Raw genomic sequence first — 220,588 nt, 5'->3', positions numbered from 1 at the left:
ACCAGGATGGCAAGGAGACTTCATTAGTATCACTATGGTAACTGCCTAGCAACCAGATGGGGTTACCCTAGCAACCGAGTAACAAATCACATATCTCTGCATCAGAAAACAGTACAGACATCCGGGTTGACTTATTTTACTCAGGATGGCAAGGAGACTTCATTAGTATCACTATGGTAACTGCCTAGCAACCATATGGGGTTACCCTAGCAACTGAGTAACAAATCACATATCTCTGCATCAGAAAAACAGAGACTTCTGGGTTGACTTATTTCACTCAGGATGGAAAGGAGCCATGTATTGTATTACCTTGGTAACTGCATAGCAACCACATGGGCTTACCCTAGCAACCGAGTAACAAAGTAACAAATCACATATTTCTGCACCAGAAAATCATACAGACTTCTGGGTTGACTTATTTCACTCAGGATGGAAAGGAGCCATGTATTGTATTACCTTGGTAACTGCATAGCAACCACATGGGCTTACCCTAGCAACCGAGTAACAAAGTAACAAATCACATATTTCTGCACCAGAAAATCATACAGACTTCTGGGTTGATTTATGACCATAATTTTTGTTCTTTTCAAGTTATAACATGCTGTTTGACGAGTTTTGCCACGGCAAGCACCACTCACATTTTCTTCAGGAAATATACTCATCTCGTAATAATGAGTTTCTCATAATAATGACTTAGTATCTCATTATATTGACTTACAAAATCACCTTTTTTTAACTGTGGCGGAAACCAGCTTCCATAGAAACGGGTAAAAAGTTTACATATGCTTGATTTTTAATATTGCGCTGGTATCTGGATGATCCATGACTATTTTTATTTTGTTAAACTTTGCTAGTACCAAACCAAGGCCAAAATTAGAATTCTCTTTCCCCTTACTTGCCTAACATGAGTACAGTAATTTATTTTTCAACTTTGCCCTTACTGATAAAACAGTACAATTATATTGCAAAGTGTAGGTTTTGATTTGTTATTGTCTTTTTTATTGGCATGCTACAATCGCTATTCAGTTGGAATAATTTGTTTCTGGACAGAAGTATAATAAATGCTGAAATAAATGTATGTGGCTTTTAACAGAATTGAACGACTCTGGCGAGATGTGTTCACAGTGGTCACATACCGCTTCTACGATGTGCTGCACCAGCTGGAGGGGGGTGGTCTACTTGACCTGTCCAGTAGTGTTCATCTCTTCTGCGGTCATTGTTTTTATTCCCCGCTTGCAAGCCCAGCTTGATGTATTCAGAGATGGCTGGGACAATGACCCCCTTTCAACTGAGAGAAATCTCACTCCCAATCAACTGTGGCACATGGGTCTACAGCACAGCTCAGAGTACAATGAGGTAAATATTTGTAAATTATATTCAAAACAGCATGCATTTGTGGCAGGAGAAATAATGACTACTTATCTTCAGGATTTGCACATCCCTTTGATTAACTGGGCAAGTAGTGGTATTATACCCTGTGAACCCAACTGTGGGGTCCATGTCCCTGAGAGTGACTGCTCTTTAAGACCTGATGACCTGGCTGGACTTAGTGCTGCTGTGGACCCAGTGGGACCCTCAACATGCATGGGAGTAGATAGATATTTAGCTGCACTGGACTATATGCACAGCATTGGATAGGTGAAGGGTCTTCTGTACAAAATATATTCCCCATGCAATCACAAACGCAACTACATGTTTGTTTGTTTATCAAGTTTATTGTAAATACATTTGAACAGCTGTTAAATACATCTCTAAACCATTTCAATAAAAGCCAACATTGCAACATCTTGGAACACTGAATAAACTGATCAATGCTTTGATAAACAACATTTAGATTCTTTTAATTATACAGCTAAAATACAAATGGAAAACAAAATTAAACTTTTTCAAATCATAACTTTTCACTTTCTACAACAATCCAAACCCACTGTCATTTGTGGCAATGCAGTTCTCTAAGTGATCCCTAAATTCTCTGTAACTGTTGTAGTAACCAGGCAAGCGAAGGGTGCGGAAGCAGAGTTTCCACTAGAAAAAAAATGGTGCCGGTCACAGAGGTTTCGTTTCACGGACATTTTGATGATATGCCGGTCAAATATGTCGCCTCTTAATTAGTCAAGTTGAGGAAAACTGGAGGCAGTCTATGCAACTTAAAAAATGACATAATCAGGCCGTATAGAATGCAACATATTATTATTAGCTTAACTTTCAAATAGACGAAAAAAAAAAAAAACATGAACGTCCGATTGGCGTCAATCAACGCCAAATGTTTTTTACTGTGGTTTCACACACATTCACTTTTTGAAACATTGAGGCACGGATGTACCTAATACAAATAAATAAAACATCTCCAGTTAACTAGCAGATCATTCATTTAGTCCGTTATTAAATAAGAGATCTAGCGCTAAAATCTGTTGTTTTTGAAATCAAGCTGAGCACTCGTGTCCGCTGCTATCAGTTGCATGGACGACGCGCTGCGCGAGTTGCGTAATCTTCACTAGGACGCGCGTTTAAATCTATCGCCGTTGCGGAGACTCTATTAATTCCGGTGAAATCACAAAATAAAATGCACACAAACGTGTCCCTGCTTGATATAGACTGTAACCATGCACTGATGAACATAGGCTATTCAGTTTTGATGATAGAGAAAAAAAACTGCACGAATGCGCGGATTAGAAGCACTGATCTATCTATAATGAGATGTTCCTGATTCACCATCGTCTGGCCTCTGAAAGAAGCTTTTAAAGCTAGTCTGCCTGGGCCTGGCCATATTTGAAACGTCTCACTCAATCGTTCGTTGTTTAGGTCTATATTGCAGCCGTTTTAGGCGTGCGCTTTATTTGAAATGCAGCATGCAATGTTGTTTCATAACTTTCAAACGATAGAGCCTGTTCCTTTATAACATAGCAAGAGATCGGTGTATTTTTGCTTTATACATTTTAGGCTTATTCTCAAATTCAGATTGTGTTAGGGGGACGGGATTATTAGGCAATTTTAATCGGACAATTTGACCGGAGAGATTTAATTTTGTCGGACATTTAATTTTTTTACCGGCCAATGTCCGGTAATTACCGGACAACGGAAACCCTGTGCGGAAGCATGTGAAGTGGGATATTCCGCTCGAACTACCTCTACTTTCATGTTAGCCATGGGTATCTCCCATCCAACCCAAAACTTAACAAGCTGTTTCAGCTGCTCTTGGGACACTGAAAATAAAATGAGCCAAAAAGCACAAGGGGGACAAGGATTCTCAAAGTATTGCTAACCGAGATTTGAGTCTCCAACCCTACAGTTACAGTAAAAAATATATTTTTAGGACAAGACATTTATGTCAGTTCATTACATCCTCTGCTCAAGTGCTCAGCATGGCAGTTTCAATCTTATACTGCGTTCATGCGACAAACAACCGTATAAGTCCAAAAAAAAAAAAATAAATTAGATAACCATGTGACTTGAATGTATGTGTGCCACTTTGTATACAGAATCACTTTGGGGGTGTGTTCGCGCGACCAAAACTCTGTATATAAAATTTTAAAATAGTCTCACACGGAAAAACCGTTTATGTCCACTAACGAAAAATGGAGACACCGGTTGCTTTCATGTCCGCTGCGGACATTAAAAGGCAAAACCTCGGCAAATAGGAGAGTGAACATGAATGAAAGGACAGAGCAAGGAAGTCTTTGAGGGATGCTGGGAAACCATATGTGAACCGGAGAGGAGAGCAAAAACGAGGAAATAGTCCACCGAAAGATGTGAGTGAAAGAACCATATACAAAGTATCTACCTAACATTAGCGGTTACAGTCAGAGGGGCGTGTAGGCTACTGGACGTCGTCTACTACAGTTTATTCATATAGCTCACTCTGTTTAATGGATCAATACATGAATGGGTCGAAATGAATGCTGTAGGCTACTCCTTATAACCACAGATAAATTAATCGAAACATTTTAGCTGCGTTTGATGTCCCTAATGTTAGCTAGCAGGATAATGTTAGCTGGCTAGCCAGTTACTTTGTAACGTAGCTGGTTACAGTCAGGGGGCATATTACTGGGCGTCTAACGTTACTAATGTTCATACAGCTGACTGTTTAGCGAATCAAGTCTTGAATGGGTCGAAATGAAAGCTGAGAATTTTTTTTTTTTAGTTAAAAAAAAAAAAAACCCAGCTAATGTGACTTTGTTTTTGTTAAGGGCAAGGTGTGCAATGAGACGTGTCCCAGGCAGTGTTCAAACCCAACAGAACAAAGAAAACTCCAGCTCTTCACAGAGTTTTATGCTGTCTCTTATGAGGCAGCAGGCTATCATTCTCTCTGGTTTGGAGCAGGTAGGCTAACTTAAGCAATTCATGACCATATCATGTCAACAGTATGCAATGCATCACAATGTAGGCCCATGAAATAACCAGTGAATTGAATACTACTGTATGCCTTCAATTCACTAAGATTGCGCATGTGCCTGATCACTGTAAATGTTAAATTTTGTGAGGATGGATGAAGGATGATCAGCATCAAGTTGGCCACCAAGTGCATTACAGACCACAGTGCTTTGGTGCCCTAAAAGGCATACACATGGCTTATTCATCCTCCTAACCAAAGCCTACTCACGTACTTAATGACCCTAACTTGACAGCTCTACACTACGGCTAGCCTGCTACGCTATGGTAAATGTCTTTTTACTTCTAGCACAAGGTGAGTCGCAGACGACCACGTGGACCTGACACTGAGAATACTAAGAGGAAGTACACCTTCAAGTACCATGTGCAACAAGGAGGCCAAAGACTTGCTGTTTGTAAGCTCACATTTATGTCAGTCTTTCAACTGACCAACAGTCGCCTACAGGCAAGTTTTATATAGCCTAGCGTTTTCCGTTTGTTAACTTTTTATTACAAGCATGATTTTAATTAGATACATTGTCCATAACATATTTAAAGTTACTTATCTTTGAAAAGGTTATTCAAGAAAGGTTAGGCAGTCAGTCTGAGGGAACAGAGCAGGTAGATAAAGTCAGGTCTCCATTAGAGGACTTCAGAGGAAAACATAAGAACAGGTAAGTAAAAAAAAAAAAAATCTTGAAGGACCTCATGCTCTCGTCCTGTTAGTTTTTAAAGCTGCACCATTGTCAGCATCCATTGCCCTACAACATTCCCTGGTCTAATGGTGCACTGGACGCTGGCATTATAGGGCGTCGGGTGCCTTGCCACCCTATAACGCCAGCGTGCACGTACCGTAATGGTTAGGATTCAGCTCACTGTTGTTGCCCAGTCAGGAAACATATTTTTGCACTTTGAGATTGATATCAGAGGTAAAGTGCTATGCAAATGTAATGTATGATTATTCTTTGTATCATTACAACATGTGGATCTTAAAGGGATACTTCAGCTCTGGAAAGATTAATGTGTATCTAAAATGGGTCATTTATGTAGTAGAAATGTGAAATTATTTTTGAATTTGGAGCTTCTAGACTGAGAAAAGCCAGAATTTATTTTTGATTTATGGGGATGAAAGACAACAACTCCCAGATTGCAATGCTAAACATGTGATCGATTGATGTGTGCGTTTTAGCATTCATGTAAACACTACATTCAGATTCACAAATCGGAATAAATTCAGTTAGATTGAAACAAAATGTGTGCATATAAACAATGACGATTTGTGCGTCATCTGAGGATTTTTTTCCAGACAAAAAATAAATAAATCTCTCATCTCAGGGGGATATGAGGGAGGAAAGCATGGTAATTCAAAAATACTAAAAAGAATTCGGTTTTCTAATGATACAAAGCTTAATGCTAAATCCTGAAGTATCCCTTTAATGACTGTATGTGAAAAACAAAATCCTATAGTTTAGAGGAAGGTTTAGAATTATACATTTATGGTCACAGAAACAATGCAATTGTGCAAAACAGACCAGCATAGTTTATTATATTTCCCTTGTTCATGAGTTATGTTGTTTATATTTTAGGCCTCATAGCATTCATCCTGCAGTGAGAGAGGGGATAAGAGAGCATATCTTGAGCTTCCCACGCCAACCGAACCACTACTCACGGATGAAGGGAGATGTGGAGAGGGAGTACCTGAGCCCTGATTTAAACCTGCTCCGCATGTTCCGCCTGTACAAGGAAAACAATCCAAAATCCACTGCAAAGTTCTGGCTCTATAGGGACTACTTCAAGCAGCAGAACCTCAGTTTTGGGCAGCCAAGAAGTGACACTTGTGTGAAATGTGACGCCCTGTTCTCAAAATTAACAGCTGCTACAACAGATGGAGAAAGGTTGAAGATCGCAGCCGAGAGTGAGCTTCACCACCGGAAAGCTGAAAAAGCGTACACCCAGTTGCAGGCTGACACAGCGAGGGCCAAAGCCAATGATGACTGCCATGTCATTTGTATCGACATGCAGGGGGTAGTGTTCACGCCAAACCTGACACACTCCAACATGTACTATCAACTACAACCTCTGTATCCAGGAGATGGGCACTGACGATCCTCCTACAATGTGCCTCTGGCATGAGGGCATCGCTCAGAGGTTCCATTGAGGTGGCAAGCTGTCTTTTGAAGTGGGCAGAAACATCTTTCGCTCCCCTAGTCCAGGCAAAGGAACGGAAGCTCGTCATCTATAGTGACCGATGCTGTGGGCAGAACAACTGGCGAGTCCTAAACCTCATGGCCCTGCTCGTATCTAGAGGGAACTTCAGTCAGATAGAGAAGTTCATGGTGTCTGGTCACTCCTTCCTTCCCTGTGACCGTTCTTTTGCCACGCTGGACAAGAGGCGTAAGGTGTCCACACTCCACACCCCCAGCGATGTCGCCGAGATGATCCGTGGAGCAAGGCAGCAGCATCCATTCAAAGTCATTGAGATGAAATGTGCAGACTTCAGGCAGCTCCCTGATGCAACATTAAAGCGTCCACCTGGCTTGCTAATCACATCCATGACGTGGTTGAAAGTGACAGGTAAAAAACTAAAGAGTTGGTTTTCTGAGATTAACAGTGTTGGGGATATGTGCGTGAAAGAAGAATCTTTATTGAATTTCTTGTTGAATCATGATTTCAGCTGCTGATCCATGGTGTGTCCACACAAAAGGGAGCCACAGCCTCTACGAGGGATAGAAGACCTGGCTGATCACCCACCTCCAGCTCCCTTGTTCTCCACCACGTATGCTCGCGCTTATGAGGACCCTCTGCCCGTCAAGAAGCAGCACCGGGATCTTATGAAAATGCTAGCTTACATGCCAGCGGAGGCCCAAGCATTTTATGGGACATTAGAATGTGAAGAGTAGCCTGGTATGTGTAGGTCATGTGCAGGGTAAGGTGGGGTATATTGTGTATATTGTGTAAAATTAATCATAATAGTAGTTCTAGCTTATCTTGTATGCCTTATCTTATGTTGTATAATAGGAATATATAGTTATTTATTCAGTAAATGAATGAATGGGGTGATTTATGAAATGTATTATAAAATGGTAAACTAGCATATGGAACCATAGCATGGAATGATTATGTATGTCTGTATTGTAAATATGTATTGTTTACAGTTAATACTGTTGTATGTATTGTTGATTGTATGTACGGTTTATTGTTTGTACTGACGTTTATTTTCTGCACTATAAGTAGGCCTGTGTATTGTTCATTGTTCGTACTGTATCATCCGTGTTTTTGTTCTGTGATTTACGTTGGCAAAAAAATAAAAGAAATTGAAAGAAATGCTTAATATTTTCTTTAAGGTTCTGTTACTGTATTAAAACTAAGATAAAGGAATCAAATCTCCAGTGGTTTAAAGTGATATGATGAATTGGACTTATACTGTTCTTCCACATTCCAGAAATGTAAATTAACTTTTTATTTTTAAGATTGATACTAAAAAATCTTCTCATTAGAATTGTGAAGCTTTTGTTGTCTATCTTCAAGTCAAAAAAATAGTAATATAATATTCAGAGTCCAAATTAAAAAAAATTTATTATTCAAAATCTGAAAATATGGATTTATATGGTTCTTCGTCTCAAGCCCTCATCTTATTTCTCCATGCGTTGTATACAAACCGTTAATGCAACTTCCCAAAAAGTTACAATAAGCCACAGCTTACAAAGTTTATTAAAAATTTAAATACAGTGACATTTTTTAATGAACCATGATAATAATGGTGCTTTTGCAAAAATTTTAAAAACAAAAATGCAAACCACTAGATGGACATTACAAAGGGGAAAGAATATTGATATGCAATTTACCTGTTCTCATAAACTGACGTAAGTACCCCATAATTCTGCATTTGAGTACCCACTGTCATCATCATCCTCCAACCCTCCTTCCTCAGGCCATTTGATGTGGTCTAGAATAACCAAAGTAATAAAACAAGATGATCATTAAAACTATACACATTCTATCACCACTTGTAGGTTTCATTCTTTTGTGGCTTAGTGTATGCATCAAACATATTTGCATTTCTGACTGCTGCAAGAAAAAAAAGTTCATATTGATACTAAGATACATGCCACAGTTTCAATTTGTCAGATAGCACTTTTAGATAAGATAAAGTGGAATACCTCAGCACTGCATTCAGCCATTGACTGACTTGGAAAAACTGATGCCACTGTGCCAGGTCGAGATTCCAAAAGTGGCAAAAATCAATGATTCCTTCAATCCCTGCTTCAACTGGCGTGAGTTTCATCCAAGTACCTCAAAATATCAGAAGGATAAAACAGTCTTTTTCCTGCCAAGACAATGTTTTTTGTTTCCTTTTACCATTACCATGTGTTGTATTACAAATTTACAAAATGTTAAACACAATCATATATATAAACTGGGAAAGTAGAGTAGACTGCATTTAGCATTTAAGGTATAAATGATAAATATATCAGCTGTTAGAAAGAGTATTCCAGCAAGAGATTTCCTTCCAGTTCTGTTCTCTCTATTGTAAATTAAATTAGTCAGACTACTGACAATCTCATCCTCTGTCTTTTAATGGCTATTGGAGCCCCAGCCCCAGTTGTCTAAATAGTTAGGCTGATTGGATTAGCATCTCTGTATCTGAATAGTTATGCTGATTGGATTAGGACTGGTAACAATCTAGAGTGGGTTTCCTATGCCTGTATACATCATTTGCATGCTTTAAAGTTATCACCTGGGTGCTTTGTGTCTATCTCTAAGCACTGCCCTCTAAATGCATGTATAAATTACAACGTAAAGTTCCCTTAGTTAGATGTTGGTCCCTGCAGCTGCTGACAGCACGAATTTCTCAATAAAGAATCCTGCTTGAAGATACAACCGAGTCTCCTGGTCTTACCTTCTGAGTTTCCCACTCTCTAGAAGGATAAAAAGTTTACAACACATGCCTAACTAAATTTTATGTGAAATTATTCTGCACTCTGTCTAAAAGTCTTTAATCTGTCCCATACTGTAAAAATAATTCCAGTCTGTTATTGCAGTCTTAATGATGGAGCTTGAGTTTCCATAAGTTTGCTTATAAATTACTGCACTAGAGATACTGGTAAAGGGTTACAAACACCACTAAGCCTTTTTCAGCTGCACAAAAGCAACGAGAACTACAACTAGGTCTGCAAAAGTAACCAGGAGTGTACATTCAAAAAACCATGTCTAAAATATGAAAATGTCCGCTGTTAGATGTGAGAAATACTTTACCCACCCAAATGACCCAATCTTTTATATATTTTTTGTGGTGCTGGAACTTTGGACTTACTGCATGTTGAAGTAGATTATGAAGAAGCCAAGTCCTGCTGGTTTCTGTTAATACAGGGAGATCCCATGCCAGTGTGAACTCATTTACAGCTGCCCTTTGATCCTCAGGGAGTCCACTGCATTGGTTCTTGGATTCTTCATCTTCATAAAGCTTTCAAATCATGATGAAACCAATCACAATTACATCTAAATACAGTGCAGTCCAAAATATTTGGCGCACAACTTTTGTTCTGGCTTTTAAAATGCAGCATATCTGACATTCTCAGTAGAAGAGACTGGTCAAGCTTTAATTGTAAGGTATTTACATTCACATCTGGTGAACTGTGTTCAAATTGTGAATCTTTTAAAACATATTCACTCACTTTTCTGTGTCCCAAAGTAAGAGGATAATTATCTGATTGCTAGTTGTGTGTTATAATATTAGTTTATATATATATATATATATATAAAAAAGGTCTAGGTTTGATTCTGTATGTGGCATTTACATTTGAAGTTTGTGGCTGTTGTAAGGGTTCCTACACATTTTCCATTTCAAAATTTCATACATTTCCAGACTATGGTGGCTCAGTGGTTGAGACTCAGGGTTACTGACCAGAAGGTTGGGGGTTCAAGCCCCAGCACCACCAAGATGCCACTGTTGGGCCCTTGAGCAAGGCACTTAAAGGGGTCATGACATGAGAAACCAAATTTGCCTTGATCTTTTGGTATATATGAGGTCTTTGTATCATTAAAACGTCCTGCAAGTTTAATATTTTAAGACGTCCTCCCCATTCTAAATGAATCATTTATTTAATCAAGCTCAAAATACAGCTCATTCTGGATTCATGGTTAGAAGTGACGTGTCGGTTAGAAGTGACGTACCAGCATTTGCATATGACCGCCTCCAGCACAAGATAACTACGATTTAAGCGCAAGACAACTACGCTCATTTCGTATCGCCGTGCGTGTTCAGTCGATGGACAGCGAGCTCTGACAGAGACTACTTGTGCACAGGAAAATTACGATGCCACACAGATGTGCTGTTCCTGGCTGTGGTCAAACAAAACCTCTGAATAAGCTGCCGAAAGATCCAGACGTCAGGGAAAAATGGATGCAGTTTATTTTTTGCGGACGTTCCAGTCACGGCAGTGTTAACTTAAGCGTTTGTTCTGTACATTTTAAGGATGACTGTTTTGAGAACAAATCTCAATATGATGCTGGCTTTGCCAGAAAACTGTTGCTCAAAGAAAAGTCTGTGCCGACTATTCTGGGAACAACGACGACGCAAACTGTAAGTACTCTATTTTAAACTTTAAACTACTTTTTAAAGCGCAATTTCATTCATTATGAATAATCACAGTGTTTTTACTTAGTTTACTTGCATATTGTTCTGGCTGGGGGCGTCAATAATTGATACATAGGCACTGACGTTAGCCAATCATAACAGTGGGCGTTAACACTGAAGTCTTAAATGGAAAACGCCCCCAAAACAGACTGTTTGAATCAGAGGATGAGAAACAGGGTGGGAAAAGGTCATAAATCACTAGATTTTAAAAGTTTTTCTTAAAAAAAAATATATATTAATACTATAATTGCACCTAAGGGAACATAATAATACAATAAAAAAAACCATGTCATGACCCCTTTAACTCCAGGTTGCTCCGGGGGGATTGTCCCTGTAATAAGTGCACTGTAAGTCGCTTTGGATAAAAGCATCTGCCAAATGCATAAAAAAAATGTAAAATGTAGATTTTACAGACCATATTTAACATTAATGGTTCTTACAACATTATTCTTTCACTTCACTTAAAAACAATTTACTGGAGTACAGAGATTAAACAATGGAAACAGTCACTAATCGATTGCATTGCACTTCTTGGTACATACCGGTCTTATGGTCTACTTGATCTCTATATCTGCCACATCTTCAAGGGTGATGATGTCTGGGGCGTTCCACCTAACAGCACATGAAGAACTGATGGGCTAACACCTGTCAGACGAGGGCCACCATGAAGGAAAGAATGGCCTATCATTCTCCCTGCCATGATAAACATCTCATTCTGTGCCAACACTTGGGAGGTGGAAGGGATTAGGTGGTCAGTTTGGCCCTCAAATAGCAAAGTGCTGCATGCATTTCCTAAAGGGAAATAATCAAACCATGGATTTTTACATTTGATAGTTGGGCAATCCCTTAGTTTGCCAGTTAGTACAGTTTAAAGGTATACAGTGAATCTGGAATGAGTAATATCAAAGTCTCTTTAAGACAAGTGACTTCACTCTGCGGCCATCTTTTAAACGCCTCTCAGCTATTTCAGTCATGCAAGTACAGCTTGTATCTCTTTGAATGGGGAAACTGAATTCTCCAAAGCTGTTCACCAAGCTTCTGATTAAATTTCATTTGAAATCACCAATGAAATTTGACAACTGTCTAAGAACTTTTGTTTCTAAATGCTCAAATCATAAAAACAGCCATTTTCAGGCTGGACCAGCCAATGCGCAGTCCTAAGCGTGCGTCTCAGAACAATGATTGTTTCTATAGCATACAGCGCTTCTAATGGCAGCTGCAGTGACGCATTGACTTTACCAATTGGCGATTGGCTCTTTTATTTAGAAGGTGGGACTTATTTAGCCATATTGCGCATTGCACTTTCTCCCATTCATAGTAATATGAGTGCACCATCTTTGTATATCTACACCATGTTCCAAATTATTATGCAAGTAATATATCAGCAGGATTTAATTAAAATAAACATTCAGGTTTTAGTTTTTCAAAGAAAGTGTTCGTTTGTTTTATTTCTCATATGTTTTAAGATAACTGGTATCATTCTCAGACAGGTTAGTTAATTAGTTTGCCAGGTGATCTTAGGTAAAGATAAACCTACTTAAAGAGGTTGTTCCACATTATTAAGCAAGTCACAGTTCACATGCAATATGGGAAGATAGATCTTTATGAAGATGAAAAGCGTGAAAGTGCTTTTTTTAATGTCTTGAAAAAGGCATGAAAACAATTGATATATTGCGAAAACTGAATAGAGATCATCGAACTCTTAAAAGATTTGCGAGTGATTCACAACACAGAATTTGATCAGATAAAGGCTTATTAAGAAATGTTTCGGTCAGACAAATTAATGTTATTAAAAGGGCAGCTATAAAAAAAAGCCACTGCTGAACAGCAAACAGGTATTAGAAGCTACTGGTGTCTCTGCACGTCCAAGAACCTCTCGATGCAGGATCCTTCAGAGGCTGGCATTTGTGCATAAAGCTGCATTTCGGCCACCCCTAACCAAAGCTCACGAAGAGAAACGTTTTCAGTGGACTCAGATTTACTTGAAGACTACTTTTATTCACTGACGAATGCCGTGCTACACTGGATGGTCCAGATCGTTGGAGTTCTGGATGGTTGGTGAATGGCCACCCTATTCCAAAAAGACAGAGACATCAGCAAGGTGGTATTGGAGTGATGATTTGGGCTGGAATATTGGGAATTGGGATGGTAGGTCCCTTTATGGTAGGTGCAAAATATGTGGAGTTCCTAACGGACCATTTTATGCTATGGTATAAGAAGAATCGTGCCTTCCAAAATAAAATTATTTTTATGTAGGACAACAAACTGTAAATAGTTTTTTTTTTTGTATTGTGTTTTTTTTTTTATTATTGGTCCATGCAGCACATATGACTGTTTTGGAACAACATTTTTCAAAATTTCAATAAAGCTGTTGACATTATAACTTCTTACACATGTAATAACATCCACATTGTAAAATAATTGTTGAGGATAAAATAAAATCCTTAATCATACTGACTGTTTCAGAAAAACAAACAAAAATGGCATGTGCATAATAATTGGGAACATGGTGTAACGTCTTTGGTAATATAAAGATTCTCTGTGTGAAAACAGCATCTAACATCTTGTCTTAATTAATTTATTTTTATCTGAAAAAATAAAAAAACAATGTAATATTTGGATTTGCTCTGAGGTGGAATTATTAAAAGAAACCTATTGTGCTTCTAAGATTGATAAAATATTTAAGAACTTCATTTAGCTAAATTATTCATCTAATTTTATGCCTTTTCAAAGAGCAGATTTGTCCAGTGGACTTACCAAAATCACTGTGAATCCATATTGCAACTTGTGCATTACCATACTTAGGAAGTGTCGAAGACACTTAGAATTCACGCCATCCCCAATAGCCAAATCTCCTGAAAAGACAATAAATTACAAACACACAAGGTCAAAAGAGTGCACTACTATAGCGTACAAAAATTTATGGATAATTTTTCTCATATATTTTCCCCCATTGCTGGCTCGAGCTGCAAACAGTTTCAGATGGTTCAGTCAGATTTGGTGAACCGGTTCATCCAGTTCACTAAAACGAACTGGTTCAAAAGAGTTATTCGTTCATGAACCAGACATCACTACGGACAGTTTGCAGAGGCTGTGGATTACAGGTAATAATGTTGTAAATAATGTTCAGTTTCTTGCACAGATTTTTCGCTTCATAAGACCTCAATATATAGTCATCATTTTTTGTTGTTTGTGTTGCTTTGTTTGACTCAAGTGACTGTAGCCACTGATTTGCATTTTATGAATCGCCAAGGACCTGAAGAAAAAAAAATAAAGACACCTACATCTTGAGTGGCCCGAGGATGAGTAAATTAACAGCAAATTTTTATTTTTGGGTTAACTATTCTTTAAGGCATCAAAAACAGAAAACCTGTTATCAAAGGGAAAGAGAGGTGACAAGGCCACTCATTTCAAATGTAAGAATCATAGGAACCATCCAGGTGTCATTTTGTATATATCAGTATTATGACAATCACTGGTAATGCAGTAGATGTAATTTAGTAATTAAGTAAATGTATATTAGAATAGGACTTTAAAAAATGAGAAAAAGCAAGAAAGCAGTGAGTAGACAATCCATGCTCTCTTTACATGTAATTTAACCAATAAGGTGTACATCATATGTACAGCTTACTGTCCGTCAAGTTACAGTACCCTGTAGTTTAGCTTGGAATGGTCTAGCCCAATCAATGTTGGGAGCCTTGTAAAAGTTGAGGATTGTGCCCTCTTGCTCCTCTACATCATCCCTGATGTCTATTTTAATTTTCAGAGTTGGCTCATCTTCTTTGTTTTGCAGCCACTGTCTTCTGTAATGCTCTGCTGCCAATTCTGGACTGACAATGCTTTTCCAAGCTGAAAATGAAAAAATAAAAAAAAGTTGTTTAAAGCCACAATCCATGATATTTACTTGCTTCCTACCTGTATCAAGATGTCTGAATCAACTTGTTCTGCATTCTGTGCTCACTCAATGCACTTGAGTCAATAAAGTCTCCATGAGCAAATGTACTATATACCACACAGACTCATACACTTAACACAGTACACATGGCTACATGGTCCACACTTGTCCATGTAGGCCATGTGCACTAGTATGTTAAGAAGTGTGGACCAGGCTGACTCAGACATTTTGCAATGTCTCCATTGCCAATTTGGTATTAAAAATTAGATTTCTCAATTGGAGTATCTTTCACAATAATGGCCAATTGTATGGAGTCAACTTATTTTGAATTAATGAATCAACGCTAACCCATATCATCCATTTTTACAGGTCTGGACCCTAATGGGATATCCTCTGGTGGAAGGGTAGCTGATGTGCTAGGTCTTGAGTGAAGTGTTGAGTCAGAGAAAAATGAGGCATCAGTGCTGCTTTCAGAGACCATTTGCACATTCCCAGAGTCAGGCAGTGTAGATAATCTCTGCAAAACTTAACATAAATACACTATAACAAGCAAGTTTACACACTCATTTATATAGTCCAAGTATCACACTTAGACCATTAAACAAAAGACCTCCGCAGACCTCAAAAGGCATTGTGCCGTGTGGCATACCTGACTGCAGTCTGTATGGAGCTAACCTATCTGTAAGCATTATGATTTCTAAAAGTCCAGTAATGTATACTTATAGTCAGTAAATATTACATGATTTGCAGTCTACAGTGTGGACATTTAAAGTTATAACAGTTTAAGCATGACTTTACACCAGATTAAAGATTAAGCTTACTTGAGTAATTTGACAATGTCATTTGTAATAATGTGTGGACTATTGCTGGGCGAGATGAAAATTAAATTCTTGATTTTATCTAGATTTTCTTGCTTTTAACTAAACAGAGCAAGACATACTAAAATTAAAATAATTTTAGAATCATAATTATTTATATCTTTAAAAAAAGAAAAAGAATTAGACTATTTTAATTATTCTGCCAATGTGTGCAATAAGAGTTGTTTTAAATCTGGATGTTACAATTAAGCTTTTTTTTCACCTTTTTAGAACGCAAATTTGAATTAATCAATTTAATCGATTAATCTCACAGCACTGGCACTACTGTGTTTTTTTTAAACATGCTTGATACCTTTACCTACATGAACTTGCATGGTAGGTAACAATCTCTGCAGGAAACTGCTTTGCGCAAATTGGACAGGAGTCCTAAGGGTCAAGTGGATATAAAGAGGTATATAAATAAACCTGAATCTGAAAATACTACAGTGGTATATGAACCAAAGAATAAAAGATACTGATGTCTGTGATATCAGTCCATGTAATTTATCTGGAATGCAGCTTTAATATTACCCTGAAACATCATTGATGTCTTATCACACAAATAAGATCTGAATCCTGTTCTGCTGTCTGATCTGCTTCCTCCGTCTTTGAATATAAAATACAATGGACCAATCCTTTATAACAATGACTTGTCAGCTGAATACTGAATTACACTACAAGGATTCCATCAAATCATAGCTGAGAACATGAGTGTTTTTTATATTTCTTTTTTAAAACAACTTAAATATAGAAGACAGCTTACATTATCTCCACAAGACTCAATGTGGAACTGGATCAGGGGCAGAGGAATCAACTTGCCACAAGTCATGCATGTGTTTTTTGGCATTCTTTCAAACTCTGCAGCACCATATGGCAGTGGGGTAGTATCTATTTTTTCTTGAAGTGGGACAATGTATATTACATTTTTCCCATTGTTTGATGAAGACTTAAGAACTTTTGCAGTGTACCCTTCAGCACCCTGGGGCAATGGAGTGGTCTGTCTTTGTCCACTGCCCCCTTTGAAAACATAACACACTTTATTAGCTCATTCATATGGCTTTTCCTTCCTTAGAATATGCCATTACTCAAGATAACATACCATCATACATGCTTAACATTTAACACAAACAGACCTTTTGTGCTTATCGGATATATAACAGGTCTAGATACTTTCTATAACAATGGAAGAGAAAAAAAAAAAAAAAAAAAAAAAAATCTCACCTGAAGCTTTTGTAAGCACCTAACCACCACGCAAATTTCTCATCTTGGGAAATTCTTCCAGCAGTACTCAGCTTATCTGGAATAAATTTGCACTGCTGTCATTGTGAAAATACATTTTGTAAGGTCCTTAGCTGCAGATGGTAGAAAACATCATAGTCTAGTTAAAATGCCAGACATATATGGTTGACAGCAATACTGATACAGGGCTCGACATTAAGGCTTGTCCGGGACAAGTGGATTTTTTGTAGGACAAGTAGAAGAGAAAATTAGTTGTCCGACCGGACAAGTTAAATTTCAAACAAAATAAAATGCCATGTTACTTCACGTTATGTGCCACTCATTACGTCTATTTTACAGATTTAATTTAATCGATTTGAAACTAACAAATTTTTTAATAAACACAAGATTTTGACGCATATCCAAGGGTTTGCGCGGAGTGTGGAACACTTGCGTTTTCCTATCAACAGTGGAAACAACTTAAATACTCTATCATTTCTGGTCATACTGAAAATAATAATACATAATTTGCAACTACTTTTATTTGTGTAAACTCACAATAACAAGAAAACGTGCTTTTGCAAAATAAAATAAAACAATCAGGCGCGCTTTCATGGTCTCCGTGAACTGAAACTGAACTGAAACAAAATATAGTCTATGTAACATTAGGCTAAAGCTTGAAATGTCCACTTTTAAAGAAAGAAAATAGCCTAACGTTACCGTCTGATTATGCAATCCATATGAATTTCTCTCTAAAGGCGCATCCGCTTTACATCGGAGATGGAGGTATATTTCCAGCAAACACTGATTTAGAAAACATTAAAATGCCTCGTTATTTTTTCAGGTTATAAACAGACTGTTTATAAATCACCTATAGCCTAAATTACCTCTCTGTATATGGTTCGAGAGTATGGCTCTTCTCATTCAGCACTGCGGGAAAAATATCATTACCGGGTTTGGCCAATTCTCTCGGTTTTTGACGAGGTTTTGGGCTGGAAAACCTTGCTGGCAGCAGTGGTGGAGAGTTATGTTTCTTCAGGCTCCGCGGACCGGCCAAGCGCCAGGAAAAGCTCCAAAAAAAGGAAGTCACCTTAAACCAACAACATACGAATTAAAACGGGAACGAAATTTAACCAAATGGAAAGATGAATTCGACTGGGTTATTTATGAAGACGGAGTAATGTTCTGTGGCGTCTGTCGGGCGCAACCCAACCTGGCTGACAAGTAAGTGACGTTAGCTAGCTAACTTAGCGTCGGCAGCTGTGTAGCTACTGTAAGCAAGCATTAAAGCATTAGTTCACCTCAAAATGAAAATTCCATCTAATTTTCTCCTCCAACTTCAAAATCGTCCGACATCTTTGTTTTATTTTCTAATTATTAATAAAAAAAATAATATTTCGTGACGTTTCCAACGTCGCAGACAGCACAAGACCAACAATTGTGGTTATAAAAAGTATAAATATTTTTTGACACTCCTGAAAACTTACTTGGTCCTGCCAGTCAGCACAGCTGTGTGTGAGAGAGGGTTCTCAACCATGAAACGGATCAAGTCCGACTGGAGGACCAGCCTCAGCTCAGTCCAGCTTCATAGGCTGCTATTTCTGTCAGTAGAGGGCCCAAAGTTGCAAGACTTTGATGCTGGATTGGTGGTGGACCTGCAGCCAAAGGCAGCGGCGCCCAGGATTTAACCCCTGGGAATCAAGGCATCGGTCCGAAGATACAGAGGATGAATAGTGTTGTGGAGTAAGTGTTTTTTACACCAAGAGTCACCACTACCTCTGGTGATACACTGCACACCAGCGTGCAAAGTATTACTTTGTATTATGGAGTCTGGAGATCCTTATTTCTTGTTGAAGGGGAACTCTATTCTTGGGACACGTTCCTTTCTACTGTTTCAACTGAATTGTATTAATATTGATAGTGTTTGGGCGCTTTCAATGGTTTGTTCGAATTCTGCATTAGCAAAACACAAAAAAATAAATGAAATTATAAATCTTTACCCGGGCAAGTGACTTTTGCGCAAGGACAAGTGAAACATAAATTTACTTGTCCGAAAGACAAGTGCCTCAAAAAGTTAATGTCAAGCCCTGACCGATACATGGGAAGAGGAGATCTTTTTAGTAGATGTAAATATTAGAGCTGATTCTCCATAGAGGTTTTTCCAGTCATGTGGTCTAGGTGACATAACTCCTGATGTTCCGCCATCTTTTCAGTCAGTTGAAACAACTGTGGCATCAGTTAGCATATAATCAATATCATCAATAGCATACAGTCAGGATTTAGTATCTTTATGACTGTTGTATTATGTGTTAGATGAGTTGAAAGCTCAAATATGACTGGGATAAATATCAGATAAAGTTAGATGTTGATAGTCTGTCTGATCTGTACCAGCTGCCATAAAGTTTGTTTGGTTCACCTGCCAATCTGGAGGTCACCGCCCTACTAACACCATGTACAGTGATATTTTGCAACAATCACACTGATTTCATCTCCATACTCCAAGAATGACTGAAAGACTGGTTGAGTTACTGTGGTTTGGTATGGAACACACCCAACATAGACAACTTCTTTCTGAAATTAGAGATAAGTACAACAAGAATTTGTGTGTGTCTGTTTTGGGTAATATAAGTCCATACTTATGGACTTATGTTATCCTTGTAGCTTTGGGTTTTTTTTTCATATGTTTTTTTGCCATTCTCATCATTTTAATCTTATTTTCAGCAATTTGTAAAGTTATTACTGCAGCCTTGTAGTTATGCATTCCTACTTCGTACCCCGTCATTAAAATCACCTGATTTTCCATTTGGATAAAGTCTGAAAGCTCTAGACACTAAAATAAATGTATACAAGAATAACTCCAACAACCAGCCTTTCAGTCATTCCTGGTGTACAGAGATGGGGAATCATTCCAGCTGTTGCATATATCACTCTACAAAATGTCAATACAGCAGAGACAGGCAAAGCATGGATAAATCAGAAAAAAATAAATGCCGACTTGTATGGATCAGACAGACTGACAATGATATCACTTAAAATGTAAACCCCAGCTATACAGATCTGTGGCATGCTCAAAGCAATTGCTAACATAATGGTGTGACTGCTATCTTACAATATAAATGTCAAGAAATTACTGGCAGTATGGCGGCCACAACAGTGAAACGTTAGCTGAAAAACCTCTATAATGTCTTTAGAGTCGATTTTTCAGAGAATTATCTTTAAGGCTAACCTCTGTGTGATCCACATTATCAGCCAGATTTATGGTCCTCCTTCCAAGACCTGCTTGCAAGAGCACTGCCTCATCCTTGGGGGTTTTGTCAGTGTTTTCAGGTTGAAGGCAGAACTGCAGTTCCATAAACTTTACCACTGATACACGTGGAGTATCTGCTGACTTCCTTTTGCGTTTCTGGCCTCCAGAATACAATGATGGGAAACATCTTGGATGAAGCATAGACAGTTATTAATTAGTAAAAATCCAAATATCAAAAAGGAGCAATTTTTTTAATGATTATAAAACAGTGTTGAGCGGTTGTGGAAAACTGTTAGCACACTGTAACAGTATTTTATATTATTAAGTAAGGAATAATTGACAACGGGCCATCGAATTTTTAGAAAATAATGCACACCCGAGGTGGTAATGCTGCCACAACGCGAAGCGGACATTGTTCAGATGTCGCATTTCAAGACATTTGTCAGGTTTTTTTTCCATAAAACACTTGTGTGTAGGACTAATTTACACACATCTCATCCCACGCCTCCGTTGCTAATTCCTAAATGTAATTTTTGAGCTAGTAACGGAGGCTTGAGCCATTGATAGCAAACTAATGCAGTTATTAGAGAGAGAGAGAGAGAGAGAGAGAATGTGTGAATTACCGGAGTCTATGCATCTCTCAACAGTGTTTGGCAGCAGCATCACTACTAATAGAGAAACTATGTTTATCTGCTTCAAGAACATTTCCATTATTACCTTGCTAGTGAGAAATGTCATGTATCTTTTAAGCAACTAAACTATTTTACTGATAAAATCGTCATCAACACGTTTCTGTGCGAGTGTCCGTACGGTATGTGTGTGCATTTGAGTGGGAGAGAGAGAGCGGGAGAAAGAGAACCGTAATTTCCGGACTATAAGCCGCAACTTTTTTCCCACGCTTTGAACCTCGCGGCTTAAACAATGACACGGCTAATATATGGATTTTTCCCGCTTTCAAATTTTATTTAAAAAATAAAAATAAACATTCTGTGACGTGCTCAGTTTTTTGGTGGCGTGAAGCTTTCATTAGACCAATGAAATTGCCTAACGGGTTAAGGTCAAACAACTTTTTGGTTTACTGTTCAGATTAAATTGAGCACGCTCAAATTTCCCAGTCATTTTGTCACCCTCATCATGGCAAAGACACGGAGAAATGCATATGATGCAGCTTTCAAGTTGAAGGCGATTGATCTGGCTGTTGGAAAAGGAAATAGAACTGCTGCACGGGAGCTTGGTCTTAACGAGTCGATGATAAGACGTTGGAAACAGCAGCGTGAGGAATTGACTCGGTGCAAAAAGACAACTAAAGCTGAGGCTATTCAACTCCGACACAGAAGGAGATGACTTCAGTGGTTTCAGTACACAGGAGGAGGAAGATAGTGACCAATGACTTTCTTGGTAGGCTACTGTTTACTGCTAATTTTTTGTTACAAGCCGTGTGTGGCAGCGGGGGCGTGGTCAAGCGCCCGTCTGGGAGAGAAAAGCGGTAAGGGTCATTAAAAGCCTTAACTGGAAGGTCAAGTGCCCTGCTTCACGTGTCCTTCTTGGGAAAACTGTCACACTGGCACCAGTGTGACAGTTTTCAGCAGGGCACTTGACGTTCCAGGTAAGGCTTTTAATGGCCACAGCAATGTTTACAATCAATTTTATAAAGTTTCTCAATTCTTGGTCTTCTATGCACCAACACTAGACTCACTCTCTCTCTCGAAGCTCTATGGCTGCTGCCTTTTTATGCCGCTCTCCCCATGCTTACTGAAATTAGACAAAGGTGTTAGACATAATTTAACTCAGGTGTAAGCGCCCTTACTGCTTTTCTCTCCCGGAAGGGGGCTTGACCACACCCCCGCTGCCACACCGTGTTTCGTTAAAGCCTGTGTAAAGTTAACTTCTTTCAATGTACCGTTAGGCACCTGCGGCTTATAGACATGTGCAGCTTATTTATGTTCAAAATATTACTTTTTTTTTAATTCAGTGGGTGCGGCTTATATTCAGGTGCGCTCAATAGTCCGGAAATTACGGTATGTGCTTTCCGTATATAATAAAACGAAATTTTGTGGCAAAAAACATAGAACTCATTTGTAGTTTTTACCCTATTGTTTACTATATTTATTTGCTTGGTCAGTGTCATGGTGGGTTTTGGTTCTTTTATTGTCGTAGGCTATAAGGACCTTTGAAATAACTGAAATCATTTGGTGAAGTGATATGGACATGTAAAGTGGTCAAGACCTGCCTGAAACTACTTTAGCCGTGCGTTTCCCTGAAAATAATTACACTCCATAGAACGTTTGTCAACCAATCAGATTCAAGCATTCAAAAGCCCCATAGTATAAGATAATTCAACATAAGACATTCTATTCTTATTTTACTACAGGGCTGAGCAATTACTGGAATCTTTCCAAAGTCAATGAGTAATTGTGTCAAGTTAGCGTGACCTAAATTTTGACCACAATAATTGTGGTTGTATTTTTGGCCAAAATCAAGCAGCCCTACTGTAACAATCACTTGCCTTTGCATCTCCTGCTGCACTGTGGCTGGTCTTACAGGTCTGCTGCTGGTAGGCCCAGTAGCAGTAGGCTGAGCAGTGGTGTGTTGAGGTGTGTGAGGTCTTTCCTTTTCGCTTTGTACACAGTTCAGAAGCACACGGACTGCTGACTCAATGTTTGTGTTCTGTTCATTTTGAGAGAAGTCAGGGTTACAGTTAATTAGATGTATTTAGAAAATGGAAGTTTGTACATTTTGTGACACAGCATGTTTACAAATAACACAGTCTCAACTATATAGACAGAGGCCTAAACCACAATTTCAATAGTGGAGTGTCTACAAGATTAAATGACATAATCTTGATCTCATAGGTATCCAGGAATTGAGCGAAACTAAGTAAACTAAGGGCGCTGGAAGCACCTGTTTCCAAGTGATTTATTCTCTGTTGCAGGTCAGCAAATGTGATTTAGTGGGACACCGCAGGACACATGGGAGTGAGATAACTTACTATTCTTAGAAATAAAAATGTAAATATTGATTTTATATTATATGGAACACCTATTTGCAGTGATGTTGGATGAAAAACATGCTTTAAATCACCTATAGGCTTTATAAAATGTTAATTAACCCGCTCTGTGACTCACCGCAGCTTCCAATGTCCGGACTGCTTCCCTATGGGAGTAATACTTACTGGGCAAATTGCCTACTGTAGTGCAAACTCTGACATCCCTTTACTTTACTATTGTATTCAGTGTTTCCCCTAGGTTTACAAATTGTGTGTGGTGGTGGGGGGTGCGCAGACAGACACCTACACAAACACTTAAAGGAATCATGAGTTTCTTTTAATGACAGCAGTCAATATAACAACTGAACAATTATTTGAACTGTACATTGAACTAAACATCAAACGTTTCTTTTTATGACAATTATCCACAAAGTGTGCAGCTTTTGTCACTGCAGTGTATCTTTCTGGGCTTCTGGAAGAACATTTCCATAGCCTCTTGATGTGGTTAGTCAGAAACGTCTGGCCCATTTATCGAGATCCGCATGCAGGCTGCAAGATGGTCTTCTTGTCCCAAGAAATGTCGCATTCTCATAGTCTAGTGTGACCGCGGCATTACAAGAGATGTAATGTTGCATTTATCCAACATGTAGCTTATCTCTTTAGAAAAAGGTAACAGTCATCGTGACTCTAGTTTGTAATTATGCATACCTCCGTGCCAGAAAACCTGGAATGGAACACCCCTATGCACACCTGTGTTTATTGTATAAAGTAAAAGGGATAAATAAAATGGTACCCGCGTTTTGTTTTTTACCATGCTAAATTCTCATAAGGGTAATATTACATTAGGTGCATACTTATGATATGATACTCACCTGCGAAGACCCACCCTGTTCTGTCATTTTTCTAGACGGTAAAGCAGGAGAGAATATAAGGAATAAATCGTTTAATATGAGGGTATCATTTAATATGAGACGACTGAATAGCAAACTTTAACAGTGCAGGTGGTCTAGCGTTAGCTTACCTTTCGTGAAACAAGAAAAGCTAACCTAACTAAGAAACACTGATTACCAACCGTAGCTGACCAGCACGCATATTTAAACTATAAACAAATGTATAACGGTGAATGATTTCAGAAAAAGAAAGAAACATACCTTTATTTGCCACTGCCAGTTCAGGAAGATGCTCATGGAAGTTTTTTTTCCTTCTCGTTTGGGCGCGAATTTCACGCGGCTGCCAACGGATAGGCTCCTTAACTAGCGCTTCTGATTGGCCAAAATTAACTAGCTCTTCTGATTGGCCAAAATAAACTAGCTCTTCTGATTGGCCAAAATTCTCTGGTCTCTGAACAGTGCCCGCCCCTCCCTCTACAGATGCACAAATCACTTGTGCTCCATTTGCACACAGTGTATGGCGTTTAATGTTGGACAAAACAGCGCAAGCGCAAAAACACAGCGCGCAAGTGAATTTCAACAGTGTGAGCACCATGACACAGCTCGCACGTAAAATTTAAACCTGCAGAACTCAATAGTATCCAGCTGCAGACCCGCAGCACCACCAGTTTCAGAACCCCAGTGCCAGAACCAGAAGTGAGAGGGGATTTCCAAGATGGCGGAGTGAGCGGACACGCTTTTGCAGGCTCTGAGGAAAATTAGATTGAAAACGTCTTAAAACTGTTACCTCTGGTAAAAATAAACAAAAATAAAAAAGAGGAAAAATAAAATAACATTTACGATGGATAACACCAATCAAACAGATACCGTGGATTATGACCATGACTACAACTTCAAGGCTCTCGCTGAGGCATGTGATGATGGAGAAATTGAAGATATGACTGAAACTGCCAAAACAAGATATGACCATACACCTTTGCCCAGCCCGAATCCTAAGAAAATAAGAGCAAAGGAAAAGGACAAAATTAAACAAACCAAAGGAATATCAAATGAAGTGATCTTCGATGCAATTCAAACTCTAATTAAGAGATTCGACGAGCAAGATCAACGACTGAAAAAAATGGAGAAAACAATGCAGGAAAATGCAAATGCAGTGAAAGAGAATAAAGAAGATATCGTCGAACTGAAAAAAAGAAGTAGCAGACTTACGAAATGAGAACGTCTCACTGAGGCAGCAGTGTTTAGAGCATGCTAGATACAAGAGAAGATGGGATCTCAGACTGATCGGTCTTCCGGAAAAGGAAAAGGAAGAAACAAGAGAAACGGTGATTGGAATCCTTACCAGGGTGATTCCGTGGTCAGTGGATTAGCTCCGGCAGTCGGTGGATACAGTGCATCGGTTAGGAAGAAGAAACGACCCTGCTACCAACAAGTTACCCAGAACAGTGATCATTCAGTTTGCGATGCGAACTGTGCGTAATGAAGTGTGGAAAAAATCAAGAGAGGCAAGAGTGTGTAAAGAGATGAACATTCATTTCAAAGAAGACTTCTCAAAGGAAGATCGCGAAGCTCGTGCTAAGTTGTGGCCAAAAGTCCAAGAAGCAAGAAAAAAAGGGAAGAGAGCGTTTTTAAAAGAAGGCTATGCACTGATTGATGGGTTAAGAGTTGACCCGTAATTGTGTGCTCTTAAGGTAATACGTAGCCTCACGTAAAATTATTCAAGATTGTTGCAATCACATAAGGACAGATGGAATTTATCTAAAAAAAAAAAATCTGTAAGAAAAGAGGTTAACTAAATTAAAACTGTTTGTTCTAGATGTTATGGTATTATAATAAGGACAACACGTTCACTCCTGCGTTTAAAGTTAAGTGAGTGCTAAGGGTTGAGATAGTAACGTTAACTTAATTTATGTCCATTTTCTTTAAATGCTGGGGGGTTAAAAAACAGTGTTAAGAGGAAAGCTATTTTTTTATTTTGCAAGGAACAAAAAGTGAATTGTGTTTTCTTACAAGAGACTTTGGAAAGTTCAATGGGGCGATTTAGCCTGGTTTGCACATGGATCTTCACATTCAGCTGGAGTGATGGTATTGTTTAACAGATTTGAAGGCTCTGTTATTTTTCATGAAGGGGATACAGAAGGCCATTGGCTAATGGTAGCAGTAGAAATACATGATAAATGTTACATATTACTTTGTATTTATGGGTATAACAGTAAAGGGGCTAATAGAGAAATGATTGAGAAACTTGGAAAATCGGTTAATGAATGGAAAAAAAATGTATAATGCAGAAAATGTGATAATAGGTGGTGACTTTAATATTGCCCCGATTCATGGCGAGATAGGAGACCTCAGAGAGCTTCACATTCTTATACAATACTGAATTTCTGTAAAACTGTAAATGTGGTTGATTACTGGAGGGTATCAAACCCAAACATCTTTCAATATATGTGGTTTAACCCCTCAGGAAATGGGCAATGTTCAAGATTAGATTATTGGCTTATTTCTTGTGAACTATGTAAAAGTGTCTCTGAGTGTAAAATTACAGCAGCCCCACTTACAGATCACTGTATGGTCACTCTGTCTATAGAAGTTAGTAAGAAACTTAACATTTCTCCTAATATTTGGAAGTTTAATAATGACTTGTTAAAGAATGATAGATTTTACCAAAAAGTGTTGGCTCTTATTGAAGAGATTGATAAATTAGATATGTCTAACTTAAATAAATGGGAATGGTTCAAATTTAGTGTTAAACAAATAGCAATTGATACAGGTAAATTTTTATCAGTGAGGAGAAAACAGAAACAAAGGGAATTGATTGAAGAAATTAACTCTCTGGTAGTTAATATACAGAAAGCACCAGATAATTCAGCAAAATTACAGACGCTGCAATCTCAATTAGATAAGTTATATTCAGAAAAAGCAAATGGAGCTTATATTCGATCAAGAGCGCGATGGATTGAGGAGGGAGAAAAAAGTTCTTCATATTTTTTTGGCCTTGAAAAGCAAAGACAAACAAAGAAAAAGATTTGCAAACTTAAGATTAATGAAATTATAACAGATGATCAAACAATGATTCAAAATGAAAATTTTCTTTTCTATTCTAACCTTTATAAATCCAATTATAATAAAGCAAATTGTGATTCTTTATTTGGGAATATAAGAAATAAAATAACTAAACTGAAAGTGGAAGACAAGGTTTTAGTTGATGATGAGTTGACCTTGGAGGAAATGGATTTAGCTTTAAAACAAATGAGTAATGGTAAATCACCAGGTATTGATGGTCTATCTACTGAATTTTTAAAACATTTTTGGAAAGATATTCATAAACTATTATATAATGCACTTTTAGAATGTATTCAGAAAGGAAGTTTATCACCTACTATGAAAACAGGTTTAATAACCTTGTTACCTAAACCTAAAAAACAGTTGTTATTATTAGATAATTGGAGACCAATAACGCTGTTATGTACAGATTATAAATTACTTGCCCTGGTTTATGCTAATCGTCTTAAATTGGTACTTGGGAAACTTGTAGAGGAATATCAATCAGCATTCATCAAGGGAAGATATATTCAAAACCATATTAGACTAATCTTGGATATGATTGACTATCAATCACTGATACATTCAGAAAGCCTCATTTTGTTTTTAGATTTCTTTAAAGCATTCGATACTGTGGAGCATGAATTTTTATTTACAACGCTTAGAATGTTTGGTTTTGGGGAAGGGTTTTGCAAGGTAATTAAAATTTTCTATAACAACATTTATAGTTATATATCCCTTAATCCAGGCATGACTCCTAGAATTGACATCTTGCGTGGTATTAGACAGGGCTGTCCAATCTCTCCAAAATTGTTTATATTATGTACTCAAATGTTAGCTTATTTAGTTGTCAACCATCCTCAATTAAAAGGAATCACCATTTCTGATTATGAATATCGAATTAGTCAATTTGCTGATGATACAGTAATATTTTTAAAAGACAAATCTATAGTTAAAAAAGCTCTGAATATTATTTCAGTTTTTTCTGGAGCATCAGGTTTATGCCTAAATTTAAAAAAATGTGAACTTTTTCCTCTTTTTTCATATAATGAAGAAAATATGGAATCCATACCTGTTCAATCTGAAGTGAAATACTTAGGTTTAAAAATGGTTAAAGAAATTCATATGAGAGAATTAGTAAATATAGAAGAGAGAATTGATAGTATGAAAAAATCCCTTAATCATTGGCTTATGAGAGATCTGTCTATCATGGGCAGAATACTCTTGACCAAAGCAGAAGGCATATCTAAACTGATTTACCCATGCTACTCTCTGTATGTTTCTCCTCAACTGATAAAAAAGGTAAATTTTGTTTAATTTTATATGGAAAAACAAAACTCATTATATTAAAAAATCTCAGATGATTAAAGATTATAAAAAGGGAGGTCTAAAAGCCTCTGAATTTGAATCGATGGTTGGAGTACTTAAACTGAATTGGATTAAAATGTATTTAGCACAACCCAACTCAATGTGGTATCATATTCCAAAGTCTATATTCGAGCAAGTTGGAGGACTAGATTTTTTGCTGAAATGTGATTTTGAGGTTTCCAAATTGTCAATTAAGCTTTCAAAATTCCACAAGCAGATTCTGTACTACTGGAAATTGATATTCACTCAAAATGTTTCACCACATTGTTCCACATTGTGGAATAATAGAACCATTACAATAAATAGAAAGTCAGTATTCAAAAAGGAGTGGTATGGGAAAAATGTTATACATGTTGTTGATCTTTTAGATGAAACAGGTCTAATTATTCAACATAATGCATTCATGGAGAAATTTGAGATAAAATGTTCCATTAGAGAATTTAATACACTGTGTAAAGCCATTCCTCTTGCTTTAAAACAACAAATCCAAAGCACTCTTACATACTCAAAGGTAACTGTTAAACTGCCCGAGTTAAAGATTGGAGAAGTATATATTGGAGACAAAAAATGTAGTAATAAAGTAATAGGGAATGTATTAAAATGTAAGTTGTTTTCAGATTACAATAAACCTTCAAAATTTAAACAATTTGAAAATGAAACTTTTAAAAACAAATTCTGTGAGTACCTTAAATGGCCAATACTACCTAAAATGAAGGATATTCAGTTTAGGATTATTAATAAAGTGTATCCCGCTGCTGAGGTTTTGCGTAAAAGATTCCGTTTTGAAGTAGATCCTTGTGTGTTTTGCTTAGTAGAGCCCGAAACCATTGATCATTTATTTTATTCTTGTCCAGTAATATTGGAATTCTGGCAGGATCTTTTCAGTTGGTTAAACATTGATATCAACACTGATATTCCATCACTAAATTTGTTTCAGATTTTGGTTTATGCAGATGGGTTTTCAAAAAAGTTGTCTTTTACTTTGAACATTATTATTACAATGGGTAAATACCATATACACAAAAGTAAGTGGAATAACAGTAAGCCCTCTTTAAATTACTTTAAAAATGAATGCAAAAATTATTTAGAATCTTTAAAACATTTATCCAAAGAGAATGAAACCCTTGAAGATTTGTATAAATCCATGTATGAGTCTCTTTCCTTTTAAGTTTGGTAAGATTTAAATATGTTTTTTTTTTTTTTTTTTTAGATAATAGTTAATAAATGTTGTTTTGTTTGTTGTTATTGTATGTAATATATACACATATGGACATTTAGGATGGAGATTTAAAAAAAAAAAAAAAAGTGTATATTTGTATTTGGCATTTGATTGTTCCCTATTTGTTTTTGTAAATTGGTATTGTTCAATAAAGAAAAAAAAAAAAAAGAACCTGAAGTGAGGGGCGGAGCTTACGTTCTAAACCGAGTAGCGCCACCTAACGTTTTGGGGAGTAGGCTACACCACCAGTTTCAGAACCCCAGCGCCAGAACCTGAAGTAAGGGGCGGAGCTTACGTTCGAAACCGAGTAGCGCCACCTAACGTTTTGGAGAGTACTTTGCTTTTATTACAAATGAAACATCATACTTTATACGTATGTTATAATGATTCTTTAAGGTACAGTACAATAAGCATTTTAAAACATTGATCTTGTGTAATATAATTGTAAATAGTTATCCATTTCATTGTATTATGAGAGTTACTTCCTGATCATGATGGTGAAAAAAAATGCTTGAAACTTATGGGCATTTTATATAAAATATGCTTTATTTCACAAGAACATGTGCAGCATGCATTTTTCTTTATGTAAAATAAAACATGTCAAAAAACTAAAAATTCAGCATCATTTTAAAATAAACAATAAAAATATATACAACAAATGACCAATTCACCCCTAGGCCCATTTTATCATGACAATCCTGTATAAATTAAACTTCAAATGTATCAAATGAGGAATTCACTCTCAGGCCCATTTTGTCCTTACATTCTTGCAAAAATAACTCCATGTCATCCCTGAACACAAAATGAAATAGAAAGGGCTCTTTGGTAGCTTCTGACTGTTCCAGGAGATTGTTGCGGGCCTTTTCCTTGTCGTCTTCATTCATTCGAATGAAAAGAGGCTCTTCCACTGGACCCCTGAGCAGATGGCTGTTGGAATGGAGCCATTTCACAGCTTCTTTCATGTGCCGGATTATTGGGAGCTCCTTCATTACAGAATATTAAAGGAAAATGTGACTTTATAAATGTGACATATAAATGTATTATATGTTAAGAGATTATATATACATTATATATATATATATATATATATATATATATATATACACACACCTCACTGCTGCTAAGCGTAGCTTGTTCTTCACATGGAAGGGACTCTTGTAGGGTTTCTGCACTGGAATATATATATCTTGGTTAATTTAAAATTGATCAGAAGAGGGTGCAAAAGTAACGGTGGGCTGGAGTAAATGTCCAGTATCTACCTTTCAGAGAAAACCCCAAAGTTCTCCAGAAGAATAAGAGCCCACCATCTCTGTATGTTTGGAAAGTCGCACTGGAAGACAAAAATAGAGAAATCTTGATATTTCAACTGCTACAACATCATGAAGGTCAATTACTTGAACTGGTAATTACTTACAGATGTAAAATCAAAGGGTGCTCCCAAGACAAGATGTAGAGCATACTGGAAAACAGCAAAAATTAAGGAACATTATCTCCGTAAACGTCAAATTAAAAAAATTCTTCCTTGTTCCATATTTAACAACTTTAAAAAATTAAAATAAAAACACCACCACACCAATCATTGGTTTAATTATATCAAAACAATGTCTTAATACAATAAAGTATGACAACATATTCAAGCTTCAATAAGATGATAAAGTTATGCACAAATTAAATATTTAGCAGATAAACGCTGAACTTAATATATGCGATAATTTTTCACCACATGATTTCAAAAACGTTAGACAACGTTACACAACTCACCATGCTCTCCGCCATGCTTGTCTCATTGTCAATAACTCCTGAAACTGGGGTGCTGTTCTGAAACTGGGGTGCTGAAACTGGTGGTGCTGCGTGTCTGCAGCTGGATATGTCTCGCAGAACTTGCAAATCACAAACTCGAGCACAGAAAATATGATTGTGCACACAAATTAACAAGTCCCACACACGCGCAAGTTTTTTCTGCACGCGCGCAGAACTGTACACACGCGACAAGAAAAAACATACAAAACTCTCTTAGTGGAGAATTAAGAAATATACATCAATTGGAACAATACAATTATTGTCAGTGTAAATGAAAAAAAGCGTCCCTACACAATACTGAACAACAAAAAGCAAACAACAAGGGGGTATTGGTTTAAAAAAATAAAAAAAGTCTCGAGATCAAAAGGCTTGAGAAAAAAAATGTATATTAAAGAAAACATTAAATTAAAGCATCCTTTAGACGTAGCATACAAGTGGATATTTATAGAAACAATTGTCTGGATATGTCACTACACATCTTTCTTGCAATTTTACTTGATGTTACTTTTTCAGTGAGGAAAAATACAATTTATAATCGTTCATAAACCATGAAAAAGAAGGATTTGAATATCTCCACTTACTATAATGAATGATATTTACCCATGAGGACAATCATATTAACCAAATCAGAAAGGGATGAATCTACATTATGTAGATTATCTTTTATATGGACTACATGGATCCATATAAAAGATAATTTGTGATAAATCATCAATCTTAAATGACAGCCAATTATGTAAATCAGACCAGAAGCTTTTGGCCATAGGACATAAAAAGAACAAGTGTTCCAGAGTCTCATCAGCTGCCTCACAAAATACACAGGGATATACTTCAAGTTTATACCTCTTTCTTAGAAAGTCAGCAACTGGATATATTTTATAAATAATTTTAAAGTGAGTCTCTTTGACTTTAGGGGAAATGGGCAATTTGATGAATTTGAAATGTGGTTTATCTATGGACAAGGCATTCATATTTGGAATGTGTACACACAATCCTCTATTATAATCCAAAAACATTTTGTTATATAAATACATTTGTTATAACATTTTCTGTAATGTAAATTACATTCATTAATTACTAGATTTGGTAAGGTTGGTAAGCCAATCACGAGAGAGTCTAAGAGATGCAGCCAATCAATACAGTATTTGGTCAGCAGCCAATAGCATTTGTTAACAGAAAGGATTGGGCCCCGCCCCTGAGTGTCAAAACCGACTTGTGTGCAGAAAATAACTCGCGCGTGTGTGGGACTTGTTAATTTGTGTGCACAATCATATTTTTTGTGCTGGAGTTTGTGATTTGCAAGTTCTGCAGGTTTAAATTTTACGTGCGAGCTGTGTCATGGTGCTCATACACTCTAAAAAATAAAACATTGGGTCAACAAAAAAAAATATGTTAACCGTTTCCACTAGAATTTCTAAGTTAAGACTGCTGGCAGAATTACATTAATTCAAAGCAATGTTTTGAGTATGGTGAATTACCTTTTAGGCCACAATAAAACACATTTTTAAGTAACATGAACTTAAAACATTATGTTGAATCAACTTAATTACTTGCATTCATGTTGAAAATTATTAAGTTCATGTTACTTAAAAATGTGTTTTATTGTGGCCTAAAATCTTCTTCACCTTACTTAAAACATTATGTTGAATCAACTTACTTAATAATTAAAATACAACACAGAATATGTGTTGTGAAAACACACAGACAAATGTGTTACTTTAGTTAACACATTAATGTGTCTTTTTGTATACATCTAACACAACTGTGTGTTATAGATTTATTTTATTATAAAACATTATTGAAAAAGCTAGATCAGAATACAATATGTAGTTATCATGAAATCACACTGAAGCATTGAATACGGTTCACATACTGTTTATTTTGCATTTTTTCTGGTTTTAACATGGAATTCATACTGTAAAAAATACTGTTGATAAAAAATAAGCATTTCAAAACATTAATCATATAAAACATTCATAATGTTGTTGCATGTGACATTGCAACTTTATAAAAATCTAACACAATGCATACCGGCACCAGTTCCAACAAGTATGAGATAGCAGAATTGACACAGCATTTACTGCCGGCGACGCTTCTCCCAGATGCCGTGGGTGGAAGAAGATGAACGAGGATCCTTAACATAGTGTAACACAGCTCATCTTGATGGAGTAAAGATACAGGTCACATGCAAAAGATTAAAAACAAAATTATATTTGAAATGATTACCTTTAAATCATGAACTGAATGATAAAATATACATGTGATTTTCACAGAAACCCAATTTAGAAATTTATGCAAATGCCACAGAAATAAAAGAAGAAAATCGTACCATCCTGCTGATTGTCAGCTTTCTCCAATAAGTGTCTGATGTACATTTGTTTCTCAAAGGATGCTATTTCCTTGAGTTTTGGGATAATCGTCCCCTACCATTTCTTGATAAACATGTCTTCTTTCCCATCTGTCATCTTGGAAAATTCAATGTCCACCTGCAGTGCATAAAACAAAAAACAAAGAAATTATTAATATTAACAAATTATGAAACACAACCTTTGTGTAAAGTTCTCTGCAGCTTAGTTTAACATGTATTACCAAGGCTGGCATGTCCAGAAATCTGGGATATTCCTTGAAGATTTGACCAACAGTTGGCGATTTCGATAGTTATCCATCTTCTACGGTAACTGAAGGTTTGGTCAATTGCAGTCTTTATTGACGATGAGTTCTCTGGAGAGGGTCGCATCCTCTTTATAAAGGTCAACCACTCAGTGGGCACTGTTTCATCAGTAATCGGCAGAGAAGGTTGGTCTGTAGGAAGACGTCGTTTCAAATTGTAGATCCGCTGGCTCTGTTGAAGTTTCCGTCTGATGTTCCGTAGTCTCATTTCTATAAATCCACTGTGTGATGGCCCATCAAAAAAATGCTCCTAACATGAGAAATGGACAAATAAAAAGTTGGACTCAAGTATGCTTTTGCAGTTTGTATACGCACTGCCAAGTAATTTCATACTCATAAATTAATAATGTAAAACATCCTTACATGTCCTTCATTTTCGCCAAATGGGACATTAATCCTTAATGAGGGGAACAGTGACACAATCTCCTTTGCCAGTGCCAGCTTTTCTGTACCAGATGGATAGCTAAAAAAGGGGCAATACAAGCATATACATGCAGAAACTCGTATTAACACAAACATTGACATGCACACAAAAAGTTCCCACTTTGAATAATACATTGATACTCTAGACCAGTGATGGGCAAACTCGACCCTTCCAGTGAGGCCACTGTCCGGCAGAGTTTAGCTCAATCCTAATCAAACACACCTGAACTAGCTAATCAATCTCTTCATGATTACTAGAAGGCTAAAGCCAGGTTTTATCAGGGATGTTAACAAGTTAAATTCTGCAGGACAGCTGCATTTACATGGACCCTTATAATCGAATTGACTGCTCAATCGGACTAAAAAACCTTCATGTAAACATCTTAATCGATCTGATTGAGCTCGATCCGATTGGAATTTCGATTGGATTGAAAGGGGTAGTTTATTCCTTTTGTAATCTGATCAAGAGAACATGTAAACACTTGATCGGATTGAAAACCGAAACTGAAAGGACTGTGCATGTGCAATGACATTGAAATAGCGTAATGACATTGAAATAGTGTAATGACGTATGACGCACGGAACGCGCTGTTCTTCCTGTTGAATAAAGTGTCATCTAAATGAATCATTACGCTATTTCAACGTCATTACACTATTTCAACATCATTGCACATGTGCATTCCTTTCAGTTTCGTTTTTTAATCCGATCAAGTGTTTACACTCAGATTACAAAAGGAATAAACTACCCCTTTCAATCCAATCGAAATTCCAATCGGATCGAGCTCAATCAGATCGATTAAGGTGTTTACATGAAGGTTTTTAGTCCGATTGAGCAGTCAATTCGATTATAAGGGTCCATGTAAACACAGCTAATGTTATTTGATGTTATTAATAACTTATGAGTGCAAATCTGTTAAACAGTTATATACTTACAATCCATGCTTTTCTACAAGGTCACTCACAGCCACTTTAACAAGTAACTTTCTCAAAGAAATTGACAATGTCTTTGTGTCTTCATGTTCTCTCAAGATTGTAGGGCCTTTTCCTCGAGCAGTGTCAGCAGACCAGTTGTGGTGACAGTTGTGGTGACAGTCCGGCTTACTTCTGTTGAATGAAACTAAGGGAAAAAAAATTACAATTGAAATGTTTACTTTGAAAATTATAAATAGGAAGAGTGAAAACATGACTCACCAGTAATGACTCAACTCTTCCATCTAATGGATCCTGTGTGATACTAGCAGTATAATATATTTGGAATTTGTCAAGCTCCTTCACTTCTGAATTAACATCGATGTCAATAAATTCTTGAAAATCTGTGTCAAATCTCAGTATTCGATCAATAGATACTTGTTGAGAGAGCTCCGTTTTGGCTGAGTTAATCAGTTCTCCAACACTTCCAACTGTGAATAGTTTTCTCCATGTTTCCTTCCCGTCTATGAAGACAGTCGCGAGAACTCTGTGTAAAATTGTTAGAGTAAACGTGATTTGACCCTCGTCTTCCATTACCTAGATAAAAGATATAATAACACCATATTATAATGCTGTAATCATACAAGAGTCATAATTTAATAATGAGAAAATGTAAACGTTAAGTGTATCGCGTTATCAATACATGTAAATAGCCTAGTCAGTGACAAGCAATGTAACTTAGCACAAAGTGGCGCGCTTTTTAAACCACACAACACTCATCGCCACAATGCAGTGGTTAAAAGGACGTTTTCGGTAAAATGACTGTTAGAGACTAGTAAAATGAGTTCAAACTTAAGGTGCCATGTATATTAACCTTTAACGTTACGACTTTTTAAAAACAATTATTAGCAGTCATACCCAATAAATAAACAGCTTTGCAAAGCGTGATAGCTCGCTTGCCTTGACGCTAGTTAACACACAAAACATATTCGGCTACGGAACATGAAAACGGTTAAAACAAACAAATTATGTTTCCTGGACAATTAACACAACTCTTTCTCATGCTATGTGGAGAAATATTTATTATTTTACACGTTTAATTATATTCACTCACCTGAGGCAGACAGACGCATTTCTGAATTCTGACGGCTGGCTAGGCGTCGGTTGGAAAAGAACGCCACCGCGCATGCACAGCAAAAACATCCCCGTAGTCCCAACAGTTGTTTCCCCCCAGCGAGTTAAAATGCTTTATTCACATTTTCAACATGATAAATAAATCCAATCATTAAAGTTGACATCGCCTGTTGAGTATTTGCAACAGAATATATGCCTTTTATATAAACATGTACTACTAAATGTGTTTAACACCGTAATTGTGTAAACAGTTGAGCACAATATTTACACATCATGTGTCTGTAGTAACACAAAATGTGTTACAAATCCTTTTACACATATTTTGTGTTCATTTTTAACACATCAATTTTAAGACTATAGTCACTCGTCTGGCCTTGAACATGCGCGCACATGCGGGAAACTGTGGGCCGTTTACACGTCATCAAATTGTATTTTACATTAACAGAACTTAAATTTAAATTATTTTTTATTAACTGAAAATGTTAAACTCTGACAACTCATGATTGTATATTTAATCAATAGGCACAATTTGTGTGTCATCCAAGCTCAATAAGATAACAATTACAAGTAAAAACTGTAACAGTATCTCAGAACTTGATTTTTTATTTCACAACAATATATATATTTAAGTAATGACTAAAGGTCCTCTGAATTAGTTTTTAGAGTGTACTGTTGAAATTCACTTGCGCGCTGTGTTTTTGCGCTTGCGCTGTTTTGTCCAACATTAAACGGCATATATGTGGTGCAAAAGGGAGAGCGCTTGAAACTTGTCATTTGCAAGCGGAAAACAGTGTTTGAGACTCGTAGCAGCAGATTGAAGCTGTTGTATTTATGTACTTGTGTATGTGCGAGAAAAATATAAAAGGACAAAAAAAGATATTTGTGAGAAAATATTCTACAAGTGTAGAACTCTCATTGGATGAATTCACATACTGATTTGCGGATAAGCAAGATTTGTCCGTGACTTCACATTTTTTGATGCAGGTGTGTGAATGTTTTTTGCACCATAGTCACTGCAGCAACTGTAGCAAAAATGTGAGCGTATGAGCTTTTAAATTTGTGACTCGTAGAAAAGGATTTGTGCACCTGCAATGAAGAATTTGAGAAGGTGTAACTGTTGTGTTGTGTTGTGTTTGTGGGAGAGAAATAAAATCTACAAGCTTGCAACTCTTAAATTAAATTTCTCTGTGACTTCAAATTTACTCTACAACTACAAATAACACTGTCACAAGTGCTCATTTGATTTGCACCAAAAATATCTTCATAACCCTGCCTTAGTTATTGCTGAACGAGTTACAGCCTGCATTTAACACCGATTCAGAGTTTCACTGTGGGGCGAACGCCCCCTAGCGTAACCGCGAAACATTTCCAAACAGTTGATGTGAAGAAGTCTCGTTTGCTGAAATCAAGTCCGAAAGTATTGGTTCGAAACAAATGATTCGTAAAAGTTTCGAAGCTTTATGAAGCGTGTTTCGAAAACGCCCATACATATAGCTAACCTATAGCTAATGTGATATTCGTGTGGGTATTACCTGTAAATGCCTCTTAATGACTGCTTCTTCACAACTGGAAGGCATAAATTGCACTGAACTGTAAAGTTGTTTCCCTTTTCTCCATTGAAGAGACAATAATGTCGGAATTTCCAAGAAAAAAACAATGACATTTCTCCAGTGGCCATTGCGATGAAACAGCCTTTTTAAATGGTTTGACCTCGTTTGCATCAGCGCACTCTGTTGACGTGTATGACGGGTGTTATTTTCGCATGTGACAGGGAGTGGCGCCAGAATCACCACGTGCACAACAAGAGTGAACCAGAAAGCTCTACAGCGTGCGTGTGATCATATCTGTGCCTCTCTAGAGCGAGCAGAGGTCTTTAACATTTTCTGTCAGGAGGATGTTTTTTTCATTTTGTTATAAATTAAATTGTAATCCTGCTAGTAATCCCAATTTTTACCAAATGTAACTAATCTGAATACATTGTTTTTTATGAAAATGTAATGGATTAGTTAGCCATTTGTTTGTATCCTGATTATGTAACACCATAACAAGTATTCCCTTACTCCCCAAGCATGAAGGTCAATCACCCCATATTTATTTAACCTTCCACCTGTCCTTGTTCAGATGTTTCCACCAGATAAACAATTAAAAAAATAATCTACCTATCTTACTTCAATATGGAGGATCAAAGGCTGCGTTAAAATTGCCCATATCCAGGGTTGGGAGGGTTACTTTTGGAATGTATTCCACTACAGATCACAGGATACATACTGTAAAATGTATTTTTTAACATATTCCATTAGATTACTCAAGGTCAGTAACATACTCTAAATACTTTGGATTACATCTTCAGCACTGTTAATTTTTTTCACTTGTTTTGACTATAAAAATTCTGCCAGTACAGTAAAACAAAATACACATGTTAAAAATACATTATCTGAAAAACCCAAATATCTTATGCAGTGTTGTTTCTAAATTGACCATTTACTAACGTACACTACTGAAACAATAGTAATTATATGTATATGCAAATTAATTGACATCATCATCTCTTACAAGTGAACGGCACAGATAATTCTAGGAACGTCCAAACATGGTGTTCAGTTCAACCATGTGAATGCAATCATTTAAAAGCTGATATTTTTAAAACACTAAATCAAGTCGTCCATCCGATTAGGGTCAGAGGTGAGTCAATGATTGAGAGGGCTCTTCTCCATTTATATTCTCTTGGAGTTCAGTTCCTCTGGCTTTGTCACTTGGCTCTCAAAACCCCAAACAATATTTGCTATGACATTAGACAGAACAAAACAGAGGGTTATCTTTCCCTCAAGGTTGAAGCAAACCTCACTGGAACACAGGCCTTGTCCTGCTGAAACAAACTTGACGATAGAACAACACATCCAAACACAACACAGCAAAGTTAGGCTGAAATGTACTTTGTTACGAATGCCAAGGATGCATTTGTGTCATTAAATGATTGAAGAATTAACTCACATTTACACATGTTCTCTGGGAGCTGGGCTTCATGAGAAAGCACTCTTACTGCATTCCTGACATGGGTCAGACCAAACACACACATGACCTGCAACATTCATGACTATAACATGACCTGAATTACAGCACATGATTAAAAGACAGCGATTCCTTTTGATTATAACAATTGCTAAAGCTGCACTATGTATGATTTGTTTTGGTTAAAAATAGCAAGTTGCCATTATTTATTGAGTACATAAACAATCAGTGTTAAAAACAATGTTCTTACCTTGCTTACCCCGATTCACTATGGTAAGCCTATACAAATTATTTGTTTTTGAGCTGTCGGGTCGGATTTGGAGCGAAATCAAAGGCTTATGACCTACATCCATGCGTCATTACGTCGTCCATAAACACAGCAAAGAAGAACATGTTCTGGCTGGGGAAACTACGCTGTTCAGTTCAGTCAGTCACACATACACAGTTCAAGACAGCATTGCTGCAGTCTGGATGGATGTATACCTGTTATCCATTTGGCAAAATTATTTAACTGATATGATACTTGGATATGTTTTATGTTAAACCTAATATTGCTTGTCAGGCTTGTATGAATCGAACATCTCATGTGTTAACCGAACACTATGTATCTACGTTGTCGGGGAAGTTACTGTGACATGCTTACAAATATTAATGACTTCCGAAACTTCTTGTAACTTATATTGCATGTATATTCTATCCCCATCATTATTGAATCCTTTTTTTGTTTTTAGTTTATGGTGTTATGTGTATAGCATACACATACTACTGTAATATTACGGTTAATTTGCATTGTCAACTGAGACTTTACAACATGAAAATAATAACGTCTTCAATTGAACTAATTTTTCACTAGTTTCACCTTTTAAATTGATGTGTAGTACAATACAGACATAAATAGTAGATAAAACACTTGAACATTCATATTAAAATATACTGGTAGTGATTGAGTCCCCTGTTGTCTATGTAAAAGCGCTTTGCATTTAGTGTCAGAAAAGCACTAGAAGTGTCATCTTCATTTACTCAAAATAAGTAAATGAAAGGGCTTCGTACTTCAGTTTTAAATGTTTAATTATATAACAATATAAAAATTGAAAATAGCACATTATGACTCCTTATCTGAATATCTCTGTCATGATCACACACAGGAGATGTCCAGATAAGGTCAAACCATGAGACTCATCTGCCATAGAAGCAGTACCGAAACATGACTTGCATAATGTGTTCTTCTGCAAATTGTTTGCAGTATAGAGTTTGAACCACAGATATTGCTAGAGAGCAGTTACATAGTGCAGCTTTAATGTATTCAACTTATCAATAGACTGAACAGATTAAAATCACCCCTTCCCTGACAACATGTCATGTACCACAAATCCCATAAACCTCTTTTCCAACATTTTCCAGTTTGGATTAGAATAGAGTTATTTATCTTTGTGATTATTGTCAATATCTATCACTCACACACACTCAAGTAAGGATTGAATGCAACTTGGTTTGAAAGGGCATACCTTTTATTTACAAATAACCACAGAAGTCAAATCTTTCCAGTCTGAATACTTCCTCCTTTATCAAATTATATTAAGAAATGATTATAAAATGTACAATACATTTACTTGTTTTCCCATAATTTAATCCCTTAGATATAAAAAGAGTTGTGCTTAAGAGACAAACGCCTTTTCAAACAGATTACTCAACCTGAAAGTACATTATTTACATAATCTGTAAAAAAGAAAAACAATCATCAGCAAAGAAACTAATTAAAACAGTACCATTAACCACAAAATCACAATGAAAAAATTAAATAAACATTTAAACATCTCTGTCACAGCATTTATTTTGGGCCATGTGCTCATTAAAAACAGTTTTCAGCATGTAGATTCAATTTTACAAAATCATTTCTATCAGAAGACTATGACTTTCTTTGAACATTAGTTCATATTTAGAGCATGTTGACCTGAAGTAGTTTGTATAAGGCACAAGGAGAGAGAAGACAAAGATGTGTCATTTAAAAATAAATAGTACAAAACAGTTCAGCAACAAACAACAACTACCCCTACAGCTAGCTAACCCTCCCTCCCTGAAAACACTTTTTACCAGGAATAAGACAAACTCCAGTTATCAAGTGTTCAACAGTAGTACTCACAAAGCAATCTTTTATTTAGCTGAATATTATCCAAATAATCAAAATGTGTATTGAATATGAACCTCCGTTTAAAAAATAATGGATAGACGGTCCTTCTCAGAAAAGTGATTTGGTCCTTGGTTGGGGCTCATCGGACTTTAAGAAACAGTTTTGCAAATATAACTATTTAATCAGTACTGAAAATATATCAAAGGAAGGTTGACCTTTAAAAACAGGAGTCCTTCAAGATTTTCTAGCAATGGTCGAGATTGATTCAGGGTACAGTTGACACTGGATGTGCTGAACAGTGTGTCTGCTGGTACAATGCTGGGTGGGCAACCTACATAGCGTACAGCTACTTTGGCAAGGTCAGGCCACAATAATTTTTTCAGGTTCCAATAATCTAGAGGATCAGAGCTCTGGTCAAGGATGTCCTCCTCTAAATACTCCAGCACCGCAAGCTCTAATGATTTTGGTTTCTCCTCTTGCTTGATTTTCTGTCTGATGTCATCCATCAGCGCCCAGAGGTTGTCTTTGTTTGTGGCCGATCTATTTAATGGAGTTGTCATCTCACTGCATCCATTGGACAGTGGTGGTTTATTCTCTGCAGTGGTAGATGAAGACATCTCAAGCTCTTGTATGAGGCCCTGCTTGCACTGCTCGGCCTCCTCCTCAGTGAAGAGGGAGGTCTTATACCTTGGGTCCAACATAGTTGCCCATATGTACCTTGGATCATGAAGGGTAGGAGACATTCTCATCACCATGGCCTCCTTTAAGGACTTGAGCATGTTATCAATACCCATGGTTTCATCAAAAAGCAATTCTATCTTTCGATTAAGAATGTGAATGAGTGGAATGACCTGACCTAGTGTTGCAGTGCGGTTGCTCATCTCCCTGCAGGCTACCTCGAAAGGCTTCAGGGCATTGCAAACTGACAGCATGACTTCCCATTGGTCACAGCTTATCAGTTCCCTGTAATTGCACTCGAAAGACATCTCATCGATGGCTTTTTTTTGTTCTACTAATCTCTCAAGCATAAAATAGGATGTCTTCCACTTAGAGGGAACGTCCTGGACCAGTGGATTTTCAGGCAACTGATAAGCTTTCTGCAGTTCCGCCAACTTCTCCTTTGCTTTCACAGAACGATGTACTCGCTCGCAGATTTTTCGAGCAATGCTGAGCAAGTTCTGCACCATCCTCTGACTTTTTATGGCTTCATTGACAATGAGGTCTATGTTGTGACCAAAACACTGCATGGTGGCATGGTGATTGCTCTCTAGTATGCTTCCAATAGTTTGATTATCCGTTACAGTGAATCCAGTTTTAAGGCCTGAGGAACCAATCCAGGTGTCCCAAAAATCTTCAAGCTGCTTCTGTATGCTCAGCATATTAAAGTCACAGTCAATTGAGGAAACACCAAGAAGGGCTGAGCAGTGGAAATCATGCCCTTGAGGAATAACCTGTGACTCAAATGTTACCCAGTGGGCTGTAAGAATCAAGTACTCTTGGGTTTGGCTGCTCACCCATACACTTGTGGTGAAATGGATGACTCCTCCTTCAGCCTCCTTGAGGTGTTTGAGAACAACCTCTTTCACGTTTCTGTACATGTCTGGAATTGCAGTGCTGGTGAAGTAGCATGATGAAGGTAGAGAATACTGTGGCTGGAGGTATTCAAGTAACCGGTTCAGGCCAACATTCTCCACTACGTTTGATGGCTGAAGATCCAGTGCAAGCATTTCTGCTATGAGTTTGGTGATTTTTTTGGCAACTGGGTGGCATTCGCTGAATTTCTCTGCATTCTCCCCATGAGTAGAAATGTCTATGAGCTCCTGCTTCACTTGAATTTCAGCAGATGACACATCACCTGAGATATTACTATTGTTTTCAAGCACATGTCCATGAAACCTCTGCATGTGCCTCAATAAGCAACTAGTGCCTAAATTGGTTGTCTTTTTGCCCCTACTAATTGTGCGACTACAGTGCAAACAGACCACTTTTGTTGGGTCTGTAGAGGAAATAGAAAAGTGATTCCACAGCTTTGAAGTCTTTTTGCTGAAACCAGGCAGAGCATGGGGTTTGTTCTCAATAGCAGGGCTGTCCATTGCATGTGATAGCATGCTTTCCTCTGCAGGAGGAGTAGATTGGGGTGACTGGGGCGAGATATCTTTGTTACTTGTGCTTTTTGGGGTCTTGAGGACATTAGGATGCCGTCGCATCAAATGTCTCATTAAACAGCTTGTGCCAAAGTCCCCACGTTTACCGCGACTAATTACACAGGGACAGTACCGACACAACGCTTTAAGTTGGTCTACAGGAGATACAATGAAATGATGCCATACTTCTGATTTCACCCGTTTCATTATTTTCTTGTTTTGCTGGAAAATTGAACTTGGATCTTGGGATAGACTCTGCCCCTCAGTGTGCTCCTCTGGAGAGAATAACAAAGGTATGCTTTCCCCTTTCAGTCCAAAAGATGCCTCAAGTGTGGACTCTTGTAAAGATTGATATGTAGTATTGTTCGCCTCCTCTTCAATCGTCATGTGCTCACTGTCATCATTGGGCACATCGTCTGATATGGTTTGAGGGGGATATGGGGTACAGAAGAGTTCCTTTTTGATCTCTGTGGAGTCCTGAACCTGTGTGCTCGACAGAAGTGTTGGCGGAGTGGTGAAAGGTGGAGGAATGCTTGAGCCCTGTCCGTTTTCTTCAATGACTATGTCTCTATGGGCCCGCCACATGTGACGAATAAGGCAGCTCGTTCCCAAGTCTTTCCCATTTTTACCACGACTGAACTCATTCATGCAGTGAATACACACAGCTTTCGAGCTGTCAGCAGGTGATAAATAAAAGTGTTTCCATACTGCTGAGCGCCGCCGAGAATTCGAGCTCTTGGGTGCAGATCCAGGACTTTCAGACCCTAGGTCTATGGTATCCTCATTAGGGTTGTTAAAGGAATGTGGGGATGGAACTGTACTAGAGTCACCCTCAACACTCTTTTCTGCATTTGGTTTGACCTTTTGTAAAGACTCTTTGGACACTACATCTGTGGCCTCTGCTAAAAAGGTGGGCAGTGAAGTATGGTTGTCTATGTTGGGCTTGATGCTTCCAGCCAAGTCTCCACTGTTTGCGGATACATTAGGAGGTATTAAAGATGAGGAAGTATTGGAACAATTATTTAATGGGTCGCCATCTTGCAGAAGAACAGAGGGGTGAGCCCTTCGCACATGCCTCATTAAACAACTAGTACTGAGGTCTTTCTCGTTTTTACCCCGACTGAACTCCTTCATACAGTACATACAGATTGCTTTGGTACTATCACGTGGTGATATGAAAAAATGGTTCCAGGCAGGAGATTTTTTTCTAGGGTTAAGGGGACTTCGAATGGACGACAGAAGGCTTTGTGTAACTGCATCCATTGCAACATCATAAAGAGTACTTGAGTAGCCACTAAACAAGCTACCATACTCATCATCATAACCTCTGGTGGCAAAAGGGCCAAAGGCCCCATCAAAAGATAACTTTTCATCGTCCTGAGCAGTTTCACCCATTTCATTTGGTTCTGCTTTGATACATACACTCGTTTTGCTTTCTGATGAATTATTTATTTCTGTGTTCTGGGTCTTATCTGAAATAGCTGGAGAGTCATGCTTTTCACAAGTTTCAACTGTCGAATCCTCAGTTGAAACCCTGTCAACCTGAGAAGATAGATCTTCCTCTGTGCCTTCAAATGGCAAAGGCACCAAAGAGTCTTTAGCCAGTGTATCTGAAGGACAGGGAGGGGGCTGTGCATCCGAAATCTCACGAGGAGTAATGCTGTATGATTTGAACACATAACCATCTTTCCCTTTGATTTTTAAACAGGTTCCTTTGGCCTCTATCCTCTTGTAGTTATCTTTGGAGCCATTATGTTCGTGGCTTGTTTTCTCAGCATTTTGCGAGAGGCCGTCCTCTCTATCCATTATTGCAGGAAGAATTTCTGCAGGTAAAGAAAACTTTCTCTATTGAAAGCAACTTTTTAAGTGTTCAAGTGTCATGGGTTAAGCTTTTTCCACCGTCTTCCATCCAGACGTTTACATTTGCATTATATCTAAGGCCAGATGCAGCAGATATATTGACCTCCATTTAGGGCAGTGTAGAAAACTTGTTCATTTGTAGAATCAATCTGCAAAATTAGAGAAGAGATAGAAAGATAATTAACAAAACAATTCATAATATAAAGCAGTGTTTCCCAACTTTTTTGCCTTAACCTCTTAAGATCCTTGCCATTTTTGGGGATTTCCGCCTGGATTTGGCCTACCCAAATTAAAAAGCATCCCATTCCCACATACTTTGGCCTAAATACACAGTTTTGGTGTCATTTTACAGGAAACCCTTTGAAGTTGCATAAAACACTGCTAAAAATAAAAAATAAATTAAATATATGTTGTCTGAACAGTAATAACCCTCCTAAAAAAAGAGGCGCTTTTTGATTTTTTTTATATAAATTCATTTTTGAAAGTGTATAACTCAAGCCCTGTAAACCCTAGCAGCAAGCAGACAGTTTTGGCTGTTTCCACTAGATGTCAGCAAATACCTGAAAAAGGAATTTTGTCTGTATCATGTTTTATTTAATATCTATTTCAATTTATTTGAAGGGAGGAATATTACCTTTTTTGGTGTACTTTCCGCCTACCCAAATCTAAAGTCTCCCCATACCCATATACAGTGCTATAAATGCAAAATCCCAGTGTAATTTTACAGAAAACCCTTTGTCATTACATAAAACACTGTTGAAAGTGGTAAATATGCGCTCAGGTGTCTGGTGAGACGCGTCTGTGTGTTTTGCGCACGTAACCTACCTAGTGATCACTTCACAGTCAGGATGCAATATCACAGCCCCTGATTGGTCTATTTGATCTTGAGAGACATTGCCGGAAAGCGGAGGGTCTAAGCTTTACGGCAATATATGCTTTATCCGGATCGGATGTTTACATATTTTCCTGGATTGTTGAATATCATATAACATTACTTTATGGTGTTTCTGCACTCGCGTGACATATCGAGGGATTACTTGGGCACACAACCACAGAAAACACTGAAAAACGGCTCATTTTGTAGAGAATAACCTAAGGTAAAGGATTATGTAGCATTTGTGGCTAACTGTGCTGTCTAGTGCGAGTAGCACGGCAAATATTCAATAATTTCACTTGTATGTTTACAAATGTTGATTGTATACTTCATGATTCATTCGAAGTGTATTAGATATGTGATAATACCTCAATAAAAAGACTTATTGGAACTTCTTACTGGCAATGAGAGCTTTCATTTGATACATGGTTTGTACATGTGCGTCATATTTGAGCGATATGAGAAATATGCGTATTCAAAAACGCACATAATTATGACACGACGTTTGATGGGTGGAACTATGTAATTTATTGTAAATAAGTTACTTAGTGTAAAACAAATGCCAAAGTGATGCATATCTCAAGAAAGTAGACATTCTAAGCTTTCAAATGGTACCAGATATGAGCTCATAACTCCTCCGCATACATTTAAAATTGGAAGTACATTATTACTGACGTAATTTTAAATCCCGGATCCGGGATCGTGGATTTTGTACCCCCACAGCGCCATAAGTAAGAACCCCTTCATCCATACAAAAACAAAGATGTGCACCAAAGACAATAATTTAACATAGTTGCTAATAATAATCAATGATATTTTGAAGTATAATGTCCATTTTGCTAATTCTGTAGCTAATGCTGCATGGGACTTTGAGTACATAACAAAATATTAATTTGACAAATTTTATTTTATCTTTTATATATATATATATATATATATATATATATATATATAAATAAATAAAATTTGTTACATTTATCTTTTAAAAAAAAAAAAATTACATGTATTACATCAATAAATATGATGTCTTGGAATAGCAAAATTATATTGCATATGTATGTTTTACTACATATTTCTTGTTTACATGCAGTGCAGGGTAGTAACAGATTACATGTAATCTGGATTACATAATCAGATTACACATTTTTGTTCATGTAACGTTTCTATTGTTTTACGCACTTAAAACAAACTAGATATGCTTTTTTTTGTGCCAGACGGGCTGGTTTGAGTATTTCTATCTCTAGAATTTACTCCGAATGGTACAAAAAACATCCAGTGACTGGCCTTGTTGATGAGAGAGGTCAACAGAGAATAGCCAAGACTAGTTCGAACAGTCAAATTCTATGATAAGTCAGATAACCACTCTGTACAATTGTGGTGAGAAGAATAGCATTCTGAGATGAGTGTTGGCGCCGTTTTATGTTGTGGCTGATCGGCGTATACAGTTTTACCAAAGCATGAATGTCCCTCAGTAGATTAGAGCAGAAGGGGGGAAAAGCATTGCCTAACCATTTATGCGATGAAACTTTGCTTGGTGCAGAACAATCTGGAAATATAGCTGCATGCAGTGATGATGGGCCCTAGCACCATCTTCATGCAGCAAAGACCCAGTGAATTGCTCCATAACGGAGATCTTTACAATCCTTCAAGAGTGGTTGGATGCAGGTCTTAGTAAATGCTTAAGGTATGTGTAGCGACCATCTCGGCATTTCACGCCCCAGAGGGTGGCTGCTCTATAGGCAGACATGATGTGATCATAAAGTTCCTTAGGTGAGCGAGGCGCTTGAACACCTCTCGCCCTGCTACGGTTCCAATTTGGGAATTAAATCTGGTGCTGAGTGCGCTTAAGAGCCCCCCGTTTGAACCATTGTAATCCGCTGAGTTGCGTGTGCTACCTCTTAAGACTTTTGGCGATATACTGGACTGTCGTTTGACAGTTCATGTCTGGAATTTGATCCGGGGCTTTCGAAAGCCTCCATCAAACCCAAAAAAGGCTATGTGCCTAAGGTGCTTTTCAAGCCCTTTAGGGCTGAAATTGTCCACCTACAAGCTTTCTTTCTCCACAGTCTAATTTGGAAGAGGAGCAGTTAGCGCTTTTATTATACCCATGCAGGCATTGCACACGTATGTGGAGTGCACCTGTCAGTTTAGACTGTGAGATCAGCTCTTTGTTTGTAATGGAGGGCACACAAAAGGCATGTCCATTTCCAAACAAAGGCTCTCTCACTGGATCGTTGATGCGATCGCCCTCGCTTATGAATCACAGGGTGTTAGATGCCCTATTGGCGTAAAAGCACATACAACTAGAGGCACGGCCTTCTCATAGGCATGGACAAACTGTGTATCTCTACAGGATATATGCTTTGCAGCCGGATGGTATACGCAGAACACGTTTGCTAGGTTTTATAACCTAGATGTGGCATCCATTGCGTTGCAAGTCCTCTCTGTCTAGAGAGCTTACTATTCCAACACCCCATGGGTGAGCCCGATCTCCTCCTTATGGGCGGGCTACCTGTTATAATTTTAATACAGCCACATGTGTAGGCTGCTAACCAATTTACTCCCACTAGAAGTCACAAGCACTTCCAATAGAATAAAACCTTCCTCCCTACCACTGGGTATGAAGGAGTTAAATTATTCTGTGTGTATCATATATTCATATAGATCCTCAGATTAAGATTAACTTCCCGTCTGGTTTTCAACATGTGGGGTTATTCATTTCATACACACTTGAAGACATAAGTCATCGCCCAATAGTAGAATATGTTTACAAGGTCATGGGGCTAAGTGTTTATACCCTGGTGCATCTTAGGGTATGACGCTACGTAGTGTCACGTGATGGGACTCCGTTACCCAAAGCCTTTCACTGCAATGTCAATTTAACTGAATCGATAGGGAATGTCTCCGGTTGCACATGTATCCTCGGTTCCCTGAGATGAAGGCCGCACTACTACTTCAGAGGTTCGAGGTACAAGCGATGCGTTCTTGTCCTTCAGTCAGAAAATTCTGAAGAAATGGTGATTGAGCACCCGCTTATATAGGGCAAATGCATGCATAAAAGGGCGGGGCTTGAACACCATTACCAATCATAAGATTGCCTTTATGATACGAGGGCTTAAACTAGGTTTTGGAAAATAAATTCCCCAAAGCATTTCACTGTACTTCCTTCATCTAAGGGAACCGAGGTTACATGTGTAACCATTGACATTATTTAAATTACAAAATAAGAGTAACTGTAATCCAGGCTTACAATTTAAATAATTTGCAATCAAAGTCAAGTTACTTTCAAAAGGTATTTTGATTACTGAAGAGATTACTTTGCAATTTATTTTCATTTGTTTAATTTCATATTTAGTCTATTCAGTTGGAAAACATTTTAAATGATGCAATTTGATAAGAGTTTGAACAGCTCTGAAACATGATCTTCATGGAGAGAATCCACATAGGATCAGAAATAGAGGTCTTTAAAGTTCCTGTGAAATCAAAAGAAATGTTTTGCTGCTTTTAGTACTTATCTTTTAGCTTTAAGGCCATCTACAGCATATGCTAGCGTAATTCTCAATGTTCACAAAATTCATTTTCAGAAGATATAAGCATTTAAACCCTGCAGTCTCTCTCTTTCGGCTAAACAGACACAAATTACTACATTCATTTTGTCCAATCAAATGTTTTCTAGAACGAGAACTTCCCCACACCAATCTGGCTGTGTTCTAACTGGTGAAGATCATGACTGCGCAGGGCACTTTGAAGGGAGCACAATCCGTGCTGTAAGGTTGTTCCAAACATATTTTCCTATAAGAATCGCTTTAAAATAGAGATGTAATGACTGTTATCATCTTTTAGCCCTCTGAAGCTTTCACAGAGGTCATTTTTTAAGGAAACAGGGCATAAGGATGATCTCTGCTGAATGGGATACCCCAACGTGGGAGTTGGATGCGGTGAATCTCGCTGAAGTTTATTCATGTTTATTGCATCCATTTTCTGAGGTTTCTTAGGATGTACAGGATGAGTAAGTGTTGTTTATTCTATTCGCATGTTTCTCGTTGTCATTTACTGACTGACGTACACAGTGGCTGCTGTGCTTGTTTGTTGGATGGTTATGTAGAAACAGAGATCAGTTAGATCATCTTTCGGTCCTCAAGTCAAGTCAGTGGAAAAGCGGTCAGACTTCGGTAGATTGCTTCCCTGGCTGAACAACGGCTCTCTCCGACATGAGAAGCATCAGGTGTGGGTGTTGCTTTAAGTGTTGCCAAATATTTCTAATGGGAATTTGCCAAAGGCTCGCTGAAATTTGACTAAAAGTAGCTAAAATCACATGACGAATTAATTTATTACGTAATGCATAAAATTTACATGTGTAAATGAACTGCCATAAAGAGCTACGGCAATTCTTGGTGTAAGACCATACGTTTTCTTTTTTTATCGAACTAATGATTAAACAATTAGTATTTAACTACTAATCATTTAGCCATCACTAATTTAACTTCAATTTATTATTTTAGTACTTAAACTACATTATTGAACAATTACAAAGTCCAAAATGATCCTAGCAATAGCAACCAGGGGTAGACAGCGGTGTAGTGTTAGCATTTTGTCCAATACTGTCTATTTTCCTCATGCATATCGTCAATGTCAATTTCCTGCAAACCAAAATCCATGCACTTTGTAAACCCTATTTAGTAACGTTTTATAAATAAAACATTATTAGTGGTATCAAATATAACCTGCGTCTGAAACAGTGTACTGTCACAGTATGTACTGTATTTAATGAAGGACGTACTTATCTGTCAGCAAAACAGTATGTTCTTTTAGGTATGCATGATAGTATAGATTTCAGACATACTTCATCCAGGGATGTAAGCATTGTCTTGTGACCTGAATATATTATGTAAGGACAACTACCATAAAAACGATCTGCTCTGGTTTTGTTAAACAAACACCACTTAAGAACAAGGACCAATTATCTTTGCATATGGAGCACTTACAGTGGAGAGGAGCTGTCTGACTCACGATTCACTGCCGTTCTTTTAAATCCAGCGTTATGAACGTGACATCGCCTCAGCTCCTGAGGGATTATGAGATTGTCAAATGTCCAGTCAATCCGTGCTTCAGGATCTCACCGGAAATAGTATGTCATCTGGTACTTCTCTCTCACTGCTTCATGAATACTGTGGATTCTGACATTCTATTGGCACACTGTTTTTGGCATACTATATAGTAGGGAAGTATGGATATTCGGACGCAGTGACATTGTTGGCCTACTGTATGAACACACAGTTGGCACATCATAATGTTGAACGACTGCTTAAACCTATTTGCTGCATTTGTGAATGTGACAAAGCATAAACATAACTTAAGCCTACCTAGTCATGACAAATCATGTAAAACTACATTGAATCTGGTGTTTTTATGAAACAGGGGCTACAATTTACTATTCTGTATACTGTATTTCCACTTACATTCATCTCCACAAATTCCATGGGATGATGCTCACGGAGATGGTGCTTAAGGTTTAAAGTGTTTCCCGCCTGAACCTTTTTGGAGACAAACTTCACTGACTGGGTAACCATCAACATTGATGGGGCCTTGTAGGTCTTTAACATACCCAAAGTAATCCCAGACAGTGGTCTTCAACCGCTTTGGCAGTGGCAATAAAGGTTCAGGCTCAGACATGTCTGTATGATGTGCTCGTGCTACACTTCTGATGTGCTCATGATGGGCTGCGCTACACTCTCAAAACCTACATGTCACCTTTAAAATTGAGAGACAGTCAAATGTAACATGGTGCAATTTAAAAATTAAATTCTATAAAATAAAGTGCAGATCAATAATCAATATTTTATGACATCCCTACAGTTAACCGAGACTATCGATAAGCAGTAGTAGTAGCTAATGAGAGCAGTTCTATGTAAACACCCGCAACTTACTGGTTTTAGGCTTACAGAGTCCCCTTGTGGACAAAACTGGAACATGTTACATTATTTTACAAGCTGACAAACTGATTGAATAATTCAGAGGTAATTCACACTTCTTTCCTCTATACCTAATATGGCAACATCTGTGTCAAAAGGCACATCAACCTGGAATATATCTCGAAGGACTCAGAACATGTGGGTGTGGTTAGCTATTTGTGTCTCACTTTCCCTTCAGCATTTATTTGTTTGTGCACTTTGCTCCCATCTTTGCTGTTATCTGTGGGGTATGGAAATATCTTGTGATGATTTTCCTCATAAATTTCCTCCAAGTGTTTGAATTAGTCACTCTATGGGCCTCAGCACATACATCTGCCCAGTCCTCCTGTGAAATCTCCTTCTGCATCTGAGCCTCCCATCTCTCTTTGTAGACAAGCAAATTATTTGGTTGAAGTGGCGACAGTCCTTGATGTAGTTTTGAGATGATTCTCTTATCCGTGTTTCCCATTTGTATATTTATCAGTAATATCTCCATTACATTTGAGTTAGTGATCCCCTTCCAGTCTTTGTGCTTTGCAAGGAAGTTCCTTATTTGTAAATACCTAAAGAAGTCTGTTTTTGGTAGCTCAATTTTTTTTTTTACCTTTGCTGATGAATTAGTGAATGAAATTAAGCCTGTAAGGTGACCATTGTTTGAAACCTATGTCCAGATTGGACGTCAGGAGTTCCCTTGCTGGATAAAGGAGAGAGAGTGTGAGTAAATTTTATTGACGATTGTATTTTATTTAATTGTCCATTTACCTATTTCAATACTTTTAAGGGGGGTATCTACAAAGGGTAGTGATGACATGAGCTGCTGGCAAAAAAAATGTTCACCATGTTTAGCCAGTGTCAAGTTAAGTGGTTTTTATTGTCGTTCAACAATATACAGTTAGTACAGTACACAATGAAATAAGACAACGTTCCTCCAGGACCATGGTGCTACATAAAACAACATAGGACAAACACAGAACCACATGAGACTACACAGACTAAATAACATACCTATATAAAGTGCACGTGCAAAAAGTATGGGACAGTACAATAAATGACAAAAAATTAACAGGACAATATCTCAATGTGCCAGTGAGAGACAGTGCAGCGCCGACCAGTACAGAGTAGTGCAAAAAGATGACAGTTTCTAAAAATGCCAAATGTAAACATAGAACACTATCTCATAGTATGTTATGCACATAGCAGTTATTGAGGTAGCAGCCAGGTATAAAGTGACTAATTAAAGTGCAACTCAGGACACGTGTGTTTATGTCAGTCCAGTCTCTGTGTATTGAGGAGTCTGATGGCTTGGGGGAGGAAGCTGTTACACAGTCTGGCAGTGAGGGCCCGAATGCTTCGGTACCTCTTGCTAGACGGCAGGAGGGTGAAGAGTTTGTGTGAGGTCATCCACAATGCTGGTTGATTTGCGGATGCAGTGTTTTTTTGTAAATGTCTTTGATGGAGGGAAGAGAGGTCGATGATCTTCTCAGCTGTCCTCACTATCCTCTGAAGGCTTTGTGGTCCGAAACGGTGCAAGTCCCAAACCAGGCAGTGACGTAGCTGCTCAGGATGCTCTCAATAGTCCCTCTATAGAATGTAGTGAGGATGGGGGGTGGGAGATGTGTTTTCCTCAGCCTTCGAAGAAAGTAGAGACGCTGCTGGGCTTTCTTGGTAATAGAGCTTGTGTTGAGGGACCAGGTGAGGTTCTCCGCCAGGTTAACACCAAGGAATTTGGTGCTCTTGACGATCTCCAAAGAGGAGCCGTCGATGTTCAGCGGAGAGTGGTCACTCTGTGCTCTCCTGAAGTCAACAACCATCTCTTTTGTTTTGTCCATATTCAGAGACAGGTTGTTGGCTCTACACTAGTCAGTTAGCCGCTGTACTTCCTCTCTGTATGCTGACTCGTTGTTCTTGCTGAGGAGACCCACCACGGTCATGTCATCGGCGAACTTAATGATGTGGTTCGAGCTGTGCATTGCTGCACAGTCGTGAGTCAGCAGAATGAACAGCAGTGGACTGAGCACACAGCCCTGGGGGGCCCCAGTGCTCAGTGTGGTGGTGGTGATGCTGTTCCTGATCCGGACTGACTGAGGTCTCCTAGTCAGGAAGTCCAGGATCCAGTTGCAGAGGGAGGTGTCCAGGCCCAGCAGGTTCAGCTTTCCAATCAGGTGCTGAGGAATTACTGTATTGAATGCTAAGCTGAAGTCTATGAACAGCATTCGAACGTATAAGTCCTTTTTATCTAGGTGGGTGAGGGCCAGATGGCGTCATCTGTTGAACGGTTTGGACGATATAAGAACTGCAGTGGGTCTAGAGAGGGGGGCAGCTGGGTCTTAATGTGCCTCATGATGAGCCTCTCGAAGCACTTCATGATGATGGGTGTGAGTGTGACGGGACGGTAGTCGTTGAGGCAGGACACTGAAGACTTCTTTAGCATGGGGACGATGGTGGTGGCCTTGAAGCACGTTGGAACGACGGCACTGCTCAGAGAGATGTTGAAGATGTTGGTAAGAACATCTGCCAGCTGGTCTGCACATCCTCAGAGCACTCTGCCAGGTATGTTGTCTGGTCCAGCAGCCTTCCGTGGGTTGACTCTACGTATAGTTTTCCTCACATCAGTCATATTAAGACAGAGCACCTGGTCGTTGGAAGGAGGGGTGGTCTTCCTCGCCACCATGTCGCTCCGTGCTTCAAACCTAGCGTAGAAGTCGTTCAGCTTATCTGGAAGGGAGGCATCTTTGTCACAGGCAACTGATGTTGTCCTGTAGTTGGTGATGGCCTGGATGCCCTGCCACATGCGCCGCATGTCACCGCTGTCCTGGAAGTGACTGTGGATTCTCTGGGCGTCGCCGCACTTTGCCTCCGATTGTCCGGGACAGTTTGGTCCTCGCTGTTCTTAGGGCAGCCTTGTCGCCTGCTCTGAAGTCGGAGTCTCGGGTTCTCAACTGCGCACGCACCTCCGCAGTCATCCACGGCTTCTGGTTGGAGCATGTGGTGATGGTCTTGGAGAAGGAGACATCATCAATGCACTTGCTGATGTAGCTGGTCACTGATGCCATGTATTCCTCCAAGTTGGTAGAGTCGCCATATGTTGCAGCCTCCCTGGAACATGTGCCAGTCAGTACACTCAAAACAGTCCTGAAGAGCAGAGATGGCTCCTGCTGGCCAGGTTTTCACCTGCTTCTGGAGCGGTTTTGTGCGTCTGACGAGCGGTCTGTATGTTGGAATTAGCATAACAGAGATGTGGTCTGCATAGCAGAGGTGGGGGCGGGGCTCCGCCCGGTACGCGCTTGGGATGTTTGTGTAAACAAGATCAAGTGCGTTCACCCCTTTCATTGCAAAGTCCACGTACTGATGGAATTTAGGGAGCACTGTCTCGAGATTCGCATGGTTGAAATCTCCGGCGAAAATAAACAGTCCGTCAGGGTGAGCGTTCTGCAGTTCGCTCATAGCCCCATACAGTTCACAGAGTGCTTCCTTAGTGCTAGCGCTGGGGGGAATGTAAACTCTGGTTATAATAACAGTGGTGAATTCCCGTGGTAAATAAAAACGTCTGCATGTAACAGTCACAAGCTCCACCAGCGATGAGCAGTAACTAGAGACTAGCATAGAGTTATTGCACTATTCCGTGTTGATATAAACACACAAGCCACTATCGCGAGTCTTACCGCACAAAGCTGCATTTCTGTCGGCACAAAACGAGGCGAGCCCGTCTAGCTGAATGGCGGCGTCCGGAAATCTGTCGTTGAGCCACATCTAAATGAAAACAAAGACGCAGCAGTCTCTAAGCTCACGCCGCGTAGTCTGCTGGAGTCAGATGTAATCCAGATTATAGTCCAGGGAGCAAACATTTGAGAGCAGGATAGACGGGAGAGCAGGCCGGCTTGGGTTTGTTTTTAGCCTAACATGGACCCCCGCCCTCTTGCCGCGCTTTCGCTTCCTCGCACACTGCTTACAATGGCCCCGGCCCCGGGCACCGGCAGCAGGCGACGCCGAGGACTGGAGGCCTGGTCTCCGCAGCAAGCAGAGTTTGCGCAGCAACTCCTGCAGATCATTATGCAGCTTGATTGTTGCATGAATCTTGTATTTTAGCAATGTCTGGCGATGGTAGACATGAACACTGGTTGCTCCAATGTCCATGTGCCGTAAAAGTCGGGCTCAGTGACAAAAATAGCGCCATTTTGGACCCGGAGTGGCCGCTGCGTGCTACTGCGCCACAATCTTGGATCAATTGGATCAAGTGTGTATCAACATTATCCTTAATCCATGTTCCAATGGGTTTTAATTGTGCTGCCCAGTAGTAATACACTGCCTGGCCAAAAATAAGAGTCAACATTTGGATTTAAAAAAGCAGATACCAAAGAACCTATGATTGGATCATTATTGCAGTGATTAATATGTTTCAGCTGGCAACATTTCTTTTAACCCTAAATGATGCAGTGTGTAGCTTCTCATTTCTTAAACCACCATGTCGGAAGACATATCCCATGATCGTGAAAAAGATGTTACTGTGTTTCAGAAGGGACAAATTATTGGCCTGCATCAAGCAAAAACAACTAAGGAGATTGCTGAAATCACTGGAATTGGTTTAAGAACTGTTTTGAACGATTTTCAAAAGCCACATATCGTTCTTTTACTCTAAGTAACCATCTACTACAATGAGAAGTCAATCACATTTGCAACCAAATCTTGCGCTATGCGACTAAAAATGTTTATATGCGGCAACTGGCTGGTAAATGTTTTGATTTCACGCAGCAGTAATTGTGTAGTATAGTGGTAAAATATTCAGCAGCTAGTCAATTATAGAGACTGCACTGGTTTTTAGCACATTCACCAAAACTAGAAATTATGCAATTAAAGTATAAAAATTTAAAAAATATAACATACACAGATTAGCCTCAACATCAAAACCACCTGCTTAATATCATGTAGGTTCCCCCTCATTCCGCCAAAATTGCTCTGACCCTTCGAGGCATGGACTCCACAAGACCTCTGAAGGTGGTCTGTGGTATCTGGCACCAAGACGTTAGCAGCAGATCCTTTAAGTCCTGTAAGTTGTGAGGTGGGGCCTCCATGGACGTGTTGGTCCAGCACATTCCATACATAGATGCTCAATGGGATACCATTGAAATGAAGAGTCTACAAAAATCTTTAGGTAGGTGGTACGAGTCAAAGTAACACCACAAAGCTAAGGTTTCCCAGCAGAACATTACACTACCTCCACAAGCCTGCATTCTTCCCATAGTGCATCTTGCTGTCATCTCTTCCCCAGGTTAACGATGCATAAGCACCCGGCCGGCCACATGATCTAAAAGAAACAGTGATTCATCAGACCAGGCCACGTTCTTCCATTGCTCCATGGTCCAGCTCTGATGCTCACATGCCCATTTTAGGCACTTTCGGCAGTGAAGTGTTAGGGTTAGGCACTTTCGGCGGTGGACAGGGGTCAGCATAGGCACTCTGTCTGGTCTGCGGCTACGCAGCCCAATACGCATCAAGCTGTGATGTGCTGTGTGCCCAGACATCTTTCTATCATGGCCAGCATTAGGTTTTTCACCAATTTGTGCTACAGTATCTCTTCTGTGGGATTGGACCAGACGGGCTAACCTTCACTCCTTGCTTCACTACACGCGCATCAATGAGCCTTGGGCTTGACTATTGTAATTGAATCAGGAAATGTATTGATACCCAGCCCTTATGTATTAGTTATATACATGTCTCCATCAGTGCAGATGATAAGGGAATGGTTGGGGTCTGTTTGTGTTGTTCTAGTTTTGTTAAGGTATTCTCTAATTGTTGTGGCCTAGATTCTTGCCTCCTTTTTTGGCACTTGCGAAAGCAATTATGCGGCCTCTCAATTCTCACAATCCCACAATGTTAACAGTAACATCCCTGGAGTGGAGATGTTTTTTTGTTTATTCTGAAGGTTATAAATGTGCTGTCATTGAGGAGTGACATGTTAAATCTCCACTGCCTGAAAATCAGCCTATAACCCAGATCCCATGATAACATTAAGGGAGCATGATCAGAGACTCTAATGGGCTGTATTTTGATTAGGGCTGCACAATTAATCGGAATAAAATAGAAATCGCGATATGACCTTGTGCGATTATTAAATCGCAAAGGGTTGCTCATATCAAAGTTTATCTGCTCTGTCCAGTCTATATTAAGTTAAGAGTATTTTTACAGTGTTTTCAGGGCAGTTCTGTGCTCCACAGCTCCATCTCATGCTTACAGTAACAAAGTTCAGTTCCGTTTGCTTACGTGCGCCAAGCACATTATTTACATAACTAATATTACCAACAAAATAAAAATGAACGTACATATAATACATCTATATAAAATATTTAGATACTACAATATAATGCATTGTTAAATTAAATATAATACAATTATGAATAAAAATAATAAAATGAAATGGTGACAAACTAAAAACATTCTGTGGAGCGGAAGGGGGCGGGGCCGGGCTGGAACGTCGCACACCCGGTCCTCAATCGGCCTGATGGGGTGCGCGAGGGATAAAGGCGGCCGGTGACGACGGGCCGAGAGATAGAATTACGGGCATGTCCGTCATGTGTGTGTGTTTTGGTTTAAGTTTTCATAAAATTATTATTTAAATTGACAAGCCGGTTCTCGTCTCCTCCTTGCCCATCTTAACCCCCTTACATTGGTGCCGAAACTCAGGAGGGAGGAGGGATGCCCGTCGTGGAGGGGTCGAGGGAAGACCGCCATCCATGAGGGGAGGAGGGAAGCAACTCCCCGACCGCCTGGAGCGGTAGAGCCGCTGCCAGGGGAGGAGGAGTGTCCCCACGTGCCACCAGAAAAGCGGAGGAGGTTTGACTCTGGTTCGCCCGGAGAGGAGCGGCTGTCGTCCGCCGGAGAGTGTGGAGGAGTGTTCGAGGACCACGCGATGGTACATCAGAGAACCGGTGAGTGAGTTTTTCTCCCTCTCCTCTCTCTCTTTCGCACCGTGTTGGCCTTTACCCTCACCTATTTTGTTTTTTTTTGTTGTTGTTTTCCCCTCCTGTCTTTCTTACTTAAAGCACACCCCTCCCAGGGAAATGGGGGGGGGTAGGTCATGCCGGTGGCACCCCGGCCTGAGGTAACACTGGGAGGAGTGTGGAGCGGAGGGGCGGGGCCAGGCTGGAACGTTGCACGCCCGGTCCCCAATCGGCCTGATGGGGCGCGCGAGGGATAAAGGCGGCGGGAGAGAGACAGTGAATTAGGCATGACCGTCGTGTGTGTGTTTATGTTTGTGTGTTTTGGTTTAAGTTTTCATTAAATGATTATTAATTTTGACAAGCCGGTTCTCGCCTCCTCCTTGCCCATCTTAACCCCCTTACACTTTCACTTTAAGTTTAATTACACCAATGAGTTATCAGTTTAACTTCAGTTTGACATTAAGCCTCATTCTTTAGGACAATCGTTTACAGTAGAGAATAGTTTGCATAAGCCTACTTGTTTTTAAGGCCTAGGGTAAAGAGTTAACTGCAATATTTTGTGTTTATTTAATTATTAAAGAAACTATGAGAAGGCCCATTTTTAATAGCAATAACCAGGCAACAACTATGGTTTTACCAACAAGGAAACTCATTTAACAGTGTCATTGAGCAGAAAGCTTACATTTAACCAGAGTTGCTAAATAAATGAAAATTGGAGCAGATGTTAAAATCCTGATTGGAGCATCCCAAGTTGACTGGGTTTCAAAAACTAATGATTATGATTAGTGGGATCCACTAATCCTATCACAAAAATGGACAAAACCAGGTACAGTGGATATAAAAAAAAAAAAAAAGTCTACACACCCCTGTTAAAATGCCAGGTTTTTGTGATGTAAAAGAACGAGACAAAGATAAATCATGTCAGAAATGTTTTCCACTTTTAATGTGACCTATAATGTGAACAATTCAATTGAAAAACAAACTGAAATCTTTGTGGGGGGAAAATAAAAATGTAAAACCTTACAATAACCTGGTTGCATAAGTGTGCACACCCTCTTATAACTGGGAATGTGGCTGTGTTCAGAATTAACCAATCATATTCAAACTCACTTTAAATGATGACAGGTGTGTAATGACTTCTATTTAACATGACTCTGATTAATTAGGATTTTCCTGACATTTTCTTAGTTGCATCTCAGAGCAAAAGCCATGGTCCGCAGAGAGCTTCCAAAGCATCAGAGGGATCTCATTGTTGAAAGATATCAGTCAGGAGAAGGGTACAAAAGAACTTCTGAAGAATTAGATATACCATGGAACACAATGAAGACAGTCTTCATCAAGTGGAGAAAATATGGCACAACAGAGACATTACCAAGAACTGGACGTCCCTCCAAAATTTATGAAAAGATGAGAAGAAAACTGGTCAGGGAGGCTTCCAAGAGGCCTACAGCAACATTAAAGGAACTGCAGGAATTTCTGGAAAGTACTGGCTGTGTGCTACAGGTGACAACAATCTCCTGTATTCTTCATATGAATGGGCTATGGGGTAGGGTGGCAAGATGGAAGCCTTTTCTTACAAAGAAAAACATCCAAGCCCGGCTGAAGTTTGCAAAAACAAACGTCAAGTCTCCCAAAAGCACGTGAGAAAATGTGTTATGGTCTGATGAAACCAAGGTTGAACTTTTTGGCCATAATTCCAAAAGGTATGGTTTGGTGCAAAAACAACACTGCACATCACCCAAAGAACACCATACCCACTGTGAATCATGGTGGTGGCAGCATCATGCTTTGGGGCAGTTTTTCTTCAGCTGGAACTGGGGCCTTAGTCAGGGTGGAGGGAATTATGAACTGTTCCAAATACCAGGCAATTATGGCACAAAACCTTCAGACGTCCATTAGAAAGCTGAAGATGAAGAGGAAGTTCACCTTTCAGCATGACAACGACCCAAAAAGACAGAGTGCTGTAATAAAATCAAAAGGTGCTGCAACAAAGTATTAGTTTAAGGGTGTGCACACTTATGCAACCAGGTTATTGTGAGTTTTTTTTTATTTTTCTCCCTCAAAGATTTCAGTTTGTTTTTCAATTGAATTGATCACGTTATAGGTCACATTAAAGGTAGAAAAAGTTCTGACATTATTTATCTTGGTCTCAATCTTTTACATCACCAGAACCTGGCATTTTAACAGGGGTGTGTAGACTTTTTATATCCAATGTACATGGATGGGTAAAATTTGAGTATGAAAAATGAATATGAGAGATTTATAAATTCCAGTAGCCTTTTGGCAGTTGAACATGTGAAAAACCATATATTTTTTCATAATCACAGTTTAAATCGCAATTGCGATATTTTTAAAAATACTTTTTCAAAATAATGGCAATATGACTTTGTGCAAATAGTGCAGCCCTCATTTTTATATCTGTTATTGTATGTAGTTCAAATTTAGCAGTAAAGTATTAATCAATTCGCAAATATGATGAATGGCTAGCAGAGGAGGAGTACACTTTGGCTGCTGCATTGTGTCTCATTGTCCCAAAGCCTATTTATTAACATAGGATCTTATAATGTAGTCTGTTACAATAAGAACAAAAGAGGACATAAATCAAAATAGAATGCATAATATTTTGTCATCATGTGAAGTCTCACTGGTCAATTCAATGAAATAATGATCAGAATGTGCGTCTTCGTTCTTCCTTCAGGTTAATGCAATAAGCCTAGTAAATGCGCAGCACTGTTTCTAAACTGTGTATCTGCAAACTGTGGTTTACGCAACACCATAATCATCGCTATTTAAAATGCAGTGTTAAGTTGAAATAGTTTTGAAGACCCTGCATTCTGTTACATTCAGCTGTGCTCCCTCTAGATGTTTGAAAGATTTCACTTTGTGAGTGTATGTGCACGCTTCTTTAGAGTGTAGAGCGCCGTCTCTATGGCAGAAATGACAATAAAACCTGTTTAGCAAACGTGTGCAGAGAAAGATTTTTTACTTTCTTAAACGTTCTTTTGATTAACGTAAACCTGTAGAACAAACGTTAGCATTGAAACATCATTTATCATATTGGTTGCTATGAGACGTCTCTGTTGACAATCAAGGTACTGCTGAAAATGGCAATGTAATCAATCTCAGAATTAAAAATAAGGCCCCTCTTTGATACGTAGTCTAGTTGTCAGGTAGTTTCGAGTTCAGTGAAAAGTCACGTCAAGCATTTTCATTATTGTTTCACTGCTTTCACTTCAGAGTACTCGGGTACTCATGCCCATCCCTAATCCGTACCATCTACATTTCCATTTACCATTATAAATCTCCATTCATTATTTTTATGGGTCGCTGTAGATGTAAAATTCACATTTCTATGAACTTGGACACAGACTCCTCTACTACTTGATGAGCAGTGAACCTTGTCTGCCTATGACTTTAAAGGTGCATCAAATAACTGAGTGCACCTTTCATTTCTCATTTTCTGCATCTGACAGGTGTTTCCTAGAGAAATGCTATCAGACACTGGGATTGTTTTAATTGATTTAAGATATTTCTTTTGATGGGGCTTTGGAGAATTTTTACATTGTGGCTTATTATCAAGTATGAGGTGCTGAAAATAATTCTGGGCACATGAAGTAACAGAGGCAGCAGTGTGTACCTTCTTACGTATGAGTGTGTACGCTGGTGTGTGTAAATACGGGGATCCTCAGGCCAAGTATCCCTTGGTGGGTAGACAGACAGAGCCGGGACCTGTTACATATTGGATACAATTAAGTGTTGCATTTTATGCCAATAAAAATGTGTATGGTAGGCTACCATATTATTGTATTGTACAGTTGAAGACAGAAGTTTACATACACCTTAGCCAAATACATTTAAACTCAGTTTTTCACAATTCCTGACATTTAATCGTAGAAACCATTCCCTGTCTTAGGTCAGTTAGGATCACTATATTTTAAGAATGTGAAATGTCAGAATAATAGTAGAGAGAAGGATTTATTTCAGCTTTTATTTCTTTCATCACATTCCCAGCACTAGAAGTTTACATATACTTTGTTAGTATTTGGTAGCATTGCCTTTAAATTGCTAGAATTTTGAAATTCATAATTTCTTTTAATTAAATATTACCTTATCATTTTCAAATATCAGAGACCTCAGTTATTGAACTAATTTAACTAGTTTTAATAATTTTAATTACATGTTTTCAATGTTTATTTTGCACACCTCCTGCTTTTTACGTGATAAACTTGTAAATTCGCCCCTCTGTGATGCTTTCTGCAACTCTTGTCATGTGGAGGGCGATGCGGCGCTTGACACAGGGTTCAGCCTCCAGAACCAAATTAAAACTGCCACAAGAACTCGTCTGTCCGAGACAAAGACGCAAAATCTAATGACAATTGCCTCGGCATCAGTCTCCCGTTATGCGTTTGATTACGCACAGGCGAGGTGAGCACCCAGTTTAAGTCAATGCGGACCAGGAGGAAGATTTCAGTTGTCGATTGAGTCATTTTTTGTGTGTTTTGTTCATATTTTAATCGTATTTTTTTTTTAGTATTATTGCGTTGTTCATATTTTAGTGGCCTCCGCTGTCACTGCGGGGAAAAACATTAATCTGCTTCATGTGGTGTCTCTGTTGTTCGTCTGTTATCTTCATAAATAAATAAATGTATAATCTGCTATATGATCGTCCTGTAAATTCATGATTAAAATTGAAAATGTGAATGAAAATAAAAGCTATTAAATATCTTATCTTTAAAATAAGAAAATTTAAATGATGGGTAATAACAGATTATGACAGAATTTTTACGACCCTGTCAGTCAATATGACGAACAATAAGAAAGTCTAATGCATTTTTTTTTTTTGCATAGCCAAATTTCAAACATTACAAGTAAACGGCACTATGACAGACAGAAAACATGGAAAAATGAAAGGAAAAATACTGATGATGGTTAGCCTATGTGGGATAGTGGTGTACCGTAGAATTTTTTAGTTGTATAAAGTGTGCCATGGCAGAAAAAAGTTGGGAAACACTGAAGTAGATGACCTAAATGACTTGCCAAAACTATAGTTTGCTAATATGAAATCTATGGAGTGGTTAAAAAATTAGCTTAAATGACTTCAACCTGTACATACAGTGTATGTAATCTTCTGACTTCAACTGTACCGTAATTTCCGGACTATTGAATTTTAAAAAAAATATTATTTTGAACATAAATAAGCCGCACCTGTCTATAAGCCGCAGGTGCCTACCGGTACATTGAAACAAATGAACTTTACACAGGCTTTAACGAAACACGGCTTGTAACAAAAATAAATAAGCTTTAACGAAACACGGCGTAGCAGCGGGGGCGTGGTCAAGCGCCCGTCCGGGAGAGAAAAGCGGTAAGGGCGCTTACATTAAGTGTAGAAAACTACTGGTGCCAGTGTGACAGTTTTCCCAAGAAGGACACGTGGAGCAGGGCACTTGATGTTCCAGGTAAATCTTTTAATGGCCACAGCAATGTTTACAATCAATTTTATAGTTTCTCAATTCTTGATCTTCTATGCGCCAACACTAGACTGACGTGTGTCTGTCACTCACTCTCTCACACTCTCTCTGCTGCCTTTTTATGCCACTCTCCCCACGCTTACTGAAATTAGACACAGGTGTTAGACATTAGCTCAGGTGTTAGCGCCCTTACCGCTTTTCTCTCCCGGACGGGCGCTTGACCACGCCCCCGCTGCCACACACAGCTTGTAACAAAAAATAAAAAATTAGCAGTAAACAGTAGCCTAGCAAGAAAGTCATTGGTCACTATCATCTTCCTCCTCTTGTGCACATGAAACCACTGAAGTCATCTCCTTCTGTGTCGGAGTTGAATAGCCTCAGCTTTAGTTGTCTTTTTGCACTGAGTCAATTCCTCACGCTGCTGTTTCCAACGTCTCCCGTGCAGCAGCTCTATTTCCTTTTCCAACAGCCAAATCAATCGCCTTCAACTTGAAAGCTGCATCATATGCTTTTCTCCGTGTCTTGAGGGTGATAAAATGACTACCGTAATCAGAATGATGGGAAGTTTGAGCGCGCTCGATTTAATCTAACAGTAAACAAATAAGTTGTTTGAACTTAACCCGTTCGGCAATTTCATTGGTCTAATGAAAGCTTCATGCCGCCAAAAAACTGAGCACGTCACAGAATGTTTTTTTTTTTTTTTTAAATAAAATTTGAAAGCGGGAAAAATCCATATATTAGCCGCGTCGTTGTTTAAGCCGCGAGGTTCAAAGCGTGGGAAAAAAGTTGCGGCTTATAGTCCGGAAATTACGGTACATACTTTATGATGTTTATATTGCAAAGCTATTGAAATAATCATTAAATAATCATTAAATAATGTACAGGATGGGTCTGCAACATTTTTTGACAGTGACATTTAAAATTTGTAACGAGGCGGTTTACTCGTGGAACATGCACATCTAAAGATCTCACACTTTGTTTCTGCCTCCCGATTTGTATTTTTTATGAGTGCTGCAAATGACCTCAGACATTTCAGTTCACTTTATTTCCACAGAACAGTTTATTGTGAACGCAACTCTGTCTATCAAATAATACAAAAACACTTTCACCTCGAACCATGATTTATATTTCAGTGATTATTATTATCATCATTATAATTAATTATAAAGTTTTTAGGTCTTCATTTGTGCAAGTAATTTTCCGCCTGCATGTTGAGACGGATTCTTGCTGACGGTAAATGGAAAGGTGGTTACGTGTTATATATATATATATATATAATTTTATCACTTTATTATTTATTTGCTTTTTCATTTCATTTGGAGTGCAATTTGAATTTAGAAATGTAATTGATTTAAGTTTTTTAAATAAATTATTTAAATTTTCAATGCAAAATCAATAAAGCAAGAATATTCACTGATCCCTCAGCCCCGAGGTTTCCGATGTAATTGGATATATATATTGTGAAGAAGGGAACAAAACAAATGTATTCACACACATGATATATTTTCCTGGATAATGAAATACCCGAAGGGTAGAGAACGCACGGATGAAACTTCTTTGCCAGAGGGATGTTGACAACTGTTATAAAACCATCTTTCAAAAAGTTGAACAACACATTTTAAATGCACTTATTTTTTTTCCGGTTTCATTTGAACTTTGTTTAAATAAATAAAAAATAAAGTTCAAAGTTTGAAATCAAGATGTCTTGCTTTATTGTGCAAGCTTAACCCTAACCATGTTTACTTAAAACTATCTCATAGTACCACCTAGCGTCCAACCAGCGCTAATACCATTGTTCGTCATTTTCCTGCAGAGCTTTTTTTTTTTTTTTTTTGACCGAAGTATCGAAAATCGTTTAGGAACCGTATCTAAGTCAAGATACCGGTATTGATATCCAAAAAAAATTTACGATACCCAGCTCTAATCATAACCATGATTTCTGCTAAGACAACGATGGTGACAGCAGTCATTGTTATTACAGTCATGGTTACTAAAATATAACCATGGTTCATTTTCATTAGGGTCCTTAGCTAAAAAAGGGAAGGGATGTTGAGAAGCAGCTCGAGTGTCATAAACTGTGTGCTTTTGTTATCGTTTCATATTTGTCAGAATCAGTACTCTGCTTGATTAAAAACAGAAGATTAACAGAAGCTTGATTAAAAAAAAAAGTGTTTGTGCAGTTTCAGCTCACCTCTGTGCGTGCCTTGTGCCATCTTTCCCTAGGTGATGTTGGTGTAATTTATTAATTATATTGATATTTTACCAGTATAAAACACTCGCGTCGAGAGATGTCTGCAAACAGTGCCCGTTTTGAAAAAGTTTTTTTGACCATCGCTGTTGTAATTCACAGCAAAAAGAAAATGTTCCCAGAAAGGAGATGCAGGGGCTTCTCTATCAGAGGCTCATTTTATCTGGTCGCCATTTTAAACTACACACAACATGTGCAGAACTGTGATGTCATCAAGTTGACCCACGTGAAAAACATGTGAAGCGTATCCATTTTCCAGATCCATTCAGGGGTATTAGGGGAGGTTGGAACTATACTTGGCTTTTTGACACTTTGTTTTCTTCGCCAAACCACGTGCATCAGATGAGTCATTAAACTTGAGGTGAACCGCGGTGCCAATGCTTACCGAACCGTGGGTGGTGAACCGTACAGTTTGGTTTTTTATCAAGAATCGTTACATCCCTACATTGCTGTTTATTATGTACTATTAAGTTAAAGTTTTTATCATGATCCATTGCGTTCAAAGGCAAGAAAGTGTTCTTGTGCTGGTTATTTGCAGTTGGAAATCCAGCTTATGGTGCATTACCGCCACCTACAGAGCGTCACAAGAAAGTCTTTAAGTGGAGTCAAACATCAGATGAAGAAACTTTTTATCAAAAAGGTAACACACCTTACGTAGGATTAAATCCTAAATGAGTATACTTTAAAGGTAACGTACCCTCTGAAGTATACCTGTAAACAAACAAGTTATGTTTAATTCATTCTTAAGGTCCAACAAACATTTAAAATGCAGTTTTGCCCCATAATGGTATGAAACGCATATCGTGCTAAATATCGATATCAAACATATGAAAACATATGTATTTTGTCTTTTCCTTGCCCAGACACATTGGGGAGAATTTTAAGAATCCTGTAAATGCATTTTTTTAAAATGCTAAATCGAAATGTTAATCGAATATCATTGTAAATCGAATCATTCTGAATTTTCAAAAAATAGAAAAATGTAATCTCTTCTCTTAACTAACAAGAAGGTTTAAGCCATACAGTAATGCTTTGAAGCCTTTACCTCAAATGTAGACTTGATGGGCAGTTCTTGAATTCCTATTACAAATGTCACTTGCATAGTCTAATGATAGAGTTAGATTTAAGTACCTTTAAACTCTGGTAGAAACATGTTTTATGCAAGTAAAACTAAACAAAAATGTCTGTTATAAAATAAACCACAAACATGTAATGCTATGATCCATGTAAACTAGGCTGATATATGATTCAGTAATTCCCTCACTTTCAAGTCTCTATGTCCTTGTTATGATGGTGTTTGTTACAAAGTCCATGGCTTTGTCCGGGTCAAGGAACTCTCTTCACCATTAAATGTGAGCCGGAGTTTGGCAGGGTAGGCCATACCAGACATCTGGGCTGTTGTGGATCCAATTTTTCACCTCTTGAACACTGCTCTGGCCTTTGCTGCACTTGCCATGAAATCGTGGTTAATGGCTATCGACTGATCTTTTACCGCGCCAGTTATCGTGCTTTCTTCAGAATCTCCTCAAGGTCTTGGTAATGAGCAAGGGAAATGATGGCTCGTGGGTTCCCTACTGGTCATTTGGGTGCAAGACTGCAATGAGACCGATCTATTTTTGTATCTCCCTTTCAGTTGCAGCATTTCTTGAAGTAGCTTAGATTAGGGGTGGGCGATATCTCGATATTTAAAATATATCGAGATATTTTTTAAACACGATATGAATTTTGACATATCGTATATATCGATATATTGTTTATATTCAATTCTGATTTCGCCACTTTGCTCGCTTGCTTTCTCTGTGCTGTGCTCGCTCCCGCCTCCTTGCTTTTGCTCCCCCTCCCTTCGCGTGTTGTCTCATTCAACATGGCGTCGCCCGCAACCAGCCCGGAGGCAGAACTCGTCTAAAGAAAAAGGACAACTGGCTCCATTATATGGAGATACTTCAGTTTTAAGGCGTCGGATGAACAGCAGACAGATGTCTACTGCCGTGAATGCCGAAAGTTGGTGCCAACCAAAGCTTATAGCAAACTTGTTTTTTGGCTATTTGTTGATGGCTACAACAGAGTTAATGCAAAGATGAGCTTGAGTTGTTTTATTTTTGAATGAAAAGGCAATATATATTATTTGTTTTAATTTACAGTTAAATTACTATTATTTATGTAATCAGGGATTTTTTTTTTCTTAAATGTCGCAGAAGCACTTTGTTCTTATATATGCACTGCCTACCTTGAGTTGAGTTGTTTAATTTTTGAATGAAAAGGCTATATGTATTTCTTCCTTTATTTTACAGTTAAATAATAAGAAGCACTTTGTTCTTACGTGAACTGCCTACCTCTTTGCACTTTAATAAAAAAGGACTGTGGTATTTGGCATATTTGTTTTTGCAGTAGTTTTTTGGGGGGGTTATTTTTCCTGTAAAGATATCGAGATATATATCGTATATCGAGATATAGCAAAATATATCGAGATATATTTTTTGCTCCATATCGCCCAGCCCTAGCTTAGATACTGCAGTAGTGCTGCTCGAGCCCAGTGTTTCGGCTACCTCACGATCCACACATTATTTCTACTCAATTCTTCTTTTCCATGTACTTTAACTGGCTTTCAAGCATTATAATTTCATCTGACCATGTTGACAGCCCTCCCATGTCCATGATATTGCCATACACACGGTCAGGTTTGGTGCATATTGCAGATGTATATTATTCAACCTAAGTGTATTTAAACATATTATATTTCAGTAACACACTTTTGAGCTGATCGAAATCCTCAGCCCGCACCACCCTCTTTTTTGATCATATAATTGAGCCGATCTCGGTCAAAGAAAGGATTTAGGATTTTAGCATCTCCATTTCAATAACCCTGAGTCCGCCTTTGGGGGAGGGGGAGGTTTGTCTTGAGCTGTCGCTAAGCTGCAGAGCAGTCATACTTGAATTTTCTACATTTCGCTGCCATAGCTGATTACTTGAGTGTCACTGTCAAAACGTTAGCAGTAACATGACTTTTTTTGGCTTATTGAATATACTGTATCCGCAAATTGAATCTGAAATCATTGCACTTCTACCAGAGCTCTAGAAAAAGCAACTTACTCCATGCTCTGCTCAAAATGTAAATGGCTATGAGAACAGCACATGCTTGCATTGGATAAGGCGGTAAACTGCTAAAGTTTACATGCAAAGTGAAACTGGGGGAAGAGAGCATAGAAATGTATTGTGTCGATCGGTTTGGCTCAAACCGCTAAACATTATAATATGTACATATAATGCCAAGTCAGAGGTCAGGTTCCTCACATTTTTTTTTTTCTCCAACTATTGAAATATTTTTTTTTCCTTTGGCACGCCACCTTTAACTTGCTAACTGGGGGCTTTACAACTTTAAGGCATGATTTTCTATAAAGCTGCTTTAAAACGATGTGCATTATGAAAAGTGCTATTCAAATTAAAATGACTTTAATACAAACACATTTTTCTCAGGAAAAACTTGAAATTTGTGAGTTTTTCCTAATAACAGTCTGCTGATAAATGCAGTGTTGTTGAGCATCTCATTGTGAGGGTGTTTGAGACGTTTTACTCTAGGGCTGCTACAACTAATTGATAAAATCTATAATGGAAATTGTCGACAACTAATTTCATTTACAGTAAGCAAAGAGAAGCCCTGTCATTGATGTCTCTTTACAGCCCAGTGAAAACGTGTTGCATGGTGGAACTCATTTGAAAGACAACAGAGACAAGTTGAAGCAGAACAAACAGGACCCAAGTTGTCCAGTGCAAGAGAGCACTTTACAAACACTAAGATTTGAATAAGCATAGAGTTTATTGAGGACCAGTTGCTGCATCACGTAGCCTACGTTGACATAGGGCTGGGCGATAAAACGATATCGATATTTACTGCGTGTCGCTAAAACACAAGCAGTTCGGCTTTCTCAGGCTGCGTTTCCACTGGGGCAGACGAAATCCGCTCAAAGGCGCTAGGAGAGAGCTTGCTCCGCATTGCTGCCAATCCTACGATCCACCTTGCGAGCATGACGCTCGGCTTTCATAGGAATGAATTGAAAACGCTCTCAGCTTCTCTCACAACGCGCCAGTGGTAACGTAGGGTCAGACCAGATGAACTTGCTAATGCTAGCTGCCTTGCTAACAATTAGATTACATCAGACACCGGATTGATTCCATCCGCACCCCAAGACTTCATGACAACGGTTGTGTCCTCACATCATCTCTAGTGAAGAGCGCGACAGAACAACAGTGATATGGACAACAGCTCTGATCTTTCTGTGCTGTAATCTTGAATATTGTTCTCTGGCACCAAACATGCATCATTTCTGCCCTGTCCCTCACGCGTTGCCTCTTTTCCCTGCATGCGTGTAGACATGAAGCGCCGCATGAGTTAACGTGGTTTCACCCTTTAGACCATAACGTTTTTCCCTTCTAAATGTATCTTTATTAATCAGCATGTTACAAGCCTTTAATAATAAACAAATCAAATAAACAAATCGATTTCTGTTCTAATTTTGTGAAAATTAATTATATGTCTGGAATGAATAAGGAAAGACTAAAATTACTAGTTGGTAGACCAGTCTCTCACTTTAATGAAAATATACAAATGTTTTTTACATTTTTAAAAAAACATTTTCTACATTTTCTCTCGGGACACCCCTGAACCCACATTCAGCATCATTCCACAGTCACAAGGGCTTCTATGGCCCATACTTGGGTATCTGAATCTAAAGAAATATAAAAAATATTTCATTTGAATGTAAAAATATTCCAACAAATACTGGACTGCTGTCATGATGCTTCAGAACAAACAGATGATCTTTTAACATTAATTTTCAATTGATAAACAGTAAAAGACGGTAAAATTGGTAAAAGATCCCGCAGACCCAACTGCTTTGGCCGCCTCTGGACCCCCTGTGAAGTTTTGTAAAGACTATTTTGACGGTTTAGAATTAATTTTCTCTTCTTTTCTTCCGTCAACTTTGAAAAAAAAAAAATGAAAAAAAAAAAGTGCAATGTGTAAATATATATCGTGATAAATATCAATATCGAACAATATGAATAAGATTATCGTAATAACAATTGGCCATATTGCCCAGCCCTACTCTGACAGAGAGCATATGCTGATTGATGCACGAGAGTTGTTTCTCTCAGCGCATCACTTATATTTTACTGATAAGATATGTTTTATAATGTATACATGTTATTAATTTAAAATTAAGCTCCTATTTCTGCGTATTTCGTAAATGTTAAACTTTGATGAGTGAGTGAGCGCATGCACCAAAGTCAATCAAACCGATCGCAATGGAGAAAGTGAGCACAATCATTTGGATTAGAGCCCGACCGATATGGGATTTTTGAGACCAATACCGATTTTAGATGGGGAAAATTCACAGATTGCCGATATGGTGACCAATATAGTTCATTTTTGAGCTGTAATGAAAACAGAACTTTTCTATGTGGATTGTTCACTGATATGACTATGCAAAGGTACTCAGAAGGCTGCTTTCTTAAATATTTGAATCAAAGTATATTTCACATTATTATTATTATACATGGTCAACAAATTCAAGAAAATAACACTGAGAAAATAAAGAATAAAAATACAATAAATAGCTTAATAAACATCAGTACTGTATGTTTAGTATTAGTCAAAGGCTGACCATTAAAATAAAGAATAAATTCAAATGAAATAAATGGCTAAATAAACATCAGTACTGTTTAGTATTAATCAAATGCTGACCAATTAAATAAAGAGCTAAATAAACATCAGTTGTACTGTTTAGTAATAATCAAATGCTGACTATTTTAATACTGCCAGTCAATTAGGGGCAGGTTGTAAAACAAGAAGCATTTACATCTGCAGAGCCAAGAGATAAACAGCGTCGTTACACCATATTCTGCTATATACAATTCAGGGGAAACTTTTAACGGTGGAAAATCACTCTTAAAAACTACATTTTGTAAATGCAATGACTGGAATTATTCGGTTGAACGGTGTACCAAACTGCGAATCCTGAACAAAACAGATTGGTGAATACATGTTTACATAACAACATAGCGTGAAATCAACATTCAACAGACACAATCCACCACCTAAATGTTGTCTGCTGATCTGCAAATATATACTCTGATGCTTGCCTTTCAATCTGCTAGGTTACTGACAAACTATAGCTGGCTAACAGCAAACCGAGGCGATAAACATGCGTGACATGATTGGGTCATTCTTTATTAACTTTCCAATATGTATTTCACAAACTAGTTAGCAACTAACCGTGAAGACACCACTTAACTCTGCACTGTCTTCAGAACCACCGTCAGCTCAGCTCTGTAAACAATGGCGTCAAAGTATGCTCTGCTGGACAAACTACATTATAACACTAATTCAAGCGTTGTTTTCTGGATTATATGTTCTGAAAAAAGTTTACATCTGCGCATATCGGTAAACATATATACCAATGCGATATATTGCTGAAAGGCTAATATCGGCTGATAAACCAGGTCGGGCACTACTTTGGATTAAAGTGTGCAACATCATATCACGATTTTAGTTTCAATGTAATCCATTGTGCAGCTCATGTAATACAGTTAGCACCGGGATAAGATTTTTTAGCGTGAGAGTAAATCTCCACAGAGTTTAGATGATTGTACTATAGTAAACTCTAAATAATGCTGAATATAATGTATAATAATGCTAACGGTCCTGATATTTTGAACCAGCTCGTCTTTGTTCAATTATGCAATATATTATTTTATATTTACTGCTAATCATTACTATTATATACATATACGCATGTATATAATAGTAATGATTAGCAGTAAAATGATTAGTTCAATTAAAAAAAAATAATATATGATGGAAGCTCTTTACACCAATCTCTTTATGCATGTAAATTTTACGTCTTATGTAATAAATGCTGTCATCACATAATTTAGCTACATTCAGCAAAGCCTTTGGCGACTTCCCATGAGAAATAGTTGGCAACACTGCTTAAGATGACGATTGGCCAATTAAGATCAGTGGCCAATTGATCTGTGCTCCCCTACATGGCAGCATCCATTTTCCTTTCAATCCTTGGCCAACTGCCCCACTGAATAGAATCACAACATAATGTTGCCACCACCATGCTTCCCAGTAGGTAATGATATTTTCTGGGTGGTGTGCTGTGTTTGATTCAGTCCAAAAAGTCTCATCTGACCATGGAGGTTTCTAAAGCCATGTGGCAAAGTTTTATTGTCAGATGAGACAACATTTGAATTTTTGGACTGAACTCTAAGCACTTTATATGGAGAAAACAACACACAGCACACCATCCAGAACATACCACAGCATGGTGGTGGCAAAATTATTTTGTGGGGGTGTTTCTCTTCAGTGGGGACTGCACAAACGGTCAGGATTGAAAAGAAAATGGGTGCTGCAATATACACCTAAATTCTTGAGGAAAATCTGTGGCCCTCTGCTCGACAACTAAAGATGGGCAGGCGGTTTACCTTTTAGCATGCCAATGACCCTAAAACAAGCCAAAAACAAACTTATAAAATTGCCGTGGCTTAAGGATAGGATGGTCAATGTCCTTGAGAGGACGAGTCAGAGCCCTGACCAAAATCCAGTCCATAGCTGCTCACCACACAATTTGACTGAACTCGAATACTGCAAGGAAGAATGGGCAAATATTTCCCAATCTAGGTGCGCAAAGTTAGTAGAGACACATCCAAACTGACTGACAGCTATAATTAAAGCAAAGGGTAGCTCTAAAAGGTATTAAATCAAGGGGTATAATCACTTTTCAAAACTTGTTATTAGTTTTTCATCTTTTATATATTTTTGGAACGGCCTTTGTTATTGTATGGCAACATTTATCATTTAAGTTGGAAAAAAATTTAAATTATTCTGTTTTGATTTCAGGCTGTAGGACAAAATGTTACCATTTCAAATAAGATTGTCTATAGATGCTGTATGACAGCTGCAAATATGTACAGTAAGCGATCCCATGATAGTCATACAAAAACTAGAAACGTAAATTTTTATATTCTGCCAGTTGTCAAACTCGTGAAATTCACACTGAAAAATCTATCATTACTTTAATAAAACGAACAGAGAAAAACTCCGGTCAAGCAAAACTTAAGGCCAAAACATACTTCACGCATGTATGCAAATGCAGAAGTGAGCGCTTGTCCAACGCGTTGTCCCATTGTACATACATTATGTGAGCTCTTGCGTTGCAAGAGCTCGCATAAGTTGGCAGTTAAAAACCTCAGACCACAAGAGGGCAATAGATTTTTAGGCGTGACCACGAAACCGGTGCTGGGCCAAAACCAGGACATTGCTACCTTCGGAGGCTGTACACAGAGGCAGGATGAAAATAAGGTGCTTTTCAAGCTGTTCGGAGACCAGTTTCCTTAATAGTTCCATTCATTCAAAACAGCTGTCAGTTAAGCCATTAACTGATTAGAAAGCAAGTCAGCTGCCTACGTTTTCGGTGGTAGATAAGTAGATAGTTGATGACTGAGGAGAGATACGGAGAAAAAAAAAACAAGTTTGTTTGAATGGACTGCGGACAAAAATTCGTATATACGAAAAATCAGATAACGTTCAAATGTATCAGTCAGTTGTTAAATTCAAGAAAACCACAGGAACATTACACTGGGGTAACAATACTTTCTGGACTGTTTTGTATTAGTTATCTTTCATACGTACACATTTTAGAGAAAGCAATCGGATTAATAAAGTTAAAATTTTCGGTCAGCTCTCTACTTTACCAAATACACACAATGACTATTTTTTTACAGCAGACATACAATGAATAAACAAAAATATACACTGGACAAGAAAAACTAACCCCAAATAGTTCAAAGTGTACTTATAAGTATATTTAGATAAAAATATCAAATAAATAACGTAAAATTGGTCCGAGGTGTTTCTAGTTATTAAATTGTGCTGCTGCACGACCTCCTCATCAACACACGACCTCACGAGACTACACAGGCGCTAGCTCGCGCGACACATGCTAGTGCATTAGCTTGCAGACAAAAACAACCGGAAAACACTTTACGCTACCCATCTGCCATATGGATATAGGTGACTCGTTTAACTTCTTAGTAATTCTCGTGATTTAATTTTAAATACTTTTTTCTTAAGACTTTAAATGTCTGGAGTAATTTACGATCTTAAAATTAAGACATTGGGCTTGGTGACAACTCAATGGTGTGGTTACGTTAGGCCACACGGGACATAAACCGATGAGGCAGAACCGGATCCTGGTAGCACAAAACAGATAAGCTCGTAGAACCAGCCGGGTCACTAGATCTAAACTTAAATCCTGCATGTGTTTGTCTGAGACAGTGTAAATTAAGAGATAGCATTACTTACCTTTGTGTCATGAGGTTGAATTAAGTGAGTTTCGGTTGCGAAATAGTTAAATAAAGCGTATGGTTTATCCAGTGGGGTAATTGAGTTGGTTGCTTTGTCTCCTGTGCAGTAAATAGTGCGCTGTAGTAGCGCCACACGGCGTCAAACGGAAGCAATGGTCTCTATGACGTCATAGGGCTTTCGGGACGGTTGGCGGAATTAATAAACTAAACGGTTAAAAGACCACCGGATGTTGTGGTATTCCGAATAAATGCAAGGTTTTGATCGTGTCAATGAAGACACGAAGTATTTTGAATTTGGATGCGCATTCGTCCAACCACAAACAAAGAAAACTACAAAACAACAATGCAGTATGGACTCACTTCCGCATTGTGTCTCAGTTACATGCGGTGCAGCCAGCGCCGGAAGCCATATGAAGATGGCGCAGAAGAGGATGACGTTGTACACTCAATGTTTACAAGAACTCCCCGGACTACTGTTAACGATGTTAATAGCATTGTGAGGCAGTCAGCTGTCACACCTAACAGTAAGAAGGAGAAGGGATTTAAATTATATGTTTCGAGTTACATCGACAACCTTTAGGGTGAGTATTCTCATGCAAACTCAGTTTCTGACTGTTCATACCTATGTTTTAATTTTTTTTTATTTATCTATCTAGTTATAATTTTTAGGTATACTGTTTTTCTGTAAGGATCAAGGTGACAGGAGAGATGAGCGTGAGGGCGACAGGAATTTAGAGAAGCCACATGGAGAGTTGGAGGACACTCAAAAAGAGAAAAAAAATGCATTTGAGCTTAAGTCTGAATTACACGCTCATTACATACAGAAGTTACTGAAAGGGAGCAGAGCTGGCACAAACCCAGAACAATGGTAAGTTGATGTGAATTATCAAATGCTTTTAAGAATGATATTAATACATTTTATTTTTTATTTAACTTTATTAAGGGATTATCTAATATATCAATAAATCCATGGACATGATCTGAGTTTAAATTATTGTATTCGCTAACTTGAGAAGAGCATTAATGTGAGACAGAACACAAGCACCACTCTAGGATACATAGATTTTCTAGAATCTAGATGATCGGTCAGTTATACAGCATTTCTATGGAAAACAGTAATTATTCAGAAATATTTGACCTACTAGAATCAAGTATTCCAGATTATATCCTGTAATAATGAATTTAACATGGCCCCTTTGTATTCCTAGGGCTTCAAGCCAAGTCCTGTCAGTGAAATGGTGGTCCTGTCTGCAAGACCCAAAGAGTGGAAACTTGTTGAGGGGTTAAGGCAAATCTCTCCTTTTCTGCCTCCCTCACAAATCCCTTCATAAGATTCAACTGGTCCAGAATTCAGCTGCCCGCATCATAACTCGAACCCCCTCTATTCACCACATCACTCCAGTTCTTCAACAGCTTCACTGGCTCCCGGTCCAGTTCCGTATTCAAATCCTTCTGTTAACATTCAAGGCCATCCACAAACTTGCCCCCCCATATCTGTCTGATCTTCTCCATGGTCCAACATCCACCCGCTCCCTTAGATCCTCTTCCTTCATACACCTGTCTGTCCCCCCCGCCCGTCTCACCACTATGGGGAGCAGAGCATTTAGCCGCTCTGCTCCCCATCTCTGGAACTCATTACCACCCCAACTTAGAAACATCGATTCATTTTTCCTCTTCAAATCGCAACTCAAAACACATCTGTTCAAAAATGCCTATCTCACATGATATCAATTGCTCTACCTCTTTTTTTTGTTTTTTTAATGTTGTTGTTTATTTAATTTTGTTGCTTTTAAATGTCTTATGTATCCCTGTACGGTGTCCTTGAGTGCCGAGAAAGGCGCCTTTAAATAAAATGTATTATTATTATTATTTATTATTATTAAGGAGCAACACCAATTCATCAATGCAGTACTTTACATAAACTCCACCTTTTTTACAATACTCATAATTTACAAAGACTTACTGGATGAGATCAGTCCTAGAGAAAAAAAATTGACTTTCCCAATACCAGTGTCAAAAATGTATGTTTTTATTAGCTGTGGCGTAGTGGGCTAAAGCAGTAAACTGTTAAGCAGAAGGTTCGATCCCCACAGCCACCACCATTGTGTCCTTGAGCAAGGCACTTATCTCCAGGTTGCTCCATGTAATAAGTGCACTGTAAGTCGCTTTGGATAAAAGTGTCTGCCAAATGCATAAATGTAAATGTAGGAGCAATATTTGCCTGGAATTGATTTTCTGGGGTATTTGAGAGCAATATGAGGGCATGTTTTTTCTAACCTTATAAAAACACAGCATGACATCTATTTATGTAAAATACTTCAAACCCATACTATACCATACCCATACTAAGAAATGGAAATAAACTGTAATGAAAAATATCAAAGGTCAGACAACAAATTAAAACTAAGGAATTTTTCTGCATTACTGCAGTGCACTGTATCAAAGTTATTTATATTTACATGTTTACATTATTAACATTTGTAAAAATTAAAACAAATTTATCCATCCCCAACAACAAGTGTCTAGGTTTACGTTAATCCTTAACCCATGATTTAACTAGGGGGCCAAGTAACTGCATAGCTGGTTGATGCTGCCAGTGATGGAGAGAGGGATGACAATGTATGTCAAACAGCTTGTGTTGTTTCACCCTGCGTATGACATCGGATCTCAGCAATGTTCGACCAAACTACTGTTTTCCTGACATCGATATTTAAACTATCTGGAACTAAGGAATTGACTTTGCTCAGTTTCTGACCCTGCCCAATACTTTTTCATCTCTTGAATACCTTTTACAGAGTTGTTATCAGCAAGCTGCCTGACTGCTCAGTCCTCCAAGTGACCAGCGCTGCAGCCCCTTTAGTCACCACAATTGAGATGTCCAATGAGGATTCATTGGTGGATTCTGCCTTTGGTAAATTTCAGGCTGGGAGTGTACTATCATACCAACAGTCAGTAGCAACAACCCACAACATAACTCCCCATCAAGATGCCACACCTTGTCGGTTACAGCTTTAACCAATCTGTCTGCTTGTTTGTCCAAAGCCATTATGGACTACTAAACATGAGGTCACTGGCTGTAACTTTGGAAACTGCTCACAAGATTCAGCATGCCACAAGAGACCAGAGTGCATCGCTGGATTGGCAACATTTGGACTGGCAAACATTTTTGGAAATGTTTCTGATTAACAGTTTTTATTGATTCAGATACATGAAACAGAAAAGCAAACATATATACAGCAAATCAACATTTAACCCGCATTATTACCTTTTGCCCTCCCAATCCCCAACCCCACCCTGACCCTCAACAAATATCTCTGTGGTCCAACTTGAGAATACGCACAAAAAAAAATAAAAAAATGTATATATATACAAAATGTATAAAAATCACACACATTTAAAACTACACATCCCTCTCCAATTCCCCTCCCCGAGAGCCTTCCAAAAATACCAAATAGCTGCCCCATTTTTTATTAAATAACTTGTGAGTTTCCCTGCCTTCTATATGCCATTTCTTTGAATGCCGCCACCCTGCCCGTCTCTATGGATCACTCTTGAAATGAGGGTGCTCCAGCCGACTTCCATCCCCTAAGGATGACCTGCCATGTTTACATTACTGCATTGCAGGTAACACTGTATCAAATGAATTAATATTTACATGTTTACATTACTGCACTGCAGGTAACGCTGTATCAAAATTATTTATATTTGCATGTTTACATTACTGCAGTGCAGGTAATTATCAAAGTTATTAATATTTACATGTTTACATTACTGCAGTGCAGGTAACTCTGTATCAAAGTTATTTATGTTTACATGTTTACATTACTGCAGTGCAGGTAACACTGTATCAAAGTTATTTATGTTTACATTACTGCAGTGCAGGTAACACTGTATCAAAGTTATTTATGTTTACATTACTGCATTGCAGGTAACGCTGTATCAAAGTTATTTATGTTTACATGTTTACATTATTAACATTTGTACAAATAAAAGCAAATTTATCCATCCCCAACAATAAGTGTTTTTTCTAGGTTTACTTTAATCCTTAGCCCATGCTTTTACTAGGGGCCATTTTGATAGTTGACAAGGAGGCAAGTAACTGCATAGCTGGTTGATGCTGCCAGTGATGGAGAGAGAGAGATGACAATGTATGTCAAATAGCTTGTGTTGTTTCACCCTGCGTATGACATCGGAACACGGCAATGCTCGTCCGATATTTAAACTCTTGAAATCATTACTATAATGACATAATGTGTGTTTATTTTTCTAACAATACTGAACTATATAATACTTTATTAATGAATCATTGTTTGCGATGCAGTTTGTCCACTAGTACACTTTGCTATAGGCAAGCGCTATACTGGAAGTAATACTGAGATTTTAGTTAGATTTTAGAGTCCATTGCTCATCCACTAAAGTAAACATACTGGGGTTCCCTCTCGAGAGGTCTCTCCTATTGCGTAAGTAGCTTACGCTATGGGAAAACTCAGTTTCTCGAGAAATATTGAAGTCTTTATGTAAAACGCATTGCAGCTGCACAGCATACAGCAATGAGCGAGGCAGCTCGGTCATTGGCTGTGCTGCGGCAACTTGCTCGAACCAATGAAGGGGCGACTCTGAACGCGCGACCAATGGGCGCGCGCTCCGAGCCCGCCAAGATGGCCGTGGCTAGGGCTATATATTAGGCGCCCCGTCATGAGAGTTCTTTAGATTTAATCTCCTTCAGCGAAGACCTTCTCTTCGCTGGATCCTCCGGATTGTTGGAGTCTTTTCGCCCGCCGTTGACAAGCCTACAGCAGGACTGCTAAGAGGACGCCGACGCCTTCAGCCGCCTTCGAAGCCTTCTGCTACGCCATCTGGCGCGCATCACTGATATCCTTTTTTACTTACAAGTGTTCACCTCTGCGATGCTTTTGATTTAAGTAAAAGAGCAATTTTCGAGGCATTGTTCCAAATGCCTTTAACCTGCGCCTCGTGCAGAGGCCCTCTTCCTGACGGGGACCGTCACGTTATCTGCACTCGCTGCCTGGGACCTGACCACGCAGAAGCTGCTCTCATTCAGGGCGGATGCCCCGAATGTGACTCCCTGGGCCTCGCCGAGCTACGCACTCGCTTTGCCGCCTTCGCCGCAAACGAGCCTGCTTCCACCGTGCTGCCGTCTCCTCCGTTCGAGCCGCGCAAGAAAAAGCGCCGCTCACAGAGGCTGCCAGAGCACGCGGAATTCAGTGACGTCACGCCGGGCCAGTCCCCGCGTGCTTCACCACTACCCAAGATCTCCCCGCCGCCAGTCCATTTCACGCAGGCGGACCAGCACCCCCCAACAGAGCGGTGGGTCTTGTCTCGTTCGGCGCGTCAGGGGACGACAGTGAAAAGGATGACAGCCTTTCTATTGACACTGCATCCGATGACTGGCCGTCGACATTAGCGGACACGAGCAAGGGCACCAGCATGGACTCTGAGATCGTCCGCATCCTGTCCAAAGCCGTAGAAGACCTCGGGCTCGACTGGTCTTCTCCGGAAGAACCCGCCCGCAGCCGGCTGGACGAGTGGTTCCTGCAGGGGCGCCGGCAGGCCCCTCAACAGAGACCCTCCCCTTTATTCCCCGAAGTTCACGACGAACTCACAAAGTCGTGGAAAGCCCCGCACTCTGCTCGCCTGAAGCCTTCTTTTTCTTCCTCGCTCTCCTCGGTGGACGGCGCGAGAGAAAGAGGCTATGAGGGAACCCCGCCCCTCGAGGAGGCTGTGGCCAACCATCTGTGCCCACCCTCCACCGCTAGATGGAAAGCCAAAGCTTCTCATCCCTCGAAGCCCTGCCGATCTACCTCAGCTCTCGCCGGCCACGCATACGCCGCCGCCGGCCAAGCTGCGTCAGCGCTTCATTCCATGGCTGTTCTACAAGTTTATCAGGCCAAACTTCTCCGCCCCATCCTAGATCTCAGACATCTGAACAAAGCTTTAATGATTCGTTCGTTCAGAATGTTAACGACCAAACATATCCTCGCGCAAGTTCGCCCCGGGGATTGGTTTCTATCAGTGGATTTGAAAGACGCTTACTTTCACATTCCGATAGCGCCTCATCACAGGCCTTTTCGGGAGATTCGCTTTTTCGAGGGACAGTCATACCAGTACACAGTACAACCATTCGGCCTATCATTGGCCCCCCGTACATTCACGAAATGTATGGACGCAGCACTTTCCCCCCTGAGACAGCGGGGAGTGCGAATACTGAATTACCTCGACGATTGGCTAATCATAGCACAATCAGAGAGTCAGTTAACGACGCACAGATCTTGGATTATCAGCCATCTAGAATGCCTGGGTCTGAGAATCAATTTTGCAAAGAGCGTGCTATCCCCCAGCCAGAATATCTCCTTTCTGGGAATAGTGCTAGACTCAGTGCAGATGACGGCGTGCCTCTCATCAGAGCGCGCACTCTCTATTCGATGCCTTGCAACATCATTCAGACCAGGCGCGTGCGCCCCCGTCAAACGATTTCAAAGGATGCTCGGTCTCATGGCCTTGGCATCAGCTGTATTCCAGCTAGGATTGTTGCACATGCGTCCTCTCCAACGCTGGCTCAAGAGCCGTGTCCCCACTCACACATGGCGCTCGGGCCACTTTTTAATCAGAGCAAATCACGGCTGTATAAAAGCCCTGACGCCCTGGAAAGCCGTCGACAGGTATCGAACCGGCGTGAGTCTGGGCGTGAACACACGGAGAAAAATGATCACGACAGATGCCTCCAAAATATGATGGGGGGCCCTTTACGAGGGCAGGCCTGTCTCCGGCTTTTGGTCAAACCCGGAAAAGCGCCTACATATAAACTGTCTGGAAATGAAAGCGGTCGCCTTGGCTCTCAGAGCCCTGCTTCCGTACCTGAAAAACGAACACGTCCTGGTCCGAACGGACAACATGACGGTAGTATCGTATATAAATCGCCAGAGTGGACTCAGGTCGAGCTCCCTGCACTCTATGGCCAGGGAGCTCATCTCATGGTCACAGCACCACTTGCGCTCGCTGAGAGCAGCGCATGTGCCAGGCGTCCTGAACCAGGGAGTGGACATGCTGTCCAGAGACAAGGTTCTCCCAGGAGAATGGTCTCTCCACCCCCTGACGGTTCAGTGGTTATGGCAAACCTTTGGCAAGGCGGAGGTCGACCTCTTCGCCTCCAGGGAAAATGCGCACTGCCCCCTTTTCTTCTCAAAGAGCACGGACACGCTCGCCCAAGTCTGGCCGAGCCGCCCCTTGTATGCTTTTCCCCCGATCGCGATGCTACCTCAGGTCATCAGTCGGATCAGGGAAGTGAAATGTGCAGTGCTCCTGGGTAGCCCCTCTCTGGAAAAACCAGACGTGGTTTCCAGAACTGATGCAGATGATGCAATCTGCCCCATGGCCGATTCCGCTGAGGCTAGACCTCCTCAGGCAGGCCAACGGGATGATTCTTCATTCCCGCCCCGATCTGTGGGCCCTCCATGCATGGCCCCTGAACGGGTTCCCGAGAACCTCCCCAGTGGAGTTTTGAGAACCATCACGGAGGCACGAGTGCCCAAAAGTGGAAAGTGTTCAGAGACTGGTGTGATACCAAGAGCTTGAACCCCAAATCGTGCGAGATACCAAGTGTACTCGCCTTTTTGCAAGAGCTGCTGGAGGCGGGCCGCACACCCTCCACGCTCAAAGTCTATGTGGCTGCCATAGCGGCGTCACACAATCCTGATAAAGGACGTTCATTAGGGAAAAACGAACTAATCATGCGTTTCCAATGAGGCGCTAGGAGGATGAACCCCCCTCGCCCCCCCTCGGTGCCGATCTGGGACCTGGCCACGGTCCTGAACGCACTCAAGAGTGCCCCGTTCGAACCTATCCGAACCGTGCACCTTAAACAGCTCTCGCTCAAAACTGCGCTCTTGCTGGCGCTCGCCTCAGTCAAGAGAGTGGGCGACCTGCACGCGCTGTCATCAAGCGCTGCTTGCCTGGAATTTGGACCTAACGACTGCAGAGTTGTCCTTAGGCCAAAGCACGGGTATATTCCTAAAGTGCTCTCCACACCCTTCAGAGTACAGGTGATATCTCTGGCAGCGCTATCGTCCCCAGCGGACGAAAGCGACGCTAATTTACTCTGCCCGGTCAGGGCGCTCAGAGTATATTTGGAACGTTCTGCCCCGTTCAGACAGACGGAACAATTATTTGTATGCTTTGGCGGCCGCACTAAAGGTCTCGCAGTTTCAAAGCAAAGAATATCGCGCTGGATAGTGGATGCTATAGCGCTGGCTTATGAAGCCAAGGGCCTTCAATGCCCCTTAGGCGTCAGAGCTCACTCTACGAGGAGCATGGCCTCCTTGTGGGCGTGGTCGAGTGGGATACCCATTGAAGATATTTGTGCGGCGGCAGGCTGGGCCTCGCCTTCGACATTTATCAGGTTTTATAACCTACAGGTCCCCTCATTGCATTCCAACATTCTATCAGCCTGACTGTAGAATGGACTGGAGTATGTATATGCTGAGCATTATCTCCTCCCTTATAGGTCCGTCTCTGACTGACTTAGAGGATTTTTATGCATATCAATACATAGAAAAATCAGTACATAAGTTATGTGCTTGTGTTTTTACAATGAGCGCCCCACCATGGACCTCCTTGGGGCAAAGGCGCTCTGTATTTTCCCATTATATAGCTCGCCGTTGGCCGGCTTGTTGGATAATCACTTTGCTTTAAGGCTCAGGCATCCGCCTCTTGCTTTATAGAGCGAAGTCAGCACGCACGGCATTTTGCATGGTGTTCCCATAGCGTAAGCTACTTACGCAATAAGAGAGACCTCTCGAGAGGGAACGACCCGGTTACTAACGTAACCTCGGTTCCCTGAGAGGAGGGAACGAGTATTGCGTAAGCTGCCGTGCTTGTGCTTGGTCAGTTCGCTTCAGTCGATTGAACCTAAAGAACTCTCATGACGGGGCGCCTAATATATAGCCCTAGCCACGGCCATCTTGGCGGGCTCTGAGCGCTGGCGCAGCGCGCCCATTGGTCGCTGCGTTCAGAGTCGCCCCGTCATTGGTTCGAGCAAGTTGCCACAGCACAGCCAATGACCGAGCTGCCTCGCTCATTGCTGTATGCTGTGCAGCTGCAATGCGTTTTACATAAAGACTTCAATATTTCTCGAGAAACGGAGTTTTCCCATAGCGTAAGCTACTTACGCAATACTCGTTCCCTCCTCTCAGGGAACCGAGGTTACGTTAGTAACCGAGTTGTTTCTTGACCCGAGGGTCTCTCCCAGGGGCAACCAGGCGCCAGCAGGGGTGCGGCAAAATATAAAAGCCCTTTTGGTATTTAAATGTATGTTTAGGTCAGTTGAAAAGGTTAGGTATTTTTGTGTATTTGCTATTAAAGCTTTTTAATTATTGCATATTTTCAGTTTGTTGATTTGAAAATACGAATTAATTAATAATCTTACAACAAGAAATGTGTATGATATTGTGTTGGGATTTTGAACGCTTTGTCTTTCCTTTTTTTATTATTATGCTTAAAATCATTACATTACTGTAAAATATTTTAATTTTTTTATTTAAATATGTAACATTACAATCAATAGTAATGTCAATAAAAAGTATACAATACATCAATAATATAAATAGGCCTATAAATAAGTATAAAATATATAAAAAAATTGAATAAAAATAAATAAGTAAATGGAAATGCAAAAATGATGTTGAATTCATAAGGCAAAGATAACATCTGTCTGTCTGTCTTTTTGTATTTATTTTGATAGACTGAAAATACTTTAAATTGATGTTTAATGGGTGATTAGGCTATTAAAAAACTTTTTGTCTGATAAATATAATATTTTTGTAGTAACAGAAGCAAATGTTCAGCTGCCTTTATGAAGAAAAAAAAACACGTTTATAACAATGGAGTATTACAAGTACAATGAATTAAGTATTTAGGTATGGCATATTTAAGTATAGGGGTGTCCTGTATGACCCATGAGTGAGCATCATAGCATTGTGCGTAGGGGGGGGGCTCGTTCTGTTATGAACCACTGGCGTTGTTGTTGGTCCAAGGCGAAGCTCAAAGTAGTAAAGGAAACGGCAGTGCTTTTGAATGGCGATTAAGCCAATCATTTTCTAATGCCTGTTACTCCAACATTATAGTCCTGGTGGCTGCTGAGGATTAGCTTTCGTTGACATTGGACATTGAGAACACATCTGGGATGAACCAAAATGCTCAGTTTCAAACGTTCGGAGATGCATCTGTAATACCTTAAATGTTTTGATTCAAATGTAAGCTATTACCCAGATAGCAATGAGTCGGCGGGCCGCTGGCGGTGCTCCGGAGGCAGTAGAAGCGGCAGAATGGCGATATCGCAAACACGTTTGACGGCGCAGCGCCGTCGGCAACCGCTTTTGCGGCAGCCGCCTTCCTACCGCCTTTGTTCCGCGGCCGGCCCGCTGGCCATCCGCCGTTCCGCCGCCATTATATCGAAGGCGGACCTTCCGCGGTGCGTCGGAAGCAAACGCTATTTTCGAGCGATCTGCCGCCGCTTATTGTATGTATATATATATATACATATATATATATATTTATATTTATAGCATGCAGTTTATCAAGAATAATTATTGATCAAACCAGACAAATTTCCATTTGGCATTTTAATTCCACATTTCAAAGTAGGCCTACAGTAACTGTCATTGAAACAAGATGTCAGATCACTGAAATATAAATAACAGAAAAATACAAACATTATATATTATATATATATATATACACACACACACACACACACACACACACACACACACACTAAAGAACATGCAGGTTTCCAATTCAATTTTGGTAAAAAAAAAAAAAAAACACTATTGTAACACTAACAATAATTGTTAATAATATAAAGAGGTCACCTCTGGGATGAAAAGAATTACCAGTAAACATAAGAAATGAGGATATTTGGTACCAAATAAAGTGCAGGATACCAAATAAATTGAGGTATAACATCATATTTACAAGTCATTTCTAACAATAGGTTAAGTGGTAATAATTTAGAGTTAAAGCTCTGGAGTAGAATATACCATTATAACTGGCACAAGGATTTACAAGCTATATTTAACAATAGAATAACAGTTAAGCACTGTGACGGAATGAAAGTAGAATTTTTGGTACTAGTTAATGTGCAATATCAAGTATCAGAGGTATGAAATAGGATTTACAAACTATAGAATCGTTAAGCACTGACGGAATGAAATAAGCAATACTAAAGTCACGGTAAGTAGAATATTTGATACCAGATAATGTGTAGATATCAAGTATTAGATATATAATCTAGGATGTACAAGCTATATTTAAAAATAGAATAGTTAAGCACTGTAACAATGAAATAAGCAGCAAATTGTATATTAAATAATTGGGATCTTTGGTATCAAAGAATGTGCAGGATAACAGGTATAAAAGGACAAACCATCCCATATTCATCCAAGGAGCTGCCCTCAAAACAGGGTCACGAGAGAAAAAAAAAAAGCAATTTCCACAGTGAACAGTGTGGATTGGGTGAGTGTAGTCTGACACTTTTAGCAAGCTTTTTTAGGGGTCTTGATGTTACTGACTGCTGGATAAAAAAAGGGTTCCAGTTGTCAGTGATGCTGGGGTGTCAGTAGTCAGCCTAGGTTTAAGGGGTCAGCTGTGGGTCCCTCTAAGCTGTGCAGCGCCTTTTTCCACCTTCACGTTCAGATGCTCCTTTCAGGTAACGCGTAACGTTAACCTGGATCGCCTCATCAGTGGCATCCTGGGTTGCCGGGTTCTTCCAGATGGCTCCTGTAGAAAATAAAGATCTGTCATTCCATTTGAATGGCATAAGGTCATACACATCTACTTAAATATAAAAAAAAAAATATCCAACTTACTTCGAACAATGGTCTTCAGGAACATGTCTCTAAAACATGCTTTATCCCCTACACCAGTCCAGGTTGTATTGATGGAAAGGTGATTAGAGAAGATACTCTGAAGCATTCGCCACACGGTTGTCTTTAGGTCCCTCCCACATTTGATTGCCAAAAACCGAAGCTGAAAATACAAAAAAAAACAACGTGTTACAAATCACATTTCTCTGAAGCTTCTCATAAATTTAAAAAGTGACAGGCTGTGGATTCAGACTGTAGAATATGCAGTGTAGGATCTTAATTTTACTTTTTAGATTACCCTATGGCGTTATAAACGAAATCAGCACACTTACAAATCGTTGCTGGAGCTCTTTATCCTGCCTCAAACTGTTGTCAAGCAACGCCAAATCTTCCTGGGTGTCTAGGACGGAGTAACAGATCCCCTGGCAGAGATAACTCTCCAACAGACACATTGGCACTGAAATGTTGCAGCATAGCGTCGATTTTGTTGTCCATGCTACGCACAGCATCGCCAAACTCTCCAAGACGTCGCAGCATTAGGGTTTGATCTGCACCTACAGGGGTTCCCAGAATAAAAGAATAAAGTAGTCAGTCCTGGTCCTTCAACTACTAAACTATGACATTTATATCTAGGACTAATACATGTACAGGTGGCCCCAGTGGGAATTAAACCAACAACCACAGGTGTTGTTTGCAAGTTGTACCTGATTGCCCAGTGTGAGCAAACGTCTTCAACATTGTCCCAACTTGCTTCACCTGCTCTATAAGTGAGCCGCTGTCACCTGGGAAGTAACAATATATTGATTAGCAATACACTAAATATAATAGTAATATAATACAACCACAATTATCATTATCATACTAGTAACTTTCCCTGTAATTTCTATCCACAGTATGTTATGCATGGCATACAAGTTCATAATGAAGAACCCTTATGATAACATCAATTTAATTTTTTTTCTTTGAAGCAGAATATTTGTTTGTAAAAGGGGAGGAAAAAGAAAATGAAATATTGGTATACAGATTTTGGTTGATATATCATACTGTACAGTGAAATTTGCTATTGTTATATCCCTACTCACCTGAAGGACGGATAGATCAGGCAAATCTCCAGTCAGGCCTTTGTAGTGTGCTCCTTTGAATAACATAAAACTTTCATGAGTGGGAAGTTGCATATCCACAGGTATTTTAATTCAAACATGCAACATATTGTAATAAATCTACAATATTCAGCCTTTACCTTACACCCTAGGTTGTTTCTCTACACTTTTATTATATTAAATACTTATTTATATAGCTTGCTCACTGTATAATCATGATAACCTAATACTAATAACACAAGATTGCATCTTAAACGAATGACTGAGTTGAAAACTTGAATAAGAACGCATTTTACCCGGAGGTGACCAGCTAGGGAAAATTACCTGCCTACAATAACTGTTTTCATTTGAGTTACATTAAACATGACTAACCTTAGCCATCGGGCTATTAAAGTAACAAGCCTGTAACTGCGGTCTTATCAATTCTAGCTTCATCATACACTCAAACTGTGAGGTTTCTCCGTTTTCCTCATGGACCTGTAACACAATGCCCTGACAGTGACTTCACCTGTGCCCTGATCTTTATTAGAAACTGAGAGGAGAGCAAGTTAATATAATTGATATTACAATTATCACAAAAATTAACAAACAGTCTGCTTTAAAACTAAGAAAAAACAAGCTTCTATACTAACGTTACATTAAAAATGAACACGTGGCGAACTAGCTTAGCCGCTATCTGCCGGCACACCACATTAGATTAAAATACTTACCCTTGTAGTTGTGCAGATAACTCGATATGTAGAGTTTAAAGCCCTTGTCCCTCTTGCTTGTCGGAGCAGGGGACCAGGCATCAACAATGCCATGAACATCGCTGACGCTAATTTTCGGAAGATCATGGAGACATCGAGTAAAAACAGACATTTTGGGCGACGCGCAAGTAAACCGGAAAAAGATATGCCGACTTCTGGCGACAGCGGAAGTTCGTCACTACGCTTGTGCACGTAGGCTATTCAGTACTCCACAGTTCACAGTCTTTGTAATGTGTTTTAGCAATTTTTATCCCCTTTTTTAAGATTTATTTTTTTATTGCCTTTACAGGGACTTTAACACTTTCTTAAACATTTGTACAGGTCATAATTGCAAATGAATCCCTTACCTGTAAAAGGTAAAATAACTAAAAAAAATCGAGGTTGGAAAAAATTTAAAGACATAAACGAAATTTCTGCGCAACTGTGAAACCAGAGGATAATTTCGCTTTTTCATCGAGTTTATCCTTCACGTCAAAACGGGGATTTTCATGTTTATGATAGATATCACCATGGTTGCAAATTAATAAAAAAAATATATAAAGTATACCCAAGATTTTGGCCATGTTGCAGATGTCTTTCACTGTTCACTGATACAGGCATTGGTGAAAAGTCTAACTTCATCAATTTATTCTGCTAAATTGTTCATACCATGAATTAAATATCTATTTTAAAACCTAATCAGAATCAGAAAGATATTTATTGCCAAGTAAGTTTTACAAAAAGGAATTATTTTTGGTTTATTGCATGTCTCAAATGTGCATCAATCAAAGTAATGTAAACAATTTTCACCTAAGTGCATAAAATAATTCAATATATTTTACATATATTACTGTATAATCGCTTCAGAGTTTCAAAGTAATTTAAATGTCGTTTCCTAAACCTTACCTTATCATGGAATCAAGAGTCAAGACTATGTTATAAACCCTAAAGGCTTTGGAGCAAAAAATAATAATAGCCAACATGGCTGGTCGATTTTGAGAGTCTAAGCTGTCCTTGTATTTCAAAGCGGCTTGCAGCCCGAGGCAACCGCCAGAGAAAATGAAGCAGGCGGCCCGCCAGCGTTTCGCGGGCGGCATCTCGCAAGAAATGGGAGTGACGAATTCGGCGGCAAACGTTTCATCCCCGCCAGTGGGACGCACCTATAGCCGACAGCTTAGGGTCGGCGGCAAAAAGAAGCCGTGTGGACATTTTTTGCTATCTGGGTATGAAATGTCCTACAGCAAGGTTAAGATATTCCAGAACCATGCAGCGATAACTCCTAAACGGCATAGCAAATACTTTCCAAAATAGTATTACTGTAAAACGTGAAAAGCTAATAATGTTTCACAAGCTTGTTTGAATTATTTTCACTTGATATTATGAGCATTGGCTTGCAAAAGCTGTCACAATGTGAGATACACCGGGAAGAGTTCCTCTTGGCATAGCGGTAAGTAAGGGACTTTGGAGAGTGCAATTTTCCAGTTTTTTTTTTATTTTTATTTATTTTATTTATTTATTTGTAATAAATTTCACTTGGTGTACGAAATTCATGTGCAATATAAACCTTGTTTTTGAAATGGAATCAGAATCAGAATGAGCTTTATTGCCATGTATGCTTACACATACAAGGAATCTGTCTTGGTTACAGAAGCACATAATTATTGCTCAGTGGAGCAGTTTTAATTGTTCATGAGGAGGATGGCCTGAGGGAAAAAACTGTTCCTGTGCTTGACTGTTCTGGTGCTCAGTGCTCTGCAGTGCCGGCCATGAAGTCAGCAGTTCAAAAATATAATGGGCTGAGTGAGTGGGGTCCAGAGGGATTTTTCCAGTGCTTTTCCTCACTCTGGAAGTGTACAGTTTTTGAAGGGATGGCATGGGCAACCAATAATCTGCTCAGCAGTCCGAAATGTCCTTTATAGTCTTCTGATGTCCGATTTCATAGCTAAACCAAACTAGAATGTTATTGAATTGCAGGAGACAGACTAAATTACTGCTGAGTAGAACTCTATTGGCAGAGACTGTGGCAAGTTGAACTTCCTCTACTGGTGCAGGAAGTACAACCTCTGCTGGGCCTTTTTCAAAATGGAGTCAATGTGGGTCTCCCACTACAGGTCCTGTGAGATGGTAGTGCCCAGGGACCTGAATGACTCCACTGCTACCACAGTGCTCTTCAGAATGGTGAGCGGGGGTCGATGCTGGAGTGTTCCTCCTAAAATCCACAATCATCTCTACTATTTTGAGCTTTTTCAGCTCCAGGTGTATTGACTGCACCAGTGAGCCAGCCATTCAACCTCTCTTCTGTATTCAGACTCATCCTCATCTTGTATGAGGCTGATGACAGTTGTGTCGTCTGCAATCTTCAGGAGCTTGACAGAGGGGTCCTTGGCAGTGCAGTCATTGGTATAAAGGGAGAAGAGTAGTGTGGAAAGCACACATCCCTGGGGGGCACCATTGCTGATCATGCAGGTGCTGGAAGTGAATTCCTGCAGTCTCATTAACTGCTGCCTGTCTGTCAGAAAGCTGGTGATCCACTGACAGATAGATGTGGAAACAGAGAGTTGGTGTGATTTAGCCAGGAGAATAGCTGGGATGATGGTGTTGAAAGCCGAACTGAAGTCCACAAAAAGGATACTTGCATATGTCCCTGGTCTATCCCGATGTTGCAGGATATGATGTAATCCCATGTTGACTGCATCATCCACAGACCTGTTTGCTCGATAAGCAAATTGAAGGGGATCTAGAAAGTGTCCGGTGATGTCCATCTGGTAGGACAACTTCTGATGAAGCTGCCTGAGTTTTGCTGTAAACCATAGTTTGTCATTGTTGTATAAGTCTTAGTAGGAATGAACAAATCTATGTGAGCTCGTCCAGATTCGTGTCTGCAGCCTCAAATACACTCTAATTTCTGCAGTTAAAGCAGGCTTGTAGTTCCAGCTCTGCTTCATTGGTCCATCTCTTGAGAGTCTTTACTACAGGTTTAGCTGATTTTAGTTTTTGCCTGTTGGTTGGAAGAAGTTGAACAAGACTTCTGAGTAATACGGGGGTGCCGCAAGGAACCGTGCTGGCCCCGTTGCTGTTTACTATCTATACAGCAGACTTCCAGTACAATAGTGGCAGTTGCTTCCTCCAGAAATTTTCAGACGATACGGTCGTGGTTGGCCTAATTAAAGGAGGTGAGGAGGAGGAGTACAGGAGAACTATTAAGGAGTTTGTGGGTTGGAGCGACCACAACCATCTCCAACTTAACATCTTAAAAACAAAGGAGATGGTTGTGGATTTTAGGAGGAGGAAGAAGACACCGTTAACCCCAATCGCCATCCAGGGCAGTGAAGTGGAGATGGTCTCCAGCCACAGATATCTCGGTGTTTACCTTGATGATAAGCTGGACTGGAAGAGCCACATGGAGACAGTGTATAAGAAGGGTCAAAGCCGACTTTATTTTCTAAGAAGGATTAGGTCATTTAACATCTGCCGTCCTTTACTGTGTAACGTCTATCAGACAGTGGTGGCAAGTGCTCTGTTCTTTGCTGTGGTGTGCTGGGGAGAGGGTGCTCGCATGGGAGATCTAAATCGAGTCAACAAATTGATAAAGAAAGCAGGATCGGTTGTGGGGACTGAATTTGATATGATCCAGTATGTGGTTGAGAAAAGAATACTCTCTAAACTAAAATCAATCATGGACAATCCCTTACATCCAATCCATGCTCTTGGGGTGATCAACAAGAGCACCTTTAGCCATAGATTGATCACACCAAAGTGCAAGTCTGAACGTACCAGGAAGTCCTTTGTACCAGCGGCCATCAGAATGTTTAATGATTTATGAATATTCACCTGTTACTGAATATACTGTTATTAATTCTGCTATTGAATATCCTGTTTTGAATATGCATCTGTTACTGATTATTCGATATAGGTATTATTGTTATGTATTATGTATTGTTATTGAGTGTTAAAGCTGCCGTGACAATATAATTTCCTGCAAAGGATCAATAAAGTATCAACAACAACAACAACAACAACTTGTGCTGACAGTGTTTGTATGCCTGCTAGACTGCTTAGAACTTTGTTTTGAGTTTTCCTTCTTTTCTATTTTTCTAGTGTATTTTACCTGTTGCTGCTGTCACCTGATTGTTAGCATCGCTTATCTCTCTGCTTTCAGTTTTTAATCTGCCATTTTTCAGCATGCATCAGGTTTCCCCTGCATTATTGAGGTGGAGCCGAGGGAGGTGGCGCCGTAGGAGGCTCTAGAGGTGGAAGCCTGGAAAGCTCTGGAGGTGGAGCCGAGGGAGGTGGCGCCGTAGGAGGCTCTAGAGGCGGAGCCCTGGAAGGCTCTGGAGGCAAAACTGTAGGAGGCTCTGGAGGCAAAGCCGTAGGAGGCTCGGGAGGCGGAGCCCTGGAAGGCTCTGGAGGCGGAGCCGTAGGAGGCTCTAGAGGCGGAGTCCTGGAAGGTTCTAGAGGCGGAGCCGTAGGGGGCTCGGGAGGCAGAGCCGTAGGAGGCTCGGGAGGCAGAGCCGCAGGAGACTCTGGAGGCGGAGCCGCAGGAGACTCTGGAGGCGGAGCCCTGGATGGCTCGGGAGGCGGAGCCCTGGGAGGCTCGGGTGGCTCGAGAGGCGGAGCCCTGGAAGGCTCGAGGGGCGGAGCCCTGGAAGGCTTGGGTGGCTCAAGAGGCGGAGCCCTGGGAGGCTCGAGAGACGGAGCCCTGGGAGGCTCTGGGACGGTCGAGGCTACTGGCACTGGCTCTGGGACGGTCGAGGCTACAGGCGCTGGCTCACTGACGTTCAAGGCTACAGGCATTGGCTCACTGACGTTCGAGGCTACAGGCACTGGCTGGTTGACCGTGGTAGGCGGAGGCTGGAGGGCAGAGACCTTTCCTTTTCTCCTCTTCCTCCATGACCGTGGCTGGCGTGGGCTCAGGCTCGCTGACCATGGCTGGCGTGGGCTCTGGCTCGCAGACCATGGCAGACGTGGGCTCTGGCTCGCAGACCGTGGCAGGCGTGGGCTCTGGCTCGCAGACCGTGGCAGGCGTGAGCTGGGGAGCGGAAGCCTTTCTTCTCCTCCTCCTCCGGCCGGACGAAGTTGGCAGCATTGGCTCGTTGATCAAGGCAGGCGTGGGGGTTGACTTGCTGGCAGGTGGGGCAGGCGAAACAGGACGAGCCATGGACGACTGGAGGGTCACCACTGTGGGAGGAGAGGCAGGATCCTCCTCAACACCCACAGTGAACGGCGAGCCGCATGCCAGCAGCGTCTCCTCCACAAAATCGCGGAGCATCCAGCCGCGCGTCGCCGGTGGCAACCGCTCCTTGAGCGAACTGGTCAGGTTGCCCCGGAAAAAGACCACCAGGGAGGAGTCCGGGAAGTCCGCGACACTCGCCAGCTCGAGGAAATCGTGGATATGGTCTTCCACCGGACGGTCCTCTTGTTTGAGGCAGAGGAGTTTAAAGTTCGCCTGTTGAACCGCTAGATCCATTGTGGTCGATCGTTCTGTTATGAATGCAGACGAGGGCAGACAAGGAGTGGGATCTAAATGCGGGTTCTTTATTAACTGAAATGAGTAAACACAAAACAAGCAGGAACAAAAGAAAACATCCATGGGGGGACAAAACTGAAACTAAAACACGAACACAACGGAGGAACACGGAACTAGGGAAACACGGCAGGAAGGAAACACGGCAAGAAGGAAACACGGCAAGAAGGAAACACGGCAAGAAGGAAACACGGCAAGAAGGAAACACGGCAAGAAGGAAACACGGCAAGACATGCAACGGAGCAAACATAGGAACATCAACATTCAATGATCGACACGGAGTGGAGAACAAACAGGGTTTATATACACAGACACAGGATGATCACAAACGACAATCAGGTGAAAACAATGAGTGAATGCTGGCAGTAGTGAGGGCAGGGAACTATGGGAAATGTAGTGCATGACAGTGACATGTGAAACGCGGGGCAGACAACAGGGAATCGTAACAATTCTCTTATCGCGATTCAACTGCATGCATTTTCCATGTGCATTCGCTTTCTATTATTATTGTGATTAAACTGCAACATTTTACAGCGCGCACTTTACTGGTGCCTAGGTCAGGAAGCAGACAAACTGGTTATCCGAACGTCTCCTAGTTGCCTTGAGATGTCACACAGGTCACATATACTACAACACATAGAGACTGTATCACCTAAATATCTCATAGAGACTGTGTCTCTTCCTTGAACTACCAAACACAAAACTCTCACTAAATAATTTAGAAAAAAAAATGTGATTAAGGTCCAACTTGAAAAAAAAAAAAAATTAAGATAAACATCATATGAAGGTAGGTCTACTAAACATTAGATCTCTTTCTGGCAAAGCACTAATTGTACATATAATTATTACAGATAATAGTTTGGTTGCGCTTTGTTTGACCAAAACCTGGCTTAAACCAAATTAATTTATTAGTTTAAATGAATCTCCTCCCCCATGTAATTGCTAGAAACATGAGCCTGAAGGGTTGAGGAGGAGGGGTTGCTACAATTTACTGTGAAGTTTTTGGTGTTGCTCAGAGGACAGGATATAAGTTTAAGTCTTTTGAACTAATAATGCTTAATTATTATAAATTAAAATGTGTCTTCCCACTAAGATGTCAAATAGTTTTTATTAGGTTCCCGGCATCTGACCAAGGTTTTCCCTTGAGGGGTGGGATCAAGGGACATCACAGGGGTTACCGTGATAACCAGCACCAATGGAGCACCTATTCCAGTACAGAGTGATTAGTACACGCAGTGGGTCTGGTCAGGAATTCCTCACCTGGGGAGGAATAACATCCAAGCAGCGGGAGTTAGAGGACTCAACTGGGAGTAACAGCACACATGTCGCCTCAGTGGAGGGGAAAGGCACTAGCGCAAGCGGTATACCCGGTCAGTTAACCGAGTTCTACATGCTTGGACCTGACAAAACACTGGACAAAACAGACTCAACCCGGCGATTGTAGAATCTTGCAAAGGTATTGGGTGTTGCCCAGCCCGCTGCTCTACAGATGTCTGCTAGAGAGGTGCCATTGGTCAGTGCCCACGAGGATGCCACACTCCTTGTAGAGTGTGCTCGAACACACAAGGGGGTGGAGGGGTGATACATAATGACTCACCTCAACTATCTCTCTCTAATCCCTGTCATGTGGGGTTTGCCAAAATAACAACATGAGTTAAGTTGCAATAGACTGATTTGGGCCATTTTCAGACCTGTAGCTTGCATGATTGTTCCGAAACAGGGGCTAAAATAGTTATAATGTTGCATTCTCTTCATGGTTATGTTGGCTTTCACAAGGTTATATTTTAAAATGCACCAAAACTGTAAAAATTTCTTCAAGATTATTTTTTTATGTCATTAGTTGCTTTTGCATTATTTCTACAGAATGACAGAATCACTTTGTAATTTAATCAGCGTTTGTGATGATATGCAGCTGATTGTGATAAAAAAAAAGTTCCAATCACCTTGCCATCTTGTCAGATCTTCTAATGAGCTAATGGGTGCTCTGTCTCCTCTGCCTGGCCGTAATAATGTTAATGAAGCTAACACCTGAAAATAATTGGAAAAATCAGCTAATGTTGAGCCAGCTTTACAGGTCGCACACCTGACACATCCTCGAATGCTGCCACCTTCCCCATCTCCTCGCACCACTTCCGAATTGAGGGCACTCCAGCCGACTTCCATTCCCTTAAAACAATCTGCCTGCCTAACACTGGTTAGGACCCAATTTTTATGTATTTATATCCTATATCAGGGGTGTCAAACTCGGTTCCTGGAGGGCCACAGTCCAGCAGAGTTTAGCTCCAACCCTAATTAAACACACCTGAAGCAGCTTTTGGAGCAGGGCTGGAACTAAACTCTGGATGGCTTCGGCCCTCCAGGAATTGAGTGTGACACCCCTGCCCTATATCAATGACCGCCACATCACCGAAAACATGGGCAAAATGAAACCCAAGTGCCCAACACGTCACACACAAAACTCTGAACCTTCAACCAAAATTCCTGGATCTCAGCACACCACCAAAAAACATGGGTTGTGTCTCCATCCTCCAATTGGCATCGCCAGCAGGTGGGTGTGTCTTTAAGACCAAGCCTATACAATCTAGAGGGATCCAATAGAATCTATGTAACATCTACATGTTACATAGATTTAGAAAAGAAATGTTGCATCCTAGGTGTATATGGCTTTCCTCTTTCAGCCAAACACAATCAGAGTAATATAAAAAAATATCCTGAGTGTATGGTACCTTAGATTTTGAAGCCCAAAAAAGCGCATCCATCCATCAAAAAAGTAATCCAGGGGTTAATAATGGCCTTCTGAAGCGAAACAATGTGTTTTTGTAAGAAAAATGTCCATATTTATAACTTTATAAATTATAATCGCTGGATTCCAGTAACGGCCGTCCGCACATTCACAAGAGTGTCGAGTTCCTTCGTATGACGTAGGCATAGCGTAAGCTCCGGTGAGAAATGATGAACCACAGATTCTGAGCCTCCACCTGGTAGATGAAGCCCCAGCATATATGGTCAGAGAGATCGTGGACTCAAGACGACGAGGGAGCCAGATGCAATACTTTGTGGACTGGGAGGGTTACAGACCAGAGGAGAGATCATGGGTAGGTGCCAAGGACATATTTAGACAATTTAAAGTTCCTGGTGGTAAGCAGTGTTCAGGGTCAGTAGAAAAAGTAATTTTTATTAACCCAAATCTCTCAGGTATTTGTTAACCACATAGCAAGTTTTCCAAAAAATAAAACCCCGCAACGACTGTACCACAGTAATGAGACAACTAGCGGGTGTTCTTAATCAGAAAGAAAACAGAGCTACTTCCTGGGTTGTGGCATGCTTACTTTCCATTCATAATAAATATAGCCACGCCACCTTGCGAAATGCTTTAACAAACATATGACCTAATCCTATTTTTGTGACAACTTACCATTAGCTAAAAAATAACAAATATAAATGACAATAACAAATGTACATGCTTTAAAAACCTTACCTTGTCAAAAGAATTGGCGTTGGTCCTTTCTGCTTGCAAACCTTGTTACAACGTCCAGTATGTTAACGGCGTGTCCTTTTTCAATCTGTAGTTTTGCCAGGTTAGAAACACGAGCATCTGTCATTGTTGTCCTCAGGTAAGTTTTCAGTTGCCGCAAAGAAGAAAAGTTTCTCTCAGCCGATGCTGTAGTCACTGGGATAGTTAAATAAAGCACATAGAATTTGGACAGATTTGGAAGGGTGTCACGCAGTGCCATTTCACGAAAGAATCGCAGTCTTTTTTCCAGCTGGGTGTGCTCATCTTCCTCATTACTCTTGTCAGCAATGCGATCTTTGAACATCCGGGAAAACAAGTTGATTTCATAGTTCAGATCTTCTTGATCAATACTATGTGGTGGAAACAGCACCAACACTTTCATCTGAAGGGCTCTCAGAAGAGAGAACGTCTGAAAGGGACTTGAAAATGAACAGGTCATTCTCGGAAAAGCGGTCCTCTACCTCCTCAATAAGGGTATCCAGAATGATGTACAGTATATCAACTCTGTAGTAGTCCTCAGGCTTTTCAAAAGAGGACTTTACCCCTCCTCCCAGTTTTGTGGGAATAACACGTTTGCATGGCACACAAGGGCAAGAATAACCGTTTTTCTGACAGTTCATTGACGTGATTAAAGGTTTGGGATGCAAAATCGTCACTTCTCATTTCCTTTTGTACTGACACTATTGATTTAGCCATCGCCATTGCTGTTTGATATGTAAAGTCTTTTGATTGAAGAAATTTGGACAGGTGGTTTGTTTGCATTAGCAGTCTCCCCATAAAAAACATGCAGTACAGAAAGTTGAAGTCTTGCACATTTCTGAGAAGTGCATAAGCTTCAGTTCCAGCTTTTGAACCCCCATGAGCAATTTCGTTCAGAGCTTGAACCATTTCATAAACATTTTCCAATACAGCTCTGATAGCCTCGACTCGACAGTTCCAATGAGTGTCGCTGAGTGATTGGCCCCACAGAATACGTTTTTAGTGATTTTTCAAACACAGCATGTCTCTTTGAGCTTACTTCAATTAAATTTCGTAGAGCCTGGAGAATTCCGAAAGCATTTCGGACAACTGGAATGCAGGTCCAATTCGCAGAGATTTTATATATGAGCATAACAGTGAACATAGTGAGCTAGAGGATTTTCGCTATCCGTGTGGCCACAACTTTGTAGGGTCCTCTCATGTTGGCGGCTCCATCATAACATTGACCTCTTAGAGCTGAAATATCAAGTCCCAAGGCTGATAATGTACTCTTGATCAGTGTGGCAGGTGAAGCCCCGTCCGTCTGCAGCGTCCTGTAGAAGCCAATAAACCGCTCCTGTATTTCAAATGACTGGTTTACGTAGCGCACTATGAGAGCAACTTGTTCGTGTCTTGACAAATCCATTGTTTTGTCTGCAATGATGGAAAAATCTTCAGCATTTTTTACTTCATTTACAATTGAATCTATTACTTGTGAAGCCATGATTTCGATTATTTCATTCTGACATGAGCTGTGTAGGTTGGTGAAGTATTTCTCTCGGTTCACCATAAATCGTTGAATCAGCTTGTTGTCTGTACTATGCAGTTTCATCGATTCCTGCAAATTGCCTTGATTTGTGGAATCCATTCCCTCTTCGTGTCCCCTCAAAGGTATACCCTGGCGAGCGCAAAATAAAATACTCTCTATTACAGTTTCTAATATATCCTCTGTTGTCCGCCACTTTTTTTTTCTTTTGACTATCAAGCTAGGATGCAACGCTCCCTGTTTTACAGGACTGCAGCCTACTACCCTTCCATTTAGCTATGGCCTCTGGATGAGCTTCACACTTTGAATGTTACTGAAATCTTTAATTTGCTTTCTTCCATGTTTTAAGACCAGTAACTCGAAATGTAAGGTCACTGTTTGGCCCATTGCCAAATGCTTGACAGCAATGCTTGACGGGCCTTCTTCAATATATTCCAAAGCTGCATCCGGTCCAAGTCGACAGACTCGACAGTTGCACCAGCACTAACCTGAGCGTTTGAAATGGTATCGTCACTCTCGTTGCTTCTAACATTCAAAACTACAGAAGAGTCAGGTTCTGTGTCTGTTGATGTCTCTGGCGTTGGTGGTTTATATTTTTTGTTGTAGAAAAACTCCAAACTTAGCTGTCTTTTTGCCATTTCAACATATTTTTGAAAACTGCGATCGGCATGCAATACGGTTTGACATTTTTACATTTTATAAAACCTTGCAGAAGTCTGGAAATCTGGTGACCAGGTGTGCCCCCCACGCATCGCCACTGAGAGCAGGTATAGACAAAACGCTATACTGAAGAAGTTCAAATCTAAGATTCTGATTTAATGTTTTGGTCACTGCATAATTTATTTTGTGTTACTACTTAGTGTTGATGACTTTATACTCTAAATTCAAAAATGTGCAGTAACAAGTTATAAAGAATAGGCAAGTGTGATCAAACTTGTAGTCTTACACTGAAGGGCCGTTCACTTTGAGCACGTTTTTGTGTCATATTTGTGAACAAAGACCATATAATGTACCCTCTGTGAGATTGTCGATCATAAGCACTGGGGCATGATGAAGTTTCTCTTAACTGTTTCTGTTTATAAAGTTCAATAGTGTTATCATTTGTTTACACAACCAGAGGGTCTTTTTTTTTTTCTTCCAGTAAAAGATATGTTAAGTGACTGTTTCACATAATTCTAGCAGTGAAGAAGTAAAACACTTGTTGGTTATTGCTTTTTTTCAATCTTGGAAGATGTCTTCTAAATCATGAACATTTTACCGCAAACATCTGTGTCAATTAAATTATGCCTATAACATATTCTGTTTAGGTACAATTAAAATGTAAATTAATTCAAAATGTAAGACCCAGACTACAATTGTAAAAGAGGAATGTAAAAAAGAATGTGTACATTGTGTATTAACTGTGTGCATAGCTATTGTCAGTCAATAAATATTTTTATGAAGATGAGTACAGACTTTATTTGCGACATTATGAACAGATATACACAGCAGGCTGGTGTGGAAATTATATATATATATTTTCATTTGAAAAAAACACTTTCATAATACACATAAGTAAATCACAAAAATAAAACAATGAAGAAAAGCAATTGCCAAATGCTTTTTAAAAGGTGCATTTAAAAATGACTTATTAATGTGCTGTTTTATTGCTAAATATAAGTACATTTTCAAAGATTAATTAAAGAAACACATGTAAATGTGTCTATTTATTTGTCCATTTATAAACTGGTATATTTATTCTAGAGCCGGGACTATAACGCGTTAATTAAGGTTAATTAATTACAGACTTTAACGCGTTAATTAAGATTAATTAATTACACAAAAAAATAACACGTTAAACATTTTTTACGCATTTTAATCACACTTATTTTTGCACCGCGGAACGTTTCTCACTGGATGAGTTTCGGCGGACCGATTATACTGGAGCACCAACTAGCATTCATGACTTCAGACAACAACAAACCACAGTGAACATGAACGAAGAAGCTGATGAGACCGCTTTGGTTGGCCCCGTGGATGGGAAATTTTGTTATAAAAAACGAACGGATGGAAGCGTCAATACGAGCATGGTTGTGTGCAAGCTATGCAACAAGGAATTTGCATATCACCGCAGCACATCAAGCCTCAAGTATCACCTCAACGCATTTTCATCAGGATATTGGAAGACTAGGGACTGAGGTCAAACACTGGCACTTTTTTTTATTTTATTTTAAATGGTACACTTTATGTTGAACTATGTATTAAGTTGTTGGTGCAACTGGCACTTTATGTTGAACTCTTTATTGTTTTGGCCAAGGTTATTGAGAGTTGGACTTAGTCTGTTATGGCCTCTGAAGCAACAGAGAGATGTTTTCTAATAGTCAGGGTTTCCAATGTTCTGAATGTACTTGCAAGTATTGTGTTTTACTTAAAAAAACATAGTTTAAACATAGGCTACCTGAATTTCTGAAATGTACTATATTTCTAAATATGCTATTGCTACACTTAATGGCAAAAATTGCACTGGTCTGGACTTGGTTGAACAAAAATAAACAATATTTTGTTGCTTAAGCTTATGTATTCAGTCATTATTCAATAGTATACTAAAAATCCATGTGAAATTAATTAATTCTCACTGTTCTCAGGTCAAATATTTATGCAATTAAAATCCGATTAATTTCGATTAATTAATTACAAAGCCTCTAATTAATTAGATTAATTTTTTTAATCAAGTCCCGGACCTAATTTATTCACATTTGTATTTTCAAATTAATAGATTGATAATTTATTCCTTCATTCTTTTGTAAATGGCACTCCTTGGCTTCCATAGTAATAAAGTTTAATTTATTTTAACAGTCAGCTAAACTATTTCCTATATTAGAATATTACAAAACGATAATAAATCAGAACATGTTGGCTACAGCAGATTACAGTTGGTCTGTCAGTGTGACGAGGCAGGAGGATCTAAATGGAGCTTTATTTAACTGAAAAATGAACAAGCTAACTCAGAATAAAAAATAAAAGGAAAACACAGGGAACCAAGCACAGAGTATAGACAATACATGCAAAAACTGACAAACAATCCAGGGGAAAACAAGGGCTTAAATATACAAGGGAAAACAAGGAACACCTGGAGAACCAATTGTGAAATAAAAATACAAAACAAACAAGAATTTCAACATAAAAAGCACAAAAACATGAATATGTGACAGAGCCCTCCCTTTAAGGAGCGGATTCCAGATGCTCCAAAAAAAAATAATAATAATAATAATTTGTCCATGGGCTGTAGAGGAAAACGGGTGGTTCAGGCGGGCACAAGGTGCAAACCAGCAGTTCAAGGGGGCACAAGGGGCAATGGGAGCAGAGGAACAAGGCAAGGTCAGGGAGGCTTGAGACCAAAGTGGAGCTGGAGGGATGGAAAGCCAGGTTGATGCTGCAGGCTCGGAGGACCAAGCTGGAACCTGAGGTTCAGAGGGCTAAGGTGGAGCTGGGGGCTCGGAAGACCGAGCAAATTGAGGCGGTAGGAGTGAGGAGCAAGGAGACCAGAGCAGGCAGGTGGCTAGGAGACCAAGGACACCAGAGCAGATCAGGCGGACGGCCAGGAGACCAGAGCAGATCAGGCGGACAGCCAGGAGACCAAGGAGACCAGTGCTGATCAGGCGGATGGGCAGAAGACCAAGGAGACCAGTGCTGATCAGGCAGACAGCCAGGAGACCAAAGGGACCAGAGCAGATCAGGTGGAGGGCCAGGAGACCAGGGGGACCAGAGCAGATCAGGTGGAGGGCCAGGAGACCAGGGGGACCAGAGCAGATCCGGAGGATGGCCAAGGAGACCGGAGCAGATCCAGGGGACGGCCAAGGAGACCAGAGCTGGGGACCAGGTCAGGAGGGCTGGGAGGCGATCGCAAAGCCGAGACAGGGTCAGGAGGCCTGGGAGGCGGCCGTAGGACAGGGACTGAGTCAGGCGGCCTGGGAGGCGGCCGTAGGACAGGGACTGAGTCAGGCGGCCTGGGAGGCGGCCGTAGGACAGGAGACCTGGGCAGTGGCCGCAGGGCAGAGAGAGGGTCAGGAGGCCTGGGAGATGGCCGCAGGACAGGGACTGGGTCAGGAGGACTGGGATGTGGCCGCAGGACAGGGACTGGGTCAGGAGGAGGCTACAGGACAAGGACTAGGCGGAGCTGCGGGAGGAACAGTATCCGGATGAGCGGGCGGAGCTGTGGAAGGCACCGATGCCGGAGCCGTGGAAGTCTCTGGGGCGGAGCCGTGGAAGGCGGAGCCATGGAAAGCGGAGCCGTGGAAGAGTACAGGCAGAAACTGGGGAACAGAAGCCTTTCTTCTTTTCCTCCTCCTTTCCTTCTTTTCTGGATGGCTGAAGTTGGCAACGCTGGCTCTGGGACGGACGAGGCTGGCAACGCTGACTCCGGGATGGACAAGGCTTCCAGCTTGTTGGCCGTGGCAGGCGTGGGCATTGGCTCGTTGGCTCATTGGCTGTGGAAGGCCTGGGCGCTGACTCTTTATGAGGCTTCTCAGAAGTGAAGATCTCTCAAATTAAATCCACGTATACTTCCCACGTGTAGTCACCGGTCTCTGGCAATTCCTTCCATTCGTGAGCAAGGATGCCGATCTGGTACAGGCACTTCAAGTGGGCATCAGCAAATCCTGTGCATCTGGCAATGGTGCTGAACAGACGAGAGTATTCGATAATAGGGAGGTTTGCTCGGCTCAACCGGATGAAGACTGTTAGAGTCATTTCGGGGGTCAGTTTTTCCTGTGACGAGGCAGGCGATGAAGGAGGATCTAAATGCAGCTTTATTTAACTGAAAAATTAACAAGCTAAATCAGAATAAAAAGAAAAGGAACACACAGGGAACCAAGCACAGAGCATAGACAATACATGCAAAAACTGACAAACAAACCAGGGGAAAACAAGGTCTTAAATATAAAAGGGAAAACAAGGAACACCTGGGGAAACAATCAGGGTGAACCAATCGTGAACAAAACAAAAAACAAACAGGAAAGTGGGAACTAAATAAGAATTTCAACATAAAAGCACAAAAACATGAATACGTGACAGTAAGTATATTACTATATAGGATGAAAGTATTACCCTTAACAATGAACAATGGAAACCGTAAACAGTGTACTCTAAAAAGAAAATCAATCATAGCACAAATTTGTTATTTAACAAATTGATTTTTTACGAAACCTTTGCTGTGTCTTTTACAAGTAATAACAAGTTATATTAGAAATGTAAAATGTTATGTTCTTGGCTTTAAAGCAGAAATAATGGGCAATTATTTCATCAAAATGTGAGTGAACTACAGTAAATTGTCAAAATAATGCATCTGAAAAACTAAAATTTTATATGTGGGCCATTATACCAAATTAGTTTAAACTTTGGAACTTAAAAAAATTATTTATAGAGTACTTTTTATTAGGAAGCGGCTTTCCCAAACCCTTACCCCTAAATTTCAATTTATGAAAATAATACGTAATTTTTTTTAAATATCGATTTTATTTATTTTTAATGTGAAAGGAAAATATTTCGATTCTATTAAGGGTTTCATTTTTAAATAATTAAGCTTTATTAAAACTACTGACTACTGACACACACTACACACAAAAACTTTTAATCTGTTGGCTGAGCCTGATTTTAGTCACACCCCTGCATTTCTGATCAGGAAGTGAGACTGCATCCCCCTGTCCATGTTTGGACGAGAATTTAGATCTCATCTTTTTTAAGTAAATTTGCTCCAAAGTCTGAAAATATGGGTGGAACTTTTGTTGAACAAACATTCTCAGCAATTCAATGTTGGGTTTTAATCTAAAATATTGTTTTTAAGGTTTAACTGTTCAAAACCTATAATGTTTACCTAATACATAGAGAGAGAAAATTGTCACTACCGAAACATATGATAAAGTTTCAAACTTTAGCAAATGGCTGCGACACATCTTTTTAATTAAATATTTTGTCACGTTATTTAATTAGCTTTTTACAACTTATTACAAATATTATTATCTAAGAGTATCAATAGATTAAAATCTATTATACTACAGGGCTGTTGAATGCTTGATTCTGATTGGTTGAGAACGTTCTAAGGTGTGCAATTATTTTCAGGGAAACGCACGGCTAAAGTAGTTCCAGGCAGGTCTTGACCGCATTACAGTTCCATATCACTTCGCGTAGTCAACTGTAATAACGGAAAATAGGATACAATTCATAACAAGAAGTGACAGCGACAAATCCACTTCAACTTCAAGAGAAAAAAAATGACAGACTATTTTGATTTTCCGTAAGTAAATTTTAATATTTATGGTGAACATAAACATTTTAACAACTGGGCGACCGCAGTATTGGATAGCAGATGAAAAAACAAATAAACGGAAGAGGACATCAAAGGCAGCCGGCAACAACAAAAGACATAAAACAATCAGCGAAGAACAGCTAGACCGACTCGAGGGCGAAAAACATGAAGAAAACACCAAAAAAATAACAGCTTGGGCTGTCAATGTGTTTAACGTGCAGTTTAATTTTAATAAATAAATTCGTTCGAATTAACGAATGAATTAAAAAAATAAATTAAATAATATGACGCACATGATTTTCTGTCTCATTATTGCAACCTCTGTCTCTCTAATAACTACACTAATAACTGCATTAGTCTGCTGTCAGTGGCTCAAACCTCCGTTACTAACTCTAAAATGACGTTTTGGAATTAGCAACGGAGGCATGGGATTAGATGCGTAAGAAATTAGTCCTACATACAAGAGTGTTTTAATGACAAAAACTTGACAAACGTCTAGAATCACATCATCTGAACAATGTTTCGAGGTGTGGTAACTGTAGTATAAGCGGAATAATTGACTCCGGGCCGTTGAATTATTAGAAAACTCCGCTTCGCGTCGTGACCGCATTACCACCCCGGGTGTGCATTATTTTTCTAATAATTCAACGGCCCGTCGTCAATTATTCCTTACTTAATGCATTTTTTTCCCTCTACAGAAGGTTTGTGGGACTTTTCATGACTTATTTCAAATAATCATACAAATCACAAACTTGTACTGTAAAGGGGCTTGGGAATCTCAATGAGTAATGAAGCTGACAACCACACCTGGAGTCATGAGTTCAAATCCAGGGCGTGCTGAGTTACTCCATCCAGGTCTCCAAAGCAACCAAATTGGCCCAGTTGTTAGGGAGAGTCACATGGGCTAACCTCCTTATGGTCACTATAATGTGGTTCTCGATCACGGCGGGACATGTGGTGAGTTGTGCGTTGATGCCATAGAGAATAGCATGAAGCCTCCACACGCACTACGTCTCCACCGTAACATGCTCAACAAACAACGTGATAAGATGCACGGATTGGCGGTCTCAGACGCAGAGGCAACTGAGATTCGTCCTCCACCACCCTGATTGAGATGAGTCACTACACCACCATGAGGACTTAGAGCACATTGGTATTGGGCATTCCATATTGGGGGAGAAAAGGGGAGAAAATCCCCTTAAAACACATAAACAACAACAATAAAACATGTTCTGTAAAATTGAATTAGTTTAATTTTCTTCTATTTTTTTAAAGCAATAAGTTTGCATGCTTTTTCTAATTTAACATATTTTTTGGCTCAAGTAAAGTTAAGTTAATTACAAGTAAACTTAACTAATCTGTGATTAAAGTATCATTGTTTTTATTTAGTTATTTAAAGGTGCTGTTGCCGTTCTTCTTCCATGAGACTGAGACTCCAAAGGTACCAAATGAGCTTTATTGAGACCAACATCATGCAGAAACGGTTGTACAAAACAACAGAAGCAAAATAGTGCCCTCATCTGACAACAGTTATGAACAAGATGGCTTAAAAATGACAATAAGTCTCAATAATTCACTGCAACTACAACACTATAAGAATGCGCAAAATGACTGTCAGGTAGAAAGCGGAACATGTTTTGCATACCTTTCCAAAAAAAAAATCATTTACAGCACTTTTAAATTGAGTTATTGCGTGTCTTATACAGTATAAGGGAAATTATGACTAGAATCTCAGTTAGCCATATGGCACATTGGATTCTTCTCAGTACTACTCAGTGCACATAAATCTGCACTTTTGTAAAGTACAATTATATAGAGAAGAATGACTTACATTTAACAGGCTCCAAGTTCACCAGAGGTGACAATAACTACCCTAATGGTGACTTAACACAAACATTTCAAAAAGCACAACAAAACATCAACAATATTCAAAAGGATTAAAACAATTTATATATTTTTTAACATCAGTTATTAGATTCTCCTTAAGGTCTTTTGTCTTGACCAAACATACATCATTTATTCAAGGGATTATGGGATCCCACACAGCCACAGTTTTTTACTTGATAATTTAGTGTTAGTTGTACTCAAAGCCAAAATTTAAAGAACGTATATATTTGAGTAATGATTCCAAAATATAACAGTTCAAGCACTGTTTGAACTGTTGAAGAGGCCGAGAAGAGGCCTAGGGAGAGATAATTTGGCTGGCACATATTAAAGCACTGCGGGCCTGTCAGCCTGAGGACCCCTGAGCCTCCAGATAGTCAGAGGTCCCATTGGACAATTTATTCTTGGGTTCTGTGGTCTGTGAAAATCAAATGGCAGCAGATATTCAGTTATATCTCAAAGGTAAATAGTGATGGAATGCTCTGTTACTAAAGATAAAAGAGCATAAAAGATATAGATGCAACAGATTCAAGAACAACATTCCAATACAGAAGCTCTTGAGTATTTTCTTGTTTTTCTTTATATTGATTTACCAAATGTGAGAACTTTGCTTTGCATATATTGTAATCTTATCTGTAGAATTATTCATTACTGTTCTAAAGGTGAATATTGATTAAATGTTGCAGTCAAAGGTCATTAGGAGTCTAATTCAGGAAGAGAGTTTGAAAGTTTCTCTGATGGTCACTACAGAGAGTCATGCATACTTTAAAGAAACATGTAAGTAATACTCCATTTGTTTTGCTATTGATGTTTTATGTATTGATGTTTTCGTGGATTTTAGAAAAGTAGTTATTGTTACTACAATGACGCTTTTGTGACTTTTTTAGCATCCACCACTGCCATTCAAAAACAAAAAGAACTTGAAATGTATGAACTATTCAGAACGGTACGTAATTCCAAAGACATCCAATTTGACTTTATCATGGTTTCACAGTAGTAATAAGGTGCTTTGGTCTAAACTATAATTACTAAGGTTTTTGTAAGGAACGAAATAAATCAATTCTTTTCTCATGTGTTTTTCATGATAAGAGGATAAGAGAAATCTTATTATATTATATATTTACTTTACTGTTTTATTATGACATAATGACACACACACACACACACACACACTATGTTTATATATTTATATTTTCATATTTATTAGGCTATTTTTTTTTTAAATTAGATATACATTTTTAAATTACATAATAAAATAGAAATTATAATATAAAATTATGGTTAAAGCATATATAGGTCTGCTTACATTTTATTGTGTGGTATGCTATGCTCCATCTAAAACTATTAAAATGTTCTATTAACTACTTTACTTTTGTTACAAAATTTTTTATATCCTTTGAATCAATTCTATAAAATAATAATAATAAAATATTCTATAACAATTATGCACGTTATTTTTATTGGTTTCATATTATTTCAGAAACTCCATGGAATATAAAAAAATTATAAATCACACTGCCCCAATATAGCTTGAGTCCGACAGAGATGAGCAGTTTTGTACAGTGGACAGTGCTGCGGGCCCTTTAAGGATCAGCAAACGCGTTTGGAGATCTGCCTGTCTACTGTGTTTGAGAGTTCTGTGACATCAACAAGACACACGCAGATGTGGTGTGTTCTCTAGAGGGATTGACATAAACTAAATAATAATCAAGACTCCCGGGAAATAACAGCTCTCTTGGACAGCAGAGAGAAAGAGAGGTCGTGCTGCTGATCGGAGATCTAGTGAATATTTGCAGCAGTTTTCCAGCAGGTGGATTTATAGCACACTATTAGCAGGGTTCATGAAACTTTGCTCCGATTTACGAGCTGGGTAAGATATTTCTATTTAGATACGAGAAGAATGTGTTCAAAAAGGCAACAGGTGATTTACAAAATGTGTCCACAGGACTGACATAATTCATATTCATTTCCATTCTTATAAATAAAGCAATTCCTATCACTCGTTGTGTCGCACTAAGCTCGCTGATCTGATTTAAATGGGCGGCTATACGTCATAATAACATCTCTCTTGGCTCGTTGTGTTGTTACGTTTAAATACGATACAGGAATGTGACATTCAGTCGATCATTGTAATATCAGGGACACAATATATCTAGAACATCAGGTGTGGATACATTGACACACAAACACTCTCTCTCTCTCTGTCTGCTGAAATGACACATATGACGAAGTGAATGTGGCTACATTTGTTAGATATGTTGCGTGGACGGTCACGAATAGGTGTGTTGATCCGTTCATTAATCTGTTGATCCATTGTTCCATTTTTATGTCGATCCTTAAATTATTTAGTCTACCGAGTCACAGATTAATTATTCCATTGATCCACTAATATATATATATATATATATATATATATATACAGTGCATCCGGAAAGTATTCACAGCGCTTCACTTTTTGCATATTTTGTTATGTTACAGCCATATTCCAAAATGGATTCAATTCATTATTTTTCTCAAAATTCTACATATCCCATAATGACAACAGCCATATTCCAAAATGGATTCAATTAAATATTTTTCTAAAATTCTACAAACAATATCCCATAATGACAACGTGAAATAAGTTTGTTTGTAATCTTTGCAAATTTATTAATTTATTTAAAAAGAAAAAAAAAATCACATGTACATAAGTATTCACAGCCTTTGCCATGACACTCAGAATTGAGCTCAGGTGCATCCTGTTTACACTGATCATCCTTGAGATGTTTCTACAACTTGATTGGAGTCCACCTGTGGTAAATTCAGTTGATTGGACATGATGTGGAAAGGCACACACCTGTCTATATAAGGTCCCACAGTTAACAGTGCATGTCAGAGCACAAACCAAGACATGAAGTACAAGGAATTGTCTGTAGAGCTCCGAGACAGGATTGTATCGAGGCACAGATCTGGGGAAGGGTACAGAAACATTTCTGCAGCATTGAAGGTCCCAATGAGCGCAGTGGCTTCCATCATCTGTAAATGGAAGAAGTTTGGAAGCACCAAACTCTTCCTAGAGCTGGCCAAACTGAGCGATCGGGGGAGAAGGGCCTTAGTCAGGGAGGTGACCAAGAACCCGATGGTCACTTTGACAGAGCTCCAGCATTTCTCTGTGGAGAGAGGAGAACCTTCCTGAAGAACAACCATCTCTGGTCTGATGAAACAAAGATTGAAATCTTTGGCCTGAATGGCAAGCGTCATGTCTGGAGTAAACCAGGCACCGCTCATTCCCTGGCCAATACCATCCCTAAAGTGAAGCATGGTGGTGGCAGCATCATGCTGTGGGAATGTTTTTCAGCAGCAGGAACTGGGAGACTAGTCAGGATCGAGGGAAAGATGAATGCAGCAATGTACAGAGACATCCTTGATGAAAACCTGCTCCAGAGCGCTCTGGACCTCAGACTGGGGCGAAGGTTCATCTTCCAATAGGAAAACAACCCTAAGCACACAGTCAAGATAACAAAGGAGTTGTTACGGGACAATTCTGTGAATGTCCTTGTGTTGCCCAGCCAGAGCCCATACTTGAACCTGATTGAACATCTCTGGAGAGATCTGAAAATGGCTGTGCGCCGACTCTCCCCGTCCAACCTGATGGAGCTTGAGAGGTCCTGCAAAGAAGAATGGGAGAAACTGCGCAAAAATAGGCATGCCAAGCTTGTAGTATCATACACAAAAAGACTTTAGGCTGTAATTGGTGCCAAAGGTGCTTCATTCAACAAAGTATTGAGCAAAGGCTGTGAATACTTATGTACATGTGATTTTGTTGTTTTTTTTTATTTTTTATAAATTTGCAAAGATTTCAAACAAACTTCTTTCACTTTGTCATTATGGGGTATTGTTTGTAGAATTTTGAAGAAAATAATGAATTTAATACATTTTGGAATACAGCTGTAACATAACAAAATGTGGAAAAAGTGAAGCGCTGTGAATACTTTCCGGATGCACTGTATATATAAACGACCAGGCACAACATTAAAACCACCTGCTTAATATTGTGTAGGTCCCCCTCGTGCCGCCAAAACAGCGTCAACCCGTTAAGTATTAAAATATAAGCAATATAAATATATCCACACAGTATATATTAAAAGTAAGAATAAAAATAAAAGCGAGCAGTACAGCAGAGTAAGTACAGAGGCATGTAGAGCCAGAGGTGGAGTCTAGAGAGTGTCAGGGTGTGTACCGGGCCTTGTTGATAAGGCTAGTGGCGGATGGGAAGAAACTGTTCTTGTGGCATAAGGTTTTTGTCCTGATGGACCTCAGCCTTCTGCCAGAGAGGAGTGTCTCAAACAGATTGTGGCTGGGGTGGGAGTGATCAGCCACAATCTTTCCAGCACGCTTCAGGGTCCTGGAGCGGCGGCAGATTGCAGCCAATCACTTTCTCTGCAGACCGGATGACACGCTGCAGTCTGCCCTTGTCCTTGGCAGTAGTAACAGCGTACCAGATAGTGATGGAGGATGTGAGGATGGACTCGATGATGGCTGTGTAGAAGTGCACCATCATTGTCTTTGGCAGGTTGAATTTCTGCCGCAGGAAGTACATCCTCTGTTGTGCTTTCTTGATGAGGGAGCTGATGTTCAGCTGGAGCTGTTGGAAGGTGTCGTGGGGGATGGTTTCAGGACTGTCCCTTTGTTGGGAGGTGTCATGGGGAACGGTTACAGGACTATCCCTTTGTCTTTCAAAGCGGCAGTAGAACTCGTTCAGGTCGTTGGCTAGGCGTCGGTCGTTGATGCCTGGGAGGCTTTAGGCTTGTAGTTGGTGATTTGCCTGAGCCCTTTCCAGACAGACGCAGAGTCGTTGGCTGAGAGCTGGTGTTGGAGCTTCTCAGAGTACTGTCATTTAGCCTCTTTCACTGCCTTGCTAAACTTGTACTTCGCCTCTTTAAATCTGTCTTTGTCCCTACTCCTGAAGGCCTCTTCCTTATCAAACTTTAACCTTCTGAGTTTGGTTGTAAACCAGGGTTTGTCATTGTTGTAACTCATCCAGACTGTTTGTAGCAGTCCTGAACACGTCCCAGTCAGTAGAGTCAAAACATGTCTGGAGATCCTCCACAGCCTCAGTGGTCCACTTCCTTGATGTCCTCACTACAGGTTTGCAGAGCTTTAGTTTCTACCTGTACGCAGGAATCAGGTGGACCATGACGTGGTCAGAGTGTCCCACTGCAGCACGGGGGATGGCATGATAAGCATTCCTGACTGTGGTGTAACAGTGATCCTCTCTGGTTGGGTCTTTAATAAACTGACTGAATTTAGGGAGTTCATGAGTGAGGTTTCCTTTGTTAAAGTCACCAAGGACAATAACTAAAAAGTCCAGGTCGGTCCGCTCCACACAAAGTATCTGGTCGGCGAGCATGCGCTGTGCGACCTGCACGTTGGCCCGCGGTGGGATGTAAACACAGACCAGAATGAATGAAGCAAACTCACGGGGTGAATAAAAAGGCTTACAGTTTATTATGAAAGATCCCAGGTCAGGAGAACAGTGCTGCTGGATCACTGTCACATCGTTGCACCAACCGCTGTTGATGTAAAAACAGATTCCTCCATCTTTAGTTTTGCCGGAAAATTCTGTGTCTCTGTCCACTCTGTACATTTGGAAGCCTGTCAGCTGCAGCGCAGAGTCTGGTATTAATCTACAAAGCCACGTCTCCGTGAAGCACAAAACAGTAGATGAAGATAAGTCCCTGTTTTTCCCCAACAGCAGTTGTAATTCCTCCAGTTTGTTGGGCAGTGAACGCACGTTAGAGAGAAATATTCCCAGGAACGGTGTGCGTAATCCTCGCTGGCGAAGACGCACAAGTGCACCAGCCCATTTCCCTCTCCTTCGGGAGCAAAGGTGAGCGCACCTTTGACCAGAATATCCAAAATTTCCAGTGTAGGGAGAAGAAAAGTAGGAAATAAGTCCTCTGGTGTTGTTCCGCTGATGTTCACGTGCTCGTCTCTGGTGAAAGAGCTCCAGGGACGTCACAAAAAACAGAGTTAAAACACAAAACAAAACAACGTGCACACACACACCGATGCGGCCGTCTGTGGCACCATCTTTGTGAACAGAGACTACAATTGTACAGAGTGGTTATCTGAGTTACAGTAGACTTTGTCTAGTTCAAACCAGTATGGCCATTCTCTGTTGACCTCTCTCATCAACAAGGCATTTCCATCCACATAACTGCAGCTCACAACAAGTTTTGTTTTTAGCACCATTCTGGAGACTGTTGTGTGTGAAAATCCCATCTGGCACCAATAAACATGCCACGGTCCAAATCACTGAGATCACATTTTCCCCCATTCTAATGGTTGAAGTGAACATTAACTAAAGCTCCTGACCTGTATCTGCATGATTTTATACACTGCACTGCTGCCACATGATTGACTGATTAGATAATCACATGGATGATTGTTGGTGCCAGACAGGCTGGTTTGAGTATTTCTGTAGCTGTTGATCTGCTGGGATTTTCACACACAACAGTCTCCAGAATTTACTCAGAATGGTGCTAAAAGCATCCAGTGAGCGGCAGTTCTGTGGACTGAAATGTCTTGTTGATGAGAGAGGTCAACAGAGAATGGCCAGACTGGTTTGAACTAGTCTGGCCATTCTACTGTAACTCAGATAATGTTGTTGCTGATCGGTCTGTATGTATACATATATACATATATATATAAATCCATAAATTTTTTTATGTACTGATTCATTGATCCATTGATTACTTGTTCCATTGTTTCTTTGATCTGCTGAATCATTGATCCATTGATTCACCTATCTGTTGATATGTTGATTAATTTACCTGATGATTCATTGATCCATTCATATATTGACCTGTTTATTAGTTAGTCTACTGATCAATTGAACCATTTATTAATTGTTACATTGATTTGTTAATCCACTTCCATATATTATATATCCATCAATTTTTTTTTGTTTACCGATTCATGGATCCATTGATTAATTGTTCCACTGATTCCTCCATACACTGAATCATTGATCCGTTGATTCACTGATCTGTTGATCCATTTAATAATTTATCTGATGATTCATTGATCCATTTTTTATATCCATAATTCTTTTTATTTGCCTACTGATTTATTGATCCATTATATATTGATCCATCTATTTTCTATCTCCTGAGTCACTGATTCATTGATTAATCTGTTGTTCCATTGATTAATTTTTTTGTTGAATCATTGATCCATTTTTAATTAGTCTACTGTTTCATGGATCTATTCATTAATTGTTCCAACAATTCTTTCATCCACTGAATCATAGATCAATTCTTTCACAGATTTTATGATCCGTTGACTCACTTATCTGTTCATTCAATTATCCATTTATATATCATTCCATTTGTTAATCAGTCCAATGATTCATTGATCCATGTATTAGTTGTTCCAATGTATCATTGGTCTATTGATTCACCGAACTGTTGATCCGTTAATTCACTTATCCGTTGATTCATTAATCAATTTATTATATACCGATCCGTTTTTTAATTAGTCTGTTGATCAGTTGATTTATTTATCTGTTGGGTTATTTATATATTTATTGGGTTATTAATTGGCATACTGATTTATTGATTGATTGTCCATTGATTCATTCATCTACTGAATAATTGATAAATTTATCCTATGTTCTATTCATTCGTTGAATACATACATTGAATACATAAAATCCTTGATAAGAATTCCTGCTGTGGGAGTGTATGTAGGCTGCACCTGTAGTTCTGAACTCTGATTGATTTATGCAGAACTCCAGTAATTTTCGTATTTGTACAGTATGTTAGTGTGATTTATATCATTGATTTAAATGGATAGTTCACACAAATGTAAATATTGTAAATATTCTTTCATCATTTACAAACCCTCATGCCATCCCAGATGTGAATGAAACACAAACATAGATTTTTAGAAGAATAACTCCGCTCTGTAGGTTCATACAATGCAAGTGAATGGTGGCCAGAAATTATATATACTCCAGTGATTAAATCCATATATTCAGAAGCGATATGATGGATGTGAGTGAGAAACAGATCAGTGTTTAAGTTGTTTTTGCTATAAAGTCTATAAAAAAAAAGAAGAGTTTTGTAGTAAAAAGGACATAATATTGATCTGTTTCTCACCCACACCTATCATATCACTTCTGAAGATATAGATTTAACCACTGGAGTTGTATGGATTAACCACTGGAGTCATATGGACTTTCATGCTGCCCTTACATGCTTTTTGGACCTACAAAGTCCTAGCCACTTGCATTGTATGGACCTATAGAGCTGAGATATTCTTCTAAAAATCTTACTTTGTGTTCAGCAGAAGGAAGAAAGCCATACACATCTGGGATGGCACGAGGGTGAATAAATGAGAGATTTTTCATTTTTGGGTGAACTATCCCTTTATCATGAATGGACCGAATACACTATCTGTCTCACATATATCAATGTCCGTTTGCCGTTGAGTCATGATGTGGTGTTCAGTTAGAAGTGAATCAGGAAATGTAAGTGATGGTTAGTCATGCAGAGGTGTGGGCAGTATCTGTGGGTTATGTGTGTGGACACATTAAGTTTTAACTTGTGACTAGAGACTTTATCAGCTCTCACACCATTAAAATCAAAATAACAGCCAGATATGATTGAACATTTCACAATAATAATAATAATAATAATAATAATAATAATAACTGAGAGGTAATCCCTGATCTAATGCATCAGGAAACATTGCATGGTTGTGTGCTTATGAGTTTTAATTTCAAATATACTGTGTCACTATTGCATCATGAAAGGTGTTACAAGAAAGAATAGCAAAATTGTGATTTTCAAACAGGTTTCCTGAACACTCGGCATGTCTTCCATTGGTTTCGACAAACAGATAGTCTCACTCCAAACTCATACCATTATTTGAACCAATGTTGCTGTGCTGCCAGGGTCATTACACATTGCTTTTTAAAGTAATCAATAATTCAGCTGGGTTCCTAAACTTCAAAACTCATTGCATGTGAACAATCTGGAACACATTACAAAAGCCATTTATTCTGTACAAATTGTGCAATATTTGAAACCCCAGATAATGATGAATTATTTAAAACCTGTTTACAAAAGAAGTGACATGGCCAAATATTTAATCGTAAGCTCTATGGGGAAAATCCATACATGGCACTCATCTAATTATTATTATTCGTTATTTTATTTTTGCATTCAATTTATTTCATTATATTGTGGTATCTTAATATTGTAAAAATAATAATTCTATTTATAAATTCCTTCCCTGCCTTTCATTTAGTTGGATGATTTTATTAATAGTTCCATTCTCACTTGTTCCTGCTTGAACTTTAATTAGGTGTAACCTGCGCTCTCTCTCATGTCATGAGGGCAAGAGATGAAAGGAAAGCAGAGCGGATGTTTCTAGACATCTAGGTGCTACTATTGTTAATGCTGTTTAATTGGGAGATGTTTAATAAAGATGTTTGAATGACACCACATCTTGTAACTTGCGTTATTACTGAGATGCCAATGTCTGGCGGAGACTGCGAAGCTGCTGCCATGAACGATAATAAAGACAGTTTCATCTCGCGCTGTTTTCCCGTTGCTTTGTCATGTCTGAAACACCACGTTAACCATACAGTACACAAACTTCATATTCGCCATACCTCTCCCACTTCCTCGTTCTTAACCGCTGTATCACGTTTGTTGTCTTACAGCAGTGTCATGGAATCACGGAGTGTTGGGAATACTGGAACGGTGTTGTGGTCTTAAAGGAGCTGCGCGTCTTTTGCGACATGGGCGATCGGCGTATGCAATCAGCAAAATTACCGATCAGCGATTGAGTCATAGGACATGAATATTTGCTGATACCGATCAGTGGCCGAACGATCGGAGCATCCCTAATCCTGTCTTTCCATTTTGCGTTTTTCATTCATTATAACAGTTTCAGGCTGTTAATTATTCATTAAAATGTCTTAAAATGTAATTAAATTAAATGGAATTAAACTCATATTTCTCCGGCAGGTTGGCAGAGTAACACCGGTGTTCTCTCAGTGTTAGTTCTACCTGTAAAGTTCGGTCATTTTAAGCCCTAAAACTTTGTTCTACTTTTTTGTTTCCGCAGGACTGCCATACACAATGTTAAGGTAAAGCCTAAAGCTGCGTTTTTGAACATGCTAAAGAGGCTGGACAAAATACGATTCCGTGGTCCAAAGCGAGATGATTTCATGGATCTACCCGAATCCCCCACAGGCTCGGACACTGAATGTAGTGATGACATGCTGGTGAGACCTCGACCTTCAATACGAGACAATGATGAGCAAAGAGATCCTGTAAGTCATTGCCAACTCTTCATATTTAATTTGACTACTATGTTAATTCATATTGGTCAGGTACAAAGGAGTCAGCTGAACACCTTTGACGTAACGAATACTTGGAAGTACATTTATATATTTATATGGTATAGCCATTATTTACATTTTCAGTAATTAAAAATTAATTTTCATTGAAGTAAAAAAGCCAGGGCTGTAGCAAACAAAATAACCTGGTGTGAGGGGACATGCCCAAGGTGGCACAGCTGTCACATATTGCTTTTCAGGACTACAGAGCAAACAATGTCAGGTTAAAGAAGGTCATTTAAAAACATGATTGTGTTGCTGATAATAAAAGTAATTATGTTATGTCATGACATTGAATGGAGAGTAGCGTGTAATTTACTTCAGCATGAAAAAGTGCAATATTCTCACCATCATTTGCATGAGAGCACACACTCTCTCTCTCTCTCTCTCTCTCTCTCTCTCTCACACACACACACATACGCACACATACTCAACACATGCAGGGAAAGAGTGAAGCCATAGACACAAGGTTGTAAAAGGAAAATGTAGGTGCTTGGTTTAATTTCTTGTTTTTTTATTTGTAAAATGACAGACGACAGACTTTGGAAGGTTCACTCAGTAATTTTTTTCCTCTTTGAATTGTATGTGAAACATATGTATAAAATCATGAGCTCTTATGTGAGGTGAAGAGTTCAGTCATATCAGTAACCTAATAAAAGCTCTTTTATTCTACAGAGGCACCTCATGGGGGCAGTCATGTTAGCATCACATGAACAGCTGAATATCCATCCATCCATCCATCTTCAACCGCTTATCCGAAGTCGGGTCGCGGGGGCAGCTGCTCCAGCAGGGGGCCCCAAACTTCCCTATCCCGAGCCACATTAACCAGCTCTGACTGTGCGACCCCGAGGTGTTCCCAGGCCAGTGTGGAGATGTAATCTCTCCACCTAGTCCTGGGTCTTCCCCGAGGCCTCCTCCCAGCTGGACGTGCCTGAAACACCTCCCTAGGGAGGCGGCCAGGGGGCAGCCTTACCAGATGCCCAAACCACCTCAACTGACTCCTTTCAACGCAAAGGAGCAGCGGCTCTACTCCGAGCTCCTCACGGATGACTGAGCTCCTCACCCTATCTCTAAGGGAGAAGCCCGCCACCCTTCTGAGGAAGCCCATTTCGGCCGCTTGTACTCGCGACCTAGTTCTTTCGGTCATGACCCAACCTTCTTGACCATAGGTGAGGGTAGGAACAAAAATTGACCGGTAGATCAATCAATCAATCAATTGAGCCTCTCTGGGAACCAGCACCTTATCGTGGTGGAGAGGTTTGTGTGCCCTTATGATCCTGAGGGTTGTGTTGTCTGGAGCCATGTGCTCCTGGTAGGGTCTCCCAAGGCAAAGTGGTCTCAGGTGAGGGGCCAGACTAAGAATGGTTCAAAATGACTCATGGATAAAACGGCAAGAGGAGGAGTTACCCTGCCCGGAGGAAGCCCGGGGCCCCTGTCTGGAGCCAGGCCCAGATGGAGGGCTCGTCGGCGAGCGCCTGGTGGCCGGGCTTGTCACGGAGCCCGGCCGGGCACAGCCCGAAGAAGCAGCGTGGAACCCCCCTCTACATCCCTTGGGCCCACCACCCATTGGAGGAACCGCAGGAGTCGGGTGCGCTGCCATATGGGCGGCAGTGAAGGCCGTGGGCCTCGATGGACCAGACCCGGGCAGCAAAGGCTTGCTCTGGGGACGTGGAATGTTACCTCAGTGGGGGGGAAGGAGCCGGAACTAGTGAGGGAGGTGGAGCGTTACCAGTTGGATCTGGTGGGGCTTACATCAACGCACAGTTTTGGCTCTGGATCCGTACTCCTGGATAGGGGATGGACTCTATTCTTCTCTGGAGTTTCCCAGGGTGTGAGGCGATGGGCGGGTGTGGGGATACTCACGAGTCCCCGGCTGAGCGCCACTACGTTGGAGTTTACCCCAGTGGACGAGAGGGTCACCTCCCTATGCCTACGGGTTGTGGGGGGGAAATCTCTGACTGTTGTCTGTGCATATGCACCGAACAGCAGTTCAGAGTATTCGGCCTTCTTGGAGACCCTGAATGGAATAGGGCCATTCAGGGTCTGAATAGGGCCCCAGTAGGGGACTCCATAGTGATGCTGGGTGACTTCAACGCACACGTGGGAAATGACAGGGACACCTGGAAAGGCGTGATTGGGAGGAACGGCCTCCCTGATCTGAACTCAAGTGGATGTTTGTTATTGGATTTCTGTGCTAGTGATGGATTATCTATAAAAAACACCATGTTCGAACATAAGGATGCTCATAAGTGTACGTGGTACCAGAGCACCCTAGGCCGAAGGTCGATGATCGATTTTGTAATCGTGTCGTCGGATCTGAGGATATATGTTATGGACACTCGGGTAAAGAGAGGGGCAGAGCTGTCAACCGATCACCATCTGGTGGTGAGTTGGGTCAGGGGGTGGGGAAAGACTCTGGACAGACCTGGGAAGCCCAAGCGAGTAGTGCGGGTGAACTGGGAACGTTTGGAGGAGGTCCCTGTCCGCGAGATCTTCAAATCACACCTCCGGCGGAGCTTTTCAGGCATCCCTGTGGAGGTTGGGGACATTGAACCGGAGTGGGCAATGTTCAAAGCTTCCATTGCCGAAGCCGCGGTGGAGAGCTGCGGCCTCAAGGTTTTAGGTGCCGCAAGGGGTGGTAACCCTCGAACACCGTGGTGGACACTGGTGGTCAGGGAAGCCGTCCGACTGAAGAAAGAGGCCTTCCGGGATTTGTTACATTTATTTACATTTATTCATTTGGCAGACGCTTTTATCCAAAGCGACTTACAAAAGAGGAAGAACATCAGCGAATCATCTTAGGGAGACAGTGGTACAAAAAAAGTGCCATATTACAAAGTTTCACTATCATCATAATAGTATACAAAACAGATTTAAGTGCAACAAGAAATGTAAATATATATATATTTTTTTTTTTTTTTTTTTTTTTTTTTATTGACCGGTTAAGTGCTTTTGGAAAAGATGTGTTTTTAGCCGTTTTTGAAGATAGAGAGTGAGTTAGCTTCCGGATTGAGTTGGGAAGGTCATTCCACCACCGTGGTATGATGAAACTGAAAGTCCGGGAAAGTGTTTTGGTGCCTCTTTGTTTTGGTACGACAAGGCGACGTTCCTTAGCCGACCGCAGGCTTCTGGTGGGAACGTAGCTCTGCATAAATGTTTTAAGGTATGCTGGAGCAGACCCAGTGACTGTTTTATATGCCAGCATCAGGGCCTTGAATTTAAAACGGGCATGAACCGGCAGCCAGTGGAGAGAGACAAAGAGTGGTGTAACATGTGCTCTCTTAGGTTCATTAAAGACCAGACGTGCTGCTGCATTCTGGATCATTTGGAGAGGTCTAATAGCACATGCAGGAAGGCCTGCAATGAGAGCGTTACAGTAGTCCAGTCTAGTTATGACAAGGGACTGAACGAGCAGTTGTGTGGCATGTACAGAGAGGAAGGGTCTTATCTTCCTGATATTGTAGAGTGTAAATCTACAAGATCTTGCAGTTTTTGAAATGTGGTCTGTGAAATTTAGCTCATCATCAATGGTTACCCCTAGATTTCTGACCGTTTTGGAAGGCGAAACTGTAGTTGGACCCAGCTGCACGGTGATGTTGTGTTCAACAGCCGGGTTGGCTGGAAAGACAAGGAGTTCGGTCTTGGCAGGGTTGAGTTGAAGGTGGTGTTCCTTCATCCAGGCCGAGATGTCTGCCAGACAGGCAGCGATTCGAACGGTCACTGTGGTGTCGTTGGGCTGGAAAGACAAGTAGAGTTGCGTGTCATCAGCGTAGCAGTGGTAAGAGAAACCATGTGACTGGATGATGGGTCCCAGTGATGTTGTGTATATGGAGAAGAGAAGTGGCCCAAGCACTGATCCCTGAGGTACCCCAGTAAGTAACTTGTGTGGCTTGGATACTTCCCTCTCCATGCTACCTCAAAGGACCTTTCTGAGAGATAAGAGTTGAACCAGTCAAGCACAGTTCCAGTGATACCCAGTTTAGAGAGGGTGGAGAGTAGGATCTGATGGTTGACTGTGTCAAAGGCAGCAGAAAGGTCCAGCAAAATCAGAACAGATGATCTCGATTCAGCTCTCGCCTGTCTCAGCGACTCGATGACAGACAGCAGGGCAGTCTCAGTGGAGTGTCCACTTTTGAAGCCCGACTGATTGTCATCCAGCAGCTTGTTCTGTGAGAGATAGGCGGAGATCTGATTGAAAACTGCCCTTTCAAGTGTTTTTGCCATGAATTGTTGTCCCGGAGGTCTCCGGAGGCAGTTGCAAGGTACCGACAGGCCCAAAGGGCTGCGGCCTCGGCCGTGAGGGAGGCAAAGCAGTGGGAGTGGGAAAAGTTCGGAGAAGCCATGGAGAAGGACTTTTGGTCCGCACCAAAGTGCTTCTGGAAAACCGTCCGCAACGGGGAACCATTCAAGCTGTATACAGCAAAGATGGGACGCTGTTGACCTCAACCGAGGAGGTTATTGGGCGGTGGAAGGAACACTTTGAAGAACTCCTAAATCCCAACACGCCCTCTATGGTAGAGGCAGAGCCGGAGGATGATGGGGATCAGATTCTATTTCCCTTGGGGAGGTCACTGAGGTAGTCAAACAACTCCGCGAGTGGCAAAGCCCCGGGATTGATGAGATCCGACCAGAAATGCTGAAAGCTCTGGATGTGGAGGGGGTGTCATGGATGACACGCCTCTTCAACATTGCGTGGAAATCTGGGACAGTGCGTAAGGAGTGGCAGAACGGGGTGGTGGTTCCCCTCTTCCAAAAGGGGGATCAGAGAGTGTGTGCCAACTACAGGGGTATCACACTTCTCAGCCTCCCTGGTAAAGTTTACTCCAAGGTGCTGGAGAGGAGGGTTCGGCCGACTGTCGAACCTCAGATTGAAGAGGAACAATGTGGTTTTCGTCCTGGCCGTGGAACGACGGACCAGATCTTTACTCTCGCAAGGATCCTGGAGGGGGCCTGGGAGTATGCCCATCCGGTCTACATGTGTTTTGTGGATCTGGAGAAGGCGTATGACCGGGTCCCCCGGAGAGACTGTGGGAGGTGCTGCGGAGTACGGGGTGGGGGGTCCCTTCTTAGGGCTGATCCAATCCCTGTACGTCCAAAGCGAGGGCTGTGTCCGGTCCTCGGCACAAAGTCGAGTTCATTCCATGTGGGGTTGGTCTCCGCCAAGGCTGCGCTTTGTCACCAATCCTGTTTGTGATATTCATGGACAGGATATCGAGGCGTAGTCGGGTGGGGAAGGTGTGCGGTTCGGTGGGCTGGGGATCTCATCGCTGCTTTTTGCAGATGATGTTGTCTTCATGTCATCATCGGTCCGTGACCTTCAGCTCTCACTGGATCGCTTGGCAGTCGAGTGTGAAGCAGCTGGGATGAGGATTAGCACCTCTAAATCTGAGGCCATGGTTCTCAGCAGGAAACCGATGGAGTGCGTACTCCAGGTAGGGAATGAAGTTTTGCCCCAAGTGAAGGAGTTCAAGTACCTCGGGGTCTTGTTCACGAGTGAGGGGACAATGGAGCGGGAGGTTGGCCGGAGAGTCGGGGCAGCAGGGGCGGTATTGCACTCGCTCTATCGCACCGTTGTCACGAAAAGAGAGCTGAGCCGAAAGGCAAAGCTCTCGATCTACCGGTCAACAGCTGAATAATACTTGCTTAATTTCAGTAACTGCCCTTTTATTGGACACTTTCATTCATATTTAAATAGATTTTGGCCTACTGTGCATGGTGAAGTTCTATAATGGCATTAGTAACTGAAAAGTGCAGTACTGTGTTTGAATGATGCAGCATCCAGGTAACTAGGTGTCAGTGCAAGCCAACGTAAGCCACTTCGATATACTTCAAAATATTACTGAGTGCACATTTAAAATGATCTGTCAATGTTTTTATAATTCTGTTAATGAAGTTCCCTCAAGAACCTTCATTTGTGAAACCCTGTTCTATAGTTTAGCTGTATACAGTACATGTGTTATAGAAGTTCTGTTCCAAAACCTAGTGAGCAGCCTACCTAGACATTATTTTAAAGCATCTTAGGCATGGCTCTTAATACGAATGCTGTTCTACAAGGTTGGCATCAACGTTATGCTGCCCTCGAAAATAACTTGTTTTGTATGAATTTGAAGGCAGTATTGCACGTATCAAAACCAGATTAAACAGTTAAAGTCAGAGGTGTACATACACTGTAGCCAAATACATTTAAATGACAAGCTTTAACTCCCTGGCTGATATCTTGGGATGTTGTTTCTTTTTCCACATCATTTTCCTTCCCTCCTGCAGCAAAGCACCCCCACAACATGATGCTGCCACCCCCATGCTTCATGGTTGGGATGGTGTTCTTCGATTTGCAAGCCTCAACCTTTTTCCTTCAAACATAATGACGGTCATTATGGCCAAACAGTTCAATTTTTGTTTCATCAGACCAGAGGACATTTCTCCAAAACATAAGATCTTTGCACCCATGTGCACTTGCAAACAGAAGACTGGCTTTTTTTATGGTGGTTTTGGAGCAGTGGCATCTTTCTTGCTGAGCAGCCTTTCGGGTTATGTCGATATAGGACTTGTTTTACTCTGGATATAGATACTTGTATACCTGTTTCCTCCAGCATCTTCACAAGTATTTTGCTGTTGTTCTGGGATTGATTTGCATTTTTCGCACCAAACTACATTCACCTCTAGGAGACAGAATGCATCTCCTCCCTGAGTGGTATGATGGCTGCGTGGTCCCATGGTGTTTATAATTACGTACTATGCGTTTAAAATGGGTACTGCATTATAAATTCTACATTTTGGACCGTTGTCTGCCCCGCCCAAGACTCAAAGCTCATGTGGGTTGCCAGAATGTTTTAAAGGATTTCTGGGCTTTAAGCTGTCTTCATCTTCCAAAGTCATCTCCAATATTTATCCTTGTTTTTCTACGAATCTGGTCGTGGTGGTTTTTAGACTTTTTAGGTTAGGTGGAATCCAGTTCATTTGCTGGCTTCCATGGCTGCAGCATGCAGTGTTGTTTGCCTGCAAACTTGTTCAAATCTGGCACACCCAGCAGTGTCTAAATACTATTGGTGAGTGGGCAGTGGGCGGGATCACACAGGCCAAAACATAAACAGAAATTCTGGCCTGGAATGGAAACTTCAATGTAGAATATAATGGCTGTAGCATTGCTATCTGAGAAGCCAGTATTTCAACTTAGCATTTTTCCAAATTCTCCAATGACATATTATGGTGATTTTATTATTTAGTACAGTAAAAATATTACACATAGCACCTTTAACGCGTTAATTCTGTCGAAAGAAATATTGATTATAATAAACTTCTATTTTGTTTAATACTGGAAAGAATTAAAGGTTCAATTTTTTAAAAAAGTACTATTTTACCCAATATTTATTTATACTCAATGTATTTTTAGACTCATTAGATTATCACGCTGTTAGCTTAGCAACATGCTAAAGCCAACACGAGTTGAAAGAAATATACTTCCTATAAATATCCTCCTGTTTCATTCAATACTGAGAAGTATCAGTAAAAGTTCAATATTTAAATGGTAGATTTTACCCAATATTTGTCTGTTATGTATTTTTAGGCTCATTAGAGTATTACCAAAGTCCCTTTCAAGTCAGTCCATTTGGGTTATCTTGGGAACACTTCCATTCAGCTATTTACAAGCAGCATAAAAGTACAGCTAATATATATACTTAAATGGGGAAATCTTCAAAACTGTTGGTCAAGATTACGATCAAAGAACATTATTTAAATCAGCTGTAAAATCGGACAACAATTGTATGAAAAACTGTGCTGCTTTACCTCCGATCATGCTAAAAAAATTATATTTTTCAGGTTGGTACAACTAACACTGCAAGCCCTTTTTCAAGTTTACTGACAGGTGATGTCTGTATCTGAAAAGTGGTTGGCTCTTTTACCTGTAAGGCGGGGTGTAACGTATGACCTTGTCCTGTTTTTCTGTTTCCCCTTTGTCTTCCATTTTGATACTTTCGTCACTCCATAGTTTTCACTTTTGAACCTTCTGTACCTCCATAGTCTTGTTAGCCATCGTGTTCATTGTTCATTGTTCTCACCTGTCATCGTTAGTTTCTCATTGGTTTCTGTTCATCACCTTATCATGTTATTTTGAGTTCTGTTTGTTCATTGGTCCCTTCTTGTATTTATACCCAGCCTTTTCGTTCAGTCACTGTCGATCCTTGTTTGTTGTTATGAATGTTAGTTTATGTTGTAAGCCTGCTCTGTGATTCCTGCCCTTGTGCTCTGTTCATGTTTATTTCCCCATCGCGGGTGTTCCTTTGTGTTTGTTTAATTAATAAATATACTGCGTTTGGATCCTCAACCTTGTCTCCCTCGTTGTCCCTGCTAATTCGTAACAGAACGATCGACCACACATGGATCCAGCAGCCTATTCAGCCAATTATCGGCTCCTTAGCCTCAAGCAGGGGACCGCCCTTTGGAAGACCACATCCAGGACTTCCTTCCCTGGCAAGCGCCTCTGACTTCCCGAACCAATCCTGGTGAGCTTCTTCAGGGGCAATCTGAACGCCTCACTGAGGGAGCGGTTACCACCGGCAACGCACGAGTGGTCCCTCTGCAGCTTCATAGAGGTGACTTTGCGGGTCGGCGGATCGCCGTTAACCGTGGGCGTTGCTGAGGAGGACTTTACCTCACCACCCACAGGGGAGACCCTTCAGCCATCCCTGGCGCTCCCAGTCACACCAGCTCCACATGTCAGCGAGCAAACCCCCACGCCAGCCACTTCCCCAGAACCCACACGGTCAACCTCGTCTGCCCGGAGGAGGAGGAGAAGACGGGCTTCCGCCTCCCGGCCCACGCCTGCCCCGGTCTGTGAGCCAGACCCCTCGCCTGTCACCGTGAGCGAGCCAGAGCCTACGCATGTCACGGTGAGCGAGCCTGCGCCCACGCATGCCGCGGCCAACCAGCCAGAGCCTGATGCCTCAGACGTCAGTGAGCCAGCGCCGGTAGCCTCAAGCATCAATGAGCCAGTGCCTATAGCCTCGACCGTCCCTGAGCCAGTGCCTGTAGCCTCGACCGTCCCTGAGCCAGTGCCTGTAGCCTCGACCATCCCTGAGCCAGCGCCTGAAGCCTCGACCGTCCCTGAGCCAGCGCCTGAAACCTCGACCATCCAAGAGCCAGCGCCAGTAGCCGTGACCGTCCAAGAGCCAGTGCCGGCAGCCATGACCGTCCAAGAGCCAGTGCCGGTAGCCATGACCGTCCAAGAGCCAGTGCCAGTAGCCATGACCGTCCAAGAGCCAGTGCCAGTAGCCATGACCGTCCAAGAGCCAGTGCCTGTAGCCTCGACCGCCCCTGAGCCAGCACCTGAAGCCTCGACCGTCCAAGGGCCAGCGCCAGTAGCCGTGACCGTCCAAGAGCCAGTGCCGGCAGCCATGACAGTCCAAGAGCCAGTGCCGGCAGCCATGACAGTCCAAGAGCCAGTGCCAGTAGCCATGACCGTCCAAGAGCCAGTGCCAGTAGCCATGACCGTCCAAGAGCCAGCACCCCCCGAGCTTTCCAGAGCTTCGCCTTCCGAGCTTTCCAGAGCTCTGCCTTCCGGGCTTTCCAGAGCCCCACCTACCGAGTCTTCCAGGACTCCACCTCTCAAGCCTTCTAGGGCTCCGCCCCTCAAGCCTCTCAAGCCTTCTAGGGCTTCGCCCCTCAAGCCTCCCGAGCTTTCCAGAGCTCCGCCTCCCGAGCTTTCCAGAGCTCCGCCTCCCGAGCTTTCCAGAGCTCCGCCTCCCGAGCTTTCCAGAGCTCCGCCCTCCGAGCTTTCCAGAGCTCCGCCTCCCGAGCTTTCCAGAGCCCCTTCCCCCGAGCCTCCCAGGGTTCCACCTCCCAAGTCTCTCGAGCCTCCCCGGGCTCCACCCCTCAAGTCTCTCAAGTCTTCCATGGCTCCGCCTCCCGAGCCTCCTAGGGCTCTTCTCCCCGAGCCTCCTACGGCTCCGCCTCCAGAGCCTCCTACAGCTCTGCCTCCAGAGACTCCCGAGCCTCCCTCGGCTCCGCCTCCTAGGCCTTCCTCGGCTCCGCCTCCTACGGCTCTACTCCCCGAGCCTCCTATGGCTCCGTCTCCAGAGCCTCCTATGGCTCTGCTCCCAGAGACTCCAGAACCTTCTAGAGCTCCGCCTCCCGAGCCTCCTACGGCTCCGCCTCCCGAGCCTCCTACAGCTCTGCCTCCAGAGACTCCCGAGCCTCCCTCGGCTCCGCCTCCTAGGCCTTCCTCGGCTCCGCCTCCTACGGCTCTACTCCCCGAGCCTCCTATGGCTCCGTCTCCAGAGCCTCCTATGGCTCTGCTCCCAGAGACTCCAGAACCTTCTAGAGCTCCGCCTCCCGAGCCTCCTACGGCTCCGCCTCTAAAGGCCCCTACGGCGCCACCTTCCTCGGCTCCACCTCCTGAGCCTCCCTCGGCTTCACCTCCAGAGCCTTCCAGGCCTCCGCCTCTGGAGCCTCCTACGGCGCCACCTCCATCAGCTCCGCCTCCTGAGCTTCCAGAGCCTCCCTCAGCTCCGCCTCCTGAGCCTCCAGAGCCTCCCTCAGCTCCGCCTCCTGAGCTTCCAGAGCCTCCCTCAGCTCCGCCCAGAGCCTCCCTCAGCTCCGCCTCCTGAGCTTCCAGAGCCTCCCCCAGCTCCACTCCCTGAGCTTCCAGAGCCTCCCTCAGCTCTGCCTCCTGAGCCTCCAGAGCCTCCCTCAGCTCTGCCTCCTGAGCCTCCAGAGCCTCCCTCAGCTCCGCCTCCTGAGCTTCCAGAGCCTCCCTCAGCTCCGCCTCCTGAGCTTCCAGAGCCCTTCTCAGTTTCGCCCCCGGGACCTGTCCCTATCCTGAGGCTGCCCCCCAGGCCTCTTGGACCCGTCCCTGTCCGATGGCCACCTCCCAGGCCCCCTGAACCGGTCCCTCTGTGCCCCCCGGGACTGCCTAATTGGCCCCGTGTACTGTCTCCTTTCCCTTTGTGCCCCCGTGGACTGTTTAATTTCCCCTTGTTGCCCCCCTTGGACTTCCTGCCTGCCCTCTGTGCCCCCTTGGATTCCTTCTGCCCCTCATTGCCCCCCTGGACTGCCTGTCTGCCCCCGGTGCCTTCATTGTGTGTTTCTATGGTTTTTGTCTTGGGTTTTGTTTTTTGGTTTGGATCGTCTGGGATCCGATCCTTAGATGGGGGGCTATGTAACGTATGACCTTGTCCTGTTTTTCTGTTTCCCCTTTGTCTTCCATTTTGATACTTTCGTCACTCCATAGTTTTCACTTTTGAACCTTCTGTACCTCCATAGTCTTGTTAGCCATCGTGTTCATTGTTCATTGTTCTCACCTGTCCTCGTTAGTTTCTCATTGGTTTCTGTTCATCACCTTATCATGTTATTTTGAGTTCTGTTTGTTCATTGGTCCCTTCTTGTATTTATACCCAGCCTTTTCGTTCAGTCACTGTCGATCGTTGTTTGTTGTTATGAATGTTAGTTTATGTTGTAAGCCTGCTCTGTGTTTCCTGCCCTTGTGCTCTGTTCATGTTTATTTCCCCATCGCGGGTGTTCCTTTGTGTTTGTTTAATTAATAAATATACTGCGTTTGGATCCTCAACCTTGTCTCCCTCGTTGTCCCTGCTAATTCGTAACACGGGGATTCCTTTTCACCAACTGCCATATTGGGTGTTCCAATTTCTTCCCTTCATTTTAAAACAAGTGCTCTCTCTCAGGAGAAATGATATCACGTTGTTAGCTTAGCAATAGGTCAACACAAGTCGAGAGAAATATTGACTATAAATATACTTGTGTTTCTTTCAATACTGAAAATTATTATGTGTCCAATCTAATTAAAAGTGCAATATTTTACCAAATATTTGTGTACACTGTTCTGTTAGGATGCCTGTGTAGACAATAGACACAAAGACAGCTGACTAGGTTTTGGAATAGATCTTGCTGGACATCCTCCCATTAATGCATTACAATAATCTAGTCTTGAGGTCATGAACGCATGAATTAGTTTTAGAGGTGGAAGAATGCTGTTCTACAAACATTGGTAATTAGGTTTTCAAAGGACAGATTGGTATCAAATATAACTCCTAAGTTCTTCGCTGTTGAAGATGATGTAACAGTACATCCATCGAGAGTCAAATGATATTTTAGTGGCTTGTTAAATAAATCTCCATATTATCCTTTAATGCACTTTACCATGCTTTTTACATCAGACACCATATACAGTAGCTTCAGTCTTTTATCTTCTCGTTCACAGATAGTTTAATGGAAGAGTTCTTGCTATAATCAAGTTGGAGCCGTGTTCTGTATCCCTGAGAGGTTTCTCTTCCCATCTGTGTGATTTGCTGTTCTGTTTATTTTAAGTCTTTTCCCATAATGATGGAAACATTAGATTAGCCATCATGTTGCGTAAGTGTCTCGCAGAGGAGCCGAATTTCTCATGCTTCCGTGTGCAAAATGAGCTGTTGAGCGGCAGGCCTGTGGGTTTATTCTCCGACCTGATTGTTTTCACACATCTCTAGTACACTGTAGGGTGACTAACTCTTTCATTTTGTCACTATGGCTCTGTCCCAAAACCATGAAAGCTGCCAACTCAGCTGGCAACACAGGCATGCTCCTGACATCACCAATTATGCTGCCTTTTAAGAGACCATATTTTGTCCATAATGTTAAAGCTATGTTTGGAATGAATGCAAGGCTTTGTTTTGGTAAATGTAGGGCTAGAAATAAATAGATTTTCAGATTAATCATGATCTTCATTTAAATGATCCCATGATTGATTCTTAAAGTCACATGATCTTTTTTTAATCTATGGAGAGCATCATTTGGTATGGTAAAGCAGATTTGCACATAAATGGTGAAATATATTTCAGCATTCTGTGAAAATGACATTCTTGGTGAGGTATTAATGTAAACACCCATCACTTTAGTCATATATGTCTAAATTGAACTTAAGAAGCAGGACAAAAAAGTGTATTTGTATCAAAAATATTGGACTAAGTGCAAATTCATCCTAATAGACCTGACACTGTCTAGTATGTTGTAAATCAAACAGCATTATGAAAGTCACTTACTGCTCATGGCTGAATAACTTAACTGTACTGTATAATCATACAGTGAAGACCAGTAATTTAAGTAGTTTTATGTTACATTTCATTACTTTTTCAATTTCAGATTTTTTCTGGAAATGTACATGATACTGCTGTTAAACAGCACTGTTTTCCTCATTTGTATCTTTTTTTCTATTGTTTTATTTGTTTTATTTCTTGTAATTTTTTCTTTTATCTTAATATCTTAATATATACTGACTGTTTACTTTTCTTGAATAATTACTTGAGATGTTAAAGCAATGTTTACAGAATTTAGTCAGTATTTGTCATCAATATTGGTATCCAGAACCGTCAAATTGCTTTCATATGTAAACAAAATGAACTTTATATTTGAAATATATCCAAAAAAAAATTCTGATTCGAATCGAGAGCTTGTGAATTGAATCGGGAAATCTGCCCTAATTTCATGATACAGAAAATTATGAGTGTCAAATTGTTAGCTTAGCAACATGCTAACACCATACTTAACTCAAATCAACTGTGATGTTAGTTGAATCCTGTGTGCTACCAGTGAGAAATAATATTGATATAATATTAATATACATAATTTCTGGTTCATTAGACTGAATTTTCAGTCACTTTTGTGGTTCCATTTGGGTTAGCATGCTGCTGGAATATCGGAATTGCAAGTTTCCAAGTAGTAAAAAACATTCATGTCTTTGTGATATTCTTCCATGTAAATCTTAATTTTTGTACCAAAGAGCTTTGACAGCCACGAGTGACAGCCATGCTGGCAAGCCCCATCCACAGTGAAATCTCATTGGTCCAAAATGATTTAAATAGCTGTAGATTAAACATAAAATATTTTGCGATTGGCTGTTATTTTGTCGTTTCACACAGCAATTTCACTAGTGTTGATACAAATTGCTTCTCTCTCTGTGTTTGTAGCTGAGAGCAAGATCTTTGGAGAGACTTATGTCCCTGCAGAACAAAAATGGGCTTTTCCCAATCAGTGGGTGTTTTCATACCATTGACATTCCCAACTTTTGTTGGATAATTTAGAAACCCTCATCTTGGTTTGGAAACGCCCACTAATTACTACATTGAGATTTCCTGTTTTCATTTGATAGTTTAGGAATTCGCATCCCTGTTTGAAAATGCCCACAGATTTGAAAACGATGTGGATGTGAACGTTCTTGTATGAAAGATTTTGATAAAATTTGGTTTTAGAAATGGTGCAATCCTAATTTGAAGTGGATAAACAACAACAACAAAAATCATTTAAACAAAAACAATTATAGCACTATAGTACAGTACAATTAGGAATTGGCAAGATGTAGTTGGTTACTTTATGTAACGCAAATGTGAAAATGCATCACTTTACAAGTCATGCGCTAAAGTAAAAGTCTTCTAATTTCATAAGATAGCATTGAACGAGAAACAGAGCGAAAGTAAGTGTTTATAAACGTAAATAAATAATCTGTCGTTTTCCTGGTAATTTGTGTGAAAGTGAATAAAAATCATGGTTGTTGTAGCCTCTAATGTTCAATTCACCAGGAAACTGTCACAATGTGAACAAAAAGGCACATAAAAATAATTTAGCAAAAATTTAGGTATAGTAACGTGATTCTACAAGACCAGGTTGTAATAAACTGTGAATCAATCACCTGATACCTACCTGAAACTACCAGACACAACAGAAATATATTCAAATTTAGGCTGATAACAAAGCTAGCATGCTAGATACATTTTCTGTACTTTCAGCAGGAGAGAAACAGTGTAGAGATCAGACATAAGCAACAATACTCATTACGAGGCAAGAGTCACGTCTTGTTATCCTCTCAAGTTGTAATCCTATCAAACTGGCACATATGGTCACGAGATTAAATGCCAGAAATCCCAAAGGCACTCGCTGGCTTGAGGTCAGTTTAAGGGTGTGGCAGGGAATTCTGGGAGTGACTGTGAACTGTAAATTCACATGTAATCTTCAAAACCATGGGTGGGTGTGTTTACCCCAGCCTTCATATCAGAATCTGCTCCCGATTCCGGTTACATGCTTTCAAGTGTGATGTCTGATGGGGTGCACATTTAAGTGGCTTTTGACCGGCTGCCCATGGTTGACTTGCATACCTGATTTTTATCCTTGTGTGTAAGGGTCTGATTTAAAAACATAAAATAAAAAGAAATGTAGCCCTGTATAAATCAAAATGATAGTTTGATGATTTTAAATGGTTCTGTACAGACCTTGAACTGCTCCTAACATAAACCTGTTTTGGCAATGACACATTTTGAGAGATGAAAATCAACATGCCTCTGTGATGGCTTTCTGGAAGCATGTATTTACATGCTGGTAGGCTGGCCAGAGTCTCAACACAGAATTTGCATGTGTTTGCATTGGTTATTTCCTGCATCACAGGCAGATTTAATGCTGAATGCAACAGCCTTCTAACAGAGATTGTGACCGGTGGTACTTAGCTGTTAGGGAAGCAGTGAGGAGTGAGTCATCATCGCTCACGTGCTGATCGCCATAGCCCAGTCTCTCTTTCTCTCTGTCACACACAGACAAACAATTGCTATGTTTGGAAAAGCATGCAAACATGCTACTTTTACTATTGTTTTCAGTATACACTGCGCACAGTATGCAGATTTTCTGTATGTATGAGGTACCCAGATGACCTACTACAGTACTGTAAAGGGGATTAAGGGAAAGTAGGAGGTGAGAACCAGCATGACAATATAAATAATAGTTTAAGGAAAAACTTAAACAAAAGACACAAACACACATATGACTTTCAACTGCCGTAAATGATCTCTCTCTGTCACACCACCATCCGCAGTCGGCCTTTATCCCTCTTGGAGGCTTGATTAGCCTGATAATGGACCGGGTGTGTATAATCACGACCCGGCCCCGCCCTCCGCCCTGTCACAAGTACATTTGCCAAAATGTGTAGTACACCACAGAGCACACTGCACTGAAAACTGTATCCAGCCACGATTTTTAATACTTATCCTAATTAATGATTTATTCAAACTTAGACATTTTATCACAAAAATTATGGAAAAATGGAAAACAACAATATTTATTTCCTAGATGGAAGCCACTCCAATGAAACATATACACTATATACTGCTTGGTATTAGGTCAGTAGTATGTAAAAACATTGTAGGCAGTATACAGTGTTTTCTGTGCAGTATTCAGTAAGTCAGGGGTGCCCACACTTTTTTGTGTGATTATCTACTTTTAAATGACCAACTCAATAATATCTACCAACTGAAAAAACACAGTTTCATTTAAAATAAGAAAATGCTTGTTGGGACTACTACATGTATCCCTACATGGAATTCATCTTCTAATTAATAAAAAAAAATATAATAATGTTCAATGTTGATATCATTCAGTTTTAAAACTAAACCCAAAACACCTACAGCACAATAGATTACAATAGCCAGGGCATTTACCTTATTCTGATGACTTGCACTGAATTGAATCCAGGCAGTAGTATCGCAATTTCCCGCTCTGTTTTCAGAAGTCCTTGGAAGGCGCTTATGCGCAAACCTAGTTGTCATGGCAACCGAATAAACAAAACCTTGCCTGGTCAATATTTACTCGTCAAGTGCAAGTCAGACAGAAACTAAAAGAAGGATAGACATTTTATTTATTTTTATAAAAATTTAACGAAAGTACATTTAAATTTTGTGCGATCTACCAGCATTGCCTTTGCGATCGACTGGTAGTGTCACGATTCCCTTGTTGTCTGCCCTGGGTTTCACTTGTCCTTGTTAAAAGAACTACACTTCCCATGATCCCCGGCCTTCATCACTGCCAACCTTGTGTCATTGTGCTCACCTGATTGTAGTTTGTCATCATTATGTCTCCAGTGTATATAAACCCTGTTTGTTCTCCATTCCCCTGTCGATCGTTGATGTATGTGGATGCCTGTTTCCCGTCTATATTACCCCGTCTGTTAACTCTTCCGTGTTTTGTTTTCTGTTTCCCATCGTGGATGTTTTCTTTGTTCGTGTGTTTTCGTGTTGCCCTATTATTCTAATAAAGTATCGCTGCGTTTAGATCCTCGCCCCTTGTCTGTCTTCCTGCTCACCTGCACATCATAACAGAACGATCGACCCACAGTGGATCTAGCAGCGTTCCTCAAAGAGCTGACAGAGGCAGACTTATCAGTGCGGGAGTTCACCCACTTTTTCTCCAGTTACTCCGGCTGGAACGACGAGGTCCTGAAGGTAGCGTACCGGTTCGGCTTACCAAAACATCGATGGTGGGAGTTACCGGAGACCGGAGACTACACCTGGCGGGAGTATGTGGGACTTATCTTCGGGGAATTCGCTGCCGGGGAGCCACCTCTCCTGATCCCGGCTCCCGCCTCTGGGCTTTCCTCGCCAGCTACGGTGAGTGAGCCAACCCCCACGCCTGCCGTGGTCAACGAACCAGCGCTACCAACTTCATCCGCCCGGAGGAGGAGGAGAAGAAAGGCCTCTGCTCTCCAGCCTCCGCTAACCACGGCCAACCAGCCAATGCCTGCAGCCCCGAACGTCAATGAGCCAGCACCTGTAGCCTCGAACGTCAGTGAGCCAGTGCCTGTAGCCTCGAACGTCAGTGAGCCAGTGCCTGTAGCCTCGACCGTCCCAGAGCCAGCGCATCTCGAGCCTTCCAGGGCTCCGCCTCCTGAGCCTTCTAGGGTGCTGCCTCCCGAGTCTTCCAGGGCTCCGCCTCTCGAGCCTTCCAGGGCTCCGCCTCTCAAGCCTCTCGAGCCTCACAGGGCTCTGCCTCTCGAGCCTCCCAGGGCTCCGCCTCCCGAGCCTCCCAGGGCTCTGCCTCTCGAGCCTCTCGAGCCTCCCAGGGCTCCGCTTCTCGAGCCTCCCAGGGCTCCTCGAGCCTCCCAGGGCTCCTCCTCTCAAGTCTCTGGAGCCTCCCAGGGCTCCGCCTCTTGAGTCTCTCGAGCCTCCCAGGGCTCTGCCTCTCAAGCCTTCCAGGGCTCCGCCTCCCGAGCCTCCCAGGGCTCCGCCTCTCGAGCCTCCCAGGGCTCCGCCTCTCGAGCCTCTCGAGCCTTCCAGGGCTCCGCCTCTCAAGTGTCTCGAGCCTCCCAGGGCTCCGCCTCTCGAGCCTCTCGAGCCTTCCAGGGCTTCGCCTCTCAAGTCTCTCGAGCCTCCCAGGGCTCCTCCTCTCGAGCCTCTCGAGCCTTCCAGGGCTTCACCTCTCAAGTCTCGAGCCTCCCAGGGCTCCTCCTGTCGAGCCTCCCAGGGCTCTGCCTCCCGAGCCTCCTATGGCTCTGCCTCCAGAGCCTTCCAGGTCTTCACCTCTAGAGCCTCCTACGGCGCCATCTCCCTTGGCTCTGCCTCCAGAGCCTCCTATGGCTCCACCTCCAGAGCCTTCCAGGTCTTCGCCTCTAGAGCCTCCCATGGCTCCGCCCCCTGAACCTCCAGAGCTTTCCATGGTTCCGTCTCTCTCGTCTCCACCTCCAGAGCCCTCCAGGCCTTCGCCTCTGGAACCTCCTACGGCACCACCTCCCTCGGCTCCACCTCCAGAGCCTTCCAGGCCGCCGCCTCTAGAGCCGCCTACGGTGCCACCTCCCTCAGCTCCACCTCCAGAGCCTTCCAGGTCTCCGCCTCTAGATCCTCCTACGGCGCCACCTCCCTCGGCTCCGCCTTCAGAGCCTTCCTCGGCTGAGCCTCCTGAGCCTCCCTCAGCTCCACCTCCTGAGCCTCCCACGGCTCCGCCCCTGAACCTCCAGAGCTTTCCATGGTTCCGCCTCCCTCGGCTCCGCCTCCTGAGACTCCCTCAGCTCCACCTCCTGAGTCTCCCACAGCTCTGTCTCCTGAGCCTCCCTCAGCTCCGCCTCCTGAGCCTCCAGAGCCTCCTTCAGCTCTGCCTCCTGAGCCTCCCACGGCTCCGTCTCCTGAGCCTCCCACAGCTCCGTCTCCTGAGCCTCCCAAGCCTCCCTCAGCTCCGCCTCCTGAGCCTCCAGAACCTCCCTCAGCTCCGCCTCTGGAACCTTCTACGATGTGGTCTCTTAAGCAGTCCATGGCCCCGCCTACCTCGGCTCTGCCCTCGGAGTTCCCCAGGGCTGTGGTCCTGAGGCCGCCTCCCAGGCCTTCTGAACCTGTCTTTTCTCTGTGGCCAGCTCCCAGACCACCTGATCCAGTCCTCTTGTGGCCACCCTGGACTGACTGTTTGCCCCCTGTGCCTCCTTGGACTTCCAGTCTGCCCCCTGTGCCTCCTTGGACTGCCTGTCTGCCCCCGGTGCCTCCTTGGGCTGCCTGTCTGCCCCCTGTGCCTCCTTGGACTGCCTGTCTGCTCTCTGTGCCCCCTGGGACTGCCTGTCTTGTGTCCCTTTTTGACTGTCTGTTTGCCCCTTGTGATCCCTTGGTCTGTCTGTTTGCCCCCCGTGTTCCCTTGGTCTGTCTGTTTACCCCTTGTGTTCCCTTGGTCTGTCTGTTTGCCCCCCACTCCTTGGATGCTTTTTTTTTTTTTTGGGGTATTCCCTTTTTTTTTCTTCCTTTTTTGAGGAGCGTCTGGAAGCCACTCCTTTGAGGGGGGGTTATGTCACGATTCCCTTGTTGTCTGCCCTGGGTTTCACTTGTCCTTGTTCAAAGAACTACACTTCCCATGATCCCCGGCCCTCATCACTGCCAGCCCTGTGTCATTGTGCTCACCTGATTGTAGTTTGTCATCATTATGTCTCCAGTGTATATAAACCCTGTTTGTTCTCCATTCCCCTGTCGATCGTTGATGTATGTGGATGCCTGTTTCCTGTCTATATTACCCCGTCTGTTAACTCTTCCGTGTTTTTGTTTTCTGTTTATAATTAGTATATTAGTTTATTTAGTTTATATTAATTCGTTTATAGTATTTTAATAAAATGTAGGCAGTATGCAATGTATACTGCGCAGCATTCAGTTAGCAGTAAGCTATTTTTCCATTCTGAACATGTCATATGTAAAGTCAACATAGGTCTGGTCAGATATCTTGCCTGATTGCTCACAGATAATCAGGTTGTATCTGTGTCATTTAGACTGCGTCGTCATGGCAATACATTTTGATTCATGTACTAATGACTTTTTAAAGGCCAGAGGTAATGAAATAATTTTTCACTGTTGAGTACAAGCAGGAGTTCGATTGAACCTGAATAGCGCATTTATTGAGCCGGTCGCCTGCGGTCACTCCCCCTACAGGACGCTCTTTGACTTTAACCCTCCCTCGTGCTGTGCCAATGACTCTTTTGACTTCTCTGTTTCTTTTGACTAATCAGTGTTGCTTTGTGTCGAATGAAGTACAAGACACAGATGGTCTATGAACTCCTTTGTTGAGAAAATTCATATGTAAACACTCTTGCCAATCAAAGCTGGCAGAACATGCTGCCTTGTGGCTGTGTTTGCTTTTTGCTATATTTTGGTTCTTTGCTTAAAAATGAATGAGAACATTTTCTACAGGACTCTCAGCTGCACTTTCTCTGCTGCACACATCCCTATTTTGCTCTCCTATTTCCCTTTTTGTTTTCCCTTTTTCAACATGCCATAAATTGCTAGGCGCACGCAGCATGCTACCGTCAAAGGTTTGCTGCAGTGTGTGTCTGAGACCGAGCATGTGCGTGTTTGTGAGAGAGAGAGCATGTCTGCACTGTCAGTCGCATTGGCCTCTTAAAGAGACACCTCTGCTTATAGATTGCAGTGCTTCCCTCTCCTAATCTCTCACTCACCTACTTTCTCTGGCTGTCTCTCATTGCGGTTAGGCTTTCTGTGAATCTTGCGTCTTTCGGCCTGTGTGTATGGCGAGATGGAGTCAGGGGTGCATGTTGTGAGTCAGAATGTTTCAGTCCACGCTCAGCACTGACGTTGGCCTCCAGATTGACATTCATATTTGGGTAGCAAACTAAAACAGGAGGACGACAGCATACAGAGGACTGGCATTCTGTAAGTCACTTCTCTGAGATGAGTGTGTGTGCATATATGTGTGTGTGTTTGTGTGTGTGTCTTCGTTTGGGATGTGTTGTCTCGCATAACCAGGTGTGGTCGACATTGCAGCCTTTTCTGGCTTGGAACCAATCAATTGGACAGGAAGATCCAATCAATTGGATCATTTTGTTTTTACATAGCATTTAGGAGCATGTTGATCTGTAATCTACCACAATAATACTGTTGTGCAAAGGCAAACGCAGCAACTACAAATTTTGTCAAAATTGAGTTATTTTCTAGTTTTTTGTGAGTGAAGTGTTTTGTGAATATCAAAAGATTTTGAGACTAAAGGATGTGTAATGCCTATCCCTATCTATAACAAATTTGTCTTTCCAGGCTGGTTCAGGGACTCTTAACCTTGCTGTCATGCAAGATCTGAGGAGCGAATCAGAACGTCTCAACGAGGTGAAAGGTCATTTGGAAATTGCCTTACTGGAGAAGCACTTCCTGCGTGAGTATTCACAATATTCTTTTTCATACAGTTCGATATCAATATTTATCACAATACACATTTGCAATTTTTCTGGATTTCCAAGTTGGCAGAAGAAAGGAAGAAAAAAAAATCCAAAATAGTCTACATTTCTGGGGCCCAGAGATGGCCAAAGCAGTGGTGTCTGAGGGATCTTCTACCAAAATATTTATAGAGTTTATCAATCAAGTGCAGTTGGATATGAATGTTAAAATATCTGTTTGTTTTGAAGCATAATGACAGCATATTATTTTTACATTCAAATTCTTTTATATTTTGTTACATTCAGATAGCAAGTATGGGGGCATAGAAGCCCTTGTGACTGAGGAATGATACTGTATGGGGGTTCAGGGGTACCCCCTGAGAGAACATTTAGAAAATGTAAAAGTCTAAATGGACAAAGTGACAAAGACTAGACTACAAACTAGTAATTGTATTGTCATCCATGCCAGAGATAATGACATTTGATTATTTCACAAAATTAGAACGGAAATCTATTTGATTATTATTAAAGGCTCATAACATGCTGATAAATAAATCTAAATGTAGAAGAAAACCACGTTAACTTATGTGGCGCCTCATTTCTACTCGCATGCGGGGAAAAGATGCAATGCATACAGTCCGGGATAGGGCATAAATTAAGCATGTTTGGTGCAAGAGAGAAATATTCAAGAATACAGTGCAGAAAGACCAGATCTACTGTACACAGCACTGTTGTTTTGTTGCGCTGCTCACTAGAGACGATGAGAGGGCGCAACCGCCATCATGATATCTTGCCGTCTGGATGGAATCTATCCGGGGTCCAGACCCGGACTACCGTAGCCTAATCATTAGCAAGGCAGCTAACGTTAGCAACTTCATACAGTCTGAGAAAGCCGAACTGCTTGCGTTTTTAGTGACACGCACCTGATCATCTAGATTTTAACACAGGCTTATTACTCAAAAGCTTATCATCGATTTTGTGGATTTTTTTCTATTGCGCTAAATATCAAGATCGTTTTATCGCCCTGCTGGTGTCTGTCTTTTAACCCATGCTGAATGGAGTGATCTGGCATGTAGATCACGTACTTCTGCTTAAATACACAATATAGTTACAGCTATGACATGAAATGCCTGTTCACTTGCAATAGCTACTGTGTATATCACTGACAGCACCCATAGAATCTATAAACTTATTTTTTGCGGGTATAGTGCACAATTTTAATCATTCCCGTAAGTTCCATGTTCATAGTGCATAGAGGGAAATTCCCGCACTTTTTTGCCCCCTGAAATTTAAATATGGTGGCAAAAAATTCCCCTTCAAAGAGTTCCTGTTGTTTTATTAATAAAATCTGATATTGGCCTAGTCCAAATACATACATCGCGATCTTCATTTGAATGTTTGCTGAACATTTTTTGTTTTGTGCCGTCCGTTGTGCAGATGTCACCAAGTCAGTGGCGGATACTCGTGCCATAAACGCGCACAGATGGGCACTGTGCTTCTCACAATCAGCATCAGTTTAGTGTCCTACTCTGAATTAAGTAACTGTTCTGTCTTTTTCTTCAAAATATACTGACCTAGTGAGCAGGGGCGAAAATTTCATCAAAATGTTGGGGGGGACAATAAACATAACAATTCTCAAGAGCAATTTTTGAAGGGGACACCAAGGGTTTTTTTGTTGTTGCCCCATTTGCATTTGTATTATTTTATTTCTTAAACGATTATTTTAAGAATATATCATTATATTATTTACAATAAACATATTTTAATGATATTTTAGGGGGGGGACAACCCTCAGATAGGGGGGGTCCTGACCTTACCTTATCTGCCTGAAAATCCTCCTCACCGGGTAGAAGTCAAAAGTGTGGGACAGATAGATGTTATATATTTATTAAGGTAATCAGGTCTGATAGAACACAATATATAATGCAACCCAAATGCTACAATGTAATTAATAATAATATTAACAATAATAATATCCGGATGAATAGCCTTGATGTTAAATAAAACATTATTAATGATAAAATAATAATTTTACATTAACCACTTTTAATTTTTTGAATCATATCTTTGACTAATTTATCAGTGTTAAATGTTTATTTTTGCATTATTTTGTTGCTAATGTTGCTAAAAAAATTTTAAGCTCCTCATTCCAAATCTGGAGAAACGTTGTCATCTACTCTTTTGTAGGGTATGTTCATTTAAAAGCCCAAAAAATTGGAATTATGTAAATGAAAAAAAAAAAAAAACAATTTTCAGGAACAATGCTCAAATGCAATGTATAGATCATGTAATTTTGTAATTATTGAAATATGTCATTTTCCAAATTGAATTAATTGTTTAAATTATAACGTAAATGGATAGCAGCATCATTTTATATGGTTAGAATAGAAAAAAGTGCCCCCCCTCCCCATTTTCAGAAATGAATTTCAGGCTTTGCATATCTTCAAGCGGAAGAAAGCCAAATAATGAATTTGCTTAAAAAATAAACATTTAATGAATTTAATTAAATTTAATAGAATTTCAAGTTCAAGTTAACATGTTCAAATCGAGTCCTAAAATTAAAGTTCAAGTCCCAATGGCACCTATTTCATTTCATACTAATATTCTAAATTCTACATACTTTAGGAACTGTTATTCATTTTCCATGTTTTTGCCAGTTTAGTATTTTGTGGCGCGTTTTATGAAAGAAACGCAATTTATGCATTCTTACTAGCGCATAACTTAGTTCAGATTCACCTGTTCGTTTGCTTTCATCTGTGCAGAGGTTGTCATATTACATATGTTGTGAATATAGTGAATAATCTCAAGTTTAAATAGAATGCGTTTAAGAGCAAATTAACCAGTTTGTAAAACATTTAATTTTGTCGGCGTTCAGCTAATTCTGTTCACGCTGAGGAATCAAGATCAAACTGAGGAATCCCCAACATGCTGGATTATTGGATTATATTAATAATTGTTTTCTAGACATTTATATTTTTGAGAACTATGTCGTCATTATGCGTCTTTTCGTTTTATTTTTTATTAAATTAAAATAAAAACAGTTCCCCTCTGACTAACATCATGAATATTACTTATGTATATTGCTAGTCATGGTTTAAAATGAGTAAACTAAGTAAGTGTTAAGGGTCAGTGTTTAAACATGAACTGTAAGATTAATGACTAATGTATGAACTGTAAGATTAATGACTAATGTCTTTGAAGTTCATCCTTTAATAACTGCAGAAGTTCACGTAGATGCATTGTACTTTGTTAGATGGCTGATGAAGGCTTTTGTTGGCAATTAATTAATAGTCTATGTATTCCATTTCAAGAGTGTAGTCCATAAATAACCAAAGATGATGCAGGCAGAGATCAATGAGGTGCATCACAGTTTAACCGGCAGGTCATTTCGGTAAGGTTCGGTGGGGTCTATCCTAAATCCAAGGTTCAGGCAGTGGCATATGAAGTATCCCATGCCTTATGGTTTGAGTTGGCACCAGTTCATCCCCTGAAGTCCATCGTAATAGTCTGAAATGATGTCTCGCTGGCACTGTCTGGATTTAGTCATCATCACTCAAAGACATTTAGCAGTGGACTCCAGCACCAAGCAGGTGCATCTGGCCGGCTCTAGTAACCTCAGGATGTTGAGACAGGGAAACAAATAGAAATATAGCTGCAGGAGGCAAATAAGGGGCCAAGCACATCAACCATTATTGGCACAACAATGGCACAAAATAAGTAAATAAAGCAACCTGGTCAAGATTTTAGGCAAAATGGTTGAAAAACTATGAATATTATCATTATCAATTGCAATGGGACATAAAAGCTTATTACTTTTGACAAACAGGTGGCGCTGTCAACAAATAGATCTAGTGTGGTGAAGGTGCGGTCATGATGACACAAATAAAGTTTCATGTCAATACGCAAAGCCTTTCCGAGAGCCTAAATACCATTCAGGCACTGTGCCATCAAATTAATTGTTAATGATAATAATAATAATAATAATTGATAATAAGTTAATAATAATAAAAAGAACACTAACGATTACATTAGGTGCCTACACACTTTCAGTGCTTGGCTCCTAATAATATTAGTGTAGATGCCATAACATTTTTTGCAGAGTTATAGATTATGATAAATATTTCTGGTTCCAGCAGACCCAACTAAAGCAGCCTAATTGTGGGTTGTAGGATAAATTAGGTGTATGTCTGGCTAAATAGAGGAGTCTTTAGTCTAGACTTAAACTCAGTGAGTGTGTCTGTGTCCCGAAGAGTGTTGGGGAGACTATTCCGTAGTTAAGAGATAAATATGAAATGGATCTACCTACTTTGTGGATTTTGATATTCTAGGAATTATTAACAGGCCAGAATTTTGCGATCTTAATGAACGTGATGGAATATAGCGTGGTAGAAGGTCACTTAAGTACTGCAGAGCTAGACCATTCAAAGCTTTGTACGTAGTTAACCGAATTTTAAAATTAATACGGAATTTAACAAGTAGCTAATGTAATAAAGATAAAATGGGGCTAATATGATCATATCTCTTGGTTCTTGTTAGGACTCTGGCTGCTGCATTTTGAACCAATTGAAGTTTATTTATTGAACTTGCTGGACATACTCTCAGTAATGCATTACAATAATGTAGTCTTGTGGTAATGAATGGATGAATAAGTTTTTCAACATCAGCAACAGAGAGCATGTGCCTTAATTTAGCAATATTTCTTAGGTGGAAAAATGCTGTTCTACAAACATTGGTAATTTGATTTTCAAAGGACAGATTGCAGGGCTTGACATTAAGCATTGTCATGTGCTTGTCCTTCAGACAAGTAAATTGGTCATTCAATAAAAATGTTTTACTTGTCTGGAGACAAAAACAAAAGAAAGAAAAGATAAGCCTCCATCATCATCCATTACAGGGATGAAGAACACAGTGCAGAAAGATGGTAAATCATTACTCACCCTCAAGCCTGTATGAATTTCTCTCTACTGAGGAGCATAACATTAGATTTTTGGCTAAATGTTAGTCACAGTCACGATTCAATATCACTGCATCTTTTTTTCCATAAAATAAAAGTGGATTGAGATTAACATTCTCCCTAACATCTCCTTTTGAGTTCCACGGACAATAGAAAGTCAGACAGGTACAACATAAATGCAATGAAAGAATTTACAATAATGTTCCATTCATTAATATTAGATAATGCATTAGCTATCATGCACAAACAATGAACAATATTTTACAGCATTTATTAGTCTTCGTTAATGTTAGTTACAAGCATTTATGTCGAGCCCTGGATTGGTCAAATACTGTATAACACATAAGTTCTTCGCTGTTGAAGATGATGTAACAGTACATCCATCGAGAGTCAAATGATATTTTATCAGCCTATTTTTAGAAGTTTTTGGTCCAATAATTAGTATCACTGTTTTGTCAGAATTGAGTAGAAGGACATTTCTGGCCATCCAATCATTGATTTCATTGATACGCTGTTAATTTGGGTTTCGAAGAAATATAAAGTTGGTTATCATCATCGGCATAACAGTTAACTTTCATTTTTGTTGATGAGTTTAACTTACTTTAATACTTTTCATTATGTATTATAACATTGGTATCGTAAGGTCCAACTATTGGTCCAATGGCGGCATCCAATAGTGTGGCTGAAGGTCCTCCTGCGTGTCTTATCGTGCACATTAAATAATACTTTGATTATTTGATTTGAGTTCCATGTTTTATTAATCTTATCATTTATTCTTTTCTTTATTTCATCTGACTGCAATTATGAAAAACCTCATTGATGTATCAATGCTCTGAATTTAAGTTTTGTATCTTATTATTCTTGGTAACTCTCTCTTCTAGACTGCATTTGTTATTTCAGTGTTATTCGGCTGTGCCGGCTGGATGCAGGTCCTTTAACTACAAACTCAGTTTCAGATATTAGTACGTTTTAGACTAAGTCCTTATACACTCACCTAAAGGATTATTAGGAACACCATACTAATACTGTGTTTGACCCCTTTTGCCTTCAGAACTGCCTTAATTCTATGTGGCATTGATTCAAAAAGGTGCTGAAAGCATTCTTTAGAAATGTTGGCCCATATTGATAGGATAGCATCTTGCAGTTGATGGAGATTTGTGGGATGCTCATCCAGGGCACGAAGCTCCCGTTCCACCACATCCCAAAGATGTTCTATTGGGTTGAGATCTGGTGACTGTGGGGGCCATTTTAGTTCAGTGAACTCATTGTCATGTTCAAGAAACCAATTTGAAATGATTCGAGCTTTGTGACATGGTGCATTATCCTGCTGGAAGTAGCCATCAGAGGATGGGTACATGGTGGCCATAAAGGGATGGACATGGTCAGAAACAATGCTCAGGTAGGCCGTGGCATTTAAACGATGCCCAATTGGCACTAAGGTGCCTAAAGTGTGCCAAGAAAACATCCCCCACACCATTACACCACCACCACCAGCCTGCACAGTGGTAACAAGGCATGATGGATCCATGTTCTCATTCTGTTTACGCCAAATTCTGACTCTACCATCTGAATGTCTCAACAGAAATCGAGACTCATCAGACCAGGCAACATTTTTCCAGTCTTCAACTGTCCAATTTTGGTGAGCTCTTGCAAATTGTAGCCTCTTTTTCCTATTTGTAGTGGAGATGAGTGGTACCCGGTAGGGTCTTCTGCTGTTGTAGCCCATCCGCCTCAAGGTTGTGCGTGTTGTGGCTTCACAAATGCTTTGCTGCATACCTCGGTTGTAACAGTGGTTATTTCAGGCAAAGTTGCTCTTCTATCAGCTTGAATCAGTCAGCCCATTCTCCTCTGACCTCTAGCATCAACAAGGCATTTTCGCCCACAGGACTGCCGCATACTGGATGTTTTTCCTTTTCACACCATTCTTTGTAAACCCTAGAAATGGTTGTGCGTGAAAATCCCAGTAACTGAGCAGATTGTGAAATACTCAGACCGGCCCGTCTGGCACCAACAACCATGCCACGCTCAACATTGCTTAAATCACCTTTCTTTCCCATTCTGACATTCAGTTTGGAGTTCAGGAGATTGTCTTGACCTGGACCACACCCCTAAATGCATTGAAGCAACTGCCATGTGATTGGTTGATTAGATAATTGCATTAATGAGAAATTGAACAGGTGTTCCTAATAATCCTTTAGGTGAGTGTAGGTTCTCAGCTTTATCCATTTAGTCTTATTTAAGTTCAGTATAGATTCTCGACTCATCGTTTAGCCCAAGTCAATTAAGTTCTGTTTTACAGATTCTCTGTCCTACTCTTAGTATTCCCGTTTAATTCTACTTGGCTAAGTTATATTATAGATTCTCGGTTGGATGTTTAGCCTTTTAGTACATACTTAACTAATGGTTTACTTCTGAAGTATCTTAGTTAAGCCAACTCTGACCATATATTAGTAGTTAATAAGAAATATACTAGAAAACAGTCCTTCAGAATGAATCGTAATGAACATTTATTTTACCAGGTAATTGTAATACATTCAAAGAATCCAATTCAATTATTAAATCAAACTCAAAGCTATAAGTGAACCTAGCATAATAATAATGTAATTAAAGTTGCATTCCATTCAAACATTTACCAAACATAAGAAATTCAAATTGATGAGCTGGTAGAGTGGAAACTACACACAATGTTTTCTGTGTGGGTCTTCTGGCTAGAGAAAACTACACACAGAAACTGTGTGGGATATCTGAATATAGACTCCCCGAGCTCCTCTGCCATCCTTCCTTAAGTACCAAGCGATTATATTGTTATTTGAGATGTGTATGTTTGATGTTATCCAGGGTTTGTTTTACAATGTAGTATGGTAAGTAGACCCATATTAAATAATATTAAATAATTTATAATAATAATATATGAAATCTAATAATAATAATAATAATAATAATAATAATAAAAAATTATAATATTCATGATAATAATGATAATAGTAGTTCCTCATTTGTGTTCAATTGCTCTCAGTACATGGTGTGTGTGTGTCAATGTTGAATGTGATGATGTTTCTAACAGCCAGTGAGATGGTATATTGCTATGGGATGTCCCAGTTTGGATGACTCAGTAAACGTGTGTTTGTGATGTTGATCTGATTATTGTTTCCATCATAGCTACAGTAAATGCTCGACTAACTCCGTGCATTTTGAGAATGGCTTCTAGAACAGTAACTGAACATCATTAGTGAATGACTGCATAAAAAACACTGTTACATAACCCAAAACATGCCACTGTCACTCACACACTGCAGTGAGACATGAGCTGGTGTTAAATGAATGGGGAGAGAGAAATAAAAAAAATTAAACAGGAAAGGGTTTATGAGGTGGAGTTGCTAGAGCATCAGGACTCTTTGTTACCCAGGAAACACAGGGCTTACAGTATGACCTCTGATATGTTTCCTTCAAGAGCTGGAGCACCAGTCTTTCTCTCTCTTTGTCTAATCTATCTATGTTTATATTATTTTGTGTATCCTTTCTTAAAGGGATAGTTCACACAAAATTTAAAATTATTTTCATCATTTACTTGCCTTATGTTGTTAAACCCATTTGACTTTCTTTCTTCTGTGGAACAGAAAATTAGATCCGAGAGACCATTACCCTAGGATCAGCCATATTATGCCGACTCACTGACAAATCTTCCATTTGACATTTTTGCATCAGCTCCTGCATGTTTACCTTCCCATGTGGCGTGACCGAAAGCAATTTGTGTTCATTTAACCAGGAAGTAATTGCAATTGCATCAGTGACTAGCGTGTTTTGGAGGTTGCATTTCTTTCCTCTAACATAACATTTTTACTCCATTGATGGTTAGGTTTGGGTTTGGGGATTCAGTTTCTAAAATATATGCATTCCTCTTTACTGTATTACAGCCTGTACAGCTGAAAAGAAACTTGCTTCACAACTCGCTTTTGGTGCCCCTCTATGGACATTTCACTTGGAAAATGGAGCTCACACATGGCCATCTGCCCAGTTACACTTACCGCTTTGCCCATTGGGGAAGTGTTACGAATTTCGGTTAGCATAGACCGATTTTAGCTAAAGAAAAGTCAACCAATTTTTTTCGATTTCACTGTGAGATCAGTCTGTTATACTGTCAAGCTCCAAATTGGACAAAAAAAAATCTAAATTACATGTGGCCTATAGCCCAATGCCGAAATTTCATTTGTGGTTGCATATATTCAGGCTTGCCACATCAAGATGGGAACCAATGGCACTTGGCATCCATGCCACAACACATCTAAAGGCAGCGTTTTTTAATTGAACGTAAGTGCAGATGAGTTTTTCAGTGAATACCTTACGTTTCGGTCTATTCCTTACACAAAGCTATCACATGGCTTCAGCAGACTCGCAATATTGCACAAGAAGTTGTATGGACTACTTCTATAATACTTATATGGTGCATTTATGTCCTTTCAGACAATATAAATCACCATTCACTTTCTTTGGATGAAATAGATTAGAGTGAACATTCTACAAAATATCTTCTTTTGTGTTCCGCATAAGAAAGAAAATCATCTAAGTTTAGAATGACAGGAGGGTAACTTAATGATGAGAGATTTTTCATTTTTGTGTGAGCTATCCCTTTAACACTTTTTTCTGTTCATTAATGCTGTATGTAGAGTGTGTGTAGGGTTATTACATGAATGCATTTGACAGATACATTTTTAGTTTTTTTGTGTGTTGGAATCAAGCCCATAACCTTGACGGTGCTAGTGCTGTGCTCCACCATACAGGGACTATTGACAGGAGTGTGTTTGTGTAGAGGCTGGATTTAACCTTCTGCTGACATTATTTCCACGTGTGTCTAAGAGTCTATTTTAAGTGTGTGTGTGTGTGTGTGTGTGTGTGTGTGTGTGTGTGTGTGTATCCAGTGTGTTCCTGTTTTTTTTTTTTAGCTTTGACCCATTTAACTGCATTAACTTTCACCACAAGTCACTGGTGCCGATATCACAGGTATTTCCTCTTACGCACATCTCCGATAGCTTCTAGAATGCTACTAGATTGTATTTTGTCACAGTCACTATTGTGAACTTTGTGTAATAACATTTCTCATGAATATTTCACCTTCGATAGAATTTTCAGTGTAAAGAAACATATTTACTTACCGTAATATTCCAGGTCTATATTAGGAAAAAAGTATATAATGTATTACACAAAAGGTGTAAAAATTTTAGAAGGAGAGTTGTCCTGCCTGATCTCATGGAAATTATGTGACTGTGGTGAAATAAACAGAATCAACAGAGCCTACCGCCCTACCCTAATCCTTAAACCTAAACCTAACCAATAAAAGCTTAGTGTGATTAAAAAATATTAATTTCTGTAGCAACCACGTCATTTTGTTGTGCTTTTATGACACTGTTGGCTCATGTGTCGACTTGCATAGGCTTTGCTAGACACTACAGGTGAAACTCGAAAAATTAGAATATCGTGCAAAAGTTCATTAATTTCAGTAATTCAACTTAAAAGGTGAAACTAATATATTATATAGACTCATTACAAGCAAAGTAAGATATTTCAAGCCTTTATTTGATATAATTTTGATGATTATGGCTTACAGCTTATGAAAACCCCAAAGTCAGAGTCTCAGAAAATTAGAATATTACATGAAATCAATAAAAAAAAAGGATTTTAAATACAGAAATGTCGGCCCTCTGAAAAGTATAATCATGCATATGTACTCAGTACTTGGTTTGGGCCCCTTTTGCATTAATTACTGCCTCAATGCGGCGTGGCATGGATGCTATCAGCCTGTGGCACTGCTGAGGTGTTATGGAAGACCAAGATGCTTCAATAGCGGCCTTCAGCTCTTCTGCATTGTTTGGTCTCATGTCTCTCATCTTTCTCTTAGCAATGCCCCATAGATTCTCTATGGGGTTCAGGTCAGGCGAGTTTGCTGGCCAATCAAGCACAGTAATACCATGGTCATTGAACCAGGTTTTGGTACTTTTGGCAGTGTGGGCAGGTGCCAAGTCCTGCTGGAAAATGAAGTCAGCATCTCCATAAAGCTTGTCTGCTGAAGGAAGCATGAAGTGCTCTAAAATGTCCCGGTAGACGGCTGTGTTGACTCTGGACTTAATAAAGCACAGTGGACCAACAGCAGCCGATGACATGGCTCCCCAAACCAACACAGACTGTGGAAACTTCACACTGGACTTCAAGCATCTTGGATTGTGTGCCTCTCCATTCTTCCTCCAGACTCTGGGACCTTGGTTTCCAAATGAGATGCAAAATTTGCTCTCATCAGAAAAGAGGACTTTGGACCACTGAGCAACAGACCAGTTCTTTTTTTCTTTAGCCCAGGTAAGACGTTTGACATTTGAAGCCCATGTCCAGGACCCGTCTGTGTGTGGTGGCTCTTGATGCAGTAACTCCAGCCTCAGTCCACTCCTTGTGAAGCTCCCCACACATTTGAATGGCCTTTTCCTGACAATCCTCTCCAGGCTACAGTCATCCCTGCTGCTTGTGCACCTTTTTCTTCCACACTTTTCCCTTCCACTTAACTTTCTATTAATGTGCTTTGATACAGCACTTTGAGAACATCCAACTTCTTTTGCAGTTACCTTTTGAGGCTTTCCCTCCTTGTGGAGGGTGTCAATGATGGTTTTCTGCACAACTGTCAGGTCAGCAGTCTTCCCCATGATTGTGAATTCAACTGAACCAGACTGAGAGACCATTTAAAGGCTCAGGAACCCTTTGCAGGTGTTTAGCTGATTAGAGTGTGACACTTTGAGCCTACAATACTGAACCTTTTCACAATATGCTAATTTTCTGAGATTCTGAATTTGGGGTTTTCATAAGCTGTAAGCCATAATCATCAAAATTATATCAAATAAAGGCTTGAAATATCTTACTTTGCTTGTAATGAGTCTATATAATATATTAGTTTCACCTTTTAAGTTTAATTACTGAAATTAATGAACTTTTGCACGATATTCTAATTTTTCGAGTTTCACCTGTATTTAGTACAACATGGCACTATTGTTAAGCGTGAGACCGCCTTAGTGGCTTTTCCCAACTGTAAAGATTGACTATAATGAGAGCCAATAGCATTCCAGTTCGGGCTGTGAAAGAGCAAATCATTGATATGACACAATGAACAAATACGGCCATCACTGAACCAGTCAGTCAGTCATTTGAGTTTCAATGAGAAGGTTCATGAATGAGCGAGGATCAGCATCTGTTGACCGACTGAAGGAGTGGAGGAATGTTTTTTGTTTAGTTCAGTAATCTCTTTTAACAAGGAGTGAAAGTGGTGTTTCATCTAGAAAGCATCAAAATCTAATTAATATCTGCTAAACATCTTAAGAAGATCAGATTCAAATTCTAAATCATGTATGACTTAAAGACATCTGCTGACTTGACATCTTTTTTCCAGATGTAAACACACAAATCAAAAAGACATCTGGGTGATGTGCTGTCAGGGATAATTATTGTTAAGGCTAGTTTGTCTTTTTTGTATAGCTTGAAAGGCATACACAGCAGTTCACAAAATTATAGATATGCTTTGTTGTCATCTGTGGAGAAACACTTATAATACCCTTTCACACAGACGATCATAACGGTGTGATTACACTTGGCTGGGCTCAAAGGCGTACGATCAAACCGGTGTAAATAAATACGGGACATTTGTTTTCAGCAGGGATCAAAGAGCTGCACAATGGTTAAAGAGGCCCATCTAGAGTTTGTTTACATAGGAAAACATCTGAAAAATGGCACGGACAACAGCTAATTGCATTTGGTGTGCTTAAAATGAAAACCGCTTTTAATACAACAACCAGGAAGAACCAAGGTCCTATCAAACTTCACTTTTAATAAACATTAAAAAAAAATTCTGAAGAACTAAGCTACAATCAATGGAGAAAACTATATTTATCTGTCAAGCATTTTCTGACCCCATTGTTAAGCTTTAGTTAGTGTAACATGACCATAGTTTATGTGATGAACTATCCCTGTGGTTACTTTATAGGACACTTGTGTGAACTTGAAGAGAACTGGTTTCAAACATCCACTAAAACTCAATAATGGCTTGGAAAAGTGCTTATTTTGTAATGACATTCAGTGATTTTTGTTTGGCTTAAGTGTCTAAATACTTTTTGGGGCCAATGTATGTGTGTTGCAAAGTCAGAGTGCTATGTCAGTCAGGGTTTAGTAATGAGATTTAGAGTTCATGGCCTTGACTCTAGCACCATACACCAAACACACTCATGAAAATGCTGATTCAATCACATTTGTTTGATGTTTTTTCAATTCAATCTGAAAATATGCTAAATGCTAGCTAACCTGTTCAGGGTTGAAATATTTATCACAATCGCACATTGATATTTAGATTCTTGTACCAAAGTACACGGAAGCTCATCCTCATACAAAAAACTTTATCTGAGCACAGGGTTTGAGAAAATAAACAATATTCACAACTTCTGTGGGAAAATGAGCATTACATAACGATAGAAGACACACACACACACACATAACTGCTTAGGTTTCCTTTACCTGCATTATTTACTCTCATTCTCTGTGCTTATCACCACTTTGTTCTGAAATTAGGCTAACTATTCTCTTTTCCTGCTGCATTTACAGTGTAGCCCCCATCATTTTTATCTCAGTTTACTGACCAAAATTAGAACAGGCCACAAACATTTCCTATGACCATAGTTTCCAAAATACCATAGTTACTAGGGATGTGCAAAACTACCAATTTTCATAATCGAATAGTCAGTCGGTTGTTTGAACAACTAGTTGACTAGTCTGTGTTAAGGATAATAAAACAATATAACACGAGCAATAGTGCTGTATGTCCAGCAATCAGCATGGCTCTGATTCACTCGTAGGCACAAGGCCGCAGTAATCACAGCTGTTCTGATAGATGGACAATACAGCATGATTACGAGTCAGTCTCTATCATCTGGCAAATTTAAGGAATCAAAATTATCTCCGCATTTCCCATTCATAATTATGACTTGAGGTGATGCTTAACTGTATATTCCAAGTAAACTTGTATGATAACTCTGCTAGCACATGAAGGTAGCTTCATGTGAATCCGCTCACTGACAGACAACACCGATTCTATCTCTCACCAGAAACTCACTCGCAACACAAAGGACTGTCATTTGTCAATATGTCTTGGCATAAATATGTGATTTCCCTGAATTAATAAAAATCTCTCCCATTACTCTGGTCAAGAATGTTGCGATCTCAAGCAGTGATGCAAAGGCTTCCCAGTGCTCTTATGACTCCTTTACCAGCACTCTTGGAATGCCTCATCCAATCAGATTCGAGGAACGGATAAAAATCCAAATAACTTTACAGATCTTTATTGTAAAGCGTTTAAACAATGTTTTCCGTGCTTGTTCAATGAACCATAACAATTAATGAACATGCACCTGTGGAACGGTCGTTAAGACACTAACAGCTTACAGACGGTAGGCAATTAAGGTCACAGTTATAAAAACTTAGCACACTAAAGAGACCTTTCTACTGACTCTGAAAAATACCAAAAGAAAGATGCCCAGGGTCCCTGCTCATCTGTGTGAACATGCCATAGGCATGCTGTATGGAGGCATTAGTACTGCAATGTGACCAGAGCAATATGCAATATCTGTACTGTCAGACACCTAAGACAGGAAGGGAGACAGAAGGACAGCTGATCGTCCTCGCAGTGGCAGACCACGTGTAACAACACTTGCACAGGATCGGTACATCCGAATATCACACCTGCTTGACAAGTACAGGATGGCAACAACAACTGCCCGAGTTACACCAGGAACACACAATCCCTCTATCAGTGCTCAGACTGTACGCAATAGGCTGAGAGAGGCTGGACTGAGGGCTTGTAGGCCTGTTGTAAGACAGGTCCTTACCAGACATCACTGGCAACAACGTCGCCTATGGGCACAAACCCACTTTCACTGGACCAGACAGGACTGGCAAATAGTGCTCTTCACTGACGAGTTGAGGTTTTGTTTCACCAGAGGTGATGGTCAGACTAGAGTTTATCATCAAAGGAATGAGCATTACACAGAGGCCTGTACTCTGGAGCGGGATCGATTTGCAAGTGGAGAGTTCATCATGGTCTGGGGTGGTGTGACACAGCATCATCGGACTGAGCTTGTTGTCATTGCAGGCAGTCTCAAAGCTGTGCTTTACAGGGAAGACCGCCTCCCTCATGTGGTACCCTTCCTGCAGGCTCATCCTGGCATGAAAATGCCACCAGCCATCGTTATGTGCGTGATTTCCTGCAAGACAGGAATGTCATTGTTCTGCCATGGCCAGCAAAGAGCCCAGATCTCAATCCCATTGAGCACTTCTGGGACGTGTTGGATCAGAGGGTGAGAGCTAGGGTCATTCCCCCAGAAATGTCTATGAACTTGCAAGTGCTTTGGTGGAAGAGTGGGGTAACCTCTCACAGCAACATGCCACACCAGATACTGACTGTTACTTTTGATTTTGACCATTATTCCATTTCTGTTAGTCACATGTCTGTGAAACTTGTTCAGTTTATGTCTTTGTTGTTGAATATTTTTATGTTCACACAAATATTTACATGTTAAGTTTGTTGAAAATAAAAGCAGTTGAAAGTGAGAGGACGGAGTTTTACTTATTCATGTGATTGTCTAATCAGCCAATCATGTGGCAGCAGTGTAATGTATAAAATCATGCAGATATGTGTCAGAAGCTTCAGTTAATGTTCACACTAACCACCAGAGTGGGGAAAAAATCTGTTCTCATTGAATTCGACCGTGGCATGATTGTTGAGTAACTTGTTTGAGTATTTCTGTAACTGCTGATCTCCTGGGATTTTCACATGCAACAGACTCTAGAGTGTATTAGTCACATAAATAACTAATATTGGCATTATGTTCGTGCTGTTTAGCCAGAGAGGAATTGACCCCCACAGTGAGCCTGGTTTCTCCCAATGTTATTTTTCTCCATTAACATACATCTTATGGAGTTTTGTGTTCCTTGCCACAGTCGCCTTAAGCTTGCTCACTGGGGGCCTAAATATTAATATAATTATTTTCTATTATTTATTTTAAGGCACAGTTTACAATCATGTTTTTATTTAATTTTTTTACTGCACTATTATGACTTTAAGACTATATTATCAGAATCAGAAATCAGAATCAGAAAAAGCTTTATTGCCAAGTACGTTTTTTACGCATACAAGGAATTTGTTGTGGTGTTGTAGGTGCGTTCACACAATCTCTAAATATATGAACAAGAATTAAAATATAAGCAATATAAATATAAATATAAATATGTCCACGCAGTATCAATTAAAAATAAGTATAAAATAAAAGCGAGCAGAGTAGTGCAGTGAAATGTAGAGCCAGAGGTGGAGTGTGGAGAGTGTCAGGGTGGGTACCGGGCATTGTTGATAAGGCAAGTGGCGGATGGGAAGAAACTGTTCTTGTGGCGTGAGGTTTTTGTCCTGATGGACCTCAGCCTTCTGCCAGAGGGGAGTGATTCAAAGAGATTGTGGCCAGGGTGGGAGAGATCAGCCCCAATCTTTCCAGCACGCTTCAGGGTCCTGGAGGCGTACAGGTCCTGGAGCGGTGGCAGATTGCAGCCAGTCACCTTCTCTGCAGACCGGATGACACGCCGCAGTCTGCCCTTGTCCTTGGCAGTAGTAGCAGTGTACCAGATAGTGAAGTGAGGATGGACTCGATGATGGCTGTGTAGAAGTGCACCATCATTGTCTTTGGCAGGTTGAATTTCTTCAGCTGCCGCAGGAAGTACATCCTCTGTTGTGCTTTCTTGATGAGGGCGCTGATGTTCAGCTCCCACTTGAGGTCCTGGGAGATGATGGTTCCCAGGAAGCGGAAAGACTCCACAGTGTCAATTGTGAAGTCGCAGAGGGTGATGGGGGCAGGTGCAGGTGGGGCTGAGTTCTTCCTGAAGTCCACAACCATCTCCACTGTCTTTAGAGCGTTGAGCTCAATGTTGTTTTGGTTGCACCAGGTCACCAGGTGGTCAAACTGCCACCTGTAAGCGGACTCGTCACCATCAGAGATGAGTCCGATGAGGGAGGTGTCGTCCGCAAACTTCAGAAGCTTGACGGACTGGTGACTGGAGGTGCAACTGTTAGTGTACAGGGAGAAGAGCAGAGGAGAATGCCCACCTTAATATTACATTATATTACTATTATTTTACTATATAACTTTTTGTGTTAAAGCATGATTTTCTGTAAAGCTGCTTTGAAATGATGTGTGTTGTGAAAAGTGCTATACAAATAAAAATTACTTGCATAGAGAATGGTGCGTAAAACAAAAAACAACCAGTGAGCGGCAGTTCTGTGGACAAAAAATTGATCATGAGAGAGGTCAACAGAGAATGGCCAGACTGATTCGAGCTGACAGAAAGTCTACGGTAACTCAGAGAATCCCTCTGTACAATTGTAGTGAGCAGAATAACATCTCAGAATGCACAATATGTCGAACCATGAGGTGGCTGTGCTACAACAGCAGAAGACCACGTTGGGTTCCACATCTGTCAGCCAAGAACAGAAAACTTAGGCTGCTGCGGGCCTACCATTTGCGTACCTCAGCAGAAATCCAGATTTGTCAGACCAGATAATGTTTTTCCAATCATCTATTGTCCAGTTTTGGTGAGCCTGTGCCCACTGCAGCCTCAGTTCAGTAGTGGTACCCAGATGGGTCTTTTGCTGCTGTAGCCCATCCGCCTCAATGTTCAATGTGTTGTATGTTCAGAAATGCTTTTCTGCATAGAACTGTTGTAACTGTCTTGTTTATTTGGGTTACTGTCACGTTCCTGTCAGCTGGGACCAGTCTGGCCATTCTCCTCTGACCCTTGTCATTAACAAGCCATTTTCACTCACAGAACAAATGTTGCATGTGAAAATCCCAGGAGATCAACAGTTACAGACATATTCAAACCAGCCTGTCTGGCACCAACAATCATGCCATGGTCAAAATCACTGAGATCAAATATTTTCCAAATTTTGATGGGGAACTGAAGCTCCTGAGCCATATATGCATGTTTAAAGGGTTCCAGTAAGAAAGAAGCTGGAGCTGGGGTTGCAGTCCTCATTAGTGTGATTTTATTCTACAAGTTGATCTCAAGAAGGTGCTTTTCACTTTGCAGACACAGCTTCATTGGTAACAGTCAGGCCAAATTTTTAATTCTAAACAAACAGTTTTGCAGTGTTCAGCTTCTGGGTGTGTGTCTGGCTCAGAGTCTCTCTGCCTCCACTTTAATGGTCTGACGAGGTCCATACCAATTCTTTCGAAGGGGGCCTCGTTTAACGGTAATTGGTGCAATGGTGCTCTTGGGGTGGCCGGTGGATTCACCAACTGACATTAGATAATCGCATGAATGAGTAGATGTACAGGTGTACCTAATAAAGTGGCCGGTGAGTGTCTAATAACCCATTTATTACAGTCTTGTCAATTTGGAAGTCAGAACTTTCTCTTTATAAAGTCCTCTATAGTTGATATGGTTGATTTTCCCCCTCATTGTGGTTCTGACTTACAATTAGTGGGGCCACTGGCAGGAGCTACGACAGCCCATAAAAATATCAGAGAAAGAGTGTGACAGAATTAGGCCAGTGAGTGGGCAAGCATTGATACACAACTCTTTAAAGCAGAGAATAGAGAGACTGAAGAGAATAAAACAGCAGAAAAGGATAATGGGGCAGTATAAAGAATTTGATGTGTTAAAATGACTCTCATTACACTTCTAAGCACTCAGTAGCCTTTGCCCTCCTAGAAGCGCCCCACTCATTAAAGTGACAAATGTCACCTGAAGCCTGCTGGCTTTACTGGTCTCACCCTGCTGGGTTTGCTGCTATATTCGGAAGTGATGTGCCAATGTAATTTCTCAGAGTATTCCCAGATTATGTTCCTCCCAAACTCTAAGACTGTCTCTTTTTTACTACACCCACACTCTCTCCTCCACTCTCTTCCTTTCAGGTTACCATGAGACAGCTGCATTCAGTCAGGGGGCTATTGAGGCTCTAAAAAGCTGCCACTGACTTAGAGAGAAAGCTTATGTTTTCTCTCAGAGGACCAAGAGCTTCACTGCTTTGAAAAAACAGTAAACCTCACAGAACAGCAATATGCCAACCACGTCTCAACCTGGGGCTCTCAAACCCCCAAACAAGACATAAGGCATTGATGAGGGGAGAATAATTCCATGCAGGAATTTATGATAGTGTGACAGGGAGGAGGGCGGAGGGCAGGGCCGGGTTGTGATTCTGCACACCCGACCCCTAATCCGGCTAATTAGCCCTCAAGAGGGATAAGGGCTGTCCGAAGACGGCAGTGCGACAGAGAGAGAGATTTACGGACAGCTGTCCGACACCTTTATGTGTTTGTCTTTTTGTTTACGTTACTTCTTAAAATATTATTTATATTCTCAAGCCGGTTCTCGCCTCCACCTTTCCATTAACCCCTTTACAGAAAGTTTGGAGGTTGATCTTAGACTGTGACTTTTTATTTTGTCAAGACCAGATCCTCCAAGACCCAGACTAATACCAGGCACCCTAAGACTCAGACCCAGACCAATAACAGACTCCCTAAGACTCAGATCTATACCGATCCCAGACCCCTGAGCGCCGAATTCTAGGCTGCGTACAGGATGCGTAACGCAAATTTTGCAACAGCAAAGTGCTGAATTGGTTTTTAACAACAGTTCCAGTAGCCTATAGTTGAAAACATCACTAAACCACATGAGTCGTGTAAGCATCTGGCAGTTGTGTAGGAATTATTTGAAAAGTGGGGGAGACACATTATTAATCATATAAACTTTGCTCATGTATATTAATTATGTAATGCTACGATAATTCATTTATATCTCATCATATATCATGTCATGCAAATACTTCAATTTAATATTTGAAATTTACCATTGTAGTGGCTGTGATTAACTGCGATGCAGATATACTGTAACATGTCATATGTCCGTTTGGGTCTACATTATATGTTGTATATATATATATATATATATTTACAGTAAGATAATAATTTTTACATAAATGATTTTTTAACTGAAAGATGTTAATAACCAAATCTACATATAGTTTTGTGATTTATAAGAGTGGTTCCTTGTAACATGTTTATCCCAAAATATTTTGCGCTATTTAGGTTTTGCACTTATAGTAAGGTGAACAGAGCAATTAGCGGCTAAGTACATGGTCTACAAACGATGGAAAGACTTTTGATTAATCGCTCTCCTGCAAGCAGTTTGTGTCAATCTGACTTGGCAAATGCTAAACAAAAAACTATAAAACATTACAAATCTTACATTACGTTTGGTTTTACCTGTATGTTAAAGCAGGGAGTCTAGAGTTCTCTGTCAAGAGATTCTCTCCAATAAGTGCATGAAACCATCCAAGCTCAAACGCCATCTACAGCAGAAACATCCCAATGAGGCAAGAAAGTTCACTAACTATTTCAAACATCAGGAGTTGTGTTTGGCCCAGCAGATTAGTACTTTTTGGCAGCAAGCATCGGTCCCTGAGAGAAGTTTAAAGGCATCGTATTTGGCATCACTCCACATCGCACCTGCTAAGAAGCCACACACGATTGGCGAAGCATTATATTACCAGCTACTAAAGACATTGTCAGTAAGTTATTTGGAGAGGAAGCAGCACGAAAAGTGGATTGTGTGCCTATGTCGGACAATACAGTGAGCAGACTCATAGATTACATGTCCAACAACAACAAGTGCAAGCCAACTAATATTTTGCACTGCAGTTGGATGAAAGTACTGATGTTGCAATTCAACCACAGCGTATGGTCAACATTCGTTTCCTCAAGCAAGACAAATTTATCAAGGAACTTCTTTTTTGTAGACCCCTTGAAGGCAGAACCACAGGGCAGGACATATTTAATATGATGGATCAATTTATGACGGTCAATTCAATAGACTGGTCTCGGTGTGTTGGAGTGTGTAATGATGGTGCTGCCGCAATAACCGGTAAGCGCAGCAGTGTTGTAAGCCCCCAACGCTGTTGCCACACACTGTATGCTTCACTGTGAGGCTCTTGTGGCCAAACGAATTGATGATGATTTGCATCACATTCTGACTGTGAACTATAAAATCACACCCCTTGAAACAAAGATTAGCTTTACACTGCGCAAACAGCTGAGGGAGTTTCTCTCTGGTGAAAAGTCAGAGCTTGCCAACTGTTTTGAAGATGGCTCATGGATACTGAAGTTGTCATACCTGGCAGATTTCCAGCATCTCAGTGTCCTCAATCAGAGCATGTAAGGGCACAATGTTCACATACTGAATGCACAAGATAAGGCGTAAAAAATATCTCTGTGGCAAAGCAAACTGAAAGAGTTACAGAAATGTTTCCTCTCTATAACCAGGAGTGCATCTCCTCCACTGCTGACAACATCATGCCCATAATCCAGTCTCACCTGTCACATCTTCAGGGCTATTTTAAACAATATTTCCCTGATTTGAACAACACCCACCTGGACTTTGTTAGAAACCCATTTGCACCAGGGTGTTGGCACTCATCTGGATCTAGCAGGCCAAAAAGCAACTGATTGATTTTACAAACGAGGGAGGGATGAAAACAAAGTTCCCCTGCCTTCCTCTGTCAGAGATTTGGATGTCTGTTAGAAAGGACTACCCTGTTTTGTTTGAGAAGGCAATAAAGAGTCTTTTACCATTTGCCACAACCTACATGTGTGAAGCTGGATTTTCAACACTGAAAGTAATTCAGTCCAAGCACCGGGCCCGTCTGGAGATCGAAAGTGACATGCGCCTGACTCTCACTAAAATGAAACCACGCATTGAAAAACTGTGTAGAAGCTACCAGGCTCATCCATCCCATTAGGACATCTTGAATCAGTGAATGTGGTGTTGTTTGGATTGGTTTGATTCAAGTGTTTGTAATTCAAATGCTGCCCTTCAGGTTTAACTTTTCATCTACCGGTGACTTAATACTGTGAAAAAGGTACCCTGTTCAGTGAATGTATAATATATATATATATACACACACACACTCACCTAAAGGATTATTAGGAACACCTGTTAAATTTCTCATTAATGCAATTATCTAATCAACCAATCACATGGCAGTTGCTTCAATGCATTTAGGGGTGTGGTCCTGGTCAAGACAATCTCCTGAACTCCAAACTGAATGTCAGAATGGGAAAGAAAGGTGATTTAAGCAATTTTGAGCGTGGCATGGTTGTTGGTGCCAGACGGGCCGGTCTGAGTATTTCACAATCTGCTCAGTTACTGGAATTTTCACGCACAACCATTTCTAGGGTTTACAAAGAATGGTGTGAAAAGGGAAAAACATCCAGTATGCGGCAGTCCTGTGGGCTGAAAATGCCTTGTTGATGCTAGAGGTCAGAGGAGAATGGGCCGACTGATTCAAGCTGATAGAAGAGCAACTTTGACTGAAATAACCACTCGTTACAACCGAGGTATGCAGCAAAGCATTTGTGAAGCCACAACACGCACAACCTTGAGGCGGATGGGCTACAACAGCAGAATACCCCACCGGGTACCACTCATCTCCACTACAAATAGGAAAAAGAGGCTACAATTTGCAAGAGCTCACCAAAATTGGACAGTTGAAGACTGGAAAAATGTTGCCTGGTCTGATGAGTCTCGATTTCTGTTGAGACATTCAGATGGTAGAGTCAGAATTTGGCGTAAACAGAATGAGAACATGGATCCATCATGCCTTGTTACCACTGTGCAGGCTGGTGGTGGTGGTGGTGTAATGGTGTGGGGGATGTTTTCTTGGCACACTTTAGGCACCTTAGTGCCAATTGGGCATCATTTAAATGCCACGGCCTACCTGAGCATTGTTTCTGACCATGTCCATCCCTTTATGGCCACCATGTACCCATCCTCTGATGGCTACTTCCAGCAGGATAATGCACCATGTCACAAAGCTCGAATCATTTCAAATTGGTTTCTTGAACATGACAATGAGTTCACTGTACTAAAATGGCCCCCACAGTCACCAGATCTCAACCCAATAGAGCATCTATGGATGTGGTGGAACGGGAGCTTCGTGCCCTGGATGTGCATCCCACAAATCTCCATCAACTGCAAAATGCTATCCTATCAATATGGGCCAACATTTCTAAAGAATGCTTTCAGCATCTTGTTGAATCAATGACACGTAGAATTAAGGCAGTTCTGAAGGCGAAAAGGGGTCAAACACAGTATTAGTATGGTGTTCCTAATAATCCTTTAGGTGAGTGTGTATATATATATATATATATATATATATATATATATATATATATATATATATATATATATATATATATATATATATATATATATATATATATATATATTTACATTTTTCAGAAATACAAAAATACTACCGAAGCTACATCAAATTGTTAATTGTGAGAATTATTTTCGGCTATAGTGAGGTGCAAAATAATAAAAGAAAATTGTTATTGAAACAGCATTTCAGATTTACGTTTATTGGAATATGAATTGCAATATGTCTTTACATTATATCAAATTATTTACAAAAAAATATTTTAGTTGCTTTATATTTTAGGCAAGGGCGTCCCCTGCATGGAATCCTCCTATTTGGGGGTCCTTGGGATTAAAAAGTTTGAAAACCCCTATCCTAAAGCTCAGTGTTGTGAAAAATACTTCACAGGTTGTGAACAAAGTGCCTCTAGAATAAACCAATAGCTTTTTCTGCTGAATAGTGCTTTTGTTTGACCTAATCAGTAGGGAACAGTAGTTTTCCTCTAGGTGCTTAATCCAACATGAGGGTTTATATCCAAACTGATAAGCTGCATTTGGTGGTTCTGGTCATGAGGTTTCTGGAAGGTGGTAGTGAATTCAGACCTACATGGTCTTTGGATACCAACTTCCATTGGTTATCTGCATTACACAGGGCTAGCAAGACTGGGCACAATTAATTGGCATATCAGGAAGCAGAGGGGAACCTCAAAGAACATTTTGTCGTAGGTTTTTTTAAATATCGTCACAGATGACATTGACGAATGTAGGTGACTCTGTCAGAACATTAACAGCAGTGTCGGAGCTGGAGTGGGCATTGTGTCTTGCTGCATCAAGTCAAGATGGAGGTCTTTCTCTCAGACATAGAGCTCTTCTATGATGGAGCCAAAGATGACATCAAGAGCAACCTATACCTTAGTAAGTGCCCAAAATCAACTGAGCTCTCACTAAGATCCCATCTGTCTTGCTGAAAGCATTGATTTAGTTTTTAGAACTTTTTGAATTTGTTACTGATTTTACATATGGACTGGTATTTAGCATCAGCTGCTTTTTAAAAGGTATGTAAAGCGATGTCTCAGTAGCTGATTAAAAAAACTTGATTCACCAATTCAGAATGGAGGAGGGGTGATATACCCACCAGCTGCCTCTGATTTTCTCTGATTCCCTGTCATGTGAAGCAAGCTGAAATAACCACAGTAATACCGCATGAACATAAATAGTTGTAAAAGTCTGAATTAGTGTGCGATTCATGGAGTAAAATCAGTTGGTGTCAGAATCACTATTGATTAAAAATAGCATTTAGAAATTTGTGGATTTGCTTCAAACATTCGGATCAGATCAGAGCTGAACAAGGTCTTTTCAGACATGAGGGTGAGAAGAAGTTAATTGGTCAGTAAATGAAAATACAAGAGCATGTCAGTGACTGAATAATTTCTTTCAAACACAAAGTTGGATTCCGGTTGCTAGAGACATTCAGAGTTCAGGCAGAAGCAGTCACGATCCCTGACTCCCTTCAACTGGTCAGTAATTATGCAAGTCAAGCTTATGACTAGTGTGAAACTGGCTGAAAAATGTCGCTACTATAGCTTCTTTTCCACCATCAGGCTGAACTTTGTCATTTAGTAAAATTCAATTACAGCTGTTACTGGTGCTGCAAAGTCAGGATTACAATGGAATGATTGGGCAAGAAGTGACCAATTGTGAGTCGCCACATCACCAGCATTCCACAAGCATGATTCTTTGTCCTGAATACAGTTACCTAACCGCGCTGAGAAATCCGGGCCAGAAACCGTTTGTAATGGAACAATACCGAACTGTTCTCAAATGTAAATGCTGAAACCATTACTCGCCATAGATTGAATAATCAGAATCAACCAACTGCTCGGCCCGATTGTTGTAAAAGCGGCCTATGATGTAAGCGTGTTCTAGCCAGAGGGGAACTGACCCCCACAGTGAGTCTGGTTTCCCCCAAGGTCATTTTTCTCCGTTAACCAACATCTTATGGAGTTTTGTGTTCCTTGCCGCAGTCTGCCTTTGGCTTGCTCACTTTTTTATAAAAAATGCACAATGATAAATCGAAGACATTACAGCTTCATTTTTTGGGGTTTGGACATTCTAAGAGGTTTGTGAGAGCTTTTGGTTCAGGTGTTATTACTTTACCTGTAATTAGGAAGCAGGAGGCGGTGAGTTCAGAAGCACAGGTATATTTTATTTCACTCACAACAGAAAATAAACACACTCGTTCTTGGTGTCGTTCCGACAGATCCTGCTTCTGTGCATGTGTGGAACGCTTTCTCCCTTCTTGTCCTTTGGGATGCTCTTAAAACCTCTCTTGTGCTCTCACTGCAACGAGACACAGGTGTTACAAATAAACACTGCCAGTTGATGATCCTTATCACTTCCCTCTCCCAACCTCACTCTCCACAGAGCATCACTCAACCACGCACCCACCTCCACAGGGTTGTTAAGTGAAAAGAGCCCACCTCCAAATCTTTATAGTACTAAGGTATGTATAAGCCCCATGTTTGGCTTTTGGAAGTTAATTAATGTACTTGACCAATTGTGATCACACAATCATCAACATGCTGGTTGAGAGTTTGAGAGTTTGATTGTGTGTAGTTACAGCAGGAAAACAGGTCATGCTGTAGCTTCAGTCCCAGGATGCAATGCAGAGTGACCATGACAGAAACCTGGCCACTGGTCAATGCTTATTGGTTGAAAGACAGAAATTGACAGTGTTAGAGATTGTGTAAGGGGCCAGGGGCACAAAGTTTGTTAGTTGCCTCTCCTTTTCTCCACATGGAGGTCATTCATTTTTGCTGTGTTCTTAATAGGTTTACATGAATCACTGCCATGATTAGTAAGAGCACATGTAAGCTCCCTAACACCTGTATCCTAGAGTGACCACTTGTAACCTTTGCTCTGCTTTGTATAAGTGTTCTGCAGACAGCGGCGGTCAGCACTGCTTTGTCTTTGGGACGCTGGTTATGAAGTCCTCAAACATGTTGGTAAAACTTTACAATAAGGTTCTACTCTATTTTTATTTGTATTAGTAAATGCAATAGGGATTATGAACTAACAGTTATATTTTTACATTATATTTTACATTAGCATTAAGTTTTGGCAGCATTAATTAATCTTGGTTAAAGACCCCAGTAAAATGCTTGACGAGTGCAATTTCCCATGCTGTGCTGACATTTTTCCTGTTGAAACTGGAAGTTTGGGGGAAATATATTGAAGGACTTGTCAAATAATAGCCAATAGACTTTAGTTACGTCACAACCAGGAACCATAATTTGCTACTTGCTGGTAAGTTGCAGGGGAAGGGACAGAGTTCCTGGTTGTGACGTAACTAAAGTCTGTGAGTGAGAGCGTTATGTGAAATGAAATTGTTTTATTAATTAATTAATTAATTACAACCCCAAACCCAACCCGAAGTCACAAAAAACTGACCTGAACCCGTTCTGCAATGGGAGGCCTTAAATCTCGAGAAGATATATTTCTATAAAGGCATTTCCTCAGATATCCACATGAAGCCAGTCACCTCAGTCTTAGGGGTGTACAGCAGCTAAAATAAAATGTGTACTCGTGAAATACAACTTACATCAGTCGTTATGACTCACAACCCTATTTTTCCGTGTAGTGTTTGTGCGGTCATTCTGAAATAGTTTCTGTTATTGGTGCCTGATGGTGACTCCTGTCTGTCTGTGGGGGAGCTGTGGATCCACAGACATATATGGATGTTATGAGATTTTGAAGGGCTATTAACCCGAGACAGAAAGAGAAAGTGATGGGAGGGACAGAAGAGATAAAGTTCTGTGGCATTTATGTTTCATGTCCTTCTGAGTATTCTTGACCTGGGCAGCTTCATATTGCTCATAATTTCTATTTTGAGACACCCTTTGTCGAAATTTATACTAGTAAAATATGTATATATAATTTGTTCCAAACCCTAATGAGTTGCCTACCTAGACAGCATTTTATGGCATCATATTTGTGCTCCTGACATATAGACTAATAAACAGTAGGTCATTTAAGCACACACTACGCAGCTAAAACATGCCACCTTTGATGTTTTTTTGGCTTAGGGCTGGGCGTTAGGATGATCTAATCGCATGTCTGCGATGTCTGACATGCCGCAGAGAATAGCGTGGGCCTCCACATTTGCTACGTCTCCACGGTAGCGTGCTCACTCATGAATAGATAAGCGGATTGACGTCTCGGAGGCAACTGAGATTCGTCCTCCACCACCAGAATAGAGGCGGTGTCACTACGCCACCACGAGGACTTAGAAGCATTGGGAATTGGGCATTCCAAATTGGGGAGAAAAGGGGAGAAAATGAAAATCTGAAATATCACATTGATTCAGACCCTGTGCTATGACATTTTAAATTTGTGGTGCAACCCATTTCTCTGGATCATTTTTTTTTTATGTTTCTACACTTTGATTGGAGTCCACCTGTGGCAAATTTTATTGATTGGACATGATTTGGAAAGGCACACACCTGTGTACGTATATAAGGTCTCACAGCTGAAATTGTATATCAGAGCAAATACCAAGCCATGAGGTCAAAGGAACTGCCTGTAGAGCTCAGAGACAGGATTGTGTCAAGGCACAGTTCTTGAGAAGCTTACAAAAATGTTTTGGCTGCATTGAAGGCATAATTCTTAAATGGAAGAAGTTTGGAACAACCAGGACTCTTCCTAGAGCTGGCCACCTGGCTAAACTGAGCAATTGGGGAGAAGGGCCTTGGTAAGATAGGTGGCCAAGAACCTGAAGGTCACTCTGGTTGAGCTCCAGAGATCATGTTTGGAGATGGGATAAATTTGTAGTATGAAAACCATCACTGCAACACTCCACCGATCTGGGCTTTATTGCAGATTGGCCAGACGGAAGCATCTCCTCAGTGCAAGACACATAAAAAATCACCTAAATGACTCTCTTATGAAGATTGAACTGTTTGGCCTCAAATCCAAGCATCATGACTGGAGGAAACCAGGCACCACTCACGACCTGCACAATACCATCCCAACGATGAAGCATGGCGGTGGTAGCATCATGCTGTGGGCATGTTACACAGCAGCAGGGACTGGGGGACTGGTCAGGGTTGAAAGAAAGATGAAAGCAGCCAAATACAGAGATATGCTTAATGAAAATCTGGTCCAGAGCACTCAGGACCACAGACTGGGCCGAAGAGTCACCTTCCAAAAGGACAAGGACCCTAAGGACAGTGCTGTGAATGTCCTTCAGTGGCCCAGTCAGAGCCTGTATAATGCACTGTATGCACTGTATAATAGTAGCCCAATAGTTATCATGAACTTGTGTTATTATATACTAATCAAAATATTCAAACGTTAAAAGCATTACGGAATAAAGAATTCAGCTGTGTCCATTTTCACTGCCGACATGTTCTCTGAATAGAATTTTACAGGTATAACCTACTCTGTAGACTCAGATATGACTTGTAACAAATACGCTACTGATTAGAAACTAAATAAAAACAGCACACAAGAAATGTAATTAAGGAAATACAGCCTGTCGGTAAAAGACATTATTATGGAATGTCATTAAAGTGAAAATAATGAGAGTTTGAGTCTGGGGTTTTATTCAAAAGTTATTCAAAATGCATTGCTTAGAGACATCAACATGCATTCATCATCCACTCCATAAAGAAGTTTTCTTTTGAAAATAAAATTATGGGGTGCATAGGCCCCATTGAACAACCTTAAGATTTTATTTGGGGAATCGCTGTTTTAGAAAAAATTAAAATAAGTGATTTAGGAAAAAATGTAAGTTATTAAATCATAAAATAATACAAAAACATGTTTACCTTGAACCCTAAATTTGGTTAGCCAGCATTAACTGCAGAAAAAAAATGCAATAAAAATAACAAATTTAATAGCACACAATGAAAATTATTAGGCAGCATTATTTGGGGCACTAAAGGGAAATTATTAGGCTTTCACCTGATAAGATATTATTAACTAAGTGAAAAGCTGTTGCAGTCGTTTTATGAAAGTAGTTATGTGGGTTGTGTGGACGTTTCTAGAGGTAATGGTTTATTTTTATTTCATTTATTATTATGAATATGTTTACATTTATAATTGTCTTTAGATCTAAATTTGTATTGGTAATTTTCCACCCGTTGTCATATACGAATTCTTGCATGACGGCAAATTGTTCCGGTGGAGGAAATTAGAGATAGTAAATGTTTGGATTTGGGGAGTTGTCTATATATCATTTTTTTGTGACCAAATTGTTATTTTAAAGCCTTTTCATTTGGTTTGAAATGCAATTTGAAGTTAGAAATATCTCTGGTTTAAATGTTTTGTGTTTCAATAAATTATTAATATATTTAAAGCAAAATCGACTAGTGGAAGTGAAATGTGTGCAAAAATATTCACTGATACCTCTGCAGTTGGGTAAAGGACGTTGACAATGTAATCGATATTACAATATTTTTTTAATGAAAATATCAGGTAAAAATTGCTAGCATATCATCCTGGCCTAACACAACAAATTAACCTGAGGCCAAATCCACCCTTATCCGTTTTCATTTGAAAACTCTGTTTTCAGTTTCCTATTAGTGTGAACGTGCCCTAAGATAACACATTTTTGTCGAATTCTAAGGCAGCATCACATGTACGCCTCATGGGTAGTGCAATTCTAGAATGGATGACGATGAGCTCAGCGAATACATATTATCCAAGATGGCAGACAGTTTAGAACAACGTTTGCCCATGAAGCACATTTCAAATCAGTCACTTTTGAGGTTAATTTCAGTTAGGATGTTCTTTATATGGTAGCGGCATATGTAATGGACCATAAGGCAGCTAACTAGGGTTTGAAACCGAGCTTGCAATAAAGGCAGTATGGCTGCGGCCACTGTGTGTGGTGTGTATATGTGTATTTATGTACAGTATATCTTCAATTACCACATCAAAAGTCTCTCCAACACATAATCACAGGGCTCCAGTCAACATACAGCCCATTGCAGACTGATGTTAACCTTATGAATGATTCAAGTAGCATTTGAGTCAGACCTACATGATTTTCATGTCTGGAAAGGCCAGTTCTTTTGTGGCATGAAGATCAATCAGAATTGTCAACAGAATGTTAATCCTGAAGCAGATTTACTGATTTCTGTAATAGCTTAATGTGTCTGATGTCAGACTTGCCTGACTGTAGTGATGAAGAGATTGAAATGATTGGACACCCCATGACCCAGGAGATGTAATTTGACCATAAAAAAAATAATCAGATCACAGATATTTCCACGGAGCCCCCGAAGTGACCTGTGCAAAAAAAAAAAAATCTAAGAGACTTTCTCGTGCGTACGAGAAACTATCGCGTCATACGAGATACTTTGCGTGCGCACGAGATACTCACGTCGCACGAGAAACTTCAGCGTGCGACGCGTTACAGTTTCCGGTGTGTGTATAGCTCTTTTCCGATTGCGTCATTGCCATCATTCATTTACTCAAAGATACTGAGAGCATGGATGCGCATGAATTTATAGAGATATATTTTAAACTTGGCCTTCAATACAAAGACATTACTGTCTATGACATTTGTAATACTGTCATGGCTGAGACACGCTTTGATCTTCCAAAGGACACGAATCAAGCAATAGACTTGTTTGCATTTAACACTAGAACTACCGGAAGTCTATAACTACTAGAATGGCCATAGTGGTCATTCTGACCGTTCATACTGGACCAAATGTCATGTCATATTTACATTCGAAACTTCTATTGAGGTTTTAGAATGAAGCTTCTAATGTCTGTCGTCATATTTTATGGCGTCATCACCCTAAAAATGTATTGAATAAAATAGAATAATATGGATCAAATGGAGCGCCAAGCGAACGCAGATAGTCCTACATAATACGATCTTTTTTTGTAATATATAATAGTGCTAGACTATACAAATACATATGCCTATATATATTATATATTAGCTGCTAGACTGCCCCGGAAGGTGCGTGCCTCGCTTTGTGTCCAGTAAGTTTTTTCACTGGAATCAAAATCCATGAATAAATGAATCTGTTATAATAATAATAAACACAAGGACACAAAATTTTAATTCTAACGAATGTGAAAATTTATTAGTTCATCGACAACCACAGATCTTGCTATTGTAGCTAATTACAGATACAAATTTGATTATTTATATTAAATTATTCTCCTAAAAGGGGGCCCCCTTTTTTGTTCAAGTGAGCCCCCTTTTAGGAGAATTCATTCATAATGATTTTACAGCATACTATTTTCATTATAGTTTTACAGCATGATATTTTTGCTCACAGTAAAACAAATATTGCTTTCTAAATCAGTTTTCCCACAGTTTATCGAATATTCTTTATTAACCGCTTTGGCTATTTTGGGTTAGGCCTATATGTGTTTCATACATGTCTAAGGTTTTTACTATCCATTGAAATACACATTGGTGATGTTTTTATAAGCAATTGTATTGATTTGTTTTTATTTTACAAAGAGAATAATTTAATATAAACAATCAAAGTTGTATCTGTAATCAGCTACAATAGCAAGTTCTGTGATTTTCGATGAACTAATACATTTTCACATTCATTAGAATTTAAATTTCGTGTCCTGGTGTTTATTATTAATATAACAGATTCATTTATTCATGGATTTTGATTCCAGTGAAAAAACTTGCTGTACACAAAGCGAGGCACGCACCTTCCGGGGCAGTCTAGCAGCTAATATATAATATATATAGGCATATGTATTTGTATAGTCTAGCACTATTATATATTACAAAAAAAGATCGTATTATGTAGGACTATCTGCGTTCGCTTGGCGCTCCATTTGATCCATATTATTCTATTTTATTCAATACATTTTTAGGGCGATGACGCCATAAAATATGACGACAGACATTAGAAGCTTCATTCTAAAACCTCAATAGAAGTTTCGAATGTAAATATGACATGACATTTGGTCCAGTATGAACGGTCAGAATGACCACTATGGCCATTCTAGTAGATATAGACTTCCGGTAGTTCTAGTGTTAAATGCAAACAAGTCTATTGCTTGATTAGTGTCCTTTGGAAGATCAAAGCGTGTCTCAGCCATGACAGTATTACAAATGTCATAGACAGTAATGTCTTTGTATTGAAGGCCAAGTTTAAAATATATCTCTATAAATTCATGCGCATCCATGCTCTCAGTATCTTTGAGTAAATGAATGATGGCAATGACGCAGTCGGAAAAGAGCTATACACACACCGGAAACTGTAACGCGTGCGCACGCGAAAGTTTCTCGTGCGCACGAGAAAGTCTCTTAAGGTGCGTACACACTGCCAGCGACTTTATCGCTGCAGGTCGCCAGTGGCTGGCGGTGAAGTCGCTAGTGGGTGTTCCCAGTACTGGTTGCCTAGTAACATTTATAAATGACATTCACGGATGCCACTTCATTGCTGTTGACAGCGTATCTCTTTTCTTGCCACTAAAAACAAACATTTTGGAGGGAAAAGACTAAATATAAATGGAATCAGTACATAAAATGCTTTATATCAAAGATGAATGAGAAACAAGGAGTGCTGTTTGCCATAGCGGCTGTTTATCTGCGGCGAAAATGCAAATGCCGGTCTGTCTGGGTCCATAAAATCCCCGCGATCTCAGATAGCTACACCTTTCCACGCAGTATTTTTCTTAAAAATGTCCTTGTACGTGGGAAGAGACATATAAAGCACTGGAAAATTTCTAACAGCAAGAATTAGCCTTTCATCCACCTTTCTGTTACTGCTGGAGCTGAGAGAGAGAGAAAGAATCACGTGAGCTCTCCCGTCTTCTCTCCTATTGGCTGTCGCTTCCATTAGTCGCTCCAAAGTTGAACTTTTCTCAACTTTTTTGCGTCGCTGGACACGCCCACATCTAGCGCCAACGGTCGCGACAGCTTGTGTCGCCGGAAGTCGCTGTGCTTGCATTGAAAATGAATGGTATTGAGTCACTGTCGCGCGCGATGTCGCTGGCAGTGTGTACGCACCTTTAGATTTTTTTTTTTGCACAGGTCACTTCGGGGGCTCCGTATATTTCCCTGAAGAACCCGCTCGTGAACTAAAAAAGTAATTCTCATTTTCAATTTCATACACATAAGCTAGAATTTTTGTGATGTAGTATGTTTCAGTGCTAAACTCGCCGCCACTGTGCTATGCAGTTTTGGTTGGATGTCAGGGCATTACTTCGAGGTTACTAGGGTGTTTCTTTGAGGTTGATGAGGTGTTCTGAGTGGTTTGTAGCATGTTACTTTATTGTTCTTATGGTTTTCTAGGCAGTTGCTTGGGCAGTGTTGCTATAAGCAATAATAACAGTAATGTTTGCAATAGCTAGCAGCAGCAACAAGGGTTGCAGACTATAATAGGATCACAGAGTTTTCTACTCTAGCAAAATGTATATTTTGTTAGTTCAGGCTTGTGAAAACCTAAATACTTTTAACAGAAACAGAATATAGATTAATTGACTTAATGTTTGGTGTTAGGGGTATAACAGTTGTGACCCCGACCAGATATGGAGAAAGAAAACCAGGAGTCGAGAAATTCAATTAAAGAATCAAAATTTACTGAAGAATAGTTTGCAGTGAAATTGGTAGAGCCAGCGGCAAAGTCTCACGAGGAGATCGAAAGCTAACTCGTACATTACACAAAATCTTACATCAATTATACCATTTGCAAGGAGTACATTCTATTATTTCACTCCTGATTGGCTAAAAGAACATAAAGTCACAACATATAGATTGCTCTGCCCTATCAACATTAATCAGCACAATTGTCATCCTGGATCGAGATTTACATCTGAAGTGACCTCGCAGATGGTCTCAGGGTGTCTTCTAGTCTGCCTGCTGTTGATTCCTAGGTTCAAAACCTGGGTAGAAGGTCAAACGCACACACAAAACACTGACGAACAACAGTTCTTCTCTGGGCACAGGAGAGCCAGAGCACACATTATCAGGTCATTTAAGCCAAAACAAGAGAGATAAAATTTTCACTCCTCAGGCAGAGGAGCGGGTGAAAAATAACATACATTTCTTCCCTAAAGAAATAATAATAGAAAATCACACTTCTACTATTCAGGTAATATTGCATAGGATTTTAACCCATATAATTAATCATAGAAAAGTAACGATCAAACACAGAACATATGTTTAACATTCTCCCTGCCCCTCTCATCACAGCTAAGCTTATCCCCAAAGGACCTTCAGACTACGGGCAGGACAGAGAGAGAGACTCTGGAATGTTCCTTAAAAGACACTAGTTAACATTCCAACACTCATATGATTCAAAGTATATTTCAGTTATGCATAAGAAAATAGAATTGATTATGTGATCATGCATATAGTTAATTCATCACTTTATTAAAGAAGTTAAGCAACAGAATATAGATAGATATTGATATAAAAGGATATATATATATGTATTGATATATCTGAAGAGACAAGGGATTTTTGACCCTCACCCTTCAGTCCCCCGTTTTAGACCAATGTGGGGTCCAATACCGCCACGTCTGGTCTACCAAGTGAGGTCACTACGGAAGGTGGAGTGGTAACGCATGCTTCCCTGACGGGTCACACTTGTCTCTTCGCCTCATTGCGGACATGCTGGATACTAAAAATTCCCAGTCCCCACGCAAAGGCTCTGCCACCTTCCACTCACAACAGGGCCTGGATGTTAACCTTCTTAAGTTTCTCTTTCAAGCATTTCATCAGTTTTCTCAGTCGGTACTCCTCCTCGGAAGGGTTCAAGTTACTGCAAGCCGACCTGCATACATAAGAAAAACAGAAACGAACACACAACCACACACACAGACAGAGGACACCCACTCCCCATCCACCGACCTTTTTGCATAATGAGGGTAGTATCGGGATAATTTGGGGAGTGACCAAGCCAATAGGTCACTGTCTCATTTCCGTCCAGACGATAACAACGATCATTTACCTTTTGGTACATAGTCGGAATTAAATTTAGACCCTCAGTTGAATTTAGACATGGGTATTGTACCCATGATGGACGGTTATCGATCTCCTCGCAATCCCAATGAGTTGAAAATGCATGGAATCTCCCTGTCCAAATTGAAATTTGAATCCACATCAAAAATGATAAAGCGATCAGAATTAAAAATACCAACGAGAGCGGAAGTACCAATCGATGATTGGATGAAAGCTCGTTTCACTTTCAGTTGTCGGATTCAGCCATCTGTAATGATAAAACATTTGTCCTAGAATTCTAGAATTTTAACATACACGACAGACATTTAATGATCCCGAGGTAGTAAGTTGTTACACTTTTCAAGTGGTTTCACCTGTGACCAATGTCTCCATACGGTACCCAAAACCCCCCTGTCCAGTAGAACAGGTGTTAGTGGTCAATACCACCTGATAAGGCCCATCAAATTTCGGACCTAAGGGGGAAACTATCTCCCGCTGTAACATTACATTGTCACCTATTTCAGGCAAAGCAGGCATGTCTTTTTGCTCAACATTATCTCGATCTGCTTGTCGTGTGCTAACACTAACCCGTGTGTCTCGCAGACTGTCATCCAAAGCTTTCAGATAATTTTGTAAAGCGTCTTTCAAAGGCCCGGATGGTCCCTCGTGTAGCGACCTGTCATTACCTCAAAAGGGCTGAGCTGTGTAGTCTTGTTAGGGCTGGCTCTCATGCTTAACAAAATCGCTGGGACAACTGCATGCCACCCTTTCCCCCACTCCAACAATCTCTTTCTCAATGAAGTTTTAAGCGTATGATTAGTGCGTTCAATAGATCCGCTAGATTGGGGCCTAAATGGAATGTGAAAGTGTTGCCTCACCCCCATCAATTTCATGACATTTTTTCATCACCTTCCCAGTAAAATGTGTACCCTGATCTGAATCAATTTGTAAGGGCAAACCCCATCTTGGGAAAACTTAATTCAACATAATCTTGGCGGTTGCATCTGCGGTGCAGTTTCTCAGTGGAAATGCCTCAACCCATCTGGAAAACAGATCAACAATCATTAGAATGTATGTAAAACCTCCACTAGGGGGCAGTGGACCTATGAAATCAATTTGGAGGTGTGTCCACGGCCCTTGAGGTCGAGGGGCATGTCCTAAGGGAATTTTCAGCTTAGAAGAAGAATTAACCTTAAGGCATACTAGACATCTCTTACAAAATCATTGCAAGAAGCCCTCAGTCGTGGTCACCACCAGGTTTTGGAAATCATTGCATGTAGTTTTTCAGGACCTGCATGTGCCAAACCATGATACAAAGACATTAGTTCAGTTCGAGCAGAAACAGGACAAACAAAATGCTCATTAAATTTCCACAGTCCTTCTGCATCTTTCTGAGCTCCTAATTTTATCCATTGTTCTATCTCTTCAGGGTCATCCTCATCATAGAGTTTAAAAATGTCTCTGGGGGTCTCACTCTCCTGAGGAGCAAGAGCCATAACACTCACACAAGTCTCAGTCCCTGTTGCAGCCTCTCTGGCAGCTGTGTCAGCAGCTCGGTTTCCTGCGGCCTCAGGAGATTTGTCCGTTGCATGTCCAGTGACTTTGATAACTGCTCCTGTTGCAGGAAGATCACAGGCATTCATAAGTTCTTTTACCTGCTGTTGATGAGAGATCGGCAAACCGGCAGTGGTTAGAAATCCTCTGCGTCTCCACACAGGGCCAAAGTCATGAACAGCACCATATGCATAACGGCTGTCAGTGTAAACATTGACTCGTTTCCCCTGGCCATACTGCAATGCTCGTGTCAATGCGACCAGCTCGGCCACTTGAGCCCCTCCTCCTGAAAGAGAACCACAGTCAACAGTTTCACCATGTTCATTTACAACAGCCCAGCCAGTGAAGCGTTTTCCTGTTCAGTGAAAGCTGGAACCCTCCACGAACAACTTCATGGCATCAGAAAGTGGTTCAGATTGAAGAGGGCTCTGGCTGTCCGTCTCGATCAGTCGGGCACAGTTGTGTGCAGTTCCTTCTTCTGGAAGCAAGGAGGCAGGGTTGATAGCAGTTTCAATGTCAATATTTATATCCACATTTTTACTCAAGAGAGTGGCCTCCCATTTAGCTCGTCTTTGATTAGAGATAGAGCCTAAACGAGTGTTTGTTAACAGTTTCAGAATCTGGTGTCTAGTGTGCAGTATCACCTTCTGATGAGTCACAATGTCCGCTGTAATCTTTACAGCCCACTCTGCACAGTCGCATATCAACAGGCACGGATGCTGTCCTGCCATTGAAACAGGAATAGGAGCTGAATAATATCCTACCATCCCATAGGAGTTTCTTCCTGGAACCCTTTGACCCAGGGCCGCTGAATAGGATCGAGTTCCCACCCATGTCCATAGATGGAACGGCCTGCTGGCATCGGCATGACGTAATGCTGAGGAGGAAGCAAGAGTTTCTTTGATACTCACAAACGCCTCCTCCATCTCCTCAGTCCAGTCGATCAGCTCCGATCCAGGTTTTCCTCCTTTCAGCGCCTCTGTGAGTGGTTTAGAAAGTTCAGTGTATTCAGAAACATACTGGCGGCAGTAATTCAAAAGACCCATTACTTGCCTTAGACCAGTAACCGTGTTTGGTTTTGGAAGTTCAATGATAGCTTTAACTCGTTCAGGAGTGATGCGTCTGTCGTGCACACCCACAATTTGCCCCAAATAAGTCACTTCAGGCAGTGCTAGCTGTGCTTTCTTCAAGTTCACTTTGAATCCCCCGTTTTGGAGGGCATTCAAAACAGTCTGTACAGCAGTCAAATGTTTGAACTTGGTTGGACTAGCAATTAAAATGTCATCCACATATTGTAGAACAACAGATCCGTCATATTCAAGTTGTTTTCTTACCGGATCAATGAAGGATGCTAGTACCTGATGAAACAGTGTGGGTGAGTTGCAGAAACCTTGTGGCAAACGACTCCATGTCCATTGGCAACCCCTGCTGGTGAAAGCAAATCTGCCTTGGTCCTCCTTGGCTAGGGGACAAGTCCAAAAACCGTTAGAAATGTCTAAAGCAGTAAAAAGACAATGTTCAGAACCTATCTCATGTAGGATAGTTGCGGGGTTGGCCACCAGAGGGTGCATTTTCTCAGACACTGAATTCAGAGAAGTGTAATCAATGGTCAAACGCCAGCTCTCATCTGGCTTTTTGACAGGCCACATAGGGGAATTAGTGGGAGAGGAACAGGGAATCACAATCCCCCGTTTGCATAATTCATCTACAACAGTGTCAGCCCCCCCTCGAGCATCATTTTTCAAAGGATATTGTCTTTTGGCTTCATGCAAAGGACCTGGGATGCTCAGTGGCTGAATCTGTGCTAAACCACAATCATATTTATCTTTTGCCCATACATCAGGAAATTTGGAAATTATAAACTTCCACTCAGGGCGAGTTTCAGTTAGACTAGCAGGTTCAACCACTGCACATCTCTGCTCATGGTGGGGGCAACTCTGAGATAAGCGAATTGTTTCATTGCAGCCAAGCACTAGCTTATCTTGAGAAAGCAAAACATCAGCTTCGAGTTCTTTCAGAATGTCAACACCGATTAGAGTCCCTACCCAAAATTCAGTCCAATAGACTTTTTCAGAGTTAGAAATGGTTAGAGGGACAGGAACAGATTTATGATATATATTTGTGCCATTTAGGCCTTCTATGTACAAAGTTTCAGAAGTGATCTCAAGATCGAGATCTGTAATTGATACAGTCGCGCCCGTGTCAATCAAAATAAGGCATTGCCGCTCTTGTGTTTCTGTTTCAAGCAGACACTTATCAATTTTAGACTGAGAGTGAGGAGTGGGGCATTACACTGTTTCACAATAATACATTTAATTTATTCTTCAACAGTAAAAATAGTGATATTTATAATAACTGATTATATTAACTGCTTTCAAACTTTCTCATCTCACACCATTTAAAAACAAAAACTACTCTCATCAAAAAACTACTCTCATCTTACTTTCTTCTGTCCATTCAAACAACATACAAATAACCTTCTAATCTTTAATAAAACAGAACACAATGTCTTCTTCGACATTCTCTATATAATAAATACAACTTATGTTTAGCCTTCTGTTCATGCAGAGCTTTACATTTACAACGTTGACAGAAACATCATTTTTAGGACCTTCCTTTTTCTCATTTCTGTGATTTTTTTTTTGTTTACCACTTCGACAATGTCTAGCAATGTGGCCCTCTCTGTTACAATTTCTGCATCTGGCAACAGGCTTGGTACAATCTCTAGAGGTATGACCTCTCTCGTCACAATTATAGCAGGTTATGTTATTGAGGGGATTCATTTCCACTTCAACTGACACAGCAGATACTTTACCCACATTAACATCATCATCACACTCATTATCGGCTAGCTGGAATACAAAATGAAATGTTAAGAAGATTGCTAGAGACTGACCACCTCAGACCACATTCATCTTCATTGTGTTTTTTTTTCAATGAAAGTGAATGGTGACTGAGACTGAACGCTCTTTGGCCTTGATCACTGATAAAGTGTCTCAGTGTTCCCTGCTATCAAAATAGAACTGCATTTGTTTTCCTTTCAGGCAAGCTGAGAGCGCACACATACATTTTCTGCCCAGAAAATCTTCTAAAATTTCACACTCTCATTTTTCACAATATTTTCTGCTTTTTCACAAACAGCCTCGAAACCCTTACTCAAACTACACAGATCACAGCCGACTTCCTGCCCAATAATTTTTGCCACTCTATCACGCTGGGCAATCAAACTAGACCATCCGTCCATCATATTTGGAATTGCCTTTTCATGGTTTAATGGTATACCACCCAGTTTACAAATCCATGAATAGGCAAACACGGATAAATATTTGGCCCTATCAGCGTCTTTTTTGTTCTGCAGCCTAAATATAACAACACTTATCTTAAATACACCCTTGGTTTAAAATTCAATAACTTATTTGACTTCAGTTTAACGCAATACACTCAAAGCTTTATTGTTTGTCCAGATAATGTGATTTCCCAAATACAATTCAATCGCTTTAAAGTGATCACTCCTTTTATAATCAAATATTCTTACTCATCACTTTGATATAAAAGGAGTTATGATCTGACACATGTCCATTCAACAGCTGCTCCCTCTCAGAAAAGAACAGCCCAAGAATAAACATCGTCCAGTCCGCTAAGGGTTAACTTTTTGATTTCATGCACATTTCTTCGATTTGAGCTCGTCAGAGCAGAGCTGTTTACAGCGTGTGCCCTCCTCGTTTTGGTCAGAACTACTCAGAAAATTTTCTTTATCAGACATTTTTCTTGGTCACAGTTGAAAATCACTACCGAAAAGATTTTAGCAGCAAATATTTTACGTGGATAAATTAACTATAGCAGCAACAATACTGGATTTCTACCAATTTCACCACAAAGTATTCTTCACAAACATCCTGGTCACATATACTGATCCATACCAATTAGGGTCACAATTTATTTACTTACTTGGGACCGCTCCTGATGCATCCCTGGCAAAACAATCCCTATTGTATTTTATTTTATTTTATAACTAATATCTGAATCCCTAACTGCCTGATTCACTAAGCTCGGGGTACCCCATCAATTGGAAGAGACTGAGCAGGTTTACGGTGCCACTGGACCTCTCGTCCAGGGACGCACTCTGCCGGGGTGGTGCTTCACCCATGCCCACCTGGGCCCCCTCACAGAGCACGTTTCACTTGCGCTGTTTGCTGTTGCCCCTTAAACAGCTCTCTCAGCGACTTCTCTTCACACGCCTCCTCGGAGTGAAGCTCTCCCGCTCCCCTTCAAAATCTCTTCCAGTCAGACAGCCCTAACACTTAATAAAAGCTTCCTACCTTGTTTGCTGATTTGCCAGAAATGTCACCACGGAGTGATTGCCCGCCGCATCCTCCACCAAACTGTTAGGGGTATAACAGTTGTGACCCCGACCAGACATGGAGAAAGAAAACCAGGAGTCGAGAAATTCAATTAAAGAATCAAAATTTACTGAAGAATAGTTTGCAGTGAAATTGGTAGAGCCAGCGGCAAAGTCTCACGAGGAGATCGAAAGCTAACTCGTACCTTACACAAAATCTTACATCAATTATACCATTTGCAAGGAGTACATTCTATTATTTCACTCCTGATTGGCTAACAGAACATAAAGTCACAACATATAGATTGCTATGCCCTATCAACATTAATCAGCACAATTGTCGTCCTGGATCGAGATTTACATCTGAAGTGACCTCGCAGATGGTCTCAGGGTGTCTTCTAGTCTGCCTGCTGTTGATTCCTAGGTTCAAAACCTGGGTAGAAGGTCAAACGCACACACAAAACACTGACGAACAACAGTTCTTCTCTGGGCACAGGAGAGCCAGAGCACACATTATCAGGTCATTTAAGCCAAAACAAGAGAGATAAAATTTTCACTCCTCAGGCAGAGGAGCGGGTGAAAAATAACATACATTTCTTCCCTAAAGAAATAATAATAGAAAATCACACTTCTACTATTCAGGTAATATTGCATAGGATTTTAACCCATATAATTAATCATAGAAAAGTAACGATCAAACACAGAACATATGTTTAACATTCTCCCTGCCCCTCTCATCACAGCTAAGCTTATCCCCAAAGGACCTTCAGACTACGGGCAGGACAGAGAGAGAGACTCTGGAATGTTCCTTAAAAGACACTAGTTAACATTCCAACACACATAAGATTCAAAGTATATTTCAGTTATGCATAAGAAAATAGAATTGATTATGTGATCATGCATATAGTTAATTCATCACTTTATTAAAGAAGTTAAGCAACAGAATATAGATAGATATTGATATAAAAGGATATATATATATGTATTGATATATCTGAAGAGACAAGGGATTTTTGACCCTCACCCTTCATTGGTGATATACGTTTATGCAGTTGATGCATTCATCTAACGTGAACCACTTTATCTGAGCTTTAGGGCTCATACTCTGGGGTTATACGGTGCTCAGTGGTTGTTTAGCACTTATTCTCTGAACTCTCTGTATGAGAGAAGCTCATATTAGCACTCAAATATTTATAAAGCTTAGCCAAGAACAAAGAACACATTGAGTATATTGCTGCAGGCTCATAGCGGGTCAACTGATGCTGGTACCTTGGTACACTGATCAGAAGCCTACCATGGTGCTTGCCTACATGCATACAGTACAGTATGGTGTTGACAGGGTACTCCAAGGTACTTAAAAAAACATGTTATTACCATGGTACATATCAAAAGATGTTTAAAATATATACTTCTTTTTATCACTTGACAATACTTGTCTGAATGTAAATCTTACTTGTGTACTTGTTGCACAGCTAAAGTGCAACACATTTTACTTCCATAAATAACACATTTCCAGAGGTGTTGTTGTAACAAAGCACATATATTTATTACTGTACATAACAACACTGCAAAAAATAACACCGTGGCAGTGATAGAATACCAGAGTTTTTGAGTATGATGTTATCAAGCAGAATGTGGCTTGTTTATGAGGTGAAGGAGGATTTGCATTTTACATGCTCCACGAATGCCCACAGACTCTCCCTCTTCGACTGTTATATAAATAATATTCCAAGATTTCTAAAGCAATATGATCACTTAGTGTGATGAAAGCCCTCATAAACGACATCATAAAGACTGCATTATGATATCATAGATCCAGCATTATGACATCAAAAAGAAATTACAACATTTATTTATTTTAACATTTACTTATTACAGCATCATTCTAGAACATTTAACCTCCTGAGCTTTGTTGGAAATGGAAGTTTGTTTAATTAATTTGTGTTCCATCATGCTTTTCAGGGGACTTGGTGCATGCAAATTTGGAAATTAAGTGTTATTTTATGTATTTTGAGCAAGATGAGAAAAGGGAAGGACTTAATAATGTTTGTTGTTATTTTGGGATTTTTAACCAATTCTGTTACAATGGGTTACCGTTGTGGTGAATAGGATGGGTGCACAAACAACATGCTGTATGTTGCTTTACTCAAGGATTGTTTGCTACTTAGCATTTAGCATGCTAATATATGCTATAGATAGCTAAAGTATTGGTATCTAACAGTGTTTGGTAGAAATTTGTGCTGTCAAAGGAAACACGTTAACGCATGTGATTAATTAAAAAACACGTTGAAACGTGTATATACACCTGAATGGCGCACTTTGATAGTTTTAACTTTTTGTGTTATAAACAGGTGAGATTCAGTACACCCTGATTCTTAATTGTTCTAGGAAGACAATAAGTCAAAGAATTCAAAAAATCCTGAAGCTCTGGAGACATTAAAAGACACTTACGTGCTCAAGCTGAAGCCCCCAAACAGCAGGCTGCAAGCCCGGGAACCAATTTGGCGGTGAGGTGAAGGAAATTTGCCGAGAATTGATGAACGTGTCGGCAATGCTGACAAAGATTGTTGCTGACTTGGAGGAGCTTGCTGTTGTATGTCGATTGATAACTGCCATGGTAAGGAAATTCACTGAGATGGTTATAAGAGTGGGTTGTCGAGAAACGGATTGATTACCTGGAGTCATCGGAGAAGGAATTAGCTGCTAATCTGCTAGTGACCAAGGCGAATTTGGAGGGCATCTGGTAGAAGCTGGAAGATTTGGCGAACCATAACCGGCGGAATAACATCTGAATTCTTGGAATTCCTGAGGGAGCAGAGGGTCAGAATATGGTGGAATTCCTGGATGGGCTTTTTTTGTGTCCGCTCGACATAACGGGCCATAAGCTGGAAATCGAACGAGCTCACAGAGTTCCGGCTCGGCGATCCGCTGAGGGAGACTTCTAGCCAAATATCTGAGATCATCCAATAAAGATCTTGTGTTACGCAAGGTGAGGAGTAAAGGAAGGCTTTCTTGGAAAAACCACAGCATTTTCTTGTTCCCAGACTTTGTGAATTCGACAAGAGAGAAACGTGATCGATTCAAGGTCGCTTTTGTTCCCTGCCAAATTGAGAATAGATACTAAGGATTGCCACAAAATGTTTACATGTCCCCAACAATCGATGTCCTTCATAAAGTCAATGGACTGAGTAAGTTATTTTGTGGTACTCAGGTTGCAACCAAGTGAGCCTGACTCACTGAATATTCACTTATATGTCAGAGGAAACTGGGCATGTTTTTTGTTTCTTATTGTGCTGGTTCTGCTTAGCGGCTAGAGTTTTCTTTGTGGAATAACACTCCTTCGGGACAGTGTTGTGGATGAATCTGCACATTCTTTGTGTGTATGCCTCCTATTGGTAGTATGGAGTATTTCTTGCAGGACATTGGAGTGATTGGGTCATTTGTTGCACTCATGTTGCAGTCGAATGGGCCGGTTCACTGAATATTCATTTGCTTTTCGAGCAATGTGCTGGTGGGCTTCATTACATTTATCTATGATTGGGAAGGTTAATGTTATTAAAATGAATTATATTCCAAAATTGAACTACCTGCTACAATCTCTCCCTGTAGATTTCTCTTTTATTTCAAGCAATTTGATGGCATAGCGAAGTCCTTCATCTGGAATGGTAAACATCCCAGATTATATTTCAATAAGTTACATAGGCCGATTGACACATTTGGGCTAGGCCTACCCAAGATTTTGTTTTATTATTATGCATTCGGTCTCAGACATTTGGCTCATGGTCTCTTCCACCTGAGAGAGCTCCCTCCCTGGTGTTGTATTGAACAGGAAGTTATTGCCTCTATTTCACCATTGCAAAGCCTTTCTATAAAACTAATCAAAGAGGTTACACCCCATTAGCTCGCATTTGGACTCAGTATGGACTAGGGATGTCCCGATCCGATACCTAGATCGGTATCGGCTGCGATATTGACATTTTTAGACGGATCGGGTATCGGTCTGACGAGCTCGACCCAAATCCGATACTCTGTGTTAGTCATGTTCGTTACTGTCAAGCTTAAAAAATGACATAAAAGAACTGTTAAAACACCATTAAAGCAGTTCATATGACTCGTGCATTTTATTCAAAGCCACTTGAAGACACGCGATAGCTCTGTGAATTGCAATAGGCTGTGTTTAATAAGTAAACACATAAATGCACATGCAGCTTCAGCCCGTTAGTGAATGGTGCTTCGGTTTACACACACATGCGCGGCTATTTATAGCCTTCACACGTGCACAATATTTGAGCACTACAAACGAACATCTCAGATGTAGATGCTCAGCAGTTCGGTTCACTTATAATATGGACTTAGAACGGCACTTGAGGTGCATTTAACCAGAATATAAATAAGAAGCGAATTAAACTGTGAATAAAAAGGGTGAGGGTTTAAAAATTAAAGCTGTCATGGAGAGACTCACAGCAGAGATATGAACTCTGCAGGTTTTATTGAGCAGAGGATTGAAACAGTGATGTAAACATTGTGAGTAAATCCAGTTAAGCAGAGTGGCAAACAGCAGGTAAGTAATATCCAGACAGTGTATAGACACGATGAAAGAGATAACTTACAACAATCTTATGATACTTGCAGGCAATAATGAAGACACATGTTTGACATAGTATTTCTGAGACTCCAGAACTTTCTACTATCGATGAGAACAGGCACAGAGTGTGTGAGAGAGAGAGAGAGAGAGAGAGAGAGAGAGAGAGAGAGAGAGAGAGAGAGCAATAAAACAATAAAACAATAAAACAACACTGGTATCGGATCGGGAGCGGTATCGGCCAATACTGAGATTTCCGTTATCGGAATCGGATCGGAAGTGGAAAAAGTGGTATCGGGACATCCCTAGTATGGACCAAAGTGTCCAGAGTGTTTTATTCGGACATTTATTTAAATGTTGCCTCAAGAATATGGATGAACCCAAAATTATATATTAATAAGTCCCCTTTTTACTAGTCAGAATGGATTATGAAGGAGGTTAATACTCTCGGTGACCTTTATGAGAGTGGAGTGTTGATATCCATTGAAAATTTGGTTCATCATTTTGGGATCCTCAGATCTCAGTTCTTTATGTATTTACAGCTGCGCCATCTGTTCTGTACTATTTTTGGAAGTAGCATACACCCCCTTAAAGTGGCAGATACTTTGGGAGAGGTGATTACTGCTTTTGGAAAAGGCCATGAGGCATCAGTGTATTACTCCATGCTAACTCAGAGTCTGGGGGACAGAGCTTTAACTTCTATCAAGAGATTATGGGAGAAAGATTTAAACTTTTGGTATTGGTATTAGAGGAGGGAGTGTGGCTAGGATTCTAAATAATGTCAAGTCTTTATCTAGAGATGCAAGAGCGTGCCTTATGCAATTCAAGATTTTACATAGATTCTGTTGGACCCCCTCTAGATAGGCTTGGCCTTAAAGACACACCCACCTGCTGGCAATGCCAATCAGAAGATGGAGACACAACCCATGTTTTTGGGGGTGTGTTAAGATCCAAGCAATTTGTTTGAAGGTTCAGAGTTTTGTGTGAGACAGGTTGGGCACTCAAGTTTAGTTTTGCACCAGACTCTTTATTTTAGGTGATGGACGGTCATCAAAATTGGGGTTAAACACATAAGAAATTGGGTTCTGACCAGTGTTATTACAGGCAGACATATTGATTTAAGGGTATAAAATTCATTTCGGGAGTGGTGTGTGTGGAGATGGGGAGGGTGGCAGCTTTTGAGGAGGTGTCATGTAGAAGGCTGGGGATCTGGGATTCAGTTGATGGGAAATGGGGCTGTTATTTGGCATTTTTGGGGGACTTTCGGGGAGGGGCTGTGGAGAGAGAGTTGTTTTTTGTGTGTACTTATGTGTGACCACGGGGATGTTTGTTGTGGGTCGGGTGGGGTTGGTGATTGGGGAGGGGTAGTAGAGGGAGTTAAATGTTTATTCAATGTATATATGATTTGTTTTTCTTTGTCAACTATATGAATCAATAAAAAATGTTAATTGGAAAAAATAATGCATAAACCAGCTTATACACTTATTTGAGCAGGGTGGAACTATTGCAATGTGTTTACCTGGAGTCATTACACTGACGCACACACCACAAACACACACACAACAGACGTGTCAGTGATGAACATCTGTGAACAAATGATGGGGAAAGGACCTCTTAACTCTATGTGTTGTAAAAATCAAGTACTTTGCAGTCTCTGTAAGGTGCAGTTTACTTACCACAAAAGCTCTAAACTATCATGAAATTGCAGAAAGATATGTTGTTTGCAAGCTTATTTCATGTTGAGTTCAAAGTTCTGCTTGACTCTGGTGTTGATGCCCTGACGCAAATCGTGAATGCAGCTTCACAATTGTTGTAGCAAAGTAGATCTGTGGAGGATGAGAGTTTATAGATTTAATATGCATTGCAATGAATTTAAAACTTAAGGTTAGTCTTTCAGTTAGTCCTCCTACTTAGACTTTGCGAAACAATTTGTTACTTGAATTGGTGCCATTTTAGTGCATTTCTAATTTTATACTGTGGAAGGCTTTGTTTGGAAAATGTTAATAAAGCAATATTGTTATAAATTTTTTGTTTTCTTATTTAGAAGTAAATAAGTGCATTTTGATGGGAAAAGAAGTATATATAGAGTCAAATCAGCACTTTCAAAATCTGCCATTAATGGTCTGCACTTATATAGCGCCTTTTTAACATTAGCGGTATTCAAAGCACTTTACACTGACTCATTCACAGCAGAGCAGCAGAGTTGCCATTCAAGGCACTAGCCTGCCATTGGGAGCAACTTGGGGTTCAGTGTCTTGCCCAAGGACACTTCGGCATGTGGAGTCGTGTGGGCCGGTAATCGTGGACCAACCCGCTCTTCCACCTGAGGCACAGCCGACCAAATCGCAATGAACTATGAAAAATTATACAATTAAGCATGATTTAAAAAAAAATGTATCGACTGACAGCACTAGTAGGAATGTAATCAGTTAATTATTGATCGTTTTTTATTTAATTTTCAACAGGAGTAATTGGGATGTATTAATGTAAATCGAAAGTAAGCTATGCAGTTTTGAAAGTTGTAGAAGTTGAGGTTATGGTCACTAAATCTTTGCATCTTTGGAATAACATGAACCAATATGCACAAAAAGTCAGTGAGGAATATATTTTAAGGAAGTAAATAACCATGTTGAAATTAAAGTCAACTTGATTCCATGTTGAGTTTAATGTCTTCGTATAACATGTTCTTCAAAGCATGTGGTAATTGTTTTTTTGTTTTTTTTTTATCTTGCAGAGGAAGAGTTACGGAAACTGCGAGAAGAAACCAATGTGGAGACCCTTAAGCAAGAGCTGGAGAGAGAACGCAGCAGAAGACTTGATCTGGAGCAGAAGATGAATGAAGTGCTGAAGACCAGGTGAGCCATCTACTCAAATACACGCCAAAATAAACAAGCATTGAAAGAGTACACCGAGAATCTCAAACTATGTACTGTGTAGTTTTTTGGGGTGTTCTATGGGGTTGCTAGGTTGTTATTAGTGGTTGCTTGGTGGACATATACTGACCCAATTAAAAAGCTCAGTTGACCGTCCCATAGTATTTAAAATGTTTAGGAAGATAACATACTTCTAAAGTATTTTTACATTAAAAAAGTTTTACTCTTCAACTTTAAAGTTGAGGAAGATTTATAGCATTCTTGACTTGAGAGCAATCTTCTAGTTTCTTGCTGTAAGTTGATGTGTGTTGGCAGAGTTCAGTGACCCTGTGCTGCTCTCTGTGTGGCTGTGACAGCAGGGCTGACTGCAGTGGGCTGCTCATGCCACACACTGAGCTTTATAAATAGCTTCTACAGCTCCTCACCAAATGACCTGTCAGCAGAATGTGAATGAGTAGATGTACAAAGTGTTCTTTCCACTGAGCGAACAATGCCACGTCTGATTGATTCAGAATTGACTGACAACATATGTTAGTGTGAAACAAATGTATGCTGAGGGATTGTTCTGATAATAATTCTGCAAATCCATGTAGACGATCAGAATGAAGAGGCCATTCAGTAAAACAGTTATAGAATAATGTTATTATTCCTACAATTTAGCAAAATAATTTTTATGTGGCATTTTTGAACGCATCGTGGCAGTTTCCTGGTGAAATGAACACTAGAGAGTTAGTAGTGCTAAAACAACAATTACTTTTATTTACTTTCACAGAAATCTCGAGTAAAAAGGCATATTATAAAAGGCATATGTGGCAACGGGGGCGTGGTCAAGTGCCCGTCCGGAGAGAGAGAAGTTGTAAGGCCACTTACACTTGAGCTAAATTATGATTAACACCTGTCTCTAATTACAGTGAGCGCGGGGAGAGCGGCATAAAAAGAGCACATCGCCAGCAGAGGGGGGGAGAGATTCGGGGTCTGGAAGCCTTTTGTGAAGCTAAAGTTTATTGTGAAGCTGGCGTGTTGTGGCGCCCCTGTAAAAGCCAATAAAAGCTCACGTACCTGAGTTGAAGGAACCTGTTTCGCTGTGTCCTCCTTGAAGTCTCTACAGCATATTATTTTTATATAAATTGGTATTACATTTCGCTCTGTTCCTCACACAATTTTGACATCCAAACTCTTTCACTTTAACGCGTGACTTGTAAGGCGATACCATTTAACCTTTGCATTACATAACAAACTACATTTACTGTACAAGCTTTTTTGAGCATGATCTAATTGCACGGTAGCTCAGCGAACTTGCTATGCTTAGGACTGGGAGTTGAAAGTGTCACATAAGCACCACAAAATGACTCGGTTGCTTCAGCAATTGCATTTTTTATCTCGCATTTGCTTTTATGACACTGTTGGTTAGGATGAGGTTTAAGGTAGTGAGGTAGGTTTTGTTGATTTTAAACTTGGTAGGCCATTAACCTTAACCTCATCTGTTAGGAGAAAAACTAAACTCTCTTGTGGTGCCACACAGGTGACATTTCACCTCTGAACTACAAATATAATGTAGTGTTTGTTTTCTGGTGCAGGTGTGAAGATTCTCCACCTCAACCTCCACGCAAGCAGCAACCACCTGCAGCTAACGGCACAGGTAAAACAACACACAATATGTGACATTAGAAACAGCAAACAGACTGCGGGTTTATAATTAAGTCTAGGGGCCAGACTTTTGAAGCTGATGCAGCATGTCTGATTTACTTCTTAGGGCTGGAGCTGTGTGGGTCGGAAAACTGTAATTCGAGGAGATAGACAGTATTATTTAAAGTAATATATAAAGTGTGAAAATATGGTAGCACCTACTCCTTCATGTTGAAAGCAATCCCAAAATGCATTATGACAAGCTCAGTGAAAAAAATCTATTTAAGATGGTGGTTGAGTGTATTAAAAATTTACACTGTTACACAATGTGTGTGCTCTATATATTTTTATGCTGATTAGATTGATGCGTTGTTAGCTTGGCAACTTGCTAACGTCAAACTCTATAGCCGTATTTCCTCTATTGGGCCAAATGAGAGTGTTCTAGTGCATGCCTCTGGGATTCCTTAGGGCCAATGGCCAAACACCTTTGGCCCGCTGATTACAATTGGGTCAAAGAAGGCCAGCTGGGTATTAAGGCAAGGTCAATGTCAAAGGGGGAGTTTCGCTTAATCTGGTCAGAGAGTCTGCACCAAGATACTAATTTCTAAATTTTTCATGTCTAGCTATCAGCATACCTCAACAGATCAATGGACAATGGAGAATTGTCAGTACTGTTCAGTTGACAAAATCAGGGCTCTTCCGAATATTTGGGCAAATTAAAAGCGACGCCATCTGCCGACATGAAGACGTAATTTCAGTATATTGTCACCAGACTTTCCAAGTTGTGTATCTGCCGCACAACAGTACAGGTTCGGAAAGAATAAAATTTGGGGGCACAGTACAAATCTGTTTTAATATTGATGGCTAGCTAGTCTCCAGAGTCTAATACCTCATCTTGAGCCTCCCTCTAGCTTGTGAAATGGGCATGTAATGTTGGCACTAGGGCGGCATATTAAGAGCGGGCTTTAGGGCAATGCTGGAGAGCTATTGGCCCGATAGTTGGGAATGCAAATCAATTTTGGTCTCACGGCTTGAGGTCAGAGGCTGTTGGCCCTGGCTGACCAATTGATAGCCCTGGCTGGCACTAGCCCAATGGTGGAAAAGTGGCTAATGAGGAGCAGTGTTTTTGTGGTGTGTGGACTTGCTACCTATGTAAAGCATTATAAGGTTCCGTCTCTGATAAGGCACAATATACTTCTAACGAAATCGAAGAAAGAAAGGGTGTGACATTATTTCAAATAAAATCTGGATGAAAAGGTGGGTTTTCTTTTAGTTTGTTGCAGTGGTTCAAAATGGTTTGCCAGAGCGAACTTTCAAGAAAACTTCTTGTCTGTTAAACACTTTCTTACTGCCATTGGTCCATGTCATTCCGACCCTGAGGCTCCAGCTACTTTGATAATCTTTTTTCGGTTGATTTCTTCTCTCACTTGAGATCAGCCATCATGAACACACTGGAATGCAGAGTTGCCGAGATGGTGCAAACTTACTTAAATCTGTACCATCATTCACACAGACATTTTTCAAGACCACGTAATGTGATTGTTTTAAAACAATTTTAAGTCTACAAAAGTCTATAAAATACAATAATAGATAGTAACTGGTACATATTATGGTCACGTAAAGTGTGTTAATGTTAGAATTAGCACCATGAATGCAGAATGTAAACATAACAAATTACAAATGATCTACTGCATATACTGTATATTATTTTTAATCATCATCAAGTGGTTAAAACAGCTTCTTTTACTGATCTCATGTGAATTCTATTCATTATATGAGGCAATTAATAATACATTTTAATGTCACATTAGTTAATGGTTTACGTGTACACGTGTCTCATGTTGAAATGCTCATATAAACACCCCAGCAGTGTGGGTGGTCTCCAAAAGCTCACAAACTGTTGCTCAGCACTTTTGACCTTCTTTTTAGCTCTGAGCGAAGAACAAAGAACTTTGCTGCAAGTGTATCAGAGCCTTTATGATGCTGTCTTAGTAACCAGTAGACAACAAGGCAGCACACTAGGTATTGGAACATAGCCATAGTGTCTGAAATCCTTTCTTTGAAATGCTACTGAAAAGTGGCATAGAATCAATGCTACTGAACCAAATATTTGCAATGGTACTGCATTATTTTGAAATCCACCTTTACTATTTGATAAGTTCAGAAAGTTAATGTGGCTTTAAACCCATATTAAGGTTTCTTCAGGCTGGTTAGTGATTGGGAACTCTCTGCTTCAGGAAGCTTTCAGCTGTTATTTAAGTCACTTGTCTAAATTTGTTGACCATCTAGTCCAGGCCAAACTCTTTTGTGTGCTGTAGGAAATGAGAATGTGCAACATAAATGTGCCTCTGTCTCTCGCTCTCTCAGTTTTGGGTTGATTATGAAATTGCTTATATGGTGATTTTGGTCATACTGCATACCACACATTGTCTTCTTGCCTTATTATTATAGAAGAATTACTAATAAATATTGTATCCCTTGAGGCTAAAGGGATCCTGCTTTGTGTTCCCTGAGCTTTCTGATGTTTATTATCCCTGATCTAATTCCTCTTTATACAGAAAAACAGCAGAAGGAGACAGTATGTTCACGGCTTCAGAGCTGGCTGTACGACCGATTTGGGGAATATATTGAAGACTTCCGATTCCAACCCGAAGAGAACACAGTCGAGGCAGAGGAGCCGCTAAGTGCTAAAAGGTCAGTGCAGAAATATCTCCGGCAAACTCATAGGCTCTGTTCACATAGTGTTTTTGTATCCATCTGTGCTGTTTTTCATTATTTTTCTATATAAATGTGACAGATGAATGTCTCTGAACATTGCGGCTCTTCTAAATGTTTTTTGCGCATGAGCCATTTCAACACGAATATGTTTCTGTTTAAAGAAACATGAATTGCATTATATTTATGCCTCTCATCCACACTGGAATGCTGTTTTCTTCCACCAAAAAACATTCTCCTTTACCATATACTGTGGAAAATGATGACGTTAGGAAATTTAAAACGGATTAGTATGGATGTGGCCTAAGGCATCATGTCAAGAACTTGAACTTTTCTCGAGACACCTGCGTTCTCTTCCATTCGTTGCGCTGCGTCTTGCGTATTTTAAAATGTAAGAACGCGTTCTGAACAGGCCTTTACGCATTTTGGGTGCAGTTGTGGTTATTTTACTTTACATGGCATTTTTTAAATACATGCAGGTTTGGAAGAAGCATTCAAAATGGAATGATACCGGAATGTTATCAGATGTAGGCCTAATAGTGATCTTCATTCTTGTGAAACAATGTTTGGATAACATTTCCCAGAGTTCTTCCTCTTTCCAGATCTAAAGTATTGAAAACGTCTGCTCCCCTGTGGTCAAGAGACTAGGACTTGAACATCCTTGCACACTAAATTTTCCAAATTCACTAATCATCCAGAAAAGTAGTCGACCAGTTGGTGGGTCAGTGTTTGTCAGTTGGTATCTGTGAAAGTTACTTATTCAGTATTTTTTTGTTTTGTTTTCCAGTAAACATATTGAAACATCCTTAATGCTAGCTAGAATTACTTGAGAATCAAGTTATGTTTTCAGAGAAATCTGACAAAATTTGGTGAGTTTTATGCTTCTGGCAAGAAAAAGCTATTTGCCAATGGGATAAGAAAAATAAACTTGATTTCCCTCTGAATTGATTGTTGTCTTACCCGATTAGCGAATATTCTTGTTTTAAACATAAACCTTGATAAGTTTTATTAGTTTGCTCTGAAAACAAGACAAGATGTTTAAATATCTGGAAATTAAAGCTTGCTAACTGGTAAGAAAAATACATTTAAATGAAGATATGTTCTCTGACAACAAGTCGTACCTTATTCAATTTTGCAAAGGAAATGTAACTTGTTTTAAGGATGTCAAGCTGTTTTTATTGGAAACAAGGCAAGCTCTTGAGGATTGGTGGTTTGTGGTGGAATTCACACCTGCTAAGCAGGAGATCAGCCTAAAGTCCAGTCAATATATGTAACTTCCTCAGTTATACATATGAGGCTGTAATGTCCATATCTCCTGAAATTCCCCTCAGGGATCAATGAAGTTCATCTATCTGTCTCTGAAGGGAGTTATCGAGTATGTGCTACCCACAGCTGTCTGCTTTCATTGATATAAAAGGTCCAAGTGTCACTTTGCTGTAAAATGTACAAGACAAGCTGTTTGGTGGAAGAAAGTTGCCATTAGTGGCATTTGCTAAGGCAAGCATCACTATTGGTATTAAACTTCATTGTGTAACTCATCATGCAACATTTGTGATATGGAGGAGAGGTGTGCAATTCTTTGTGTTTATTTATTTCTAAGTGATCAGACTTACATTTTTACCTAATCTAAAAACAAGCATCGCCCTGGCAACCACCCACAACACACAAGAGTGTACACAGCCAACCTCCACTAATATTTCCTTCCAAAAATGTACAAATCTAGTCGTACTGATATGTTTTTTTTTTTTTGGATGAATCTAAACATTGATTTCATCTTTCTTGCAGATTAACAGAAAATATGCGACGACTTAGTAAGTCTTTTTAGTTCAATCTCTCCCCTTTTATTCAAGTGTTTCTGTAATGATGTTGAGGCATTTATTTACACTTCATGCATTCGCAGATATCTTTTTTGCTTTCATTTTTCGGCTTTACTTGATCTTAATTTTTTTTACTTTGTTTCTAGAACGGGGTGCCAGACCGGTGACAAATTTCTTACGGAATCTTTCCGCCTTATCCAACTGGCACTCAGTGTATACGTCAGCGATTGCCTTCATTGTGAGTATTTATATATGTTTTCCATATACTATTCTTATCTTTCTTCCTTTTAGACACATAAAGGTTGTTTGAAATATAATTTACTGCTGAGAGACAGACAGTCATCTCCTAACAAGGCCACATTTCAAGGTGTGAGTAGATTAGATGTTAAGCAAACAATCAGTTCTCGTAGTCAACGTTTTGAATGCAGGAGAAATGGGAAGGAGTAAACACCTGAGTGACTTTGACAAGGGCCAACTTTTTATGGCCATATAACTGGGTCAGAGCATCTCTGAAATGGCAAGGCTTGTGGGGGTGCTCCCGGACAGTGGTGAGTACCTACCGACAGTGGTTCGAAGAGGGGCAAACCAGCGACAGGGTGTTGTGTGCCCAAGGCTCATCGATGCTCGAGGGCAATGAAGGTTATTTCGTCTGGTCCAAACCGACAGTAGGTCTGATGATGATTATGGGAGGAATGTGTCACATCACGCAGTGCATTGCACACTGCTGCATATGGGGCTGCGTAGCCGTAGACTGAGTTCCCATGATGACCCCTGTCCACTGTCGAAAGTGCCTACAATGGGCACACGAGTGTCAGAACTGGACCTTGGAGTAGTGGAAGGTCTCCTGGTCAAATGAGTCATGTTTTCTTTTACGTCACGTGGACATCCGTGTACATGTGCGCCATTTACCTGGGGAAGTGATGGCACCAGGATGCACTGTGGTGAAATGACAAGCTGTTGGAGGGATTGTGATGCTCTGGGCAATGTTCATGTGGATGTCAATTTGACATGTGCCACCTACCTAAATATCATTGCAGACAGGTACACCCCTTCATGGCAATGCTATTCACTGATGTCAGTGGCCTCTTTCAGCAGGATAATGCACCCTGCCACACTGCACACATTGTTTGGGAATGGTTTGAGGAACATGATGAAGAGTTCATAAAGTTCAAGGTGTTGCCCAGGTCTCCAAATTTCCCAGATCTCAATCCGATTGAGCATCTGTGGGATGAGCTGGACCAACAAGTCCGATCCACAGTGGCTCCACCTTGCAACTTACAGGACTTGAAGGACCTGCTGCTAATGTCTTGGTGCCAGATAGCACAGGACCCCCTCAGAAGTCTTGAGTCCATGCGTCGGTGGTTTGGTGATGTTTTGGTGCTACGTAGAGGACCAACAGCATATAAGGGAGGTGGTCATAATGTTTGACTCATCAGTATACAACTTATTAACTGATCAGAAATATCAGCAATAATCTTTCTAATAAACACCTTATATGGTAGTTGCATTGAAATATAAGGCTAGTAATGGCTAAACTACCTTAAAAATATCAGGCCTGTTACTAGCAACCCTGCACATTTTCTAAAGAAATAGTATGTATCCCAGCATGTTAATGCCACTTGAAATACAACCATACAATTTACAGTATTAACACCTCAGACCAGTCTTTGTCTGATAAAATGACAAAAAGATCATTTTAAAACCACCTTTTTAAATGCAAAAGGCTTCTGTCTCGAAGAATGATGTTGAATAATGTTGTTGAGGCAGAAGTTTGATGTGTGTTTTCCTTCTTTTATCTCAGATCTATATGAATGCAGCATGGCATGGCTGGCCCATTCCTTTATTTCTGTTTTTAGCCATTCTGAGGTTGTCGTTGAATTACCTCATAGCCAGGTAAAGCAGCATTTCCTCTCGTACTAGTAAGTCTTTGAAACAGGTGGCACTATTAGACAACGGAATAATTACACTTTGAACTTGCGTTGAATTTGAATACATGTGGGTGTTCTCAACATGTTTATACATAAATGGGTGTTTCTTCAACTTTGGGCAAATGTCCCAGGGGTTGATTTTTATAAAAACAGATTTAAACTTTTTTATTTTTGTTAAATGAAGGTCAATTTAAAATGGACTGCCAAAAGTTTGGAATAATGTAACTGATCACAATGTATAGTCAGGACATTAAAAACAATTACAATTTGCAAAAAAACAACAACAAAAAACAACAACAAAAAAATATATATGTAAATATATATATAAAATAAATTGAATGTTTGCCATTTAAACATTTTTCTATAGAGGATGGAGAATTCAGTGGAGTATTGTGCCTGAAGTTTCTGAACTTGTGGTAGGATATTTTATTTACATTTTTCAGAGAATATTTGAACATTTGAAAATGTTTGAGTTTGTAATGCTTGACTTGTGTTGTGAGTATTTCAGAAGTGATTTTCTCTTGTGATTTTTCTTTCCAGGAACCTCCAAAGGAAGACTTGACTGTGTCTGAAAAGTTTCAGTTAGTTCTCGATGTTGCACAAAAAGCACAGGTATCAGATTTACTATGCTGTTATTTACAATCACATGCAGTATTTGCACCATTTAACTTTTTCCTTTTTAAATATGAATCTGTCCATAACATTTACACCAGGGATACCAAGTTTGGATATTGAATTTATTTTTTATGAACCATTTTTCTTAACACCTATGAGTCATGAAAAAGCTTATGCTTAAATGCTTGAAATTAGATTTGTAGACAAATATAAGTTGTGCCCGCAAATTAAGATCAAATTATGTTTGATCTTTTAAAGGTACTCAGGCTGCCATCAAAAACTCATATGACATCTTTAGATCCATCACAGAGGAATAATATATTGCTGCAAGCTGAGGCCAGCAAACAATCACAGCTGTGCTGATGTACTGACAATATAGCACAATTGCGAGTGTGATTTTGCTTTTATAAAACATATCAACAAACAAGTAAATAAATAACAAAGAAAAACAATTGTGTTTAGCAATCTGCCATTGCTAGTTCAAAAGATGCTCCCAAGCCTTTGTTACTAATTCAAACACATCACTTTAGAACTAGTAACGATGGCATGAGATATTTCTTAACAGGCTATAAGGACGCGTGTGTGAGACAGAGAGAGAGACAGAGAGGCGGAGCATGTCTGAGTACCTGCGTCTGTGATGTATGTGATGTACAGTAATGCTGAAGCTGTTAGTGTTACTCTATTCCTTAGCTGTATTGTGGTAGTAATCCACTCCTAGCAATTGTGACGTTTTACTGCCTATAGAACATACTATTTGAATTATCATACAAGTATTTCACTCATGTTCAAGTGTTTTCAAGCGATAAAACATGGAGTATGGAAGTTTCGGTTACTGGTGTAACCTTCATTTCCTTCTAGTCAGTCACTTTGACGCTGCATTGGTAGCTGATGCAGTGGGAGCTCCTCCTAGTGGCAATGATCTTAAAACCCTATACCATCATGCCAGTTTGATGGCTGGTGACACTTGGCGCTCTGCCGTATGCTTGAGTCATCACAGGCATATAAGCCGGAGGAGCCCAGCGCTACACATTAGAATGTTTCAACTGAAGGGAGGAGAGCGCTTCTCTCAGAATCAGAATGAGCTTTATAAGTATGCTTGTCTTGGTGACTGAAGCTTCCAGTGCACAAACAATACAACAAGGCAGAAATAATAAAAAATAGAATAAATATAAGTGAATAGAAATATGAAGTGTATATAAAAATACACAATAAGACAAAACAATACATATGTACAAATACAATCTGTTATATACAGATTGTGCAAGGGAATGTATTGTGCAGAAGAGGTAGGATATGTTAATTAAATATGATACACTTAGCTGGTTATTGCACATAATTATTGCTCAGTGGGGCAGATTTAACTTTTCATGAGATGGATATCCTGAGGGGAAAAACTGCTTTTGTGACTGGCTGTTCTGGTGCTCTGTAGCGCCGGCCAGACGACAACATTTCAAAGAGATAGTGAGCTGGGTGAGTGGGGTCCAGGGTGATTTTTCCAGTTCATTTCCTCACTCTGGATGTGTACAGTTCTTGGAGGGTGGGAAGGGGACCAATAATCCGCTCAGCAGTCAGAACTGTCCTTTTTGTGTTCTTATGTCTGATTTGGTTGCTGAACCAAACCTTAACACAGAAAAATCTGTAGTGCGGTACAGCTCCACAGCGTCTAATTTTCTCCTGTTTTGGGAACCAAGGTTACACCAGTAACCGAGACATCCCCCTTTCAAGTCGGACACTTCGACACTGCCTCAGTAGCTATAGGAGCAAACTTTTGTGACCAGAGGGTGTTTGCCTACAAACAAGCCCTCAGAGTTCATGAGTGTTCGTTATGTCAGCGACATACGCGACATACTAGTTTGAGCCTGGATGGTGCAAGTCCTGCAGAAATCAGAGTATCATCTACACAGGGCATTGCGTTGGGCCTTAACCCGGAAGGAACACCTATTAGCAAAAAGTCGCAATTTTAAGGAAAACAGCCACCCCATTGAGGGGGCCCTGGCCTGTAGAATGGTGCCTAGCACCAGTTGCAACAACCTTCTTGTGTCAGAGTAGCCCCATTCAGGGGCCAGAGATGAAGTCTCCACAGTTCTGGCTGAGAATGCCAGATCGTGCCTCGAGATTGCAAGAGAATGTCCGTTCTCAAAGGAATTGGGAGATCATCCAACAGCTCTACCATCTCCAGAAACCAGTGGCTGGTATATATATATATGTGCAGTTTTTATGTTATCTTACACAGCACTTGAAATGGTAAGTGGATGGGGAAATGCATGTCCGTGTTTCGCAGGCCATCTCTGAGCTAAGGCATCCATGCCTAGGGGAGTATGTGGTCTCTGGGGAGGCAAACCGGTCTACCTCGGCTTTCTTGAATATCTGCCAAGTCCTTTGAACTGTATGAGGATGGAGTCCATTCTCCTGTCCTGGCACACTGATGCAAGAGTAAATCTGTTTTGCTGTTCACGTGCCTGGGCACGTGATTTGCACGGATCAATAGGAGACATATCTTGCTCCAAAGGAGAATTCAACTCAACAGGTTTAACATTGGGCATAACCGTACTCTTCCTTAGCACATCTACAGGGCTTTCCATATGAACCATAACATAAAACTTTTGAACATCGACCAAAAGGCTTTCGGAGCCAAGAGGACTGCAAGAGGTTCCAGATAATTTATGTGATTGACAGTTTATTGCAACTGTCCAGGTGCCAACGAGTATGCCGAATGAGTATCACACCTCTCTGATAAAACTCGGTCTCTTCCAAATAGCTAGCATGGCTAAACAGCATTGTGTCACTTGGAGTCGAAAGTGACTGTGACTCCAAGCATGATAAGGGACCCTCGATTTGAGCCATCACTGGAGAGGTCTCCTCTGTAGCAAGCCTAGCTGGGTGATGGCGACTGTAGCAGCCATCAAACCGGCGCTTCTTGAAACTGACTTGAAACTTGTCATGTCTAGAAGAATGGACTGAACACATTCATTGGTCGGGTGTGACAACATGGTTACCGTATCGACACATCTGCACTGCTCTTACACTTTAGTTTGGAATGCCACAATCACAACAGAGTGGTACGAACAGTGAAGTGCTCATTTATCAGAAAGACTCCTTTACAGCACTTCTGGAATGTCTCTCATCGAATCAGATTTGATGACCAGAAATAACTGTTGTAATAGTGAATGTATCTTTAAAGGTACACAATTGGTCCTTATTTATAAAACGAGTTATACATTTGAACTAAGGGCCCCCTTGAGGGTATCACCCCAGTGACGGCCACTACTTTAAACAGTACCTTTTTTATTTCTAGGAGTTTACTTCCATTATTTATTTTATAATTATAGTGTCTTTACTATTATTCTAAAATGTGGAAAATAGTTAAAAGAATAATAAGAATGAAGAATTAGCACGTCTCGAAGGAAGGACAAATAATTTCATTGTGGATTCATTTTGACTGACATGTAATGAAAGTATTTTTCTGCAGAATCTTTTCGGTAAGATGTCAGATGTTTTGGAGAAAATCAAAAAGTAAGTTTTTCTGTTTGTTTTTTACTTTTGCTGCAGCTGACATAGCCATAGAAGTGATGAAAACAACCTCATTTAATGATGGAAACGTATTAATGTTTATTATGTTTGTATGTGTGTGTCAGTCTGTTCATGTGGGTTCAGCCTGAAATCACTCAGAAGTTGTACATCGCTCTGTGGGTGGCCTTCATCTCCTCCTGCGTCCTTCCCTACAAGCTTATGGGCTTTATGATAGGTGAGAATCATTACTCATAATCTCCTCACTAAATCACAATAACAACAAAACACACTGCTAAATGTCTTCACTTTTGGAATGAACATAGCTGCAGGTTTTTGCATCTTTTTAGTACATTCACCCCTCAGAGTTTGTTGTTTTATTAGTTTCATTGTGTGCATATTTTCTCTGGCAGGGCTTTACGCAGGCATCAAGTTCTTTATTATAGACTTCCTGTTTAAGAGTTGCCCAAAACTAAGAGACAAATATGACACGCCGCACATCATGTGGAACAGCCTGCCCACTGACCCGCAGCTGAAAGAACGTGGGATTGCCTCTGTGTCACGACGGGTGAGAGAAATAAGAGTATATCACCCAGATGTCTATTTGATGTGTGTTGATATCTAGAAGATGTATTTTTGTTAGGTTGTTTGCTCATCTGAAAGACGTCTATTAGAGTTTCCTCTCGGATGTCAGTAAGACATTGGCAGATGGCTTTGAGACTTTTATGATTTAGAATGTTTGTAAATGTGATCTTTTTAAGATGCTTTCCAGATAAAAAGATCTAAAACAGACATCTTGAAGATGTTAGTGTTCTATTTGGGCAGTCTCCTGTTTTAAAATGTAATGCCAATTTAAACTTTTTTTCCCTCCCTCTTAATAATTGTTCCTTTCTCGAGCTGTCTAAAATCAAGATTATTTCTGTATAAATCTGATAGAATGGCCTCATCAGGCATTCCTCAAAAGATATTAAAATGTGCCAGGCACAGTGAATATGTGTGTAAGTGTGATGGGTGTTGCTTCATAGAGTTAACATCAGCGTAGATCGCTGATGTAACAGTCACGTGATCTGTTGTCTCTCTCTCTCAGCTGTCTGGGTGTGAGAAGGTATGGACTGTAGTGTGCTTCTGATTCCACCAGCTCACCTTACTTTTATACCTGTGTGTGTGTTTGTTTGTGTTTGAATTTATACGTCTTGTGACGACTTTTATCTGTGCGCAAATGGATCAAAATGGGCACATTTCCAAATTAATATTATTTGGTGAATCACATCAAGAAATCTCTGGGTCATATTTCACTCCAAAATCAATAAAAATACATTTTGAAATGATGTTTTGAATTAAAAAATGGCAAATATTTTTTATTACAATAAAACATATCTCATTAATGTTAAAAAAGATGTATATTATCCTGGCAGGACATAATGTATTTTATTACATCATAATACATTTTGAAGAATACTACCACGATGCTCTTACAAATGTAACATTTTATTGCATAGCAGTAATGACAATGAAATTTTTTGCACAGGATACTAGTAGCTGATGTACTAACATTATATGTACATTAGCTATTTGCTAACAATAGCTGTACATTTACATAATTATTTGTACAAGCTATTAGCTGTACATTTACTAACATTGTTAAGTAATAGCTGGTGTAGAGCTAATGTTAGCTAATATATAATGTATACAGTATAAATTGATGTTTGGTAATAGCTAATGTACATTGAATGTTAGCTAATGTACATGTTAACTTAAAGCTAATATTAGCTAATAGCTATTTTATAGATAATAGGTAAAAGCAAATGTACATGTTAGTTAATTAGCTTTGTTTGCTTATAGCTAATATACTGCAAATGTTGTGCCATTTTGGATCTATTTTCACAGATATGTGATGAGTATTTGCTGTGTGTGTGTGTGTGTATAGATGATGTCATTTGAGATGACACAGAAATGATCACAGTGGAAACTGAGTAGTGTCCACAGCAGTGCTACTGTAGTTGGGGTTCCGACAGTTCAGTTAGATCATAGTAGAGGAACAGTAGTAGTAGAATGTCCACCCTTAGGGCATGTTTGAAATGTAGTTTGAGTTTGTATTCTCGTAGGAGACTGTACAAATGGATAACTGCCTTTTCTGCTCTTGTCTTGAGTATCATTTATCATGCACTTGAGACTGTTATGCCATATTTTAGCTATATAGTACATCAGTCTTGGTTAGGAAAGTAATAATTCCATAGGGGAATTGATTATTAAAGGTGTCATTGTCAAGAAGAATTAATTTTCCTTGATATTTTGACATATAAGTTGTCATTGTACTATAAAAACTCACTGTAAATTTCAAAATTCCTAAAACTTTCTCTCTAGTCCATAAATAGCATTTAATATTTCCACTCTGCAGAAAATGACTTGTTTTGAAATTGGCCACATCATGACAAGCACGTGGCATTCCTTTGAAGAGTCCAACCTCCACAACACACGTAATCGTTAGGGGTGTAACGATCCATTGATCTGGATCAGTGCATCGATCCAGTAACCAACGATCCAATGTTATCGATACAATGCTTAAATATCGATATCGATTTTTAAAGATGTACCTTTATATTAAAGGTGGGGTATGTGATTTGCAAAACGGCCGGCAGATTTTGAAAATACACAACTCTAAGGTCCTACCTTCTCTCCTCCAACGCTGGCCCTGACTCCACCCATTCGAAAAACATGGACACGCAATCATGCACGAGCGAAAACTCAGATGCGCAGTGTTCTAGCAGTGTTCTAGACTCACTAGTCAAACAGTGCATTCACCTGTCAGACAATTTTTCAGAGCAAATTGTTGACACAGCAGGAGGAGGGTTCGCATACCACTCTTGAAAGGTGTAGAGCTGATTTTCTCATAACTGTAAAAAAAAAGAACATCGCCAGCCCTGGCGTCTGTACAGCGGTCTTCTATTCAAAACAGGATTCATAGAAATGTGGACAACCCCACTAGCACTATAAAAGCTCTATTCTCCATACATAAATACAATCGCTTGCTGTTACTGGGTCACGAGCTTTGAGTATGCGCACTGAACGGGACACGCAGCCAGGGTGGTGGGGGAGGGGGCATGGTACGACCGTTTGATTGACACATTTTCTGTCCAGTGATTCTAGATGGTCTTGAAAATGATTGGCTGGAGTTTTTCGAGTCCTGCCCGTTCCACAGATGATTAAATTGCTTAATTTTCATTTCAGTGCTTCTAATTTACAGCCAGTAAGTGGGTTAGGAATAGGATTTCAAGTTATTTAGAAAAAATGGTCAAAAAAGAAAATCACATACCCCACCTTTAATACTCTCATGTCAGCCACATCCGTACGCATTTCCGTCAGGCATGAAGCAACCTTATTACATTCATTTCACTTCATGAGCATTAAATACGCATTTTATGTGGGACACGGATGTGCGCAAGGTCTGTGAAGCTAAATCGTGCGCATGCGTCAGCCGGGCTTCCCGCAAAATGCGAGCTCCAGTGACAGGATCTGTGCGAGCGAATCGACCACTCCTTAAAATGCGTGCTCTAGTGACAAACGCAGAGCGACTCTTATGCATGATTAATTCGGGCTTCCGTCGATATTGTTGCACATGCGACCCATTTGAATTTTACATGAGAATTTGCTGTTTTAAAGCACCATGGAGTAATTCAGTCATGTAAAACTTCTTGACAACGCCAACATTCTGAACAGCATTAACGAGGGAAATAACAACACCTGCTCAGCTATAAGACTTTACACATCAACACCCTTACTAACATTTATTCCAGTTAACTGTAACAGAATTTTCATTACAACTGTAGAGGTTGTACCCAATAAAACCATGGATAGCACGAATAGTTGGAAACAAGTCATGGGTATGTGGTCCGGGTATCGTTCGTTCATTTGTTTTTGCTTTCATATATAAAAACGAAAAAACGAGAAAACAACTCCTTTTTTCGTTTTTCATTTTTTTTGAAAAACGAAAAAACTAAATTATGACTTGATTTTTGGTTTTCCCGTTCTTGCACGGAAATCAGAAAAACGACTTGATATTCCGATTTTCCCCTGTGGGTGGGGCTAAACCTGATATGCATTCATTGTTTTTCAAATTAAGAGTTTTCCAAACACTGTATTTGTTAGCCTGTAAAATTAATAGTCTATATGCATGCTATTTGTCACCCAATTATTTGGCTTCACTGACTGAAAAAATCTATTGAAATAGCCTAAATTCAAGCCTAAAAGCCTGTTCACGCACTGACAGTTGTCATTATACAAATTTAAATAATACATTTATTCTTTGTTTTAGATGTTTTTATGAACTTAAATTCTTATGAATAATATATTTTCTATAATGTCTATTTGTTATTTATGGCCTGTATGCACATACACATAAATATGCTTTGAGGTTCCTAGTAATATGCCACATGCAGGCTATAGTCAAAGTTTAGTGCTATATTACATCGTCATTATAATACAATATAATGCAGGATTGTCATCTGTCCTCTTATGTCAGATTCTTAAATTTAGTCAACAAATTCAATCAGAATGCAAAGACACTGTGTTTGGTGTATGGTTACTATGACCAAATAAAAGGAAGTCGGTATCAATATAATACATTTTTGGATTGAGATTTTGGATTGAGATTGACCCAGGCTGTTTAGCCTGTGTCATGTGGATTTACACATACACAGCAAATTATAATTGCATAAATTATGTTAAGAGATTAATGTTTTAAATGTAAAAAATTGTATGTAGAAATATGAAATTATTGGAAAAAAAATGAAACGTCTACTTTTTAACTATATGAAACTAACACCGCCATTAGGTGGCGGCAAGTCTCTAATGAGGGAGTTGATTCCTTTATTCCAGGGGTCGACAAGTAAGGTTGGCATTGGGCCAAAAAATATTTTTGACACTAGATGGCTGGCCAGAACATAGTCAATGGATAATTTAAGAAATTAATTGATGAAAAATGCAACTAGAATTGCATGTGACAGACTGTTACAGTGTCTTTTGTAACTGGTAGTGAGCTGTTACTCTGTGTTAAATCCTGTAGTAGGACAGTCATTAACAAAAAGCCACATTTGTGTGGGGGTGTCCGGGTTTTACACTGAATACATTAATAAAGCAGTAGGGATGAGTCACGATTTTCGAATATTCGATTTGTTGATTTAATTATAGAATATCGAATAGGTCGATGCGATTATTGTCTAAAAAAGATTGATGAAGTGTTTCTGCCAAATGCCTCTGTTGCAGCAGATATGTATCATCAAGAAGTTGGGTCAACTCTGACCAGGTTGTCCATGTTTGGCAGTAATCCCATCACATCAGTAGAGGACAGAGCCAGTGTGGAACAGCACTTCACAGAACAGTGGCCTGACATTTCTGTTCTTTTTGATGAGGCAGTGAACTACAATGGCACACCTTTCAAAAATGCGTTGATGTGTCTAATAAACACAACAAAAAGATTTGCCTAAAAATTGTTCAGGTTTTATTGATTATCTGATGTTTCAACGATTTACTTAATCAAAATAAATGCATGTAACAAGCTAAAATTTCTGTAAGTGTTTCCATGCATATTGAAATATAATTTCATTTACATCTTAGTGAAAGCTACCCTACATTTCAGATGACAAATGTGGATATTTGTAGGCCTATGAGATTATTAATTCATGATTCAAAAGTGTAACAGTTGTTACTTATTTTTATATATTTGATATAGTCTATTGGTGAAGTAGCTTTTTTAATATAGAACTGCTTTTGAAATTATTATACAAATGTAAAGTCATTCTGTTGGATAATATTTGTTCCTTAGTGTAAAATGGAAGTATATGGTAATTTTATTATATGAGCAAAAAACTATGCTGTAACAGTTTTAGAACTAGACAAATCTCTGCATTAATAATATGGTATTAAATGCATTAATAGGCTAATATAAAAATTGCTGTGTTTGCTCGGGATTTGAACCCGTGTCATGATCGTAATGTAAATTCTACCACTCGGCCATGAGTGTACTCACTGAGAAATGCCCAAACGTTCATTTCTCCAGTGTGTGTTCGCTCACATGAGCGAGAAGCGCTCTTCATTTCTTTCATTCCTCAATAGAATAGTAAAAAAATATCAGCTTAATTGCACCTAATTTATATTTGATTTTTTTTTGTTATCGCGCTGCTCCCCGGCCCGGGAATAGGCTTATGTCGCCAACCGACGTCAAGATAGGCCTACAATATGAAATATATAGGCTATATATTGTTCTTGTCTCTATTTTTTCTATTTTTCTGGGCTAAGAATGTTTTATTCTGTTTACCATAGTTGTAGTATTTCATCTTTACTGTTAATTGACATTAACCCCACTTACATTTCAAAATGCGGCAATTGCTGCTGTTTTGCACAATATCCATTTACGCCACCTGGCGATCATTTCGTGAATGACTTGAAATGCGACTGGTTTATTTTTCTCTTGGCGATAATAGGCATTTTGGTTGACTACTGTAGGAGTTTGCCAATGACTGTCTTGAAAGGCATCCTCAAAACTGTAGTGAGCAGGAGTATAGGGACGGCAAAAGTAACCTATATTGCGATGGAATGCAATATAAACTATAAGAAGGGCCTTCTCTCCATTCAGCCTTTTGTCTGATAACCACCGTGACAACTTCAATGCGTGAACATGTTTACATTTAGGCTATTTCAATAGATTTTTTCAGTCAGTGAAGCCAAATAATTGGGTGACAAATAGCATGCATATAGACTATTAATTTTACAGGCTAACAAATACAGTGTTTGGAAAACTCTTAATTTGAAAAACAATGAATGCATATCCTGCCAATCAGATTTAGCCCCACCCACAGGGGAAAATCAGAATATCAAGTCGTTTTTCTGATTTCCGTGCAAGAACGGGAAAACCAAAAATCAAGTCATAATTTAGTTTTTTCGTTTTTCAAAAAAAACGAAAAAACGAAAAAAGGAGTTGTTTTCTCGTTTTTTCGTTTTTATATATGAAAGCAAAAACAAATGAACGAACGATACCCGGATCGTATGTAAGTACTTTGAATTGAATTAAACTCTGCTGTAAAAATAAGCTGTAAACAAACGGATGATGATCAGTGTGAATGTTTTTTCAACATCTGAAGTACCTTATTTTGTTGAGGATGTCCCAATGTGGATACTAAATTTGCACTTTTCTGAGAGCTCAATAAAATATAAAAATTATATTTAGGTTATATTTGAGGGCAAATAACAAAATAAAAATAAAACAGGCACATGATATCGGAATATCGATCGCAGGGCCCTGAATCAAATCAATTCAAAATCGTATCATGACTTTGAAGTGTCTGTAAATATCGGATCGCAGACCAAGAGAATCGATACAAGACCGTATGGTGATGAAATGAACGATTTACACCACTAGTAATCGTTGCGAAATAGAGAGCCTCTGAAATACTCCTACTCTGGAAGTGATTCTGTTGTTACTGTAGTTTGCTTTTAACCAACAAAAAGATGTGCCCCCAAATTTGGTTGTTTCTGGTTGTGGAAAAACTGCATCTCTTAATAGCCTTCTGAAGTATCCCCACATTAGGAATGATTGGCTTATTCAAATGAAATTCCTGAATGCGTCAATCTGGGATTACGTTTATTTGGCACATGGATTCTTTTGAAAACCAAGATTCAGGCTTTGTAAAGACATTTATATTTAAAGATGGAGCAGTGCCAACTATATTGTACACAGTGAGTTGCGAAGTTAACTTTAATGTTTTATCTGTCTGAAAGAAAGAAAATGAAGTATACTTTGCCAGGACAACTGTATTTATTTATTAACCAAATCTTGTATGCCTAATAACATAGTTGGGGAGCGACAGTGCTGTTCAGTTTTCTAGTGTTATTTCAGTCGAACATCTGTAGTAGTTTAATTTCGTGCTTCACATAAATATATACTGTATGGCTATATGCCTGGATTGAGTGCTTTTTGGGGAATTAGTAAATCACTTGCATGTTTTAATTCATTCAGTCTTGGAAAAAACAGTTCGACGAGTGTAATTGCAGGGAGTTTTTGCGCTGCAAAAATTTAAACCAATCGGCGTTAAATCAACAGACAGTTGGCGTGTCTGTTGATTTTAAAGTCTTAAAGGGGAAGTACACACAAACCAAGTGTTTTAGACAGAGGGCCAGAGACAGGGTGGAAAATGGTAATGTAATACTACATTATGATAAAATAAAAGCATGACATGACCCCTTTAACAATAACTTATAAAACATTTAAAAGAAAGACATGGGCTCCGAGGTTGTTGATTGTTTGTATATGCTCCTGTTGAAGCCATCAGTCGGTGTTATTTCAGCTTTACAAGTCATGTTGAATAGGGAATTCCTGGTTAAGAACTACATTACCCCTATGGGGAAAATCCACCAATTAGAGTATTCTGGCAAACAAACCACTGCAAAAGAGCTCTGCAGGGACTGCCCACTTCCATGACACACTGTGACTGGCGCAATCTGAATATTTTTCTATAAATTAAAAATATATTGGTACTGGTTTTATATTTTTCTATGTTTTTGTATTTTGATTACGTCATTTGCAGTGTTTAATGGGATTGTAGTTCATTCCCTCAAGACATTACGTGCACAGTCTTTGTACCTTTGTCTTTCTGATTTTCAAATACTTTTTTGCTTCAAAATAGTTTTTAATCACAGAGCCGGTTGGTTTGGTTCATGACTTAGAGCTTTAAAAAAAAAAAAAAGTTTTTATGCAATCCCTATGGGGAAAAAAATGAATGGGGAAAATACTTCCGTAACCAAGATGGCTGAAAAAGTGGGCGAGCACTGTTGCACTCTTTTTAACTATTTAATAATGGTTTTAGGCTACTGTTGTAAGGAATGTAGCCTTTCTAAAATTTTGCCAATAGTTAACTCACACTTTCTATGATGGTTAACAAGAATGCATTGACGGTTATGGCAATAATTGCAAATAATGATACATTTTAAATAAAGCATTACCATATAGATACAGTATGTGGAGATGCTGAGAACTTGACATTTTGTCATCACACACCGGTACAAAAAGCCTCCTCAGAAAGGCATTTCACCAGGTGAGTGCTGCTCCTCAATCACTCCAAACTCACTTTCATGTCTCACTTCATTGTGGTATGGAAAGCCCACTTTTAACCATCCAATTAAATCGAAGTTCAACAAAAAAAAATTTCTCTCTTTGTATAACATGTTTTACCCAGAAATGTATTGCATTATGGAAGTAAAATGGGTTGCAAATTGATATTTCATGTGACTTTCATGTTACGGCTGAGAGGGTCAGTTGATGTTTTTCAAGTTGTTGTAGGATTAAGCTCCCTCTTTGTGTTCAGAATCAGCCGGTGGTGTCACGGAGCAGTTTAGCCACCATCCCGGCCGGAGTGACCCGTGAAGAGGAGAGCGCCCGTTCACACAACACAAAGAAAGGAACGTTCCATGAGATCTTCAACCTGCCAGAGAACGAGAGACCTCTGCCTGGTGAGAACTTTGTAATGGACTAATAAAAGGAATGGTCACTTCTCTGTCTATTGTTAGAAAAGAAAGAAATTGTGTGGTTGATGGCTTGTCTGTTCTTTCAGTGTGTGAGAATGGATGGAGATGTTGTCTGATAAACAGAGATAGGAAGATGCCCACCGACTACATTCGCAATGGGATGCTCTACGTCACGGAGAAGTAAGAAACTCATCAGCTTTATATCAATGGTGTTTAATTGTCGAAGATCATTAACATCATAATTTAACACATTGAGAACTTTTGTAATGATCTATTTTAATGCAATAACAGTATATTTCTACTTCCATAAGCTACCTGTGTTTTGAGAGCTCCAGCTCAAGATCAGGCTCTTCAAAGAAGAACAAAGTCATCAAACTGGTGGACATCACAGATATACAGAAGGTATTGAGCACATAGACTCAAAAACTAAAACCTCAGAAATACAAGCTTTTACATAAGGTTTACTTTCAATTTTATATTAACATGCTTTATTTTATACCAGCTTAATATGCAAAGTCAACTATAAGTAAGCCATTTGCAGGTTGATTTACTATAATTAAAATACTAAGTTTTGATATCAGGAATGGAATTACTACTAGTGAAAATGCCCATTTTTGATATCAGTAATTATGTTTGCACTAGAAAAACAATAATTCTTAATATCAAAAATTATGTAATTACTTACGGAAATACCCATTCTTGATAACGGATTTAGAATTTTAACTAGTAAAAAATGTTCTCTAATAGAACTTCACAATGATCTGTCATTCACTCCTGTTCAAAACACAATTTGAGATTTCTATTATAAATATTTTAATTAAATATTTTTTTTACAAGTACAGATGTCCATCCCCAATATCAACAATGAAATAAAAAACTAGTAAAAATGCAAATTTTGTATATCTGGAATTTGGTTTTTACTAGGTTAAATGTGTTTAACCCTCTGGGGTCTGAGGGTGTTTTGGGCCTTGGAGAAGTTTTGACATGCCTTGACATTTGTGCTTTTTTCAGTTGCTTAAAAACACACTAATGGCTAAAGTCTGATAACACTGTATTCAGCACAAACTGGGTTACAATAATACGTGAGGAACATGTGTGTACATGTTTGTATTTTTGAGGAAATAACATTTATGCGTGGTATTTGAAAAAAAAAATTTTAAGTCATTGAAATAAGGCCATATAACACATACTAAACATTTGTCCACAAGGCTTTTGAGAAGTGGATCTTATAGCCTAGCGGTTTTGTTACAAAATGATGTGAAAACCATCCTGATCACTCATTCATACAAAACAAAATAGTAATTGAACTTTTGTAAGACACTTTGTGTTAGAAAGGTCATATGCGAGGAGGTGTGAATTATCATGAATAGGGATTGTAATTCACACCTGTGGAGACAAAAGACCCCTCCCCTGGGCCTATCAATGAGGAATGTGACAGAAAGATAATGAATATGAGGAGACTTAATGATCAAAATCAAGTTTTAAGTTAAAAGAAGTAATCTGACTATACATTTTCTTTACATAAAGACTTTACTTAATTTTAGACCTACACTACCGTTTAAAAGAAGTCTCTTCTGCGCACCAAGGCTGCATTTATTTGATCCAAAATACGTTAAAAACAGTGATATTTTGAACTATTTTTACAATTTAAAAGAACAGTTTACTATTTGAATATATTGTAAAAATGCAATTTGTGATCAAAGCTGAATTTTCAGCATCATTACTGCAGTCTTCAGTGTCACATGATACTTCAGAATCATTATAAGATGGTGATTTTCTAATATTGGCATATTTAAAGTGCATTTTACTAATTTACACCTGAACACATATTTGCAAGCACAAGCTTTGTTGATGATAATGAGGCAGCATAAACACTAGTTAAAATATAATCTTATATATATTATTTTATATTATCTTATAAAAATATTATTTTTATATCATACAGCATACAATTTAAATACCTGCTTTAGCCAAAACAACATTTATATGTAACTAAAACTTGCTTATTAGGACATATTTCAAATTTCAATACTCTGAATCCTGGTTGGCAAGTCTGGAAACAGTCCCACTAGTAAAATATGTACATGTTTATATAAAATAGCATGTCAACTAATTAAAACTAAATGACTTACTTGTCCGAAATTGGGTCCTCTGCTGGATCAAGTCTCTCTTCAAAATACAAACGTTCATCAGAGTCCCGCTCTTCTTCTGAGGAAAATTGTAACTCTTTGTCACTATCTAGGAGTTTTCTCACTTGTGTGTCGTGCTGTCTTTCAAACGTGCAGAAACATTTATGGACTTGTTGTTTTTAAGGCACAGTCGGGGGCGTTTACCATTTGATTTGATCGCCTCAGCACATTAGCGTATGAATAGTGCGCTCTGCTGGTTGGTGGGATCACATTAGAGATAATTAGCTGAGCTAGGAAAAATGTACATCACTTTGTTTCATACAGATTACATTGCAGGAGAATATTTGTTTTAAAATGTAATTGTTTTATTTAAAAGTAGACATTTTAAGCTTTCTTTAGACGTTTCATGTTTGTGTGATAATTATTCGCAGAGTTTCAGTACATTGTTTTTACGTGTTTCAGATATGCTTGCAAACACAGAGACTGCTGACAGCTCACCCTTTTTCTTTTATTTATTTTACAAAAGCACTTATTGTGAGTGTAAACAAATAAAAGTAGACCCTTTATAGTCTTTGATGTCTTACAATTATCTGTATGCCCAAAAATGACAGATAATTTTATGTTGTTTCCGCTGTAATGACGGAAAAATCCAGCAGGACGCGCCAGCGACACCAGAGGGTTAATTACTGATCAATTTATTGATTTCTGAAAGACATTTCAAGATATTTGAAATTGAAAACTTGGTGCAACTTGGTGATCCCCACAGACACACAGCCTGCTTGACTCCCCCCGCTATGTCCCATGGCCTGTGGAGCTAGTAGTGGAATTTGATGTAGCTCTGCCTAAGTTGAGTAAGATTAGGCATGTGGTAGAAAGAGCTAGTAGAACTCTAGCCCCAGGCCCGAATGATACACCATATAGCCTGTCTAAGAAGTGCTCCACGGTTCTTAAACCATTATGAAGACTTCTGAGAGTTGCTTGGAAGAAGCAGTGGATACCTTTTGGAGCGGCAAAAATCAGTCTACATCTTTACATCCAAGGAACTGGAATCCACTTACACTAGTTAAAGTATTGCTCTACTGAATCTGGAGGATGTGGAGCAAGGAGGATGTCTGACTACCTCCTGAAGAATGAATACATAGAAACAAGATGCCAGAAGGCTTGGACAATTACTAAGGGGACCTGAAGATATCGCACACCACACAGGAGTACACAACTGGTTGGCAGCAACTGAAAAAAATAATAGTGATGGGATTTTCTATCTCTCCCATCATGTTTACAGCTGCCTTTAAAAGACAGATGGCCTGACAGTCAGCCCTGTGAATCTGTGCACAGTCTGGGGTGAGATTGCCAGCTCTGCGCAGCTACAGTATATGGGTGACATCACAAGCATCCTCCAGACAGATGCATGTACAAATCAACTCTTGAAAAGGCTGGAAGAGCTATTGGCATGGGCCAGAATGAAGACTAAATCTAAATTGCATAGACTTTTTTTAATCGTAGGGAGTGAGGAATGACCAGATATAATTTTAGGTGGATGGAAAAAGAATCCTTGTGCTGTCAGGGCAGCTTTTTCAAAGTTTAGGGAGAGAATGAATACATAGCAAATCTTTCAGACAAACACATGGCAATGTTTGTCCTGAAGATCTGGTGTTACCAATTTACACTGTATTATTGCCTGATGTGGCCTCTACAAATGTGTGAGATCACTGCAGTGGCAGTAGCAAGGATGGAGACCAAGGCCAACCGTTACATCAGGAAGTGGAACATTGCTTGCTCGCGTTGTCTTTCAGATTTAGTATTATTTGGAATAACTGGCTTACAGCTGCCACAAAAGTCCATCACCGTGGCTACAAGCAGTATAAGACCAGGCTGGTGTTAGAGACATGGGAATCGACAGACCAGTTTGTGAGTACTGGTCAAGCCCAGGTCTGAACAGGCCACACTTGGAAGGTGGAGAAGGTTGTAAACTCAGCAGTTTCAAGGTTGAAGCACCATGAAATTGTTGGAATAACCCAGTCAGGAAGATCAGACCTTGGATGGTGGGTGGCACCCAAACTGTGGTCAGCAGCCTACAGAAAGCGGAGTAAAGCAATTGTAGTTACATTAGAATCTAGGATGGAAAAAGAAAGGTATATTATTAGAGCAGTCAGTCAGCAGCAGCAAGGGCACCGGGCAGTATGGGAGGGTACATCTGATAGAGCTTTAGGGTGGGCTGACCTGTAACCTCAGGCCATGTCAAATTTTTTTAATAAGATCCACCTATAACACACTTTCAAGCCTTTGAAATAGTTCCCTTCTGTGAGGCCCCAAGAGTGAATCTGCGGCACATGTTGGCTTGTTGCAGACTGCCTTGGTGCAAGGACAGTACAGGTGGTGGCACAATCCGGTCCTGCGCTAACTAGCGCTAACTAGGACCTTGAGTAAATACGAACTAAAAGATACTTATATAATTTGGCGTTAGTCCTGTCGCATGGTACATCACTCCGATGCTTGCTTGAACTCAGCAAGCATCGGAGTATCAGATCCTGCCGGAGGCAATGACGGCAGGGGAGTGGAGCTTACCCCCGCCCAGGACAGGAACCTAAACTGGTGGTGATGGAGTGGAGGGGGGTGAAAACACAGAAGTATGCAAACAGTGTGAGGCACCTGATTCGATGGATGCCTGATAGAATTAATCCAGAGATCTTCCTGCTAGAACTATGTTTACACTTACATTTCCAGGATTCATTGCTAAAACATCTATGATGGTTGGCTCCCGGCTGATGACCCCACAGCTAAACTGAAGGCACTGGTGGCAGTGTGGTAGGCAATAATGTCCAGCAGCTTTTGACAGCTATCTGTGCACATGATTTTGGCCACTAGTGAAAACCAAATTACAGATTTCGAAAGTTATAAGTTTTGCTGATTCCATTTTTGAAATCAGGAATGAGCATTTGCACTAGTAACGACATATTTATTGATATAAAAAAATAGCATATTTACTAGTATGGAGTTAATTCCTTAAATATGAAATTGGAATTTTAACTAGTAAGAAATTAATTGCAGACATCAATTAATGTGACGTATTTGTGAATACATCATACTATTCATAATGCAGTTACAGATATAGATAATTTTTATTTTTTGATAACAAGAATGGGTATTTCTGCAGGTAATGATGTAATTCTTAATGCATCGACTATTGGCAGATCTAACCAATAATTTTTTTTCTTGTTTTCATAGTACAAGGTTTTATCAGTTCTGCCTGGGTCTGGAATGGGCATCTCTATCGCTACTCCATCAACACAGAAGGTATGTCATACATTCTTTTAGAGTGACGTCACCCTCATTAAAACTATTATGCTCTCTCACTTGTTGCTTTGCTGAATAATTGAGTGAATTCTGATGGTGAACTGTTTTCACACGCCTTACAGCCGCTGGTGTTTGGTGCCATGATTCACAGAGACGAGGCCTTTGAGACGATCTTCACCCAGTACATAAAGATCATGACCACAGCCAACCCTGAGACGTAACTCGCACTTCCACCTTCTAAAGGATGTCTCATTTGGAGAAGGGTGGGACAAGTGTTTCCTGTCTCATTCACTTTAATCAACTGTGATTGGATAATTGTCATCTTCTGATGTGACAGGCTACAGTTCCAGTACATTCCAGTGAGAGCGCTGCATCTCAACAGGGACATTTACAACTTGTAGGGATGTAGGTGGCATCTCCGTGTCATCTGACTGTGACTGTTTACAAGATGAGCACACTAGACGGTGTACAGACTTTGTGTTTTGTACTTGTCTCTCGCAGTGATTTTAATTCCATGCCACTGTTTAGTTTTATCCTGTGAGATGTTACAGTGGTGATATATAAATCTTAAAGGAATAGCTCACCCCAAAATAAAAACAATACTTTACTAACCCTCATGTCTTTCCAAGCCATGTGTCTTTCTGCCAAGCTCCAAAAAGAATGAAAAAGCAGAATAAAAGTCTCTTAAATGTAATACTGTATGACTTGTGCAATATAAGTCTTCTGAAATAGCCTGATAGTTTTGTGTGAGGTACTTTCAAATTTGCTGAATGTATTCCCCTCCGACGTAGCTCTCAAATCTCATGTGTATTTGTGAATATTCAAATATGGCGTGTGAGGACCCATTCCTCCAGGTTTGACAAAAATAATGGCAACAGCATGAGGGTTAGTAAATAATGGTAAAATTAAGATTTTTGAGTCAACTATTTTTTAATGCAATTTACAAATAAACAAAGAAAAGCCTTTTTTATTTTACATTTGTTTAAATGTTTTGTGTTTGTGCACAAACTCATATAATTTCACCTCTCGTATCGCAAGCACTTTTGACATTTAATAATTTGCAATGAATGAATTCCAGATATATATGTAATTAGATGTCCTCTTCCATAAAGACCTTCTCTCACAGAATCAAAATTATGTTGTGCACTGTCCAGTCGAACATACTCCTCAATGCTGATTAAAGTCCACACACCTTAATCAATGTTACTGTCATTTACAACATTTATTTTTAACATGTTTAACATTTTCTGAATGGGTTCAAATTAAGCGAATGTCAACGTTTTGGTTGGCAACTTCATCTGCAAGAGTTAAAAGAAAATCTCTTGTTGAATCAAGCTCATCCATAGATGCGGTGAAAAACACTAAACTCACTAACTAAAAAGTCCAAAGAAATAGATTTTTCAATGCTTTCGTTGAGTGATGTGACGATAACTGTAGACCTGAAAATGTAAAGGTACAAAGCTTATGCTTAAATTAAAAATCAACCTAAAAATAATGCTAAAATGAAATACAAGGAACAGTTATTGATTTAGTGTTTTTATAGTGTCTTTTAACAATTTTATAATGTACACTACAGGTCAAACGTTTTGAAACACACTCATTGTTTATTATATATATATATATATATATATATATATATATATATATATATATATATATATATATATATATTAATTATTCTTTTTTCTTTTTTTTTTCTTCACATTTTAGAATAATAGTAAAGTCATCACAACTATGGAATAATAGAAATGGAACTATGGGAATTATATTGTGGCTAAACAAAATCCAAAATAAATGAAAACTGTGTTATATTTTAGCATCTTCAAAATAGTCAGAATTTACAGAAATTTACTCGACATGTTTTCAAGCAACTTCTTGAGGGTATCAAGTAAACATTTTAAACAGTATTGAAGGAGTTCACATCTATGTTGGGCACTTATTTGCCATTTTTCCTTTATTATTTGGTCCAAGTCATCAATTACAAAAAAAAAAACTTTGTTTTATAAATTAATATGTTGGCACAAATAATTATGTCTACAAAACTGATTTCAAACATTTAAGCATACACCTTCAGATCATGAGAAACACTTCAGTCAAGTGTTTCAAAACTTTTGACCGGTAGAGTATTTAATGATTTAATTTTCAGTAATACGGCCATCCATACTTCACATGATTAAATATCGGAAAGGCTTGCTATACCTCTCAACAAAGTGTGCTTCAGGTGTTTTTTAGCAGAAAAAGTTTCTAATGTTTATAATGCCTTTAGTGTAAATTGTTGTGGCAGCCAGCAGAATCATGCTATCCGATTGATTGATAATTGATTTGCTTAAGTTTAAAAACCCTAGTTTGATCTGGACAACGTCAAACACAGTTAAGTTAAATGTCCCTAAGCTGCTTCTTCCAGAGGATTTCACATGCATGTAGTGTCAATGACTGCTATGTCGCTGACATGTTACACTTGTTATTCATGAATGCTTTTGCACCTTTTAAACTATTACTACATAAAGTTGAATTAAGTTTTACAACAAAGTCATTAGAACATTTTATGCTCACAGTGTGAATACTGCTCACACAAAGACTATTTATATTTCTCTCATCTTGACAACAGTCTTGACACTCTTCACTCTTTACCACAATTGTTTGGGGAGTTTCACAAAGAAATGTCTGCGTACCGTAAGCCCATTCGACATGTAATCGTGCAGGATAAGTAATGCTAATTTTTGATATCTAAAATTTGTTCTTCACTTGTCACTATGCCTTTTAAGATATATGAAATAACTTTTTAATCTAACAAATTGTTATTATTTTACAGGTATAAAATGTGTATTTATGTATTAGTTGTAATCCAATCAGGAATATATATTTGTACTTGTAGCAATGTAGTCATTGAAATAAAAAAATATATAATTTTTTACTAATAAGAAGTACATAGCTAATATGTGAAATTGTTAACTAGTAGCATAATCTAGTAAGAAATGAATTATAGGTATCTGTAATTACATTTTGAACAGGAGTGAATAACATCATTTTGAAATTCTACTAGTGAAAATGCAGTTACAGATAACAATACATTTGTTTTTTACTAGTTGAAATTCCATTTTTGATACTAAGAAATGGTATTTCTGCAATTGATGATGTCATTTTTTTATATTATCAATTAAGTTTTACTAGTCCAAATGTAATTACTGAAAAAATACACACTTTCACTTGTACTAATTTCATTGCTGATATCAAGAATGAGCATTTTAACTAGAGAAATCAAAATTGTTGAATGCCAAAAGGGCTTGCGATAGTCTGTCATATTAAAACTTAATTATATATCTATATATATATTTTTAAATATATTTAGCATAAATGAAATTAAGCCTATTTTCATGATAATTTAATATAATTAAATTAAGCATAAGTTTAATTAAGCATAAAGCTCATAAAATGTACTTCACAATTTGAATAATATATTTCAGTAGTTATTTTTTCTATTACATGGAGAATGAGATGTTTTCTCATAACGATAATGAGAGCTTTCTTTTCATAGTTGGTGCTTAAATGCTATGAAAGTAATACACAAACAAATTAGATTGGTCCTAACTTCAAGCTTCATTTTATTTACAATTTCTTATTTTTATTTCTTGGTTTTGAGGTGTAATATGACCTGTACTGTACATTTCCTGACAGGTTTATGAGATTTCACCCTTCACACTTATGTGAACAGTGACTATGAGCATAAAACCTTTCATTGCTTTGGTTGAATAAACTACCTAAATGGTTTCAGATGAGCAAATGTAAAAACCTTCTTAAACATCCTTGCCACAAAAGAGCAGCTCATCTGCTATATGGCTGTAAAGGTAAATGCAATACAATACCAACATTTTTGTTCTACCATAAACTGAAGAACTGCATTTGTTTTTCACAACGATTGTGAACGGGGTGCACTTTGGTGTCCGGTTAGCAGATTAGCGTAGTATGAAAAGTGTAGCCTGGATTTGACCTTGACTGTATACAACAATTTTGGAACAATCATTTAGACACTTTCTACAGCTTGGCAGGAAGACAAG

General features: G+C 40.0%; 2 protein-coding genes and 5 long non-coding RNA genes across 12 annotated transcripts in view; 3 read left to right on the top strand and 4 right to left on the bottom strand.

The window, feature by feature from the left end:
• The window catches only part of LOC127637792 (uncharacterized), a 63,835-nt gene extending 48,327 nt beyond the window's left edge, over positions 1-15,508 (bottom strand). The window contains exons 1-7 of the long non-coding RNA XR_007969777.1: positions 15,249-15,508; positions 14,657-14,854; positions 13,763-13,860; positions 11,548-11,797; positions 9,683-9,832; positions 8,529-8,661; positions 8,214-8,314 (exon numbers count right to left, since the gene is read on the bottom strand). This is a non-coding gene — a long non-coding RNA (uncharacterized LOC127637792). The remainder of the gene's footprint in view (positions 1-8,213; positions 8,315-8,528; positions 8,662-9,682; positions 9,833-11,547; positions 11,798-13,762; positions 13,861-14,656; positions 14,855-15,248) is intronic.
• On the top strand, positions 3,339-4,807 carry LOC127637796 (uncharacterized). The gene is made up of 3 exons (XR_007969780.1): positions 3,339-3,749; positions 4,188-4,320; positions 4,679-4,807. It is a non-coding gene; the product is annotated as an uncharacterized LOC127637796 (long non-coding RNA).
• Positions 15,509-33,154: 17,646 nt separating the features above from the next.
• Positions 33,155-34,181, bottom strand: LOC127637794 (uncharacterized). Its single transcript, XR_007969779.1, has 3 exons — positions 34,117-34,181; positions 33,857-34,013; positions 33,155-33,686 (listed from the first exon to the last, which is right to left on the bottom strand). It is a non-coding gene; the product is annotated as an uncharacterized LOC127637794 (long non-coding RNA).
• Positions 34,182-35,702: 1,521 nt separating this feature from the next.
• Positions 35,703-36,887, bottom strand: LOC127637793 (uncharacterized). Its single transcript, XR_007969778.1, has 3 exons — positions 36,644-36,887; positions 35,827-36,126; positions 35,703-35,737 (listed from the first exon to the last, which is right to left on the bottom strand). It is a non-coding gene; the product is annotated as an uncharacterized LOC127637793 (long non-coding RNA).
• A 4,287-nt stretch (positions 36,888-41,174) lies between these two features.
• On the bottom strand, positions 41,175-76,760 carry zbed4 (zinc finger, BED-type containing 4). 3 transcript variants are annotated; one of them, XM_052119052.1, is made up of 3 exons: positions 76,648-76,743; positions 63,202-63,293; positions 41,175-45,953 (listed from the first exon to the last, which is right to left on the bottom strand). In XM_052119052.1, exon 3 carries the CDS (start codon positions 45,748-45,750, stop codon positions 41,983-41,985), a length of 3,768 nt encoding a protein of 1,255 aa, XP_051975012.1. In that variant the 5' UTR covers positions 45,751-45,953; positions 63,202-63,293; positions 76,648-76,743; the 3' UTR covers positions 41,175-41,982. The 3 variants fall into 3 exon arrangements, with proteins under 3 accessions (XP_051975012.1, XP_051975011.1, XP_051975013.1); XM_052119051.1 differs by lacking the exon at positions 63,202-63,293 and having other exon boundaries at positions 76,648-76,760; XM_052119053.1 differs by lacking the exons at positions 63,202-63,293; positions 76,648-76,743 and adding an exon at positions 68,326-68,413.
• A 327-nt stretch (positions 76,761-77,087) lies between these two features.
• Positions 77,088-80,652, top strand: LOC127637791 (uncharacterized). Its single transcript, XR_007969776.1, has 3 exons — positions 77,088-77,230; positions 77,339-77,517; positions 77,858-80,652. It is a non-coding gene; the product is annotated as an uncharacterized LOC127637791 (long non-coding RNA).
• A 29,115-nt stretch (positions 80,653-109,767) lies between these two features.
• LOC127637785 (GRAM domain-containing protein 4-like) lies at positions 109,768-218,120 on the top strand. 4 transcript variants are annotated; one of them, XM_052119058.1, is made up of 20 exons: positions 110,677-110,935; positions 119,188-119,209; positions 119,316-119,395; positions 140,773-140,887; positions 189,248-189,368; positions 190,964-191,025; positions 193,571-193,706; positions 195,513-195,538; positions 195,691-195,782; positions 197,346-197,437; positions 197,840-197,888; positions 198,013-198,084; positions 201,557-201,600; positions 201,723-201,832; positions 202,008-202,162; positions 210,951-211,095; positions 211,197-211,290; positions 211,422-211,512; positions 216,465-216,533; positions 216,656-218,120. In XM_052119058.1, exons 3-20 carry the CDS (start codon positions 119,342-119,344, stop codon positions 216,752-216,754), a joined length of 1,626 nt encoding a protein of 541 aa, XP_051975018.1. In that variant the 5' UTR covers positions 110,677-110,935; positions 119,188-119,209; positions 119,316-119,341; the 3' UTR covers positions 216,755-218,120. The 4 variants fall into 4 exon arrangements, with proteins under 4 accessions (XP_051975017.1, XP_051975016.1, XP_051975018.1 ...); XM_052119057.1 differs by lacking the exon at positions 110,677-110,935 and adding an exon at positions 109,768-109,842 and having other exon boundaries at positions 119,188-119,395; XM_052119056.1 differs by having other exon boundaries at positions 110,676-110,935; positions 119,188-119,395.
• Positions 218,121-220,588: the final 2,468 nt, after the last annotated feature.

This window comes from Xyrauchen texanus, chromosome 45 (assembly GCF_025860055.1).
Source record: "Xyrauchen texanus isolate HMW12.3.18 chromosome 45, RBS_HiC_50CHRs, whole genome shotgun sequence".
NCBI classification, from domain to species: Eukaryota; Metazoa; Chordata; class Actinopteri; order Cypriniformes; family Catostomidae; genus Xyrauchen; species Xyrauchen texanus.
Note: the sequence above shows the minus strand (reverse complement) of the source record. Positions and strands in the feature narration are given on the sequence as shown.

Excerpts from the sequence above, each read along its gene's own strand:
- zbed4 (XM_052119051.1), bottom strand. The coding sequence starts at position 45,750 with ATGGATAGAGAGGACGGCCTCTCGCAAAATGCTGAGAAAACAAGCCAC.
- LOC127637785 (XM_052119056.1), top strand. The coding sequence starts at position 110,907 with ATGAAACTTTGCTCCGATTTACGAGCTGG. Across the intron at positions 189,369-190,963 it reads AATGAAGTGCTGAAGACCAG|GTGTGAAGATTCTCCACCTC; the intron begins GTGAGCCATCTA and ends TTTCTGGTGCAG. Across the intron at positions 195,539-195,690 it reads AGAAAATATGCGACGACTTA|AACGGGGTGCCAGACCGGTG; the intron begins GTAAGTCTTTTT and ends CTTTGTTTCTAG.